A 288,358-nucleotide genomic window follows, 5' to 3' on the forward strand; every position below is an offset into this window, starting at 1 on the left:
GAGTGGTACCTGAACTAAGTTCTAAAAAGATTACCATGGCTGCCATGTAAAGAATGGACAATGTGAATACTGTATGGTCTCACTGATATGAACTAGCATTCATGAGTGAACTTGGATAATTTCAGTTAAGAACAGAGGTCATCAGGAGATAGAGATAGGATAGATATTGGGTAATTGGAACTGAGGGGATACAGATTGTGCAATGGGACTGATTGTAAAAATTCAGAAATGGATAGCACGATACTACCTAACTGTAATACAATAATGTTAGAACACTGAATGAAGCTGAATGTGAGAATGATAGAGGGAAGAGGGCTGAGGGGCACATGTGAAGCCAGAAGGAGAGACAGACAATAAAGACTGAGATGGTATAATCTAGGAATACCTAGAGTGTTTAATGATAGCGACTAAATGTACAAATTTAAAAATGTTTTGCATGAGGAAGAACAAAGGAATGTCAATAATGCAGGGTGTTGAAAATAGATGGTAATTAATTTTTTAAAACTTTATCTTATGTGTGAGACTAAAGCAAAAAATGTTTATTTGGTACAAAATTTATATTTTGACTAGTGCATTTCCTAATATAACTTACGTGGACAGCTTAATTGAACACCATAAATACATAGAACCTTAAGTAGGGCATGAGATTTTGTAGGTTTTGTTGATATTCTCACAAGCACTGGGGACAACCAAAGCAATAAGCTGAACCCCCAATCTTGGGGTTTGTTCATATGAAAACCCCACAAAGGATAGGCTAAGCCTACTTAAAGTTAGGCCTAAGAGTCACCCCCAAGAGAGCCTCTTTTGTTGCTCAGATGTGGCCTCTCTCTCTCGGTCTGCACAACAGGCAAACTCACTGCCCTCCCCCTCTCTACATGGGACATGACTCCCAGGAGTGTGGACCTTCCTGGCAATGTGGAACAGAAATCCTAGAATGCACTGGAATTCAGCACCAAAGAATTGAGAAAACCTTCTCGACTGAAAGGGGGAAGAGAGAAATGAGACAAAGTAGAGTGTCAATGGCTGAGAGATTCCAAACAGAGTCGAGAGGTTGTCCTGGAGGTTATTCTTACGCATTGAATGGATATTACCTTTTTAGTTGGGGTGTAACAGAGAGGCTGGAGGGAACTGCCTGAAAATGTAGAGCCGTGTTCCAGTGGCTATGTTTCTTGAAGATGGTTGTGTAGTGATGTAGCTTTCACAGTGTGACTGTGTGATGTGAAAGCCTTGTGTGTGATTTTTCTTTTGTCTGCCTTATGGACAGATGAGTAAAGCATTAAGATTGGAAGTAAATAAATAATAGGGGGGACAAATGTTGGAATAGATTTAGTAGATTGAAATGCTGGTGATAGATGGGGAGGGGTATGATATGTATGAATTTTTTTCTGTTGTCTTTTTATTTCTTTTTCTGAATTGATACAAATGTTGTAAGAAATGATCATGATGATGAATATACAACTATGTGATGAAAATAAATGAATGGATTAATTAATTAATTAAAAAAAAAAGAATGGTCAGTGTGGAAACCCAAGTGTCTGTTGACAGATGAACAGATAAATGAAATGTGGTCTATTTATATAGTGGAATTATTCAGCTGTAAAAAAGGAATGAAGTTCTGCTACATGTCACAACATGGATGAACCTCAAAAACATTGTGCTGAGTGAAATAAGTCAGAGACAAAAAGGAAAAAAATTGTATGATTCCACTTCCATCAATTATTTAGAAGAAGCAAATTCATAGAGAAAGAAAGTAGATTACAGGTTACTAGGGGCTGGGGACAAGAAAGAGTGTGGGGTTAATACTTAATGGGTACAGAGTATCTGTTAGGGATCATGGAAAAATTTTGGTAATGGATGGATGGTAGTGATGGTAGCGCAACACTGTAAGTGTAATTAATGGCACTGAATTGTACACTTAAAAATGGTTAAAATGTCAAATTGTATGTTGTTATATGTTACCATAATATAAAAGAAAAAAAAAAGAATGCACTTTAGGGTTACCTGCCAAGGATAGAACCCAGGAGATGGTGAGAAGACAGTTATCATGCAGGCCAAGATGGTGGGGCTGAGATCATCTTGGGGACACTAGAGCCAGAGAGTAGTGGACAAACTTGAAACATCCTGGGAAGTGAGTGAACAGCGATTGTGTATGGAGATGTGGGGAATGAGGAAAACAGGAGAATCAAGGGGGAATTCCTAAGTTTTGCCTTTGAGCAACTGGGAGGTTTGGGTGACAGGTGATGGGCCGTCCACGGAAATGGGGCAGACCTGCGGAGAAACAGAGTTGGAGATGAAAATCAAGAGGAGAGGTGACAAAGGAGCTGAGGGGTCAGAGAATATGAGATTTGGAGTCATGGGTCCTGATGATTCACCTGGGAAGAGAGTATAGTTAGAGATGATCAGAGGGCCTAAGACCAAGACCTGATGAACTTAAAGGGAGGGAAGACCCAGAAAATGAGGCCAAAGCAGACTGAGCAAGGGAGCAGGAGGGGAACACAGAAAAGAGCTTCTCCATGAAATTCAGATGAGGATGGAAAGTGTCCACTGGCTTTGACAACATGGAGGTCGTCAGTGACCTTGACAGGGACAGTTTCAGTGGAGAGGGGGCATGACTTCCCCATTTCATGAGCATGGAGCTGAATCCGTTTTATTTGGGTAATAAAGAAATGGGTGAATCCAGGAAGTCAGAGGCATTGGAGACACTTGTGCTACATTGTAAAATAACATCAGAAAATAAAAAGTCTCTGTAACATTTTTACTCATCAACAATGCTGGGCTGTGGGCTACGAAAGAGGTTCCTCATGTCTGGAGGACAGCCTCAGGAAAACGGGAGAAGCTGATAAAGAAGCTGCTAACTGAGACTCTGGGTGTGAAGAAGTTCCCCATCTGCCATCTGGGAGAAGAAGAGAACCACCATTTGGAGAATGTGAGCCCCCAAAACAGGAAGGAAGGGTGCCCTTTTTATATATGCCTGCTGACATCTTCTGAACTGCTGATGTCTTCACACCTTTGAGCCTTAACTGTTTACTAGATACAAATTTACCCTAAGGCCAGAGCTATGTGTCATACTCAGTCAAATTGGCCCAAGTAATTGACTGGGAAATTCAAGAAGGGGATGTTCCAGATGGAACATGGGGAGAAACTAAGAGCAGCAACTCTTGCCTGAGGTTTTGGGGCTTCAGAGATGCAAATACTGAGCCTGGAAACTGACTTATATTTTCACAGTTCTGTCTCCCTGAGAAAATGGCTTTTAAACCTAAATTCTGTTTCCTCTGGGGAACCATCAAGCCGGGCCAGGAGGCTGCGACATTCTCACAGCTTTTCTCCTCTAAAGATGCCAACATGGACCAGTAGCTGGCATGAGAGTTTTCTCTTACAAAATGCTCACAATTAACTAAACCCCGAAAATATACTGAAAACATGAAAACGATTTGATCCATGCCCTCCAAGAGCTGTGGCTGGACCACAGGACATGGCAGTCATTCAAAGGGCGCCAACACATCTAAAGACTGATGGAGCCTCTATTTTTCTCCTTGTTAAAATAAACGGGCCTTTGTGATGAAAATAATTTCATGGTTTGATTTTCTCTGAGGAGTTCTAACCCTCACTGAGGCTCATGTGCCTCATTGATCCTCCCTCTGCTATGGGGCTGGCTGTCCTTGGTGACCTTTACTGTGGGCAGGCCAGAAGGCCTGGCTGGGGATGGCTGCCTCCCTCCACAGCCCCCAGGACTTGGAAACTGACTCAACTAGATCCCCCAGACCCCAGGCTTCTCATTGGCTCTCTTGGTCTACTGGTAAAACCCCAGATCTCCTACCCAAGATAGCACAATTGCCTGACAGCCCCAGCTGTGCTCTGAATTCACCACCATGTTGGCACTGAGGCCGAGCTTCACATGGGCTGCTCCTAGGCTATGGCTGAACACAGCGGAGATACAGGCCTGTTCCTGTGAGATGTGGGTATCCTCCAACAGGTGCTTTTCACTCAAAGAGTCCCTCAGACAGCAGTGTAAGACCTACAATCCTTCCATTGATTGCAACCATGACAGGAATACTTGTATGTCAAGATGTCTGTAGGTTTGTTCATTGTTTATAATAAAAATATATTTTTTAATTAGTTGTGGTTCTTAATGTCATTCCATTGAAAAATCTCTTGGTGATTTTAAAGAGAATCCCTGTAGAATGAGTTAGGTAGCTTTCCCTACTCTTCAATTTTTTTGAAGAGTTTGAGCAGGATTCGTACTAATTCTTTCTTGAATGTTTGGTAGAATTCACATGTGAAGTGAAGTGGTCCTGGACTTTTCTTTTTCCTTTTTTTTTTTTTGAGCATCTTGATGACTGATTCAATTTCTTTACTTGTGATTGATTTGTTGAGGTCGTTTATTTCTTCTCAAGTCAATATTGGTTGTCCATGCCTTTATAGGAAGTTGTTCATTTCATCTACATTTTCTAGTTTATTAGCATAAAATTGTTCATAGTATCCTCTCATTACCTCTTTTATTTCTATGGGGTCAGTGGTTATGTCTCTTTTTCCATTTCTGATTTTTTTATTTGCATCCTCTCCTTTTTCTTTTTGTCAACCTTGCTAAGGGTCTGTCAATTTTGTTGATTTTCTCAAAGAACCAATTTCTGGTTTTGTTGATTTTCTCGACTGTTTTCATGTTCTTAGTTTCATTTATTTCTGCTCTAATCTTCATTATGTCTTTCGTTTTGCTTGCTTTGGGGTTAGTTTGCTGTCCTTTCTCTAGTTCTTACAAGTGAACAGTTAATTCCTGATTTTTGCTCTTTCTTCTTTTTTTGATATAGGCATTTAGGGCAATAAATTTCCCTCTTAGCACTGCATTTGCTGCATCCTATAAACTTTGATATGTTGTATTTTTATTTTCTTTGCCTTGAGATATTTACTATTTCTCTTGTAATTTCTTCCTTGACCCACTGGTTGTTTAAGAGTGTGCTATTGAGCCTTCATATATTTGTGAATTTTCTGGCTCTCTGCCTGTTATTGATTTCCAACTTCATTCCTTTATGATCTGAGAAAGTGTTTTGTATGATTTCAATCTTTTTAAATTTATTGAGACTAGCTTTGTGACCCAGCATATGGCCTGTCCTTGAGAATGATCCATGAGCACTTGAGAAAAAGATGTATCCTGCTGTTGTGGGGTGTAGTGTTCTATAAATGTCTGTTAAGTCTAGCTCATTTATTGCATTATTCAAATTCCCTGTTTCTTTATTGATCCTCTGTCTAGATGTTCTGTCCATTGATGAGAGCAGAGAGCAGGGAATTGAAGTCTCCAACTATTATGGTAGATGTGTTTATTTCTCTTTTCAGTGTTTTTAGTGTTTCCCTCATGTAGTTTGGGACACTATGACTTGTATTTATGATTTTTATGTCTTCTTGTTGAATTGTTCCTTTTATTAATACATAGTGTCCTTCTTCATCTCTTTTAATTATTTTACATTTGAAGTCTAATTTGTTGGCTATTAGTATAGTTATTCCTACTCTTTTCTGATTGTTGCTTGCATGAAATATTTTTTCCCAACTTCTCACTTTCAACCTGTGTTTGTCCTTGGGTCTAAAATGTATCTCCTTTAGACAGCATATAGATGGGTCCTGTTTTTTAATCCATTCTGCCAATCTATGTCTTTTGATTGGGGAGTTTAATCCATTAACATTTAGTGTTGTAACTGTAAGGGCAGTACTTTCTTCTACTATTTTGCCTTTTGGATTTTTATATGTCATATCTAATTTTTTTCTCTTTTTACCTTTACTGATAGTCTTCATTTCTACAGTCTTCTCCACACCTCTCTTTCCTGTCTTTTCCTATCTGTCTCTAGTGCTCCCTTTAGTATTTCTTGCAGAACCTATCTCTTGGTTATAAATTTGTGATTTTTTTGCCTGCAAATGTTTTAATTTTCCCCTCATTTTTGAAGAACAATTTGCTGGATATAGAATTCTTGGTTGGAAGGTTTTCTCTTTTAAAATCTTAAATATATCATACCTCTGTCTTCTTGCCGCCATGGTTTCTGCTGAGAAATCTATAGATAGTCTTATTGGGCTTCCCCTATATGCAATGGATTGCTTTTCTCTTGCTGCTTTCAAAATTCTCTTTTTCTCTTTCACATCTGAAATTATGATTAGAAAGTGTCTTGGAGTATGTTTATTTGGATCTATTCTGTTTGGGGAATGCTGCACTTCTAGGATCTGTAATTTTCTGTCATTCATAAGAGATGGGAAATTTTCAGTCATAATTCTCCATTAGTCTTCCTCCTCCTTTTCCCTTCTCTTCTCTTTCTGGAACACCCACAACACGTATATTTGTGTGCTTCATGTTGTCATTCAATTCCCTGAGTCCCTACTCATATTTTTCTGTTCTTTTCCCTATATTTTCTTTTGCTTGTCAGATTCCAGATACACCATCTTCCAGTTCACTAATCCTTTCTTCTGCCTCTTCAAATCTAATATTGTAGTTTTCCATTTTTTAAAAAAATCTCTTCTCATGTGCCTTTCATTCCCGTAAGTTCTGTGATTTGTTTTTTCAGACTTTTGATTTCTTCTTTTTGTTTGCCCATTGCTTTCTTTATATCCCCCCTCAACTTGTTGATTTGATTTTTGATGAGATTTTCCATGTCTGTCTGAACATCCTGAATTAGTTGTTTCAACTCCTGCATCTCATTTGAGTCGTTGGTTTGTTCCATTGACTGGACCATATCTTCAATTTTCCTAGTCTGACTCATTATTTTTTGCTGGCATCTAGGCATTTGATTTCCTTAATTAGTTTATTCTGGAGATTGTTTTCATTCTTTTACCTCGGATTTTCTTGCTGGATGGCTTTGTTCTCTATCTATTCTTTGATATTCAGTTCTGCTTATTCTAGACCTCTTGCATAGGTTTTGTTTACCTGATCAGAATTTTTCAGTTCTTGTTTTCTTATTTCTTGCCCTGCCTGTGTGGAGCATTTTTTTTTTCCCTTCAGAGTGTCTACCTAGAGATCATAGACCCCAGTCAGATTTTCCCAGATCTGACTGGCCTCCTCTCAGGAGGAAAGACTCACCTGCATCAGTTTTCCCTGAGGGTGAGACCCAGCAGATTGACAGACTTTCCTATGAAGCTTCTAGACTCTGTGCTTTTCCTATTCTGCCCAGTATGTGGCGCTTGTCTGCCTGCAGCTTCCCACCTGCATAAAGTGGTGTGGTGCCTTTAACTTCAGCAGACTCTCCCAGCTGGGGGTGTGGTCTAGCCAGAGGAGAGTTGTAGGCTGGCTTTAATTGCTCCAGTTTTCCAGACCCTGAGGTTGAATTCCTTGAGGAAGGGATTCCACCTGAGCTGGGCTCAGTTCTCTGGAGAAGGTACAGCCTCCAGGGAATCAATTCCTTTCACCTGACCAGCCTCTTTGTCTGGACAAAGCTTAATTTGTCAGACAAGCTTAATTTCACCTGTGCCTGTGAAATTTAGACCCTGAGAAGCCTTGCAATTCTATCTAATGAGCAGCTGAATAGCAGAAACAAAGCAAAAAAAAAAAAAAAATCCTTTTGGGGGCAGGACCCCCATTCCTTAGTTTTGTTAATCAAGAGCTTAAGTTAGTCTATTGCTCTGTGTATCTCCAGGTTCTATGTGCCTCTATCCCTTTTTTTTTAATTTAGGGTCCAGCCCTTTTCAAGTATTTTGTGCTGTCTGATAAAAAAAAACCTCTGATTTTGTTTGTTTGTTTATTTCCCATCAGCCCTGCCCCCTATGTTCCGGGGCAAAAACTCCAAGTACTTTAGCTCTTATTCACGGTTTTTCTGAGCTGGGGGCCTATTTTCAGTAGTCAGAATTTGTTCATTAATTCCGCAAGTGGAGTTTGGTTGACCTCAGCCCCTGTTGTTAGTAAAGTCTCTTTCCTTTCCGGACCAGGAACCAGGCTGCCATGCCCATGGGGGAGGGGCGTCGGCTTCCGTAGCTTAGGGGACTTATAGTTTTGGGTGGGTTTGCAGCTGGTCCAGCTTGTCCAGACTGATGTACGCTGTGTGTCTGGTCACTGAGGTGGCCTCAACAGTTGTTCTGTATTGTTCCTGGCTATTTACTAGCTGCTCTGGAGGACGAACTAAATTCCACACCTCACTAAGCTGCCATCTTGGAAACTTCAGGAAATACAACTAATTTTTATCAAATCTATGGAAGGCAGAAGTCCATGGAATTACATCTAAAATGTTGAAAGAGCAAAGTGTCAACCAAGAATTCTATATTTTGTGAACGTAAAGGAAATAAAAATACATTTTCAGACACACACATATAAACTGAAAGAACTCTCTGCCAGCAGAACTATACTATAAGAAGCACTAAAGAAAATTCTTTAAGTTGTTAGGAAAGTATTTCAGATTGAAGGCCAGACTGCAGCAAGAATGAAGAATACTAGAAATGGTAAATATTTGAGTAAATATAAAAGACTACTTTTTTTTTTAAGACTATTTCTTTAAAGACTATTGGCTGTTTAAAATAAAGATAATAAATAATGTATATGGGATTTATAATATATGTAGAAATGAATATTTGACAATAATAACACAAAGAACAGGGAAGGATACTGTTGTCAGAACAGTCCAATTTTTACACTGTTTTTGAAATGCTATGATATTAGTTCTAGATATATTGTGATCAGTTAAGGTTACGTGTTGTAATGGGTATAATATATTTTGCCCGTTCAATCCTTGCAACAAGTGGGTAAACTAGCTCTCTTGGACTCTGGGTCCCAGCATTTTGGTTAAAAAAAAAAAAACTCTGTTACTTTTCATCCTGGCCTCAGGGGATGTTTCCAAGCCAGGAATTGCTGCACCTAACTGCTGCATCACATCCTGCTTCCTAGGCTCTCCTCCTTTCCAGTCCTAAAATAAATCCACAGAGCTTCTTCTGGCAGGTCCCTCATTCCCCATTCACTGCTATCTCCATGTGGCCTTTTGCTTAAAGCTTCCTCCCCTGCCCTTAGGGTCAGTCCAAGTCTTGGCCATCAGGACTTTAAAACACACACAAACTGTATTTGAAATGGGCTATTGTGCTCCAGTGATGTCCCACGAATAATCCTCAACCATCAATTATTCCATAGCAGCTAGGGCAAGAGGTGCCAAACCCGAAGCTTAACTGCAGGGCTGAGCGGGAAATATCGAACAGTTGGTGCTTTTGCTCCACAGGCAGAGAAATTCCCAGGCTGGCCTTTAGGGCTGCTCAGCAGTTTTCAATTTACAAAATGTCCCCAGGCTATTTTCAGCAGTATTCCTCCCAGGCCTTCCACCCCATCCACCCGCCAACTGGCATCACTGGGCTCATTTTCCAGTTAAGGAAATCAAGGTCGCAGCTGTGTTTAACAGCTGGCTCAAGGTCACAGTGCCCATTTAGGCTCTGGATCAGAATTAAAATCTGTCCTTCACTACCCAACTTCACCTCAAAGGCTGCAACCACTACTCAACTTTTGGAATCACTTCACGATTCCTGGACCAATTCTGAAGGTCAGTCTTTTAGTCCATCTGACCTGCTTTCTAGGACCCACAAGGGGAGAGGACTGCAGGGGAGACTTTGCCTAGGGCTTGAGGAGCAAGACCACTGATCATCTTGACAGAATGTTTGTATAAATGAGAGGAGCTGCCACTCTGGGGAGCTGTGGTCCTATAGGTATATGCTTGGCCAGCAGGGCAGGTGTGGATTTCAGCTCCATTAGCTGCCTTGACCAAACACCTTTGTGCCGTGTACATCCTACACAACCATACCTGGTGGACTTGCTGAGAAGGCAGTTTAGGAATTTCAAACTCTTTCCCCAATCCCAGAAAAATAAATGTTCAGGCACCATCATGGCTGGTAACGGAACATGCCACTATACAAGCCCACTGGTTTTCAGGACAATGCTGAGCTGCTCCTGCTGTGTTTTGTGCTATGTTCTGGAGACTCAAAAGTTCACCAAGGCACTTCCTAATGCAGCCAGTGCTGTCTTAAGAAGTAAACGTAAGGCACTAGATGGGATAATTATCCATATTTCATCAAATCTAAGACACTGTCATTTTAAAGATGCACCTTTGTTGTATCACTTCAAAAAGGAAAAGAAATGCTGTCAATAAACTATGGCACAGTCTTTTATCACTTAAATTTTTAATAGTGTACTTATTGAAGTATATCTTGCAGATTTAGACAATTTTATCATATATCACGCTGGCATATAGGTAAAAAGGAAAATATTGGGTAAGGCATTGCTAAAACTTGTTCACTTCAGAATGCAACTCTTCTGAGTCACTTTTTGGGGATTCATGATGTCCGTTAATTCTAATGCTATCATCCATTGGGGGCGTGGGGTGATGGAAATGACGCCTTTTCCATCATTTCCACCACTATTCAATCTGGATTTTAGTCCAAGTTGCTGACATCCACTGTGCATGCTTTGCTGTGACAGCAATATCACAACTGTTGGCTATACGAATGCACTTTGACTTCAGAGATGCTCAACTGTGGAGAACTATCCAGTTTAGGATTGGTGGAATCAGGTTATCGAGCACTGGGGCAGGCAGGTTGGCTCTGCAGGCTCAGTGGCAACAAAATGCGTTCCCATCGGTTGAGCAGCCTTAAATCTCACTGTGCATGGTAACTATTGCCACAGAATGCTGCAAAACTCTTCAAATCTCTTCAAAAAAGATGTCTGTTTAGATAGGAAAGTTTCTTCAAGGGGTAGTCTCCTCCGGCCTCCCCACCGCCTCCCACCCCTTAGTCCCCCAGGAAGCGAATGGGCACTTGCTCCTCTCCATGGGTCATACAGGGTTAGGCATGACCCATGCAGGGTCATGCAACCATACCCTGAGGGTAGCCCTGGGACCTGCCCTGCTGGAGCAGACACGTTCATGGTCCACTGCCCCTCTGAGATCCTGGGGGTCTCATCTCCTCCAGGCAAGTTCAGGTGTGGTGGCTCAAGGACACCCAACAACCTCTTCCCACCTATAGGCTCTCAGCCCCTTCCTGGAATGAACCTGCCCTCCTGGTCTCCCTCTAAGCCAGCACCTTCTACCCTAATGATGAGTTGGCTTTGCAATTCTCCTTAACTCTTCCCCTCTGACATCTGCCTGGTCCACACGGCCTGCCCACTGTGAATGTTCTCAATCTACCCCTCCTCTCACACTCCCGACCCTGCCCCTACCCCTAGCACCTTCATTCACTGAGGTCTGCCCGGGGGCTGGGCCTGGGCGAGCGCCTCACCATCTCCCACTGGGCGCTGGCCGAAGCCTCCTATTGCACCTCCATGCCCCCTCCATTGGGCACACTACTGCCAGCAAGTTCTTCCTGTAACTGAGGCTCTGCCCCTGCCCTTTTGCAGTCTAAAGCCCTTCACTGGTTGCTCAAGGCACTGGACGAGAGGGAAAGATGTTTTGGGCAGACAGACAAGCCCACAGGACGGCCAGGAGACAGCTAGTGTTCCGAGCGCTGGGCGCCTGTGGAGGATACACGGTGGTTCAGGGCCGGGCAGAGATCAGGTTGGAGAGGTGGGCAGGGCCACCCTGTCCGTGGGGGTCTTGTGAACCATTCTGTGGAGATGGACTTTAGAGGGACAGTCCAGGGGAGTCCTTTTCTGCAATGAATTACTATAGTTCTTCTTAAACTGTAATGTGCTTAGGAATCACGCAGGGATCTCATTCAAATGCAGATTCCAATTCAGCAGGGCTGGGGCAGGGCCCAGGAATGAGCATTTCTAGTGTGCTCCCAGGTGAGGCTGATGCCTGACCCCCATCCTGGAATGACACTGAGTAGTGGGGGGCTAGGGTGAGCTGTCTCTCTCTCCTATATTAGGCTATCCATGTGGGCAGGCTTTATTTATTCAGATATTTATTGAGCAGCTTCTATGTGCCAGATGGTGTTCCAGGTCTGGGGATACAACAGAGACTAAAGCTGCTGTAAATAAAATAAAACTGCAAAAAATCCCTGCTCTTATGAGGCTGACATTCTGGAGGGGGAGACAAATGATAAGACAAGAGAAATAAGTAAAATATAAGGTTATTTGCTGTGGGGTCATTTTGTGATCAGGAAATTAGGATTTACGGGATGATTTTGATTCCTGAATCATATTTCTTTTTGCTTTCTGGGATACTGGAGTAGACAGAGGGGAATACCTGAAATCCCTAAAACTATAATTCAGCTGCCCTGATATCCGAAATGATTGTAAAAGTCCTTATCTTGTGCCTTTATGACTGTAAGAGCTGTTACTCCCTTTATCTGGTCATTTTCTTGTAGGGCAAAGACCTAAAGACTAAAGAAGAATTTGGAGTCGGCCATTAACCACCGTCAGCCCCTGACATTTGTACATCGTATCGTCTAGATGCTGCCATTGAAAGGTAGCTTGTCTCCCTTCCTTCGGGTTTACACCTTTACTACTGAAATGACAGCTCTTGCCTCCCCATCTTTCTGATTACGTACTCCTATTGAAGTGGTAATGATAACACTGTCTCCTTCTCTGCTTTGAATTTGCTATTCAAAATGACCTCCTCTCCCCTTGCCAAAATCCTTAAAAAGCCTTGAACCCCCTAAACTCGGAGGGGGGGCGGGGGGCGGATTTTGGGCCGCGAGACCATGCTGTCCCACCACGCCCGCGGTAATAGACTTTCTGTCTCTGAAACCCCAGGTGTCTCAGGAACTGGTTATTGAGCGGGTCCAGCAGAAGAACCCGCGGCCTTTGTCCGGGAACAATGCTCTGCGCAGGATGGTGAGGGAAGACCTCCCTGATGAGGACCCGGTTAGCCGGGAGCAGAGGGAAGTGAGGGTGAACCGTGTGTGGGGAGAGCTTCTAGGCAGGGGTCCCCGCGAGTGAGACGGCCCCGAGGCAGGCGTGCGGGAGGTGGGTCTGCGGAGCCGCAATTTGTGGAGCGAGCCGGGCAAGTTCCGGGGAGCGTGGAGAGAGGGGGAGGCTGGGGATTGGGTCTTATTCCTTTCCAGATAGCACCCAGCAAAGCCCAGCTGAGCACAGGTTTGCTGGAGCTTGTGCGGTGGGAGCTCGGCCCCTGGTGATGTGGCACTTTTCATCCTCACCTGGAGTCTCTCCTTGAGCCACGCTCAGGCCTAGGAGGAAGACACAGGCACACATGTACTCCGAGAGCGACACACACATGCACTCACACACACATACACACACACACACACTCAGGGAAGCAGCAGCAGGCTCACATTGCCCCTGAGTCTTGCACTGGGTCTTGCACTGCTCCCTCCAGCCTCCAGGAAACCTCAGACAAAAATGAGAGGAAGCCGGAGTGGGGGGGGGGGGGGGCGGAGAAGAACCCCACCGGCCGACTACTGCCTCTCCCTGATCCCCTAGGTCAGCTGGAGTTGAAACTACTCCTGGCAGGTACAGTTTGTCAGCACCCGAGGCAGGTCCCAGCCCAGAAATCAGCTGGGCCTGATGCCGCCGCAGTGCCCCGGGTTGTGCCCTCAGCTCTGCCCTCAGCAACACCTGCCCCGGCTGGGAATACTGCCCCTCCCCAACCCCTCCAAACAGGATGAGTCCCTGGTCTCCCAGGCTTATGAAATGCCCAGGAGCCTTTGCTGGAACGGAATAGAGGCCAGGGGAGGGGGCAGAAGGGAAGGGAAAGGCACCTACTATGTGCCAGAGCCCAACACACTCATTCTCTTACCCATCTGGGTGGTAAGAGATCCCTATGGGATGGGTGTCATCGCCCAGTTTTAACTGTGAGAAGGTAGAGCCTCTGGAGCTGGGAGCCTGAGGGTGGGAGACAAGACTTTTTGATTTTGTCTTGTTTTCGGTGTTATAGATTTTTTTAAAAAGTGAACATTTTAAGGAAACATAGACCCAGAAAACACTCACTTCCTTAAGCGTCCAGCTTAATTAATTCTCAGGAACAGTGCAAACAGCACCCGAATCTAAAATCAGAACCTGACAGTGCCTGTCTCTACAGACTTCCAGCTGGTGACCTCAGGCAGGTTCCCTGACATCCCCAAGCCTCAGTTTCCTCATCTGTAAAGAGGGGCTCCTGCTTGTCAACCTTCTCACAGTGGGGCCGGTGAGGATTAAAGGGGATAAAGCACATAAGAACAAGGGTAACTGCTAACTCAACCACTCTCACCATATGCCTTGTGTTCTTCTAGGCCCTTTAACATACATTACCTCATCGAACCCTCCCAACCGTGCAGAGGATGGACTCGTACCCCTTGTTGCACAGACGAGAAAGCAGAGGCGCAGGGACATTGAGTAATCTGCCAGGATCTCATGGTCAGTAACAGCTGAGCTAGGACTTGAATCAAGCTCCCCAGGTCCCCACTGGGCCCTCGTCAGGCCGTCCCTGGCACAGAGTCATGCTCAGCAGACGGGGGCCGCTGGGAACGGCTCCTGCTGCTCATGATGCTCATAGCCATACAGAAGGTCCCCCAGAGGTGGGTCCTCAGAGGAGGGCAGCCCCTGTATCCAGCACCCGCTGAGCATGTGTGTGTGTGTGTGGTGGGGGAGGCTTGGGGGACCTTCCTGCTTAGCTGTGCACCTCGGGCCCAGCCTCAGGCCGGTTCCTGACCTTCGGCCAATTCTCAGGACTCCACGGCCCTCCCCACACCTGCCCCAGTCACATGGCTGTGAGGCAAAAATAAATCAGCAGGAAACTTCCACCAAGCCAGGCCCTCGGTTGTTTGTGTGTACGTGTGTGTGTGTGTGTGTGTGTGTGTGTGTGTGTGTGTGTGTGTGTGTGTGTGTGTGTGTGTGTGTGTGCTGGGGTGGAGGGGAGGGCGTGGAGGGGAATCTCCAGGACCAGATCACCTGAAAGCATTCAGGAAGGTGTTACATTCCCACCCTGAATGAACAGCCCCGACTCTTCCTTCAGAAGCAGGAATCTGAAGAATGTCCCAGATTTCCTGCTGGACATCTGGGGCACCTGCTTTTCTCTACCTTTCCAAATGCCACCCCCCACCCCCCCAACTACAAAACACTGCAGACCGTCTCCACAAATCAGTGTGTGAGCTGCACAACTAGAGGAGACTAGGGAGAACTGGGGACCAATAAACTCTTCGGAATAAAAATCCCCCTTTCCTAAACCGGCACGAAGCGCGCGTCTGCGGTTCCCGTGTCCGCGGGGCGTGCCCGGGGTCTGGCACGCAGGGCAGGGCGGCAGCCCGGTGCGAAGGGGGTGAAAGGGTCTGCGATTGGCACAGTTATTTTAGACCCATAGCCAGCAGTTTTCACAAATTTAGGAGGTGAGTGGCTGCCACTCAGGAGGTGTCTGTAAACCATGGTGTTAGTAGACAATTAAGATGTCTGCTGGTTCAAGCAGCTGGGCATCCACACCGCTAACTTTCCTGAACAAGTAGTCGATACTCTTGCAGCTGATCTGTCCACTGGCATTTATTATGGTTGGGCCAGGGCTGGAAGTGGAAATGTCGGTAAGATGGTGGCGAGCATAGGATGGAACCCATACTACAAGAAGACGGAAAAGTCCATGGAAACTCACATCATGCATACCTTCAAAGAGGACTTCTATGGGGAAATGCTCAGTGTGGCCATTGTTGGCCATCTCAGAGTAGAAAAGAACTTTGATTTTTTGGAATCACTTATTTCAGCAATTCAAGATGATATTGAAGAAGCTAAGAAATGACTAGAATTACCACAACACTTGAAAGTAAAAGAAGAAAATTTCTTCCAGGTTCCTAATAGCAAAATAATGAATGGCCACTGCTGAGAAAACGTCTTATTTATTCATTTATTGTTTTCCTACATTTCACTGCTCATAACTACACAGCTTCATGTTGGTAATATTTTAAAAATCAATCATTTTCCTGTAGCTGTGAATTAGTTTAAACAGTACAATGTAATTACTATATTTATGCTTCAGCTGTTAAATTAAACCCATTATGCCACAGTAATAAAAAGATTTCATTTAAAAATCAAGATTATTTTTATGTAATATGTTAATTAAAAGCTCTTTCAAAGCATTCTAAAATGGATTACTTAGAAAGGTCTTGAGTTTCTTATGATGTAAATAAACCATACATATAATGGGTAAAAAGTTTGAGATGAGGCATGATTCTTAAAATACTAGTATCCCATTTACAATCGCAACTAAAAGAATAAAATACCTAGGAATAAATTTAACCAAAGAGACAAAAAACCTATATAAAGAAAACTACAAAAAACTGCTAAAAGAAATCACAGAAGACCTAAATAGATGGAAGGGCATACCGTGTTCATGGATTGGAAGACTAAATATAGTCAAGATGTCAATCCTACCTAAATTGATTTACAGATTCAATGCAATACCAATCAAAATCCCAACAACTTATTTTTCAGAAATAGAAAAACCAATAAGCAAATTTATCTGGAAGGGCAGGGTGCCCCGAATTGCTAAAAACATCTTGAGGAAAAAAAACGAAGCTGGAGGTCTCGCGCTGCCTGACTTTAAGGCATATTATGAAGCCACAGTGGTCAAAACAGCATGGTATTGGCATAAAGATAGATATATCGACCAATGGAATCGAATAGAGTGCTCAGATATAGACCCTCTCATCTATGGACATTTGATCTTTGATAAGGCAGTCAAGCCAACTCACCTGGGACAGAGCAGTCTCTTCAATAAATGGTGCCTAGAGAACTGGATATCCATATGCAAAAGAATGAAAGAAGACCCATCTCTCACACCCTATACAAAAGTTAACTCAAAATGGATCAAAGATCTAAACATTAGGTCTAAGACCATAAAACAGTTAGAGGAAAATGTTGGGAGATATCTTATGGATCTTACAACTGGAGGCGGTTTTATGGACCTTAAACCTAAAGCAAGAACACTGAAGAAGGAAATAAATAAATGGGAGCTCCTCAAAATTAAACACTTTTGTGCATCAAAGAACTTCATCAAGAAAGTAGAAAGACAGCCTACACAATGGGAGACAATATTTGGAAACGACATATCAGATAAAGGTCTAGTATCCAGAATTTATAAAGAGATTGTTCAACTCAACAACAAAAAGACAGCCAACCCAATTACAAAATGGGAAAAAGACTTAAACAGACACCTACCAGAAGAAGAAATATGGATGGTCAAGAGGCACATGAAGAGATGCTCAATGTCCCTGGCCATTAGAGAAATGCAAATCAAAACCACAATGAGATATCATCTCACACCCACCAGAATGGCCATTATCAACAAAACAGAAAATGACAAGTGCTGGAGAGGATGTGGAGAAAGAGGCACACTTATCCACTGTTGGTGGGAATGTCAAAGGGTGCAACCACTGTGGAAGGCAGTTTGGCGGTTCCTCAAAAAGCTGAATATAGAATTGCCATACGACCCAGCAATACCATTGCTAGGTATCTACTCAAAGGACTTAAGGGCAAAGACACAAACGGACATTTGCACACCAATGTTTATAGCAGCGTTATTTACAATTGCAAAGAGATGGAAACAGCCAAAATCTCCATCAACAGAAGAGTGGCTAAACAAACTGTGGTATATACATACGATGGAATATTATGCAGCTTTAAGACAAGATAAACTTATGAACCATGTAATAACATGGATGGACCTAGAGAATATTATGCTGAGTGAATCCAGCCAAAAACTAAAGGACAAATACTGTATGGTCCCACTGATGTGAACGGACATTCGAGAATAAACTTGAAATATGTCATTGGTAACAGAGTTCAGCAGGAGTTAGAAACAGGGTAAGACAATGGGTAATTGAAGCTGAAGGGATACAGACTGTGCAACAGGACTAGATACAAAAACTCAAAAATGGACAGCACAATAATACCTAATTGTAAAGTAATCATGTTAAAATACTGAATGAAGCTGCATCTGAGCTAAAAAAAAAAAAAAAAAAAAATACTAGTATGTATGTAGGTACTTATATAGCATGTGCTGCTAAACAGAGAGGCTTGTAGAAGTAAATGCATTAAACAGAAGTTTGTTTGGTAGTCTATTATAAACTTAAGAGGAAAAATCCAGACTTCGTATTTTTGATAATTGTGCATTGATTTTTTTTTTTTTTTTTTTTTTGCCTGGGAAGGCCCTGGGAATTGAACCTGGGTCTCCAGTATGGCAGGAGAGAATTCTGCCTGCTGAGCCACCATGGCCCACCCTATTGATACTTTTTTACATTAATATAGTTTATTATAGACATGATGACTTGTGAAATTTCATATCAGTCATTTCCTTCATGAAGTGAAATCATTGTACTCTCTGTTCCATTTTTACATAAACCTGACTCAATTTTAGATGGTCTTGACTTCTTCCTTCCACTTTTTTTTTGTATTTTAAGTCAAAGAAAAATCTGTAGTTTTCAAATCTGTAGTTCTCGTTTTTGTGTTGGATAACATTGTTCTCCTCAAGTGAAGAAACACTTGTTCCTCAGCAGTTTTTTGGATGGGTTCTATTTTCCTTTAAACAGTTGTCAGTGTCGACTTTTTCATTTTGTTTTTTCCATTTAGATTAGCTTTCAACTGTATACTCACAGATTGAATCTACCTTTACCATTCCATCCTTTCATTATATGAACAGTGACGGCCATGCATATCTGCAGAGTACTTTTAGAAAAAAATTCTGTAGATTTCTTCAAAATTTAATTGAACATATAGCAGTTCATTTATACATACCAGCTTCTTAAAGAACACAAAATTCTTGGGACTCCTTTTCCCTGAAGATATTTAAGAGCCAGCTCAACTATGAAAGAGCTTGAAAGTTACTTATTTTTCATGTAATTACGTGCCTGTAAAAACCTAAACTCTGTAGTTGTATATGTTCAATGTGAGACTAAACAATGCTTGTAGCTTGAGGGAAAAGCATAAATAATAAAGTTCTAGTTAAATCATATTCATCTCACACATTTCCCTTCCTGCTAACTAGGTGATTTTTGGCTGTTTGAGTCTTTGCTTATGTAGGGAGAAATTTGAAATTGATATTTGAGAAATTAAGGTTATAGATTGCTTTGGGCCTCTGAAATACTACACTATCATTTTTCACTTTAGCACTGGATTTGCTGGAAAGGAGGGGCAGTATATAGAAAGTAAGTTTAAAGATGAAAACAACTCATTATAAATCTGTTTCCCTAATCTGCACAAATGAATTAGAATAAAGTATATAGAAAACCATCTAAAGTCACATTGGATTATTGGGAAACATGGATAAATTCAGCTGGTTGTATTTTACTTTATGGCGTATGACTTTGTGGCAAACAGCTGTATGTGACAGTTTTCATTTCTTTATAAAAATATTCAGAAAATGTAATTTAATGTTAGAAATAAAATACTTGAACAAAAGATGTCTCAGTTATTTTTTTTATGAAGCAGAGTTAAACAAACATCCAAAGTATAAAGACAGATTATTTGTGTTTATTTCGTCTGACTAGTTTGCTAATTATGTCCTCATTTATGTATATGAAAGTTCTTTGATATTTTATTGTTGCCTTGTGTTTTTTTAATAGCCAATGCTTTTGAAAATCTGAGTGTCAATATTTTCAAAAGTTTTTTAAGAAGAGTTTATATTTATGTATTTTAAGAAATTACAGTAGTACCATTTTAATCCATCTGAATGCTTCCAGGCATTGAAATAAAAAAATCTTGACTACAAAGAAAAAAAAGATGTATGCTGGCCACCAGGAGCTGGAGAACTAAGATTGCGTATGTGGCAGAGGCAGCCAGCTGCCCACCAAAGATCTGGGTTCCCCTTCCATAGTGTGGCGTTGTGGCTGGGAAGTGGCTGCCCAGCCCAGGAACAGCATTTCCCAACCTCCCTGGCAATTGGCTGAGGCAACAGAAAGTGGACAGAAGTGGGTATGCTACTTCCTGAGCTGGCCCATGAAAACCTCCTGCATGACATGCCATCTGTCTCTTCCCCTACGTGTGGGCAGGACAGTGATGTCTAGGGCAACCTCTAAAGCTATGAATAGACGCTGGCAGAGCCTCCATCAGCCTGGGGCCCTCCATCAAGCTGGAACTGAATGGAACAGAACCTCCCCTTGCTCCCTGTAACTGTCTCCAGAAGATTAAAGGACATGAGAAATAAAGTTTGCTGTGTTAAGCCGCTGAGATTTGGGTTTATTTCTGTAATAGTTACATTAATTAATATGGCTAGCTGATAATTGAAATTTTTATAAATACAGATGATTGGTAAACAATGGTGATATTAGCAGACAACTAAGGTATTGGTGAACAATTAAGGTGGTCACAGGCAGTACTGAAGTGACCAATGTTAAGATGTCCACCACATTCACTGAGAGACTGACATCTAAGATGTTTGTTGATAACATAGATTCTTTGCTGAAAATAAAGATGATAGAAGTCAATTAAAATATTACTAGAAAACCAAAATATTCCTGGGAACTAAGATGCTAACTGACAACTAAGAAATTAGCAGATAGACAGGTCATCATAGAGATATTAGGTGACACCTGGCTCAGGGGCCCTTTGCTCTCAGCCTGTTACTGCACCGTGCTGCCATCTCTGCCAGCCCACTGACAACAGGTCCACCTCTGGAGCCCACCTACCAAAGGTCCTTGTCCCTGTTTCTAGCTGAAGGGATTTGTTTCTTCCCCCGGTAAATGATGTGCCAGACCCAGTGAACGACAGCACCCTTTGAGTGGCCCCTGCCTCCTCCCCGGACCTCTAACAGATCCCTGAGTGTCTATTCCATCCCTCTCCATGCTCCCTCCTACCCTAGATAGTGTCTGAGGAAAGTGGTCCCCTCCCCCTAAGATCTGGTTCTCCTCTGCACAGTTTCTGGCTCTTAGGGCAGGCCACAAGGGTGCAGCTGAGCAGGTGTGGTAGATGAGTCCGCCTTCAGATGGAGCCAGGTGGTGAGTCATCCTTAATTAATCCCAGATGAGGTTTTCTGCTGTGCTTGGAAAGGATGATCTGGGGAAGAAGCTGGCTGCTGTAAGGCTAAGTCGCTATCTCCATGACTGCCTGCTCAATCCCAGTCCCTCCTCCTCTCCTTACAGGGGTTTTCACAGCAGCATGGGGAGCTGGGAAAGGTGACCCCCTGTGTATTAGAGTGGCTAGAGGGAAGTACCTGAAACTGTAGAGCTGTGTCCCAGTAGTCATGTTTTTTTTTTTTTTTATGTTTTACAATGATACAGTTTTTGCAAAGTGACTGTGTGATTGTGAAAACCCTGTGTCTGATCTATGGTATGGACAGATGAGAAAAAATATGGATAAAAAATACATAACAGAGGGGAAAAATGTTACAGTAAGTTGAGTAGATTGAAATACTAGTGATCAATGAAATGGAGTGGCAAGGGGTATAGGAAAAAAATATGGGAAACAAAGGTTAAAATATATTGGGGAGATGGAAATACTAGTGGTCAATGAGAGGGAGGGGTAAGGGGTACGGTATGTATGAGGGTCTTTTTTTCTTTTTATTTTTCTGGAGTGATGCAAATGTTCTAAGAAATGGTCATGGTGATGAATATGCAACTGTGTGATGATATTGTGAGTCACTGATTGCACACCAAGCATGGAATGTTTATATGTTAAGAATGTTCGTGCTTCCCCCAAGAGAGCCTCTTTTGTTGCTCAGATGTGGCCTCTCTCCAGCCAACACAACAAGCAAACTCACCACCCTCCCCCTGTCTACGTGAAACATGACTCCCAGGGGTGTGGACCTTCCTGGCAATGTGGGACAGAAATTCTGGAATCAGCTGAGACTCAGCATCAAGGGATTGAGAAGATCTTCTCGACCAAAGGGGGGAAGAGTGAAATGAGACAAAGTGTCAATGGCTGAGAGATTCCAAACAGAGTCGAGAGGTTATCCTGGAGGTTATTCTTACACATTAAGTAGATATCACCTTGTTATTCAAGATGTAGTGGAGAGGCTGGAGGGAACTGCCTGAAAATGTAGAGCTGTGTTCCAGTAGCCATGTTTCTTGAGGATGATTGAATAATGATATAGCTTTCACAATGTGATTGTGTGGTTGTGAAAACCTTGTGTCTGATGCTCCTTTTACCTACCATGTCAACAGACGAGTAGAACATATGGAATAAAAATAAATAATAGGGGGAACAAATGTTAAAATAAATTTAGTTTGAAATGCTAGTGATAAATGAAAGCGAGGGGTAAGGGGTATGGCATGTATAATTTTTTTTTTCTGTTATCGTTTTATTTCTTTTTCGATTGTCTTTTTATTTCTTTTTCTGAATTGTTCTAAGAAATGATGAATATGCAACTATGTGACGATACTGAGAATTACTGATTGTATATGTAGAACGGAATGATATGTTAATGTTTTTGTTTGTTCTTAATTTTTTTAATTAATAAATAAAAAAAGTTAAAAAAAAAAAGAATGTTCGTGTTTGTATGTTGTTTGCTTTGTCAATAAAAATACTAAAAAAAAAAAAAAGTTGACCCCCTGGCTTCTAGGGCTCTATGATGGTACCCCAAAGAGGTTCCATCTGTCTGCCAGAGGCAATGGCTTTTTGGGAGTTGTCAGTCCCAAGCTCTCAGAGTGAGCCCAGACCTTTTCCTAGGCACAGACTGATTGGTTGCCTTGGGACACCAGTGAGATGTGCCCACAGTGAGCCTACCTTCCCAGGTATAGATCAAGAAACTGTGGCCTTAAAAAAAAAAAAAAAAAAGAGAAACTGTGGCCTTGGCAGGTTCTTGGGTACTTTAGAGCCAACAGCAGAGAAATCTGGCAAGCAGGACTTTCTTTGAGAATGCAGGTGGTACAAGGGCCTTTGGTTTGCAGAAAGCCTTTTGGGAAGAAACACAGTGGAGCAGGGTTTGAATCATGGCTCTGCCATAATCTCGTGTGACCTTGGCTAAGACCCCTTATGTGGTAAAGCTCTTAAGCAGTATTTGGTACATAATTAGGGCTCAGTAAATGTTAGGTAATATCGTTGCTAATGTTATGGCACCCAGACCATGGCTCCTACACATGGGCACGCTTGGCCTAGGCGTGCTCGTCCAGAGGCCCAAAGAATAAGAACCAGAATTCAAGGCCTCGCAGTCAGAGCTTAAGGTCCAGGCTCATAGGTGATGAGTCATAGGATTTTGGGTTCCAAGCCCCCACCCGCCCCCCAGAGCCCCATTAGCCACTGCAACCACCACCCTCATGTAAGCAGGCCTGGGGGTGGTGAAGGAAGCTGGAGTGAGGTCAGCCCTTCTGGTTATCCTTGGCCCTAAGTTTGAGGTCCTGGCTGCTCCTGTGTTCCCCTCTCTGCCAACACTGTCAGCACCTACCCGCCCACCCACCCTGGGGAATTCCCCACTTGCTCATCGTTGGTGACCCCAGATTCCATCCTCCAAATCCATCTGTTTGGAGGACAGCCTTCAGTTGCCCCCGCTCTGACCCCCAAAACCCATGTTTTCTGCTTGCTTCTTTTACAAGAGGAAAAGGGAAAGCAAACTCTTCTCCTTTAGTCTATCCTTGAGCTGTACCTTCATTCCCTTGACTGTGAGGTTCAGTGGAACTCTTCTGCTAAAGAAAATTAACCTCCTGGGGGTAAATTTTGCCTGGTGGTTGTACACTGGGCTTCCCCTACAAAATAGGGGGGATGTTCTTAGTGGAATGCACACAGATACTTCATGACTTACTGTTGTGGACTCAAACAAGTCATAGACTCTCTGAACCACAATTTTGTCACCTGCAAACAGGGATGATAATGCTTTCCTGTTTGGTCACATCCAGTGCCCTGTATCTGGCAGGACTGCCTCTGAGCTCCATAGCCCACCAGTGTGGCATAAAGGCAGGCCAGAGGTACTGCACTTATTCAGACTCCATCACACACTCCATTTCTCTGGGGACTTTGGATTCTGTCTTTCCTCACCTACAGTCAGTCTCTTCTTCTCAGGCTTGGACTCTGGGCTTCTCTCCTTGTAGTGTTTTGTGGTGGGTGTGCTACCCAGATCCTCTTTACCAGTTGCTGTGTGCATCCCAGCTGCTATAGGCATTGGTTGCTGAAGGCTCAGCCAGGCCTTTCTCTGGGGACTTTCCTTGAGCTGAAGGAAGTAACCTCATTCAAAGATGTCCAGGAAGTTGTATTACTTCCACTTAAGAGATGGCTCAAAGCTAATGACTGACAGATACAGGGTTTAAAGCCCAGTCCTCTTTCTCAAGGAGAGACAACTGTGGTGCCACACATACATGCACCAGAGTTCTGGTTTAGAATTCCCAGGACAGAAAGAAGAATAAGAACAAGCTTTCTTTCCTCCCAAGACATCCCTTTTCTTCCCTCCCAAGAAAGTAGCATGGTGCTATGAAGAAAGCATGAATTGTGAACAGAAAGGCAGACCTGAGACTGAATCCTGGCTCTAGCAGTTATTAATGGTGTGACATAATAATTTACTATAATTTTCTAGGCTTCAGTTTCCTTTTATGTTGGATGTGGATCATACTTTGTACTTTGCAGCTTTGGGATTTTGCAGTAAGGTCTCAAGAGCAGTAGTGAAGCCCCTTGCATAGTGCTTGGTGCGTGGTGTGTTCCTAGAGCCTTGGCTCTCTTTTATCTTCTCTCCAAGGAAGAAAAAACTCTGTGGTGCTCGGAGGCTGGGTCAGTTGGGACAGGGATCACGCCCTCTTTGGCCCGTGGTCTGTAATGGCAAACTTTGGCCCAGAAGGAAGTGTCATCAGTCTAGCTGCAGGATATCCATATATACTAGTGGCCAACACACCATCCTTTGGGGTCCAGCTCAGGAAACAAGCCACTCTTAAATGAAAAGCAAAGCCAACTTCAGATGCCGAGCTTTTGGTTTGGGCCATGAATGGTCTGAAAGTTTCTAGTGGACTCCTCTACTTGGCTCCAAACTTCCTATAGCTTACACCACTGGGCCATCCACACTTCCAGCATTCTCAGGTCATTAATCAGTAAACCACAAGCCACGTCAGCAGAGGGCAATATGATGAAGGATGATGGTCACTCCCTATCAGTCAAGGGGCTCCCCGAGCAAATCCCTTTTCCCATAACAGCTGTTGAGAGAATGACCCAGAGCCTGCTGGGGGAAACTTATTCTGAAACTCACAGGCAATTGCCAAGACAGACTTGATCTGAAAGCTCTGGTTGGACTCACAGATAAGGTTTCCAGCTCTCCGCTTTTCATCCCCTGCTCCATTTCCACCCACGTCACAATCCCACATGTCACTGGGCAGAAAGATATGGCCACAGTGAGGTCCAGGGGGTTGGGGGCCAAAATGACTGAGATCATTTTTTCTCCTTCAGGTATCAGATTTTCTATTCAATTATTCTATCTACTATCTCTTGGTAAGCACCAATGAGGTCTTGTTTTCAAATTTTATCCTTGGAGGAAAGGTTCTTAAAAGTCAACTGGTATCAGCTAGCCATCACGTATATAGTAGCTTCGAGGTTTCACTGGCCAGTTGCTCTGGCTGGATAATATGCAGATAAAAGGTCTCCTACTCTCATCTTGTTAGTTGGTTCAAGACTACTTAGCTGACCTTAGGAAAAAACAAAAGACAATCAAGCAGAACCTCTCACCTCTCCCTCCTTGTACCAAAGGTCCTCATCCATTTGCTTATATTTAATCCACATTTGCTACCAGATGGGATGGGATTGTGTGTAATCAGGTCAACATTGGGAACATCTTAAATACCGGTTTAGTGTTGTAGTCCCTGTCTTCCCTTCTGGTCCTCACCTTCCCCAGCCTCACCTCATCATATCTTAGTCCTCGACCAAACTCATCCCAGTTAAACTGAAGACTGGTAAGAGAAAAGACTAGATAGAAACTGTGGTTTAAATGCATCAATAAATTCAGTGCCCATGAGCATCACCTAGGGAGCTTTTAAAAGTATGATGCCCAGGTCATACCCTGTCTATTAAATCAGAATTTCTCAGTATGGGGACCAAGCATACTATTGTTTCCCAGGTGGAAGTCTGAGCCAAGTTGAGAACTAATGACTTAATTGCTGTTGCTGAAGTACCTGAATCAGTGTCATCTGCCATGGTCTCACTTTATAAGATTCCATGTGTAGTGCGGTGCACAGCCAATGTCTCTGAGGATGCTGGGATGTTTTAATCTGTTCCTAATTAACTTCTAGAATTAGAATATGGTGGATATTCTAAGTTCACACATATTTCCCAAAGTCATGCAGGATAAACATTTATTACTTTTAAAAAAAATTAACGTTAACTGCTGAACTGCAGTTAACAACATCTGAGGCTTCTTTACAAAATGACATCAGATAACAAATATGGATTTCCAGCATCACAAAATGGCTAGAATCTCTCTTGCCTCCCTCCATTAAATATTAACCTCAACTAATATTAATCATTGCCTTTGGCCAGTTCTGGTAAGAGCATTTAATTGCTGACTTCCCAGAAAACCAGGATTACCTAAATATGCTAACGGCAGGGATCTATTCCTGGCCATCTTCCTAGTGGCCCAACCTCTGCAGCTTGAACAGAAAGAGGCAGCACCAGGGCATTATTAGTGCTGCTCCTCTGAGGCCAACTTGCTCTTCCTGACGCCCGGCTCTGGGGCTGCACGAATGGCAGCATCACTGTCTGAGGCCCACCTGAGTGGATCCCTGTTGGGCTGTGTTGCGGCTCTAGGACTGGGGACCAGCAGTCCACAGCCTGGTTCTGCTTCACTATGCAGCACAGTTTACCCCTGAGGGAGTGGTTATGAAGTGCTGCCCATCACTTATGCTAGCAAATGGTGCTTCACCCAAGAGCCTGGGAATCAGCACTAGAGCAGGCCCAGCAGGCGCATCTACTGGAGCTGTGAGAGGAAGAGGCCTCCAGGACAGAGCTGAGGAAAGATGGAGACTCATACAGAGGGACGAGCACTGCTTGCCTTTTGGTTCAGAACAGTCTTTGAAGACCCAGAGTGAGTCCATATACACATATCAGGTATTTGAAGAAGACCAAATGGCTTCTTTATCTAGTGAAGACATGGAGACTGCCAACTACGATTCTGAGGCTTGGTTACTGGGTCAACAGTGACTGCCCACACTGCTCCCGAGCCACACGTGGCTCCCCAGTTTAGCCTCAGATTCCTGGGTAGAGCCTAAGGCAGTATCATTTCTGGAATCTAGAAGCTCCTTGGCTGCTAGAGAGGCACTCTGCTTGTCCGCACTTGCTTTTTTTCCTCTTTTCTTCTTCCTGCTCCCACTCAGAAGCATCTCTAGTGGCTTTACCTCCTCTGCTGGGAGAGGAGGGCCTGAGGGACAGGCTGTAAGACCCCTTCCCCATCACCCATATTCATCCTTTTCCACACCCATCCTCACCTTGGCACCAGGCCACACCACAGAGGTACACAGTTAAGTCCAGTCCTAGTGTGAAGGCAAGTGTTCAAATCATTTGTCTTTTCCCTTCCCCTAGGGAGGCAGACTTCTTCCCCTTAATCCCAGCCTGGACCGAGGTTCCTCAGGGGCCCTCATGGCAGCTGCAGTTGTCAGCAATCACTCTTGCACGAGGAAGTTGATGAGGGCAGTTCTCGGGGAGAGGAAGGCCTTCTTAATGCTTCGCCCCTGCAAGAGCCTGACCCCCAGTTCGCTTTGTAGAACAAGTTCGTGGACTTTGTCCTGGTCCTGGGCAACTTTCTGGGGTACAGAGATTTTTCCACAGGCTTTGTTGTTGATCTGAGGAAAAAAGTTGACAAACAATGAGGAAAGTCCTGAGAGTGGCAGGCAGCCTGATACCCAGTTCTCACTGCCTGCAAAGGGCACTACTGTACTTGTTTGGGGGAAGGAAATATAGGGGAAGAGAGGAGGAAAAGTCAACACCCAACTTCCCAAGAGGATAACATTCAATCAGATGGATATGATTGTGCCTGAAAACTGCCTAGAGAGAGACAGAGACAGATGCTGAGACTGCACTGAGTGCCTGCACCTACAGAGTGGACCAGTTAAAGTTTTCTGAGCTCTGCCCCGAAACATGGCCGTGGTGGAAGGCATGTCAAATCCTCAGCATGAAATGGCTTGGGCCATTTCCAGGGGAAAGGGATTACTGTGTCATGGGAACAAGTTTAAGTTAATATCTGGGCTAACAGGGACTGTCACTAAGGATTTTACCTGGGTCAGAAGTTTACCAATTTCTGGGGAAATGCAGTCAATTCTCCTTTCTGGTGATAACTTAGGAACTGGACGCCCATGTTATCACATTAACAATTTCTTTTGTTTAGAAAGGTTTTGCTTAGAACAGTAGTACAGTTCCAGATGTCAGTGGGTACTCACTGAATATTAGCTCAATGAGGACAAACCGTCACATCATGTATGAACTGACGTATCTCTGCTGAGGATGGTAGCCACATGGTCCAGATAGTTTCCGAACATCTGTGCTTCCAGTCCTCCATCCACTGCTCTCATGCATACACTCACATTTCCTTCACTAATGCCACGGTTTTTCACTTGGAAAATGTAATCACTGTATTACAAAAAGCTACTCAGAATAATTTCTCAAATTTCAACCAAGGTGCATTATCAAGCGGGTCCTAATTCCCCACTTTTGTGCAGGTTTGCATAGAACTCGGCATCATTTTTTTATCATTTATATTAGCAACCAAGATCACTAGAAGAGAGACAAGAATAAACACTGTGCTCTGAAATACTGCTGTTTAATATTAAGAAGCTGCACAACCAGGGTATGTTGCTTAAAAGATGCAGTCCCTATGCTTTTGCATTTCTAAGTCTTTAGAAGTTGCCTTCTTTCAAGGCCAAGTGCTTGGTTTGAGAATTTGGAACAGATCTTCCACTCTGTCATACAAAAGGCGTTTCCCTTGTGGAATCCTGGAGGCTCCAAATCTCGAATTTTCAGACTGCAAACTTGTTAATAAATTGTGGCACCAGCCCTTGTTTCTCTGTGTTTATTTTTCCTTTCCTATCGAACAGCTGTTCAGATTAACACCTCCTTGGGACCATCATCCCTGATGGGGGCTACAGAGAGGGGAATATGTGTTCTGAGTACCACGGACTCATGTTTGACTCTCAGGCCTCGACTGACAAGCTGCCGGACCTTGGGCCTTGGGTTTTCTGTTCTTTAAGGAAAGAATCCTCTGGAATATTAAGTGAAGTGTCAAGTGACCAACTCACTAAGCTTCACTCTCTCTGCCTTTGTCAAGAGTCCCAACTAGGATGGAAGTGGCATCCTCCCTGATGTATGGCCTCAGAGAATCACTGACACCCTCCTAAATCCAGAGCTTCTTATGCTTCCTAGAGGAGGCACACTCTCTAGGGTGTCTAGAGACCCTAGAGACATTGACTAGTGAGAGCTCATCCATGATTCATTCTCTTTCACAGCCGGGGCTTTGGGGCCGGGGCAGGTCATTGTGGGATGGGGCCCAGTGTACCAAGTGGTCTTTCCCATGCTGTCCCAGACCCCATCTCATGGTTTATGGCTACCTAGGATTTCCCTGACTTTCCTCAGGGTGTCTCATAGCGCTCCCTTCTCCTCGGGTGAGGCACTGATCCGTGGGCAGCAGAAGTCTGGTTGGGACTCAACACTGGGGTTGGCCTTCAGGGTCCCAAAGCAGAAAAGGTGCTTCCACACCACCTTAAACAGGGGCCGCTCTATTTTAGAAAAGTGTTTTGGTCCCTATTCCATAGTCTAGCCAGGCTGGTGGTCCTCCATCTCGTCCACCTCCAAATCATCACTTGGCCTAGTAGCTCAGCCTCGCTGACTTGGACGTTTTCAACAGCTGGCTGACGGGCACCCGGCACTCTGGGCCCTGCCCCCAGTCATCACCCTTCACTGACAAGAGGTTGGTCCTGTAGTGACTAGTAACAGTAAACCTCCCATTTGTTCAGCTTTCACTCTGTGCTGAGTGCCTGCTCATTCATGTGGATGTGTTTCTCCTCACCACAACCCTGTTAGGCAGACACATGGGCAGTCCATCCACTTTGCACAGATGGAGAAGCTGAGTCACACGGGCTTGAGTCACTTGCCCTAGGTCCCATATCAGTAAAAGCGGAGATGGGATGACCTGACGTCCTTTTTCCCCCTACTCCTGTCTCCGAGGCAGGGACCCTGCCAGCCTCCAGATTTCTCTCCAGCACTGCCCTGCCTGTGGCCTCTGTTCCAGCCACTATAAGGCTCAGCTGGCTCAGTGTGGCCATGGGCTTTCCCCTGCCTTTGCACTTGATCCTAGCATCCTTTCTGGCACTGGGAAAATGCAGTTCCTCTCTTGAAGCCAAGGTCCCATTTCCTTTCCTCACAATGCCGTTTCCAATCCCCCCAGTTGCCAGAAGTAGCAATGCTGACACTAGCAGCAGTTATCACTTACTGAAAAAATTCTGGACTAGCTGTGTAACCTTCAAGAAGTTATTGAGTCCCTTTGTGCCACTGTTTCCTTGTCTGTAAAATGGGGAAACAACAGGAGCTGCCTTCCAGAGCTGCTGAGCAGAAGTAATGAGTCGGTATCTGTAAAGTTCTTAAAGCAGGGCCTGACCCAAAGTCGGTGCTCGCTACAGGTTAGCGGGCTTTGTCAGCAGTGTTCCAGGTGAAGGTGAAGCACTTCGTGTCTCATGGAATCCTCTTTATAGCCAGGTAAGGCAGGCACTGCATCTGCCTCCACTTTATAACTGAGGAAACCGAGGCATTTTACAAAACTGGGACAAACCCAGAATGGCCCAACTCCCAAGCTCTTACATCTTAACTTAAGGCTCCCTACTCTCCCTTGGGTGTGACACCCTCATAAGCCCCTGCTCTTCCCTTCTAGGCACTAGGTTCCAAGAAGTGGGGGATGGGGACTCTTGTTTCTGTATCCCTAGCACCTAGCACACACCCCAGCACATCACGGGCATAGACAACTTGTCAGCTGAACTGAATTACACTGGATTACACCAGCCTGTGCTTGCAGTTCTATTTCTGGCCACGGCAACAACTGGGCTCATACAAAGTTAGAACACAGACCTTCACAGAAGCTCTGCCTCGTACCACATCCTGGACCAGAGTTTCTCAAACTCGGCATACTTGGAGGGAGCCCTACATATGCTTTTAATTTTGGTTTTTCATTTCAATGACATAAAATAAATTATTTAACCAATTATCAAAATTAAATTTCTTTCCTGTAGCGAAATTTAGAGTGGAAAGATATTTTGTTAGAAGGAGACTTCAGTTTCTCAGGTTGGCATTTCTCAGCTGCGCTCTGAGGACAAGTTCTTGGGGGTACGTGAGATATTTTTGCCTTAAAATCATTACTCAAGTTAAAGAAACTCCACTCTGAGCACGAGGATGTTTTTGGACTTGAGAATTTGGGGAAGCCTGCCAGGGCAGCCCCACCCCTCCTCCTCCTGGCTCTGGGACATTCCCGTGTTCAACCCCCACTCTGTGGGACAAGGTGGGGGCAGCAGAGATCTAATCACCAAGGCGAGGTGGCAGGCTGAGAGGCGGAGTGGAAACAGTGGCTGGGAAGGAGCCTGGTCTCCTGGGTGAAACACTGTGTTTCCAAATACTGTCGTTTTTACTGGGCCCAGGGTTTGCGCAGCTGCAGAGGGGCAGGGGCCCGGCGGGCTAAGCCTCTGGGTAACCACACTCCCTTGGGCTGCCACGAATGGTCACCCTGCCTGCTCTCAGGGTCTGCAAATGAGCCTAGATGGCTCTGAGGGCACGGGAATGGCAGCTGCTTTCCTTGATCTCTTTTTAAATCAGAGGCAGGAGATCTGCCAGAGTGTTGGAAAAACGTCCCATTTCATGGGAGGGGTGCTGGTTCAGCCTTTTCTGCCAGGGCTGGGCCCGAGGCTTCCCCTCAAACCTGCATCACGGGGATTGCCTGCCACCTGGTGTCTCTCTGACCCAGTCCCTCTTACGTGGTCATTGTTCCCAGCTCTCCACCACCCTGATGAAGTCTTTGCCAGTCGGCCACATCGCTCTCTGACCAACCTGTTTTCCCTGACCACTCCAAGGGAACCTCCTGCACCCCTTCCTGACACCATGCCAAGCTTATGTGGCCTCTGACCCAGGCCCTGCTGTTCTCTTCGCCCACAGTGTGCTGCCCTCAGCCGTCTGCCAACTCTTTAGCTCCCACCTCCTGAGGAAGACTTCTGGGGTATTCCTTTCCTCCTCCTTCTTTCAGCTGTAAAAGGTTTGGCTCTCAAATGACACGTAGCCTTATATTTCTGGCGTGTCTGGTCTCTTGACATATGCTGAGAGCATATTGACTTAGAACCTCCAGGCTGTCCTATCCGTCGCCCCCCATGAGAGCTTTTAGGGAAGAGGGCTCAGACCTTCTGTCAAAGGGGATATCTAAAAGGAGAGAAGCTGGTGAAGGGGGCTCATCTTAGAGATATTACGTGTCAGCTGTGTGACCTTAGACACATTACATAACCTCCCACACCGCCATTACTTTGTCTGTACAGTGGGGGTAATAGTAACCTCAGGGTTGTCAGGAGGAGTTATGTGAGTGAGTAGTTGGGGCGCCCCGAGCAAGGCCTGCACACTGCGAACCCACGACGAGCCTGTCCCTCCTTCTCCTCTCAGCAGGAGACTTTGGCAAGAGCCAGGACATGTGGGTTTAGGCCTGGATCTGCTGCAAAATGCTAAAGTCTCCTTGACCAGTACAATCTTTAATCTAGTTGATTTATTTACACCCACTTTACAAATAAGCATCAAGATATCACTGACCTATTAGATGGTTTTTATTTTATTTTTTAAAATCAGTCTGCTTTTTGATAAAGAAACATTAAAAGACTATAAAATAAAAGGGTCCCACCACATAAATTGTGACTTACCAGGACAGGCAAGCAAGCAAGTATTCCCAAGTTTAATGTGACATGCACAGTGCCATGGAGAGATCACGGGCTTTGACACTAGTCAGATCTGAATGCAAGCCCTAGGCTGTCCTTCCTAGCTTGGACCCTTCAATGAAAAACCCTGCTGTGAATTCTGACCACACTTAGAATAAAACCCAAGCTCCCCAGTATGTCAGTAAGGCTCTGTGATCAGCTCTGACCCACTCCAGCCTCATCGGTGTTGTCCCATCCCTTCACTAGCTCAGCTCCAGCTGCACTGGCCTTGCTGCAGTGTCGGAAACACGCTGGGCTCTTTCTCCACAGGGGATCTTTGCTTGGATGCTCCTTACCATTCTGTCGTCTCTCAGTGTTGGCTTAAATGTCTCCACTTCAGAGATGCTGTTCCAACTCTCTCTAAAGTGGCTCAGCCTCAGTTATGCTCTCCTGGGCCCCTCGGGTGGTTTTCCCATGGCACTTCTCATAATTTGCAATCATTTCATTTTCCTATTGTCTTTCCATTTTTCCCCACCTCTCCCCACTAGGCTTTAAGTGCCATGGGGGTAGGGACCCCGTCTGTCCTGTTTGATTTTGAATCCCTAGAGCCTAGCACTATGCCTGGCAGAGTAGATACCCAGCAATTGCTATTGAAGAAACAATAAGTCTAGGAAAGGTAACTAGCTTATTGTTCCTCAGCTGAAACAATAAGAATGGTAAGGTCCACCTCACAGAGTACAGAGAGTTCAGTTCAATTTTGGATGTACATTAGCTGGCCCCTTGTGTGATTTAGGAGACATGCTAAAAAGGTTCACCCCTGGCACTCTTGCCCTCCTCAGCTACATCAGTATATTTAGAGTTGTTCCCTATAAAACAAATCAGAAACAAAACTTACATTAAAGTATAAGGGACTTATTTGCTCTGCAAAAAGTTTATACGATAAACTATTCTTGTGTATTTAAAATGGCCCAATTATCACAAAAAGAAATTTTATGTAAGCTTTCCGAAATACATTTTATAGAGTGAGGTGTTTCTGCATTGCTGACCGCCTCATCATCACCTTCCAAAAAAATGCTGTATGAAACTTAGAGATATTGAAACATAGCCCTCGGCTGTAAAGGAAGAAAATTAGAACAATACTGTAAACAAGGAAAGGTTTGTTTCTTCACACTTGCAAATCCCTTGAGGGCCAAGAGGGTTTTATTCTCACAAACTTTTGGTATGTGGTGACGCACAAAACCGAAGACACCAGCAGCAGGTAGACAGGCCTCTGTGCCTCCTCCCTGTTCCCTGAAGCTTCTGTGACTGTCGCCTGTGGCTAGGCGGGGAGAAAGGCCTGCCCAGAAACCCTCAGAGCCAAGCCAGCAATCCCACTTGTAAGTATAGGCCTAGAAGAATTGAAATCAGGGATATGGACAGATATCTGTACATTACTGTCCATTGCAGCATTATTTACAATAACCAAAATGTGGAAGCAACCCATAGGTCCATCAGCAGATGAACGTGTGAACAAAATGCAGTGTCAACATAAAACGGAATATTATTCAGCCCCCAAAAGGAATGAAGCGCTACCACATGGATGAATCTTAAAGACATCATATTCAGTGAAATAAGTAGGACACAAAGGGACAGTTATTGTTATCAGTCCACTTATGTGAAATAGACCGAATATGTGAATCCACAGAAGCAGAAAGTAGAGTCTAGGCTGGAGGACGGCAAAGAACATGGAGCTAATGCATGAGTGTAGGGTTTCGGCCTGGGCTGACGGTTATGTTCCGGTAATGGATGGTGGTGAGGGGGGTACAACGTTGTGAGTATAATTCGTCCCACTGAATAATATGCTTCAGTGAATTGTTTAGATGAGAGAGTTTTTTGTTGTATATGTTGAAAAAAATAAAACAAAATAGGGTTACCACAGCTAGGAGATTTAAAATGGAGTCAGGAGGACATTCTGGAGGTTACTCTTAGGCAGGTCTCAGGCAGATAACACAAATTACCAAAGTATGCAAAGTCTCAAACAACAATGTTTCTCAAAACCCTAAGGATCATTAAAAAAAACCTACGAGATAAAGAACTCAGTTAACTATCTAGCCTGAAGGACAGAGTACCTCAAAAATCCACCAAACACAAACTACTTGTCTAATCTTCTTTTTCTTTAAAAGCCCTCATCTGGAAATACCAAGATGGGGTATGATTTGGGTTGCTACCTAAATCTATGCTCCCCGAGTTGCAATTCCAAGACCCCAAATAAATGTCTTTGTTGCCTTGCAGATTGGTTTGTTATTTCTCAGTTGACATATATATGTTCCCACAATTTAAAAGAGAGAGCAATTAAAGAGACAATGGTAATTAAATGGCCCAAAAGGGACATTATTGGGACATATGAAAAAATTGTCATATAGACTGCAAGCTTTATATCAATATTACATTTCTTGAACTTAATAACTATAGGTGATTACATAAGTGAATATCCTTGATCTTATGTACATGGAAGTATTAAGAGTTCAAGGAAAAGGATGTATACAACCGATTCTCAAAGGTTTAGAAGACAGATAGATGATAGATAGATAGATAAAACCCCAAAAAATTTAAAAATAAAAAACACTTAATGGACCCTGTTGAACAGGAGACTTCCTCCTTCTTCCCATCACTTAGTATTTACTTTAGAAAACCTGCCTTAAATTCTCTCTTTTGTCTTTTGAAGTACAATCAAGGGAGACACAGCCCCTATCTCCCAGTTCCCTGGGAAGAGTTTAGCATAACTTTCAGAGGGCTCGGGGTTCCAAACTGTAAACCCACCTCCAAAATATCTCGAGAATATGTATGTAATGGCCTGTATCTGCATAGCCACATAAAGGGTGGCTCTGTTTCTGCAATCTCAGAGTGCCTGTGAAGCACCACATTCTGGTTTAATGCTTATATAATAAGAAAATTGTTTTCCTTTCTCTTCTATCTTTGTGGAGAGATTTTCTGGGTTGGGAAAAGATTTTGTTTTTAATTATATTTCCCCAATAATAGATAGATAGATGGAATGATTTGGCAAATGTAGTAAAATGTTAAAAATTCGTAGATCTGAGTATCTGGGTGGTTGGGTATGATGGAGTTCTCTATGAGTTTTGCATTATTTTTTTAACTGTCCTGTAAGTTTGAGATTATTTCAAAAATAAAATACATATATATATATAAAAAGAAAGAGCCAGTGTTTATAGGATGCATATAAGACAGTGACCTGCCCTGGCAGATTTGCCACTGGCTCTAGGGCCGAAGGAAAACACTTACCAGAACCGCCATCTCCACGACATCCGGCTGCTGAAGGAACTGAGGATCCACAGCTGGCCATGCCTGATGCAGCACACTGGCATCCCAGGCATAGTGGGCACAGAGCTTCCTCGGCACCAGCGCCAAGCCTGCAATGTCAAGCACAGAAGGGTCACTGTTCTATCTATACTCCTGCAAGGAGGCTTCTGAAAGCAGCAGGATAAAAAACCTTCATCCCAACACAGCCTGGCTTGGGGCTGTCTGAGATGGCTTCAGAAGGCTACATCAGAGATTTTCACAGCTTACTGAGTGTTCTACACTTATCCCAGGTTTGCAGGTACAGTTGATTTTTACTAACTTCAGCGGTTATGTTCTACGAAATTGCCATGAACATTGACTTAGAGAAGACTGAACCAGTGCTCCTAGGGGAATACATGGTTAGGTGTCTGTGAGCCTCTGGGTGCCACATTTTCATCCATCAATCAATACATGACCTTGTTTTATGTGTGTTCTTGCTTAAAGATCTCTTATTTAAAATATATTGTTGATCCATTAACTTAGACTCACAGAAAATAGCACTATAACTCATGCCCAGACAAAGCTTATTTTTTCTGCAATTTTTTTATTACATGTAATTTTTTCCATAAGGCACCCCACAGCCTTCTTGCCCTTAGGAACACTAGACAGCACTTCCACATTAAGTTTGGGGGTCACTTCAACAGCAAAATCACCAACAAAAGACACAAAAATGTGAATAGCATGGAACTAAATATACCATGAAAAAGACACGTTTACAGTATGAGCTGAAACAAGAAGACAGAGCATCACAGCTGGAAATGTGTGTATCAGGCAACTCACATTTTTTGCCACTCTGTGTTTCACCAAAGACTGTGAAAGCACCATGAGTATTGATTTTGGGGTTACAAATAAATTTCAGTGAGTAGGTGAATTTGCAATAAATACAGAGTCCACAAATAATGAAGATCGATTGTAGCTCTTTTTTTTTTTCTTTGCAAGTGGCATCCACAGCTCTGAAAAGATAGACCTGCTGCTCTGAAGTGTGCATTTGGAACAGCAAGGTGTGTGGCTCTGTTTGGTTATCTCTCTGCAGAACGGATACCAAAGTAACAAGATGTATTTCTTTCCTTTCTTGCCCAGTCTATGGCTTGGGAAGATCCCCCCACCCAGGGGTTCTATGCAGCCAAAATGCAGTGAAGAACAGGCGACTCTTTCTCCACCTTCTCAATGGGACTTCAACCATGGTCCCACTAAGCTTCCTCTTGGGAAGGCCTCCACCTCATTGGAAAGAGCTTTCTTTGGCTTAGGGTGGGGCAAACATGAGGAACTGTGAAGAATGAAGCTCTCTGGAGTGCTGTTTCTCAGAGTGCTTAGCACCACAGTCCCCGAAGCAGAAGTGGCAATGCCCATGGCACACCCCGGTAAGCACTCATGAAAGTGTGCAAGCACAACTACCGTGGTCAGTGCTTTGGGCTTTCTAGTAGGGAAAGCTTTGATATGAAATTCTCTGTAAATCTCATGAACATAAGAGATGCCCCTAAATGTGTAGGAAATGCACACATCAGGGAAATGGAAGAGAGAAGAGAAGTGCAACAAATGGAGGCCTCTGCGTACTAGGTTCATATAAAACAAGAATGGGGAAAGGAGAACGAAATTTGTCTGTGTAACCTGTTACACACCTTCAAGTCAGAGAACCAGTCAGGGGAGAACAAGAAAACATTATGTTTTCGCTTAGTAACTTCATTAAGAAACTATCTAAAAGCTGAGAGTGCACTTCACCTCCTACCCAATCTATAGTGTACAGATGTAAATGCTGGATTGGCCAGCACACATTTTGTACCCACTTTCACATCCCTGCCTGCCGTGATCGCTAGGAGGCTCACTCTGCTGACCCCACAGCAGGCAGCTGGGGATAGGAGTGCACAAGCCACCCTGTGCAGGCTCCAGTGTCCTCCCTGACGATCACTGTTATCTATGGTTTAAGGGAAGGAAAATGGTCAACCAGGAGCTTTAGACAAAATCATACTTCCTTCTGCTTTTGCCAGAAGCAAAGACAATCTTTGGCCCCAAATGGGGCTGTGCAAATCATGCTTATGGTCCAAAACCAAACCAAACAAACTGGGAAAATGATTTGTCCCGATCTTTCCATGCATCAAAGCCTGCACCTCTGGGACTCCTGGTGCAGCCATGTGACATTCTCTATCCTCCCTAAGCTGCCCACACCAAGGATTCTGGGCACCAGGGTGGCTACACTCCCACTGCCTCTTCCTTTTCCCAGAGGCAAGCCCGGGGCAGGGAAAGGCAAGTGAATGAGCTGGCATGCTGTGCAGAGGCTGTGCACCCTTGCGATGTGGATGGTTTTTCCCTTGGGGGAAGGAGGACTGGCCCTTCCATACACTCCTCGTTATAAGTTCTTCATCTCAGGATGATGTATTTGAGAGACGGGCCCACAGCTCAGGAACAGCAAGGTGTGAGGCTGAGTCTGGGATAGAGAGAATGAATTCCACCAGTGTCAGCCTCAAGAATACTGGGCTGTGAAAGGCAACTTTTTGTTTTATTTCCTTGAAGACAATGTAATGTACTCTCCTTGCAGAAATTTTGGGAAAGGACAAAATATAAAGAAAATCATGGTCACCTACATAGCATTTTTTAACTTTTTATTTTGAAAGACAGTGATTTTTCTATGTTCTGAGGTCAGCTTAAGGTTTTTCTTCTGGCTTTTTTTTAAAATCCATTTAACTTTCAACTCTATAATTTATTTTGCATATAAGGGGGAAAAGATATTATTTAAAAAAAAAAGACATGGCTGACTTCTAAACCCATTATGTTGAATAAGCCATTCTTTCCCTATTGGCTTGTGATTTTCCTTCAAATATGTTATAGCAGTGATTATTTCAGGACTCTTCAGTTCAGAGCTACTCAAAGTGCCCATCTGTGATGAGATAACGAAATTGGGTCAGAATATAAGTCAACACACTGCTTCCTTCATTGAGAAAGTCTTGCCAACAACAACAAAAAATGGTCAGCTGAATGCAACAGTGTGCTTAGGAACACAGCAGATTTATATTCTAGCACAAGCTCCTTATCTTGCCAGGGACTCTAACAGTTCACAGGCCAGCTGCATGGTCTGCAGACCACCTGACTAGCACAGGTCCATTCTATTCTGTTGACCTCTGTCTTGATTCTTATGCTAGTATCATAGATTGATTTGTCATAGCTTTATAATTTGTTTTATTATCTGGCATTCTAGTTATAACTTTGTGCTGTTAAATAATCCGAGAGAAGTAACGGCCCAGTGAGGCCTGACAAGTGAGCGAGGAAAAGATGAATTCCTAGTGTTCAGTGTGCTCCTGTACTTGCTAAGGAAACTACACCATTTTTAACAGATGCGCCTTTTGGGAGAAGCAGAAAGGAGCTATCTGCTTTCCTTAGAAGGGATCCTATTAAAACTCCATATCTAAATGCAAGACGGAGGTCATAGAGGGAGATGATCATTTCTTTATTTTAGCTAGCTGCCTCACTGGCTGTCTGGTGACCCAGCTGCAGTGGGAAGAATTCCAAAACCTCCATATGTTAGTTGTACAGGATGCCTGGGAGATGAAAGGACCTTGGACACAAATATTCTGGGCAGAAGCTGTTATAAATTCCACTTAAAAAAAAATGAGGAAGTCCAGCCTTCCTGGAGCAATCAGGATGCTTATTTATAGTGGTCTGGAACCCTGCCAGCATTTCCATATAGGTGGGAGCGGGGCCATCCTGTTCAGCAGTGAGAAACATTAACTTAGGACGCAGGTAGTATGTTGCCTCTCTGCTCTTTTTAAGGAAGTAAAAATACTTCACATTTGTAAGGCAAATATAATGTTTTCTTTACAGGACGCAACTAAGGTGACAGGTCAGATCCAGAGCTGGCTTTTGGGAAGAAGCACGAGGACAAAGTCTGAACTCAGGATGGGAGGCGGCAAGGCCCTGGCATGTAAGGCCACCATGCAGGGCTGGCTGTTCCCCATGGCCCACCCCTTCTCTTCCCCTCTTCTGGGAGGGCCGTTATCCCTGACTTTCCCGAAAAATATCCAAAACAAGCCTCCTCTCCCTCACTGAGAGCTGGTGGGAGCTGGGGTGGTTACGGCTTCTGTGGAGGGCAGTCCCCTTCTGGTGATGATCTTCAGACCCACTTCCACCCCCCGTTTTCCTATCTCTTGCCCACGCACATGACAAAGAGAGGCTGTGAGAACTTGGTAGCATTTGATCCCCATTGTATCTCATCTAGCCTTGGCAATTCCAAGGAAATGAACAGGATGTTTTACTACTTCATTTTAGTCATTACTCAAAGAAATGGCTTCGCTGACATTATCTTGAAATAACATTTACATTGTTCACACATTCATGTATAAAATACAAAATAGGGTATATCCATAGAATGGAATTTTACTCAGGCGTAAAAAGGAAAGACATCCCGATACAAGCAACAACATGGATGAACCGTGAAGACATCAAGATTGTCTTGATGAAATAAGCCAGACACAAAAAGACAAATATTGTATGATCTCACTGATGAGAAATAATTGGAATATGTAAATTCACAGAGTCAGAAACTAGAATACAGGTTTCCAGGGCTTGGATGGGAATAGAGAATGGGGAGCGAATGCTTTAATGGTAAGAGTCTCTTTTTGGAGTGATGGGAAGTTTTGGTAATGGATGGTGGTGTTGGTAGCGTAATGTGAATGTAATTAATACTACTAAGTTATATGTCTGAGTGTGGTTAAAAGGAGATAATTTATGTTGTTTTAAATTAAAAAAATTAATTTAAGAAAAACCCATAGGACTATACTAAACAAACAGTGAACCCAATATAAATCATGAACTATAGTTAATAATATGATTATCATAATGTTGTTTCATCAATTCATACAAAGGTACCGCACTAATGCAAAGTGTTAACAATAGGAAAAACTGTGTGTGTGAGGGTGGAATATATGGGAACTCCGTATTTTCTGGGTGATTTTTGTGTAAACTTACATCAGCTAATAAAAAACAAAAAGAATTTTTAAAAAAGGAAAAGAAATACCATAAGAGCATCTACAGACATCTTTTTCTCCCTTGTAATTATGATATACCACTATTACATACTTGTATGTTTATAATATTTTGAACTTAATGAATATAGCATATACATACAGCAAAACACTAAAGCAACAATATTTCACAGACACTTTTCATAAAAAGCTATGAAGAAAGCCTTCCCAAATTATTTTATGAAGAAAACTGGATTTGGAGAGGTCAAATCCAGTTACATCATGATTAAGAGTTACTTCAGAGTGTCTAACTAAGGGAGGTAAAGAATCAAAGTAGTAGGAGTACAGAATGTGTAACAGGACTGATCGTAAAGATTCAGAAATGAATAGCACAAGAGCACCTGATGGTAGTACAATATGAGGATACTGAATGAAGCTGAGTGTGAGTGTGGTTGAGGGAGAAGGGCTGGGGGCACGTATGACACCAGAAGGAAAGACAGAGGATGAAGACTGGGAATGTATAACTTTGGAATGCATAGAGTGGACAATGATGGTGATTAAATTACAAATATAAGAACGTTTTTGCGTGAGCAAGAACAAATGAATGTCAATACTGCAAGGTATTATAAATGGAATGGTATGCAGGAAAAAGTACAGTCAACACAAGCCAGGGTGTATAGTCAATAGTAATACTGTAATATAATTATTACATTGAATGTAACAAAGGCAATATGCCAAAGCTAAATGTCAGTAAGTGGGGGATGTGGGGGAGGGATATGGGATTCTTTGTGGAAGGAAAGGAAATGGCTTCGTATAGATTATGGTGGCAAAGGCATGGCTATTTATTTAGGTTGGATTGTGTGATGTGTGAATAAAACTGCTCAAAAATGAACAGAGAGATACATTTCCTGGAGAAAATGTGGAGAAAGAGTGTACCTGTCACTACTGGTAGGGAAGCAAAGTGATACAGCGCCCTCTGGAGGATAGTGTGGTGGTTCCATAGGAGGCTAGGGGTGGGGTTACTATATGATCTTGCAACCCCATTGCTAGGTTTATACTCGGAAGAACTGAGAGTGAGGGCAGGGATGGACATTTGCATACTGGTGTTTATAGTGGCAGTGATTAGCAACGGATGGCCTAAGGGTGTATCAGCTGAACAATGGAAGGGGGAACTGTGGTGTATACACACAACAGACTACTGAGCAACAGCAAGAAGAAATGAAGTTGTGAGGCATGCAACTAGGTGAGCGAAACTTGAGGACAGTATGTTGAATGAAATGTCAGAAACAAAAAGACAAACATTATCATGTTTCACTCATATGGACTAGCTATAATATACAAACTTGGAGAAATGAAGTTGAGAGCATGGGTTATCAGGCTGGGTGGGGCCTATTGTAAAGGTTCCGACATAGTAAGCTATTATTAAGGTTAGTCACATCTATTCCAGAGCTGCAACTGTTATCTCTGAATTCTGAGATGCTGAACTATTTATGTATAACCTGGCTGTTCCCTGGACCTTTGGGTATTTGTTTGTGTGACACCTGAGACATAGAGTTAGAGCTCTGAAGCTATGAAAGTCAGCGTTATTCCATACAGCAACTGTTTAAAAAGTTGAAAATTTTTTATTAGACTTCGACTAGAGAGATATGAAAGAAGCTGATCGATAGGACTAAAGCAAATCAGAATACAGGGTAAAGGATTATATGGTTTATATTTCAAAATTTCAACTTCTATTTGAGACCAAAGAAAGAGATGTTTATTTTTGGTAGCACATCACCTAATTTAACTTGTATGGTCAGTTTATTCGAACACCATAATTACATAGAAACTTGAACAAGGAGTGCACAGGTTAGTGTGATGCCCCAATACAGTCCAGAGTAACATAGTCAGAGAATAAAAAAATACTTGCAAAGTCCCCTTGGGGCACTTGGGAGAAAGGAGGAAATATTCAACTTGCACATTTGGGGAATATTCTCACAAGCAGTGGGGACAATCAATTCAATAGGCTGAGACTTTGATCTTGGGGCTCACCTCCATGAAACTTATTCCTGCAAAGGAGAAGATAAGCCTACTGATAATTATGCCTGAGTCACCCCCAGAGAACCTCTTTTGTTGCTCAGATGTGGCCTCTCTCTCTCTAAGCCAACTTGGCATGTGAATTCACTGCCCTAGTCCTTATGTGGGACGTGAGTTCCAGGGGTGTAAATCTCCCAGGCAACATAGGACTCCCGGGGATGAGCCGGGACCCAGCATCATGGGATTGAGAAAGTCTTCTTGACCAAAAGGGGGAAGAGAGAAATGAGAAAAAAAAAAGTGTCAGTGGATGAGAGATTTCAAACAGAATCAAAAGGTTATACTGGAGGTTATTCTGATGCATTATATAGATATCCCTTTTAAGTTTATGGTATACTGGAGTGGCTAGAGGGAAGTACCTGAAACAGTTGAACTGCATTTCAGTAGCCTTGATTCTTGAAGATGACTATATAACTATATAGGGACAGTGTAACTGAAAACCTTGTGGCTGATGCTCCCTTTATCCAGGGCATGGACAGATGAGTAAAATAAATAAATAAATAAAGACAAAAAAAATAAATAAATAATAATTGGGGGGTTGGGGAGGGGGACAAGGGGTTAAAAATGCATAGATTGCAATATTAGTGGTCAATGAGAGTGAGGGGTAAGGGCTATGGGATGTATATATTTTTCTTTTCTCTTTTTATTTCTTTTTCTGAAGTGATGAAAATGTTCTAAAAATGATTACGGTGATGAATACACAACTATGTGATGATATTGTGAGCCACTGATTGTATACTTTGGATGGATTGTATGGTATATAAAAATATCTCAATAAAAACATTTTTCAAAAAATCATAATCACTGCAAATCTCAAAAAGAAAAAAAGAATCAAATACTGATGGAACATGGAGATCACATTAGTTAGAAGTTTGATGCAAAAATCAGGAAAGAAAGGTCACTGTAGAACTATAAAACTGGCCAGAAATAACCAGAAATGTTCCATTTAAATGGTTTAGAAGAAGTTCTCATCCCCATGTTTTACATGATTTATATTTTGGACAAGAGATTAGTCTCAAAGCAGCAGAAAAAAACAGCAGGAGGCAGGAAATCATCCAATGCTATCGATGGAATAAATTATGGAACATTCACACAGTGGGACACCACATTCTGTTAAAAGAGAATGGGGTAGTCTCTAAGTGCTGGTATAGAACTACCCTAAAGTATACCAAGAGAGAAAAAAATTGCATAAAACACCAACATTTGTATAAAAAAAGATAAACACTTTCACATACATACATCAAGTTCTTCTGGAAGATTAAATGCAAAACCGGTGGCAGTGGTTTGCAGGGAAAGTGACCTAGATGGGGGAGCTGGGGCAGGGCAGGGGAGCAGCGTAAGCACAGAGGCGGAACTGCACTTAGGTTACCTAGTTCATGATGGCTGGATGTTTTACAATCTGCATACAGAAAAGTTTTTCAATTTAAAAAATTAATTTTGCTTTTTAAAAAAACCACAAAAGTTGCTTTTTATTATTGATTCTAACTTATTATTTTTTTTTTTGTACGCTGTATGGCGGGGTCACATTTCATTATTTTTCCATGTGAGCATCCCATTTTGCAGCACCATTTGTTGAATTTTTGTTTGTTTGTTTGGGAAGCACATGGACTGGGAATTGAACCCAGGTCTCCTGAATGGCAGGCGAGAATTCTACCACTGAACTACCCTTGCACCCCCTTTGCTTTGCTTTAAGAAGCCCAGAGAGGCACACTGGAGGTTGGAGTTACTGTCTGCAGTTGGCTCTCAGCACTTTCTTCCAAAGCTGGGCCTGTGTGGAAGCGATGTTACTCTCTGGGCACTTAGGGCCCACCCCTGGCTCCTGTCTGAGGGCCCCTGTGGACTTGACGCTGTTCTAAAAGACTGCAGGAAGCATGGGTGCCCCAAACACTCATGGGACAAATGTCTGGATTTGGTCAAGTAGTTTTTTTTCTTTTTGGAGTGTATGTGTGTCCATTAAAACCTTTTTCAACTAGAAATCCTTTTTTCTCTTTCTTCCTCTTATATGGTCTACTATGTCCCAGAGCAAGAATCTCAACACTCAGGACTTGGGTTTAGAAAGACCATTAAAAAACAAACAAGCACAACTTTTAGTTTTGAATTATAGAACCACAGGAAGTTGTAAAGAAATAATACAGGGAGGTCCTGCGTACCATTCGCCTGGCCTCTCCAAAGGTAACATCTTACATGGACACCAGTACAATAACAAAACCAGGAAATTGACATTATCATCCAGAGTTTATTCGGATTTCACCAGCTTTATAAGCACTAATTTGTGTGCATATGTAGCTTCATGTTACTATCAGAGTCAAGATACAGAAATGTTCTATCACCCCAAAGCTCTCTTGCACAGTATCTTTATGGACCCCTGCCCCTCAGTCCCTAATCTGTGGCAACCACTAATCTGCTCTCCATGTCTAAAATTTTATTTCAAGAAAGTCATATAAATGGAATCATACAGTATATAAACTTTTGAGATTGGCTTTTTCCACTCAGCATAAGTCCCTTGAGATTCACCCAAGTTTTTGTGTTAGAAAGGTCTTTTTGATGATGAAATTGCATTTCAAAAAGAGTACCATGTAGCTGCCTATTTGGTGATTTTCTGCTTTTTTACTCATCATCAACAAAAGAAATCTTGTGCCCTTGTCTGGAGAGAATGTCAGTGACTCCAAATACATAACATTTCCCTAAGCGAGCAATTAATATTCTCATCTGGAGAGGACGATACTCTATTATGGTAAATAAATAAAACATAACTTTGTAAATTCAGATGTGCTGTCTTTACCTTCTCAGATCAGAGGCTTCAGGAAGGAAAAAGATTTCCTCATCCTGCTAAAGCCTTCAAACTGCCAAGAAAGGTCTTCACTTATCCAGTAAGTGACTGATAAGAGTACTGCAAGGCTCCAAGTGCTGTCCTCTCTGAAATGTTTCTTTTCATTTATTGAAGGCAATAATGGCCATTTTGCCAACAGGATTTCAAATCTTTCCTAGAAGGCAGATTTTAATTCTGTTGCTCTCTGGGGAGAATCTCTGCCATGAAAATCTGCTTCCCTGGGGGACTCTGGGCAATAATTTCTGAATTATCATGGAGACAGAAGACTCCCGTCCCTGTCTTCCAGCTGCTGAGTCTTGGAGGGCCATGTAGGAGTTTCTGAAAACCACTTATATCAGTCCCTCCTGTGAGAATGGAAATGAAGGAAGCAGACAGATAATGTGGCGCAAAGAAAGAAGACAAAAAGGATGAGCCATTCTAGGATGAGAATGAGTGGGTTAATTACAAATTACCATCAGTATTGCTTTATAGCATAAGAAGACTAAGAAAGAATTAACAATGCACTATTTGAAAGACTTAATATGATCACCACTGCTAAATGAAAGAGCCATCGCATCCTGCCTAAGGAGGTAATAAAAACTACATAACAATATAATATGGCTGCAGCTCGGCAGGGCCTAAAACACCGCTCTCCCCAAAGGGCGCTGCATCCGATCAGCAAAGAATGGGTGAAAGTCCTGTCCTTTACAGTCTGTTCTAAAGCACAACAAAAGATAGAAGCAACCCAGTTCACTTCGTGAAGTCAGCAAAACGCTGATTTCCAAATCTGACAATGCATACTGAGAAAGAACTAGTCTCATTTAATTATTGTGAAATTCTAAGTAAAATGCTAGCAAATGGAACATTTTATGTTCAAATGGAATTTATCAGTATATCAAAAGTCTACCACACAGAGCGGGCCACACTGGCTCACCAGAAAGAGTTCTGGCCAGCCATGCCAGAGACCCAGGTTCAATTCCCGGTGCCTGCCCATGTGAAAAAACAAAAGTCTACCACAGAATGATCAAGAAGAATTTCTTAGTATTAACTGGGCGAACAGCTTAATATTAACCAATTAACTGGGCATAAATCATATAAAAAGAGCAAAGGGGAAAAATTAAAAGCAGATGATACATCACCTCAAGCAATGGCCATTAAGGAAAATATAACTCCCATTCCTAATGAGTTCTGATAAATAAGGATAGAACTCTGCTGCCTTAACACGACAGGAAACATCTATTCTAAACCAACAGCCCACATCAAACCCAACAGGAAAGTGCTAGTTTCATTTAAATCTGGACTGAGACAAGGTAACCTGTTGCCACTGTCCTTTACCACCGTGTAGGGTTTTCTAAGCAGCACAACAAAGAAAACAGACACCAGGGTATAACTTTGCATAACACCAGGACATAGAAAGGAGAAATGTAATCATTATTTGCTGTTCACAGAGTCCTAGAAAATCCAAGAGAACTCATTAAAATAGAGTAAGAGAGGTGGATAGAAAACTGGAGAAGAGAATAAATACAAATATTTATTATATGCCAGCCATTACTAATCAGAAAATGTAACAGAAAAAGTCTCTTGTGTAAGAAAATTAAGTTTAGCTTTCACACAAGATGGCCAAGGAAACAGCTGCAGGACCGCTCAAACCGGTCTTGCATGCAGGGAAGGAGAGTGCGTCAGACATAAGCCTACAATTGGTGCCAAATACGGAGAAACAAAATTTAAATAAGTAATGGTCATTGAAATGTAAAGCTTAATCAAAAGTGGGAACCTTTCGTGGGAAATTTGAATTAGCTAGACTATCTGGATAGGCTATAACCTCTGGGGTATTCAATCAGCAGAGAAACAGGGGAGGGGCAGCCACCATTTTTCAGCTAGGTACCTGTTCTCCCAAGATCATGAATAAATTCTTTTCTTCTCCACAATTGGGTGAGCATTTATTCTCTTTCAGGTATGGTGTTCTTTCTAACACCAGTCACAAGAACAAGAAAAAAAATTAAGAAATGAAATGAAATAAAATAAATAAAATACTTGAGGATACTCTTACTAAGAAATTCATAGGACCTGCATGAAGAAAATAGAAACCTTGACTGAGAGCATAATGGAGGACTTGAATAAATGGAGGAGACAGGCAATGCTCTTGGATGAAAGCCTAGATATGATAAAGACATGAAACTTTCTCAAATTAATTCTAGGTTTAAACAAATTTCTATCAAAATCTCTAAGAGATTTTGGGAGAACTTAATCAAATTATACCACTGAGAAGAATAAACAGGTGAGAAAATAATTATGAAAAAGAAATGGAGGGAGGCTAGCCCTAACAGCTATTAAAACTGTTGTTAAAAACTCAGTAATGAAATTAGTGAAATAGAACCAACAGTTAAAAAACAGGCCCTAGAGTAGAAACTGGGGTAACTTTTCAGGAAAATAACTTGGCAATATATATCAAGAATCTTAAATATATTTGTATTTTCTCCACTTCATGGAAATAACTTCAAGTGGAAACAAAAGATTTATGGACAGAAATATCTATGAAAGGATTGTTTATGAAAGTTTAATTATGGACAATTAATGCAGCTGTTAAACATGTTTATAGCTCATTACTAAGCCAGAATTAGGGCTGACTTTTTGCTAGCCCTGGATTACCAACCTAAACCTGTGTGAAGCAACAATGGTCAAACTGCCGCTCAGCCAACAAGGATTGAAAACAGGGACTCAAACAGATATTTGCACACCAGTGTTTATCACAGCATTATTTCAACAGCCAAAATGTGGAAACAACCCAAGTGTCCATCAACAGATGAATGGGTAAATAAAATACATACAATGGAATATCATCCAGCTGTAAAGGAATGAGATCATGACCTTGAAGACATTATGTTGACTGCAATAGGCCAGACACAAAAGGACTAATATTGTATGATGTCACTTATTTGAAATAAGCAGACTATGCAAAATCACAGTGACTGAAAGAAGATTATGGGTACCGGGGTGGGGTGGGGGTGCAGAATGGGGAGTTAATGTTTAATGAGTACAGAGTCTCTGTTTGGAGTAATGGAAACTTTTGGTCATGGAAGGTGGTGATGGTAGCATACCCTTGTGAATGTGGTTAACACCACTGAATTGTATACTTTAAAATGATTAGCATGGGAAATGTTATGCTGTACATATGTAAATAATTTTTTTTTTAAAATAAAACTACTACCTCAACAAAAAACTGTGGCTGCACACGCTGACCTGAGTGTGTAAGTCTGCCCGTGCAGGAGAACACCTGATGCCAGGGCCCTGGGCTCGGGCAACTCTAAGACTTCTTTCTGTATCTGCTTTGGGCGCAGAAGGTGTGCATGTCCCCTGACATCCATCCTTCCAGCCACAGAGGTACAAACAATCCCTCAGGATTTCAGAGGTTGGGTTTCCCCAGCAGGCAGGGTGAGTTTATCACAAAAGGATTAAAAAATTCACACACAACACCTGAAATCATGTCAGGTGTTCTAGGCTGTTGAAGAATATCTGCAAAAGACCCAGGGAATTTCTGGAACTTGATTGGGTATGTGCCTCAAAAGACTTAATGTATTTCGTTTCTCTTCAGACTAAGCAATAACACTTAGATATGTATTTTAAGGAAGTGATTTTCAATGTGAACAAAATATTAGCAAGGCAGTTTTTTTTTTTAATGTTATTGTAAACAGTTGAAATGTCCAACAATAGCAGTATGGTTAAATCCAAACAATGAAATATTATAGTCATTAAAAATGGTGTCATTGAAGAATATTTAATGACCAAGAAATATCTTCATGGGATATTTAAAGTGAGTAAATCAGGTTATAAGATGTCCTCTAGAATAATAATAAAACAACTAGATGAGCAATAAAAAGAAACTATTGGGACAAACACAACATGGAAGAATCTCAAAAACATTAAGCTCAGTGAAATCAGCCAGATGGAAAAGACTACACATTGCATGTTTCCATTTAAATAAAATTTCTGGAAAAGGCAAAACTATGGAGACAGAAAGCAGATCAGTAGTGCCAGGGGCTGGGAGCAGGGACAGGACTGAATGCAAACGTCCTGGGGGAACCTTTTGGGGTAACGGAAATGTTTTTAAACTGGATTATGTTGATGGCTGCACAATTGTGTAACTTTACTTAAATTATTTACTTAAAATTCACTTAAAACAGGTGAATTTTCAGTATATTAAGTTTTACCTTAATAAAGAGACATGACAACTAAAAGAAAACAAAACAAAAAACAACTAGATAGGTAAGTAATTATAACCATCAATCTGTACCAGGATGTTGACATTTACCTGTTTATCTCTAGAGGTTAAGGGTAAGGGGATTTTTATTTTTATTTTGTCTTCTGTGTTCATACATGAGAAAGAAAGAAAGAAACAAACAAACAAAAAAGCAGCTCCTGACATCCAGGGGCTGGTCTGACAATTATAGCTAGGTCTTGTTTGTTAGAAACTCGTGCTTGGTACTCACAGTCAGGCCATGTAATTCTTCCATCAGATAAATGCTCTCCTAGAACATCAATATCAAACAAGGTCCATACAGGGACCACAACACGAAAGAAGCCCACTTCATAATTTTGTTCAAGCCCAGACAAAATCAAGGTCACCATGCCACCCATAAAATACCAAATATCTCCCTCTCTTGGCAAATATCAGTGACTGTTACTTTTTTTTTTTTTTTTTTACCAATTAGAGTTTTATCTTGGCTCCAGTGTACTTAACTTACAGATAAGATTCATTGAGGTACCCAATCAGAACCGTTCCTACTTTCTGACAGCATTCACTCTAGATCACACCCCCACTTCCTTAGACTCTCCCCAAAACAACCCAACCAAAGCCCAAATCCCGTAATGTCCTTTCTAAACACCCTCTTATTGAGAAACCCCATGGTTCCACTGCAACAAATACCAAATACAACTTGTCAACTACAGGTGTGTTCCTGGTGGTGTCTGGCTGGAGGGAACTGATAGAATTGGAGGTTCACCAAGATTCAGCAGAGACCCTCACTGCTTTAGAGTGGGACCCCTGATTCAGTAACAGTGTGCACAGCTGAGACCCCTTGTCTCTACCTGCCCTTGACCAGGATCCGAGTTCACTCAGCTCACACCCCTTGGTGTTCTATTTTATTTATTTTTCTAAGAACAAGGTCCTTTTGGGATTTTTGGTTTCTGATCACATTTGTATTGTTCTTGGTGAAACTGTTTTCTTGCATCTAACACCTGTTTTTGTCTGTCTGTCTACATGTCTAGTGTCTTGCCTATAAGAGGAAAAGTCTATCAGGAGAGGACGGGGATAGAACCCATCATTCTGTCCTCAGGTAGCCCTGGAAGCAGAAGTTCCAGGAGGTTTCTTATCAGCCTTGAGTCCCTTTGGTAAATTTTATCCTGAGTCACTATTTTAAAACCTTTTAAGGACTTCTTCCTCAGTCTTGTTTTTGTGTTCCTAAGAACTGCTTTAATTTTGGGTTTCTCTGCACAGAATGAGGAGGTTTTGCCTGGCCTCTGATTGGTGATGACTGGCCTTTGACCAGGCTCCGGAGACATGAATTTCATATAAGCACCAACCCATGGAGTGGCAGTTCTCATGGAGTCTTTTCAGTCTAAAACTGTCCCTCTCCCAGGAAGGACAGCTACATTATTTATGTCTTCTCACTATCATGTTAACTCCTGTGTATAACTTTCTAACCAGTATAATTTCACCGAAGATAATTTGGAGTAATAGTGATGTTCAGGGAACTTTTGAGATGCACAAATTGTTAATTTGAAAATTACCTAGAGTAAACAGGGAACAAAATTCTGACTGTCAAATGGTCTGCTTTAACGGGTATGAGGATGCTTCTAAACCCAATTTGGATTCCAAAATTGCCTCCCTAAAAGATTCTTTAGCTAAAGCAATGCAAAAACATAAGATAATTTAAAATGTTTCCCTTAAATTTTATGGAAATAGGTTTTTAGATACACCAAAAACCTATTCCTGTTCTCTCCATCTTTCCTTAGCTCCTTTGCCTTCACTCTCTGAATCCTGATCAACTCTCACAGAGTCCTTATATTTCCCTCTTCCTCCTTCTCCTTCTAAATCAGTCACACTGTATTAGCATTTAAAACCGCAGTCCCTCTGGAGGTGAGATCCTGCCACTGACTAATATGTACACTTAAGCCTTGGCCATGTTCAAATCTCTGTGCCACTATTAAGGGCTTGCTAAATCCCTGAATGTAAAGAGAGAAACTCATTAAAGAACTCAGATTTGTTTTGGGGTCATATAAACTTGGCCTCTTTAATCTCTGCTAACGAACCCAACTTTTCGTGGGGGTCAGGAAATAAAAATTTGGTTAGAAAAGGCAAATTGGAAAGATCCAGAAAATGACTTAAAAGATAATGAAATACATTTTTACTCAACTAGGCTACTGTAAAGCACACCAAATAGGGCAGGCTCTTTGGGAACTATAAAAAAGGTCTTGCCTGCTAAAATAAACTAGACTTTGGTTCAATCTTGCAAGCAGCAAAGGAATGAATCCATAGGAGACTTCAGAGAAAGACCTATTAACACATTTAGACAGTATAAGGGATTATCATCTGATGCTAATATTTCCAATGCCGTTTCCACTTTTCTTTGATTGATGTTTAAGGCCAATAATTGTAGACATGATATATAAATGAAAATTTGGCTGGTAAATCACCCCATTGCATGAACTTCAGCATTTGGTTGAACATTCTGAAGAGTTTTTAAATACCACAAAGGATTCAAGGTAAGCTCATGGCTTTAAAATGAAAAGTAATTAAATAGGTCCTCCTTTTCCTCAGGGAATAAGAAATACTTCACTTTTGACAGAGACACCTGCTGATGGTATAAAAAAAAGGGAGGAGGCATTGGAAAAAGAATTGTTCCATCTTAGCTTAAAAGAAAAAAGAACTAAAGCCTTCTCTTCCTTCTAAGGAATTATGAAGAAATTGTGAGGGAGAATGTAGAGCCCAATTTCCAGTGATTCCCTTAAATCAACAAGGAAAACTATCTTTAATACTTGAAGGACATAAGTGATAGTTAAAGGCATTACTCTGTCAACCATAAATCCTGCTGCATTTTCTACCCATGGCCCTTGAAGTCATAAAACTACTCAAGTGACTCCCAGGGATGAATCTGGCCCTGGCACCATGGGATCAACAATTCCATCCTGACCAAAATGGGGGAAAAGAAGTGTAACTAATAAAGTATCAGTGGCAGAGAGAGTTCAAATAGAGTTGAGAGGCTACCCTGGAGGTTGCTCTTATGCAAGCTTCAGGTAGACCTTGCTACCTATCATAACTTGCCAACCCCCAACCAAAACCATTCCAGCCAATCCTAAAGAACACGTAGGGCATTATATAAAATTCCACAAGGGTTCAATGTATTAGAATAACTTTCCAGAAACCTACAACCTCCAGATGAGTCCCTGGTCCAGATAAGTTCTATAACCTAAAGGACCCAGACTCTCTGGAATACCAGATAGTTCCATCTCCCTTCCCCATATTAATGACAGATCCTTCCAATATGAAAAAATTAGAATGGCCATAAACCCAAAACCCCTAAAGAGAAGAATGGAAAGATCAAAGATGATGGTGGAGTTATACAGCGAAGATAGGATTTAGCAAATGAATATGAATGCTGAATCATTAAATTGATATCTCTTTTAGTCTCCAATATCTTAGAGCAACTAGAAGTAAAAACCTAAAATTGTGGAATTATAATCCATGTCAAACTCTGAAATCTGTTCTACAACTAATTGTGGCACTGTGTGTTGAAATCTATTGCTTTTTTGTATATATGTTATTTTTCACAAAAACAGTTGATTGTGATGATAAAAAAATATTTAAGCCTTTTAGCCTCTTATATTCTGGAACAGCTAGGAGGAAAAATCTGAGAGGATCGTACGGTAGCCCATGGCAAACTCGGGGATCTGTCCTGTAACTACTTGTTGACGAGTGCTTTGAAAACTATTGCTTTTTTTATTTCTTTGCTTTGTATATATGTTATACTATAGAATGAAAAAGTTAAAAACAAAACAAGAAACAAAAAAAACTACCTGTGTGGTAGGAATTTTGAACAACCCTCAAATTCTTCTCACTACCTAACCTTACACTGCAGTTCTTGGGCTCCTCGTTATTCAACATGCATTTCTTCTCTGTGATACCTCATCAGTAAACTGAATTAGGAGAGATCTTTTATGTAAATGAAATTGCTAGATCAAATGCTCTGCAGACAGGCTATTTCTATTGATGGCCTTTTGGAATTAGCCATGGGATCTGTAAAATAATTGGAAGAGGCTGTTGTATGAAAGAAGTCTGGAGTTCTTTCGAAGCTGGTTCAGCAAAGTCCTCTCTGCCTTAGGCTTTCATCTGAAAGCTTGGCTTTACCAGGGGGAGAGCGCTTCCTTATCTGCCCGTGCATCAGTATCACCTGGCAGCTGGTTAAAAACATAAATTCTTCACCTGCTCCCCAGAATCAAGATATCTAAAGCACTGGGGTGGAAACACCTGCATTGGACCCACGAGCGCCTTAGGCACTAAGCTCTGCTTCAATCTGTAGGTTCTGGAATAACAGCTTTGGTCTGCATTACAGTCTTAATGAGTAAATTTTGGATCTGCAATATAATTTCAGGTGCCCTTTCTCCATCAGTAGAGTAGGACTAAACTTGAGTTTTCCATCTTAAAAACATAATATAGGGTCACGCCAAGGGATTGAGGAAGTCTGGGTTATGAAAAAGAATGTTCTGTAGCAATATCAATATTTACATTGGTCTGAGCATATTGTTCTGAAGGTGATGTGTCCTTCCCTTCAGCGGGGGTGACCAGACCAAAGGACTGCCACCATTTGGAGAACAGGACAGAGAGGGCCCTGAGTACAGAGCTCTGGACTAAAGATACCAGACCCTAGGACTGAGGACATCTAGAACCACATCATGTTCAAAAAAAGGCTTGATCACATTCTGGTTCCTAGTAACAGGTGAGACAAGGACTCCCCACATACCTGCCCAGAGCTCTGAGGTTATGTGAGGGGCCATCGGTGCAGCCATCACCATCAGGGCACACAGAGCATCCTCAAACTTGGGGCTGTGGAGAATAACTTGCTCAGAAGCTTGCTGAGAAATAAAAAAAAAATCAGGTAAGAATGCTGAGGTGTAAAAAGTAAGCATGGGTAAGAAAGACCATTAAAGTATCTGAAGTCCAGAAACACAAGGAGGCAGGAAGCAACCTTTACTAACCAATTTTGCTCTGGACAAAAAATGTTTCCCTAAAGTATTAAAAATAGCTACAGCAGCAGCAACCACAGATCTATTGCTATTAATTGAGTACCAACTACGCCCTCAGTCTGATGTTAATTTGTTTCCTTCCCCCACTGCCTTGGCAGGGGTGTTCTTACTCTACTTGACAGATGAAGAACCGAGGGATCAGAGAGGGAGGGTCAATTTGTCCCTGCAAGTGGTCGCCACACAAAGGAGCTAGGATTGGAATCCAAGTCAGTCTTAATTCAGAATTAAACTCTTAACTGGGTTTCCTGTATGCTGATAACCCAGTAAGAAATGCTCAGAGACCTTACTCAAAAGTTTTGTAACATGGAACCCTGGATCTGCAGGGATCTGCAGCCGGTTTTCTCTTAAGCAGCTCTGCCAGTTTCTGTAAGCAAAGGGCTTCTTCCCAAGGTGTGACTAATGAGTTCACCCAATGATACCCATTCAATTTACAGAATACCTACCTTATGCCAAACTTTAGGGATAAATAGTCCCAAAGCACAGTCTCGACCCTCAAGGAGCTTACAGCCCATTGGGAGGAGACAGACAAATGAATCAAGAAAGTCATGGAATTCCACAGGGTGGAAGGGGAGTGTGCACAGCACGGCTGGGAATAAGGTGGAGTGTGCACAGATTGGCCAGGAATGGAGATGGGCCAAAGGAAGAGTGTGGTTAAAAGGATATTGTATAGCCAGAAGATCTCACAGCACCCCAAGAAAGCCAAGATAAAAACTTGCCTAACACAGTCATGGCACTCAGTATATGCTAATAACATGCTGCAACAGAAACAATTTGGATTAAGTTTATATGTTTGTTAAAATTAAAAGTAAGAGCACCAGTGGTGTAAGAAGGCCAACCGCCTTTGTGGGACATAACATCAAGGAGTGAAAGTCTCCCCGGCAACATGGGACATGACTCCCAGGGATGAGCCTGGCCCTGGCACCGTTGGATTGACAATGCCTTCCTGAACAAAAGGGGAAAAGAAATGTGACAAATAAGGGATCAGTGAAACGAGAGAGTTCAAAAGAGTTGAGAGGCTACTCTGGAGGCTACTCTTATGCAAACTTCAGCTAGATATTTCTACTATCATAACTTGCCAAACTTCAACCAAAACCATTCCTGCCAACCCTAAAGAACACCGAGGGTTTTCATTTGAGATTCTCCAAAGGTTGCATGCACTGTGATTACTTTCCAGAAATCTATAATCTCCAGATATGTTCCTAGGCCAGATAAGTCCTGAAACCCAGAAGGGCCAGCCTCTTCAGAATATCAACTAGTTCCAATCCCCATCCCATATTATCAATAGCCCTTTCCAAAACGAAAAAGTTAGAACAGGCAGAGCCCAAATACCACTAAACAGTGAGAGAAAGATCAAAGAAGAAGGTGGAGTTATAACAGAGAAGTCAGTATTTAACAAATGAGTATAGCTGAATCATTACATTGATTTTAGTCTGCAGTGTCTTGGAGCAGCACGAAGGAAAAACGAAAATTGTGCAATTATAACCCACACCAAGCTCTGAAATCTGTTCTACCACTAATTGTTGTGCTGTGCTTTGAAATTTATTGCTTTTTTGTATATAGGTTATTTTTTGCAATTAAAAAAAAGAATGTAAAAAATATTATACATGATTTTTTTTTTAATAAGTGTATAAGTTGCCTCAGAGATTTGAATATAACTTCATGAAAAAGTACAGAAAGCCTCTACCAGAAGGGCTGTAAACAGAACTAGCAGCCTGATTGGGGCCAGGAAAAAGAAATTAGATTTTTTTTCTATAACATTTGGGTTTTTTCCCTGATTAAAATAAAATACACATTCAGCACAGAAAATTTAGGAAATACAAAAACACAACTGTACCACCCAGAAAAAAAAAAGTATTTTATCCCAGTCTCCAAAAGAAAAATGCAAAAATATGTGTACATACTCACACACATACCATAAAATAAATTCAAGATTGAGATCTTTATCACATGTACACTTTTGTATCAGGTTTTTTCACTTACCACTCTATCAGGAATATTTTACGATATTAAGTATATCTGGAAGACAGGATGCTAATGGTAGCATACTTCTTTCTTATTGATAAAACGTAAATCATTTCACAAGCCCTCCGCTGGAGGCGACTTCTCCCAATCAAGTCTCTAGGATTACAAATAATCTGCAGTGGGCATCCCTAGGCCAAAGGCTATAAGCAATCACAGGGTTACTGACCTCAGGGTCAGAGTGCTTCCTGGAGAGGTTATGTGAACCATGCCCCATCACTGGGTGTGCAAGAACCTACCTCACTGTCTTTGTGATAGTTGTGTTAAAAAGTCTCTGGAGGGTACAAGGGTAGCTCAGTGGTAGAATTCTTGCCTGCCATGTGGGAGATGTAGGCTCAATTCCAGTGCATGCACTTCCCCAAAGACAAATAAGCAAAACAAATGAATAAAAAACAAACAGACAAATTCAACAAATAGTGCTGCAATAAAGGGATACTTGCATGGAAAAATGATGAAATGTGACCCCACCATACAGCATACCAAAAAAAAAGGTCTCTGCAACTTTGACCAACTGGCCATTTTTATTTCGTCTTCTGTGAATTATTATACTTCTGCATCCCTGGCCCATTTTTTCATTAGGTATTTTCATATTACTACATAAGAGCTCTTTATATATTAAGGATATTAACCTCTTGCATATTTGCTATAAATGTTTTTTCCCCAGCTTTTAATCAATCTTTTAATATGGTATTTTTGTTGTCATTGTTTTGTTTTTTGGTATGTTTTAATACACTGAAAATGTTAAGTTTTGTGCACTCAAATCTGTATGTCTTTTTCTTTGTAAATTTCTTCTACTGTTAATAGAAGTTTGTTGTCGTTTAAAACGAAGTCATTCATTTTAAACAGCATTTGTTAATAGTTTTAATGTGTGCTTTGTGTTTGTTGTCCAAACAACTAGCCCCTTGCCCGAGGTACCATTTGTTAAAATTCCTTCCTTTGGTAAAGGGAAATGGAAGTCACATATAACAAGATGACACTGTCCTGAAAAGGCTGATTTTCATTTTCAGTGAGAACAAATCTGAACCATCCAGTTCAAATATATATCAAATGTCAATGATGCCAGGGAGGTATCACAACTCGCCGAGGAATCAGGTGGTGGGGACATGAAGAAAAGACCATGGCTGGAGGAGAGGGCCCTGAGTCTGCTCCTGGTTTTGTTGCTAATAACTGGACATAACTTCCTTGGGCCCAGTACAAAATTAAGGGGTGGGGCTTTGGATCAGACAATAATTAAGAACCATCTACAGTAAAACTAGGCTGCAACTATGAAGAAAATGCTTCTTTAAGATGGCAGAGCCACACTGAGGAGATGGCGCTGTGTGGTGCTGCTCTCTGCCCTCGACCCAGGACCCAGCAGCCCACCTCACCATCTGACTGCCAGAGAATGAGGACAGACAGGCCACCTACCGAGAGGGTGCTGCTGAATCCCATCAACTGAGAAATCGCCGCATTCAGTGAGAAGTCCTCTGTGAAATGGGTGGTCACCTGTTGGTAAAAATAGAATGCTTCACTTTCTTCAAGATTCCTTTAAACTTTCTATAAACAATTGGATTACTAAAAAGAAAACTGAAAATAAAGTGAATGAAATAAAAGACATTTATAAATGCATTTGCTATCTCAAATAATCACTGTAATGGCTCATCGGCACAAAGATTTTTAATTCAAAGTCAATGTTGTTTCCACTATTCAAGGCTGTCCCTCTACCCCCATATCTGGGCAGTGCTGGTTCCTGTAGACAGAGATGGGGTGAAGATGCCTTTCCCTCAATTGTGTGCCTTTAGGTTATGATGTTGGCTGTTAATAAGTGGGATAAGGTTAGTTTTACATTTTGAAATGTGAGGTCAAAATAAGAACACGAAAAAAAAGAATATGAACACAATTTGTGAGATTTTTCCTGTTTATGTACGTTTCAATTTTGACCATGGGCAGAAAACAGAAAAATAGCACATCTTTAAGATGTCAAGAGTTTCCAACTTGTTGAAATAACACAATTCTATTATCTGACAGAAGAGAAGAATTTGACAAATCCAGGGAGAAAATATGTGGTATGAAAACAATTGTTCAGGCACCACTCAGATCACCAAGTTCAAGCCCATGGGCTCATTTTCTCTATGGCACAGCACAGAGAACTGACACATAGCTAAGAAGTGTCAACAAATGAGAACCATGCTGACTCAAGGCCACTCCAGATTATACAAACAAGAGAGGAAGACACCTGCTCCTTCAATGCTGTCGATTATCGGAGTCCAGATAAGTGAACTTAGTTGAATTTATAGTTTGAATCAATACATCTTAAAACAAACAAACAAAACAACCTAAGGAGAATTTGGGTATCAGGTACCCTTTAACAAACAACCTCAGATTTCCTAAATGCCTTCTTTCAAAGACATGATTATTATACGTTCTTAAAAAGGTGAATGTCACTAGTATAACAGACTTGTAGATTTAAAAAAATCAGATGAATTATTTATCAAAAAGAATCTTTTAAAATTATTTAGACAATAACATACTATTCTCTTTAAGGAGCTAATCTGAACAAACTGTTTGCTTTGGGCCACCTCAAAGCAGGGAGGGCCACACAGACTACAAAGCAAGAGTACCCATAGAAAGCTCAGTTACAGACTCGGAGGGTTTCTGACCTGAGAGATGACTGAGTTCTTGTATTCCCAAAGCTTCTTGGCCTCGGCTTTCTCCTTACTACTCAGCAGCTGAGGACTGGGAACCTTTCCAGAAGTCCTGACCTCAATAAATCGGGTTGCCAAGGACCACAGACGTTGCTGCCATCTTAGCACTCCAGGGAGAGCATCAGCTAAGTTTAGTGTCAGTGAATGAGAAAGAGAAAGAAAAGGCACATGAGAATGTCGGTTTGGTTAACCGAGAAAAGCATGGGGAATTGGTAAGATGTTTCACCATGCCCCACCTAAAGGCAGAACAGGTTGAAGGTCTTCCCCAGCTTCCAGGATCTAGAAAGACAGACCAGGATCGATGCCATCACATTCTTTGAACCCCAGCTATTAAGAGCACTGGACTGCAGAACTACTCAAAGTGCTGTCCACCAACTGTTACTAGCTCATGGTGAGCTGTGAAGTTTTGGTAGGATGTATGTCAGCACACTGCCTTCTTCATTAAGAAAGCTTGCTGTGACAAAAAATGCCAGCAGGACTGATAGTATACTTGGAGACACAGTTGACAGTGTGGCGCTGGTCTCTTATCTCACGTGGATGGGTAAAAACTGTGGACCACACTTGGAGCTGCACTGCTGGACAACGCGGATGAGGTACTTTAACACAATCCCTGTCCTTGTGAGATATGGGTGCATTACATATTTCAAACATGCTCATCTAATCTAGGTGGTAATTTGATTTTATGAGGAAGTTCAAAAGCTGCATCCTGGGTGTCCTCTGGTCCCATGACCAACCAAATTAGGACCAATCCAGGTCCTCTTACTCTCTGGCCACCAGACTAGGTATTCTCGACCCGGGATACATAACAGGATTCCCTGGGAGGCTTGTTAGAAACAGACTCCTGGAACCTGCTCCCCAGGTCAAGGGTGGGAGTCAGAATCTGCACTTGTACATTAACCATCCCTTACCCCTCCCAGTGATTTTAATGTGGATTGTGCTAAACTGGCGTCTATGAACCACGGCTCCAGACCACACGTCTCACTAGAAATGGTATGTCGAGATAAAAGTGAATTCCTCAAATAATGTACATACTTCCCACAAATCTCAAGATCCCAGGCATCTGATTTTCTTCCCATGACAACTGGGGCAGATTATATGAAGGAAAAATGAGTGATTGTTTCTCGGTTTATTCCAGAATATACAAATTCCAAGATTATTTTACCTTCCATCATTTTAGATCTAAACAACTTTGGAGAGACAACTCTCTCTCAAGAGGGCTCTGGAGGCTGCTGTGGGATGACTAAAGGGTCCCAGGTAACATTAGGTCTCATCGGAGTTTTCTAGACTGGTGAGGGAGGATGACACGTTCTAGAAAAAAAACTTTCTAGGTAGATCAAAAGGGGACTAGCCTCTTTGGATCACAAGGCCTAGGAATAGCATGGAAGCCACATTCCAAGGAAACAGCACCAAAATTGTGGTCCTCGTACAACGTGCAACAGAATCGCCACAGAACTTGTGAAAAGTTGGATTCCTCGGACTGCTTCCTGGAGAGTCTGTCAGTAGGTCCAGGATGAGGACTGGGAATCTGCATTCGCAACAAGCTCCCAGGTGATTCTGAGGCTTGCTAACGCACGAGAACACTGGTCTGAGGACAATACAGGATGTTGTACGAATTACTACTTGCTTCATGGTATGATTCCTAGAATTCTCTACAACCGGTCTTTGACAAAGACATTTCCTCCCCCCCATTCCTCTGGGCCCCCAGTAGATTATAAAGGAAGGAGGCAGGAAGCAGGAAGGTGACTTACTCTTCACATCCCACAAGATATCCTTCTCAGGAGGGGCAGCAAAAAGGATGTAGAGCCGAACTGTGTCGATCCCATATTGCTCTACAACTTTCTCAGGGTCAACCCCATTGTGTTTGGACTTACTCATCTTTTCCCATGTCACTTCTAACTTCTCTTTTGTTTTTGCATGTATGGGAACAGGTCCTAGAAACAAAAGTAATATATATGGGTATGTTATGCATGATCCTGAATTTGGCTCCATATAAGCACATTACAAAAGAAAATACTGGTGAGCAATTAAAAATGTCCATTTGAAGAATCTCAGTAATTCACTTAATGTACATCTTTTTCTTCCCATTCTGTTCTTTGCAAGTGCCCCCACCCCAAATGGAGGGGATCTAAAAAAATGGTCTTCCTTAAATGGGGTGACCTTGCCAAGCCAGAGTGGATAGATGAGTGGAGGGTACCTGACAAGGCCAAGTTCCCTTCTTAGTAATTTTAAGTAAGCAACAGAAAAATGACTTTGCTGAAATTGGACACCAGAACCATAAGTTCCTGAGGAATTGTGGCAAGACTTGGCATTGTGGCCACCCAAGGTTACTTTGTAAACTGAAATCAGGGGAGAACAGAATTCAAATCTGGCAGCGGAAGGAGAGCAGAGTGAAGAGCAGAGTGGAGCAGAATGAGGGACTAGAGATTTGAGAAAGGGAGGAGAACGGAATGGCCTGGGAACCTCCTACTCATTGTATTTCCTGCAACTGGGCTTGGAATAGTAGAGGCTTGGGTGCCCTACTATCATTGTGGTAAACCTGACTTTGGGTTAATTTCTGTTCCTTCTAGCCAAATAACTCCTGAGTCTAACAGCAACTGACACACCCCTGCCCCCCAAGAGATTGATGTACGTACCCAAAAGCCAATTCCATAATTCATGAGAAGTACAATAATTAAGTGGATGGATCCTGCCTGTGCTGATCAAAGAATTCCCACCCAGTGGGCAAGTCTATGAGGGAAGTAAGAACATATTCGGAAGACTGCCTGGCCTCATGGCATCAGAGCAAACGGACGAGGAAAGGAAGTTCAGGAAGATGTTTTCTCCAGGTTATGGTGAAACTCACAGAACCACTGTCTCCCCTACTCCCCACGCCCTACCCTAGGCCGCAGCTAGCCTTTGTAGCACTTTTATGCCTCTGGAAAAAGGCATCTTTCTGGGTAGAGAAGTTGAGAAATTAGAACAAGTTTCCCTCTCTCGGCAGATGTGGCCCTGAGGTGTATAGTTTGGCAAGTGGCTGGATTTTAGGCCCTGCTCACACTCTTGGTTGGGTTCCTTTGTGCCGTGTACAAACCGCACAGCGATACATAGCAGCCCTGCTCATAACACAGAGTACCTCACTAACGACTACAATTCACATGGCCCTCAATTGAGCTCCTCTCCCCTCTGCCCTGTGCTGAAGAAGCCAAATTCTATTTCTCCTGCATTTTTTGTCCCACGGACCACTCTAATCATTTCAAACCCTGATGTATTATTGATTTAAGTAGGTTATTCCATAGACCATTACCACCTAAAGCCTCTCTCTAGTGTTTGGTTTGGGAGGCTGCCTACTATCTAAGGAGTTGTTGGATTTACCTAATTCCATCCATTATGCATGGGTTTTTTAAAGATTTAATGGCAGGAGTGCTGGGGGCTTGTCAAAGCTGCCTCTATCTACCTCTCCCTCTCCTATTTACAGATATGTCATTTATTTCATTTGTGTGCTGTGCACACATTATATACCCTTTACATGCCACCTAAAGATCTGGCAAGAAGAATAATCTGTAAGGTAGGGTGAAAGCACAGAGCCAAGAGAGAAAGGCATGGGGGGAGCTGGTAGAAGAGGGAAGCTCAGGGAAATCAGGGAGAGGTATTCTGCTAGGGAAGTAATAAAGGGGCTGCTGGGGGTGGGGTCAGTGCAGGAGTAAGCAGTGTGGCCTTCAGACATGGGGGTCGGTGGGGGTGGGGTGGGAATGATGGGGCTGGGAGGACACTGAGAGCACTCCAGTCTTAGGACGGTGTCTCTTGGGTCTGAGGCTTTGCCCCTGAGATGGGTGGACAGGAAGTGATACCCTGAGGTGATGTTACCTACAAATGAAAACACTGCCAGAAGCTGAACTGACACTTGGGTCTATTGGGATTGGGGCTTAGGAGCAGACAGCTATTCCCAGTAGGAAACTTCAGAAGGCACAGCCCAGAGCAAACTGAAATTTAGAGATTACAAGGTCAACCTGCCCCTCTCTGGGATTCTCTACCTAGTCACGGCCTTGTGGCATAAGCCTGGTTGTTTGACTGCTCTTGGGGCTGGCCTTGGTTCTCTGTGAGTATCTGTGTACCTGATTGGGACTAATGGGACATTCCAAAGTAATCCTCTTACCTGTGAGATCTACTTCCTCTCTCTGCAGATACTGTCCAGACGGTAGGCGGAATGTCTGTCCCTTGATAAGGCCTTGGGCCAGCAGCTTATGAAAAGGCTCTCTGAGGAAAGATAACAAATAAACTAGTGGGACAGGGATTAGAAGAATCCAGAACACAGCAACACAAACCTCACCTGCTGATGGGCAGAAATAAATGTGCTTTATGAAAATAGGTAGGCTGATCAGTGCCATTGGTAGACCCAGCTTATAAACAAATAGCTCCCCCAATGCCCCGTCCTGCTCCTGAGCTCTGTCCCACGCACCCACACCCCATGAAGCCAGGACCTCATTCCCCCTCACCCTGCCCCCTCTGCGTACCATCCCTCAAGCTGCCCCCCATGCCCTGTGATGTGTTCCACCCCCACATCCTGTACCCCACCTATCCAGCAGGCATTTCCTGGTTGCCTGTGGACAGTGGCAGCTAACACACCCAAGTCCCACAGCTGAAGGTCATTCCAAATGGAGTCCTGGGGGCCACCAGTCACATCAGGCCCACAAACACAATCTTCTGAGGTGCACACTGCCCACCCCCAGGCCCAGGACTGGTGGCTTTCAACACACACTGGGACCAGTGGACCTGGCTGGAATTGCACTAGGTCTCCATCCAGCTCACCCAGCTGCTGCAGTCAGGGAGACATGGGCCTGAGGGGAAGAAGAGCCAAAGAGCACCATCTACTGGGAAGGAACAGAAAGTGCAGTCTGGCAAACTGCCTCTCTGTCTAGCTTCAAAGAGATCCTCAAGTAGAGGTGCATTCCCAGCATGAGGTTCAGGCCTTAGTTTAGCAAGGAATTACTGACCAACCAAGTACAAAAGGAGACCTTCCATGGAAACCCAAGGAAATACAAAACCTTAGAGGGAAATCAATTTTCAAAATAACCTTATCAAGATAATCAAATGTCTCAAAGCCATCAGAAAATCACAGAGCATATGAAGATGCAGGCAGATATGGCCCAGGCAAACGGCCAAAGTAAAACACCAGAGGAGACACAGACTTTGGAACAACTAATTAAAGATGTTCATAAAATTCCTAAATAAATTCAATGGGTTGGCTAATGACATAAAGGATATCAGGAAGACACTAGAAGAGCCTAAAGAATTTGGAAGAATAAGTAGAAAAATATCAGATATCAGAGAAATGAAAGATACTTCAGACCAAATTACAAATATACTAGTGACACAAAACAGCAGATTTGAAGAGGCAGAAAAAAAGAATAAGCAAACTAGAGGACAAGACAAACAAATTTGAATGCACTAAAGAACAAAGAGCAAAAAAAAAAAAAAAGATGTAAAATTTCAATTGTATCTCAGGGAAATAATGGACAAAACAAAGCATACAAATATAAGAATCACTGGTGTCTCAGACTGAGAAGAGAAAAGGGCTAAGAAGATTAGTTGAGGAGAAAATGGGGGAAAACTTCCCAATCTTTATAAAAGGCATAAATATGCAAATTAAAGAAACCCAATGAATACAAATGGAATAAATTCAAATAGACCCACTCTAAGACACATATTAATCAGTCTGTTAAAATTTGAAGAGAAGCAGAAAGTCCTGGAAACAGTAAGAGAAAAGTGACACAACATACATGGGAAACCTCATAAGTGTTTGGACTACTCAAAAGGCATTATGGAGGCGAGAAGGCTGTGGTATGATATATTAAAGATCCTGAAGAAGAAAGACTTCCAGGCAAGAATTCTTTATCTAGCCAAGTTGTTCTTCAAATGTGAAGGACAGATTAAAACTTTTACAGACAAAAAAAGGCTGAGAAAATTTGTCAACAAGAGACTGGCCCTATAAGAAATACTAAAGGGAGTTTTGTCTGCTGAAAAAGAAAGGACAGGAGAGGGAGGTCTGAAGGAGGGCATAGAATTGAAGCATACCAGTAAAGGGAGAAAATAAGATAGAGATATGACAAATAAAAACCAAAGGATAAGATGGTAGATTCAAGAAATGTCTTTACAGTAATAACTTTGAAAGTTAACGGACTAAACTCACCAATTAAAAGATACAGATTGGTAGAATGGATTAAGAAATATGATCCATCTATATCCTGCTACAAGAGACTTATCTTAGACCTAAGGATACAAATAGATTGATGTGAAAGGATGGAAAAAATACTCCATGCAAGCAATAACCAAAAGAAAACAGGAGTAGCTATACTGATATAAGACAAAATAACTTTAAATGTAGAGACATCATAAGAGACAAGGAAGGACACTACATATTAATAAAAGGGACAATTCACCAAGAAGAAATAACAATCATATATGTTTATGCTCCCAATCAAGGAGCTCCAAAGTACACGAGGCAAACATTGGCAAAACTGAAGGGATCAATAGGCGTTTCAACAATAATAGTGGGAGATTTCAATATACCATTCTCCTCAATAGACAGAACAAGACAGAAGATAACACAGGAAATAGAGAAGTTAAACAATCTGATAAGTAAATTAGACCTAACCAAGATATATAAATCATTAAATCCTCAAAACACCAGGATACACAGTTTTCTCTAGTGTTCATGGAATGTTCTCCTAAATAGATCATATACAGGGGAACAAAACAGGTCTTTAGACATTTAAAAAGACTGAAATTATTCAAAGCACTCCTCTGATGTCAACAGAAAGAAGCTGAAATCAATAACCACCAAAGAAACAATTTTCACAAATAAATGGAGATTAAATAATACACTCCTAAACAATCAGTGGGTCAAAGAAGAAACTGCTAGAGAAATCGGTAAATATCTGGAGATGAATAAAAATGAAAATACAACATTTCAGAACTTATGCAGCAAATACAGTGCTAGGAGGGAAATTTATTGCTGTAAATGCCTATATTAAAAAAAGAAGAAAGGGCAAAAATCAAGGCCTTAACCGCTCACCTGAGGGAACTATAGAAAGAAGAGCAACTAACCCCAGAGCAAATAAAAGAAAGAAAAAAAAAAGATTAAAGCAAAAATAAATGAATTGGAGAACAAAAACACAATAGAAAGATTCAATAAAACCAAAAGTTGTTTTTTTTTAGAAAATAAATAAAATTGATGGACCCCCCCCCCAGCTAGGCTCACAGAAGAAAAAAAGAAAGAAGATACAACAAATTGGAAATGAGAGGGGGGTCAGTAACAGGGACCATGAAGGAAAAAAAGTCATTAAGAGGATACTATGAACAACTAACCACCAACAAACTAGACAACTTAGATAAAATGGACAAATTCCTAGAAACACATGAATAACCTACATTGACTCGAGAAGAAAAAGAAGATCTCAACAAACCAATCACAAGTAAAGAGATTCAATCAGTCATCAAAAATCTTCCTACAATGAAAAGCCCAGGGACAGATGGCTTCACAGGGGAATTTTATCAAACATTCCAAAAAGAAGTAACACAAATCCTGCTCAAACTTTTCCAAAAAATTGAGGAAAAAATACACTACCAAACTTATTTTATGACGCTAACATCACTCTAATACAAAAACCAAGTAAAGATGCTACAAGAAAGGAAAACTATAGGCCAATCTCCCTAATGAAATAGATACAAAAATTCTCAACAAAATACCAGAAAATCAAATTCAACACACATTAAAAGAATTATACACCATGACCAACTGGGGTTTATACCAGGAATGCAAGGGTGGTACAACACAAGAAAATCAATCAATGTAATAGAGCACATTAACAAATTGAAAGGGAAAAATCACACGATTATCTAGATTGATGTTGAAAAAGCATTAGACAAAATTCAACATCCTTTTTTGACAAAAACACTTCAAAAGGTAGCAATTGAAGGAAACTTCCTCAATATGACAAAGGGGGCATAAACCCATAGCCAGCATTGTGCTCAATGGCAAGAGACTTGAAAGGCTTTTCCTAAAATCAGGAACGAGAGAACAAGGTTAATTGTTACCACTATTATTCAACATTGTACTAGAAGTTCTAGCTAGAGTAATAAGGCAGGAAAAAGAAATAAAAGGCATCCAAGTCAGGAAGGAAGAAGTAAAACTTTCATTATTTGCAGATGACATGATACTATACTTGGAAAATCCTAAGAAATCTATAACAAAACTTCTTAAACTAATAACAAATTCAGCAAAGTGGTGGGATATAAGATTAACATACAAAAATTAGTAATGTTTCTATATATAAGCAATGACCTAACTGAAGAGACAATTAAGGAGAATTTCCATTCAAAATAGCAACTAAAAGAATCAAGTATCTTGGAATAAACTTAACCAGGGATGTAAAGGGCTTATACATAGAAAACTATAAAACATTGCTAAAAGAAATCAAAGAATATCTAAATAGGTGGAAAGGCATTCTCTGCTCATGGATAGGAAAGCTAAATGTAGTCAAGATGTCAGTTCTATCCAAATTGATCTACAGATTCAATGTAATATCAATTAAAATTCCAACAATCTACTTTTTAAATTAATTTTTTAAATTAAAACAACAACAAACAAACACAAACATTCTTAACATATGATCATTCCATTCTACATATATAATCAGTAATTCACAATATCATCACATAGTTGCATATTCATCATCATGATCATTTCTTAGAACATTTGCATCAATTCAGAAAAAGAAATAAAAAGACAACAGAAAAAAATTCATACACACCATACCCCTTACCTCTCCCTTTTACTGATCACTAGCATTTCAAATCTAAATTTATTTCAACATGCCAACAACCTACTTTTAAGACGTGGAAAAGCTAGTTATCAAGTTTATTTGGAAGGGAAAGAGACCTCGAATCGCTAAAAATATCCTAAAAATGAAGAAAGTAGGAGGACTAACATGTCATAATTTCAGAGCTTATTTATTACAAAGCCACAGTGGTCAAAACAACATGGTACTAGCACAAAGATAGATGTACTGACTAAGGGAAACTAATCAAGAGTGTGGAGATAGATCACCAAAATCTATGGTCAACTGATCTTTGACAAGGCCCCCAAATCCACTGACCTAGACAGAATAGTCTTTTCAATAAATGAGCAAGGGAGAACTGGATATCAATAGCCAAAAGAATGAAAGAGGACCCTTACCTGATACTCTAACAAAAACTGACTCAAACTGTATCAAAGACCTAAATATAAGAGCCAGTACCATAGAACTCCTAGAAGAAAATAAAGGCAAACATCTTCAAGACTATGTAATAGGTGGTAGCTTCCTAAACTTAACACCCAAAGCACAAGCAACGAAAGAAAAATAGATGAATGAGGACTCCTCAAAATCAAATGCTTCTGTGCTTCTAACGATTTTGTCAAAAAGATGAAGAGGCAGTCAACTCAAAGGGAAAAAATATATGGAAATCACATATCAGATAAAGGTTTGATATTCTGTATAAATAAAGAAATCATAGAACTTAACAACAAAAGAACAAACAACCCAATCATGAAATGGGCTAAAAATATGAACAGACATTTTTCTGAAGAACAAATACAAATGGCTAAAAAGCATATGAAGAGATGTTCATTTTCATAAGCTATAAGGAAAATGCAGATCAAGACTAACGTGAGATCACTTTACACCTATAAGAATGGCTGCTATGAAATGGACAACTACCAAGTTGGAGAAGATGCGGACATATATTGGAACACTCAGGCTGGTGGGAAGATATAATGGTGCAGCCACTATGGAAGACAGTTTGGTGTTTCCTTAGAAAACTAAATATCGAGCTGCTCTACGACCTGGCAATACTACTGTTCAGTATATACCCAGAAGACCTGAAAGCAGTGACACAAAAGATATCTGCACACCAATGTTCATAGCAGCATTATTCACAATTGCGAAAGGATGAAACAATCCAAGTGCCCACCAACAGATGGGTGGATAAATTAAAGGTAGTGTGTATATATATACTATGGCTATAACATAGCAGTAAGACGAAATAACATCCTGAAGCATATGACAACATGGATGAAACTTAAGGACACAATGCTGAGTGAAATAAACCAGACAAAAAAAGATAAATATTGTATGATTTTACTATTATGATGTTGGTAATGTTAAACTCAGAGGCTTATACAACAGAATATAGAGGACCTAGAGATTTGCAGAAGCTAGAGATAGGTGAACGGTTAGCTAATGAGGTTGAACTTAAATGTAAGGGAATGGATAGAAGTGAAGGTGGTTCATTAGTGGATGTATAAGTAATATTGCCATATTGAAGGTGAGCATGATTGAAAGGGGTTGTACAGAGCCATGTATTCCACCGATTAACACTACAACTTAAATAAGTTCTTGCACGAACTACTTCAAAGGTATGAATCTTCTACAAAGGATCAATAATAGAGTAGTATGGGGGAAACTACTATTGCATGCTATGGTCTATATTTAACAGTAAGACATCAACAGTACCACAGACTACCAAGGGTAAATAATTAGGGGGAAAGGACAAGTGTTAAGCGGAGGTTCGGACTTTCTATTTGATGAAGGTGTGTTTATCAGTAATTTTTCTCTTTGAGCAATGAAAATTGTCTAAAATTGAGAGTGTTGATGATTGTACAAACAAGTAAGGATATTGTGAGACATGGATTGTTAACTTTGGACATTATACAAAATGCCCAATGGATGCAGGTGGCTGAAGGATACACTGACTGCGAAGTAGAATGGCAAACTGTGGTGTATGCATATGATGAGATATTGTATGCCTAAAGAAAGGAACCAAGTTGTGAGGCATACAACAAGGTGAATGAACCCTGGGGACATTATGCTGTGCAAAATAAGCCAGAAACAAAAGAGCAAATCTTGTATGATATCTTTTAGAAAATAACTGTAAGAAAATTGGGGCCTAGACTGTAAGCTGTTACAGCAGTCACACTTAGTCTGGAGCTATAAATGTTATTTCTAGATTTTGAGATGATGTGCTATGTTTGTATAACCTGGCTATCTCCCTGGAACTATAGCCACCTGTGTGACACCTAAAACTCAGAGTTGGAACTCTGCAGCTCTGAAAGTGAGCACTGCTACATACAATTGTTAAAGAAACTGAAAAAGAGATAGGCTTCAATTAGAGATAGGGTCAAAGCTGATCTGTTCGCAACTAAGGTAAATCAGAATACAGGGGTAAGGGTGACATTGTCTGCATTTTAGAATTTCACCTACTGTATGAGACCAAATGAAGAGAGGTTTATTTTGCCCCAAACCTACAATTTCTGTAGCACATAATCTAACTCAACCTGTCTAGATCGCCTATTTAAACAACCTAAACACAGAGCCCAGAATGGGAATGAGGGCTGATAATTTCATGTAGCTTAAGGTAATACCTGGATACCTCCCAAAGTATGTTGGGTAGATAATTAAAAAGTATAGGCAATGTCCCTTGAGGGACAGGACAAAAAATATGGAACTATTAATCTTTACCACTGGGGAAACCCTTGATACTGTCTCAAATATTAGGGACTCCCAAGTCAATAGGCCAAGCCCTTGAACTTAAGGCTTGTTCTTGTGAAGCTTATTTCTGTAGCAGAGAAGCTAAGTCTACCTATAGTCATGCCTAAAAGTTACTTCCAGAAAACCTCTTTGGTTGCTTAGATGTGGCCTCTCTCTCTCTAAGCCCAACACTGCAAGGAAAATCATAACTCTCCCTCTACATGGCACCTGGTAACCAGGGGTGAAAGTCTCCCAGGCAACACGGGACGTGGCTCCCAGGGATGAGCCTGGCCCTGGCACCATGGGATTGACAATGCCTTCCTGACCAAAAGGGGGAAAAGAATTGTAACAAAATCAGGTTATCAGTGGCTAAGAGAGTTCAAATAGAGCAGGGAAGCTATTCTCAGGTTACTCTTATGCAAACTTCAGCTAAATATTGCTAATTACCACGGTTTGCTAAACTCCAACCAACATCATTCCTGTTAACTCTAAAGTACACCTAGGGCTCTGTCTGAGATTCTATGAAAGTTTCATGTGCTGATATTCCTTCCCAGAAACCTACAACCTCCAGACAGGTTTCTAGGTCAGATAAGTCCTGAAACCCAGAGGGGCTAGCCTTTCCACGAATATCAACTAGTTCCATCCCCCTATCCCTTGCTTTTGACACTTCTTTCCAACATGAGAAAATTAGGGTGGGCATAGCCCAAATACCCCTAAAGATTGGGAGAAAGCTCAAAGGAGAAGGAGGAGTTATAATAGAGAAGATAGGATTTAACAAATGAGTATGACTGCTGAATCATTACATTAATATTTCTTTTAGTCTCCAGTGTCTTGGAGCAGCTGGAAGGAAAAACCTGAAATTGTGGAACTGTAACCTATAGCAAATTCAGAAATCTGTTCTATAACTATTTGTTACAATGTACTTTGAAATTTATTTTTTGTATATATGCTATATTTTACAATTTAAAGTTTTGTTTTGCTTTGCTTTTTTAAAAAAGCTAATCTATTTCTCATATACTGCATTCTGGCAGCATTAACAAACTGAAACATAGGGGTAATAAAAGCCTTTCTCAAGGCATTTCCTAGACTGCTTTTCTTTTTATCCACAGTGATCAAAATGCTATCCTGTGTTTTTGAAATTGAGTGCATGTCTCCTCCATTAGGGCCCGCCTAGGACATGTGATCTGAAAGTTAAATGATCGGATTCTAAAGAAAGTTCACATCACAGCTGAAACATTTAGGCAGGTCTATAATGGCAGCCAAGCATGTGCATACTTGTGAGTACATACACAAACATGCATACACATAGCACACATGTACAGATGCAGGAAAAATAAAAAATAAAAAAAAAACCTGACTCAAAGAGTTGTTGGGAAGATTAAATGGCATGAGTGCACAAAAATACTTGTAAACTATGAAGAACCATACAAATGTCAGCCATATGCTGAGCCCTGCACAAAGAGGAGCTAAAGAGGACACAGAGGGGTTCATGGGAGGGTTCTAGGCAAGATTACTTTTTTCCTTAACCTGACATATGGTGTCTCTTTATATTCTTTTTAATTTTTAAAAAGCATACAATTTATACATGGATATACTTTTAAAATTCAAATTCAACCCTCCCCTCCCCCTAAACTTAAGCTTATTTCCCTCTGAAGAGACAGTTATTAGGTTTGGTGTACATCCCTGGAAAAGCCTGGAGACTTTTTCCTATGCCTTATGTACATGAAGTTGTGTATATTCAGGTACATGGTTTTATAGATTTTTTGGATTTACATAAGTGCGATCATACTGTATGTATTGTGGTACGTATTTGTGGTCTTTCACTTAACAATATGAGTGGATTTTTCCATAAAGGTCCATCATTTTTAAAACAGCGACAGCTGGGCTGGGGCTTAGACACCCAATGGCCCAGGTCTACATTTTCCAGGTGCCTCGCAAGTCAGCTAATGAAACTGCCTCAGGAAGTTTAGAGAACTCCGCCCAGACCAAACATGTTCTCTCTACCATCTAGCCCCTGACTACCTTCCTTAAGAGGCTTCTTCTCTGCCACTTCAATGTACTTACTCCTCGCAGAGGCTGCATGGATGCTCAGCTGGTCCTCAGGGCTGTGTCCCCTCTGGCGGAAATGCCCATTCCAGCTTAGGCTGCCAGGGGAACCCGGATTCATCCTTTACCACCGAGCTCCCACATTCCCTTCTCGGGAAGGCTACCCCTGTCCTTTCCCCACAGTTCCTCACACCTGCAGGTCTTCGGTGCCCTGCTGCATGAAGATTCCCCACCAGGCTGTGCTATGCATTACCACTAAGGACCAGCCCAATCCCTGCCTTATACCCACCCCTATATCCCCAACATAACACTATGCCCATGGATAACAGGGTCTTTAAAAAATGTTCATAAAAAAAAATGGATGAATAAATGAACAGAGGTATGTCTGGTGAGATGGAAGGAAGAACTAGATGGGGTGTTTGCTCTGTTGTGCTGCTCCTAAAGCCATCTTTGCCTTCCAATCTGTGGCAGTTTATATAAAGAGGATAGAACAATGCAACACCAGTTGTAAAAGAAAAGGAAAAAATTGTATGGCTAATTTTTCGTTGAGCAAGTGAAGGAAGACACTGAATACAAATAAATTTAAAAGCACAAAGCAAATGAACCTAGTATTGTACAGGGAACGAATGCCTGCCCCTAAAGCCCAGGAGCACCCATGGCTGAACAGGGCTAATCGGTCCACACAGCTCTTGCACAAGTTCATCTTTTATATTGAAATTTTCCTCAAATAATTTTACATGCTGCTTCCTGACACAACAGAAATGAACCGTAGCCTCTTCCTAATATGTTCCGTGCAGGCAGGAAGAATTTGCTCTACTGTATTAGGCTCTAGTGTCCCTGTATCAGCTTTTGAGGTTTTCCCTCCTCTCTTGCCATGTGTAGGGTGGCTTTGTGCACTCTTAAGAGAAATGAGAAAGAGATGCCTGTGATACAGAAAGAAGAAGCGAATAAACTGGATTCCAGAGATAAAGTAGGAATGAGTAGGATGACCCAAATCAGCAGCTTTCAGTCCCAGGAAGGGGCTGGGGAAGAAATAATCCTTTTCTCAGGTCTTGCAGTTCATGAAATGGTTTAACATCGCCACCTTCTGGGACTGGACAGAATTGCAACCTGCCAGAATCATCTTCCCAGCTGTTATGCCAAAAGACAAACTTCTTCAACCTCAGCTTTCAAAACCATTTTTTTTTTTGTTAAGGTAAACCTTAAAATGAAGAACAGGTCATACTGAAAAAGTATAAATCTTAAGGATGTGACAAATTTTTACAACATGAATACATTTGTGTAACTAGCACCCAGATTAACAGAATGTGACCCCGTCCACCACAGACCTTCCCCCAGGCACTACTCAAGTGCTATCACTGTCCAGACTTCTAACACCATGGATTAGTTTTGCCTGTTTCCAAACCACTTCTAATCATTTCAGGATGAGGGACCTCAGGAGCTTTCCCCAGAACTGGCAGGTATTCCATCACGATATGAGGCATTCAAAATAAAGCCTGCTGGTTAAAGTGATTAAGTCCAAATTTCTGAAAGTTACAGCAGTTGGAGGTCACTTGTCCCCTCTGTCTTCTCCGGGGACTATAATACTGCAGGGGCCTTCTCAGAGCAATCATCTAGAGCACAGATGGCAGACCTCGACACAACTGCCCAATGCCCTTGTGGTATTTGTACAGACAACACTGACAGTAGCAGCATTTCTTGCTTAACTCAGACTGAGCCTCAGAATTCTTCTCAGTGCCACATTATCAGAAAACACCCAGAGTTATTATGTGAAAAATATTTATTTATTTAACAAATTTTATTGAGTATCTATTATGTGCCCAGCACTGAGCTGAGCCTTGGAGATAAAATGGAGGCAAAATAATCCCTGTCTTCATGGAGCCAAGTTATTGCTACCACTGAACCAAAAGCCCTGCCTGACCTCTCTCAGAGCTGAGGGAGGAAAAAAGTCTAGACATATTTGAAGATCAACTCTCTCCAAATCAAGTCCAAATTGTTTCAGCCTGGCAATCCTTCCTTCTCACTTTTTCTGTTCTTTCCAAATGCTTTCCGTTCATGAGTCCAGCTCCTCACTCACACTCTTCTCTCAATTGTAATCACAACTGCCCATCTGTCAAAATCCTCCTGGTTCTTTCTTCTAGCCTTGGTTCACATGAAACCTTCACCGGGAAGGCCCTGCTGGTCAAAATTAGTTGTTCCTTCCTTGAAACACTGAAAATGGCAGAGATTATATTTCATTGTGCTTGCAAGTGAGTTGCTTCCCTGTCTGTCTTCTTCCTATGATGGATAGGAGAAGGAAAATCCTTGAAGATCTCCCATCCTAGTGCCTAGTTCATAACAGATGCTCAATAAATGCTAATGGTTTGAACTAAGTTGAATTCATTTCAGTGAATGAATAAATGAACCTACCTCAGCAGAGTTGGGGGGCAAACATGGAGGACAAAATGGAAGCAGAGATGAAGAAATAAAGAGGTGAATGAAGGCGCAGGCGTTGAATGCTAAAGCTTACGGTTGGGGCCATGACCTTTTTTGGAGGGCGGGGCACATTGAAAGACTTCAAACTCCACTCACTTCCAGAAGTAGAAAGGGCAGCAGGAGCTGGGGAATGAGAGAGAGAAAGTGCCCTGAGAGTGTTCACAAGGCATTTCACTCCAGGGTCAGGGAATCCTGCTCATTCCCCAGTGATTCTCTCTCCATTCCTCCAGGGCTCTAGGGAATGCTCCATACAGTTTTGGGAATCTGGTTCTCATTTTCTTGGCTAAAGCTGACCACAGCAAGCCTCATGTGTAGTTTAGCTCTGAATGAGAAATTGCGCTTGTTTATTCTTCAAACATATGTCTGAACAATTGGGCACCGAGCATCGTGCAACTCATGAGCAAGCTTACAGGAGAAAGGGCAGTCCACATTACCACAGAGAAGAGGCACTGGGTGCAACGTGGAGGCATGAGGTACAAAGGGGTGAGGGGCATGGAGCCCCAGGGAACCTCCTGAACTTGGAACCTGGCGTTGCTGGGATCCCACCACACTGCCAACCTCATTCCTCACAGACTCATGACAGGTAAACATTTTTTCCTATTTGTTCATTCATTCATCATGACATGTGGTGCTTGGAAAAGCAACAGCAAACAAATTTTTTTTTTTAATCAAAAAAATTTTTTTCAACATAACAACATACGAACATGAACATTCTTACCATATGATCATCCCATTCTTGGTATAGAATCAATAACTCACAATATCATCACACAGTTGTATATTCATCGCCATGATCATTTCTTAGGACATTTGCATCAATTCAGAAAAAGAAATAAAAAGAAAAAAACTCACACATACCATACCCCTTACTCTTCCCTCTCATTGACTGCAGTATTTCTATCTACCCAATATATTTTAGCCTTTGTTTTCCCTATTTTATTCTGTACCCCTTACCACTCCCTTTCATTTATCACTAGCATTTCAATCTACTAAATTTATTTTAACATTTGTTCCCCTATTATTTATTTATTTTCAATCCATATGCTTTACTCATCTGTCCATACTACAGATAAAAGGAGCCTCAGACACAAGGTTTTCACAATCACATAGTCACATAACAGCAAACAAACTTGCATAAGCAACTAAGTTATTCATTAATTACATTGATTGTGCATGGCAAGGGGGTATAATTAGTATGCAAAGCTAAACAACAAACAAACCCCTTCTGACCCGGGGAGCAGCAAAGGTGGGTGTGTTATGCAGGGCATTTGCCTTGAGATAGGTCCTGGTTGGTTTCATTTTCATGACTACAAATTCGTGTCCTTTTCCCTCTTTTCTTATTCCTTCAATACTGCCCCTAGTAGGGGAATACTTTCGCTTTAATGAGAGCACGGCTGTATGTACCCAGGACAATAAGTGATGGAATCTTCAGGTTTCCTCCTTAGTTTGGACTCCACTAATTCTAAAATTACACAGAGGAGGCCTGCTGGGTCTTAGAGGCCACCCTTGTCCCATTGAAAAATAAAAGGAGAAAGAAACAAAGGGAAGCAGGGAGGGAGGGAGGCAAAGCAAAAAAGAGAAAGAAAGGAACAAAGAAAGAGAGAAACTGAGAGGGTGGAAGGGGTGAGGTTTGCTAATCATTAGGATAAACAAGGAATTTCAGAACATGGAGTGATAGGCTATTTTAAGTGTCCTTATAAAAATCATTAGGGAGTTCTCACATACAAGGCATGTACTAATCATAATGGCTAAAGAATCTCAAGACTCAAAACTGACTAGTCATTGAAGATTCCATTTACTTAATTATGAAGCCCTAGATGGTTTACATAGCCTGCTGCCCATTCTCCTGACCTAGTCAGACTATTACTCTGTAGATAAGAAGAGAAAACAGGAGGCCATGGATCTCTGAAAATGGTCTTTAACTCAAGAGTTTTTATCAATCAAATTACGTTTCCCTCCTCTTTTCCTTGCCCTCTGCCTAGAAACATCATGTTCACATGATGAGCCAATGTCTAAGAAGTAAGCCACAGCTCCTTCTTAAAACAGCATCACTTCCGTTCATACTGCACCAGCCAGTAGCACAGAAGGAGGTTTTATTAATACAATGAGACTCAAATAAAGGTTTTTTCCCTTTTCCTTTTCATTTCCCAATAGCCCCGTTTCAGGTGTGGTCAGAGGAAAGCGCTGCATGGACCAGGGCCTGCGAGCTCTCAAAGGTCAACAGGTGGCTGTAAACCCAGCAGCAGCAGCTTTGGACAGCTTGTTGACTGCAAGCTGCAGGGAGAATTTCAGGTCGGAGTTTACTGTCTCTGTGAGTTGTATTAAACAGCAATAACAAAAACGGACAGGATTCCCATGTTTACAGCCGTCTCTCACAAGGCGAGAGACAAGGTTTCTTTATCTTAGCTGGGTACAGATGAGCTGCAATACCTTCTCCCACTGCCACGTGCCCCTCCTGGCTCCCTTTCATCCTAGTACTAGGGCCAGGAAGGAGGGAAGCCGAAAGCTGAAGCCCCCCCCCCATCGGCAAACCAAACTGGGAGGCTTGACATGTTTTCCCTTCTACATACACATTGTAAGTGACTTTGCTTTTTCTATTATAAAGCTACACAATCACTGGAAAACATCTGAAAAAATCAGAAGTCCATAAAAAATTACCAATAAGCTCACTACATAGAGATAACTAGTGTTACCATTCTGGTATGAGTTTTTCTGGTCACTTCTCACTTGTGTAGGTAGTGTACAGACATGCCTATTTACATAAAGACGAGATAACCAAATGAAACCTACCATTTTATATCCAAATTTATATCCAAATTTCTAGCTACTTGAATTCTAGCTACTTCTAGCATTTACATGAGCACTTTTGATTACAGCATTTTTAGATTATTCTTTTAGATTTCTAGAAGTGCAATGTTTACATTCAAAAGTGAACATTTTCAAGGCTCTTTCTATATATTATCAAAATGCTTTATAGAAAAGTTGCTCCAAACTCTCTCCTTCCTGAAGTAAATCACAGTGCTCCTCCCACCCTACCTTCTTGCATATTTGCTATGTGGAAAATGGGGTCTCACTGTCGTTTTAATTTGTATTCCTTTGAGAGCCTGTGGGGGAAATATTTACTGTAAAATGTATAAAATGTAGTATGCTTATTGGTCCTTCAGATATTTTCTTTTGTAAACTTCCTGCTGAGATTAATTCTAGACTAGTCATTAGTCTGGTGTTTCAGACCACACAGTGAAGGCACCTGCTGTCATACCCAAGGTGGCAGATCCAGCCTGGAGCCCAGCCTCTTAAAAAGTGGTAGACACTACCTGAAAGCAGAAACCACACACCTAAATGTGCAAGTGATCAAAGAAACATCCAGGACTCTTTTAGAAAACAGGAAAGGTTATTAGATGTACACAAACTTTTGCTGGTTATGTTTGAGGAAATTTAACCAGAATCTTAGAGTTAAGAGGGTATTCAGAGATGACGTGCTGGTTTGAAGCTATTATGCACCCCATAAAGGCCATGTTTGGGCAGGCCAAGGTGGCTCAGCAGCAGAGTTCTCGCCTGCCGTGCTGGAGACCTGGGTTCAATTCCTGGTGCCTACCCATGTTAAAAAAAAAAAAAAAAAAGGCCATGTTCTTTTCATCCCTTCATGTGGGTACAGACCCATTATGGATGTGACCTTTCAGTTAGATTGTTTCCATGGAGATGTGACCCACCCAATTCAAGGTGGGTGTTAATTCTTTTAATGGAGTTCAAAAGACAGAAAACACAGAGAGAGATATACAAATAACAGAGAGATGAAACCAAGTGAAGTCCATAAAGAGCGAAAAATGTCCCAAAGATACTTTGAGAAGACTCACAGGACACAGATTGCTCAGAGAGGTGTCCCTGGAGAAATCAGAAGAACACACAGACCCTAAAAGCAACAGAACTAGGGAGCAAAGGACCAGCAGGCACCTTCCCATGTGACAGCAGTGTCCCAGATGCCAGCAGCCTTTCTTATAGAAGGAATCATTGTATTGATGCCTTAATTTGGACATTTCCATGGCCTTAGAATTTTAAATTTGTAACTTAATAAGTTCCCATTATAAAAGCCAACCCATTTCTGCTATATTGCATTCTGGCAGCTTTAGCAAATCAAAAGAGATTATCAAATCTCTAACACAGGAAGCCACTGAGGCCCCAAATGGCTAGGTCTCTTGCCCAAAGCCATTCCACTAGTTGGCGGCACAACAGAGCATAGAACATAGTCTTGACTCCACGTTCAGAGTGACTGCTTGAGACGGTGGCCAAGGAACTGAGGAATGTAAAACTTGAGCACAAACCCTGTGACTCTTCCATACCTCCTCAAATGACAATGCTAATCAAAAGGAATACAGAGACAGACTCATAAAATTCTTATCTACACACATTTCAAAAACATACCTACTAAATAGAGAAACATATATAGCTTGACAGGTCTCAATCTTTCCTCTCAGGCCATCTTGAAGAAATTGTTTGGAGATTTCTAAGTTACTTGTCAGAGAAAGTGGGTGATTTTCACTTCATTTGTGGCTGATCGCTTTACCAAAGTATATCTGATAAAGAGGTAGTGCTCATAGATAGTGTTTAGAGGCTGCTATTGCCCTGATGAGATCTGACAGGAGTGATCCTGTCAGTACTGCTGAGAAAGAGAGATGACTTCCTTCACTTTCTTCAAAAAGGTCCGCCTTTCAAAGAACATAAAATATTGTGTATGTGTGTGTATAGGGGCATGGACAGAATTTTATCATCTGGAAAAGAATTAAAAAAAACAAAAATAGGAATTTTTTTTACATAGGAATTTCTCAGCTTACACCATAGGGCTGCTGCCCTTAAAGCTGGCAGTAAAGCAAATTTGTACCAAGAAGCATTGCAAATTAGAAATGTGTGTGGGCAGAAACAATATCATACACCAAACTATATTTTAAAATTATACATGAATGTTACACACCCTTTTTTTTGTCTTGAATATCGTTTTAAGCCATTGTAAAGAAGTAAAAAAGTAACCAGACCCAGTTTTATAGTTTGGGATAGTTGTTCATTGAATAATCAAATACTTGGCCATTGATTGATTAGTTGACTATTTCTACAAATATTTAGAAGCTGGCAAATAACGTGCCCCATTGTTAAGGAGCTAGAAATCATTTATTTAAGGTCTTGGTTTCCAGGCTGAGATGAGAAGAAAATATTTTTCATTTAATATTTTAATTTAATCTTGCATTTAATCTTTAAACTTAATCTCTATCTAATTCTTGCTATCCTAAGGTGGACATTTCCTTTAAAGAACACAAATTTTTATCTGTTTATACCAAAGGGTTAAACTCTAATTATTTAAACAAATTCACTGAGAAATGTACAATGTGAAAGTAACACAATACAATTCTCATCCTCAAATGCAATTTTTATCTACCGAGGTAAAGACATTTCTGGAGATAAGAAATGCAAGGCAGGACTGGTAATTTCTATAATCCAAAGTGCAAATGTTTTAACTAATCTATTTAACTGAGGATTAATTCTCTAAATGTGTTTAGTGTTTTTCTGATGCAAATCAGTTTATTTTTACACATGAAGGTCTCAGGGACTAATAAGAAGAAACTTATTTAAAGCATTTAACTATATACTGAATTAACTTTCTGTACAGTAGACTTCTTTTTATTAATTTTTAATTTTTTTATTGTGAAATATAACATATATACAAAAAAAGAAATCAATTTCCAAGTACATTTTAACAAGTAGTTATAGACAGATTTTAAAGTTTTGTATGGGTTACAGTTACACAATTTTTCATTTTTTCTTCTAGTTGCTCCAGGACATTGGAGATCTACAGAAATATCAGTAAAATGATTCAGCAGTCATACTCATTTATTAAATCCTATCTTCTCTGCTATACTCTTCCTTCTCTTTATTTTATTTTTTTAACTTTTTTTATTGTATAGTATATAACATATATACAAAGCAAAGAAATAAAAAAGCAATAGTTTTCAAAGCACTCTTCAACAAGTAGTTACAGGACAGATCCCAGAGTTTGCCATGGGCTACCATATGATCCTCTCAGATTTTTCCTTCTAGCTGCTCCAGAATATAGGAGGCTAGAGGGCTTAATTATTTTTTTATCATCACAACAGAATTCCTTTCCTTCTTTTTTTGTGAAAAACAATATATATACAAAAAGAACCTATAAATTTCAAAGCACAGCACCACAATTAGTTGTAGAACATATTTCAGAGTTTGACATGGGTTACAATTTCAATTTTAGGTTTTTACTTCTACCTGCTCTAAAATACTGGAGACTAAAAGAGATATCAATTTAATGATTCAGCATTCATATTCATTTGTTAAATTCTATCTTCTCTGTATAACTCCACCATCACCTTCGAACTTTCCATTCCTTTCTTTAGGGGTGTTTGGGCTATGGCAATTCTAAATTTTTCATATTGGAAGGGTCTGTCACTAATATGGGGTAGGGAGATGGAACTATCTGATGTTCTGGAGAGGCTGGGCTAGGTTTCAGGACTTATCTGGACCAGGGACCCATTTGGAGGTTGTAGGTTTCTAGAAAGTTACTCTAGTGCCTGGAATCCTTGAGGAATCTTATATACTGCCCTAGGTGTTCTTTAGGATTGGCTGGAATGGTCCTGGTTGGCAGTAGACTTCTTTCAATCCATGCGTGAATATGTAGAAGTAGGGAGCAAGACTGAGTATGGGACATAGAGGAGGAGGTCGCAGTGTGGTCATCTCAATGGAAAAAGGAAAAAGTGTGACAGAATTCCACATCTATTGATAATAAAAACTCCAACAAAACTGGGAAGAACAGGGAACCACTTTAACCTGATAAAGAAGACATCTACAAAAAGCCCACAGGGTATATACTGCTGAAAAGAGAAATGTCAGACGTATTTTCTTTTAAGATCAGTAACAAGACCAAGATAATAACCATTACCATAGATATTCAACGTTGTGCTAGGGAGTCTAGCTAATGCAGCATGGCAAAAAAGAAATAAAATACATAAGAATTAAAAAGGAAGAAACAAAACTGTCATTATTTACAGATGATATGATTACTTATATAGAAAAATCAAAAGAATCTACTGTTAGTTCTCAGGATTAATAAGAGAAACTAGCAAATTTTCTAGATAAATCAATATACTAAAATCAATGGCATTTCTAAAATAGCAGCAACAGCAAAAAATGTAAATAAAACAGAGAAACCATTTATAACAGTACCATAAGTATAAAGCAATAAAAATGTGTAAGCCCACTGTTGAGAGAATTTTATTGAAGGATAGTAAAGAAAACCTAAGTCATTAGAGAGATATGTGGTGTTTATAATAGGAAAACTCAATATTGCAAACAGTTCATGCCTTTGCTGAAATTGACGTATAGAGTCAATGCAATTCCAGTTAAATTCCAATAGACATTTTGGTGGAATTTGACAAGTTGATTCTGAATTTTATATGGAAGAATAAAGTTTCAATGATTGGCCAAAATTCTCCTGAAGTAAAAGAACCAAGAAGGAGAACTTCCCTACTCAATAACAAGACTTACAAAGATAAAATAACAAAAGCAGTACTGAATTTGCATTGCAAAAAACAAATAGACTAATGGACAGAATAAAAATCCTATAAAGAGGCCCTTGCATATATGAAAAAATAATTTTACGATAGAGAAGGCACTACAGATCAGTGGGGAAAAGGACAGTCTGTTCTATAATAAACTGGGACACCAAAAGCAATAACTACAAAGGAAAGATGATTAACTTTCACTACACTAAATTAAGAATTGCTGTTTGGTGAAAAATAATACAAACATAAGGAAAAACCGGAAAAAAAATTTGTAATATATATATCTGGAAAAGGATTAGTATCCAGAATATTTAAAGAATTCGTACACATTAATAAAAGACACACAACCCAGAAGAAATAAGGGCAAAGGACACAAACAGGGATTTAATGGAAGAGAAAACAAAGAGGTCCACAAACATATAAAAAACATGTGAAACTTCATTAAGTAATTAGTGTCTTCAAATTTAAGCTTAACTCAGAAAGTGACCCATTCTATACCCAGTGGGTTGATAAACTGCAAAAAGCTAGATAATGAATCCAGCTGAATACAGCAATGGGAACTTCGTATCTGTTGGTGCGAATGTAAGTTTATATAATCACTTTGGGAGACAATTTGGTGTTACCTAGTAAAGTTAAACATGTACATACCCACTCATTTAGCAATTTCACTCTTAGGTATACACCCTAGGGATTTGCTGAAACATGTACATCAGGAAACATGTACAAGAATGCTCACAGCAGTTCTGTTCAAAATTGTACTAAACAGTTCAATGACCATCAATGATGTTATAGATAAATTGAATTCAGTATTACAAATTCCATTCCATATAACAGAATACCATACAGCAATGAAAAGGGAATCTAATATAATTTCACACATCAATGCTGATAAATCTTTTAAAGAGTTGAGTGAGGAAAGCAAGACAGAACACATGAAATATGATTTCACTTATGTGAACTTCAAAGATGGGAAATGATACATATGTTTTAAGGACATATACAGAGGTGATAAATTCATTAAGAAAAGCAAATAAATAATACAAAGCTCACAGTAGGTGTGGGCCTGAGGGAGGGGTGATGGATGCAGAAAAAGGGATGTTTGATTCAAGAGAGGAAGAAAAGGGCTGTATGATTTGAGAGAGGTACTCTGGGTATTCTTAGGTACTGGTAATGGTCTATTTATAAACTGAGAAGTGGGTACAAGGATGTTCATTTTATTCTTTAAATTTTATACATACATATATATGTTTATGCATTTATTTCTATTTCATGGGAAAAAAGCACACATGAATTTTAATGCACATAATGGGGATCAAATTATAGGCCAACAAGAAAAGAATTTATTTTTATTTTTTACATGGGCAGGCACTGGGAATTGAACCCGGGTCCTCTGGCATGGCAGGCTGAGCACTCTGCCTGCTGAGCCACCGTGGCCCACCCAGAAAAGAATTCAGCAATAGATTTACAAAGTGATTTCCTAGCTTTCAGTCCTTAATATACTTTTTTTTTGCATGGGCAGGCACCGGGAATTGAACCCAGGTCTCCAGCACAGCAGGCGAGAACTCTGCCACTGAGCCACCATTGCCTACCCTGAGTCCTTAATATACTTTTATTAGAGTGAAACTATCAAGGCAGGGTTCAGCCATGCTTAGAAATAGAGATTACACAGAGAGGTACAGAAGATCAACATGACCTCAAATGAGAAGCTATAAAAAGCTATATAACATTGTGAACCGTTTCTGTCTCACAAGTAAAAGTCTCAATTACTTAACTCAGCTAAGCAAACAGAGAAAAGCCGGAAGCTAGATTCTATGTAAAGATGCAACACAATATGCTGGAGTTGATTAATCAATAAAATATACTTCATGGGTTAAGGCTGCCAATGACCTCTAAAGCCTAGGATTCTTCTGCTACATATATTTACCTTGCTTCCAAAGAACTGGCATCTGCTACTGTTCATGGAATTGAAACTTTTTGCAAAGTTGTATAAATGCTTACCTGTGTTTGATCATCTTTTGATCGTGGCAAAAATGGCTCAAGAATCTTGCATAGAACAAGTGCATGACAGCGTGTTCTTTCCCTCCAATGTACAAATCCACAGGCATCCAGTAATCTGCCAAGGCTGTGTTAAAAGGGCTAGATGAAAGAGAAATGGTCATTTTTAAAAATTTGCTTTGTCACAATTGTGTCAATCAGAGAGACAGTTATTATTTGCATATGCCCTGAAATAAATTATGTCAGGGACAGGCAGTGATTTTCTTTTTAAAATATAACAAGAAGCCAGATCAGTGTTATTTTATGAAATTTACAAGAACCATTAGTGGCATTACAGATGTATTTTAACAAATGCAATTTGCATGAAAATAAGAGGAAAACTATAATAGCCAAAAAAAAAAAAAAAACCCAACAAAATTGTATCTTGGCACAATACATATCTGAATATCTAGATTGATTTTAATTATGATTAGCCTTTCGGAGATTTTTTTGTGTGTGTGTTCTTACCCACAGAGGGCAATGTGGCATTTATGGTGGAGAATTAACATGCAGAAGCTAAACGTTCATTTTAAAACATAAATTCAACCTTATTTTTAAAAGCAGCCTTAAAATACAGATAGCAGGCACCTGTATGAGGCTTACTGAATGCAATGAAGTAAATTTAGGGTAAATTGTCATAAAATACCCTAAAACTCTCTCTCACCTAATAGACACTATTTAGCCACCAGAGATCCTAAAAGAAAGGCTTCTTTGCACTCTGCAGTTCGAATGGATGTCAGGGAGAAGAGGAAACTCTCCTTCTCTCTGCTTTCTGGCTGGGATCACATGGGCCTGTGACTGTGTAGTATGTGCGTGTGTGTGTGTGCAAGTGCATGTTTTGGGGGACAGCACTAGTGGAGACAGACCTCTCCATTCTCAAAGTATGGAGAGGTCATTTGCTCAGGTAAATCTTTGCCTTTGGAGGACTTGTACTTTACAGTTTCAAATATTTGTGAATTCTCTCCCCTACACTAACTTAATGCCTTTTTATTTTTCCCAGCATTGACTTGGTTGGCTCCAGCTGTAATGCTGGAAGCAAGGGCCTGTCACTTAAGCAGTACACAAGCCTGGCCAATACATTTCCATCTCAAGGCTGCATGGTTTTCTCTTCTCTTCTCACTGTGGCAGGATTCTGGTGAAGTAAACAAACAAAACCCACCCCTAAACTTTTTTTTTAAGTTCATGAAAAATGGTTTCCCCAAAAATCCAACTGCTAATGCAGGTGACAGAAAAGAAGGGATAGTCAAGGACGGTACTTAGCCAGTCAAATTTGGGATACATTAAGGAGTAAAAACATCTGTGATTTACCCAGGAAACTGTCCTGGTGAGAACTCAAAGGCAGTGCTGAAACTAACCATCTGAAAGGATGGTGTTCTACGAGGGAAATGATGTGCTATGTGGTATTCACACATGGGGACTGCAGAGCTCAGGATGTCTCTCTTAACCAGCCCAGGGTCTCATCATTGTAATTTTTTTTTAAATTATGAAATATAACGTATATACGAAAAAGCAATAAATTTCCAAGAACATTTAAACAAGTAGTTATAGAACAAATTTTAAAGTTTGGTATGGGTTACAGTTCCATGATTTTTTGTTTTTTCTTCTAGTTGCTCCAAGACACCAGAGACCAACAGAAATATCAATATAATGATTCGGCAGTCATACTCATTTGTTAAATCCTATCTTCTCTGTTATACTCCTCCTCTTTAAATAACATATATACATACAAGTAATAAATTTCAAAGTACATTGCAACAACTAGTTGTAGAAGAGACTTCAGAGAGCTGGCATGAGCCACAATTTCACAATTTTAGGTTTTTATTTCTAACTGCTCTAAGGTACTGGAGGCTAAAAGAAGTATCAGCATAAACGATTCAGCACTCATACTCATTTGTCAAACCTGACCTTCTCAGTTTAACTCCACCATCACCTTTGATCTTTCTCCCACTCTTTAAGGGTATCTGGGCTATTCTCATTCTAATCCCATCATCATAATGTAGAGTCTCTACCATTTTGTAGGAAGGCTTTCCTCTAAACACTGAGAAGGTAAAGAGCCCGGACCACCCTCACTTACTAAGCGAGCTGGTATGAAATGGGGCACATCGACAGTTCCCTCTAGGAGGAAGGAAGCCCCAGAAGGGGAGCCCCAGTGCAGGTTAGACTGGTCACCTTGGGGACTCTGGCCACAGTACCACAGGGCATCCCTTCTGCCTTTGTGGGGTACTGTTTACTCAAGTCTCACTCATTTCTGGATGGCCTGAACTCAAATTACAAATCGCAATACTGCAGGGTGGGATTTTCACAGGGGGAAGGTGGGAGCACCCATTTCATAGCAAATATTATTTTACAACCAATAAAGACTAAAAGAGCATTTTTATATGTGGACTACAGGGCTTCAGGGTAATATTTCTACTGTGGACAAGGGCATTCTGGCAAAGCCCTGTTAAACACAGCGTTTTGTATTCTTCTACGTTCCGGAATGGTTTCTTTTCACTCTTATTCTCTTTACCTACTACCCACTGCTCTCTTTTCCTTCTTTCTTTTTTTTGGTCAAAGAAATGCATGTACATAGCTGAAAAATCAGGCTTATAATGAAAAAATGGTGGTCTCCAGCCCCATTCCTTCCCATCTCCCAGTGGTTAGAAACAATCACTTTTAATGATTTTCCCTTTTCTTCTGTTAATTATTTAAAAATACATTTATACTCTATTGATTTATCAATTTTTAGAAACTATCCACTGACTGTACGTGATAAGAGATAAGGTTTCTTAGCTCTCTCACACTCCCTGTCTCCTACCCACCCTATATAGTTGCATCACAATTTTCAGTTAAATAAATAATTAACATTATGTCTTTAAACCATGTAAATGGGTTCACTACAAGGCCTAGGGGAGTATTATGATTGCATTTCCTTCCTTTTTATTGCTTTTATTTTTCTTGGATTTTGAATTTCCTTGGCTGTGAATAATCTAACTGAATAATCTAATGAGTGTTTCAAGGAGCACAGGTGACCAACAAGCTCCAGCGGCTGCATCTTTGGACCCACTGCAGCGTTCGTGCTTGGCCGTGCTCTCCCAGGCTGCTCTGACTCTGCCTGAGAGTGAGAACTGGAGTGGGATGGTGGTGGAGGGGATGCACAGAACCTTTTCTGCTGGATTTGGGACTCTAATGACAAGCCTTGCTCAGGGACTCCTCACTGGGCTGGTGGAGACTTTCTCAGAGCCACACTGGGGACTGAGGTTCTTCCTACCCCATCTCTCTTCCTTCCTTCCCTCCTTGCATAGATGCTGAACAGGCATTATAGCCCAAGGGCTCTTCCAGCCTACTCTTGCTCCCTCTTCCCTTTATCCTTCATGGGCATTTCCTCTAATAAAGCTCTTGCACATCACATTTCATTGTGGTGTCCACTTTTTTTGGAGGATCCAAACTGACACATGCCTAAAGAATTCAGCAGAGGGCTTTACCTGTGAGCATTGTGAGGGTCGGTGTATCTGAAGTAGTACCAAGCAGAATCAACAAAAGTATCCATGGTGTCTGTCTCTCTCTTGGCTGCTCCCTTGCACCTAAGAAATAAATGAAATTCATCACTTGTTTTCTTTTTAAATTTTAATGTAGCTTTCCACTAGCTTTTAAGAAGGCTATGGAAATGAGTATGAATTTAAAATGTCATAAGAACATTGTCACATCATGAAAAGACAACTCAGAGAAAGGTCTTTTTGTACTGTATGGTGTGTTAAAGAAATTTACAAAATAGGTATTTTAATGGGATTAAGATTCTTTTGCATATTAACCTTTATATCAGGCATGTCAAGTTTGCCTTCGGTCAATGCCTTCTTTATGATGCTCATGAGGCAAATCAATTTCTGAAGAGAAGCTGAAAACCAAATGCAGTAAGATGTGCTGAAAAATGAACTTGGTTTTTTCCTACATCTGCTCTAGGGGGAAGGGTGCTGAAAGCCAGGAGGGTGACTTCAGGAAGATAAATTTTACCTAAGAGGCTCTAACGGCAGTGGTGTGTTAGAGACAGCTAATTCCAGCTGGTGAGAATCAACTATTAGCATCTGTTCCCAACCCAACAAAAAAGGGAGGTCAAGTTGATAGAAATCAGCCCCGATGGAATATTTATGTTACAGAAATTGGCAAACGCTATACATCAGGACCTCCCTTCTTCCTCTGTCCAGAGAAAGGGTTGTTCAACATTTACTAACACAAGCCTAAAGAGAGCTTGCCTTCAAGAAGGTAGAGAACACCCTACTGTCCAAGAAAGAGAATGAAGTGAGATCCTTGGTGTATCAAGGGCTGAAAGAATAAACAATCCACATCCTAGGGACAGAGATGCCTGAGGAGCAACAAAGTTCCACAAGGGTCCAACCACTGAACCGATTCTGAAGCATGTTCTTGGTGGGTGCCTGTGGGACTGAAGACCCATGGCTGAGAGCTGCAATGCCTAGGAATTCTGAAGCATGTTCTTGGTGGGTGCCTGTGGGACTGAAGACCCATGGCTGAGAGCTGCAATGCCTAGGAAGCCAAGAGAGTTTGCCCTCAGCCCTGAGGCGTAGGAGAGCCAGCTATTAACAGGGACTCCTTTTGGAAGTAAGGCACCTCAGCAGGAATGGGGATGGAAGGGGGACCAACTTCCCCTCCAAATACTTCACTTTTGGCAATATAAGTCTTTGGGATTCTTGGAGAATTTGGGGGGTGGGTGGGAGGGGATGAAGAGGCCCAAGAGACACTGATAAAACTTTCTGCTAATTTAGCATACAAGGCCTTGAGTCTGTTTTGTGTGTGTGTGTGTGTGTGTGTGTGTGCATGATCTGGGAATCGAACCCGGATCTCCCACATGAAAGGTAAGCATTCTACCACTGAACCACCTGTGCACCCTTGAGTCTGTTTTTAATTTTAAAATTAAAGAAGGGTTGCATCTGTGATGCAGTTCCTTTTGGCTTTAAAAATACTACTGAAGGACACAGTTGCTCTCTCACCCCACCTGCCAATTTAATGGCAGGATTCCCAGGAGGCCCTCTCTGATGAGCTCCTACCCCCAGAGGCCCTGTGCATTTTAGTTAAGGGGTCTCAGGCTGGGAGCAGTGGTGGTCTCTGGGAGTAGGAGCTTATCAGAGCACCCCAAAAGAATCCTGCTTCTTACCACCCAGGGCTGCTTTAGGATGACTGATCTCAACAGTATATCTCTAAAGTAAAGCCAGGTCTTTTATTTGGATAGCAGTCAGCCAGAACACAGACACTATTTTTGGAAATAATTAGAAGATAAAGGTCATTGCCCCTCCCTCCCTCCTACTAGTACAAGTTTGAAAGAAAACAGAGGGCTCAATTTTAAAGAAGGAGTAACATCTGGCTAAAACTTGCCATGCTGATTTTCTTTCTAATGAGCATGTTGGATTTGAAGACAACCAACATATTTCATTGCTAACACTAAAAACTGGATATGGAGGCAGGAGGGATAGATAATAGTGATAATATTATCATCATTATTAGCTCCAATAATAGTAACACTGGGTGGCAGGCACTGAGCCTAATGTTTCACAGGAATTACCTCATTTAATTTCCAGTAATGCATGACCCCCATCTTGCAGATGAGTAGGTTCAAAGAAGTAAAAGAATCTGCCCAAGGTCTTGGAACTCAAAAAGAAGGAATCCACATCTGCTGGACTCAGGTGCCTGCTGTTCTTGGCCACACAGGCTCAGTGGCTCTCAGCCCTGTACACTCATTAGAACCCCCCAGGGAGAACTGACCAAACACCAAGGCCTGGGCCCTGCCCCTCAGGAATTCTGCACCTAGGGCAAGGAGACTCACCCCACTGACCAGGCCCTGGTGCTGCAATGGCTGTGCTGAAGGCCCACAACATCCCAACAGGGGAGTCCTCTGTCACTGCTTATCAACAAAAAGAGAGCGCCATTCTCCTCCTGGTCTACCCTCAAATGGCCCAAGTCTTTCTACGTTCTTGTCTACAAGTCTGGTCTCAAACCTCAGACCTGCCTGGGTGAAGACCTCACAGGACTGTTGTGAAGTAACTGGCAGGAGGACAGGAAGGCTTCCATTTACTGAATGCCTGCTAGGTGCCAGGCACTGCGGGATTACACGTATAAATTCTAATGTTTTTAACAGCTCTTCCAGGGGGATATTTTCATTCCCAAGAGGAACCAAAGCTCAGAGAGGATACGTGACTTTTCCTAGGCCACACAGCTAACAAGAGGCAGAGCTGGGACTTGAATTCATTATTGTCTGACTCCCCAGGCTGAGCCTTTCAATTGCACTATACGTTTACCTACTTTCCAATCTTGTAACTTAGCTCTGTCCTGGCAGAGAACTAAATTATTCAAAAAAATCCTCATGATGATCTATAAGGCAGAGAAAAATGGTTTCTCCATAGAAGGGGGAAGGAAAACACTAGAGCTTGGTATCTGTTATTTATTTGTTTAATCAGCTGGCATGGCATCATAAAAATCATACTTGAAAACATGATAGTGAAACATAATCTGACTTCCAAAATGAGGAGAAAGGAAATATGGTGTTTTGCTGTATTAAAAAATTAAACCCTTGAGCACACTTGCTTTCTTAGCTACTACTCTGCTCCTTGTGATAAAATCTCCACTGTTAGCAGTTGCTATACTGAAAAATTACAAGGCAGAGAACAAAAAACATTTTGTCTCATATTCAAGAACCTCTTTGGAATATAAATAGAAGAAAGCGGTCTTTTACAAAGCTACAGTGAAAATTTGTAGCTTTTACATCAGCTGGATCGCATGTTTCTGGGAAAAATGCTAACTGACCCTGCTGTTTACACCAGCTTGGAGGAGAGGGCATCCAGCACTGGATCTCTTTGCACTGGTATTCCTTCCATTCTGATGGAAGTCAAGGCAGGGGGAGCAGAGTTAGTACCAGAAGGAGGAAACTGAAACCCCCGCAGGGTGCTGGGGCCTGAGGCATGGTCACTGAGCGGGGCATGGTTCCTCACCTAGGGCAGGAGCAGTTTACCCACTCTGAAGCTGTGGCCAGTGGGGAGCCTCCCTTGCCAGTGAAAGATGTGATGCTGGGCAAGGTCACGGGCAAGTCATCCAGAGGCACAGGCACAGGGCCGCAGGCTGGGCAGTGGATAACCGGGATCGGCGTGCCCCAGTACCGCTGCCGTGAGATCAGCCAGTCTCTCAGTTTATCGCTGGTCACATCTCCACCCACTCTCTTCCTCCGGGCTTCTTGAGTCAGGGCTTGAAAAGCATCCTGCCGGGACATGCCTGTGAACTGAGAGGGAGAGGAGAGAGACCTTGAGCCTGCCTTCTTAACAGCACGTTCTGACCCCCGCACCCCTCCACCCCGTACTGCTGTTTTCATGTGTGATTCTCCGCAGGGGTTCATCTGTTCAGGGTGGCGTTATGACTTTCGTGGGCTCACGGCACTTTTGCCTTCGTGGGATACTCCATCCATAAATTAATAAAAAATTATATTTTACAACAGTGTTGGTATAAATAGGAATATAATTTTCAATCCCAGGAGTTCATTTTTGCTTCTGGTTTCAAAAAAAAAATTTGGGGTCCTCTAAAAGTAGTATGGGCCCTAGGGAGACTGGGCCTGCTGTGTCTGATGGGTGGGTGGGTCCTAGTTCTGGGGTCCTTCTTAACACCTGAGCCCTGTGATTTCCCAGGGACATAATCAAATAGCAGCATTTAGCTGCCAGTGAAGGACTGCATGACATGTATTTTTAATGATTATTCCCTTGTTGGGGGAAAAATATCCAGAAAAGAAAAGTTCAAGTTTAATCTAAAGCAGGACTTCAGGGAAACACGGAAAAAAAAAATGAATTAGGACCTCAGCTTGAAGGACCAGAACCTCTCTTTTTGTATTTGAATGCTCCTGTTTTATAGGCACCAGGGTAGAACTCTAATAGTACAAAAGAGAAATTTTCTTTTTTTCTGATACTTTGTCAGAGTAGCAAACTAATTATAAGAATTGATTCGGCATGGTTCAGTGCAGGTGTGCTGTGCACAGGCCTGCGCCAAGCATTGGGGGCACAAAGATAAATGAGATCTGGCCCCTGCTCTCAAAGAGCCTATAGTCAGGAGGCATAAAGAAAATAAAGCAGTTTTTACTACGAATAGTCCAATGTGATGCATCTTCACAAGTACAGATCTCTCTACCAAGGGTACCACTTACAGTCTGGGAGGATGTTTTATTCTATTATTGCCTAATTTCTATTATCACATCATTAGGATGTAAGTGATAACAAGTTCTCTTGAAAGTCTCACTTCTCCATGGATCACTGATTGTCTTTACATTCCAGAAATTCACGAATGGAAGTAGCCTTTTGTCATCCATTCACCTTCTCTACACTGAAGAATTCCTTTATTCTGTCTTCAGTCTAGAGACAGAAGAGAATTCAATAGACTGTATGACGCTACTTGAAATAAGCCAGACAGCACAGTTAATGTTCAAAGTTCTATACCAAGGAGGGAGCACTTATCTGGACACTTCCTAAGCCTTATTTTGATCATGGATGTCCACTTTGTTTTAGCCTTGAGCAGGGTTATCTGAGGCTCTTCCACAGGCACCTCGGCTTGGCCCTGCTCCATCACGGAGCCTTCCTATACAAGGTCTAAAAACAGAACTCGGGATCGACAGCCTAGAACATGACTCATGACGGGGGGTACAATTTACGAAGTAAAGGCACAAACATGAAGTTACAAAACACTGTGACTTCTTATAAAGGAAAAAGTCCTGGCCATTCCCTTATTCGGATTCTAAACTTCAATAACAACCTGTAACCAGGTGGTCCCAAACCCGAAAAACCTGGATCTCAGGTCTCACTCAATCAGAATCAACCAGAGTGGCTCCCAGTAGCTCCTCTCCACTCTGCTCTTCATTAGAATCACCTGGGGAGCCGTGAAGACTTTCTAGCCAAGCTTTCTAACCTCCCCCAATACCCATTAAATTAGAGTATCTGGGGTGGCACCCAGGTATCAGTATTTTTGAAAACTTTCCAGATGCTTCCAGTATGCAGCCAAGTTTAAAAAAGAGTACTCTAAACCAGTACTCCTCACACTTTACTGTGTGTACAAAACACCCGAGGATCTTACTAGACTGGGTGGGGTCTGAGATTCTACATTTCCAACAAGTGTTAGGTGATGCCAATGCTGCTGGGCCAGGGACCAAACTGAGCAGCAAGGATCCAGGCCAGTGGTTCTCAAAATGAGGCCTTTGGACAGTGGCAGCAGCATCCCCTGGAGCCTTGTAGGCATTGCCAATTCTTGGGACTCACCTAGGACCTTCTGAATCAGAATCTCTAGGGTTGGGGGTCAGGCAATCTGCGTTTTAACAAGGCCACCAGGTGATTCTGATACACTCTCAAATTGGAGAATCACTGCTGTGAGCTATTTCAGCTCCCAATCCTCTTTTATCACACTTTCTGGACTAGTTTATATAGGGCTTGGGCTCCACTCCCGCCAAACTTACTGCCGTCAAGTGCTGCTGTCCCATACTAATGAGAGATAACCTTAACAAATAAAATAAATGTGACACACAACTTCTCTGTTTATTTCTGTAAATGAGTTGTACTTTAGGTGGAAATAAGCCAATAATCTTGGGAAAAAAGAAATCTCCTCTAAGAACAGCTAATTTCAGTCACCTTTCCTAAGGAACCAAGGTTCCCCAGAAGAGGTCATTTTTCTTTAGCAGAAGATTCCCCAAATAAAATTTAGTTACTTCAATACCACACTATTGGGTTTGGGTTTGACTTTGAGTTGATAAACATCTAGATCTTCAAGAAGAATGTTATTTTGTTGTATAGATGAAGAAACAAGGTTGTGAGACAGGTATGGGGATGTGTGAAGCAAGGCTATAATTTACATTTGAAGGACAGTGTCTCATCAAACTCATGTCAAGTTCACAATTTCAGAAGTCCTTAGGCCCATTTCATGGGAAACCAACCTCAGCAGAGTTGATCAGTCTTTCCGTGCCATCTGGCAAAGTTTCAATAACTTCAGAGTAGGATAGGCCCAGAGTTTGGGCTAAGATGGTATCCTCTGAGCTGGTGCTGGGAATTCCTATTCAGTGGGGAAGAAACATAGAACTTCTCCTTCACAAAATGCTCAAAATCACAAAATAATCGACAGTACTAGGACTAAGCTTTAGCTTCTTTAAGGAGACTATCTTTTTTTTTTTAATCATAGAAGTTATAAAACCACATTACATTCATTGTGAAAATGGAGAATCCTACAACCCTAACATAATTAGTTTACCACATTGGTGTTATTTCCTTTATGTCTTTTTCCTTTTGCTTAGCTTAATTTTTTTAATAGTTGTAATTCTAAAATATACAAAGAAATAGTAAATCATAAGAGTTTGGGGAACTCTTTTTTTTTAATTCTCACAGTGACAGATGACAGTGCTTTCTCTTGAGAAGCAAGGTTGACTCCTTCAGCATTTAGCACTCTAGAAAAATCCAGGCAGGAAGTCGAAAGCTGGCAACCATGCTTCCTCTTACTATGTGTTCTAGTTTGCTAGCTGCCAGAATGCAGTATACCAGAAACAGAATGGCTTTTTAAAAAGGGTAATTTAATAAGTTGCTAGTTTATAATTCTAAGGCTGAGAAAATGTCTCAATTAAAATAATCTATAGAAATGTCCACTCAAAGGCATCCAGGGAAAGATACCTTGCTTCAAGAAGGCTGAAGTTCAGGGTTTTTCTCTCAAGTGAGAAGGCACATGGCAAACATGGTGTCATCTGCTAACTTTCTCTCCTGGTTTCCTGTTTCATGAAGCTCCCCGGGAGGTATTTTCCTTCTTCATCTCCAAAGGTTGCTGGCTGGTGGACTCTGCTTCATGGTACTACAGCATTCTCTGCGCTCTCTGAATCTCTCTCATTCTCCAAAATGTTTCCTCTTTTATAGGACTCCAGAAACTAATCAAGACCCACCCGAATGGGTGGAGACATGTCATCACGTAATCCAGTATAACAACTGCTCTTGATTAAGTCACATCTCCAGGGAGATGATCTAATTGCAGTTTCAAACACACAATGCTGAATAGGGATTAGAAGAAGCGGCTACCTTTACAAAATGGGATTAGGATTAAAGCATGCCTTTTCTAGTGTACATACATCATTTCAAACCAGCACACTATGCTTTGTTCCTGAAGGCAATAATACATTCTGAATATTTCTTCTTCAACATTTATTCTTCAACCCACGTATGTCCTTGAGAAGACAGAATTGAGAAAAAGTAAATCACTTATTTAGAGCTGCTAATGTGGCTTCAGCTATTTATAAAAATTTTTTTTCTTCAGTTTTTCAGTTGCTGTTCTCTAGGGCAGGGTTTGTCAACCTTGGCACTCCTGACATTTTGGACTAGTAATTCTTCCTTGTGGGGGCCCTGTGCATCATAAGATGTTGAGCAACATCCTACACTCCTATCAGTAGCACTTCCTTAATTGTGACAAACAAAAATATCTCCAGAAATTGACTGGTGTCTTCTGGTGACTAAATCACCCCTGATTGAGAACCACTGCTAAAGGGTCATCATCTGTCATGACTGTGGTTATTCTTGTGGATAAAACACATCATGTGGTAACTGAAGGATATAAAACTAAGGGTAATGCACAGAATGCTTATGTCTGACCTCTGTGAAACACTGCCCTAAACCTAAAGTTCTGTGGTATGATGGAAAGTTCTGTGGTGCAATGGAAATCTCTGTGTTGTTTTAGCTGAGACAACTGACAAGAAACATCTAATGAAGCAAACAAATATTCAGAGTAGACTTGAAGGATACTGAAGGGTAAGACAAAGGCATGCACTAAATATTACCATAAAGGATTTATGGTCAAGAACAGAAGAGAGTCATTTAATAGATTCCAAAAGTGTTAAGTTTAGAGTAACTAGGAGTAATGTTTGAAAGGAAACATCATGGCAAAATTTATTTGGCCACATAAAGAAGGTTCTGGATAGAATACCACCAGACCTAGCAATCTCACCTCTTGGTATATACCCAAAAGAACTGAAAGCAGGGAACTGGACAGATATTTGCACACCAGTGTTCAAACCAGTATTATGCACAATAGCCAAAAGGTAGAAGCAACCCAAGTGTCCATCAATGAATGAATGGATAAAGAAAATGTGGTATACACACACACACTGAAATATTATATATTATATCATATAAATTAAAAGGAATGAGGTTCTGATAAATGCTACAACTTGGATGAACTTTGAAGGCATTATATTGCATGAAATAAGGCAGACACAAAAGGACAAATATCATATGATTTCATATATGAAATAATTAGAATACCCAAATTCACAGAGACCAGGGGTGGTGTGGGGAATGGGGAACTAATGTTTAATGGGTACAGAGTTTCTTTTTGGGGTGATAAAAAAGTTTTGATCATGGATGGTGGCGATGGTAATTAACAAGACTGAACTGTATATTTGAAAATGATTAAAATGGGAAATGTTATGTTGTATACATATATATTACTACAATAAAAATTAAAAAGAAAAAAAAACAAAGGAAAAAGAAAGGATGCTCTGGGCCATGGTGTTGGGCATGTGAAGCTGAGTAGAATGTGCAGGTGATGGGGAAAAACTGTTCTATCTCTGCTTATTTCTGCTTTTGTTCTTCTTGGATGGCAAAAAACAGTAATTCAGAAAATGTTAATTATATAAGTGCTGGAAATTCAGACAACAGGAAAAACTATCCCCCGTGCACATGTAAAAAACCAGATTTTTTATTCCTTCAGAACTGTCAATGCTGTATCAATGATTTGACTCAAAAACTTCTTTTATTGTTTATCATGACTTGTGTTAGTCAGGGTTCTCTAGAGAAACAGAACCAACATGAGAGATCTGTAAATATGAGATTTATAAAGGTCTCTCATGCAATCATGGGAATGGAAGAGTCCAAAATCTATAGGGCAGGCTGTGAAGCTGTTGGCTCTGATGAAGGGTCTGGACAAATTCTACAGGAGAGTCTCTCTTCTTCCTTAAAAGCCTTTAATTGATTGGATTATCTCAGTGTGGGAGACATGCCTTAGTTGATCATAGATGTAATGAACCACAGATGCAATCAACTAATGGTGTACTACACCAGCCTTTCGGTTCATCAATCAGCCACAAAATGTCCTTGTAGCACTGGTCAGGCCAGTGCTTGCCTGATCAGACAATTGGGCTTCATCACTTGGCCAAGTTGACACCAGAACTCAACCTTCACAAGGCTGATTGTTTTATTAAATTTTACTCTTCACAAAATGTATAAAAGTAACGGGAAGAATTATTTCCTTTAAGCCACACTGTGCTGGTTTGAAAGGATGTATGTACCCTTGAAAAGCCATGTTTTAATCAAAATCCCATTTTGTACAGGCAGAATAATCCCTATTCAATACTGTATGTAATTAGATCATCTACCTGGCGGTGTAACCTAATCAAGAGTGGTCGTTAAACTGGATTAGCTGCAGGTGTGTCTATACCCATTTGGGTGGGTCTTGCTTAGTTTCTGAAGTCCTATGAAAGAGGAAACATTTTGGAGAAAGCAAGAGATTCAGAGAGAGCAGAGCATAATGACATAGCTATGAGAAGCAGAGTCCACCAACCAGAAACCTTTTTGAAGATGAAGAAGGAAAACGCCTCCCAGGGAGCTTCAAAAAAGGAAGCCAGGAGAGAAAGCTAGCAGATGATGCCATGTTCACCACATGCCTTTCCAGATGAGAGAAACCCTGACCCTGTTTGCCATGTGCCTTCTCACTTGAGAGAGAGATTCTGAACTTCAGTGGCCTTCTTGAACCCAGGTATCTTTTCATGGATGCCTTTGATTGGACATTTCTATAGATTTGCTTTAATTGGGACATTATCTCAGCCTTAGAACTGTAAACTAGCAACTTATTAAATTCCCCCCTTTAAAGCCATTCCATTTCTGGTATATTGCATTCCAGCAGCTAGCAAACCAGAACACACACCTTTTCTAGGTTTAAGTGGTCAGAAGAGAATGACTTAAACAGCTTAGTATCTGTTTTCCATTTAGATGTTTCTCCAACGACCTGAGCACTATGAGGAAAAAACATAATTTTGATAAGAAATGTTTCTTATTTCTGTTATGAAATAGTGTGGCTATAACTTTTTCTGCAGGGTTATGGCATTTTGGAGATTTTTGGAGATTAGCTGAAATCGATAGCATGTATGTTATTAAACAGAAACACATCAGTACATACTAAAGGCAGGACACCTGGAACAGGGCTGTCTCTAAGCTGCCCATCCTTTTGTTCATCCTCAGAATTCCTGGTATGTGACAATAGATTAGAATACTCATGAATGAGTAAGACTGTTAAGGACATCCAATTTACAGTTTTAAATATGACTTCTATTTTACTACTGTTTCATGCTCCTTTTCTTGAATAGCTCAAGCTTCCCTCCTCCACAAAACCTTCACCAAAAACCCAGTCCTCACTGATCACCTGTGCTTTAGTTCACAATCTCAGCAGTTGCTGCTAGTTCTATGAATTCTGACATTGGATTTTATTTTCTTTTAATTTTACACAATTTTATTGTGAAAGATAATATATATACAAAAAATGCTGATAAAATGACTTGACTTTTCATCTGAGTTGCACTGCCCCCCACAGTGTATAAGCCTCATCAACTAGCTCTACAGACAAAGGCCCATGGGCCAGACATTTCTTAATATTCTCAACAGCAACGAGCAAGGTGCAAATATTCTTAGCATGTTTTCAGATTGCAATTCTTAAACAAGGGATGATTAAATGAAGGGGCATTCATTTTTTTATAAAGAGGCAAAACAGACCATAGAACCAATGGTTGGCTTTTCCAGTTGATGGCAATAGGCTAGTATTTTTTTTTTTTGGCACGGGCAGGCTCTAATAGGTTAGTATTTTGATCTTAAGACACTAAAGTATATTATCCTGATGACACTTGATGAAATGCTTACCAATTTTTGAATCCAGGGGGCCCTCGAAGTCTGCTTTGGCAGTGATGACTACGGGAGCCTCCTGCTGGGTGAGCATGTTCACGGCCACCACGGGTGTGCGGCAATCTGGAAACGAAGGCAGAGAAGTGCAGACACGGGTCAGATGCAACACCACTGCCTGAAGCTCAAGGGAGACGAGCGAGGGAAAAAGAAGCATTTCAGAGTCTGTGTTTTGTGCTAATTGTTAAAGAATTTGTTCTTTGAAGGGTATTAACAGATAATTTACACCAAGGAAAATCAAAAGATTAAGCGAGTACATGGCTTGATGTTCGTGGTGCTCAGAACAAAAGAGAAAACAGCATATTTGCTTTCCAGATGGAGGGGTAAAGACCTCCTTTTCCTTAGCAAAAATGCCTCAAATACATAAAGAAGGAGAAACAAAATCTATCTATGGAGTAACTAGTAGACATCTGAAATTCCAAATCACAACACTTGAAGATAAGTAGATAGGGGAATAGAAAATGATTGAACCAAGAAGAGGAAAGATACTTCCAAACACAGAAAATCAAACATATTCTCCCAAAGTACCCTTTCTTAGGAGATACTAGAGGATGTGTTTGAGCAAAAAGAAGGGATAAATCCAGAAAGAGGCAGACATGGGATCCAAGAAACAGGGGTTCTGACAAAGGAAAGAGGGGTAAGGACATTAGCAGAACAAAGAGGGAAGATCTAGGCTGACAGCCACGCAGCAAAGGTGCGGAGAATGACCGGGCCAGGAAGGAGATGGACAGGAGACTCTGGGAGGAATCTTCAGGAAAACAAAGGAAATGATGATATTGTCTTTTAGGCTGGAATATGTCCAAAACTGTACTGAAAGGAGTTCTAAAGAGCTATTGGAGGGTGTGGGAAGACTTAGCCAAACATTCAAATAACACAAAGCAAATGAAAAAAAAAAGAGGAAATTTTAGGAAAAATAAAGTTATATAAAAGAAGAAAATGTAATTATAGTATAATTGGCTCAGCTATTAATGATATTTATGTAGTCATTATAAAATACTTAATTTAGATTTATCTCCAAATCTTATCATCTTTAATGAAGCTTGTCACAGCTACTGCAGCAGAGGAAGAAACTGTACATACACACATTCTCACTGAATACACGCAGAGCTGGAAGCATAAAGACCCAAATATGTTCCCAAGGGAAGAAGTGACAGGGGGTGGTAAACAAACAATAATGAATTCACTTGAGTTTACTTAACTCATAAGCGCTTACCAACAGTTCCAATTTATTGATTCTTTCTGTTCACAATACTTGCCATTTTTAAGACTTCATGTATTTATCTAAATCATGTTTTACTATCCCAGAGTTAAAATAAGCCTAGAAATTAAGATTTAAATTTCAAAGAAGTAAAGATAGGCTCTGCAGGCATCTACGCAAACTCCCCTCTTCTTTCACCTTGGGTTTCAGGAAGCACAGGGTAAGGGAAGAGGGTGCAGGACAGAGTGAGATTCTACTCTAATGGGTCTTCAAGGCTGAGGTTCAGCACCGTGAGTACAGATATACTGGCTGGGAAACACCTGCTGTCTGAGCCACTGAGTGCTGATTCACTTCTCAAAGTGGAAAGCCATATTTCTATTTGCATATTTTCACATTCTGCAAATCAGAACAGCAATTATGATAGCTATGAATTGCCTAATAGTAATTATGATGTAATGCTATTAGGAAGATGAGAGGATGGGACATAGGGGGGATAAAGAAGAGCGTGAAAATTCCCAACTACCATAATAGGAAGTCACTCAGTAATGTCTGGAACTGGCCAATTGAGATACAGCAGGTAGCATGTGGAGGTCCGTACCCGACAAACAGTTTGCAGCACAGATTGCCAGTGACGTCAATATCTACTTCCCCTTCTGTTTCAGCAATAGAACGTTTACTTGGCCATGTGAATACACAGCTAATGGCAGCCCTGCTGAGCCTCTCTTGCAGCTCAGTATGGTCATGGGTATTTGCAAAAGCAACTTCTAGGTTATGCCCTAGAAGGGAAGATGTGTACTTTATCCCCCTTCAATTCTATAGAGCACCTTGGGCCTTGCAGATAAAGAGCAAAATCCTAGGAAAGGCAGAACATGAAGACACAAGGAGCCTTGAATCTGACCATCATACCAAGTAGAACTGTCATACCCAGTCAAGAGTTATGTAGACATGAAATAACCTTCTGTCTTTTCAAGCCATTGTTTATCTAGGGCACTATCATGGCCACCAAACTTATATCCTAAGTAACATATGCCAAAAAGAACTAAAAGTGGTTGGGTCAGGAGGCTACTGTTACTGTTCTTAAAAATCTTTTAGTACTCTTTGATTTTGCATACAATGTACATATATCACTTGGATTCAAACAATACAAATTAATTTTTCAAAAGAGAGAGTAAACTTAATCTTGAAGTATTATCAGTTTATACTTGACAAATTGGCCAAAAAAAAAAAAAAGGTAACATCAATGTTTGTGAAGTCCCAGTGATATGTATATAGCATTAGATGTGACACTGTAAAGTCCTTTAGGAAACAACCAAGCATGTGGCAAGAACTAGGAAAATGTTCACAGTCTGACCAAAAAAATCCCACTCTTGGGAATGCCTCCTAAGGAAGTAATTCTATAGACATAAAGAGCTATGTGGATACAAATGTTTACAGAAGTTATCTCTATGATTCCAAACATGGATAAGGTCAAATACTCAACATGATAGAGGAGATATTATGATATATCAATTTAATAGGATATTATGTATGCATTAAAAAAAGACAATTATGAAAAATGTGTAAAACAGAAAAACATCTTCTGATACCATATTACGTGAAGACAAGGGAAAAAAGAGACAGAAGGAACCTGAATTTAAGATATTTATATTTGGAAACATGAATTATAAAGTTCTATGACCACATACAAAGCAATAAAATTGGACTCTTGCCTCACACAATATAAAGAAATTAACTCAAAATGGATTAAAGACCTAAAGGTAAGAGCTAAAGCTATAAAATGATCAGAAGAAAACATAAAGGAAAACCACGACCTTGGCTTTGGCTATGGACTCTTACGTATGATACCAAAAACTACAGACAGCAAAAGAAAAAATAGGCAAATTGGACCTCATCAAAATAAAAAGCCTTGTGCATCAAAGGATATTATCATGAAAGTGAAAAGACAATCTACAGAAAATGAAAAAATTTTTACAAGTTGTATATCTGACAAGGGACTTGTATCTAGAATATATAAAGAACTATTAAAATTCAATAACAAAAGACAAACGACCCAATTAAAAATGGGCAAAAGATCTGGACATTTCTCCAAAGAAAACATATAATTGATCAACAAGACATGAAAAGATACACAATGTCATCAGCCATCAAGTAAATTAAATGCAAATCAAAATCGCAATAAGATACAACTTCATCTCTACTGGGATGGCTATAATCAAAAGACCAGACAAGTGTTGGTGAAAATGGAGAAATTGGAACCCTCATATACTGCTGGTGAGAATGTAAAATGGTGTAGCTGCTTTGGGAAAAAGTCTGGCAGCTCCTCAAGCAGTTAAAAAGAGAATTACCATATAATAAAGGAATTCTACTTCTAGGAATACACCCAAGAGAAAGGAAAACATGTCCACACAGAAACTTGTATATGAATGTTCATAGTAGCATTATTCATAATAGCTAAAAAGTGGAGGGTGCACAGGTGGTTCAGCGGTAGAATGCTTGCCTTCCATGCAGGAGACCTGGGTTCAATTCCAAGATCATGTACACCACCCCCCCACCAAAAAAAAGTGGAAACAGCCCAAATGTGCACCAACTACTGAATGAATAAACAAATGTGGTCTATCCATACACTGGAATATTATTCTGCAATAAAAAGGAATAAGTACCAATACATGGTACAACGAGGATGAATCTTGAAAACATTATTGCATGATTCCATTTATACGAAATATCCAGAATAGGCAAATCTATAGAGACTGAAAGCAGATTAGTGGTTGTCTAAGCTAAGGGTAATGGAGGATGTGAGGGAGTGACTGTTAGAAGGTTCAGGATTTCTTTTGGAGATGATGAAAATGTTCTAAAGTGAACTGTGGTGATGGTTGCACACATCTGTGAATAGACTAAAACCCAATGAATTGTACACTTGTGGTGAATTATATGGTATGTGAATTATATCCTAAAAGAGCCGCTACCAAAAATAACACGAAAAAAATGTAGAATTTTGCATTAAAGGGAGGGACTTCTCATTTTTCCACATAAAGTTCTATTATATCAGTATTTCAATTAAAAACAATTGCTCTTTGAACTTAAAAATGAGCAGATTCATAATGAACGCACAGTGGCACCCACATGCTGTATCTGATCAAAATCAATTTCTTAAAATGAACAAGACTAAAATCTGAAGTTCCTGACCAGGTCCAGTATTCTTTATATTTCTGGCAATGCAACGTAGGGATTCAAGGAAGTCATGGAGAAATCGGAAGTAACAGAAGCATTTCATATGGAGGTCAGATAACAGCTAAAACATTTTAGTACTGCAAAGAAAATATTTCAGGCAAAAAGGTGCTCTCTCTGTTCTCAGGGCACCCTCTGCAAAGATGGCAGGCCTCTCATGCCCTCTGGAAAAACAGACAATTGACTTTCCTTCAGTGTTCACCAAAGCAGTGGTCCATGCAACTAGTTCTCAGGGATACTCAGTGGAAATGGGGTTCAAGGGTCAAATAAATTGTCAGAAGCGCTCCACATGGCATTCTCTCTTGGACTGTCACAATGTACATTAGTATAGCAAAGGATCTGACGAGTCCAGAGCAAAGATATCTATTTATTTTCCTTAATTCCAGATTATTTGAGCCCAGAAGATTTTCTGCTCCATATTACATCTATTAACATGAGCTGAAAGAATGCTGTTAGACACAGTTTGGTTAAATACCAAACTATTATCCCCAGGATTACAGACTCTGTCCCTCACCCTCTGTCCCAGCCTCATGCTGACACAGGGGCAAAACAACAGTGAGCTGAAATACGTGCTTCCAAAGCTCTAGGGTTTGCTAATTTTTAGTAAGACTCCAGGAAAAGGCAGAACAGTTTCTATAACTCTGATGATTTTTCCCTGTTGATGCTTTACATGGTTCTAGTTCCTATCAAATCACAGCTTACATAACAAAGATTTAAGTCAGAGTCAGTCAGTTGAGAAAAGGAGGCAACATCAATGATTGTGGAAATAAACTTAATTTCAAGAACTCCAGAGATAGACTTTACTTTTGCTCTCTTAAAGAATCTGTGCCAGCTTTCTGCAGCTGCGAGGCCCAGAGGTCCCCCTGTTTGCCGACATCGGGCCATTTGTCCCCACTTCTTGGATCCCCTAACAGTCCTTTAATAAAATGGCTCGTATGTTAAAAAAAAAAAAAGAATCTGTGCCAAATTAAATGATGCTAAGAAAAACTAGCACATTTAGTCAACAACATCAGCGACCTCATCGACCAAGCCAGAATTTGGAATCATTCCAGGATCCTCCACCCTCATAGCCTTCCAAATAATTCTCAAGAGCTGTTTCCTCCTCTCCATTCTGACTATTGCTGCTGTGTGATCTTCACCAACTCTTCTGGTTCCCTACCTCTACTCTGCCACTTGTGCATCACCCACTTGTCACGGATATCACTGCCCTCTCCAGAGCCCCTCAAGACTCCTCTGCCCCATGCCCTCCATGGTCACCTGCTTGATAGCCTTGTCACTCGCTCTGCTACGAAAGCCAAACTTCGAAAGGTTAAGTGACCTTCCTTAAGCCATACAGATGGATCTGGGACCATAACCTTAGTCACCTTATGCCAAATCAGGAGTCAATATGTAGAAATCAATTTAGTAATTGAAGGATATCAAGTTTGAGAATTTAAACTTCTGCAATAACTTCAGTCACAGCAGTGTGCTGCCATGACCCTCAGAGGTCACTGCTTTAATACTAGTCACCCTTAAAACCTGATGTTACAAGGGAAAAACAAGCCACTTGCCAGTTGGCAATGCTAAAGGGTAAATGGAAAAACAAGTCACTTGCCAGTCATTCAACATTCATATTTTAAAATGTAGCTCTCAAGCCCAGAGGAGGAATAAATTCAGACTCTTATTGTAATTTTAATTCACCTCTTGGGAGAATTGCATCATACACAATGTGCCATATCGCATTATCTATATATGCCTCACTCTAATATGATGTCACATGTCAAAATCCAAGGACCAGATGTGCAAATTAACCTAGAAACTGTGAATAAATTGACACCTGCAAAAAATAATATTTCCACTCTGAAAATTAGAAGTGGAAAATGTAGAGCCAAGTATGATGTTCCATTTGGAATTCTTTCAGAGATTATTAACAAAAGGGGAGAAAAAAGCTAATGAATCACTAAGTACCAAAATGGAATGACTAGGCCAAGTCAGGTATGCCAATACCGACGTGGTCATGAAAACACTGTTCTTTGCATATGCTACAATAATTTCTCAATTTCTTACATATGAAAATGTTTTGAATTTATATAATGATTTTGTCTTGGGAACTTTGTCTTTTCTAACTTATAAATTCATTAATCCCCTACTAATATTACCTCATTTTAATTTGAATCCTCAAACTAACCATAAGAAAAACATCTAGGGATTAGATGCTTACATTTTTTAGTTTTTCAATTTTAGATATTATTCAACCATCATGGTCCTTAAAGAATCTCAAATTGCTCATGAGAGAAAAAACTGTGAGTTTTCCTTTTAAACTGAACAGTTGAAAAGAATCCAATTTTTCTCTTGAGTAAGTGGAAAATAAAACTGAGAGATGGCTATATTGGACTTTGTAAGCACACACTGAAATTTTAGCTCAAAAGAAGAGGTGAAACCAAGTGACATCTGTCTGGTGGAATGAATTATGCATGCATTTGTCTCTTCTTTATTATGACTCCTGGAAGACAGCATGTTCATCTATGCATCCCCAACTGAGCTTAGCACATAGCAGGCTCTTCTTAAATACTCACTGATTTGAATGTTGGCTTTAATGCTGTTAAGTAAACATTAAACATAGGTAAGTTGAGATGACATTGTTGAGCTCTCCAACCTGATATCAAGAACTGTTTCATTTTATTTACTTCAAGAATGGCAATTTTATTTTATTTTTTTAACATGGGCAGGCAGTGGGAACCAAACTAGGGTATCCGGTATGGCAGATAAGAACTCTGCCTGCTGAGCCACACCGTGGCCCGCCAAAAAATGGGATAATATATATTAGTATATACTATATATTGTTTTGCTTTTATGACTTTATTTTTTTTCATGTAACAGTACCTACTAGAACGTTTTCCAGCCAGCATATATAGCACAAACTTGCTGTATTTTTTTTGCATGGGCAGGTACCAAAAATCAAACCCGGGTCTCTGGTATGGCAAGCGAGAACTCCGCCTGCTGAGCCACCATGGCCCGCCCATACACAATTTTTTTTTTAAATCTTGGCCTGACCATCCAAAACAGTTTTCTTGGTGACATCATACTTATTACTCCAGACCCCAACAATTCAGATTGTGTATTTTGGGTTAAGCTTTAAACTCTATGAAAACAGAATACAGATGAAATTTTTGTAGAAATATTTAAATTTCTCCAAAGAACGACACCTAATCCATCATAGACTTCCTTTCACCTGCTTGGGATCCCTATCTCCTTCTTCTGGTAGGAACCCCTAGGTGTGTGTAAGAGAGCTGCGCTTCCCTCACGGCTTAGTCTTGGTGGGGCTATCAAGTGTGCCGCGTTCCCTTGGTTAGGAAAAAGGCTAGGGGCGTCAGCCCTACCAATCAGACCCTTCATCGGCAACGGAAATCTTGAAACAAGTGCTCCAAGCACTCTGCAAGCGGCACCCAAGAGACTGCCTGTTAGCTCCTACTGCTCCACCCCCAGAGCTGCTTGGTCCAAGTCCTCTCTCAGGCTGGTTCTTCAGCCTTTCTTCTGAGTCGGCCTTTCAATAGGTTCCCCTTTCCCTCCGGGCTAGCCAGAGTAGGATTCTGTTGCTTGAACTCCCCAAATCTTCACTGACCAATAACAACTTGATATGCTAATTCCAGGTCAACTCAATCCATTCACAATACAGATTCTCTTCTGATCAGATTACTGTATGAATTCTTTAAAGTTATTAAATTAAGTCATTGGAAAAGTTTCCTTTAATTCTCACTGGCTACCCTCCAGTCCCTATCAGTGTAGTTTTATTTAATGCATGAATTCTAAATTAAGTAGAAGAATTTAATCCTATCAGGAAAGAGATTTAAATCTAGATTACATTTAGAGGGAGAGAGCTGGGCTTTCAGTCAGATGCTCAAGAGGCAGACAAACAACAGGGACAAGTAACATTTTAAGAGCTCTTTTTAATCTTCATGTTTCAAAATTTTAAAAAATCATAAAAAATATAATTATTGTGAAAAGCAAATCATTAGAGATGATACATGTGAAAGTACTGTGAACTCTGTGAAGTACTGTTCAAATGTACGGTGGCAAACCTTCAAACCTTCTATGTTAGTTTTAACTTGCCAACTTACCTTTGCCAGGGTCAAAGGCCTTCTGGAAGGCTTCCTTCAGAGAGCTATGCCCGTGTAAGAGTCTGTGCCTGGGAGAGATGGTGACATGGGATGTGCCATAAATGGCCTCAGGGGTTGCTGTGTAGGCACTCAGCTTCTCTCCCACGTCTTGCCCATCAACCTGGCAGGAACAAAAGCAAAGTCACTACACTGCATCTTGCAGTTCTCCTTCTGGCAGTACTACTCCCTCTCCATTTCCCCACTCATTCCCAAATAGTAGGGATGATTTCTGACCACTGGCCTAGGGGTGTGGTGCCAGGCAGGGACCCAGAAGGGTGGGCGAAAGAACAGAACTGTAGTTTCTCTTTCGGAAACCCTCCCCAGGTGTGCTTTGCAGCCCCAAGGTGAAGGTGGTCAAAGTATATTCAGAAAGATGCCTTCCCAGTTTTCTTTGCTCCTTTGCTCACTGATAAAAAAATAATCATCAATGTTATATTGTTTTTGCTTGAGAAAGGAGCTATACTTTTTTAAAAGAATTTAAGAGTATAGCAGGAAACAAAGTCATTTATTTTTCTAACCAGAAATATAGTCATTGAGTTATCACCATTTTTAAGAAAGAAAGAAAGGATAGCCTGAGCTGGGCTCATGACTGAGTGTTCCTTGGGTTGGCTAAAATGCCTTTCAAAGAAGATGCATATATAGAGGAATCAAATGGATACCAATTACGTGCCAGACACGGAGGACGCAGAGAAGAAAGGCATTCCTCCCTGCAAGCATTCATTCAACCATGTTCACAGAGGGCTACTGATGTGGTAGACACTCGGGGCTGAGGATTAAAAGACAGTTTACAACTATGGCCTGAGTGCCAATGAGAGGCCACGAACGGGACTAGGATTGGGGTCACAGAGGCATAGAACAAAGCCCCACCCTGCAGGACTGAGAATGTTCTTTTCCCTGAAATAATGGCATGTTGCCACATAGCAGGTGAGTCCAGGAATGGAGATGAAACCATTTCCCTAATAATATGTTGGGCAGGGGAAAAAGTGGAGAGGATATTTCATGTACAGCAGCTGAATGACTCAGAGAGCCACATTTTTCTTCCAGTTGAGAAGCAATGGACTTCTACATGGGGACGAGGAATATTGTAATGCACAGGCCCCCAAAACAAGAGATGACCCCACCAAGTTTAAACAAAAGACCCATGGGACAGAATTTCAGAACTTTTTCTATCTTCTCAGAAGAGGAAAAGCTCTGTCCAAGGTTTGTTTTTCAAAGTGCATGCTCCTTTATGGGGGGCTCCCACCTCTGCAATGGAGTGAGTTCTATAACTTTTGGGAGGAGATAGCACAGGGAATTAAGAGTTCAGTGACAAGCAGCAGGTGCACAACAGATGTCTGGTACACTAAAGAGCACTTCAGTTGCTGGTAAGAAAGAATCTAGAAACACATGTTGACTTTCCCTCTCGGCTGCTGCTTCCTCCTCCTAAAAGTGTTAATGACAAGGACTGAGATGAAGGGATGGTTTAGAAGCAAAAAGATCAGGGCACAAGAGTCTTGATTATAGAAGGAGAAATCAGAAGGAGGAAAAAAGGACAACTAAGTAAGAAACTACAGAACAACCCTCTAGTCAGTTGAACAATGAGAAAAGTTTTAGGGGCACCTCCCAGTATGGGTGGGCCTTAAGCTGTAATCTTGCAGTAGGTCACTTCTTTTGAGGCCAGGGTAACTGCATAATCATTAATAGCTTTGAGTCTGTCTAGTTTTGAAATTGTGAAATAGCTTCTGATCCCTTGGCTTTTGACCTGTTTTGTGTCATGGATTCCTTCAAGAATACAATGAGAGCTGTGGACCCACTGTCCAGGAAAATGCCTACACAAATATTTTTCACATAATTTCAGAGAATTCAAGCATCCCATAAAAGACTATGGCCCCTCTACATCTGTGCTGTCCAAACACAGCAGCCAGTAATATGTGGCTATGGAGTACTGGCAATATGGCTAGGGATGTGCTGTAAGTGTAGAACATACAGCACATTTCAAAGACTTTGTACTAAAACAAGAACATAAATGAGTTCCTTAATATTTTTTTTAATTAATCACATCTTTAGATGAAAATAATTTGGATATATTAGATTAAACAAAATGTAATTAAAATGAATTTCACCTGTTTATTTACACTTCTTTATACATGGCTACTATTCCTTTATACAAGGTAGCTTGCAATATCTTTCTGCTGGACAGTGTGGTTGTAGAGTTCCAAGTCTATTCAATGAGTTCCAAAAATACAGAAGGGAGTTTTTGAGCATAATTGCTGGAGATGCTACTGCTTGATCACCTTTAACGTGAAGTCCAGGTGGCAGCCCACGCAGTCCCCGATCCAGTGGGCCTGCATGCCTTTTATTCCATACCATTCCGGAAGGTCTGTCAAGGCATCCTGCATGGCCTGTGGGAATGAAAGGAGAATAGAGAGGTAGACACTCAAAGCTTTATTTAAGAGACATTAAAGAAAATGTTTTGGGGCTTGCTAGGGTAGGAAAAGTGGGAATTGACTAAAGGAGGTTCAGGATTTAGTCCTCTTCTTATTTACTTGCTAAGTCAGAGGAGCTCAGTGAAGGTCAGAAATGATGCACTCATTATAGATCAATTAGGTGAGATGGATTTGACAGAAATCTATCATGAATGAAACAATATTTCATGGAAGAAAGAAAATTAGCAAGGAAAGATCATAATTTACATCTTCTGCATTCTTTCCTACAGTCTGGGAACTAAACAAAATTCAAGCTTATGAATTTTGAAATAGGTATTTTGAAGCCTAAGTATTTGTGGGTGTTATATAATTCAACTACATCATATATATAACATTATAAATTACATCATTCCATTAAAAAATAAAATTTAGAAGGGAACCATTGCATTAATTTGCTATTAGAAATATGCATTTATTTTCATAATTATTTGTCCACTTTTAATCTTAAATTCTTAAAAAAGGGAGGTCTCTCTATAAATTATTCCCTATGGCCTCAAACACATCAGCCTTTATCATCTGATGATGAGAGCTATTCCTTCAACAGATGGATTTAAAAGCAAATCATACATTTGCAATGTGAAAATTCCAATTTTAAATTCCTAATCATTAGGATTAATACAGGTAACATAATGAAGTTTTATTTGTCTAGTGCTTTGATATTCATAAAGTGCTTTTATATACACCTTCTTCTCAAACAGTCTGGTAAGGGTGCTTACTTTCAGATGAGTTATGTTGACAGACATTATGTGGTACATGCAGGACCGGATAAGCTGGGACTAGAACTCAGACTTACCTACAGCTTTCTTAACAATGCAGACCACTTTTCCATACCTTGTCATCTATCTGTCCATCCATCTATTCAGGAGAGTCAGGAAACTTCAACATCCAGAAATTTTTTCAGAGGCAGAATTTATGGTTAATGGACACCATCAAGGTGACTATCAATCTGTTCATTCAGTTGTTTATTCTACCAGAATGTATTAATTCATCCCCATTCCAGGCCCTCAGCTAGGGATTGCAAGCCTAGTGTACACAAAGCAGGATGTCCCATAGTCCCTGACATTTAAATCTGTCGCTGTTAGGTGGGACACTGATTAAAATTCAACGCCCAATGCTGCTAGTATCAAAGGAAATGGAACACAGGTTGTGGATATGAACTAAGGAAAAAGAAAAATAGTGAGAAGATAGGGAAGAAAAGGAAAAGAGTAGAAGATAGGGGGAGATATAAAAAAGCTAGAAGCATGGACCACAAAGAAGGAGAAGAAAGTTACAGGGGTTAGATGGGAGAGTAAAGAAAATCTCCAGAAAGGAAAAGAACAGAAGGGAAAAGAAGAATTTGAAAGCAGAACTAAGACAAATGGGTAAAGGAGAAATAGTGCAAGTGAAGGAATGGAAATTTAGGATGATAAAAATCCACTGTTTGTGGTGCCCAAGCGCTAAAGAACAACATCTGCCCACAGTAGGGTGCAATGAGAAGCTGCTGAAATGGAAACACTGGATTTACTGTCTGGCCAATAATGGTGTGAGCCTCCCACATGGCTGTCAATCTTAAGTGACAAGCAAAGGAAAGAGGGAACAGAGTTACGCTAACATTGAAATAAAAATCAGAAGAGTGTGCAACTGGAAAAAGGAGACATTGGGACGCTCTAGTGATGACTTCAAGTTGTCCCTTTAATATAATGTAACATCAAAGCTAGGTCAAAGTAGTCCCTACCAACCAACCTACTGAATGTGACACACTCAATACAATCCTCAATGCAATTCAGCTTGTGATTATAGTGTCATTTTCAACAAAATTATCCTAGGGTCCTCCCATGCTTGGACTGTTGCTCATTAAATGTGGAAATACATCACATGAGGAAATGCAGTCAACTAGAAACTGTACATATTTAAGGTCTACCTGGTCATTTGGAAAGGGAGATCAGTGAAAACCAAATGGCTGATGAAGAAGAGTCAGAAAAATTTAAGGTAAGTTGAACACAATTCAACAGGATCTGTGTTTTAAACACTTTATGTTGATGAAATATATTCTACTAGGTATGCTTGTCAAATTCTCCTAGGGTAGGATTAAGGTAATTTAGTGTTGTTGGTTAAGTTAGGGGCAGGTCAACATGTGCTAATGCCAATCATATGTTCCAGCTTCTCATGATTATCAGAAGACTTTCTGTAGGAAATATAAAACATTTTCTGATTACAAAGTTGCCCAACAGAACCATTATGTACTGTATTTGCTTGGGGCAAAATGATTTTTCAGAAGGGGGAAAAAGTCCTACTGAGTGTCTGTATTATGCTTCACTAAAATAGCTTTCTTTCAGTTTCTCAAAAATAGCAAGACTGCCTCAGAGCCTTGGTATATTCTATGTTCTTGGCCTGAAACACAGTTTCCTTAACCTCTAAATGGTGGCTATTGAGTCTTGGCCTAAATGTAGCCCTGAGAGAGGCCTATCTTGGCCACACCATCTAAAGCAGGACTCCTGCTATTCACTGCTTGTTGATTCTCCATGCTCTCACCCGTATCTATAACTGTTCATGTCTTTGCTGGTTTGGTTGCTTACTTGTTGACTGGCTGGTGTCTCCTCTGGATTGTAAACTTGAGGGCAAAACCATGCTCAACTTAGTTCGCCACTCTATACTCAGCACCGATAGTTTCTAGGACGCAATAGGTTATGTAACATATTTTTTTTATGGAAATGAAAAAAAAAAGCGAGAATAAATGAAAAATGGGCCTTTTGTTGAGATATTGTAGAAACAAACCCTTTCCCTTCCTCTTCTCCTTTGTTGACAAAGAAGAGGAAATCTTCACTTAACAATATGGAACAGCCAAGGGTCCTGTTTCAACAGACCTGTCCTGGTGGCCACACTGCTATCTGTGGACAGGCGGCCTCATCCTCCATAAAGCCAGAAGAAGCTTGGCTCTTCAGTAGACCCATGGGTGGCCTTTCAGTTTCACTGATGTCCCTTTCTTTCCCTCCCTCAGGGTTCTCAAGATGCCTCAATCCCAGGATTAAAAGTCTGCAAACTTTCCACTTTAAGAGAAAGCTAAGAAAGACAAAACAAAACAAAAAAACTGGTATCAGATTTGTTTTAAATGTGAATTCTGGTGCATTTAAAAATCACTCATGGTGATGGCCTCAAGGCTTGACTCATCAAGAAAAGTTAGATTATACTCCATAGTAGTTTGAATATATTTAGTTGGATACTAATTCTTTGGAAACCAATCACATCTGTAAAGGACACATATGAACACTCAGCTAACTAGAATATTTACTTGATTGAAAGACCCAGCTTCCTAACACTTCCACATAAACAGCAGTTCTCCACATGTTCCCTTCCTGGCTGACATAAATAGAACATGACCTTGCAGAGCTATCTATGCATGTAATGATTTAAGAACTGCTCAAGCTTGATAGAGTTTCTGTTACTGGCAGCACAGATTTGAAAAGCTGAACAACTTATTTTAGTACAATCTAGAAGTTAACGGGAGTTCTGTGACACAGTCTTTGTAATATTTTCCCAAAGACACATAAGAAATAAAACTAAATCGGTTGGTAAGAATTGCCACATACAGCCCATTTAAATATCCCTACAGGTTAAGTTCTTCCAAAGAAACCAGCTGCTTTGCAGTGAGAAAATGGTATGTTATCTCAATTATAAGTGAATCACATTCCAAAGTTTCCATGTACTTGTCAACTTCCATCACAAAATGGCCACTGAGCTTTTATATAGAAGACACTGTGTTTGGTGTAACAAAGGGAGCCAGGAAATGCAGAGGGCACAGGAACATGTTGAGCTGTACCACTGGTCTTTAATCAGCAAACCCAGGAAACTCTATAGGCCAAACAGCTCAGGTTCTTCACAGATAAATTATAAGAAAAAGAAAGAGGTACAGGGAAACCCGTAGGTTAAGATACTCACAGATATTATCAATTAAAAGAAGGGGGGTGGGTAAGAATAAACTATAGTGACTAGGAAGGCACCTGTAGATGAGAAAATTATAGAGAAATGTAAGTGATTATTCTAAAAGTCAGAAGAATGGTTATTTTCAGGGAGAGGGAGGTAGTTATGACTAGGATGGGGCATGTGGAAGGCTTCTAGGGTGTAGGCAAATTTCTACCTACAAGTTTGGTTGCTTTATAATAATTTAATAAGCTATGTATTCGTTTTATATGGTTATGGCTATTTTATAATAAAAATGTTTAAAAAAACAAAACAAACAAAACACCTTACTGCTCAATTTTATATTGTATAGATTACACTTTTAATCCCACTCTGCATCTGATCTGAATTCAGGGTATGGTGTGGAGAATTGTTGTCCTATAATTTCTGTAACTTGACTGCAAACTCTTTGATTTTTCTTTAAATCCTACATGGGACCTGGCCCAGAGCCTAGAACTGTGCCTTGTACTGGACAAATGCTCATTAAATTCCATTTAATCCCCTATACACAAAGGGGACAATTAAAGAGCAGTACTATAGTATCAGATCCCTAGGCATCTAGGAAGGGAAGGAATAACCTTTGTAGAATACCTTTGATGTGCCATTGATGTGCCATGCACTTTCATGTATGTAGCCTCATTTACTCTTCAAAATAATAGCCCAAGTCAAGTACTGTTATCTCTGCCTCCCAGATGAGGAAATGAGTCTCAGAAACTTGCCCCCAATTGCTCCCCCACAAGTATGGGATGAAACTCTGGAAGCAGCATTTGAAGCAAGGTATAGCTGACTCCTAAACCTATATTCATTCCTATATCCTACTTGGCAATTATCATTTTCCAAAGCAGTACTTATATTCAGCTTTCCTATATCTATATTTCAGATAGTTTCGACTTAACATTCTCTGACTTAGAAGACACTACTTCTATATTCTTATTTACATTTTAATTTTATTCCTGGAAGGAAGATTTTGGTTATATGGCTATAGGGCTGAGGCTGTCATCACAATCTCCCCCTCTTTTTGCCACAGTGGTTTAGCAATTTGCCCAAAGTCACTTAGCTAATGAGAGCCACATCAAAAACTCATGTCTCTTGCTTCATTACTCAGCCCTCATTTAACTACAAAACACCCTTCTGATAATAACTCTCCCCCCAATGGCACAGTGCACTTCAATTGTTTTGGCCACCCAGCACCTAAAGTTCCTTCTTTTGCAGAGGGAAAGATGGGTGAGTGGCAGGGCCCCACTACCCATTATCAAAGTTTGAAAGGGCACAGACTTTCCTTGTTCTCCTCCCCTCCCCTCTAAAGCTAAAGAATGTAATTAATCATAGGTTCAGTAGTGTTTGAGCATTGCGGGGTGACCCAGAGGCAGAGGGTCAACTGATTTAGCTGCCACACCAGAATCAAGAGACTGGAGGTGCTGGTACCAATGGCAGTGATGGCTTAACCAGGCCATCCCTGGTGTGAGATACTGGCTGTGCCCTAGTTCTTCCCCTCCAACTGTGAGTAATCTGATCCTCTTCTGATCAATTTATTGTTGGCTTTAAGTTAACCACAACAACTTTATGTTTTTCATAACCAAGTTTCCTAACTAATATAAATGATTCATAGAAGTTTCAATATCCTGATGCATATATATTAGCTGATATGGTTCTGGCTTGATATCATTGTAGCAAAAGTATAAAATCTTGATTATATTAATCATATATTAATGTAATTATAATAATTCAAGTAATATACCAATCAACTATTAATCTGTCTTCTGATGAAATTATCCTTTCTAAGGTGCTTTTCAATTTTTTTGGAGCAGTTTGGGGTGGGGGAAATGTCTTAAATGCCAACAAACCCTTACCTAGTGCAATATAAACTCTGAAAATCATCCATGGCTTTTCCTCTCCAAAGACCAATGGGATTCCATGTAAATTCTAAGCAAACCCATGCATGTCTTTCTAAATAAAACTGCATTAGGTGATTTGAGAATTAGCTCCATCTTCCACTGCCACAGAAAGGTCCAAGCTGACTGGGCCCATTTTTGACAGCACTTTATCCCCCTAGCCCCAGCATTACTAAGCCACTAGTAAAAAAAGCTTGCTCATTGTGTTTTTTCTTCAGGATAGAATTGTTAAGGTTGTAATACTTCTTATAGAGAGGGTATGATTAAAATATTCGGATTTCAGTGAGGACAAAAGATTTAAATAGAATGAAATGTGAATGTTTTGATATGTTAATTCTGGAAAAAATGCCTGCTTAAACCTAACCAAATCTATGAATATTTTTAAAAATCAAAAGAAATAATCTGAAAAAACCCAAATGAAATCAACATCTTGAGAAGAGCCCAGCAAGCCTTTTTCAGTTCCCACTTTAAAAAAACAACAACACATTACTCACAACTGTTTTCTCTTGAACAGAGTTTAGAGTGCACTTTGACCAATGGCTCACAATAACCTCTCTGTCTTCCCTAGGTTGGACTCTGCCAAATTCCTACCATCACAAAAACCAAGTGATGAGTATTTGTTCAATCTGAAGACCATTTTTATTTGCTTATTGGTTTGGGTTATTATTGAGATTACATCCTTCCTGCATTTTTTGACGCTGAAATAATAGTAGATGGCATTCATTTCATGTCCTAACATGTGGCAAAGAATTGGCAGTACCTCCCTCTTTCCCACCCCTGGTCAACTTCAATTTATGGAATTTTACTTGTTTACAGAGTCCAAAACCTTGGGAAATAGAAGGTTTTCAGACTTTTTAAAAGAGCTATGAAATCCCTTGTCAAATAAAATCTGGGGAATCCAATATATTTAAGATTTGGAAGATGAACTATTTAAGGAGATGCCCTGCCCTCTCCTTTAACCCCTTCTCATGCATTTCCAAGGGTCAAACACAACTTGAAAACCATTAATTTATTCATTTCCCCTCATTTAATATATGAAAAAATGGGGTTCTGAGAGGTCATGTGATTTACCTAAACTCACTCAACTATTCAGCAGCAGACTCAAGATAATAAATAACCCGGGTCTTCTGATTCTTCTGGGACCATCTCACTCAGTTTCCAGTTATCTCCATGCAAATAAAACAAAAGGCAACTTTCTCAAGATGCCAAAACTAGGAAGTAATAATATGAATAAGCCCTTCATCCAGTTTGTACATTCCATGCGTCATGCTAATCACACTTCACACTTTACCAGGAAGACAAAAAAATACAAATAATATTTGTATTTGATATTCATCTGATCTGAAGTCAAATTGTAAAGTTTCCCTTTACAATCTGGTTATTATTTAGCATGTAGAAGTACTGCGGTTTGCAAAGGGCCTTACAGTCATTTTCGCTAGGACAGGTCTGAATAGACAGCCTGCTGTTGCTCCAGTAGACAGCCTCTGTACACCATCTGAACGAAGATACTTTAGGGAGAAGGTGAAACAGAACTGTAGAGTAATGAGTCTGAAAATGAGCCGACGGTTAAGAACATGAAAAGTAAGAGATGGGCTGAAGCAAGCATCTATTCTAAAAGGTCAATCAAAAAGGCTCAGTGAGACAAACTACAATCAAGAATAAGAGAGAGAAAGATTAAAACTGAAAAGCTGGGGATAAAAAGAGGATTAAGTATAACATGGCTAACCTGATTCTCTCTTCAAAGAAGCAGAAATAATGTCAGGAATAAATCTATACTCCCCAAGAGGGCAATGCATGAGCTAGCAGTAAGAACAAAGTGCAACATGACCTCAAATAAGATTTCTAGAAGTGGTTTGAAATATATAACACATTGTAGAAGATCTGGGTAAAAAAAAGCTTAGGCAAACTGGGAGGTACGACCCTATAAAACAAATGGATTTTTTAGCTACTAAGGAGAGAGGTGAGAAATGAGCCTTGAGAACTGGACACAGATTTGAGACAGAATGGAAGAGACAAGATTTAATTAAAATGGACACTTTTTTTAAAGGTTAACACTTAGCCTACTTCTGAATCAGTGAGATATGATTAGCAATTACTTCTGGATTGTAATTTGTATATACTTTTCTACAACTTTTTCTTACTTCTAAGATTTCTTTATTCTTTTCTATGAATCATTTCAATGTAATCATTCCAAAGCCACAGTACATGAATTCTAATAAAGGAAAATCAATTCTGAAAACAATAAGATGTTTAAAAATCTAGAGGTGCTCTCTAGAATATTCTAGAGAAATACACTTTCTATTCACACCATGTTTTGACTCTTCCGTTTTGACTTTTGGCATGAAATTATGAATGAAGATTTGTACATTTAAAAAAAGCTCATTTGGCATGACATTTACCTTGCTTGAATTTAGAGAAGCCATGATAAATAGATATGAAGTCTCCCTATGACAGCCATACTTCAACCTCTTCCTCTAATTGTGTTGTGTGCTTCTAGCAGGATCCATTTGTTGTAGCATCTCAATGCAAAATATTTATTTACAAATAAAACTCTACTACCCAAGAGTTTCAATTCCAGTGAAGGTGCTTTGTTTGGCTTTGTTTTGGGTTTGCTTTATGTTTTCCGAATCAGGGCAGGGATTAAAAAAGTGTGGGGAATTCTGAGCCAAATTCTGAGCCAAACAGTTTCTCAAGTTCCTTCTAGCTTTAAAATTCAAATGTCTCCTTAAAGCTAAAGAGCTTCACTAGTGACACTCACCGGCCTTTCCTGGCACATCTAGTAACCCCTCAACAAGGCCTGCTTCCTGTAGATGGGGTCTGGGCTAACACCTTGAGAAGGAAGGCCAAAAAGGCCCAGCAGGTTGTTCAGCAGAGACTACTCAGTGGTTAAGAGGAAGGGATAATGTCTGCTTTGTGTTTATTTTTTCCTGATCAAATTTATATTTATTTACAATTTATCTCATTGTCAATATAGTGTAAGAAGTACATTATTAATTTATCTCTCATTTCCTTTTTTGCCATTCCTTCCAATAGGGAAACAAACAAACCAAAAAGGAAACTTTCCTGTTTTCAGAGCATATGCCCCTTTGCAGGCTCTGTGTTTCCTTCAGAAGTTCTATCATTCTCATATGTTTTGGAGTAGGTGTGGGCAGGAATGATCGGCTTCAACTCCCTAACACAGAGGGACATCAGAAGTGGGAAAGAACTTAGGGGTAAGGGAAAAAAAGGCTGACACAGAAAAATTAAATGAATGAGACCACGTAGTTGTGAACAGACATTGTGGGAGAACTTCTGGCTGTAGGAAAGGAAAGTCGTGCAGTGGGGGAACTAATTGCTGGTCTCTAGAGTGTGCTGATACCATCAGTTTCTGAATCCCAAAGTCAGGGCCTAGCCCTGCTGCAACCCTGGTGACCTGAACTAGGTAGCATTTCCCCTCTGGCCTGCTGAGAGACAGCTAGCTGCCTCCTCCTGGCAGCCCCGTCTGACTGATCAGGACACCTGAGGCTATGCCAGCATCTAATCTACTCTAGGCAGCCTCTCACTTGCCTGGGAAGAACAGCTGAGGACTGCCAGCCTCAAACTGCCTACTTCCCTACTGCCTCTGCCCTCCTCTTGCTCCTGCCCATCCCTGAACCATGAGGACTCCTGAGGGACTGGAGGATGCCTCTCCCTGCAACAACTCCCGCCCGAGGCTTTGTGTGCTGGAGACAGGATGGAAGGTGGAGAAGAATAGAGCTCAAATTATAATAGTTTAGGAGAGACAAGATCCTGGAGAGGCAGGGAAACTAGCAAAGAGATTAAAATACTTCGCAAGAAGATGCAGAATTTAATTAGTTTTGTAAAACAGGGAGGTAAAACCAGTCTTGAAGCCCAGGAGGCAGAGCCTATCATTTCCAAAAACAAAGACTGCTGGGACACAGGGGTGAATTCTGACTGAAAGACGGGGTGCTCAGAGCATGTCTGAGCACTGGTTTGAGAGTCCATGGGTTGAGAGACTTTATTAGCTCGACCACTCCTACCACTCAATAATAATTTTCAAAAAGGGGAGGGATAATGCCACCCTCAGCCCTGACTGACCAGAGGGACACGGTAGGGATTAATGTGATGAAAGCTTTAAAACCATAGGGCTTTTAAGAGAAAAGCCTCACAGTAGATAAACCTAAGCATTATTATCATTAAACCCCAATCCTGGCCTGTGTCTTCACAGCTTTTTATTCTGACGGTGCTGCAGAGACGCTGACAGCCTGTTAGAACATTTCTCACTTGCTCTTCTTGGTTCTCATTTTACCTCCTCTGCCCACATCTAATTTGTGCGCACACCCACCACATGATGGCCTGGCATACAAGGCACTGCGTCCTTGGATCTTTCTTGGAGGTAGAAGGCAGAGAAGGCAGGGAGGGGCCAAATCACACAAGTCCACTGACCAATCCCTTTACAAGGCTTCCCAAGTGCACAGGTATGGTTGCTGTTACCCAGACTCATTTTCTGGCACTACCTGTGAGCAGGTCTCTGGTCTGGGACTGGAAAAGGCTCTGAGAGTAGGAGAAGAGAGCCAGGCCACAGGCTCAATTTCAACCGAGCAGCTGAAGGCTTTCACAAGCAACTCAGGGACTCAGGGTTGTAACAAGGGTCCCCATTCCAGAGTGCAGGTAACTCTTGAGTACTCAGGGCATTATGCATGCTGGAGACTACACCCTGCTTCACTGCTCTGCCTTGGCTGTCTCTCTGCTCTAGCCTCCTCCACCATCTCCTGGAATAGCTCCTGTCACAATTTCCCTTCCTTTCTCTCACCTTCTCTCCCCGCCAGCCCATATTTTCACTCACTACAGGCTAAGAAAAGACCAATGTATTCTATAGAGGCATCTTTGCTTTATCTGCAAGCTTGCAGGTGAAGTCAGGAGAGGAGAGGACAAAGGGGACAGAAAAATGGGGAACTTATTTCCTCCCATCCCCACTGATCTCACAAAGGCTGTACTGTTGCCTGTCTGCTTCTCACCAGCAGAAATTCTACTTGGAAGTATGGGTTAAGCATGAGGTTTCCTGAATATTTGGAATGCAGCAGAACACTTCTTTATAGACATTCTGTATGTCCTATCTTTCATTTCCTCGTTGGAACTGGGCAGACTTGGGGTTCCTCCACTTTATCCTCCTCCTTGCCGGCCCTGACCTCTACACTCTCCTGGGTGTGACGGTGCTCACACTGACCATGACAGCTCGTGTCATGACCTCAGCTTTTCTCATCTGTATTCTTAGCACCCAGCCCAGGGTCTGGCCAGGCACTCAATGAATATTTAGGGAAAAAGGAATGAATCCAGACCAGCTCAGAAAGTAGCAAAGACTGTTGGTTAAGAGCTCAAGCACCGGGATCTGAACCCCAGTGCTGTTACTTATTACCAGTGTGAGCTGAAGTTTCCTCATCAGCAAAATGGGGATAACAGCAGTCTCTGCCGTCAAAGGTTAATCTAAGAGTTAAATAAGATGGTGTAAGTAAAGACCTAAGTGTGGATCAGGGATAATCAGGTAGGAAATGGAGCTAACATGGACTTTATTCATATTAAAGCAGCTGCACATTTCAGTTCCTGAAAATGTGGAAAATAGTCTGACCACCGGTTGGAGCAGGTGGGAGGTCTCTAAGGTAGCATGACCAGGGCATGGCTATGTCCATCTTAACCACAGTCACCAAGAGGCTGAGGGCGGATGCAGCCTCAGGGGGCTACAGGAAGCAACATTAGAAATGGCAATCACAGATTTCTGAGAAAAATTCACATAGGAGATCCTCTCTTTGTCTCTCCAATTGTCACCCTGCTGACAGGAACTGAGGTATTCCATTAGACTCTAAATACCTTTTGCTTTCAGTATGCAACTCTCAAATCTACCTCCCTCCCCTTGCTCTCACCCCAGCAGAGCTGCCCACAAGATACCTCCCACATATCTCTGCCAAAACTAATTCACATTCTTCAGCTACTCCTACTGCAAGTTTTCTTTTTCACAGAAAGAGTGGCTGAAATCACTTTTAACATTTCACAAAGCAAACAATTCTAGGAAGACTAGGTGGGGGGCAAGGGGAGAAAAATCGAATAAAATCACAGAACAACCTTAACCAAGTATTTTTACATTCAGGGTTCCCTGTAATTTTCACACCAGGCATCTGTCTTTAAAATTTGGAAATTAAGTGAATGAAAGGAGGGCTCCTCCACAAAGGCACCTCCCAAACAGACCACTAGGTATAGTGGTAGCCCTTAGAACTGCGAAACACAAAGCCCTAAAGATGAATGACAGGCGAAGCTCACTGGTCATCCTAGCACCTGTTTCCCAATCCCTTTCCCTTCATTCACTTTGACTATATAAAACCTAAAAAGCGAAGTCTGCTTTCCCATTCTTCCTAGAAGCTGGGGGTAGCCACACAACACAAATGGAGCTAACAGGACACCAGTGGAACTCTGCTGAGGGTTTCTGGGAAAGCTCTTGCCTTCCAGATAAAAGGAACAGTCATTGACACTGCCCCTTCTGCCTCTTTCTGTCCTGAATGGAGATGTGATGTCTGGAGCTGTAGCGGTCATCCTGCATCTACGAAGTGATGGACAAGAAGGAACGCTCAAGAGAAGCATGGAGATGACAATTCAGAGTCCCATCACTGTTCAGACTCAGTAACTGTGACTTATAATGTAAGAAAAGTAACTTTGCATTTGCTAAGGCACTATAACTTGAATTTTCAATTACTTATAACTAAAAGCATTACTACTGATTAAATAGCTGAGCCTTATCTATACAGCAGGACCTTTTCACTAATTCAAGAATATTTCTATCATACTTAAAGGCAGATGTCCTACCTCATTGGATCTTTGGTGTTTTGATCCATGTATCTAAGCACCTATTATTTGCATTATCTCTACTCAAATTCTCTGGTCACCTCAAACTCAAAAGAGTCAAAACTACGTTTCTTCAAGGGCTCTCTATCCCATCCACTTACTGTTCAAGCCAGGATCTTCCTTGATGCCACCATCTCCTACATACTCTAGGAGGGTATAAAGGATACATACTGTATCACCCACTTCCACAGAGTATGCTGCCTAAATGTTTTTCTAACCTACTCACTTCTCTTCACTACCTCCACCTAAGTCTAAGTCATGCATACCTTGACAACCGCAATAGTTTCCTAACTGGTCTCTCTGCATCCACATTTGCCCTTTCACAGAGAGTTTAAAAAAACAAAAATCTGACCATGTCATTCCCTTCCTTAGAATCCTTTAATAATTTCTCATAGTCCCCACGGTAAAGTCTAAATTCCTTAAGACCTAAAAGACCTGGCCTGACCTGGCCCTTAACCACCCCTTCAACCTCTCTAGCCCTATCTTGAGTCTCTCCTGTTGGCTCTCTCATGTCCAGCTACAGGGTTATTCTTTCAGCTTCTCAAAGCCATCATACACATTTCTGCTTTAGGGTCACCACACATGCTGTTCCCTCTATGGGGTAGGCTTCCCTCTCTGCAGCTTTATGGCCCATCTAATCCTTAAATTCCTGTTTGTAGACCATATAGTGAATTGTTCATTTACTGTATTTTTCTGTTCTAGATTTCCAGTTAGTTCTTTTTTTATAGTTTCTATTTCTTTCTCAAGATTTGCTATTTGTTCATTCATTACGACCACCTTTTCCTTTGAGTCCCAGAACATTTTATAATAATAGATGTCTTAAAGGTCTTACTTGCTAATTCCAACATTTGCTTCATCTCAGGGCCTGTTTCTACTGAGCTGCCATTTTTCTTGATTATGGGTCACATTTTCCTGCTTTTTTGCTAATCTAGTAATTTTTTATGTTATGTTGGACATCGTACATTTAACTTTGTAGGGAATCTGGATTATGTTTTCTTCCTATAAAGGTGGTGAGTTTTGTTCTGGCAGTATCTTCTGAACCTATTAGGCTTGATTTTACTTTTTATTACAGTAAGTTATTTTGATTTTGATGACCTAGGTTGTCATCCTTACTCCTAATGCATGGCCTTTTTGGGTTCACAACTGAATACTTTCAGCTGGGCCATAACTCCAAGGTCTCCCAGTACTGCATTCACCCCAGATATCTCTGCTCTGCTCTCTTCCTCATACCAATCACTCTTCAAGGTGTTTGGCTCTGTGCATGTCAGGCCAGCTCTCAGCCAATGACCTACAGTGAACACAGATTTCTGCTCGCCCTTACCATTCTCATATCATTTTCTCTTCTCCTGATTTTCAGGGAAAACAAAGTGCTGACCTCTGAAGAGAGCTTTTTCAATAAATCTGTACATGAGTTCAGCAAGAACCAGGCAAGTCACCATGGTAACTAACCATTTTTGCTGAACAGCTGAAAATGCACAGCCGACAACTTAAAGAATAATGTCCCTCAGTTGGGTTATTACATTTCCAACAGAGGCAAGAGGTCAAAACAAAAGAGCTAATTAGGTGGCCTTTCCAACAATGCCTAATACAGAGTCATCTGATGGATCCTTGAGGTGACCTGGCATCCTTCCCAGTAACACAGTGGCCCCAACTGTCACAAGATATGGGCAACATCCTCAGCTTTGTTCTTCTCATTCCTCTCCCAATATTACTATATGTTTAAAACGAGTAAGGCACCATGTTAACAAGTTCGAATGGGTACTTTTCCAACTCCATATGTCATTCTCTGCTGCACTCTGAATAAATTATAATGAGAAAACAACCTTATTTAAGACAGGTCTTCTGAATGAGAATATTGGAAGTCATATTTCTACTTGGCATTGGGAAGTCATATTTCTACTTGGTGAGTTGGTACACTGCTCTTAAAACAGAAGTTCTAATTCAGCACATTTTGTAGTGATCAAAGGTTATTTATAACTTTGTGCTGTCTTTGTATTTAAGAACTGCCATATTGAATCTGACCCAAAGTCCATTTCAGTTCAGTACTCTATGTATTACAAAGCTACCCACAGGCTACTATGGCAGGATACAATTATCCTTCTTATGGGAACTTCTGTCAGGGAAGAATGAGCATGGCATCCCTGAGCAGCCTTTTGGAAATCTTTACCTTTTCCAACCTGCTTATACCAGTCTTATGCTAATGAGATACAGAGAGCATCAAATTGCCATTTGAAGTGTTCCTAATTTACTCTAACCACTAATGTCTGGAGTTTCAAGGGGGTGATCCCTCAATTCCAGTATCCCAAAACTTGATAAGCTTAAAGAATGCCTTGTATAGAGTTGCTCTAGCATAAACAACTCTGGTTGTTTCGCCCAGGCAATTCATGATTTAATAAGTAAGCCCTTCTTTCGACCACTGGTTTTGCACTGAATCTCTGAACATGTAAAGAGTGAGAAGGCACCTTAAAGACCACTTTGTTAAATCCCCTTATTTTATGAGGTCCAGGGACCTATACCAGTCTACACTGTTAATCAGGGATATAAGAGCTAAAATCCAGAGCTTTGGTTCCCAGCTTAGTTCATTTTCACTCTGGCCTTCCCTCATGCAGGCCAGCCATCTCTTCACTCTTTTTAAATGGTTTTCTTCAGATGCTCTGAAATTTCATTCTATCTTTCCTGAGGTCTTACCAGAACTACACAAAGATCCCCCTGCCGTTTTTTTTTTTTTTTAGCTTTACTGCTAATATAAATATGGATAAAGCTGAATGTTTTTTTGACTTTCAACTGAGAGACTCAAATCTATCACCTGCTGAGTGACCCAAGGCTCATCTGCTTCCTATCTGCATAGTCACAGCTCTGAGAGCCCTTCTTAGAGTTCACACCAACCAAGGGGCTCCCTGTACCCGGAAGATTTTAGTGTTGCCCATCATCACGAATGGCACTTTGGGAGCCCCCAGGCTGACACTCACCTTTGCATACGCAGTTGTTTTAATAAACCACTGTCTGAGGTACTTCTGTTCCACCTTTGCTCCAGAACGCCATGAACAACCACATTCATCCACCTGCTCATTGGCAAGCACAGTTTGATCCACTGGGTCCCAGTTAACCAAGGCCTGTGTAATTCATGAAACAAAATGATATGATCTGGTAAGTTCCCTTAATAGGTTCACTTTGAGGTTCCTTACCACGTGAGAGGATCTACAAATGCAATAGCTGTGCTCTGAGACTTGAGGGCATCTCTTTGGAGGATTACTCAGCAAAGAACTCACCAGCAGGCTCTCAAAAGAGCACATGAAATGCTTCTGTACTTTCATTTTATTAGAATGGACTTGGGAAGGAAACCTGTAAACATGTGTCTAACAAGTTTGCTATCTTCTTGTATGAAAGCATGATCTCACAGGATTGAAATTTTAGTAAACAGAAAAAGAAGAAAAAATGATACCTATTACTTACCAGAATTGGGTTATTTTATAGGAACCAAATGTATTTTAATATAAAGAGCTAACATTTACTAGTGGTTATTATGTGTAACTGCTGGGCTAAGGTTGGCTTGTTTAATCCTCACAACAACCTTTTGAGGTAAGTATATTATTATCCCTACACTGCATGGAGGAAATTTGAGGGAAAGAGATTAAAACACTTGCCTAAGGTCATACAACCAGCAAATCGCAGAGATAGGGTATGAACTCGAGTCTCTAGAAACTGGAATATTTTGTAATTTTTTAAAACTTCTGTTTAAATTAAAGTATAGCATTGCACTAGTTCGAAATTCTTGTATACCCCAGAAAAGCCATGTCCATTTAATCCTGACTCAATATGTTTAGGGTAGAACTTTTTTTTTTCCACATGGGCAGGCACCAGGAATCAAACCCAGGTCCTCGGGCTTGGCAGGCAAGCATTCTTACCTGCTGAGCCACCGTGGCCCACCCAGGGTAGAACTTTTTATTAGACTGTTTCCATAGAGACTGATCCATTCAATTTATGGGTATGGCCTTTCGATTAGATTACTTTCATGGAGATGTGACATGCCCAATTGTGGGTGTGACATTTTGAATAGATGGAGATGTGACTCCTCCCATTCAAGGTAGGTCTTGAATAGTTTACTAGAGCCATTTAAAAGGGGAAACATTTTGGAAAAAGCTTCAGAGCCAACACAGAGAGAAACATTTGGAGATGCAGAAGGCAAATGCCCCCAGGAAAGCAGTTTGAAACCAGAACCCAGAGGACCAACAGATGCCAGCCACATGCCTTCTCAGCTGAAAGAAGTGTTCCACACCCATCAGCCTTTCAGAGTCAAGGTATCTTTTCCTGGATGCCTTATTTTGGACATTTTTATGGCCTTAGAACTATAAACTTGTAACTTAATAAACTCTCTTTATAAATGCCAACCCATTTTTTGTATACGGCATTTTCGGCAGCATTAAAAAACCAATACAAGCATATATGGAGTAACATGGATATCTCAGTTGCATAACTTGGTAACTTTTTTTTTTTAACTTGGTAAGTTTTTACATATAACTACTGAGCTCAAAACAGAGAACGAGTCTAGCATCCCAGGAGACTCTGTTGTGCCCTTTCCTAGTCAACGTCTCCCCAAACAGTAACAAGTATTCTGTGCTCTTATCTGCATAGATTAATTAGGCTGATAGAGCCTGTAGTCTTGACCATTATGAAACTCTCCTTTGAGTTGTAATTAGTTTCTATTTTCATTTAAAACAAATACCTCTGACATCTACATTCACTGCTTATGACATTTAGGTACCACTTGATATAAAGAAGGCAATGAATTCAGAGGGTGAACTGTGGTATTCTGTTGGTCTCCCATGTCTTGGGACCAATTTCTGTTCATTTCCCATGTCTTGGAGCAGCTGGAGGAGGGGACAGGAAATCAAGGAACTAAAATATTCTGAATAGCTGATACTTATTTGCTTTTTTAAATTTCTTTAAGTGATATTTAATTGGAAAATTTACTTGACACTTTTTTGCAACATTTTAATTTCAATTGTAGTTTTTTACTTTTTTTTAAATTGTGAAATATAACATATACACACAAAAGCAACAAATTCCCAAGTACACTCTAACAAGCAGCCACAGAACAGACTCCATAATCTGGCACAGGCCACGGTTCCTTGATTCCCTGTCCCCTCCTCCAGCTGCTCTAAGACCAACAGAAATATCAATACCATGATTCAGCAGCCACACCCACCCCAAATGCCATCTTCCTCCCCTTCCTCAAAAAACACACAATGTTTTTTAAAATTTTAATAAGCAATTATAATAAGATATTATGCTGAATATTGTCCACTTGCCCCTCTAAATCTCTTCATCCCTATCCTGTGCCCCAGGAAGCTGACTTCTATGGACTGCATTACCTTGGACCATTGCCTGGCTGGGTTTGAACCCAGGCTTCCTTCCCTCAGGGCCATAGGCTGGCAGGAGTCTAATGCCTTTACTGAACCCACAGCTCCTGCCCAGCAGCCTTCTCCTGCCTCAGCTACAATTCACCCAGATTGCAGTTAACTGACATTGCCCTTTCAGTTTAGGTGTGATAAAGTCTTCCTTCTGTTATCAGCACCAGGTGTTTTCTCATTTCTTCTGGGTTTCCCTAAACTCTACAATATAGTTTCTTAATTACATTTTCTTCAATGACTCCTTTTTTGGTGTTTCATCTATTTCCTGCTGTGACCTTGACTGATCCAGAGAAATATCTAAAAATTAAATAAAAAGTAGGGTAGGAGAGAGACTAATCTATCTGAGGGTCATAATTTTACAACTAAAAAGCCGTGTATTCACTAAAAATTTAAGCCTGTGAAGCCTAGAATTGGGAGGAAGACAAGAATGATATATTTCCTCTAAAATAGGCTCCCCAAGGCTTTAAATCTCTAAATATTTAGGGTGACAAAAAAAAAGCAAAAAATATCTTAGACCTAAAACTTTAAGTTTATAAACCAAAGGTCATTTACTTATTATCACTGTTTTAGGGGTAAGTGGGGGTGAGGGAGGTAGGGGTACCTTTCAAAATTAAAAGTCAAAAGGAATGACCAAACATTAAATAACTTAGACAATTCACACAAGAGGCAACTTTCTTCTTCCCTGCCTAAAAAAAAAGTAAAAACAACTGTATAAACTAGAAAAGGGAGGGGGAAAAAAAAAGCCTCTACCTCTGCCCCCTGCAAACCTCAGAAGACATGGAAGAAGCAAACACTTGGTATGGCAGATTGCAAAAAACAAACAGGAGTTTATTTTCTTATCAGCATTTCCCACATGGCCTGGCATCTCTCAGGCGCTAGATTACAGAATGCAATGAGGAAGATCTGCTCCTAAGAGGTTTACACATTATAATAAAATCCAGGTGTTGAATGAGAGCAAAAGCAAAACACAGAAGCTATTTTTTCCTCACTGAAAGACCTGGGGGAAGAGGGAAAACACCAAAAGAAACAGAACCTCAAATCAAAGATGCATCAGCAATGAGAACCTAGTTTCTTCCCAACAGCACAATCCACCACAAGCACAGAGTTGCGAACTAGGGTTAAGACTTTCCATAGAAGTTAAAATAGGGGTGGCTAAAATACAGGTCCTTGGGGTCTGGGGAGTGAGTGCAGCATGTACAGTCTGCAAGTCCTGGAATTCTTCCCCAAATCCCTTGTCTAGAGTCTCCTCTTTTATTCCACTATCTCTCATATAGTGTTCCTTAAAAACAGGGTCTTCCCTTATCCAGCATTCCCAGATTTTCACACTTTGAACATTTGCTTTGATGGACGCTCTGACTTTCAAGCAAGGGCAGTCTGTGCAAAGAATATGATTTCTGGACAACTCACAGACTATGTTCATTTCCCTGATTCACACTTATGTCCTTTTTCACCTAACCGAAGTCAACTCCATGATCCTTGTGGTTAACTAGACTTATTTATAACATAATATTTTATTTTGAAGTCAACATTAAATCAATATTGGACTCATCAGAACACCTACAAACACAATAAACAGAGTAGATTTTATTCATTGTGTTGCTCACAATAGTTATCTGGCAACCTCATAGATTAAGCCATTCCATATAAAAGAATTTCCACAGTTGATCAGGGTTAAACACCAGGTTTAACACTTTTTGTTCAAGGGATTTATGGAAAGCTTTCTAAAATAACCACCATAGCACAATTACAAACATGAAGATGCCATGGGCCTAAGAAGTCAAATCTGTACAGTGATGGCGGATCCATCTCTTTGCCTCCTATCCCCACCCATCTTTGGAGGCATGGGCAACTATGGGCCACATTGGAATTATATGGGTGATATTGTCTTGACTTTGCTTTTTTTTTTTTTTCTGCAAAAAGCTTTTGGTTCACGGCTTGTTAGAGGGTGGCAGGATGGCTGGTTAAAAAGATCCTCCTGGATGGAGGAAGGGGCTCAGGCAGAAGCCTGGATGCCAAGGAATGCAGAGGGGCCCCTAAAGGCCTCTGGGCTCTGGAGGCCCCTAGTCGTGCTTGAGGGTTAGCCTTTCAAAGAGATACTTGCCCAGCTCAGCCTGCGGGCTGGCCGGCCTGCAGAGGTTGGTCAGGTGGTCACCCATCTTCTTGACGAGTTTCACCTCCTCATCTAGGAAATGGTTCTCCAGGAAGTCATAGAGATGAGGGTCTGTGTTGGCAGAACACAGGGCATGCAGTTCCAAAAGGGCTTGGTTCAGGCTCTTCTCGAGGACTAGGGCGGCTTCCATGGCATCCAGGGTCGTACCCTACTCATCTTGGGATGGCTTCTGCACATCCTGGAAGAGCGAGTATCCGCCATGTGGTTTTGCATTTTCAAGAGACGCTTGGCCCCCTTGTACTTTTTCTTCGCCAGTTTGCCAAAGAAGTGGTCCACGCCCTTCAGGGCCACATCGCTGCGGGTGAAATAGAAGCCCAGAGAGAGGTAGGTGTGGGAGGCCTGCAGATACAGGCCAACCAGATGGTTCACAGAAGCCTCCACATTGGCGGTATAATCCTGGCAGATCTGGGAGCTTATGGTTGGTCGACAATGAGAAGCTAACCACAAAAACACTGGTAGCCTGTTCCAGAGGCAGGGGCTGGCCCAGAAGTTGGTCCCAGAGGTTGCAACCGGAAAGGCGGATGGAGGCTGGTCGAGGCCTGAGAGGTGGGGGGAGAGTCCCCGGACCTGTTCCATTCAAATCCTGTTGAAGCAAGAGACAGATCCATGGGACCAGCGGCCGTGCTGTCATCTTCACTTTGCTTTTATCAGCTCTCCTCCTTCTGTGACACAGTAGCTTTAGGGACTGCTGCTCCTGCTAGTGTATCTGGGTTACCTGTTCTAAACCCCCACTATTTCTCATCTCACCATTACTGCTTCCTCCTTTTCCTTTGGATCCTCCTGCCTCCTTACCTCCCTGGGCTTTACCCCTTCAGACAGGGTGCCAGTCCTTTCTAGATCACATCCTCCATTAGAAAGCCTTTGTATTCTGGCCAATGTATTATTCCTCAGGCACTTGGTTACTCTCCAACATTTTCCTCGCTTCATCATCAAGGTCTGTCTTTTTTTTTTTTTTTAATTACCAAAGACCTTTTCTCAGCAAATGTAAGGATCCTGACGGCTGGTGGGATGGTTTGAATCTGTGGTGGACCCTAGAAAATCCATGTCCTTTAATCCTCATTCAATATTGCTGGCTGGAAGCATTTTGATTGTTCCAAAGGAGATGTGACCCACCCAATTGTGGGTGGTAACTTTTGATCAGATAGCTTCCATGGAGTTGTGACTCCATCCATTAATTTTTTAAGAGGAAACATTTTGGAGAGAGTCCCTTTTTTTCTTTTTAGAGCCATCAGAAAGCCACAGCAGAGCCGAGCAGAGCCATGAGGCTGAAAGAACCACAAAGTCCACCAGCCAGCAACCTCTGGAGATGAAGAACACCCCCATAAGAGCTTCATGAAACAAGAAGCCAGGAGAGAAAGCTAGCAGACTCTCACCATGTTTGCCACATTCCTTCCCAGTTGAGAGAGAAATGCTGAACCCATTGGCCTTTCTTGAGTGAAGGTAACCTCTTCCTGGTGCCTTAATTTGGACATTTCTATAGACTTGCTTTAATTGGGACATTTTCTTGGCCTTAGAACTGTAAACTAGCAACTTATTAAATTCCCCTTTTTAAAAGCCATTCTGTTTCTGGTATATTGTATTCCAGCAGCTAGCAAACTAGAACAGCTGGTAATGCATAAGTTTACAGGTACTAATTTTCTCAAGATCAATTATCTTTTTTTTTTGAGAAAACATGCTTAGTTAGGGAACACCACACAGATCTTATTAAAGAATCTAACTCTCAAAATCAATCTTGCTCCATTCTATCCAGAATGGGCTTGAAATTGGAATAAGTCCAGAAATGGTTTTCAAGGGTAACACCTTCCAAGGCCAGAAGGTGGAAGAGTGGGAGAGACTGCCAGTTCCTGTGTAAGGTTTCTTTCAGTATACCCCTGAAGAGGAGGCCATGCTGCAAAACGTAGTTCAGGTGTGTGAATTAACACTATCACCAACTGCCACTGAAATTGTAGAGACAGCCTAAGAATCTCATAATTTAGGCAACTCTCCACAGTTCCCCAGAATGTCCAATACATCATCATTCTTCACCCTAATAAGTTTTAAAACCATAGAGATGAAATTAATGTTCTGACAAGTAGAGGTCTTTATATAGAAATTTATGCCCGAAAACATTTTTGTTTTATAAGAGCAAGCATAGATTTCATTTGTAATGAAACTTGAACATTTTGTTGGACAGTGCTTCTTAAAACAATACACTTAAATGCTCTTTAAATGTTCACTTGAAAATGCTATTTGTAAAGGTTATGGCAGAACTGAATTTAAGGGTTAAGGCTATCTTTTATTAAAAACATAATTTTTACATTAGAGAAAAAGTTCTAATATCTGAATTTCATTGGCTAAATATGTTTTACAAAGTATGTTACAAGCAGTCTTTCTATATCAATGCCATGGTTCTCAATTTCAAAAGTTTATATTGGAAAAAAACATAGAAATGGAACGCTAACAGCACATATTTTGTATTTTAAAGTCAATTTGAAAATAGCTATCTAATAAAAGGAGAACTACCTTGAAAAAATACTTCAGATTAGGGCTAACTCTAATCATTTTATAACGTATCAAATGTACAGCTCTGCATTCTATTTATAATTTTTTCTTAAAATCATATTTTACTGGTGGTCTAAAAAATAAAATTAATACAACACACTACACTGAACTCAACCAGTAGCAACAGAAATGCTATCTTTTAAAATTAAAAGTCACAAAATAATCTATAATCTGTTATTCCCTAACACCTGTCCATAGACAGGCTGCCTCAGAATTAGCAAGAAAACCTTAGATTTTATTTGTTCACTTTCCATTTTTCCATTAGAGTTACTCCCAGGAACTCCACAGGCTCATTCAGATAGGCATTTATTGAGCACCTATTCTGTGCCAGAACTGTTCCAGGTTTTGCATAAACATCCACTTGTTTAATCCTCATTACTAGGAGACAGGAAGAATGGGGCTTATGGCAGGCCAAATAATGACCTACCCTCAAAGGCATCCACTCCTAATCCCTGCAATTTGTGAATATGTAGCCTTATAAGGCAAAAGGAACTTTGTGGATATGATTAAATTAAAAGATTGGGGCAATTATTCTGGATTATTTGGTAAATCATTATAGGAGAAAGAGGGAGACAAGAAAGAGTCGGAGAAGGAGGTGTGATGAAGCAGAAGTCAGAGAGCTTTGAAATGCTAGGCTGCTGGTTTTGAAGACGTAAGGGGGACAGAAGCTAAGGGATGCAGGCAGCCTCTAGAATGTGGAAAAAGCCTCCAGAAGGCTGGCTGTGTGGGAAATTTCACTAATTTAAGATAGTGTTCATTTTCACTTCTACTCTGCAAACAAAGTTTCTCTGTTTCTTATTTAACAATGGGGCATTCTAAGAAGATGGAGATTCTCAAACCTTTACAAAATTTTAAAAGTGCAGCTCAGCTGAACTCACCTCCTTTTGATAGGCCAGCCCAGCTTCATAGAGTTTAATAAAGAGGTACTGAGTCCATTTATAGTAATCAGGCAAACACGTAGTTATTTCCTGCCAAAAAGAGAGAAAAGTATGTATAGATTATTCTAAACATTTGCATCAACGTATGCATCAGCCTCTCAATTCTGAGAGGCAATCAAACTGCAAATATATTTACCAAACTATTATTATTTTTACCAATTTATTGTGGGAAGAGAGATGTTATTTAAATGTTACCCCCACCTTTTCCATGATATGTTCAATAAGGACTCTCAACTTCAAGTATTCTACACACCCCCTTTCTCTGTGTGCATGGAATTATCAGGTGATTTACACTGTTTAAGAAAAATCAGGTATTACCATTTTTGCCAGCACATACATATTTTGAAGTCCATGAAGCTAAATCATGAATGCATCTCATTTTAAAAACAAACACAACATTCAAGAGGAATATTTGTGTACTTCAGCAGGATCCTCATTTGAATCAACCTTGTGTTTCTACATATAACTTGGGTCTGATGACTCCTTTAAAGTCATTATTTCGCCATATATTCCATTGTATGAATCAAGAAGACTCATTAAAAACATTATCAAAAGTTAAACTTAGTCAGTGAGAAACCACCTGCTTTATATTTCCAAGCTTAAATCAAATGTTCCCTAAATTTACTTAATATCCTGAAAATACATTCGCTGTTTAATCTTTACAATCAACTGTTGGTTAACCAGGTTTGCAACTGATAAAGCCAAACAACCATAAAGACCCCTACATTGTCACTTTGTTTCCTTTCTAGTGCTCTTCTTTAACTTCAAAAATAGCTTTCACAGAAATGTTTGAAAGGCAGGGGATAATCCAAATGGTTTCCTTTGTAATGAACTTTTTTTTTGGATGCATGGTCCTAGAATCAAACCTGGGTCCCTCCTATGGAAGGCGAAAGTAATGAACTTTTAATAGAAGCCTAACTTCTATCAAAAGTTCAAACAACTCTGTTTTCCTTAAGATGAATAAATGAAGAGATAGCTTAAAGTCCAGAACGGGGAGGCCATGTGTGGTAGGAATTGAGGGAGGGAGGAAAGTATCAGGTAAACTTCTGGAGTCTCCAAGGGCCTGCTTTTCCTATATAAGATTTCTGGTCCTTTACGCACAGTTTAGTAAAAATACCAGAGTAATAACTATTAAAAAGTAATTCTTTAAGTATCAATAACTTAACTCTGACCATCAGCTTTACCTTGTCCCTGCGAAAAAAGGAGGGCAGTCAAAACAGTCTTGCCCAAAAGGACTTAATAGACATTTCTCCAAAAGAAGATAAACAAATGACCAATAAGCATGTGAAAAGATGTTCAATATCATTAACCATGAGGGAACACAAATCAAAATCATGATGCTAAAACCTCACACCTATTAAAATGGCTTCTTTTTTTTTTTTTTAAAGGAAAATAACAAGTGCTGGTGAGGATGTAGAGAAATAGGAACCTTATTACATTGTGGGTGGGGATGTAAAACAATGCAACTTCTCAGAAAACAGTTTAGCAGTTCTTTAAAAAGTTAAACATAGAACTACCATATGACCCAGCAATTCCACTTCTATGCATTTACCCAAAATCATTGAAAGCAAGGGCAGATATCTGTACACCCACGTCCACTGAAGCTTTATTAACAATAGCCAAAAGGTAGAAGCAACCCAAATGTCCATCAGCAGATGAATGTATAAACAAAATGTGGTCCATCCATGCAATAGAATATTATTCAGCCCCCCAAAAGTATGAAATTTTGATACATGCTACTCCATGGATGAACCTTGAACACATTATACTGATTGAAACAAGTAAGACACAATGAAACAGAAAATATATGATTCCACTTATTTAAAATAGCTAGAATATACAAATTCATAAGAGACAGAAAGTAGACTACATGTTGGGAATAGGGAGTTAATGCATAACGGGTGCAGGGTTTCTGTTTGGGGAGATGGGAAGGTTCTGGTAATGGATGGTGGTGAGGGTAGCACAACATTGTAAATGTGATTAATTTCACTGAATTTTACACTTGGGAGTGGTTCAGATGGGAAAGTTTATAATGTATATATTCCCACAATTTTTTTTAAAAAAGAATGACCAAAGAGAAAATAACAACTAAATGCAATAACTGATCCTAGTCAGGATCTAAAAATAGATGAGAAAATGCCCAGAAGGACATTATTGGGACATATGAATAAAACGGAATATAGGCTGTTAAATTTACTGAACTGGATTAACTGTACTCAAATGAATGGTACATATACCATCCATATGTACCATTACATATGGTTATATAATGTATATATAAATTGGTTATATAAATGAATATACTTGTTCGTAGGAAAAGTAGATGGAAGTATTAAGTGTTGAAGGAGATGATGTATAACAACCTTCTCTCAAATGTTAAGAAAATAGATAAACAGGATAGCTAATAGATGATCAATGAGTAGAATGATACAGCAAATGTGACAAAATGTAACAGTTGGTGGATCCGGGTATCTGGGTGGGGAACATATTGGAGTTCTCTATATAGGTTTTATATTGTTTTTGTGACTGTCCTGTAAGTTTGAAATTATTTCAAAATAAAACATTTATTAAAAAGAATACAAAAAACAAAAATAACAACAACAAAAGAATACAGCATGAAGACCATTTCTCCAAGATCATTACTCCAATTACTAATAATTTTATATTAAAGCATGTTTATAACACTGGCACATGATGTGCCATCATGCTGAAATGCTTGACCCATCTATCCACAGGAGGCTGGAGTACCCCAGAGATAGGGATTGTTCTCATGTCCATTTTATTCCTATCTGCTGCACACAGGGCTCAGCAACAAACCCTCCATAATGTCCACTTAGTGAAGAAATGCCAGAGCAGACACCTGCAAGGCTCACCAGTAGTCCAGTTTCAGAAATGCGTTTCCTGAAAAAGTCATGGAACCCTGCAGGAACCTCTCGAGATTTGCTATTAAAAAAAAAAATCGGCTATTTCTAGTCTTTAATGCCACATCTCAGTCAAAATCGTTAAAGACATCTTTCTGAAATTAAACTGCTTAAAAGCTTTTACTTTGGTCAACTAAAAATCAGCTAAAAATCGAGATCCCATTTTAGTCAGCTAAAAATCGAGATCCCATTTTCACTGGGTACCTCTCCTAGTCAAAAGGTCCTTCTGGGAATTTTAGCATCCACAAAGATGTTAACAGCCCTTCTTCTCTGTCTCTAAAGCAGGGGTTATCAACCAGGACAATTTTGAACACACCCCATTCCCCACTTCCACCCCTGCAGCTTACCTCACGTAATGCCTAGAGACATTTTTGGTTGTCATAACTGGGAGAGGGGATGCTGTTGGTATCTTGTAGGTAGAGGCCAAAGATGCAGCGAAACAGCTCACAGTACACAGGCCAGGCCCCACAACAAAGAATTATCCAGCCCTGAATATCAATACTGCCAATGTTGAAATGCCCTGCTCTAAGGGTTTAGATCTCATTAGTTTGAGTCTGTAACCAGAGGCAGATTAAACGATAGTCAGCCATATAGGTAGGCAGCTCCATCTCTGTGACCGCAGGAGCACCACACAGAGCCAACACAGGCCCTTTACTAATATTGAGACCAACCAGAAGAGAGACGTGTAGTCTCAAGTTGCCAGCAGATGAAATTTTGAAAACCTATTATGTGTGCAGGACGCTGCTCAATGGGAATGAGTGATTGATTTTACCATTTAAATTTTAAATCATTTAATATGCCTCCAAGAAGTTGTCTGACTTGGAAAATCTCACATCTTAAATTCATGTAATAATGTCCTATTTTGAAGTTAGGCATGCAGTTTTTCTTGATACAACATGTCTGTCCCCTCCCATGAACATGAAATAGCTGTTGTCAAAATAAATGTTTAAGGATCATCAGTTGGAATCCAGCCCACAGCACCCAAATGTTCAGACCCAGCCCTGCCTGTAATCCCGGTGTGGGGGGATGGGACTATGTGCATAGAGCTTCCTTTTGTCTCCATCAGCACACAGGATAGCACCAGTGACTTCTGGTGACTACCTGGTGAGACCACCAGCAACATCACACGAAATCTGTTCACTGTGTTCCAAAATTCCTTTTCATTCCTGTGTTTTCCAAATACTCCACCACCTATGTTAGTGCACTCTTGTTTGTAATACAAAAAGTCAGGGAATTCAAAGTTATAACCTCAAAAGCAATCACAATTTGGCCACCCTCCATATAGATCTATATAAAGGTGCCAACTTTTATATTCCCCTGAGCTCTAGAAAGCGCAATCCTAGCTGCCAAGAGACAAAATTTGTGCATCTGGGATCTCAACTAGAATCATTCGTCCACACTGCAATTTTACATTCTACAATACCTGTTTTTTAGCGCTTAAAATAATTTGTACATTCACAGCTCAACACAAGGTAAACTCTCTCAGAACACAAGTGAGGATCAAAACATCATCCTTTGAGCCCTGCCACTCACACCTCAATGACTGCACAAATTAACATATAAGGCAGCCTTGTTGGCAGCTCCTGCAGCACAGTGATTCAAAAATGACAAAGTCCAAGAAGGCTGAGCCACAGAGGCCTCCCTTATTGTTCCTGATGTAAAACAATATTTGGTTTGGGGAAGAAGAATCCTTCCATCAGTCACCTACTGGGAACTCCATTGCAGTCTCCTCAGAAAAACCCGCGTGCTCCAGGAAAAGAGGCTGAGAGAGCACGACCTAAGGGAAAGACAAGTCCCTGTGACACCAGAGGGGAGCCCTATGGCTGTCGCTGCGGCACCACTAGCTTTGTTTCCCTCTCTATAAGACAAGGTTCTAGAATTCCAGAAGGCAAGTTACCATATTATCGAAATAAAGGAAGAACACCCAAATAAGAACAAAGGCTATTCAGAGCTTGTCATAGCAAGGGAGTCAACCACCATCACTTGTGTTTGACAGACTCAAAGGCTAACAGAGGAGAAGAAAAGATTTAAAGCGGAAAAAAAGATGAGACCTCAGATGTATTACTGGACAAAGGTGGTAGATTTTTTTGCCCGATACACTCAAATGACCAATTCCTGAGACACTGAGGATTCAAAGAGAGAAAATTTTATTACTAGTAGGAGATCAGATGGCCTATCAGCCCAAAATGTCCCCCTCGAACTGCAGTAATTCTGCTAGTTTTATTAGAGAAAAAGATGGGCAGGTTTTAGGATAATGAGCACAGTGGCCGCAGATGACGTAAAGGTGATCTGATTACGGAGCATGCGCAGATTGATTATATGCTCAGTCACAGAACATGTAAGAAAATGGTGGCCTTAATATGATGATGGGAGTGATTCTTAGCATTATAATGAGGTAAAGGTGACTTGTAGGTTAAAATCTAAGCAACTCTGCATGTCAGGCAGGCCCATTTTGGTTAGTTCTAGTCTCGGAAACAAGATAACTTCGGACTTGGGGTGGGTGAATTCTGGACTGACCTAAGTTCCTTCATTAATAAACACTAAGGGCTGTCTTTAGTGATTACAAGACTATAAAGTTGAAAAACTGGATAAATGCATACAACTGAAGGTTAGACACAAGGTTTTTACAATCCCAAGGGTACAAGATAAAGGCTATACAATCATTTCAGTTCAGAGATTTCAGGTTATTTCCCTGTCTATTTTAATACATTTAGAAAATAAAAGGAAATATCTATATACTGATTTAATAATCATAATCATTTTTTAATTCTTAACTTCACAGTCACAGATGTGCTTTGCCTGGAGGCTACCGGCACAAGAAAGCTGGAGGTGTGTGGACTAGAAGCAGGGCATCCTCTGTGATTGCTTAGGGGAGCATATTTGACTTTCTCTGGTTAAAATATGGAGAAGCTAATTTAGGACACTGTCAGCTATTGATCAAGTCCCAATTGTTTGGGGTCTGTTGTTATAGGGATTGTGCTGTGATTTCCAGGGATGTTTTCTGCAGCAACGGCCAGCTTCCTGGACTTGCCTTAGCAGGGAGTGGGCTAGACTTTCCTGGCCTGGTCACTGCTGACAATGGTCAGGTTCCTGATCATTGTCCCTTTGTATATTCAGTCTCTCACTCTCTAGAAAATGAAGTAATAAACCCATCTTTGGGGTTTATTGTTGTGAGGTTAAAATACAATTAAGTATGTAAAGCAACCCGTGGTACAAAGAAGGGATGAGCAAGCTTGCTACTTTCCTTGCCTTTGTTCAAAGAGCTAATATTGGAAGGGTGAGCCTGGCTTCGTTATCACACACTCAGAGAGGTGGATAATGCCCCTATCAGGTGACTGGGGCAAGGCAAAAGGGAGAAGAAAGGACCAGATGAAAATAGCTTACTATTTCTTACCAAATATTGGTTTTCTGACTAAATAGAGATGGTGTATATGAGTTGAAGACCCAAACATGGGACCCAGATGGAGAAATCCATACAAGACTGGTCCCCGTCACCTCTGGGGGCAACCAACACTGGAGGGCCTGCTAGGTGACCACCCATCCTTCACTCCCTTCTGCTCTGGCAGGGTTTGGGTGGGTCTTTGTTTCCTGATCCAGTTGCATCTTTCTGGTCCCAGATCACAGAACAGCTCAAATCCATCAAAGCCACTGTGCATTTAATTTTCATTGCAACCTTGCAATATTTAGGTTATCTATTAAGAATTTAAAAACAAATAAAAACCTGAGACAGCATGTTTGTCAAGGCAGTCATTCATTAGTCCTTTACATTGGTAAATATAAACAGTAAGAAAGATGAGCTGTAGCAGGCAGGCCTTCCCCTCTTTCTAGTTCAGCTGTGCTGTCTGTGGAAAATCCCCAAACCCCCTCTCCTGACCTTCAGGAATGGGTAAAACTGCAGGCAAGCGAGATAAGACACATTCCTGGGATAGAAACCCCCTCCCCTAGCCTTCAGGAACTGGTGAAGCTGCAAGTAGGCAAGATAAGACATTCTGAGGTGGGGACCCCTCCCTTAATGGTTCAGCTTTGGGCCATTCTCAACTTAAATCAGCCAGTTGTTTGCCTTGTCTTTAACATGTCAAAGAGTCTATAAAAGCTAAGGTTGCCTTTTGTTGGGGGCTCAGACTTTCAGAGGCTACTCACTGAGCCCTATGGCCATAGCAAATCAAACCTGCTTCCCAAAACTACGGATCCTTAGTCTCAGCCTGTTGTAACTTTGCTGAACGTTCCTGGAGGCCTGCAGCCTCATTCCTGGTTTTCGAGCTACATTTCTTTTCCCCCCTTTGATGCTTACCCCGACTTTTGGAGGGGTTATAGCATCACTTATATTTCATTTTTTTTTATTTGCTGCAGGTGTTGGTATGTTCCAATCTGAGCTGGGCATGGGAAACAATGTAGCCATGCAGGGTTTAGGCCCCTGTGAAGTTGGGGGGGTAAAGGTCTGTGTCTTCCCTCTGTTAGCCTTAAGTTTTTTCCTGATGGCCTCTTTGTGACTGTGCCTGTCTTAGGTTATTCCTCCCCTGAGGAATCTTACCTGTCTTTGGCTAACCAGCCATCTTCCGGGGCAAGCAGGGTGATATGAGGTGTGCAAGTGAGGGAGCAGTAATAACCCCTGAGAGGGTCTGATCTGTCTCTTTGACAGCCTATGCCCCCTGGCCTCTATGCCCAGTACCTGCTTTGGGTTTTTTTTTTCACCTGCTGGTGGGGCATTAGCTTTAGTTACATGCTTTTGGGAGCCCATGTTTTTTTCTTTCTTCAGTGAAGGCTTAGCTCATAACTTTTGGGCAAGAGATAAAGTTAGCACCAGCTCCCAGGAGGCTTTCTCAGTTTTTGCCATCCTAGAGTAACGAAAACAGCATTATTGAACCTGGTGAGGTGGGATTATAGTGTACTGGGGCATATTTTCAGCCAAGTACAAAATTATTTACTAGCAAGAAAGATGATAAAGATTGTTTATATGCAAAAGCTATACAATGCAAAAACAAGTTCCAGGAAGTAAATATTTCTAAGGCTAGGATGTTAATTTCCCTTAAGCAAGTCTCTTCCATACCTCATTGTGCTTTATCTGCATATCGCAGCTTCTATTGTAGTTCCAGATCCTGAAATCCAGACTTGTGTCTGCAAGCTTTGGGTTAAACATCAAGCTTTTAACTCCTACAAACAATGATTTACTTTCTACCCTAAAAACCTTTTTATAATATTAGTGTAGACACACACACTGAGCAGCAGCTAGGAAGGGGGAAGTCATCCAGGTAAGGGGGATTCCATCAAATTAGAGTAAAGTTGGTTTTCAGGAAGAACTCCAGGAGACCTATTTCCAGGAGGACTGAAACTGCTAAACTAAAGACAAATACAAAGAACAAGAAAAGACAGTTAGTCCACAGACCCGGCAGGCCAGGATGTCTATGTGTTGATTTTCTAATTTTTGGCCCTGCATAGATCAGTCAGCTTCTGGGGTGACTGAGGCAGGGCTCGGGGGTCTCCTCAGGCTTCGGCCGTGCGTTGACTAGCTGCTTCCGGTGAGCTAGAGCAGGGCAATGACGGTCACTCTGGCCTCAGTTGTGGGCTGGTCAACTCATCTCAGCTGTGATGGAGAAGGGTGCAGTGGCTCCCAGAGAATGGTGCTTCTCAGGTGTTCAGGGATCAGGGGTGCACCCCTAGGGGTGGTCTGCAGTGGCCCTTTTGACCTGAGAGTGGTGAATTTATAGGATGGTCTTTATGGCTTTGACAGCTGTTGGGATTACTAAAACAACATGGTAAGGACCTTTCTATTAAGACTGGAGAGAGCTTTTTTTTTCCTTCAGTTTTTTACCCATACCATGTTTCCTGGTTTGACCTCAGGTAAGGGAGGGTAAATGTTAAAGAGTTTGGATACTGTTTTTAATACCTCTCCTTCTAGTTCATTTAGAAATTTTCTTAACTTTGACCATAATTTCCCCTCTACAAACCTTTGAAAACTTACTGTATTTGTTCAGGCATTGTCGCGCATTTTTCATTCTGCAACGGCCATTCATTTCATGTTAGGACAAAACTATTCTCTTTTTCCTCTCAGCAAAAAAATATCCTTTATATCCTTCAAACTCAAGTCACCACCTCAAGCAAACATTTCATCATACACAGTTATTATCAAAATTAAATTTGTTAGAATAATGTTCAAAACCCAAAACACTCCAGTTAATACACAACCAAAATTCTAACATACAAAACTTTTTGTTGTTTGTTTGTTTTAGTTTTTCCTTTCCCTGTATTCCAGTCTCCCATGTTTTCCAGCTTTGCCATTTTATGAAGTATACCAGAGTTGACTGTTTTGTAGCCACAGTGTCAACAGGCATTGCTTATTACACTTCTGTGCAACCAATGCCAGAAAGATAGAACTTTTTCCAGTTTTCTGATTAAACTTTTAAAAAGCAGTCTATATGATGGGGTTGGTGCCAATTTTTATAAATTTCACACAATCTGCATAGTCCAACACCACACTTTCAGCCCCCGCATCGCAATTTTGACCATCCAGATAATCAATATATATTTTTTCTTTTCCTGACAAACCTCTTTTATTTAAAATATTTCTATTATCTGCTTTATTTTAGACATTATCATCCCACTTATCAGGGTTCTAATCACAGCGGCAGTGGCTAATACCATATGTACTTTCTCTTTGTTTATTTTACCTTTTCTTTCTTATATTTATATTGGACTATATGGACTGTGGCCCTCTCAGCTATTGATTTATAATTAAAACAATTTCTTCAAAAACAAAATTTTGATCCTGCAGTATTTACAGTTTTTCCTGTAATTCTACCAATTTCTTTTCATAGGCTTTTCCTGTTTTATTTTATTTTCCTAATTTTTTACAGGGTCCTGTGCATTTTGCTCATTCCTCTGCAAGTGAGGAATAAGGTAAATTATCCCATCCTGGGATTTCTTGGTTTTTTTATTTTGAGCTTAGAGGATCTTTTTCCCTAAGAAAATGACATTATTTCCTAATCTATGTTAAAAGCCCATGGCTTACTGTTAATTCACTTTAAGTAAACTTTGAAGAGGGCCTACTGACGTAAGATTTCCCAAATGTCTTAAAGCACCAGAAAGTATAACCCAGGGAGACAAAATATTTAAATTTAAAACAATTCTGCATACAAAAAGACAAGAAAACAGCAACTTTCAGTTTATCAAGTATCGTCCTAATCTAATAAAGCACCACAATATTTAGAAGAACATACTCCACAGTTTCTGCATAAATTTTTAAAGCTCATCTCATTGACCTCTACTACTATGAAGCCATGCTGAAATGCGAATCCTGCTCCCAGTGCCAATTTTGTGCATAAAAGGCAACGTGATATTTGGAGCCATTTAATTTATAGGTTTGGATTCACGGACAACACTGACTTCAGTTTCATAAAAACAGATTTGGTCAGGAAAGTAAGTAAAGAAAATAATTAAAAGATAGCAACTAAAAGTCTTCAAAAATAGAGCATAGTTACATCACCAGGTAAGATGGCATTACCACCTAAAGAAAAATGCTGGAGAATTTCAGAAGCAGCATTATAACTCTCAGTAAAAATCCACAGCAATTTTGGGGACAGCATTCAGAGTCTTCTTAGTTAAGATACATAGCAAAGCATGAGATTTTGATGAGGTACTGTCCCTTTCTCATAAGATTTTTTTTCTTTCTTTCCTCTTGTTATTATATCTTCACATAGTAGTGGCCAAATTCCAATCAGCTTGTTTGACTAGGCCCAGTTTGGTCCTCTGGGAACTGGCTAGGGACTAAGAGGAGCTTCCTGGGACTTAGATATTTTTATTAAAGTACACCTCCTTCTGAGAGGATAGCCAGTCCTCCCAGCTAGAGTGCACATTTTAACTGTTTTGTTTGTTTTACCAAGGTTACACAATGGCAACATTAATTGTACAGAACAGATTCTTTTCATGAAGTCAATTTTAAAACCCTTACATAGATGTTTTCCTTTTACTCTGAAATGTGTAAGATTTACTTTATAAGACAGAATAATGATAAGCTGTAATATAAGAAAATTTCTTTTTTTTATTCTTCCTAACAGTGGTCCACTTAAATTCATGCCGTTTCCTAAGTCAGTCAGGGGTCAGCTTGATTCCCCAGTCATTAGTGAAAGCCTTTTTTAAAATTAGAAATCATGCATTTCAACTGTCTTACTGACTTCACCTCTCACATCTGTGGCACCAATGATTAGTGGGAGGGCTTGCAGATAAGCAGCAAAGGGTTTTGAATAAACTATCACTTCCTTCAGTCTGGCTGCTCCCCCGTGGGGACATTGGGCACCTAAACCCCCAGCCAGCCCCCCCTTTCAGGGTTGCTCACCCTGAGCCATATGAGGACTGCCACAATCTTGCAGAATCTGAACTCATGCATGGCCTGGTGCGCAGCTGTGGTAGTTAGATTCAGTTGTCAACTTGGCCAGGTGAGAGTACCTAGTTTTGTTGCTGTGGACAATGGTACGTGAACCTCATCTGCTGCTGATTTACATCTGCAGTCGGTTAGGAGGCGTGCCTGCTGCAATGAAGGACATTTGACTTAACTGGCTGGTGCTTAAATGAGAGACTGCAATGTAGCACAGTCTAGCAGCTCGGCATTCCTCATCTCAGCACTCGCAGCTCAGCCCAGGCCTTTGGTGATGCAGAAAGAAGTCACCCTGGGGAAAATTATTGGAACCCAGGGGCTTGGAGAGAAGACCAGCAAAGACCATCCTGTGCCTTCCACGTAAGAAAGAACCTCAGTGGAAAGTTAGCTGCCTTTCCTCTGAAGAACTAATAAAATAAATCCCCTTTTATTAAAAGCCAATCCGTCTCTGGTGTGTTGCATTCCGGCAGCTAGCAAACCAGAACAGCAGCCCAGGACTTCCTTTCATTCACACAATTCCACACACACACACACATTTCAGCACTCCCCCCCGCACCGCCCTTTCCAGAACCGAACCTGAAGACTTCTGTTTCCCCTGGTCCTCCAACTGGAGACTGGTACTCGGGTAGTCTGGGAGGTGATCAGGCTCCCATTCCACTCAGGCCCCCCTAGCCTTTTATGAGTGGGCTGAAACTGATGCACATGGGTGCTTACCAGACAGACGGGCGGTGCTCCCAGAAACCTGGTTCCAGAAACTGTCCCGGATCCATTGCCACTCTGGCGGTGACAGGCGCCCCATCCAGGGAGTTCAGGAATCCAAGAGACAGGGAAATGCCCCGCTGCCAGCACTGGATTCCGTCGGGTCTCCAGTCAGGGCACCGCCACCGCCGTGGGCGAGGGAAGTGATAGTACACCTGCCTCATGTCCCGGATGAGCCCCCAGAAATGTAGCACAAAAACCAGGAATGAGGCTGCAGGCCTCCAGGAACGTTCAGCAAAGTTACAACAGGCTGAGACTAAGGATCCGTAGTTTTGGGAAGCAGGTTTGATTTGCTATGGCCATAGGGCTCAGTGAGTAGCCTCTGAAAGTCTGAGCCCCCAACAAAAGGCAACCTTAGCTTTTATAGACTCTTTGACATGTTAAAGACAAGGCAAACAACTGGCTGATTTAAGTTGAGAATGGCCCAAAGCTGAACCATTAAGGGAGGGGTCCCCACCTCAGAATGTCTTATCTTGCCTACTTGCAGCTTCACCAGTTCCTGAAGGCTAGGGGAGGGGGTTTCTATCCCAGGAATGTGTCTTATCTCGCTTGCCTGCAGTTTTACCCATTCCTGAAGGTCAGGAGAGGGGGTTTGGGGATTTTCCACAGACAGCACAGCTGAACTAGAAAGAGGGGAAGGCCTGCCTGCTACAGAGCAACTACTATGCCTTACAGTTTTTAGTGACAAGGCACTCTAGGTTCCTATAACAGTCTCACTCTGAGCCTCCTCCCTTCAAAACAAGGAATTTGGAAATAGAGAGGTATGGACATATCTTTTATTAACAGGCATTTTTGTCATTTTCAGTTTTTTGTCAAAAGGAAATTTATGGTGATGAATTTGCCTTTTATTCCTTCCCAGGCTCTCTAATCTTAAAGGGGAGGGATTCTGAAAGCACAGCACAACTCACAAAGGAGGCACTGGGCTCAGGACTCACGTTGGGCTGTTAAGTTTGAGGCATTTTCTTTTTATCCCCAACACATCCAGTCTACCTTGGAGCTTCCTAACTGGTGATGGTTCAAGGCTCTAGTCCACAGGTCTATATACCTGCTGCGTTGGAAGAGAAGGATCACAAGGAAACGTGTCCAATCATAGGACATGTATAGCCGCTTACACACAAGTCCTCTAAACTGAGAACTGTTTCTCAAATTTGGTTGTTCTTTGAAATCAAGCGTGGAAGGTTACTGATGCCTGGGTCCCACCTCTAGAAATTGAATATGCAACCAGGGTTGAGAATCATTGCAAAGAAGCCACATCTCCTCCCCATCACAGCATATGAGACAGGCCTACTCCTGCCCCATGCCCTCACAGAACTTAATAAACTAATGAATACGCGTCTACAGGATTCTCTCGGTCCTTGTATGCAATCTTCATTAGCTTGGTTTTTCACAAAATAAACAACAACAAAAAAAAATTGTAAGAAATAACCACCTTAAGTCCACTTTCATGGCAAGAGATACAAAAAATTGATTTTGCAAACTGTCTGTGCTAAATGATCAGTTGCTTAAAAATGCTAGACTTTCTGACAGCTCAGTTTTCTTCTTGTAGAGAAAATAGTTTTTTGAAGGGGGAACTGCACAATAACCAAAAGAGTAGCCCAGCCTTTCCTGAGGCTACAAAGGAAGAGGAAGTAGGGAAGATGAAGAGTTTCTCACTTAGATGGTCTGATCCACAGGCAGGAGGGGGACATAGAGAATGAAGGCCAGGGAAAGTACGGCCCTGGCACTGAGTTTGAATTTGTCCTTTTTGCATCTAATAAATTCTTGGGTAGTTTACAAATAATAGGACCCATCTGAATACAGCTCTATGCCACCACATTACTCTTCCCTACAGCCTCTGATCTCATTTCCCACACTGGCTCCACAAAGCAGGCATTGTGAATGCTGCTTTACAGATGAGGAAGCTGCCCCTCAGGGAGTGAATGGCTCACCCACAGCTGCCCAGCTTCTGGGGGGCAGGAAGGAAACAGAAGTCGGGTCTCCTGACTCAAGGGGACATCAGGCAATGAATCAGTACCTTGGGAAGGGCAGCCCAGTCAGCCTGGCTGACTCAAATTCCAAGGAGGCCAGGGGGATCAAGGAAAATGAATGGGCTGGAATTCCCCTAGGGAAAGGAACACCATGGTGAACATTTGCATAGGAAGAACACCAGTAGTAGTAGTAATAGTAATAATGATAGCTAATATTTATAGGGGCTTACCAAGTACTGGGCCAAGTGTTACCAGTTGGGAGTCTCTCATTTAGTTCTCTTTAAATTCCCAGGCAGCAGGTGCTATAGTTACCAACTGTGGGTTTTACTTTCCTGTTAAAAATTACAATTTACCCTAGCCCTCTGCTCCTCTCTTATTCTGCTCTACTTCCCATAGCATTCATGATCTTCTAACATACTATACTATTTACTTATTTATTATTACGTATATTATCTGTCTTTGTCCCTCCTCTAGCTCAGTAAACTGTAAGGTCTCTCTATGAAGGAAAGGATTTTTGTCTTTTCCCCCCATTGATGTATTCCAAGTGCCTAGAACCGTAACTGTACAGTGAATTCTTAATAAATGCTTGTTGGATGAATGAAGCACCACTTTCCAAATGTGAGAACTAAGATTCAGAGTAACTTGTTTAAGGTCACATGGCTGTTAAGGGGCAAAATTAGGACCCAAATTTGGATCTGTACCATGTGATAAAATTATATATAGAAAACCCTGGGGACCCCTCAGCCCAATCTCCATGCCTTACTTCCTCTTGAACTCTCTCTTGAGGGTCCTCTTGATAACTTTTGAAAATTGAAGTCCCCACCAAGATGGCTGGCCCAGATAGCCAAGCAAGCCCCTTGTTCATTATATCTCACTTGATACAAAAAAGCTGACCTGCTCTAATCCCACCCTTATAGGACAAACTCCTGTCCAATCAGTAACTTCCTTTTTACGTATATAAAAATTACTTGCCATCCCTAGAAGCTCGAGGCTACTTTCATTCTTGCAAATGATCCAGCTTCTCTGTTGCAGTAAAACTTTTGGAGTTCCAAATAAAGTCAGCAAATGTGACTCTGATTTGTCTTTCGACACATGGCAATGATTACTTCCTCTCAATGTCACCCCAACTTTTGTTTTGTAAGACTTTCATATTGGCTTTGCTCAAAGCAAGAAAAACCAAATGAATTAGGTATTCACTACAAATATTAAATACATATAAATTTGTTTTATAAGTGATGCTTACATACCTGTCTTTCCATTTGAAAATTTGTACAATCAGCATTAAAGCTAGAACAAATGAAACAGTTTAAATATCCCATCTTTGACTTACATAAATACTACTTACAATTTTTAAAGACATGGGAACATGATATTTGATATAAAGTTGTATATATTTTATGGCTTCAATTATATTTTTTAAAAAAAGAAAAAAGGAAAGAATATCAGGCAAAAATGTCAATATAGAAATAGTGGGTTGTTTCAGAGTGACTCTGACAATAGGTAGTTTTTTATTATTAAAATTTTTTCTGGTATTTTATTAATAATAATTATGTTATTATTAATAAAATGTTTATAACATTTTGTACAGTGATTACATGTCACTTTGAGAATAAGAAAGCAAATGGTCTATAGTTTTATAGTTCTTGCCAAGTCTGGAAGTAAAAGGGAAAAAGAAAACCAAACAATTGAGTCTATAGCTGTAGGAACCAGGCCCTGGTGAGACATCTTCAAATATACCTGGAAGGTTTTCTGAAGCTACCTCAAGACCCATGCAGTGAAGTTTAAAGGAATCAGGAGATAGTGCCCAACAGACAAATAAATGCCCCAGCATTACCACTGAGAGGTATAGTCACTAATAAGATCTCTGAGCAACCTTAGTATGTATCTACATAACCAGTTCTGACAAGAAGGACCTGATCTAAATGCAGAACCACAGGGGGATTCTATGGTGGGGGGAGAGGCTACTATTCATGATTCTTGGCTAAGAGACCCAGGCTGGCCTACTCACCTTCCTGGTTGTTCTTATTGAGAGGGAAAAGGGCCTAGGGAGTATCTTCACCTGTGGATAATGGACAAGAGTGGTGGGTCCCAGAGTCAGGCGGCCAGGGCTCAGATCCTACCTAGGAGGCTTGACCAATCTATACCTCATTTTCCTTGTTAGTAATGGTTGGTTGTTGTAGCAGCCCTAAGATGTCCCCAAACCAACACTTTCTCTGGTATTCATACTGTTATATAATTCTCCCGCCCTCTCCGAGTGTGAACTGAACCTAGAGACTTGCTTTTAATAAACAGAATACAAAAAAGTGATGGGATGTCACTTCCGAGATTAGGTTACAAAGGGATTGTGGTTTCTATCTAGGGCATTCTCTTTCTTTCTCTCTTCCTCACTTTCTCTCTCTCTTGCTCTGAAAAAAGCCAGCTGCTATGTTGTGAGCTGCCCAATGAAGAGGTCCAGGTGGCAAGAAACGTAGGAAGGCCTGCAGCCAACAGCCAGCAAGGAATAAGCCTTCAGCCCAGCAGTCAAAGCCCACATGAGTGTGCTTGGAAACAGACCCTACACCAACTGAGCCTTCAGATGAGACCTCAGCCCTGGTCTTGATTGCAGCCCTATGAGAGATAATAAATGCTTATTGTCTTAACCTACCAAGCTTGAGGCAATTTGTTAAACAGTAATAGATAGCTAATACATTAGTAAAAGGGTCAATATTAGACCAATGGATATATGTGAGGATTAAATGAGACAATTCAGGAAAGTACTTGGCAAATGTCTAGGATATGGCTGAGATGAGGAAGGTGATCCCAGGAATACCAGGGGCATTCAAGAGTCACCAGACTCTCTTCCCCACCATGTGGGGGCAGAATCAGTCACTATTTGGGCCATAAGGAAATGACAGGGACAACTAGACGTCCTTGCTCCTGCCCTACTGAACTTAGTCTTAAATACTAAGTACCCCTGTCTTAGCTTCCTGGCTGCCAAAACAAATACCATACATGGGTTGCTTTAACAACAGGAATTGTTTAGCTCACAGTCTCCAGGGCTAGAAGACTTGCTTCCTCCCAGGGCTGGTATCTTCTGGCTCGCTGGCAATCTTGGAGTACCCTGGCTTTTCTGTCACACTGCAATGCACATTGTGGCATCTTCTCTTTTTTCTTTAGGCTTCTGTTCACCTCTACCTTCTGGATGCTCCCAGTGGCTTCTCCTTCCAAGTACAATTTCCAGTGTTTATAAGGACTTCAGCCATACTGGCCTAAGGCCCATCAGCATTCAGCTTGTGCATACCCTAACTAACAACATCTTTGAAGGTCCTATTTACAAATGGGTTCACACCCACAGAACTGGGGGCTGGGACCTGAACATGCCTTTTGTGGGGGACATGAAGGATCTAACACACAGACCATTTGGCCCTGTATATAGTAAGAATTTGGGTTACAAAATGAGGTCTGCCCAGCTCTGAGAAAGTGCTGACCTGTGCAGCTGAGTCACATCTACCCTCCAAAAATGAAGGCATAACACTGACCTACTGCCACAGCTCTACATATGTGCACAAAGGGCCCCGTGCCCTAGACCAGTGTACACCAGAGTTATGCTCCCCAGACTAGTGCACCCACACAGCTACAGGTTGCTGGGTGCCCATGTTCACAAGCATTGGCGTAGCATCCTCAACCTGCGAATCACCACGTTGTTGTGCCCCACTCCATACCCTGCTCCCTGTTGCGCATCCATCTTGCAAACACAAGTCCTTAGACTACTGAAAGAAATCAACTCCCAAAGTAAATCAATCAAGATATTTACATACGACAAAAATGATAGAAGATCACTAAGCATATCGCATTAGCCCTGCCTAATAACCAAAACACCAAAGGAGACACAGACGTTGGAACAACTAATCAAAGATGTTCATATAACTCTACTTAATAAAATAAGTGGACTAGTAAACAACATAAATGAGATCAAAAAGACAGCAGAAAGGCATAAAGAGGAATTTGAAAAAATAAATAGAAAAATAACGGATATCACAGAGATTAAAGACTCTGTTGACCAAATAAAAAACATACTTCTGTATCAGATTTGAAGATACAGAAGAAAGAATAAGTGATATAGAGGACAGGATAACTGATTTTGAAGACTCAAAACAGCAAATGGCAAAAAAGATGGAAAAATTTGAATTGGATCTCAGGGAAATGATAGACAATTGGATCTTAGGGAAACAAAGTGCACAAACGGAAGAATCATCAGTGCCCCAGAAGGAGAAGAGAGGAGTAAAGGGCTAGGAAGAGTAGTTGAGGATATAATGGGGGGAAACTTCCCAACCCTTATAAAGGATATAAATATACAAGTCAAAGAAGCCCAACAAACTCCAAACAGAATAAATCCAAATAGGCCTTCCCCAAGACATACATTAATTAATTGACAAAAAGTCTAATCAAATGCTGAAGTAGAAAATTCTGAAAGCAGCAAGAGAAAAACAATCTACTACATACACAAGAAACCACATAAGACTGACTTCAAACTACTCAACTAGCACTATGGAGATGAGAAGGCAGTGGTATGATATATTTAAGATCCTGACAGAGAAAGACTTTCAGCCAAGAATTCTGTACCCAGCCAAATTGTCCTTCAAAACTGAGGGAGAGATTAAAGTTTTCACAGACAAACAAGTCCTGAAAAAATCTGTCAACAAGAGACTGGCACTTCAAGAAATACTAAAAGGAATTCTGCCAGCTGGAAAAAAAAAAAAGACAGGAGAGAGAGATCTGGAGGAGGGCACAGAATTGAAGGGTACGACTAAGGGTAATTTAAAGAATACAAAGAGAAAGAGGGAAAAGAATACATAGATCTGACAAATAAAATAAAAAAGATAAGATGGTAGATTCAAGAAACACCTGTTCAGTAATAACTTTGAACATTAATGGACTAAACTTACCAATTAAAGATACAGATTGGCAGAATGGATTAAGAAACATAATCCAGCTACATGCTGCTTACAAGAGACTCATCTTAGACAAAAAGATACAAATAGATTGAAATGAAAGGATGGAAAAAGATTTTCCACACAATTTGTAACCAAAAGAAAGCAGGAGTAGCTATACTAATATCAGACAAAATATATTTTAAATGTAAAGACACCATAAAAGACAAAGAAGGACACTGTATACTAATTAAAGGGTCAATTCACCAAGAAGATATAACAATCACAAATGTTTATGTTACCAATTAAAGAGCTCTAAAGTACATGAGACAGACATTGGCAAAATCGAAGGGTGCGATAGATGTTTCAGCAATAATAGTAGGAGACTTCAATACATGACACTCCTCTATAGAGAGAACAACCAGACATAAATTCAACAAGGAAATAGAGAAGTTAAGTAACTTGATAAATGAATTACCTAACAGACATATATAGGTCATTGCACCCCAAAACACAAGGTTATACATTTTTCTCTAGTGCTCATGGAACATTTTCCAAGATAGAGCATATGCTGGGGCACAAAACAGGTCTTCATAAATTTAAAAACATTGAAATTATTCAAAGTACTTTCTCTGATCACAATGGGATGGAGCTGGATCTCAATAACTACGAAAGAATGAGAACATTCACCAATATACAGAGATTAAATAACACACTCTTAAATAACCAGTGGGTCAAAGGAGAAATTGCTAGAGAAATCAGTAGCTATATGGAGATGAACGAAAATAAGAATACAACTTATCAGAATTTATTGGATGCGGCAAAGGCTGTGCTGAGAGGGAAATTTATTGCCCTAAATGCCTATATTAAAAAGAACAGGAAAGAGCAAAACTCAAGGACTTAACAGCATACCTGCAGGAACTTGAGAAAGAACAGCAAACTTATCCCAAAGCAAACAGAACAAGAGAAATAAAGATTAAAGCAGAGATAAATGAATGGGAGAACAAAAGAACAATAGAAAGAATCAATAAAACCAAAAGTTGGTTCTTTGAGAAAATCAATAAAATTGATGGGCCATTAGCAAGACTGTCAAAGAAAAAAGGGAGAGGATGTAAATAAACAAAATCAGAAATGAGAACAGCTGTATCACTACAGATCCTTTTGAAATAAAAGAAATCATAAGAGGACACTATGAACAACTATATGCCAACAAACTAGACAACTTAGATGAAATGGACGAATTCCTGGAAACACAGGAAACAAGCTACATTAACTCAGGAAGAAATAGAAGATTTCAACAAACCAATCACAAGTAAAGAGATTCAGTCAGTCATCAAAAATCTTCCTACAAAGAAAAGTCCAGGGCCAGATAGCTTCACAGGGGAATTTTATCAAACATTCCAAAATAATTAACACCAATCCTGCTCAAACTTTTCAAAAAAATTGAGGAAAAAGGAACTCTACTTAATTCATTTTATGAAGCTAATATCATTTTAATACCAAAACCGGGTAAAGATGCTATAAGAAAGGAAAATAACAGGTCAATCTCCCTAATGAACATAGATGCAAAAATTCTTAATAAAATATTAGCAAATAGAATCCAATAACACTTTAAAAGGATTATATACCACAACCAAGTGGGATTTATACCAGCAATGGAAGGATGGTTCAACGCAAGAAAATCGATTAATGTAATACAGCACATTAACAAATTGAAAGGGAAAAATCACATGATCATCTCCATTGATGCTGAAAAAGCATTCAACAAAATTCAACATCCTTTTCTGATAAAAACATTCCAAAAGATAAGAATCAAAGGTAACTACCTCAACATAATAAAGGGGATATATGAAAGACCGATAGCCAGCATCGTACTCAATGGAGAAAGACTGAAAGCTTTCCCCCTAAGATCAGGAACAACACCAGAATGCCCACTGTCACCACTATTACTTAACACTGTGCTAGAAGTTCTATCTAGAGCAATCAGGCAGGACAAAGAAATAAAAGATATCCAAATTGGAAAGGAAGAAGTAAAATTTTCATTATTTGCAGATGACATGATACTATACTTGGAAGATCCTAAGAAATATACAGTGAAGTTACTTGAGCTAATAAGCAAATTCAGCAAGATGGCAGGATATAAAATTAATGTGCAAAAATCAGTAACATTTCTACACACAAGCAATGACCTAGCTGAGGAGTCAGTTCAGGAGAAAATTCCATTCAAAATAGCAAGTAAAAGAATCAGGTACTTAGGAATGAACTTAATCAGGGAGGCAAAGGACTTGTACACAGAAAACCATGTAACATTGCTAAAAGAAATCAAAGGAGATCTAAATAGGTGGAAAGACATTTCCTGTTCATAGACAGGAAGGCTAAACATAGTTAAAATGTCAATTCTCCCCCAATTGATCTACAGATTCAACACAGCACCAATCAAAATTCCAACAACCTACTTTGAAGACTTGGAAAAGCTAATTACCAAATTCATCTGGAAGGGAAAGAGAACCCAAATAGCTAAAAAGCATTCTAAAAAGAAGAATGAAGTAGGAGGATTAATATTCCCTGATTCAAAAACTTATTATAAAGCCACAGTGGTCAAAACAGTATGGTACTGGCACAAAGACAGAAGCACTTACCAATGCAATCTAATTGAGAGTGCAGAAATAGACTGGAAAGATCATAGGTGATGGTGGAGTTATACAGAGAAGATAGGATTTAACAAATGCATATGAAGTCTGAATCATTAAATTGATATCTCCAGTATCTTAGAGCATTTAGAAGTAAAAACCTAAAATTATGGAATTGTAGCCCATGTCAAACTCTAAAATATGTTCTATAACTAATTGTGGTGCTGTGCTTTGAAATTTATTGCTTTTTTGCATATGTTATTTTCCATAAAAAAAAGAAGAAAAAAATTCAATTGTAACGATAAAAAATATTTAAGCCTTCCAGTCTCCTATATTCTGGATCAGCTAGAAGGAAAAATCTGAGAGGATTATATGGTAGTCCATGACAAACTCTGAGATCTATCCTGTAACTACTTGTTGAAGAATGCTTTGAAAACTATTGCTTTTTTATTTCTTTGCTTTGTATATATGTTATACTACACAATAAAAAAGTTTTCCAAAATATGAGGTCTGGCTTCTGTCCTGGCTCCTGGGGCAGCAGAGGTGGGGATGTAACCTTTAAATCTTTGGAATTTTTCCTGATAGGAGTGTCTTTTGTTATTCATGGTGGGCATTATTTCTTTGCTTCGTCATAAACTTTACGCTATACAATAAAAAAGTTTTCTAAAAAATGAGGTCTGGCTTTTGTCCTAGGACAGCAGGGATGGTGATGTAACCTTTAAATCTTTGGAATTTTTCCTGATAGGAGTGTATTTTGTTATTCATGGTGGGCACCAGACCATATCTGATAAATTATGCTAAGCAGATGACAAAGTGGGGCTAGCTACACTAGTAGTGTTGGAGGTGTCGCAGGAGGATACACCAGAAAGATCAACTACGTGATTAGGAGGTTGAGGCTTTGAGCCAGGACATATCAGCCTAAACTCCCCACCTCAGGGGAGGGAAGGGGAGCTGGAGATTGAGTTCAAACACACGGTCATTGATTTAACCAATGGTGACTACAGAATGGGATTCCCACAAAAATTCTGGACACTCAGACCTTGGAGAGCTTTCATGATTGATAATACTCATTGATGCTCTAGGAGGGTCAAGTATTCTAACTGTATGTGGAAAGAACATGGAAATTTGCATTTGAGACCCTTTCAGACCTCAGCCCATGTGTCTCTTCCTTTGCCTTCTCCTGATTTGCATCCTTTTTTATGCTATAATAAAATTATAATTGTACGTATAACACTTTCCTGAGTTCTGCAAGTCATTCTAGCAAATCATCAAACCTTAGGGGGTGGTGGTAATTCCTAAATTTGCAGCCAGTAGGTCAGAAATGAGGGAGGCATTAGGAATTCTTGAGCTTGCAGCTGGTGTCTGCAGAGCAATTTGTGGAGGATTGCCCTCAACCTGTGGAGTCGGATCTAACTACTGGTAGGTAGAATTAGAATTGTATCGTCAGTGTTCAAAGCTTTTGAAATAAATTACTTTACCCTCTCATTTAAGTCTTCAAATTTTGTTCACTTTCCAAAACAGGCTTTTGGTTGTTGAAGGCAAGTGGATGGCAAAGGATGGAAGGAGCAGAGTCAATAGGCCAAAGGTCTACTATGAACCTGCTGGAGAGTCTGGACACATAACTCATCAATCTGAACCTCATTTTCCTCGTTATGGAAACTGGGATCAGTAACTGTTTGAAACTAAAGGGAACTGAAGAGAGTTAGCCTGCCCTCTCCAACACTGCCCAACCCAATAGGATTGCACAGCAGGTGCTCAATAAATCTCATTAAAGTGACAAATCAAGTCCCACTATGTCTAAAAAGCAAATAAAAGCCTTAGGATAAAGTCTTTTTAATGTATTTATATATAGAAACCTTCCAAAAAAGTGCCTTTGTTCTTGGAACCACAGTGTGATTTATCCAAACTAAGTAGTGTCAAATATGGGTTCAGATGACAAATGTTATCCCAATTTACACTGCACAAAGGGCTCTAAAAAACCTGAGAACAGAACGTCCTAACCTCCAAACCTCCAAAGGCAAGTAAAGAAGAGCCATAGGCATCTCCATTAGCAACTTCCACAACTGCAAAAACAAACGACAGGTTTCAGGAGACACATTTGACTCAGTTTCTCTATGCCCTGGTGTAATGCTCATTTAGCATTCTACGTTTCCCCCACTTAGTCCACCAATTAGAAAACATTCACTAAGGGCCTACTATACAGTCCTTGTCCTAAGAGACTCCCCAGTTGGCTAGTGTGACAGAGAAAAGGTGGTGCTGAGAAGAGAAAGAAGGGATTTCCCACCTGTCATGGTCAGGTTCATGCGTCAACTTGGCCAGGTGGTGGTGCCCAGTTGTCTGGTCGGGCAAGCACTAGACTGTCTGTTGCTATGAGGACATTTCATGGACTTAAATCATGATCACATTGGCTGCATCCACAGCTGACTGCATTTGTAATCAGCTAAGGGGAGTGTCTTCTGCAATGGGCAATTAAGCCTTAATTTACCAGAAGGCTTTTAAGGAGGATTCAGAAGAGACAGTCACTCTTCCTGCTTCAGCCAGCCAGCCTGTCCTGAGAGTCTGTTGAGGACCTTCATTGGAACTACCAGCTTGTGTCCTGCCCTACAGACCCTGGACTCTACATCCCCATGGTCATATGAGACACTTTTATAAATTTTATATTTATGGATCTCCTGCTGATTCTGTTTCTCTAGAGAACTCTAGCTAATACACCACCCAATTAAAGCCTCTGTTGGCTTATTCATTCATTCATTCATTAAATCATTCCAAAGACATTTACTAAGTATCAATTACTTGTCGGCACCAGGCTAGGTAGCACAGAGACAACCTCTCTCTCCATTACCAAAATTAAGGCCATTCTACAATGGGCCTTTCTCTCCTCTTTCAAGCAAAATTTCTCTGAATTTTCATTCTCACCCCACATCCCATTCCTTCTCATTTATCTCCAAGAGAATAGAGAGGCAATTTCATCCTCAACATCACCCCCAAACACATTCCAAGTTTCTGGACCCTCTCCAAGTCCTGCTTTGTTCCATCTCACTTGCATCTTCCTGGGCAACTCCCTGTCATCTACAGGTTCAGCCACGGATCCCTGTCTTGGCCCAGATAAATGAACCTCTTCCCTGCAGACCACTTCCCTTCCTAAACTGTTATCCCCCATGACTCCCACTGCCCAAGCTTCCTCAGCCTCACATGCTGCTTCTCTCTGCCTCCTCTCCATACCCCTTCCTTCAACTATCTGTTAAATCCCATGTTTACCAAGGTTCTGCCTCTGGTCTCCTTTACCTTCCCTGTTCTCATCCCCTTAGCAGAACTGATCAAACAGGTGTTAATATGAGGGCAATTAATAAATCTTGAACTTAAAATTTGTCTAAGAACTCATTTTCAGGCAATTATGTTCCTTCATCTCAGGACTAACTTCAGGCTGAAAATGAGCATATAATGAAAATTGCAAATGACAAATGCTAGATACTGTGCTTTTACAGAGCATGCATTTTTTTCCCTTAAAGGTCTTGTTTTTCAAATCTAGGGCTACAGCTAAATTCTCAAGTAATTTTAAAAGTACATGTTCTCATGCTCCTGAAGCCAATTTAGAGAATGAGTATTAATGGAAAGGAAATCACGATCTCTGCAGTTTTAAAAGCAACTCAAACTGCCTTTCTGAACTGAAAACAGCTTGATCATAAGCTCCTATTTTTGCTTTTTCTTGACCAATACTTTTTGAGCATTGTCATTTTTATGGTAACTTAAAAGCTGTTTTTCCTACTACAAACAATACAAGATTCTGTGAGCTAGTCGTAATCAAACAGGAAGCAATAAATTGTTTAAGCTTTTGGCAATTAGCTTTGCCAGCTGACAAGAATTTCATCAAGGCAGTCTAACCGTACAGATATGTCATTTATAAATATTTTCCCCATTTGGGTACAGAAAACTATCCATTAAACTACAGATGAGATTAATGGGTTTGAGCTGCAATTTCCAATTGGTCTAGCTGGGCAGATGCCAGTATTTTAGCTGCCCAAACCAAACCTACTCTCAATGTTTATTCTATTTTTCTAGAAGGAAAAGAATATTAATCAACATACTTGAGAATTTCAGGATCACCAGGATGGAATAATCTGAAAGATTGTTGTGCAGTGCCAATTCTCTAAGCTCCCTGAACAGTAGAAGGGCTATTTGCTAGAATGGGCTTGGAACCAGAGGAAGAGGAAATGCCAGTTCATCAATTCCATGGATACAAACAGCGACAGCAAGGCCCAAAGTGAGCTGTTCTGCTGTGGGGAGACTCCATAAGCAATGAGCAGTAGAAAACTGCCACAGCTTGAGAGATTTCATGTGACACAGATAAAAAACAAAACCATAAGCTTAATATATATATATATATATATACACATAGATAATTATTTTGAAGATATTTTAGTCCATTGGTTTTTAAGGGAAGGGCTGGGAGCAGGGAGACACAGAACAGATTCTCACAGGAGATGGGGGATTTTAATGACTGCACATGCTGCCATCTGCTTCTGGAAAGATAGAATAGATGTACTTTTCCCTATTCTTCTGCTAAGTACAACTAAACACACACACACACACACAAAACTATATATAAAATAAATAACAGAAGACTGAAAAATGAAGGGAAGAATGCAGACCAGCTACGAACCTTGGGATCCAAAGAATGACAGTGGTGAGTTCTCTGGGGCTTCCTTTTGCCTCATTTATCCCAGAATTGGAGCTGACAAAGCTGGCTACCCAGAAACACCAATGGAATAGAAGAGAGAACCCAGAAATAGTCTCATACAAATAAAACTAAATGATTTTTTTTTGTCTCAACTTTTTATTTTGAGCTACTTTCAAACATACAGGTCAGTTATAAAAATGATACAAACCCCATTCAGAGATTTCCAACCTACCCCTAGCCACCTCCCCAAAGACCCAGATCAATTTTAACATTTTGCCACATCGTACTTTCTCTGTCTCTCTCTCAATCCATTTCTTGAATTCTTGACTGTGGGTACATCACACTCCTTAAATACTTAGTACTGCCATGTACATTTCCTAAGAAAAAGGATACTCACTTCTATAACCACCAGTTATCAAGTTCAAGAAATGTGACCTTTATATAAAGCATAGAGTCAATATTCCAGTTTTTTCCATACGTCCCAATAATGTTCCTTTGAGCCTTTATTCCTTTTCTAGATCTCATCCAGGATTGTGCATTTAATTATCATCTCTTTAGCTGCTCTTTCTTTTCTTTTTTTTTTTTTAATTATGTGATCACATATATAACATAAAATTTGCCTCTTAATCTCTCTTAAGCATACCATTCAGTGGAATAAATCACATTCACCACCTTTCATTAGCAAAATTTTCCATCTCCCCAAACAGAAACCGTATGTCCATTGTACATTAATACCCCATTCCCCCTGGCCCTGGGCCCTGGTAACCTGTACTCTAATCAGTCTGTATGAACTTGCATATTCTCTGGTATTTTCTTTAAGGTTACCACGGGGTTTAAATTTAACATCTTAAATGTATAACAATCCATTTGCTTTGATACCAACTTAACTTTAACAGTGTACACAAGCTATGTTCCTATGCCTCCCTTCCTCAGGCTTTATGTAATTCTTGTCACAAATTATATATCCATACATTATGAGTCCAAAATCACTTATTTTTTCATTGTTTTTTAAGCATTTGCCTCTTGGATTCTTAAGGGAGTAAAAAGTGGAACTACAAACCAAAAATGTAATTAAAAATATTATAAAATTTATATTTACCCACGGCATGACCCTTACTGGATATCTTTATTTCTTCATGTGGCCTTGATCTATTGTTTGTCATTCTTTTCTGTCAACCTGCAGAACTCTCTTTGGCATCTCTTGTAGGCCAGTATAGTAGTGACAAACTCCCCCAGATTTTGTTTATGTGGAAATGTCTTAAATGTCCCTCATCTCTGAAAGGCAGTTTTGCCAGATATAGACTTCTTGGTTGGCAATTTTTAGCTTTCAGCACTTTAAATATGTCATCCCATTGCCTGCTTGCCTTCATGATTTCCAATAAGAAATCAGAGCTTAATCTTACTGAAGCTCCCTTGCACGTGACTTAATTGTTTCTTTTGCAGCTCAGAATTCTATTTTTGGTGCTTGGCAATTTGATTATAATATGCTATGGCATGGGTCTATTTGGGTTTCTCCCATTTGGAGTTTGTTGAGTGTCTCATATGTATATATTTATTTCCTTTGTTAAATTTGGGAAGTTTTTTATTCATTATTTCTTTTCTTATTCTCTCTTTTTTCTCCCCTGGGACTCCCACAGTTCATATATTGGCACACATGATGATGTCCCAGAGGTACCTCAGGCTCTGTTCACTTGTCTTCATCCTCTCTTCTTTCTATTCCTCAGACTGAATAATTTCAATGGTCTTACGTTCAATTCTCTGATTCTTTCTTCTGTCAGCTCTAATCTGCTATTGAATCCCTCTAGGGGACTCAAAATTTTTGTTATTATGGTCTTCAGATCTGTTTGGTTCCTTTTCAGAATTTCCATCTTGATATTAATATTATCTTTGCATTCACTTATTGTTTTCCTAATCTTCATTAGTTCTTTGTCCATGTTTTCCTTTAGCTCTTTGAACATATTTCAGAACATTTAAAAGAAGTATTTGTTTCATATGACCAGGTCTGGTCCTTCTCATTGATTGTTTCTAATGATTTGATCTTCTCCTTGCTTGGGCCATTGCTTCCTGTTTCTTTGTATGTTTTGAAAACTTTTATTGACAATTAGACATTTTGATATTTTAATGTGTTATTGCTGGAATTTAGACTCTGAAGTATCTATTCCTTGAACTTATATCTAGCTAGTATTATAACAGAGCATTCCTTGAACACCAGGAACTAACAACAACAACAACAAAACAGAAGTGAAAAAAAGAAACACCTTTCCCAATCTTTGAAGACTGACCTGTGCAAGTGGTCTTATCCAACTGAGTTTAGTGAATAACTCCAGGTCGAAGTTTACAGGTCTTTCCGATTCTTTCTGTGCATGTGTCTTGCCTTGGGCATGTGAGTATGGCCCTAAGAATTTCCCCATTTACACAGATAAGAATGTATCCCTTTCCTTAGGAAATAGGGAAGTTCCTATAGGAAGTAAAAAGTATAGTTACAAATCAAAAGTACAATCCCTTGCCCCAGGCAGCATAGCTTGACAGCTCTCCCACAACATTCTGTTGCAGAGCTCTGAGAACTGCATTCCACTTGCAGTGAAAGTTCTGAGATGGCAAGTCTTTCAGGACACCACCAGCCAGACTGGGCCAGACATACATGTTCCCAGTATATACACGAGGATGGCCTGTTCCCTCTGGAACTGGGACCAGAGGTCCACACTGGGAGCATGGGCTGGCTCCCCACCAGTGAGGAGATGGCGGAGGAGCCGGCCAGGGTGCCAGTTTTCATGTAGCCTTTTTCTTCATTCCACACTCTTTGTTAATGCAGTCATTTAACTATTTTCTTAAACTTTGAGGGAGATGTTTCTGCCAGCTCTTGCTGGCTGGTCAAAGCTTTTGTGGAGGGAGCCTGAATTGTCTTACTCCACCCTCCTGATGGGGCAGGGCCTCCTTTTAACCTCAGGCCTGCTTTTTTCTCCTTCTGCTGCTTGTCTCTTGGTCATTCCACTGGGTACAGGTAGATCAACCAAAATTGGATGGAGTTCAAACTTAAGCTATTTTGCTATTTGCCAGCAACTTTCCTAGTCTCTAGCTCCCATCTGCACTCCGGTGGGCTCTGTGCCTCTGTGCCAGGCTCCAGCTTTCTGCCTCTCAGTTCCTCAGCCTCTGCAACCAGGGCTGCCCGACGTGGTACAGAAGGCTCTCCCAGGTCAGCTACACTTCTGAATCGCTGTCTCAGTTGCCCTCCTGTCCCTTCTCTAACTTTTTCTGGAGCAGGGCTAATCTCGAGCTACTCTATTTGGCTATCTTCCCCAAAGTCCGAGTTAAATGATTTTTGACAAAAAATGTAAAAATTCAATGGAGGAAGGACACAGTCCAACAAATGATTAAAATATTAGAGAAATTAGATATACACAGGCAAAACAACGAACCTCAAGCTACAAACCTCAGGCAATAATTAACCCAAAATGGATAATGCACTTAAATATAAAATGTAAAACTATAAAACTTTAGAAGATAACAGAGGAGAAAATCTTCAGGATCTAGAGCTTGGGGAAGAGTTCTCAGATATGACACCAAAGGTATGGTTTTTTGTTTTTTTCATAATAGAAGAAAATCAATTTTGGACTTCATCAAAATTAAAAACTTTTGCTCAACGAAAATCCCTGTTGAGAGAATGAAAAGACAAACCACAGCCTCCAGGAAAATATATATAAACTACATATCTGACATAGGATTAAAATATTTAGAATATATAAAGAACTCTCACAACTCAAACATAAAAATAAACAATGAAAATATGTTCACCATCACTAGCCATTAGGGAAATGGAAATTAATATAATGATGAGATGCCAGTATACCATATTAAAATAGCTAACATAAAAATTAGTGAAGATACCAAATGCTGATGAGGATGTGGGAAAACTGGATCTTTTATACAATGCTGATGGGAATGGAAAATCATACTGTCACTCAGTAAAACTGATTGGTCATTTCTTAAAAAACTAAACATACACTTACCAAATAACCCAGCAATTACATTCCTAGGCATTTAATAAGAAATGATAACTTACATCTTTACAAAAACCTGTACACAATTATTTACTGAAGCTTTTTTGGTAATAGTCCTTGTTATGGTCAGATTCATGTGTCAACTTGGCCAGGTGGTGGTGCCTGGTCATGTGGTTGGGCAAGGGCTGGCCTGTTTGTTGCTGTGAGGACATTTCATGGACCTAAATCATGATCATGTTGGCTACATCCACAGCTGATTGTGTCTGTATTCAGCTAAGGGGAGTGTCTTCTGTAATGAGTGATACTTAATCTAATCACTGGAAGGCTTTTAAGGAGGATTCAGAAGAGACAGTCACTCTTCCTGCTTCAGCCGGCGAGCCTCTCTTGTGGAGTTCGTCCACCTCCCTCATCGGAGTCACCGGTTTCACAGCCTGCTCTATGGATTTTGGACACTTTTGTTCCCACGGTTGTCCAGCCAGCCTCTCCTGAGAGTTTTTTGAGGAACTTCATCAGAATTACCAGCTTGCGGCCTACCCTACAGACTTTGAACCCTTACATTCCCATAATTGCCCACTCAGCTTCTCCTGAGAGTTCGTTGAGGACCTTCATCGGAGTTACCAGCTTAAGACCTGCCCTAAGACCTTGGACTCTACAATCCCATGGTTACATGAGACACTTTTGTACATTTTATATCTACAGATATCTCCTGCTGATTCTGTTTCTCTAGAGAACCCTAGCTGGAAACAATACAGTCCCAAACTGGAAACAATAAAAATGTCCCTTAGTGGGTAAATGGTAAAAGTTACAGTTTATCTGTTGGAATACTACTCAGCAACCTACATCACGGAATATTACTCAGAGATGAAAAGGAGCAAACTTAATACACACAACTTGGATTGATCTCCAGGGAATTATGCTGAGTGGAAACAAAAATCTTGAGAGGTTATATACTGTATGGTTCCATTTATACAGCATTCTAAAAAATGACAAAATAATAAAGATGGGAAACAGATTACTGGTTGCCAGGGGTTAGGGATAGTGCCAGGGGTTAGGGTTAGATTTCTAGGGGTTAGGGGTAGATAGATGATGGAGGGCATGGGCATGACTATAAAGGGGAAGCATGAAGAAGATCTTAGTGATGATGGAATTGTTCAGTATCTTGATTGTGATGGTGGTTTTATAAATCTATACATGTGCTAAAATGACACTGAATTAGAAACATATATAGCATCAATGTCAAATTCTTGGCTTTGATATTGAACTATATCACCTTAAGATGTAACCTTGAAGGGAACTGAGTGAAGGGTACACATAACCTCCATGACTATCTTTCCAACTTCCTGTGAATCTTCAATTATTTCAAAATAAAACTTTCATATAAAAGGACACATTCTGCCCTCCCCTAAATGCACATCTACTATCATGAGAATCACGGCCTCAGTAGGTCACCCTTACTGTTGGTAGTGTACTGTGTGCTTCCAGTGTACTGGGGCAGAAGAAGAGTTGAAAGCCAATAACTCGGTCCTTTTATCTCATTTTACAGAAAAGAAAATTGAGTCTCAGAGAAGTAATATGACTTGCTTGAGGTTATGACACAGCTAAGATAGTGCCAGAACTGGGCATGAACTCAGGTCTTCTGGAGGTGACTACTGGAAAGGTAAATAAAAAGAACAGAAGGAAAGAATTACTACAGATGACCTACCATTTTGCATATTTTTGTTATAAGGATAATTCATTTAAGGGATACCTGATAACCAATCACTTTGAAGGATGAGTCATTCTAGGACTAGGGCTCTTCATGGCATCTACTAGCTCTAAATTATCTTTTTAAATAACCTTTCAAAGTCACTGTTAAATATTTTATCTTTTGTTCGAGGATTTATACCAGAAACAGATTTCAGGTAAGCTAGAAAATTATACAACTTCTCTTCTGTTAAGTCCATGGAAAATGAAAGAGAAACCAGCAAATTGGCCAAGGACCATGCCAACTAAATAAGTTTGCAAGGAAAAAAGAAATAAAAGGTGTAATGATTGAGGGAAAAAAAAAGATATATTATTCTCACATAATATGATTCGGGATTTAGAAAATTTTCAAGATTTTACAAAAATATTATAATCAATAAATTTTAAGCAAGATTGTCACAAATGAAATCAATATAAAATATATTATACTGCTATATACTAGAAATGAATGGATAAAAATTAAAATTTTAAAAAGATACCATTTACAATTGTATTACAAAGGATCAAATATTAATAAAAGATGTACAAGACCGGTAAGGGGAAAATTACGAAATAAAATTTTAAATTCCTGAATAAATGAGGAGATATATTATGTTCATTGACTGAATCATTTAATATTACAAATATGACAACTATCCCCAAACTGACCTAAACATTCAAAGCAATATCAATTAAAATTCCAAGTCTTCTCTTTTTTTAGGATTTACTCTTGGAAAAAAACCAAACTCCTCTTCCTGGGTATTAGTCATTAAGACAGAATAGCAGTGGTGCAAATAAACCAATGATATAGAATATGAATCCTTGATTTGTGACAAAGGTGGCAATAAAGAGCACTAGGAAAAGGGTGATCTTTTCAATAAAATGATGATAGGACAATTGAGCATGCACATGGAAAACATGAAATTGAATCCCTAGCTCATATAATTCACAAATAAAAATCATTTCTAGGTGAACTGTAGACCCAAATGAGAAAAGCAAAACATTGAAGTTTTAAAAGACAGGAGAATTTCTTTATGACTGTAGGACAGAGAAACATTTTATAAACAGGACACAAGGAATGCTACCCATAAAGGAAATGATTAATAAATTAGATTACATTGAAACAAACATATTCTTCATCAAAAACTACTTTTAAAAAATTTAAATGCAAGGTATGGACTGGGAAAAGATATGTGCAAGATTTACATTTATACCAGTCAAAGGAATTCTATCTGTAACATATAAGAACTCTTGCAAATGAGTAATAAAGGTCAGACAACCCAGTGTGGGGTAAAAAAAACACTTCCCCAAGAGGATATCCAGATAGCCAATAAGCATATGAAAAGGTGCTCAACTTCATTAGTATTCAAGGAAATGGATACTGAAATCATAAGTGAGATACCCACCAGATTAGCTAAACTGAAAAAGTCTGATAATACCAACTGTTGTAAGAATATAGAGTAAAAAAAATGCTAGTAATCTCTTGGGTAGGAATGTAAATAGGTATAAGCACTTTGGAAACCAGTAACATCTACAAAGGCTGAACATACAACTTCCCTATGATTCAGCAATTCTACCTCTAGATACATACTGACAGAAATGGGTTCTTATGGTCACAAGTACCCTCAGATAAGAATATTCACAGCAGCACTATTATAATAGCAAAAAACTGGAAATAACTCAAATATCTAGAAATGGATAAATAAGTACAATGAACAAGTAAGTCATGTTATTTGTACAAGGGGATACTACATAGCATTGGAAATGGATGAATTACAGCTGCACATGATAACATGCATGGATATTAAAAACATAATGTTGAAGGCTCACACTGGGCAAATTTGGACATCTTGAGCATCAAAAAGAAAATATTCTATAACTGTTTATAACACATTGAATAAGTAAAAATCAATGTATCTATAGTGATACAAGAGAAATAAATGCCAGCTAATAAATGTACAAGGAATGATAGAAGTAAATAATCACCCATATTGCAATCTCCAACATAATAACAATTGGGTAAAGGTCTAAAACCCTAGGAGAAAGGTTACTGGGGAATGAAATAGTCATACAGTGTCCAAATATTACTAACAAAGTATGATTAACAAATTGTAAAAGGGAAAGTGTACTTTTACAAGAGAGAGAGAGAAATCTTTAAGTGATCAAATTTAGTATCACTCATAGCGAGACAACTTAACATTATGTACCTCGAGATGTAGATATACTGTTTAATTCTCATTGCCTATAATCAAATTATGGGGCAAAAAGTATAATCAAATAATTCTGGGAAGATGGCAGAGATGGGTAGGATGGTTTCAACCCTGTTCTGTGGAGCAAGAAGAGAGGGGACAGAGAAAATACCAGGACTGCTGTCCTGGTGGATGAGTGATTGAAGAGTACCTTCAGCATTTCATGGGAAGGTCCTGGAAGAGAGAGGAAGGGAGATCAGGCCAGGGAGAGGAGGATGAATCTGTTTGGCTGCAACTCTGCTGAGGGTGGGTGGCAGCCTAGGGGGAAGTGCAGATCTGAGGGAGTAGACCATCTCTCCAATCCAACTTGCTCCCTCAGCTAGCTGGGGAGACCTCCCCATTCGGCTCCACATCCGACAGCACCAGTGGGGAACACAGAGGTGTGCCTGGCCCACCACTGCCAAAAGCTATGCCCACCAGGTACTGGGATCAGTCACAATGCCAGGTGACACAAATAGTCACCCCATCGGGAGCTGTGGGTGGTGGATCTGCTGGGCACTGGGTGTTGCAATCAGCTGCCCTGCTAGGCCTTGTGATAAGCTGCCCCGCCAGTCATTGTGATCATCCAGGAGCCAGGTGTTGTGATCAGCTGCCCAGTCCTGCACTTTGGAGCTGGCTGTTCTGCAGCTGTGTGCAGGAATGGCCTTCCTAATGTCCATGCCAATTGTCCAGTCAGCTGCCGCAGTCAGAGAGAGGTGGGCCTGAGGGTAGGAGGTGGCTCAAGGGCATCATCTGCTGGGAAGAAGCAATAAATGCAGTCTGGCAAACTTATCTGCATAGTTTTTTATTTATTCATTATTTTATTTTATTATTATTTTTAAAATTTCTCTTCTCTGGGCATCAGTCTGAGTTTATTCCCAACATATCTTGGTGGTGTCTCCTTCTGGCTTCAGGGCCTACTATCGCTGAGGTGGTTTTTTTTGAATGCATGGGCCAGGAGTTAAGCCTAAATCTCTTGCAAGGCGGGCAGGTGTTCTGCCACTGAAATACTTGCATATCCCTACCTAGCTTTTAATAGACCCTCAAGTAGAACTACACCTCCTACATGAGATCAGGGCCTTGGTTTGGCAGGGATATACTGATAAACCAATTGCAAAAGGGGGCTTTCAATGCAAACCTCAGCAAATACAAAACTATAGATGAGTGAAGGAAACCAACTTGCAAAATAACATTATTAAGATGATCAAATGCCCAAAACACAACAGAAAATCACAAAGCACATGAAGATCCAGGCAGAAATAGACCACCTAATGACCATATCAAAACCCCGGAGGGAACACAAAATATGGAACAACTTTTACTCAAGGATATTTATAAAGAAATAAAGGATATCAAGAAGGCACTAGAAGAACATAAAGAAGAATGTGAAGGATTAAATAGAAAACAGCAGATCTCACAGAGATGAAAGACATAGTAGAATAAATTAAAAATACACTAGAGACACATGATAACAGATTTGAAGAAGTGGAAGGAAGATTAGGCAATCTAGAAGACAGAACAAGTGAACTAGAGTACACAGAAGAACAAATGGCAAGAAAGATGGAAAAAATGGAACCGGATCTCAGGGAAATGATGGGCTACAAAAAGCATGCAAATATAAGAATCACTGGTATCCCAAAAGGAGAAGAGTAAAGGGCTGGGAAGGTTAGTTGAAGATATAATCTGAGAAAACTTCTCAACCCTTATAAAAGACATAAATATGCAAATCAAAAAGACCCAACGAACCCCAAATACAACAAATCCAAATAGTCTTAATCCCAGACACATACTAATTGGTCTGTCAAATGTTGAAGAGAAGCAGAAAATTCTAAAAGCAGCATGAGAAAATCAATCTACTCCATAAAAGGGAAACCACATATAAGACTGAGTTCAGACTACTCAACAGGCACCATGGAGGTAAGAAGGCAGTGGTATGATATACTTAAGATCCTGAATGAGAAGGGCTTCCAATCAAGAATTCTGTATCCAGAGAAGCTGTCCTTCAAAATTGAGGGAACTTTTAATCTTCAAAGACAAACAAAAACCGAGAGAACTAGTTAACAAAAGACTTGCCCCCTACAAAAATACTAAAGGGAGTTTTGTCAGCTGAAAAACAAAAAGACAGGAGTGAGGTCTGGAGGATATCACAGAATTTAAGGGTAAAAAAAAAAAAAAAGGATAAAAGGAGAGACAGGGAAAAGAATATACAGATCTGACAAATAAAAAACTAAAAGATAAGATGGTAGATTCAAGGACTGCTTTTACAGTAATAATTTTGAATGGTAGTAGACTAAACTCACCAATTAAAACATAGATAGACAGAATGGATTAAAATGTATAATCCATCTATATGCTTTTTACAAAAGATGCATCTTAGACCCAAGGACACAAATTGCTTGAAAGTGAAAGGATGGAAACAGATGTTCTATGCAAGCTGAAAACAAAAGAAAGCAGGTGTGGCCACACCAATATCAGATAAAATAGACTTTAAATGTAAAGATGTCATAAGACACAAAGAAAGACACTACATATTAATAAAAGGGTCAATTCACCAAGAAAAAATAACAATCATAAATGTTTATGCTGCCAATCAAGAAAGAAGCTCCAGAGTGCATAAGGCAAACATTGACAAAATGGATGGGCGCTACAGACATTTCAACAATAATAGTGGGACACTTCAATACATCACTCTCCACTATAGACAGAACAACCAGACAGAGAATCAACAAGGAAATAGAGAATGTAAGCAACATGATAAGTGAATTAGACCTAAAAGACATATATAGATAGTTATACCCCAAAACACTAGGATATATATTCTTCTCTAGTGCTCATGGAATGTTCTTCAGGATAGATCATATGCTGATACTGAAAGAGCATTTGACAAAATTCAGAATCCTTTTTCTGTAAAAACAGTTCAAAGGTAGGAATTGAAGGAAACTTCCTTAATATGATAAAGGGCATACATGAAAAACCCATAGCCAGCATCATACGGAACAGTGAGAGATTGAATACAATCTCCCCAAGATCAGAAATGAGACAAGGATGCCCATTGTCATCACAATTATTCAATATTGTCCTAACAGTTTTAACTAGAGTGATCAGGCAGGAGAAAGAAATAAAAGGTATCCAAACAGGAAAGGAAGAAATAAAACTTTCATTATTTAAGATGACATGATCCTATACTTGGAAAACCCAGAGAAATCAATGACAAAGCTACTCGAGCTAATAAACAAATTCAGCAAAGTGGTGGTATACAAATTAATGTACAAAAATTGGTAATGTTTCTATACACAGAAACATTAATTGAGACTGTTTAATTGAGTCTCCTTAATTGAGAAAACAATTAAGGAAAAAATTCCATCCAAAATAGCAAACAAAAGAATCAAGTATCTAGGAATAAGCTTCATCAGGGATGTCAAGAACTTGTATACAGAAAACTACAAGACACTGCTAAAAGAAATCAAAGAAAACATAAATAGATGGAAAGACATTCCATGCTCATGGGTAGGAAATTTAAATATTGTTAAGATGTCAATTCTACCCAGATTTTTTTCTACAGATTTAATGCGATACAATAAAAATTCCAACAACCTATTTTGAAGGTTTGGAAAAGCTAGTTATCAAGTTTATTTGGAAGGGAAAGAGACCTTAAATAGCTAAAGATATCCTAAAAAAAGAAGAGCAAAGTGGGAGGAGTAACATGTTCTGACTTTAAAGCTTATTATAAAGGGACAGTGGTCAAAACAGTATGGTACTGGCACAAAGACAGAAATACTGACCAATGGAATTGATTCAAGAGTACAGAGATAGGCCACCAAATCTATCGTCAATTGATCTTCAAATAAAGCCCTCAAATCTACTGAACTGGGACAGAATAGTCTTTCCAATAAATGAGCATGGGAGAACTGGATATAAAGAGCCAAAAGAATGAAAGAGGACCTCCACTTTATACCTAATGCAAAAATTAATTCAGAATGAATTAAAGACTTAAATAAAAGAGCCAGTACCACAAAACTCCTAGAGGAAAATATAGGGAATCATACTCAAGATGTAGTAATAGTTGGTAGCTTCTTAAACTTTCACCCAAAGCACAAGCAATAAAAGAAAAAAATGATCAATGGGAACTCCTTAAAATCAAGCTTCTGTGCCTCAAAGGACTTTGTAGAAAAGGTAAAGAGACAGCGAACTCAATCGGAAAAAATATTTGGAAACTATACATCGGATAAAGGCTTGATATCTTGTGTACATAAAGAAATTATAAAACTCAACAACAAAAGAACAAACAACCCAATTATAAAATGGGCAGAGGAGATGAACAGACATTTTTCTGAAGCTCAAATACAGATGGCTAAAAAGCACATGAAGAGATGTTCAACTTCATTAGCTATAAAGGAAATGTAAATCAAGACTACAATGATATATCACCTCACAGCTATAAGAATGGCTGCTATTAAACAGAAAACTACAAATGTTGAAGAGGAAGTGGAGAAATTGGAATGTTTAGTCACTGCTGGTGGGAATGTATAATGGTCCAGTCATTGTGGAAGACAGTTTGGTAGTTTCTCAGAAAACTAAATATTGAGTTACTCTATAAACCGGCAATACTACTACTCAGTATATACCAAGAGCTGAAAGCATTGACATGAACAGACATTTGCACACCAGTGTCACAATTATCAAAAGATGGAAACAATCCAAGTGCCCATCAACAGATGAGTGGATAAGCAAAATGAGGTATTTATATAATAATGGAATATTATGCAGCAGTAAGACAAAATGAGGAAAAGACCATGACAACATGAATGAACCTTGAGAACATAATGCTGAGTGATATAAGTCAGACAAAAAAGCACAGATACTATATTATGCTGCTATTGTGACTCAGTAATCTCAAAGGTTTACACTGTACAATATAGGGGACTTAGAGGTAAACAGAAGCTGGAGAAGAGTACCCAGTAAGGTTGAACTTAAATGTAAAGGAATGGATAGACATGATGGTAGCTAATTAGTGGGTTTATAAAAAACATTACCATATTGAAGGTGAATATGATTGAAAAGGGATGTATAGTTCCATGTATTCCACCAATTAACTCTATAATTATATATAAATTTTCACATGAACTCCTTCAAAGGTGTGATCTTGTACAAAGAGTCAATAATAGAGGAGTATGGGGGAAAACTAACATTGTATGCTATGGCCAATAGTTAAGAGGAAGACAGCAACAGTACCACAGCAATACCAGGAGCAAATAATTTAAGGGGAGGCACAAGAGAATAGGGGAGATTTTGATTTGATTTGGTGAAGCTCTGCTTATTGGTTCTTTGTCTCTTTGGACCAATGAAAATTGTTTAAAATTGAGAGTGCTGCTGATTGTACAATCAAGTGAGGACACTGTAAGACATGGTTTGTTTATTTTGGGCATTATCCAAGATAACGGATGGAGGGGGCTGAAGGGTACGATGACTGAGAAGTGGAAAGTTGAACAGAGATGTATATATATGGTGGAATACTATATGACTAAAAAAGGAATGACATCATGAGGCATGCAACAAACTGAATGAGCCTTGGCGACAATGTGTTATACAAAATAAAACAGAAACTAAAGTAAAAATATGCCAGGGTCTCCATCAGAAAATACTTATAAGAACTTGGAGCCTAGATTGTAAGATCTTATAGCAGTCATATTTAGATCAAGTTGTAAGCGTGTTCCCAGATTCTGAGACACAGAGCTATATGTGTATAAGCTGATATTTCTTTGGAAGTTTGAGTACCTCTATGACACCTAAGATTCAGAGCTAGAGTTCTGCAGCTCAGAAAGTCAGCATTGCTACCTATAATAACAGCTAAAGTAACCAAAAAGAGAGATTCAGCTTCAATTCAAGATAAAAGCGAAGCTGATCTGGTTGGGATTCAGGTAAAGCAGAATATAGGGCAAAAAATTGTAGTGTATGTACTCTAGAGCTTCACCTACTTTATGAGACCAAAGGCAGACAGGTTTATTGTATCTAGAACCTAAATTTTCTGTAACAAACAATTTAAGTCAACCTATCTGGATAGCTCATTTAAACAACCTAAATACACAGAGACAGAACAGAAATGAGGCATTATAATTCTGAAGAGCTTAATGTAATACCCAGAGACATCCCAGATTATGGTGGGCTAATAATTAGAAAGTACTGGTAGAGTCTCTAGAGGGACTGGAGGGGAAAAAAAAAAAGTATTGGTAGAGTCCCTTGAGGGACTGGAGAAAAAATATGAAACTATTAAACTTACCCATCTGTGAAAACCCTTATGCTCTCTCAAACATTAGGGACTCCCAAGAAAATACAAATCTCCCTTGATTTTGAGACTTGTCCTTATGAAACTTATTTCTATAGTGTAGAAGCTAAGACTATCTATAGTTATGCCTAAGAGTTGCTTCCAGGAAACTTCTTTAGTTGCCCAGATGTGGACTCTCTCTCTTCAAACAAGGAAAATCTTTACTTTCACCCCTACAGGGGACATGATATTCAGGAGAGAAAGTCTGCCTAACAACATGGGACATAATCCCTTCCAGACCAAAAGAGGGAAAAGAAAGATAACAAAAAAATATATCGGCGGCTAAGAGAGTTTAAATGGAGTTGAGAGGTATTCTTATGTAAGCTTCAGTGAGATATTGCTAATTAGCACAGTTTGCCAAACCACAACCAACATCATGCCAAATAACCCTAAAGAACACCTAGAGCTCTAATTGAGACTATAAAAGTTTCATGTACTAAGTTTATGTTCCTGAAACTCATTACTTCCAGAGGATTCCTAGGCTAGATAAGCCCTGAAACCCAGAGGGGCCAGCCTCTCCAAGAATATCAACTAATTCAATCCCCCTATTCTATACTATTGACACCCATTTTCAACATGAAAAAAGTTAGAAAGGGTATAGTACCAAGATCCTTAAAGAGTAGGAGAAAGATCAAAGGAGAAGGGTGAGTTATAGCAGCAAAGACAGGATTTAACAAATGAGTATGACTGCTGAATCAGTATACTGATATTACTTTTAGCCTCCAGTGTTTTGGAGTAACTAGAAGGAAAAACCTGAAACTATGGGATGGTAACCCATACCAAACTATGAAATCTGTACTATAGGGCGAGCCACGGTGGCTCAGCGTCAAGAACGCTTGCCTGCCATGCCAGAGGACCCGCGTTCGATTCCCGGTGCCTGCCCATGTGAAAAAAAAAAAAAAAAAAAAATCTGTACTATAGCTGCTTGTTGGAGTGTAGTTTGAAAATTATTGCTTCTTATTTTTTCTATATATGTTATATTCCACAATAAAAAAAGTTAAAAAAAGTATAATCTCATTCTTATCACCCTCTATCTGTAATCTGCCATTTACAATTGAATAGAGAATAGTGTAACAATTTAAAGATACTATATCAGATTGTATTTTTCCAAAGATGGCTGTGCCAATATATATTCCACCCCACTCGTTTTTGTTATAATATGCTATTGACACTCCTCCCTCCTGGAGAGGTAGGGTTGATGCTTCTTACCTGACATGTGACCAGGCCTAGAACTATGGCAGAAATTGCACTGAATAACTTCCAAGGCTAGGCCATAATAGATGATTCACTTTCTGCCTTGCTCTTGGGACACACACCTTACAAGCCTTCACTTAAGATATTTGGCTCCCCTGAAATCACCAGGCTGGAGAGGCCATATAGAAATAGAGACGAGCCTATGTCCCAACTGTTCCAGCCCCCAGCTATGAGACATGTGAGGAAGCAAGTCCTTGAGATAATTCTAGCACCAGCCTTCCAACCACCCCAGCTGCAGGTGAATGGCACAGAGACTAGTTATCCCTGCCAAATACTACTCAGATTGCAGAAACATGAACAAATCAATGTAAATGTTGTTTCAAGTCACTAAGTTTTGGTGTGGTTTGTTAGGCAGCCATAATGACTGGGAGACGTACCTGAGGAATAAAACAGACAAATCCAAACTGTAAAACATTCTACAGAACCAGTACCCTAAGCTCTTAAAAAAAACAGCCAAAACAAACAAAATAAAGGGTAAGGAGGTGTAGAAAATGGAATGGCTCCCAAAGATGCGCACACCTTAATCCCAGAAACCCATGAATATGTTATATTATATGGCAAAAAAGACTTTGCAGAGGTTATGAAGGTTATAAATCTTTAAAAAGGGATTATCATGGATTATCCAGATAAACCCAATTAATCACGAGTTCTTAAAAACGGAGATTTTTTTTTTTCTTTTTTTGCTGGAGTCAGGAAAACACAGCAGGGAAAATAAAAGAGATTTGAAGCCTAAAGAGGATTTGACTCATCATTGCTGGAGGGGGCCAAGTAAAATACATAAGAAGGAATATGGGAAGCTTCTAGGTGCAAAGTTTGCCCAAGGTTGAAAGCTAGCTAGGAAACTGGGACCTCAGTCCTACAACCACAGAGAACTGAAATGGATTCTTCCCCAGAGCATCCACAAGACACGCAGCTCTACCAACACTTTGATTTTGAACTTGTAAGACCCTAACCAGAGGATCCTGTCAAGCCCTCCTGAAGTTCTACCTACAGAAACTATGGTAATTTATAATGGCAGCAAGATAAAGTTTGTCTAGGTTAAAAACAACCATAAGAGATATTCTTGGGACAATTGGGGAAATTCATATATGGATTGAATATTAACTGATTTTATGGGTATACTGTTAATTTTCTTAAATGTCAAAATGGTATATGGTTATGTAAAATAACATCTGAATTCTTTAGACATGAATGCTAAAAAATTTAGGGGTGATGTGCTACTATGTCTGCAAGTTACTCTCACCCAATTTGGGGAGAGGGAGATAAATATTATATATATAAATAAAGAGAACAATAAAGCAAATATGAGGAAATGTCAATAACTGTTGAGTCTAGCTGGAAATACACGAACGTTCACTGAACAATTCTTTCAACTTTTCTGAATGTTTGAAATTTTTTATAATAAAAAGTTGGAGAAAAAATGTTGAGTTGAAGCTAGATATAAAATAATACATTCTATTTATGTAACATTAAAAAACATATGTGGGTGGTAAACTACATTGAAAAGCGAGGCAGTAATTGCCATAAATGTCAGAATATGTTTACCTCTAGTGAGGAGAGATGGAACTGTGATTGGAAAAGGGCACACAGAGAATGCAGGTGATATTCTATTTCTTAATCTAGGTGGTTGTTACACCAGTCCTCACTTATAATGATGTATTATGCTATGCATATGCTTTATGCTCTAGTCTATATGTGTCTAATACTTCTGTAATTTTCACAAAGTTATAAAATTCTTGAATTTGCAAAATCATTGCCCATTTAAAAAATTTGTTTTTATTAATCTTCTATGCTCTATCTTATATGTTAGAAAGAATTGAAAGCAGGTCTGTATTTCGATTCCTACCTAAAATTTGGGAGCACTATCATTCCTAAAATTCTTTTCTCCTAATCAAGAAAGAAAATCACAGATCTTCCAAATTACTTTCAAAGCCCCCTGTATGAAGGAAAGATGGACAATAAAGACTGAGATGGTATAATCTAGGAATGCCTAGAGTATATAATGATAGTGACTAAATGTGCAAATTTAAAAATGTTTCTACATGAGGAAGAAAAAAAGAACGTCAATAATGCAGGGTGTTGAAAATAGATGGTAATTAATATTTTAAAACTTTAACGTATGTGTGAGACAGGCAAAAATTGTTTATTTGGCACAAAATTTATACTCTGACTAGTGCATTTCCTAATATAACTTACATGGACAGCTTAATTGAACACCATAGTACTTGAGTAGGGCATGAGATTTTGTAGGTTTGTCCAGAGTGATGCCCAGATAAATCTCAAAGCGATTTGAATAGTGAATAGGGAAGTATTTGCAGAGTACCCTAGGGGGGATGGTGAGAAAGGGGGAAAATTCAACTTCTCCAAGTGGGGAATTCTTAATATTCTTACAGGCAGTGGGGACAGCCAAAGCAATAGGCCAAGCATCCAATCTTGGGGTTTGTTCATATGAAACTTAATCGCGCAAAGGATAGGCTAAGCCTACTTAAAATTAGGCCTAAGAGTTGCCCCCAAGAGAACCTCTTCTGTTGCTCAGATGTGGCCTTTCTCTCTCAGCCAACACAGCAAGCAAACTCATTGCCCTCCTCTCCTCTCTATGTGGGACATGACTCCCAGGGCTGTGACCCTTCCTGGCAACGTGGGACAGAAATCCTAAAATGAGGTGGAACTCAGCATCAAGGGATTGAGAAAATCTCGACCAAAAGGGGGAAGAGCGAAACGAGTCAAAATAAAGTGTCAGTGGCTGAGAGATTCCAAACAGAGTTGAGAGGTTATCCTGGAGGTTATTCTTCTGCGTTAAATAGATATCACCAGTTTAGTTAAGGTGTAATGGAGAGGCTGGAGGGAACTGCCTGAAAATGTGGAGCTGTGCTCTGGTGGCCATGTTTCTTGAAGATAATTGTATGATGATATGGCTGTCGCAGCGCAACCGTGTGGTTGTGAGAGACTTGTGTCTGATGCTCCTTTTGTCTACCTTATTGATGGAAAAGTAAAACATACGGATTAAAAATAAATAAATAACAGGGGGAACAAATGTTAAAATAAATTTAGTAGATTGAAATGCTGGTGATCGGTGAAAGGGAGGGATAAGGGGTATGGTATGTATGAATTTTTTTGTTTTCTTTTTATTGCTTTTTCTGAATTGATGCAGATGTTCTAAGAAATGATATGATGAATGTACAACTATGTGATGATAGTATGAGTTATTGATTATATAACAAGAACAGAATGATCATATGATAAGAATATGTGTGTTTGTATGTGGTTATTTATCATAAATAAAAAAAATTGGTAATAGAAAAAAAAGCCCATTGTATTCTTACAACCCTAGGAACCCATATTATCAAAGATTATGGCCCAAACTGGACTGACTGATGGACAAGACTCATCTGGAGGCGTGATTCACCTATGGAGAGAGAGGTTGTTTTATACTCTTAACCTCTATGGTATTTAAAGTGTGATCTAATCTCTCTCAATCACGACAAGAAGTATTTCTCTGGAGAAAAGCTAAGGCACCCCATGGGTTAGTTACAAGACCCATCACCAAAACCCAGATGAGAGTCGCTGATCCTGTCTCCTGAAAGCATTTAATAAGCATTAAATTGGAAAATTATATTCCCATTAACTGGAGTCTGCATCCTTGATAGGGATGACCTGTCCTGGGTCCATGGCCACCTGCTGGGGCTGGGGATAAACATACTTCCTCTTTGAATAGTCATATTTACTGATCAGCCCCAGAAGACCTCCTTCTTCAGTTAGGGACAACAATTCAAGAAAAGTCCAGTCTTCACGAGGCAACGAAAACCTTATCTCACATGTTTCAGGCTGCCAAGTATTGAGCTGGCATAGCTCTATCCAAGGTCACTTGCCTGTGTGCTATATAGTACATAAATGATGAGCTATGGTTCCTGACCTCAAGGTGACTATGATTCTGTACACTAACCCTGATCACCAGCACCAACTTTCCTATAAATACATAAGTACTAAAAAATAAGCTGCCAAATCACTTTAGCTAAAACAAAGATATCAACTTTCCCCTCCCAAATTTCAACCTAATCAAAAGAAAAAGCTCCAGAAAAAGGTTAACTATCTGACTCCAAGGGAAAACAAGAAATCCAGAGCCAGAGATCTGCCAGATAAACTCTGCTTCACCTATGTAAGTACTTGAAAGAGGACTCAGAGTCAAACACATCAAGTGCCTGTTAACGTTGTCAAGGCAACCACTGCCTGCAAGCCTCACAACGGGAATCTTCCCAATCATGTATTCAGGCACCAGGATGATTACTCAGGCACTCATTTGCCCCCAAGTTTCCTTGTTTTAAACCATTCTTTAAGTTCTTTTAAATAAAGAATTTTTAAAATACATCTTTCTGTTATTCTGGAGCCCTCATTATTTCTTGTACTTTAATCTTCTCTATCAAACTTCTAGTCCTCGATGTAAATATACTGCAAGGTATTTAAAGACTTGAAGCAGTAATAATTTTCATTTCATAATCATACAAATCATGCAGTCTGAAAATAAGCACACACAGGTATAGTCCAAAAAGCCTGTGTGTTTTGGATGGAAAGAAGGTGCTGCATTTCCAAATTATGATAACAACATGGGGGCGGGAAAGAAAAGGCCAAAACAAAGACCTGCAAAAGTGCAAAAAAACAAACCTACGCTATAAAAAAAAAAAATACTTAGAAGATAACCAGGGAAATATGCAAACTGACTAGCATTCTATGATATTGGTGGGGGGTGTAGATGAAATAAGATTGGCCATGTAATAACAATGGATGAAGCTGGGTGATGGGGTTTGGGAGTTCCCTATACTAGTCTCTTTTTTAGTGCAAGGTTGAAGCTCTCCATTAAAAAAAAAAGGCAGGGGAGAAAGAAGTCAGGAAGAAAGAAAGGCTAAAGAAAGCAGATGAGTGGAAGAACGGGATGAGAGAAAACAAGGGAATGGGGAAAGGAGGATAAAAGGAAAGGTGGAGAAAAATCAAGAGAAAGAGAAGCAAAGGGATCTGTGGGGATGCCACAATCACTTTAGCAGCTACGTTATTCTATAGCGTTGATGGGCAAAACTTGGAAGAGCCCAAAGTCATGGAGCCTGCCCTGGTAAAAATCTAGATGGAGCACAGCTGTGATGGAAAATGCTGCCAACTGCCAACGCTTCCATTTATACACAACTTTGTCCACTGCTCTGCAGATAACCATACTCTGCATCCTTTCCAGCCTGCAGGGAAGAATATGGACACACATGCTGAGTTTGTCTCAGAGGACGATTCTCTAAGAGGTCAGCAATAACTGTGCTCTTCTGGCCCCGACAAGGGCAGGGTATTCAACTTTACTGCTAGGCGTCAACATGTACACAGGGCTGAACATAGAAAAACAAGAAGGAAATCAGATACAGGAATTTAAAATCCAATGGAAACGAGTGCAAATTAAAAATCCATAAATTCTCTACAATTAAGAAATTCCAAGAAGGGAGTCAATGCAAACTTCATTTATGCCCAGTCCTAGAATACATTTCCTTTCTGTTTTGTTTTGTTTTATTTATTCATTGGAATATGGGTATTGGGGACTGCTCAGCAAGCACTACCACTGGCAGTTTCCACAGGTATTACTTTGAACCCTAGGTGGCTTTGATCCTTTTTCTCTCTTATATTTGTCTGATTTTGAAGGGATCTCCTAGGGACTGCTCCTCCCATCCTCCCAATTATCCAGATGACTCCTAATTTAAAAACAAGGTCCCTCCCCCAAAACTAAAACAAAAAAGCAAGGCCCCAGAAGTTCATTTCTATCAAGATTCATAGACCAAGTTTGGTACAGAACCAGCCCAGGCTCTAGAACAGTGGGAAGATGGTAGAGAGCAAAATCAGAGACACACCTGCCTCACTGTCACAAGAAACCCACAAGGCCACCCATAGGACCGATCCATGATCACCAAAGCCATAATCTGAATCCATGAAAGTAGAATGCGGTCCACACCGTCTCTTTAGAAAGGCTGACAAGTATTCCATCAAGTGAGTATTCCATAAAGAAACCCTTCTCTTGCTCGCCTGCTTATTGTGCAGTTTGGAATTTTTATTTCTTCTTTGCTCCCTCAATAGATGCTCAGGTATTCAAATTCAGCTTTCAGCTTCTTACGTTCCTTCTTCTCAAGGTGATACAAGCTTTTTAAAGAATAGATCTAAAAAAGTGAAACACAGTGCTGTGCTAGAAGACAGCATTTGATTACCATTCTGGCTATCCAGAAATGCATACATTCCAGAAACGCATTTTTTTTTAAATCTAGAGAATTAAGCCCCTTATGCAAGAAAGATGAGAATGCAGCTCAAGAGCTAGACTATTAGATTCTAAGAGGGCCTCCCAGCCAAGGACAGGAAGAAAGAATAATGCTATGATCCAGCTTTTAAAATTGGCTTTCTCCATCTGGGGAAGGGAAATAACATTTCTGAGACAACTTCTTTTTTAAATAGTCTGGTAATTGCCAGCTAGCCATATGCTGAATTATCTGGTTTATATGAGATCTTAGAAATGTTACTTGCAAAGGGCACAGATTTGCCTAGAAAATAAAACAAACTATTCCTCTATTTCCTCACTTTGCTGCTTTGCATTTACCAAACAGATTGCAAAGGTTTAATCAAAAGGCACTTGTGGGCTCCTGGGCAATATGGCATTATGAAAACATGCATCTAAACGTGTTTCCATTATCCCATTGAAATGACTGACAGAATATAAAGAAGGGAGGCCAAAAGGACGCACCAATATTGGAAACAACAGATGGTGCCATCATCATGCCAGAAATGTCGAGGAATTTTGGCAGATGGGATCAAATTGAAGAAAAGTACCATAAGCCAAACCGTACCCCTCCCTGATAAAAATAGGCTGACTTCCTGAAAAGCAGGGCCCTGACACCTTTACTCAAAAGAGCAAGGTCCAGAGGGGACAGTGGGATATGGGCACATGGAAAACCCATGAACTGGACAGCCTCTGGCATGGTGGGGCAAAAGCATTGAAAGCAGTTATGGTCTGGGAGTTATCTGTCATGCCATAAAACACATCTGGGCAAAGATCAGAACAAAGAGAAGGAAGCACCAGAGGTGGTGATTCCCAAACACAGACAGAAACAAACGATACAGAAATAAATGATATAGAAAGAAATGATGCAGAGACTACACCAGCCACAACTTACACTCCACTCCCCTCAGGGGCTATTGGATGTATAAATTAATATAGATATCATATAGATATATTAGTCCACCTCACAGAGGAAACAATCCACGAGGTGATTATTAGAAGATCCTGAAACAAACAGGATACATATACAACATTCCAAACTTATGAAAAAGATTTATTACAGGAAACAAAATAAATATTCAAAATCACCTCCCTGTGTTCTCAAGAAAATTTATGAACATATATGGTTTGTAAAGAAAATAAGAAAAAAAAAGCATCTAGCTGAGAAGCATGAGAAAGTAAATGGGAACCAAATGAGATAAGGAAAAAATATATAAAAATACAACAGAAAAATTAATATTTTAATTTATATCTTAACCATACAAAGCACATCAATTATAAGGAAAAGTGAATCACTAATGTGGAAAGCAAACATGAGGAGTTCTTCTAGAAGGCCAAGACAAACACGAGACCAAAACTGTGAGAAAAATGATGATAATAATGGAGGACAGAGGACAGAGAACAGAATACATACTGATAGTGTTCTTGAGAAAAAGATCCTGTGAAACTGTCATTTTGAAAGGCCCATAACTGAGGATCAAAAGTGGTCATAAACCAGCCAGATGGACATGGACAGACAGAGAGTTACAAGGATAGCTAGAGAGGGGTAGATTGATGGAAGGATATAGCATACATGGCAAAATGTTAGAAGTTGGTGGATCTGGGTATCTAGGTGCTGGGTTACGTTGGAATTCTCTGTATGGGTATTGCATTGTTCTTGTAACTGTCCTCTAAATTTAAAATTATTTCAAAGTCAAAATTTTTTTTTAAAGTGATCAAAATGGTATCTAAGCTAGTTTTTAATACTTAGAATTTAAGAACTTTGCTATCCAAATATGTAAATCTTTTCCTTGTTGCCTTAACTTTAAATCGGTTTATGAAACTTACTGCACAAACACAGGTTTTACAAGGATTATACGGATACTTCATTTAAATATGCTTATGGTTAAGCTAACTAAGATAACCATTATTGGTGATTCTAAGTATACTGTTTGTTTTCTTAAATAAAAAAATATGTAGAAAACAAAAATGTGTTCACAAGTGCCAGGCAAAATTAAGTTACAAGGATTGAAACTGAGGTATATTCTTATGAAAATTTCATGTTTTAAACGGCAGGGACAGAGGAAGAAAGAGCCCAACAACAATCAAAATGAGAGTAAAAAGCCTACTATGTGTACAAAGACAGATAATTCTGGCTGGCCTTAAATTCTCCATCAAAAGACAATGGATCAGGTATTGGTGGTTACATAAATCTATACATGCGATTAAACTGCATAGAACTACACACACCCACACAAGACCGCATGCAAAAACTGGTGAAATCTGATTAACATCTGAAGTCTAGTCAATAGCACTGTACTGATATCAGATACCTGGTTTCGATATTGTAAGATGTTATCATTGAGGGACAGTGGGTGAAGGGTCTAAAGGACCTCCCTTTACTATCTTGGCAATTTCCTGTGAGTGCACAATTTTTTTTTAAAGAAAATAGATCAAGGTCTACTACAGAGATCTGAGAGAAAAAGATAATGAATGAGGAATCTCATACCCCCATAAGCTGCTGTTCATAGGTTAGAGAAACAGAAAGTTATTCTCAATTATAAAAATAATGCATGATACTCCAGAATCTAAAGAAAGAGTTAAGACAAAATCCCTAGAATTTTCACAAATCAAAATTTAAAAATGGGCAGTCAAACTCTAAAAGGTCGGCTTTGAAACTTTGAATAATTAACAAGCATCAGATTGAAATAATTGTTACAAATATGATTACAAAAATGAAAACAAAGATGAAACATAATGATTGTGAAATGATACATGATTGAGAAAATCACAATATGACAATAAGTTAGGCCTAAAATTTCATAATAAACCTAAAAGAACCCCTGGAAAATAGGTTTAGACAATGGAAAGTATAACTGCCTGCTAATTCACTTATCTTCATAGAGAACAAGAAAGAGATATATTTTATTTTTATGTTGATACTGCATATGTATAAAAGAGAGAAAGAGGAAAAAACCTCAAAGGTATCTTCTAGAAGAACTAAAAATAGAACTGGTATTTTTTAAATCTCCAGAGGGGAAAAAAAAACCCAAAATCTAAAATGTAAGATGCCATTTTTAAAAAAATGCATAAAACTACATCTAAGAAAGTCTGGTTAGAAATTAAATACCAGTTTTAAAAATAAATACAAATAGCTTAAACTTCCTATTAAAACAAAGATTAGAGATTAACCAAATGAAGGCTTGTCCTCACACCTTTGCCCCTCTTCTAAACTTTTTAATTAACTGCATCTAAGGTGATGCGCCAAAAAAAAGTCAACAAAGATTTAAAAGAAAGTGCAAAACACATCTGGAAAATGGAAACATAAGAAAGTAGAGATGGCATTTCTAACATCAGACAACGAGAAGAAAGCTCTGTTATGAGGTATTAAAACAAATTATAAAGCAAATAGAATTAAAAATAGTTTAGTAATGACCTAATAAATGGATCAAATGAACAGAAACAAAACAGTTTTTATAACAATAATCAATGAGATATTAAAGACCTGTTTAAAAAATAAAGAAGATAAACAATTGGTTATTTCGAAAAAGTAGTAATACCTTGTCTTATAGCATATACTAAAATAATTCCAGGTGAATTAAATGCAAAAATTAAGCCACAATTGATTGAGAAGAAAATAAAAATGTATTTTCATCTTGTCTCTGAGGTCTTTCCAAGTACACATCTGTGTGCTAATAATAATCCCACTATAAACAAAATATAAAGCAAATGACAAACCAAGGAAAAATATTTGTAGCAAAATAAAAAATCATTAAGAAAAGGACAAACATCTCTTATCTATATAGGCAAAAAATGTGATCAGATCATTCACACCAAATTCAAACTCTCAATAAACACATGAAAAAAAAATTCACCATAACTAATAATTAAGAGAAATATGAACACAGTGCAATAACTTACCCAGGGAAAGACATGGTGAAACAAGGAATGTTGGACAAAACTGGTAGGAACATAAATTCGCATGGCTTTTACGGTGGATAATTGGGCAACAGGTATCACAAGGCTTAATCTTGTTCCTGGCTTTTTTGAGAATTTAGATTAAGGAAATAATGAAATATGTGCACTAAGAGTTCTGCCCCAAGAGTGAGAAGTGAGTACAGAAGTCATAAATTGGCCACTGGATTGGAAGCCCAGCTATGCCACTTGGGTGACAAGCAATAAAATGACATTAGTTTTTTTAAGATGTCATTTTGTGATTATGCTTGTGACTTTCTAGAGATCCAAAGGGACAATCACACACCACCTAGCATGGTGCCTGACCCCTGGCAAATACTCAAGAACTACCAGATGTTGGAAGCAGCAGTGGTGATATTGATCTACAGCACTGTGCTATATGTTCAAAATCTCTTATCTGAAAATGCTGGCAGCTAAATGTGCTTCAGAATTAAGAACTTTTTGGATATTGTATTAGGTTGAATTAGGTGCCTCAGAAAAAAACATGCTTCTAATCTCAATCCCATTCCTGTGGGCGTGAACCTACTGCAAATAGGACCTTTTGAAGATGTTATTTTTAGTTAAGGTGTGGCCAACTGAACCAGGATCGTCCTAATCCTATTACTGGCAGCCTTATAAAAGAGAAGGCCATTACATATGGATAACCTGGTATTTCTCTGGAACTTTGGGTACCTGTGTGACACCTAACACTCAGAGTTGAAGTTCTGCAGCTCTGAAAGTCAGCACTGCTACATATAACAACAGTTAAACCAAAAAAGAAATCAGGCTTCAAGGAGAGATAAGAATGAGACTGATCTGGTTAGGACTAAGATAACTTAGAATATAGGGTAAAAAATGATATTGTTTGTATTTTAGAATTTCACCTGCTGTTTGAGATCAAAAGAAGAGAAGTTTATTTTGTCCAAAACCTAAATTTTCTGTAGCACATGATCTAACTCAACCTGTCTGGATAGCTCATTTAAACAACCCACCTGGAGCCCAGAATGGGATTCTGTACAGCATAAGGTAATACCGGCTACATCTCAGGGTATGTTGGGTAGATAATTAAAAAGTATTGGCAAAGTCTCTTGAAGGACTAGAGAAAAAATATGGAACTATTAAACTTTCCCACCAGGGAAACCCTGGATACTCTGTCAAACACTAGGGACTCCCAAGTCAAGAGGCCAAGGCCTTGATCTTGAGGCTTGCTCTTATGAAGCTTATTTCTGTAGTGGAGAAACTAAGCCTACCTACAGTATAGTACAGTTACTTCCAGAAAACCTCTCTCTCTCTCTAAACCCAACTCCCTACTATGTGGTATGTGCAACCAAGGGTGAAAGCCTCCCTGGCAAAGGGGGATATGACGCCCAGGGATGAGCCTAGCTCTGGCACCGTGGGCTTGACAACGTCTTCCTGACCAAAAGGAGGAAAAGAAACGTGACAAAATAAGGTATCAGTGGCTAAGAGAGTTCAAACAGAGCAGAGAGGCTATTCTGGAGGCTACTCTCAGGCAAGCTTTAGCTAGGTGTTGTTAATTAACATGGTTTGCCAAACCCCAACCAAAGTCATTCCTGTTAACCCTAAAGAACACCTAGGGCTGTATCTAAGATTCTACAAAAGTTTCACGTCCTAAGATTACTTTCCAGACACCTACAACATCCAGATGGGCTCCAACATAAGTCCGGAAAACCAGAGGGGCCAGTTCTTCCAAGAATATCAACTAGTTCCATCCTTCAATCCCACGCTTTTGACACCTCTTTCCAACATGAAAAAGTTAGAATGGGCATAGCCCAAATAACCCTAAAGATTGGGAGAAGGATCAAAAGAGAAAGAGGAGTTATAAGAAAAGGCAAGATTTAACAAATGAATATGACTGCTCAATCATTATATTGATTTTTTTTTTTATTCTCCAGTGTCTCAGAGTAACTAAAAGAAAAAACCTGAAATTGTGGAACTATATCCCATACCAAAATTTGAAATCTAGTCTATAACTACTTGTTACACTGTACTTTGAAATTTATTGCTTTTTGTATATATATTTCACATTAAAAAATGTTAAAGGAAAAAAAAGAGAGAGAAAGCCATGAGGAAGAAGAGGAGACTGGAAGTCAGTGGAACCCAGAAGAGAAAAGAAAGAACATCACCATGTGATGGAAAGACCAAGGAACTCCAAGCATTGCTGGCCAGCTAGAATACTACCAGCCTGGGAAGAAGCAACCCTTCTAGCATCTGAAACAGTAAACCAATAAATTTCCATTGGTTAAGCCAATCCATTGCATGGTATTTGTCATGGCAGCCAGGAAACTAAGACAGATATGAAAAAGGTAATCACAGTTAATTCATCCCACTTTGGTCTGGGATAGCCCCTAGAAATCAATCATATTACTATTTCTATAGTAAAACGTATGAATATTCATTCAAAGTAAGATAAATATCAGATTAAGTCAGATTTTGCAGTCAAATGAGTTTCAGAGTTTTCTGGACTTCAGATTTGCAAAGCAGGGCTTGAGAATCTGTATTTATAATAAAGAAGCATTAGAATCTACAAAATGTATAACAACAAGGGGATAGTTTAAATAAATTATGATGTATTCATAAGACAGAAAACTATACACAGCTATAAAAAGTTACTTTTTCAAACAATATTTAATGAAATGGGAAAATGTGCATGAATACCAGGTCAAAAAAAACAAGAAAATATATATGCCTTATGAATTCAATTTAAAAAATTAAATCACAGAGATGTTTAAAATTCCAGAATAAAAGCCATACTTACTTAATGTTCTTTATGCTAGTCTGGTTTTCTAATCTTCTACGGTAATCAAGAAAATAGGCAATTATTTTTTAAAAAAATCATTTATGGCTGATGTTCCTGTGCAGGACTAAGCTAGTTATCATCCTAGAGGGTTAATGAGTTCATCGCTGTCCCCTGAAGGGCTCTGGGCTCTAGTCATTTTTCTCTGCCGTACACAGTGTTTCATTATAGATCAGCTATTCTCAAGACAACTTGACCCAAACACCAGAACTTTCTTACACCTCTGCCAAATGAAACTCTGATGACCTTGCAAGTGAATGATAAAATGGCATTGTTAGTACATTTAAAACTTGATTCAGCACTTATCCTTACCTTAAGAAGATATTAAAAAAAAAAAAAAGAAAGAAAGAAAAGAAATTAAGGCTTGCTCAAATGTGTTTAACTTTCTTTTTCACTGAACTCATCAAATTTCAATCATTTAAGAAATTGTTGGAGGAGGAGGAGGAGTAGAGGTCATTTGGGTTTATTCCAGATGCTTCTCATGAATAAAGGATGTGGAATTGACAAAAACCTCCCCCAACCCCCATCACTGTGTGGATGTTAACAGAGACCATGACACTGGAAGGGGCCCTTCATAGAGGGGAACACGCAGGAGTCCATCTAACCTAACAGGTCACTTATCAATATCTAAGGGGTAGGCCTTTGGCCAGAGCTTTGAAGGGCTCAGTTCACATTTAGTATGAGTGTTCTTAACACCCACTCAGTGAACTCCGATGTCTGAAATTCTTCACCGTTTTAGTACACAGTGTGAAAGTATTTTACACCAAAGGTTATATATGACTGAGTCATTACAGTCTTCTATAAACCTACTTCCCAACTCTGAATAAAAGGCAAATTAGTCAATCAACTTAATACTGAATCCCCTGACAAAAGGAGCAGACGGTTGATACTTAATCATTTTTACAGATTCCAAGAGCCTTTTTAAACAGCATTGCTGAGAAAAGAAAAAAATTTCTGTGCAAAGCTTCTGTCACACACATATATCATAGCAATAAGAATGTTAACTCTCTGAGCCTAATCCCACAAGAAAAAATGACTTGTTTGCAGGCAAATTATCCACTTGGGATACTTTTTTATTTGTAGAACATTAATTCTTCCCTCCTACTTCCTGCCTCCCCTCCTTCCCTCTTCCTGACCCAGTGAGGAGAAGCACGAGGTAAATGTGCAGAGGCCCCATGCAACCAGAATCTTCTTAATATAATGGCCCTTCGGGAAGAAGGGTTAACTTACCCTATCCCAGCTGAAACAAAGGCCCAGTCGATCAAGCTGTTTTCTCATGTGTTTAATATTACTGTCAAACAAAGGGCAGAAAATTTGACTTTTAGAGAGGGAAAAAACAAACTACATGAGGACATTGTGATGGGAAGCTGGTAAAATTTAGATTATTTAAAGGGGGGTTGTATTGGTTTGCCCTGGTAATTAAATAAATCACTGAGAATCAGTGAAAATACTAACATATTAGACGAAAACATATTAGAAGACACCTACTATTTGGACACCTACAGAATCCACTAGAAACCACACACACACTAGTCTTTGGCCTCGAAGACTGCCCTTTTCCCTAACCATTCAGCCAAACTCTTTGCTATGTATACTCCTGCTTACCAATGTTTGTATTATGGGAAATTTTAATCCAAGCATTTATGATATTAAAAGTGACAGAAAATAAAAACTTAAAAGTGCAAATTGTGGGGATCCAAAAGAAACTGTACAGTGCTTTTTAAATCAAAACCTAAAACTGTCTAACGATTGGAAAAGCGGGACAGAGGTGAGTTAACTTATAATACAGAATAAGGAAACAAATCATTCTTTCTCTTATTTTTAAAGAAAAAGGACTAAGTCATTTCTACTGCATCATCTTTCAGTTCAAGCAGACTAAATATATTATAAACCATGAAAAAGTTCTCAAGGTAATCTCTGATTTTGAAATGCTACATCCTATGCTGCTTTGCAGACAAGTATTTAAAGTGTTTAATCCTAATCATATTAGGTAGGAACTATGACTATGACTATCCTTCTTTTATAGATAAAGTGGTTAAGAAATTTGTTCAAGGTAACCAGCTGTCAAGAAGGGAAGGCAGTATGTGTACCTAGGTAGCCTGTCTCAGTAGCCATTTTCCCAATGGCAATGCTCTAGTGCAGAGGCCAACAAACTTTTTCTGAATAGGGCCAGATGGTAAATGTTTTCAGCTTTGTGGGGCCATATGGTCTGTCACAACTATTCAATCCTGCTACTGTAACAGAAAAGTATACTATAAAGGAATGGTTGTGTCTGCATGCCAATGAACTTTATTTATAAAAGCAGGTAGTAGGCTGGATTTGACCCATGGGCCATAGTTTGTCAACCTCTAGTTCAGTTCACTTAAAACTATTTTATGCTACATTTGATAGATGTTATTTAAATCATCATTTCCTCTTCTTTTTCATCATTCACATTAATCTCAAATAAACCATAATTGGAAAAGTAGAAAGAAGGGGCTAGAAAGAAGTGAATGGTACAGTAGATATTTTTACAATGTAGCTTGGGCAATACAAAGCAAAGGAGGGGAAAGACTGGGGACAGATCCTGAAATTACCCTTCTATATCTCTAAGGGCTGGGGTAAAGAAGGAACCTTAGTCCTTATAAAAGGGGCTGATGTAGCGGGCCCACAGCATTATTCTGGGTTCTGATCTAAGGCACTCAAGGACTTTATCAGTTGAGAGACGGATGGGCAGGGCTGGCCTATGTGTACACAGAAACCTGCAGCATGGGTGGGGCTAGGGGGTGGGGGTTGGGGAGTGTTCCCACTTGGAGAAAGCTGCATCCAGAATAAAGTTACCATACATTTCCAAAGTAAGTATCTAAGTTCCTCTTGAATGGTATTTCAAGAGGTTCCTTCTGAATGGTAAAGGCAAATGATGAACAGACCCTTAAGAGGAAATTATAATGTAGAATTTTTATATAGGTCAAATTATGGTCAAAGAGAAGAGAAGCATCATAGAAATTTAATAAACATATCCTTCCAGATGCAAATACTCAAAGAAAGGGAAATAACTTTGTAAATTACAAAGCATCAAAATGAGCACATGAATGAATACCTAAAACCTCTTTGTTATTTCTTAGATAAGGATACAACATTCGAAAAGACAAACACCAACATAGAGAATCCTATTTATCATTTACTGCAATGTTTTGTTTGCTTTGCTTTCTATTTTCATCCATGGTTTAAAATAACTTTTTTAAGGTTTCTGTATACAAGTGTTTGAATATGACTGTAAATACATACCTTTGTGTCCAACTTTCTGGATGTAGATGTCTCTCAATTGCAGCATTTTCAGCAGGCAATCCAAATGCATCCCATCCCATGGGGTTGATAACCTAGCACCAAGAAGAGAAATATCAGCCAAGACAAATCCTTAAGACCCGAATCCGTCTTCTCTTCTGGACAATAAACAGTATTTCCTCCTACTAACATATATGATTCCTTTCTGGATCATTCCAAACTAAGCTTATGCAAGTCAGCTAGCTACCTATCAATACAAGCACATTAGAGAATTTAGAAGGGTACATACCAAGATGTCAAGAGCAGTTATCTCTGAGTAGGTGTTTTTGTGAGTACTTTTTACTTTCTTATATATATTTTCTGTAATGAACCAGAATTGTTTTTTAAATAATAACAAAAATTTACTTCCAATTTCAAATATATGTGTGTGTCTCATTTAGGTAGTCAGAATGCTCATCCTATGTCAATATTTTCCAGTTAAGGAGCTCTGCTAGCCATTTTGGCAGCCACTAGTCACATTCAGCTATTTAAATTTAAACTTAGATGAATTAAAATTTAGTAAAATTTTAAAAATTCAGTTCTGCAGACACACTAGCCACCTTTCAAATGTAAAATCGCCACACATGTCTGGTGGCTAGTGAAGGCAACAGCACAGATATGGACCATTTCTACCACTGCAGAAAGTTCCATTGAGCAAAGCTGTACTGGACATGCATGACTGATGATCTCACCGGCGGCTCTCGTGAACCCCAGCTCTACACTGACCTAAACAAGTTGTGTTCTGACTCCTAAGTGGCCTAGGCCCACTTTTCTTAATCAGTAAATTACCTGAATCCAGCACAATTCCCACCTTTTTGTATGTCTTAGAAGCCTGCTCAAGCTCACCCAGAAATCACAACAGTTCTGTTCATCTCTCTTCTTTCATCTCTTTCTCTCCCCTAACTGAAGTAACATACTCTCTTGAAAGGCCCACTCCCAGTCTCTTCCTGAAGTCCATATCTTTTTCCCCTACCAGTTAGGAAGGGAACATTGCCACTCCTACTCAAAGAGCCAGATATATGGAAACTAACTTAGAAATACATATAAGACCACACACACAAAAAAGGTTGCAAAGTTATTCTATAGAATAACTTTGAGACTTGATGTGATGTTTTGACCAAGATCTATATAATATTTATATTAATTTTTAAAATATCCCATATTTTAAAATTAATTGCAAACTGTTAGCTATGCTTTTGGTATATGAATGCTCCACATGTAGGTTCCTCATCTCCCCTCATTTTCCTCATCTGTAAAATGGGTAAAATAACTGTAACTACCTCATTGGAGTGTTGTAAAGATTAAATGAGTCAATATAAGAAAAGTGTTTAGAACAGTGTCTGTCATACACAAAAGTGTGGTACATAGTGTTAGCCTATAGTATATTATTATTCCTAAAGATTATAGTTTTCCATTCATACCTTATAAGATAGTTCCATTCTCAGAAGAGCAAGGGATGAATTTCTAGAAGTGGAATCACTGGATAAAAGGGTATGAAAACTTCTAAGACTGTTGATATATAAAACTAAATGGCATCCAAATCATGCTTCCACCTGTGTGTTACATCCGAGTGCCTAGAGAGTTTTCTTCCATCCTTATGTCTAGTCCATAGACTCTGATGAATATACACAAGTGCACAAGTGTCATCAGCAACCACTGGCCATTTCTGTCTCAAGGTCCCATAATCACCTACAATTCAAAGTGTCCCAAATTGGACTCATGTTCTAATCCCAGCCCCCAGATCTGTCCTCACCCTAGTCCCTGTCTTAGCAGGTAACATTAATAGAAAAGTCATGCTTCTCCCAGCGGCTAAAGCCACTTGCCAAAGTCATACTTTCATTATGCACATTATTATATTTTAATTGGGTTTTGATAGTCTGACAGATTGTTCCTTTCCCCTCCAGGAAGGAATATTTCCATCTAAAGAATTAAGGCCATCCATCTAAAATCAGAGCCACTCTATCTTCTTTGGCCATTGAGTAGGAAGTGCTAATAAGCTGGCTCTCCAGGAGACTGTGTGGTTTGGGGGAAAGTATCCTAAACTAAACGTGCCATTTACTAGCAGTAGGACATTAGGGACATAATTACTCTCATCTCAACTTTAAATTGTGACTGAGAGTAGCTCCCTCGAACTGTTGAGAATGATAGACCATGATGTCGGTGTGCTGAGCACAGTGTGGCAGATGTGCTGTTGGGGCTGCTGCTGCCCTCTGCTTTCCTACCTTCAGCACCACAGCACCTCACATCACACTTCACACATCACACGTCACAGGTTCCCTTGCCAAAATTCTAGCCCTTATCTCTTGGCCACATTCAATATGTTCACTACCTGACAACAGGTAGAGCTAACTTTATCTTATACATATCCTCATCCATATACATTCCCAAGGGTGGGTTACTTATGTCAAGTCTCTGTAGAAGGCTGGTGTCAGGCACTGGAAGTTCTTACTGAACCAAACACCACGGAGGATCAAAAGGGTCAGCCAGGTACTTGGAAAGGGCCCCTGCGGTTCTTCTTTCCTACGGAATTAATGGCTCACATGAGGTACTTCATGGAAGGCAGCCCAGCTGTACTTACCCCAGGTGAATGGAGCAGGGGCAGTCCATGAGCAGAAGGCAACCATCTGCATGCTGGGCAGGAAGGGGCCTGCCTGACTATCCTGGGCAAGAACACTGCCCAGAAGGATTTCACCATACTGGGGAGAGTGTAAGGGAGGGTGTGGCTTTGGCCTACTCAGATCTGCCTTCTTGGAGGGATATAGGCTTGGACAACAAGCAGTGCTGTGGATCTCTTAAGTCTGCTGTTCCTCTAGGCGAGGTTGCTTTGCCATGTCCCTGTGCTGTATTCCCCAGTCTTGGGAATCTGGGAAGTCTGGAAAGTTTTGGAAGCCTTGGATTTCAAGCCTGAGATGACTCCCAAGCTACCTACTTCATTCCTGCATCCATACCACTACCTGAGGGCAAACTGAATGGGCCTCTCTCCTTTTCTCTTTATTGTGTTTTTTAAATTACAAAAGGAACACAAGTTGATTTTAACAATGAAATGACATAATGCAATGATATATAAAGGCAAAACTGATGCTGTTCCCTTGGCCATTCTCAACTCCTGATGTGACCAGTAACACTAGTTTTTTTCACATCTTTCTCCTCACTCAAATTCATATACACAAACATACATGCACATAAAGGAGCTTTGCTTGCTTGTTTTTATGGAAAAGGAACCTCTCATATACATTATTTTATATGTGCTTTTTTTTATTTAACATTATATCATGGCTGTCTCTACAAACTACAAGTAGGAGAGTGAGTGCATATGTCTTTTTAAAATTTTAATATCTTTATATACATATTCCCTCAGTTTATCTTTTCTACATACGTTTAGGAACTTGACTAGATATTCCCAACCCAGTTGATCTTTCTGACCTGAGGTCTCTTTCCCTCTTGCTAAATGAGGCAGACCCAAAGTGTTTCACCCTGCCCTCCTCCTGGGAAACTGCTACTCCTCCAACTTCACATAGTCCTGGTAGGGATTACTAATCTCAGAACCCATCCACCTGGTTACAGAGGGAGGCATGTGCCCAAGGCTGGACCAACCTGAGTCCTTCTGCAGGCTTGGCTGGAGCTGAGTGGGGTGTAGGCTCTCTTTCCTCCTTGATCAAGAGTCATAAAGATATGAGACCAAGACTTCAGGTGGCCCTGCCTTCCACCTTGTGGAGATGTCTGAGACATGGCTGGCAAGCTAAGAAAAAGGGACACAAGGCTTGGGGGAAATATACACAGCGAAATGTCAGGGGTTACGGTTGAGAGGGCCTGGGAATGGCTGTCAAGAGAGACTCTAGTGTTATCTATGTCATGTGTGTATTTATATAAGGGGAAACATGCTGGAGTTTTATTGTATGTACAACTAAAACAAAAGTTTTTTAAGAAGAAGGAAATAAAGAGCAGGCAAAGGGACAGTTCCTCCTCTAACACAGGAGAAAGTAGAGTTAAAAAGAGTCTGGAGGTAGAAGGGAAGGAAGCTATGGCAACTGGCAGTCTGCCTTCCCAGTAGAGAGAGAATAGTGCAATTCTTACTATGCAAGTGCCAACCAGCTCCCTAGAAATGATCACCTTTTCTCCCTTTCATCATAAAACAAAACTGTACATTTGAAATCAATTCAGTTTCTAATTGAGAGCAACTATGGTTACTGCTTCTCACAAAAACTGCTATTTTCAGAGCGTGTCATGGTTTCTTTGGAGTAGATTCAAAATTCTTAATTTCCAAGAAAAGATAAATACACATTTAATTTTGTTTACCACATTTACTAACCCACCATTATTATAGATTGGGGATACAAACCAAGAGAATACCGAGTACAAAATCCAAATGACTGTGCCTAGGTCCAAAGCAGAAGACCTCCTGTGGGAATGTGGAGGATGTGACAGGCAGAGAAATCAGCCTATTTCCAATCGAGGCACTGAACCAGCAATTGATTCTCCCCTTCAAATTTCATCTGTGAGAATAAGCCTTAGAAATCCACTATCTACTTTTAGATGCTACAAAGATTTGAAAATTTGAAAAGTAAATGCCATGCTATGCATTCCCTGGGCACTTAAACACTTGTTGACTGATTGGCAAACTGGAAACTGACGAAATATATATTACCATTCCACTTGCTAAGTACTTCTTGCTTCCTGATATTTGTGGGCAATCATATTATGATTATGCAGCTTCCAGACCCACAGCCGAAATTTCCTGCCTCCTCTACAGAGAACAGCAAAATGGCCCAAACAGAAAACTATTTGGGCTGTGGCCGGTGGCTTTTTGCCTGAGACAAATTAGTCTAACTGCAGCTTTGTGAGGGGGACTTGGCACCTTGATGCTTTAATCACTTCACTTTTGGACCAGAAGGTGCTGGGGAGACCTGCTGAGGTGGGAGGTGGGTAATTCTATTTTGCAACCATCTGTGCACACAACATATGAAAACACAATAAAATTACCACATGGTGCTAAGTTTTAAATATGTTATCACTCTATGAGTTTAAGAGGAAATCAATTGGCAGTGCAGCTTTTCCTAATTACTAAAACAGAATAATTTAGCTCTGGCTTCAGATGGCACCTGCTTAAGCATTCAAACCTTAATTATTGCTACTATTAATTGTGTTACGCTTGAAGATTCCATTAGGGTTTTAAAAGGGTTTTCTCAATGATTATGTCTCATGAAACTTGCAACAAATCTGTGAAGTAGGTTAGGGCAGGTCAATTGTCTAAAGCCCCTGATCAACCGATTCATCGGCCCCAAACTTCCTGCCTATTCACTTACAAATTCCACCACATCTAATCTATGTATGTGCCCATGGCCAGAGCAGCTGTTTGTGACTTTTAGCTTTCTTCTTACTCTAACGGGATCTTTTTTGAACCTAGAGGACCACATCCTCCTGGCTCTGTGAAGCGCTATATCCCATTCATCAATATTTTTGAGTGCCAAACTTACACCACTTGTATCGGAATTAACTGAAATGCTCACTTAAAGGGCAGATACCTGAGGTCCCCAGGGAATCCTGATGTATTCCAATGTTTAAGAATCACAGCCATACACAGAAAGGCTTACAGGGCATAAGTGGTTGGATGCCAAACTTGATGGTGACAACTTTTATGGTCTGAGCAACATTTTTCAAACTATGTAGGCTCAAATTTAGTGGTCTACTAGTTCTCTCTAGTGGTTTTTAAAATTTTAATTATACATTAATAATAATCCTTACAAAAGAAACTCAAGATAAGAATATTATAGGTCATCTGGATCTCCTTATGTGGTAGTCCTTGGAATCCATAAACATTTTGATTCTCCTCTCTATTTTACGACCCAGATGGAGCATTCTTCTTTACCCTCTCTGAGGTTATCTGTGGCCATGTCAGTGGAAGTATCACAGATTCAGGTGCCAGTGTAGATTCACAAATTCATGATAGAAATTTTTTAGCAAACTAGGAATAAAGAAGACATTTCTCAACCTGATAAAGTGTGCAAAGATGCAGTGAAGCAGGAAACGATTGTAGACTGAATTGGAAGGAAGAAATAAAGATGCAGGAGCAAAACCTGGAGAGAGGACTTTCATGCCAAGAGAACAGAGTGTTTCACGAAGGAGAAAGGTGAGTGCAGGGGTTAAGTGGTAGAATGCTTGCCTTCCATGCAGGAGATCCAGGTTCAATTCCTGGACCAGACACCCCCCAACCCACCCCATTCCCCCAAAAGGAGAAAGGGGTCCACTGCTGCTGAGGGCTGAGAAAGATAAGGACCATGTAGGTCACTGGTGGCCTTGAAGACAGCAGACTCAGAGCGGGGATCACTCCACCTTCTACTTTCCATAATGCTGTCTTAGAATTACTCGACATATATCCTTTCATGAATACAGTGAACAAAGTAAACCAATGACTAAATTAATAAATTCTAGAAAAAAGCAAAGCTTACTGAATTTTCCTTAGGCCTACTTCCTGATTTTCAGCCTAAGACTCTAACATCTCTATTTAATATGTTAGAAAGCCCAGTACTAAGAATCAAGCCAATGTTCAATGATATTTGCTGACTGAATTGATCAATACATGTGTCAGACGCTTTTGACAGGCCAATATTAGATATAACTTCTCTCCTTACAGTGAGGATCATTTAATTCTAACTGACTCCAATCTCCTCTATCTCTGGGACTAGTCCTGACCTGGGAAGGAAAGCTTTAAAAACAGCAGTTCACCAGGCAGCTCCAGTCCTTCACATTTCCCAGAGCAGCCACTGGAGGCCAGCGAAGCCATAGGCGTCGCAACCCAGCCACCATCACCACCCCCCAGCCTCAGGTAGAGAAGTCAAATATATAAAGAAACCTAAAGGACATTCTCCACAACAGCAAGTCACATAACCGTGGACATAAAAGCTTGTCTTACTGACAGAAGGAATGTCCCTGGGAAAGGACATCATAGACAGATGAAAGAAGGCAGAAGCTATTCTTCACCATCATCATCACAGTCATCACCATGCTTGGGAAAGGCACAGCCACATGGCCCTCAGATTAACAAACAATAATCCAGATGGACTGCAGCTGCTGTAGAATGATTCAAAGCTATATCTTTGATCCAGTTCAACTGCCCTCCCCTTGACTATGTGAATGAAGTAAACGTTGCAAGTTAGATGAAGATGATGCTGTTAAACTAAAAGGCAAACAGAGCAGTGAAGTCCTGGTGAATAAAAACATGTTTCAAAATGCGGCTTGAAGAGAAATGGGATAGCAAGTCCACAGGTGGCCCACTGGATTCCCCAAGGACCTGACCCTCAAGGGGTCGGAAGGGGGTCCTGCATGGAGGATACTAATGGTGTCATCAATGGCATAGACTGCTGCTGCTTTGCGGCCCACGAGGAATCCCAGGCCCCACCAGGGCTACAGGGGCCCCTTGGCCAGTACTGCAAACAACGTTCATCAGACTCAATTCTTCCTAGATGGAAGAAAACAGGATTGTGCACTGTCAGCTTCAGAAGAGACCTTAGTCATCCAAAATAGAGACTTCAGGGTTCCTTCCAAGGAGGAAAGCCATGCCATGGAAGTAGCAGACCATATCATACAGATCCCAGCCCTGGATTACCCTCAGCTTTGGGGCTCAGTAGTAGACAACACTGTTCATATAGATAGGGATTGTCTTTTCCAGAACCATGCTGGGGATGAGCCCTGGAGAGAATTCATCCCAGGTCAGCGGAGTATGGCTAGAATATGCCCTTCTCCAGGAAGAGAAGCTGGGATTTATTAAATAGGCTGTGACAACAGAGGTTTTAAGTGTCCACTTTAAGGAGATGAGGCCTGCTCATGCTGTGACTGTAGTTGATACAAGAAACAGGCAGGAGGATGCCCGTGGCTCCCACAGAAACTTGACTGGAGAAATGGTGGATGAGAACAAAGCAGTGGCAGAAGTCCTTGCGGCTTTAGAAGCTGCTACTGCAGGAGAAGATGTTGACAAGGCATATTAGGGGAGGGGGTTTGTGCAGGCAAGTAACCTACTGCCTGGACATCGCTGAGCAGGTAGGGATGAGTTTGCTCCTTAGACCCATGGCTGATATTCCACCAGCATCCACCCAGGCAGCCTGACCAGTGTTTACATCCAGTGTCTCTTCTGACTGTTGGTACCTGAATTATACTGCTTCTTAAATATTTGGCACATCACTCCATTGACAGGCTATCATTCAGGACACTAGAACAGAAAATCAGAGTGGGCCATTGCACCCATGTCGACAGCAAATCTAGAAATTAAACAACTTACTTGCCAACCCTCCAAACTCCCAAGAATATCTGGTAAAGATGTTCATGAGAATGCTCTGAGATCCAGACCCTTAATCCCAATGGCACAGAATCACAAAGCATTGTTTGACTTTAAATTCCTAATTTTGTTTTGGGAGCCAAATGCTGGCTCCTTCCTGGAAAAGGTAACTACCCCAATGAAAGTGCCTAATGTGCACCCAGAGCATGGCTGAATTTCAGGGACAACTACTCAGTGAACTAATAACGAATTATTCATTTGATGTGAGTTACGCTCAGCAGCTTTCAGGTTGGAGCAGAAGTCACCAGTAAACAAGTGGTCAGTCATTAGCTGTGATATTAAGACATCTTAGCCTTAATGCTTTTTTTTTTTTAACATTTTTGCTTTTTAGTCTCCTTTGGTATTGAGGAGGCTAGCCAAAATAATTCTTAAAACTGCTTGTGTTATATTTGGGTTTTAAGTCCATGAGGTTTGGAACAGCAAAGTGATCTATGGAGTATTTTATGCCATTACAGGTCTGGTTCTGATTAAAATATACTTAAAAATACAGACACAAAACAGAGTTCAACAGGCTTCCAAATTGTTGACAGTTAAACTGAGGTGTCTATTTCTCTTTTGCCACATGAGTTAAACATGGCAGAATAAGTTTTTGCCAAATTTTGTGGTTGTATTTGGGACACTCTGGCTTAAATATGAACTATGACAATTAGAAAGAAATTAATTTCAAGGGACTCTGGAGGACACCTCATAGAAAGAAATTAATTTCAGAGGAATCTGGAGGATACCTCAAAAAAAGATGGCTTATCTTTTAAATACAGTGACTGAAATCGGAAAAAAGAGAACCTAGGTGCCTGCTAATCATAGACACTAAGATGCCGTAAAGTCAAGTAACAAATAGTGGCTTCAAATACAAGGTGAAAATCAAGTCATAGGAACTGCAGGCAAGGATCTGCAGTCAAACTGTTTCTCAGAGGGCAACTCTATGTGGCAAACAGGGATTTACTTTCTAAATGGTGGTGAATGACTTTCCTGAGCAGCTCAGAGTAAATGAGATCAGCATAAATAATAATTACAGCTACCACTTATTAAGGGATTATTATATGACAGATTCAAACACTATTTCGTTTAAGCTTCACAACAACCTGCAAGGAGGAACTGTCGTTATCCCTACTTCAAAGATGAGGAAAGCGCAATCATAGGTGTTAAATGACTTTCACGGGGTCACTCAGGTAGAAAGTGGTAGCATGGGGTTCCAACTCAGGTTGTCCAATTCCTAGATACAGCCTGACCCCGGCTTTCAGCTAGTAGCAGCAGGGATCCATCTCATCTGTTGGATCTAGCTGCCTACAAGGGCCTCAGTACTTCTAGGTATGGGGTTCTGCCTTGAGCTTTCTCTGTAACACGCCATCCCAAACAAGGGAATTAGAATCCACTCCCCACATACACACAAACACACCCCTAACCATCTACCTGCTAACAAGCTTCCTTGCACCCTATCACAAATGCACAGTTTTGTTGTTAAAGCTTAATCTTCAGTGATTTGCCTGCACTCAATAATTGTCCAAAATAAGGTGGCGTAAGTAAAAAGTAAGACAAATCTAGCTAAAGAATCACAGTTAAAATAAAGAATTGTACTTCAGGCAAAGAGCTACTTCATTCTGTGCCCTTTTCTAATAAATATAGCAGAAATGATGAAAAGCAATGTCTGGGAACAATAACATCTGACATAAACCAGAGAGACAAACATCTTTGGTCATCTTAAAGTGGAACACAAATCTCTGAATTTATTATTCAGTTACTGACTCTTCAAATACCAAAGAATGTTAGAACTCCCCCTTCTTTTTAGGAATACTTCTTGTTGCCAGTGTAAGCTCAGCATAAATTTTCATACCAATTATGACAACTAATGCACTTGCCTTTCTAAAGGAAAATCTTTACAAAGAAACTGAGAGGCAGCAGGTATCATCTGTACAGGCCTTGACAGGTTACTAATAGCAATAGCCAGTGGGATGCCAGTAAATGTTTCTCTGGCTCTCTGATGGAAAACAAAAGAGCCTTGATTTAATGTATTTGCTGATTTCCATACTGTAAATACTTCTACCTTTGTTGATTTCAAGCTCCTAAGGTAACTAAGGAACACAGAGTTGGGCAGAGAAGAGCACAGTCTGCTCTCAGGAGCCCCTGCTGCCAACCACTAAGACTTACTGGCTACATACCATGTACTGGGTATGTTACTAAGTACCTTATGCCATCCTCTTTGAATCCTTGTAACAGGTTAATGAGGAAGTTCTATTTTATCCCCATTTCACAGATGACAGACACTAAGGTCTTAGACAGGTTAAATAAGTCAAAGTTCACAAAGCTAATAAGTGTTAAGAACTGGCATACAAATCCTGGCAGTCTGGTTCAATGGTCTGCACTCTCAACTCCTCTTCTAACCTTCCTCTCTCCATGCATGGTTAGAGTAGGTACTGTGATCACTTCCACCCATCTTAAAGATGATGTTTTGCTAAGGAGTAAAGAGCAGGTTCTGGGGTAACTGCAGTAGGGGATGGGAGACTAACTCATACCAGCCAAAGAAGGCTTTTTTTCTTCCTCTTTACTGGTAGATTTCACCTCATCCTTCAAGACTCATGTCAACTCCCCTGAAGTTAAGTTATTTCCCCCAATTTTTTTCTTACAAAAATTTATTTTTTTCACCATAAAAGAATACATGCTTGTTATGAAATATGAAAAATATAGAAGGAAAAAAACCTCTTGTCATCCCACCCATGGAATGTGATCCACATGTATATTATTTTATTCATTCCCCTATATTATGACTATCTCTTCCTATATGTTTCATCCCCCCCCAGACTGTGAGATATCATCTGTTACCTACTGGGCAGATATCATGTGTTACCCACATTTGTAGGTACCTTTCCTCCCACTCCACTTCCACCCCAGTTCCATTCCTAGCACAATGTCCAGCACATGGTAACCCCACAAACATTTCGGATGCTTTATTATAATGTTTTCTTATTCATGAAAGGAAACACTGAGATTTTCGTGTTTATCTTCAAAGCTGTCCTAATCTTAACTAAAGTTGGTTTTCTTCCTTTGTCTTTTGAACACACTCTTTTGAGCTGAGTGAGGTGGAGTAGGGCCTTTCCGGCAGGCATCTTTCCTTACCTGCATGCCTCTCATCTTCTGGAAGCGTGCAATGGTGTCGCTGATGGTATAGACACGTACATGGCCCATGTGCAGCTTGCCCGAAGGATAAGGGAACATGGAAAGCACATAAAACTTGGGCTTTGATTTCTAGGGAAGAATGACAAGCCAATGAGTATTTATTAAGCATTTACTGGGAACCCTGTATGCATATAATATTTTGGCACTTTACTCAAGGTAATAATTTAACATTTTAAAAGGTTGCTTTAAAAAAACTATTCCCATAATATATCTTGGCAAAAAAACATCAAACACCAAATTCAAAGCCCTGGTTAAAGCTAAAGAATGTCCAAAATAATGCTACACACTTCAAAGTGCTAACTACCCATATATATCTTTAATCTCTCTCGCGCGTGCTCTCGCTCTCTCTCTATGTAAATATATATATATATATATATAAGCAAAATAAGGTGGTTTCTATCTAGATCTTAAAGAACTATATATTTTTCCATATAAGCTTCAACACATATATATTTATATAATTCAAGCAAACAATAGTTGACTCACATAGATATGACATCTCTAAAAAGGGAGCCCCTTCCTAAATTTCAAATAGCTGCATTCAGTTTTGGATGTAGTAGTAAGAGCAGGATGCTAAGTTTGGATCCTGAGCCTCCCTGCTATTTTATGAGCTTATGTTTCAACAGAAAAAGTAGGTAACAAGAAAATCTAAGCCAATGAAAGAAGAAGGTTATTTTTTTCCAGGGGTGATATATAGACAGCCTGAGACCAGGGTTATATCACTCTCCAGTTTCATCACGAGAAAACACAAGCAAAAACTTCACATGTATCCAAACGGAATGAACAAAAGCCAGGAAGTCCTTACTGGATCACTGACTTTCAGTATCTTAGTCTTCCAGCAGTAAAATGGGGAAAGTTGTTATGAGTTTGTGTACTTGAGATGAAAAGTCTCCAGAGGTGAGGTAGATTTAATTGATTCCTTATTGGGGTACCTATTGTTCAAACGTAAGGACTGTGTCTTAATTATCTCCTCCTCCCCCAACGGTAAGAGTTTAATAACTGTTGAATAACTGTTTGCTGGCTTTTATGCTTCCAGAGTTTTATTACTGGCCCCTATGGGGGTAACTGAAGGGCATTTTTCCCAGCAAATTTCACAAACCCTGTCCAGGTTATAGGAGTGTTTCCCCTACCCAGCCTTAAATGCTCACCTGGTGCAGGGGTGAGGGCAGGTGGGAAATGAGGTTGGAGGATGGGGCTGGGGGGGGGTCCCCTGAAGAGAGGAAGAGCCATAGATAATTGCTTCTGTTTGATCACTGGGGATTGGGACCATGCGTTATTTATCACTATTTTATTTATTACTGCCTTCTCCTGTTTTTCTCTTTCTGTCCTTACTCCCTTCCCAGAGCTTTGCTAGAGTTCTTTAAGGTTTTGCTTTCTCTCAAAGTAATAAAAACAAATTCAAAGCAGAATATTAATGACCATTTTTATTCATGTGGGGGGAAGGGCATTATATTTTGGCTGAGTATTTGTATGGCTGATAATACACAGAGCCAAATGTAATCAGGGGAGCAAAAGAAACCAGAAATCAAAATTTCTCCAAATCTCATTTGAGTCATTGATTTCAACTTCCTTCAGCAAAGAAGTTAAATGAACCATTAACAGAGTCACCAACAAGTAGCAAAATAAACTAGAGTGAAACTTTTCTCTGTACTGTCCCCCTCTAGAAATTACCAGAGTGGTAAATAAAGCTGCTTAAAGGCAGAAAAAGGAGACAGAATAAATCAGGAATCTGGATAATATGCAAACTAGAAAATCACCTTGAAATGCTGAAGTGACAACTGAGATTATTTACATAAATGTGATGGATAGCAGTGTATTGATCACGTATTTTTATTGGAAATCGCAGATTCAAAACTCTTAGGCGAACCCCACAAGTGTGGGAGAGGACCTGAAGTCTGCTGTTGTAACAAGAGATTAGGCTCAAGGGAAGGGGGGTACTGACTTAATAATTATCTTCAAATAAGTGAGTGACAGATAATCTACTCAGTTTGTAAATAAATCCCTCAAAGGAGGTATAAGACTTCATTCTGTTACCTGGTATAGAATCTGAAGTTAAGAAAATGGTCCACTCTATTCAGACCTTATTCCTTCTTGATATGGATCAAGCTTAGTGCCTTTTCTTTGGGAATTTGTAAGGATATGGTTAAATAGCTGTTATCGAGTTCTTTGGGAGCTGAAAAACCAGTAAGAATCCTTGAAATAGGCGACTTCTAGTTTTTTATTTTAAAATTTTCATATGAAAAGCATTTTTCTTTAAAATCACCTTGTCTTCATTATATTGATATTTTAATATTTTTTACATTATGTTTAACAGTCACTCTTGCCTCCATACACTTTTCCACAAATAGCTTCTTCACAAGCATCTCCTTTTTGTTCAACAGGGATTAAATAGCAAAATCAAATGATACTAGCTAAGCCAAACTCCAAAATTGAGTTTATAAAAAACATATAGAAAAGTATTGCTGGGAATAAGTTTTCAATATTTCAATAAAGTTTTCAATGAATGTTTCTGTTCATTGAAGAAAAGTTATTCAGCTTATTGCCTGCCCTTGCTTCTTTTGCTTTTCTGTATGAATTAAATCATTTCCCTGTGACAATGGAATGAGTTCTATATCCGGGGGAGGAGGAGGGCTGGAAAGAGAGAAAGAATCATGGGATTTTATGTTAAAATTGAGCAGGAATACGGTTGAAAAGGAAATTTTCCTAATTACATAAAAATGTAAGGATTTAGGCCTTTAAAAGAAATTAAGATTTTTGCGATAGGGAAGAGATGGCTTTTTAAAGTGGATCCTATTATTTTTGTCAGTTTCTGACTTCAGGAGGCAAATGACTACTGCCTTTCTATAGCTAAAGCTCCGAAGCTGTGTCCAAGCCTGGGAAGGCAGAGTAGCTCAATAGGAGACCAGAACCCTAATTCTGCCTAGCTTCTCCACTAGCAGTCAGACCTTAGAAAAATTCCTTTCCCTTTCGGGTTCAGTTTAAAATCTGCAAAACAAAGTGAGGCAAAAGAAGGTTCCAGGTGAAAGAACCAACTGAGAAATCAAATGCGCCTGAATTTGAATCTCAGCAAATTCCTAGGTCACTTTCAGAACCTTGGTTTTCTCACCTGAAAAAAATGAAGCTAATAATATTATTCCTCAGGGGGGTTTAAAAGATTAAATGAGGTAATAAATGGTAAGATGGTGTTTGACACATAGTAAAATGCTCATCAAATGGAAGTTTTCTTAATGATGTGATTATGGTAATCATGGCAAGACATTTAACTCATAAAAATTCACTAGGTGGATTCCAAATGTCTCTAATATCTCAGTGAGGTTGATTTTAAATGCTTCAAAATCTACTGGCTTCCCATCATATTCTCAGTTCCCAATAAAAACACGCCACATGCTTTCATCCTCAGGTAGTCTTTATTTATGTAATACTTTGGTTTCTAAAATGTCATCAGCCACATTTTCTATTTGATTTTCAGAACAAGTCTGTGAGATACACACTGCAGAGACTTACTTTATGATGAGGAGTCTGAGGACCAAGGAGGTTAAATGATGTGGCTGAGACCACACTGATTTCTTGTATTACAACCAAGTCTCTGGACTCCTCACTGAGACTCTCTCTACTTGACCTTTCCCCAATTCAAACCCTGTTAGAGTGCTACCAGGGGATTGTACACAATGGCCCTTAAGCTACTTCCCTAATTATCAAAACACAGTTTATTTTGGTCCATTTTAATTAAAATATATATATATGGTAAAGAAGAATGGCATGTCACAAAATCAATAAGCTTCAACATCAAGATGTTTGGAAGTCACTAAATTATGATCTAAACCAAAGACAAGAAAAAGAAAAAAATAAACAACTAATTTTACTTACTCATCCAGAATTAAACTCCTCTCTAGAGTTTGTTTCCAAAATACATTTAGTTAAATTAGGCTCATCATGTTGACATGAAGGCTTTTTATTTCCTAATGAGATGAAAGTCAAAGATTTCATCTTACTACTATAAATTATATTAAAATATTTTCCTTAAAAAAAAACTTATATTTTATTTGCTATACACTACATCTCTTTCAATACCAGATTTTCTTTCTAATCAAGACCAAAATTCACTCAGTTGAACACAAATAGCCATCCCACATTTTTCATAATGTTCATACTGGCCAATCTCATAGAAAGAATAAGTCTGATGACAATGAGACTTAAAAGACAAAGATAATTCCAGTGAAATAAGGTCTTCTGCAGTTATACAACTGCTTGCCTTTGGCCTAATCTTCTTAATTTGACATAGAGAGACCATTCTAAAGACTGTATTATTTGACTGGTAGCTACTACAAAAGGAAAATCAGACCTTAAAAGTGAAATCCTATCTTACATTATTTCACTCTGATCTGATTCAAACATTGCATGGACCAAATCACATCTATCATTTATCATTTTAACCAATACCAAGAGGGAAGGGTTACCATTTCCAAGACTGACCCCCAGCAGCTGGCCTCCTGAAGAGCACTCCATAGAAACTGGCTCCAACCAAGTACTTAACACACCCAATCAAGGTAGAGGGCTGAGCTGGTACATCAAGACCAGAGGCCAACGGTCCTCTAACTCAAAAAGCTGCAACTGCAAGGTAGAATTCCAGCTGTTGAGGAAACCAGGGAAAGGTGTGGGGCTCCCCAAATATGATGCTAAGATGGTAGAACAGGGTTGGAGGCCAAAGTTATGTCTAGGGGAAGGGAGGTACTTCTCAGAACATATAGCTAAAAAGTTACTCAGCTGAGGGGCCCAGGTCTCTCTCTGGAGCCACACATCTGACCCTGCCAGATCCCTGTGCATTGCCACACAACACAATGGCCACAAAGGATCCAACGCCTGCTACTACTCCTTGATGAGTTTCCCCAAGAATTCCTAGTCTAGTTGCTGTCTGTCATTCACCTAGCAGACAAAATGCTATCACATACAATTCACCTCATTGGAAATACTTCTCAGCACTATCCTTGTGTTCTTGTTTACCCTCATAAGCATCTTGGGAAATAGAAGGGCACTGTTATTATCACTCCATTTTAGATAAGAAACCTGAAGCACAGGAAGATTCAAGAATTTGGCTCAAAATCACACACTTAACTGCTTGAACTCACATGGTTTGATGGCAGAATCCAAGACCTCAACCCTCTTCCCTACCCACTTAAGACTCTCTCAGAATACTCACATCAGCTTCTGAAATTTTGGAGAGCTGTTCTTTTATTCGTTGATGCCACCATTTCTCCACATCCTTTCTTGTTTGCAATGTATACTCTTTTGTCCACTCCCCTGTGACACTGTAAATACCTCTGGTACAACCTGGGATAATTCTCCTTTCCCATTTGATGATATCTGGCCCAATATTCAGCTGCTTTTTCAGAAGAGAGGCATAAAAACCCAGTCTCGGCCAAACAGAAACCATTCTTCAGAAGGTGAGGAGGCCCTGAGAGGGCAAAAAACACACACATGAGCCACCTAGAAACCCTCTCCCAAGGAATTCAGCACAGTCCCAGTGCTCCCTGCCTGTTCACATGCTGTCCTCTTACCTTTTTGATGATTTCCTTCTCTGAGAAGAATACTTTAGAAGTTCCATTGAGGAAAATACAAACTTTCTAATGGAAAGGTGGTCAATGACCCTGAAATACCCAAGATACAAAAATCTTACAGGGACAAATGGAGCCACCACCTGGGCCAGATCCTTCCACAGCCTCCCAGATTGCAATGGAAGCGCCTCCCCCATCTCCCCTTTAGAGTAGCCAACATCTGTTCAGCAGGCTTCATTCCCTACCTTTCCAGGTCTCAGAAGAGCCCCAAGCCTACCCTGGCTTGGCCTTAGACTCAAAACTCAAAAGCTATCTGGGGTGGGCAACAGTGGCTCAGTGGCAGAGTTCTTGCCTGCTGTGCTGGGGACCCAGTTCAATTCCTGGAGCCTGCCCATGCAAGAAAAAAAAAAGATATCTAAACACAGGCCTCCAAAGAGAACCTGAGACCCTGAGCTATTATTAGCATTCTTCATATACGTTCTAAGTTAAATAACCTTTGTAGGCTGAGCCAGCAAATATACATTATTCAGAAGACTATTTACTCATTAAGTCCTTCATTCATTTATCAAATAGTTACTACATGACTCTAGATCCATACACTGTTCTAGGTGCTTGGGAAATAGCAGTGAAAAGCAGCAAAGTCCCTTCTCTCTTCGTGCTCACATATTAGTAGGGAAAAACAGACAACAAACAAGGAAATAAATATATAATATAACGAAGAAAATTGGAAGGGGGACCATAGTGGGAGTCAGGGTCTCTCTGTTGCCTGTTCTTATAAATTGAACCAAATTTCAAGCACATTTTTAGAACACAACTCATAGGTTGGGCCCACCAGTATATCCAGTTGCAACTCAAAACTCAATTTTAATGTTTCATTGATTTCCTCCATAAGTGAGTTCCAGAAATGGCTTCATTGAAGAAGTTTCATGTTCTATTGCTTTTTTAAGGGTTGAGGGGAAATTTTATCAAATATTTAAGGTTTATGACTAAATAGCACTTTCTGCCTTCTTGCATTGCAGCATTCGAGAAGTGCTACAATAAAAAAATGGATGAGAATGAACCTTTCAAAACCAAGAGGAAACAAAGGAAGAACCTAACCTCCTAAACTAGTGCTATTTCTTTCCATATCTACTAGGATTTGACTTATTTCATGAAAGTACTGAATCACGAATGTTACCAGGAAGGTTTCTCAAAGGCTTATAGAAGTGGGTTTCATACGCACATAAAATGGCATCACAGTGTTGGCATTTTACAAGTCAGTCTGCCAAAGTCCCTGACATACCAGTTCTCACTGTATTTAACACCCCTTGCTTCTTTGGAAGTGGAGTCAGAGACAGACTAAAAACAGTGTCCCCATCAGCGTGGCAAGACTATTTTAAAGTTTATAGATGTGAATGTAGCTATTAGGGAGAACTATATGAAACTTGTTGAATACCAGCAATTCTGTCCCTTTGAACAATTATAAGACACACACACAAAATATAAATACATATATACACTTATATAAATACATAAATACACTTTATACAATAAAGGCAATTGCATTTATCCTTAGGGACTGAGTTTCATTATAATTCAAACTATTCACAGTAGTCACAGATTTCATGGTCTTTTTGCTAGGTCAGTATTTCCATACCTTGCAAGCAAAAGAATGCCAGCTTAATAGAGGGCATATAAGCGGACAGATGCCTGCCATTTCTCTTCTAGACAGCATAAGGAACCCATAAGGAGAGAATTCTGAGCTTTCACCTCAGAAAAAAAAAGGGAAACCACAAAGTGATATAAATAATAAAATACAAATTGACCTGAATGAACTACAGTCTCACAAGTTTTTTGGTTTCAATGCTTGTTAGCCATTGTAACTAATGAAATACACAAAGAGCACAGACAAGTTCTCTCCCTGGAGACACCAATATGAAGGAAGGTACTAAAGTACCTTTGGAAGTTTACTAAAATTCCAATCCTATCTCTATAACTTATTTACACTACATAACAAATTACACATAACACTCCCACAGTACAGAACAAGAACTAACTAGCTTTCTAAAAACATTTACCTAATACCTATCTTACTAATAACCTCTCTAAAACCAATGGAATAAACTAGAGAATCCTGAAACAGATCTGGGTATTTAAAAGAACTTAAAGTTGGTACAGAAAGAAGCACAAAAGAATAAGCTAAGCCTACTTAAAATTAGGCCCAAGAGTCATCCCCAGAGAACCTCTTTTGTTGTTCAGATGTGGTCTCTCTCTCTCAGCCAGCATGTCAAGTAAACTCACTGCCTTCCCTTTCTGTACATGGGACATGACTCCCAGGGGTGTAAACCTCCCTGGCAACGTGGGACAGAAATCCTAGAAGGAACTGGGACTCAGCATCAAGGAATTGAGAAAACCTTCTTGACTGAAAGGGGGAAGGGAGAAATAAGACAAAATAAACTGTTAGTGGCTGAGAGATTTCAGAGTTGACAGATTATCCTGGAGGTTATTCTTACACATTATAGAGATATCCCCATTTTAGTTTATGGTTTATTAGAGTGGCTAGAGGGAAGTGCCTGAAACTGTAGAGATGTGTTCCAGTAGTCATGTTTCTTGAAGATGATTGTATAATGACATAGCTTTTGCAATGTGACTGTGTGATTGTGAAAATCTTGTGTCTAATGCTCCTTTTATCTACAGTATGGACCGATGAGTGAAAAAATATGGATACAAAAATAGACAAGTAATAGGGGTATCAAAGGTTAAAATAAACTGAGTAGATTGAAATACTAGTGGTTAATGAAAGGGAGAGGTAAGGGGTATGGCATGTATGAGTTTTTTCTTTTTTTTTTTCTTTTGCTGGAGAGAGGCAAATGTTCAAAAATATGATCATGGTGATGAATACACAACTATATGATGATATTGTGAGCCATTGATAGTAACCATGTCAAGAATGTTCGTATGTCAAGAACGACTGTATGTCAAGAATATTGGTATGTTGGTTCACTGTTTACAACAAAACTATTTAAAAAAAGAAAGAAGTACAAACAAACTAGAAAGTGACAGATTATTCAAATGAATGGGGGGGATTCAAATTAGAGCCACATCTCTAGTCATAAGGTAAATCCCAGGGAGATAAAAGATTTTTTTTTAAATGCCATAAAACAAGACAAAAATACAGGTGAGTATTTAACAAATCTTTAGAAGGCACGGGATATTCCATTCTGAGCCTAAAACCAACGGAAGGATTCACAAAGGAAAATACTAACAAATCTGACTATGCAAAAATGTAAAATTTCTCAACATCAAAAACATCATGAGCAAATGAAAAAAGAGATCAGGCTTCAGTTAGAGATAAGAACAAAGCTAATCTGGTTGGGACTAAGGTAAATCAGACTACAGGAGTAAGGATGACATTGTCTGTATTTCAGAACTTCATCTGCTGTATGAGACCAAAGGAAGAGAGGTTATTTTGTTCCAAACCTACATTTTCTGTAGCACATAATCTAACTCAACCTGCCTGGATAGCTCATTTAAACAACCCAAACACATGGAGCCCAGAATGGGAATAAGGGCTTATAATTCTGTATAGCTCAAGAATACCTGGATGTATCAGACTATGTTGGGCAGTTAATTAAAAACTTTGGCAAAGTCCCTTGACGGATGGGAGTAAAATACAGAACGATTAATCTTTACCACAGCGGAAACCCCCAACACTGTCTCAAATATTAAGGACTCTCAAGTCGATAGGCCAAGGCCATGATCTTGAAGCTTGCTCTTGTGAAACTTATTTCTATAGCAGAGAAGCTAAGCCTACCTACGGTTCTGCCTAAGAGCTACTTCCAGAAAACCTGTTTTATTGTTCAGATGTGGTCTCTCTCTCTCTAAGCCAAACTGCAAGGAAAATCACTACCCTCCTCCCCACTAAGGACATGACAACCAGGGGTGAAAGTCTCCCTGGCCACATGGGATATGACTCCCAGGAACAAGACTGGCTCTGGCACCATGGGATTGACACCACCTTTCTGACCAAAAGGGGGAAAAGAATGGTAACAAAATAAGGTATTAGTGCCTAAGAGAATTCAAATATAGTAGAGAGGTTATTCTGGAGGCTACTCTTAGGCAAGCATCTGCTAGACATTGCTAATTGCCATTTGGTTGGGGTGTGCCAAACCCCAACCAAACCATTCCTCTTAACCCTAAAGAACACCTAGGGCTCTATCTGAGATTCTACAACAATTTCACGTACTAAGATTACTTTCCAGAAACCTACAAAATCCAGATGGGTTCCTAGGCAAGATAAGTCCTGAAACCCAGAGGGGCCAGCCTCTCCAAGAATATCACCTAAGTTCCATCCTCCTATCCCATGCTTTTCATACCTCTTTCCAACATGAAAAAGTTAGAATGGGCATAGTCCAAATACCCCTGAAGATTGGGAGAAGGATCAAAGGAAGAAGAAGAGTTATAACAGAGAAGACAGGATTTAACAAATGAGTATGACTGCTGAATCATTATATTGATATTTCTTTTAGTCTCCAGTATCTTGGAGCAGCTGGAAGGAAAAATCTGAAATTGTGGAACTGTAACTCATACAAAATTCAGAAATCTGTTGTATAACTACTTGCTACAATGTACTTTGAAATTTATTGCTTTTTTGTATATTATTTCATTGTTTAAAAATGTTTTTAAAAAATGAACAAAATTAAAAAGCAAACGAGCTGAGAGAAAATGTTTGCCAAAACTACAATGACTAGGGTTATCTCACTCTATAAAGAGGTCACGTATGAAAAGAGACACTAAAATTTTAATTCAAAAAATGGACAAAAGGGTGGTGCGATGGTGGCTCAGTGGCAGAATTCTAGCCTGCCATGCCAGAGACCCGGGTTCAATTCCTGGTGCCTGCACATGCCAGAAAAAAAGGACAAAAGAAAACATGAAAGAGGAAATAGCAATGGCTAATATATTAAAAAGATCAACTTTACAACTATTCAAGGAAATGTAAATTAAAACAATGAAATCGTTTGCTTATCATATTGGCAAAAACTTCTTTAATGAAAATAAATATGCATTTTTGTACACTGTGATGGGAATGTAAATTGATTCCACCACTCTGGGAAACAATCTGATAATGTGTGTCAAGACCCAGTAAATCATATTCACACCCTTTATGTCAAGGCTCCCTGAAATCACCCCCAGATTCAATGATGCATTAGGAGGGCTCACAGTATTTGGCATATAGATCTGCTCATGGCTGTGATTTATTATAGTGAAACGATACAAAGAAAAATCAACAAAAGGAAAAAGTACATGGAATGAAGTCCAGAGAAAATCAGGTGCACGCTTTCAAGGGCATTCGCCCAGTGGAGTCACACGGGACGCACTTAGTTCCCCTAGCAACAATGTACAACAACACGTGTGAAATGCTGTCTACCAGTGAAGTCCATAGAAAACCAGTGCCTGGGGTTTTTACTGGGCGCTCATCACACAGACACCCTCTGTCTAGCACATACCAAAATTCCAAACTCTCAGAAGGAAAGCAGGTGTTCAACACAAACCGCATTGCTTGTACAAAAGGGTGCAGTGAGATATTCTTTATCAGTCAATAAGAAGGGATCCTAAATCCAAGTTCTAGTGTACAAGCCAAGGGCTAAACCTACAGGTAGGCCTTTCACAAGTACTCCCAGTTAGATTTTCAAGGCCTTGCTTTGCTGTTGTCTGTTTGTTTTGAGGAGGTTGTTAATAATTTATTTAATAGGTGATACATGTACATGACACAATTTTTTTTTTTTTAATTTATGGCTATTTCTCTCACAGCCACTCATTCTCCTCCCTGGAGATATTAGATATTACCTGGTTCTTCTGTGCCCTTCCAGAAACATTCTAGGCATTTACAAACATAGCCATATGTGCATGTATGCATATCCAGCCAACTTTTCTGACTTACCTTATTTCCAAGCAGTGAATAAAATATGCTGCTCATCCCTCATTCTTAAATAGAAAAGGATAGTGGTGGATCCCCAGATAGTTAGGAAAGTCTGAAACTTGAGAGAGACTAATCAGAACAAATAAAAACTATGACCCTGAAGGGAACAGAAACAGAGATTAAACACTCCAGTTCTCATCCACAAAGAGATTCAGAAAAATACCAGGGCCCTAAGACAGAGTAGCTAATAACAACGAAGTTTTGAGAAATTAAAAGAGTTAATCCAGGAGGGCCAACATCCAAGCAATTTGACTTTTTGAAGGACACAGCAAGGCTCTCCCCACTTTTTGTCCCTGCTCTTCCCTTTGCCTGAGACTCCCCCAGGGGCATTTCCTATTGCTCCCTCTCGCTACATTTAGACCCACTCAAACTTCTGTCGGGGAGTTCTTCCCTAACCATCCATCTACAATAGCACCTTCTAGCTCCTTAATCAGTTTCATTTTTCTCTAGAATATACTTTTTTTTTTGAATATACATTTTTTTACTGAAAATTATTTCATATACTCAATTGCTTACTTGTTTACTGTTTATCTTCCCAACTAAAATTATTTAATAGTTGAGAGCAGAGGTCTTGTTCATGAAAGTGAAACAAGACAGGATTGTCCTGTAATGCTAGAACCACTGAGATTTGTAACTTAGTGGTTGTTAGCATGTCCTTTTCTCCCCAGCCAGGTTTAGCCACTCAAGTATAGGCATGAAGCAAGCAGAGATGGGTTTAACCAGATGTGGTGACTGAATTATGTACCACAACAAATACAGGTTCTTAATCTTAATCCTTATTCCTGTGGTGTGAATCCAGGTGTGGCCTAAGTGATTAAGGGTGGCTCTTACTCTGGCTTACTGTTGGCCTTATAAAGAGAATCCAGAAGTTATAGAAGCAAGAAAGGAAAGGACATCACCATGAGGCAGAAATACAAGCCAAGGAACCCCAAGGATTGCCAAAAGCACCAGAATACTAATCAGTCTTCGAAGAGACGGTTGATGTCTTGATTTTAGACTTCTTCTAGTCTCAGTATGGTGAGCCAATAGATTCCTGTGATTTAAGCCATTGTGTGGTATTTGTCAGAGCAGAATACCAAACTAAGACACCAAGGCTGGGATTTTGTTAGGTGAGTACCAGAAGCAGAGAAGGGCAAAGGAACTGGAGGTTCATGCAAGAGAGTAAATATAATAATGAACCAATAGAATCTAAGCCAGATATAGAGGGAGTGAAAATGAAGAGGTGGTGATGGGCAATGAAAATAGTCAGTCAATGAAATGGAAATACTGATAGGGATAATGAATAGCTGGAAGGAGTCCTAGAGTTAACTGGAGTTCCATACTGCTGAAGTACTGGGCATAATCTCATTTCTGAGAAAGTGAAGATGTGATAAGAGAAGACAATGCAAAGAGAGATAAAAGACAATTAAAAACTCAGAATAAGAGGACTTCTGCTTCCAAACTATAATAGACCAACTTTCCTGCTGAGAGCAACTAGTAAAGTGAGATTTAAAAAAGAACAAAGGTTAAAAGGCATCAGAAAGCTACCAAAGCAGTCAGAAATCTCAGGGACAAAAACCCTAAAAAGAAAAGAAACAATAAATGAAGAAAGCTATGCAGGTATTTGCTGCCTCAAAGCTGCATCTGGCTCAAAGTCTAGAAGTCAAGCAGAAGGAAAAGCAGAGACTAGCTTTTAGCAGTCTCATAGAGCTATGGAGACAAAAATAATAGAGTTCAATGTTACAGGAACAACCAAGACTCAACTCTCAAGAATCATGTTCCTGAGGGAAAAAAGAAGCCTAACAATCTTGGCTACTTTTCCCTTTGAGTCATTCTCTGATTCATAAACAGTACAGACTATGAAACAGAAAAACCAAGCAGAAAGTGGCAGCTAAGGGGCTGGGAAGCTAAGTAGAGCCATCCACAGTCTCATGATATAAGGGAGATAAAAATTCTAATTTCACTTACAAGAGTGCAACCACTCTGAATTAACTCAAACCCTAATTGGATTAAGGTGATCTGATTCTACTAGCCTGCCAGAAGCTAAAGAATATTCTTTGAAGGAAGAATGCATTATCCAGAGCTTCTACAATTTTTCATATATTATGTCCAGCATTCAATTAAAAAGTCAGCAGGTACTCCAAGAGACAGGACTAAATGAAAAAATCAGACATGAGAAAGAGACTCAAAGTTGATCCTGATATTAGAGTTAAAAGACAGACTTTAAAATAACTAATATGCTCAAGAAAACAGATTACAAGATGGGGAATATACCTAGAGAACTGAAACCAATTTTAAAATTTGAGAGAATCAAATGGAAATTCCAGAAATAAAAAATACAATAACAAATTAAAATGTAACAGATGGAGGACAATTGGAAATCTGAATACTGACTATTTGATAAAATTAAACAATTATTGTTAATTTTTTTAGGTTTGATAATAGTATCATGGTCATATTTTAAAAAAGAATTCTTACCTTATAGAGATCCATATTAAAATATTTTTGGATTAAATGTTACATGATATCTCAATTTACCTCAAGATGATTGGGGATGGAAGAAGCGGGTGGGTATAACAAAAAAAAAAAAAAATAGCCATGAGTTGATAATCGCTGAAGCTGACGAAAGGTACACAGGGTATATACTTGTACATACTTAAGAATTTCAAATAAAAATGTTTTAAAAAAAGAAAGCAATAGATGCATTTAACAGATTAGACACAACTAAAGAGAATTTGAGTGCTCTGGAAAACGAATTAGAAAAAAATTTCAGATTGAAGCACAGAGAGTAAAAAAGGACAGAAAATACAGAAAAGAATGTAAGAGTTGAACGGTTTTAAGATATCAGGTATTTGAGAGAAAGGAAAGTAGACGAAAGAATTGTAAAAGATCTGTAAATGTGCTGCGCACAGGCTTTGGCGAGTGGAGTTTTTAAGGGCAGGGGTTAGGTGATGACATGAAAGGGGTGGCACATTAAACAAGAGTCACATGGATATAACATACACGTCACTGGAGTTCCAAGAGGGTTGGAGGAAAAGATTAGGGTAAAAGTAGAGATAATGGCTAAGAATTTCCAAAATTAGTGTAAAATTTCAAGCTGGAGATTCAAGAAGCAATATTAACTGCAAGCAAGATAAATACACAAAAACAAGCACTCTTAGAGATACATCATGGCAAAACTGCTTACAATCAAAACCAAAGAGAAAATCTTAAAAGCAGTCAGAGAAAAAAAAAGGCATGTTATTTTCAAATACTCCTGGAAAAAGTAAATCAGTAGAAAGTAGGAAAAATAATTATAGTATACTATATGGCTCTATACTGAACAATGAAATAGTTATAATAATGTAAATGTCATTCAGTGATTTAACTAAAAAGTGATCAATCTACACCAGCGAATTTGGAGAAGGGTACTTAACAGGTAATAAATAACATCCAAAATTAAGAATGCAAGAAATAGTAATAAAGATATTACTTAGAGATAAATGGGTAACAACTAAGTGAAAGTTATAAGTGGCTTCTTCTGTGAATTAACTAAGAGTTAGAATTGCTGAATAAAGGACTACTGGTTTTCATTACTATTTGCCTTTCAGTATTATTCACATTTTTAGTTGCATATATTTATTACTTTGACCTAAAAAAAAGACAAAAATAAAGCACCCTATATATAGTATCAATAAAATAAATTAAAATAGTCTTATTGTATGGCTCAAATATTTAAATAGGCTTATATCTATATACAAATATATTATTTCTACTTATTCTTATCCTTGTTGAGGCCTAAACGAAAACATGTGATGCTGGCTCCAAAATAATTAATGTGATAATAAAACCCACTCTATGCTTATTTACCTAATAAAATAGTTACTAATTCAACCTATGCTGCCGGGGACTGGGGAGAATATCCATAAGATTCTATAAGGCTGTATAATATGTTGCAACTTTAATTTCATCTTTTTTCAAAATCACTATTTACAGAGTGGCCATTCACTACAATTCTTCTATCTAAAAGGAACCAGCATAAATTTTCTGTACAGAAAATTGAAGGAAAAAAAAGTCAGACTTGGCTAATCCTGTACCTGGACCATATCAGCAGAGATGAAACCAGCAGCAATGGTGGTGGCACCTACAAAGATATATTTTGGCTATAAAATCTAGTAGAAAATTTTAATCATTTTGCTATTGAAAATACCTGGCTTTGAGTCACTCAGCTGGCTTATGATTACCCACAATTTCTCATAAATTCTTGGATAGTTAGGAAAATCTAAAGTGGAATTTTTATATTTACCAAATTTAACAATTAAGTAAATTGGCATCATGTTATATTTTGTAAACATTAACTCAAACTGATTAATTTCAATTTTCCTATTTCACAACAATTTTTAAAGAGGCCCGTGATTTGTTCAAAATGTGTAATAGCCTATTTTGGTTTGTAAAAGCTGTCAAAATGTAATACATCAGAAACGGAATTGCTTTTAAAAAAGGGAATTTATTAAGTTGCAAGTTTACAGTTCTAAGGACATGAATCCAGGGAAAGACACCTTGCTTCAAGAAAGGCCAGTCAGTCCAGAAGACCTCTGTGAGCTGGGAAGGAACATGGGCTGTCTGCTAGCTTTCTCTCCAGGCTTCAATGGCTTCCCCGGGGGCATTTTCTTCCATCTCGGAAGGTGGGCCCTATTGGCTCCAAAGCTTTTTCAAAAATGGTTCCCTCTTAAAGGGCTCCAGTAAGCAACCCCCCACCTTGAATGGGTGAAGATGCATCTCCATGGAAACCACCTAATCAAAAGTTACCACCCACAACTGGGTGGGTCACATCTCCATGAAATGGAGTTCATTCTACTGACTTAAAAAAGATCCCACCCAGCAATACTGAATGCGGATGAAAGAACATGGCTTCTCTGGGGTGCACAACAGATTCGAAACAACACATAGCCCTTAGCAGATAACATGGCTCTGCCAGTCTTCTCTGCAAAAGAATAAACAAACATTAACCTGGCACACTGTCTCTGAAAGGTTCATCTCTAAGATATGCTTTACTTTGTGCATCTTTAAGTAAAGGTTAGGTTGTTCTCTGGGGATGGTGCTCTGGATCCCTGGAAGACCTCTCAAACTCTTCCCAGCCCACTTTAATCTACTTCCTTGCATACTGTCTTCGTTGTGATACTCTCTCAGACAACTGAACCACGCTTATGCTAAAAAAGCAAGGAATTGATTTTCTAGGCAAAATAAGACTGGAGGGAAGATATACAACTTAACTATACAGCCAAACTGTCTGGCTCCTTTCCCCCCAATCTAGTTAGGACAGAAAGTCAGTAGAATAAACTGAATTAAATGCTAATTCCAACACTAAAGAAGTCGAAAGCTTTTGAAGCCAACACACTCTATGTTTTGATCTTGCACTACTGAAAATGACCCTGCTGCTACTAAATCAGCTACTAATGGAATATTAAGAGTGTTAATAAATATAGAAGAATGTAGACAGAGGTCATTAAACTGTGACTTATGAGGCACATCAAAAGTCTAGTTTACCACTGTTCCCTGAGTAATAAAGAATGAATCCCACGTATATGAAACCATTAACAGTGGCTATATTTGAGGAATAGATGGAGGACATTTCCACTTCAGGTATATATTTTTCTTTCCTTAACAGTTCAAAAAATAAAAGCAATGAATCCATATTAACTTTCATTAACTAAAAAATACTTTTTTTTGTATGGCAGGCTTCAGGAATTGAACCCGGGTCTCTGGCATGGCAGGCGAGAACTCTGTCACCAAGCCACCATTCCACCGCCCAAAAATACATTTTTAAAGAATAAATCACAGACATGTAGAACTGAAGGAGGCCTTAAAAATCAGTCAAAAGTGTATATTTTGACTCTAAATTGTGTATAAACGGAGACCATAAAGGATCAACTGCAAATCCAACATGTATTAACTAACAGATAGCCTGGTGTGAGTGGGAGACCCAGTGGAAACCAGGTAAATGAACTTTCTGGGGCTCAGTCTTGTTTCCTTCCTCTACTTCCCAGGACCTGTTCTAGGTCTTGCCAAGTACCCCTCAAAACCAAAGCCCTGATGGATACTGCCTCTTTCTGGCATCAAGGAGCATTCACTCTTTTAGAGGACTGTACATCAAAAGCATACAGTGGATTTGAAAGGTGTCCTGTTCTGCATTTATGATTAACTTGGCCCTCTTCCTTAGCTCTGGCTCTTCCAGGTCCTTCCATAGATACTTGGAATTTTGTTTCTTCTTCCACCTCCTTCCAAAGCATCACTCCCCTCCACTCCATGCTTCATTAGAGTCAGCCCTGACCCAACCTCAATTGCGGCTTACATTTGAGATTTTTGACAATCATAAGTGTAGCAGCAAGTGATCTGAGAACTGGATGCCCAAAAACTATCACACACTGACAGAAAATTAGAATTGTAGGAAGCTAGCAAAAAAAACACAGAACACATTGGAGAAGCCACTTGAGGGCACTTGTGTAGGCACAAAAGAATTGTGTGGAATCATTTATCTGGGAGAATTCATCTTAAAGAAACCACGTCTTATAACAAAAAACATATTTTTGCTTTTGCAACTATTAATTCCCTGTGTGACCTCAGACAAATTATTTCCTATCTGGAACTTCAGTTTCCTTCTCTGTAAGAGTAAAGGCAGACCCTGATGATCTCTGAGGACCTTCGAAACCTAACATGCTATGGCAATGAACTTTGGGCCACGAGATACCCTGGATGAACTTTAAGGAGTCTAAATCCCCATCCAAGGGGATAAAGATCAAAAGATGAACTGGAGGAGAGGGCAGCGGTACCTCCGTACAAAACTATGCGCACATGTGCGTTCTTCCAAGAAGGAGGTCCAGAGCTATATCAACCGGGTCTGTGGCTCGAAGAGCCTGAAGACCTTGATTTAGGAGTCTCTACCAGCTCGGAAACTGCACGGCTCCAAGACCACCTATCCCACCCCACGCCTTCCATTTCTGCTCCTACCAAGTCGGAACCTCCCAATCAGGACAAGAGGAGATTGGGCCTCGTCTCTTGTCCCGCTTAGCCTCGGCCAGGGGGTTACCTGCTCACAGGCTCTGACCTGCGGCTACTTCACTCCTCCGATGCCGCTTTAAGCGAGCACGGTCCGGCCAGTCACCATGGGTGCCGCCATTTTGACAGAACAACAACTTTATTGATAGCGGCCGCCGCAAACACGGACAGGAAGGGCGGAGCCGGACGAGACTGGCGCGCGAAGCCGGTCGAGACAGGTTCGCGGCCCTGTCCCTGACTCCCGGCAGTAGGCGGGACCCTGGCGTCAGCGCCGCGACCCGGGGTTCCGCCTCCCGGCCCCGAACCCCGCCCTTCGGCCCTGCAGGCTGCTCTGTGTCGCCTGTCGATTTAACTCTAGATCTTGAGGCACTAATTATTCAAATTGCAGCAGACTTTTAAGAGCCATTAGTTTAGTGGCCCCTGGATGAACCAGGCAGCAGGTGGTGGAAAGAACCCTGGGAGAGTCCAGAGGACAGAATTCAAATTCCAGCTGCTACTGTCTACTTACTAGGCTTGGACGATCTTTTTCTTTCTCGTTGAGTAGAGGCCTCCCTGATGATTAAGGCTTCTTAATGATGATCCTCTTGCCCTGGGAGGGGAATCGCTTGGCCAAGACTAGATTAGGAGTAAAGTGTACTAAGTGGGCTAGGAGTCAAGAAAACATGATGCCTGACCAATCACTTTCTTAGAGGAGTTTATGTTCCCAATGCCTCATACGCTGTAAGGGTTTCTTCTCCTACCTCCAGCTCCTTTCCTAGGTCCCACGAAGCTCTAATGAAAAGAACCTGAAAGCACCAGTGGTGTTAAAGTATTATTTTCAAAGAAGGTCAAAACTGTCCAAGGGAGAATTCAAAGAACACGTATATCTGAGCAATTAGAAATGCTGAAAGGAATTGACTAATTGTGCAAACTGATATCTTATAGGGCAATAAAAAGTAATGTTTAGGAACTACGTTTTTGTACTGGGCTGAACTCAATTATACCTCCACCAGACAAAATGTATGGCCATTGCTATCCGTATTCTGCACCCTAGCTTATAGTCTTACAGAGCTGTGAAGTAGCTAGTCAACAGAAAGACAAAGATACGCATCCTTATGGAAAGAGATCATTCCGGGACCAGCATTCCACCGAAGGGACATGCAGTAAATGCTTTAACAAATTTTTCTAACAGTGCAAAATCCAAAAACTGTATTATTCAAACTGTGGTCTCCAAACAGCAGCCGCATCACCTTGGAACTTTTAGAGATACAGAATCTTGGGCCCCACTCTAGACTTGCTGGATCAGACTTGGCATGGCAACAAAATCCTCAGGTGATTATTAGGCACACTGAAGTTTGAGAATCACTGTCCTAGAAGGTCAGAGCTAGAAAGGATCGTGGAGAACATTTCAGTCCCGCCTACTCATTTCACAGATGAATAAACTGAGGACCAAAGAAGCCGACTGTCTTGCTCAAGATTATACAGCAAAATAGTAAAATGTTTGGTATTCAAAACTGGGTTCCAGACTTCCAGAACAGTGCCCTTCCCAAACTGAATAGTGAAAGATCACAGTGGAGCTTAGACAGCATCTAATCAAATCCCCTTCTGTTAAAGATGAAGACACTGAGGCCCAGAGAGAAGGCCTAGCTTGCCTAACATCACACAGCTAGAGGATGGCAGATCCATGATTCCAACCCGGATCTCTTGGCCTCTCCACCCTGAAACCTGATGCTTAAACTGATACCATGAAAGCATGAACTCTCCCAGTAACCTGCCACACTTAAAGTAATTTAACTTTCAGGTATATTGTGCTGCCTCAGTTTATAGCTAGAGTGTCCCTTTCTCTAATTTACCCCAAATACTAAGACGTAAATAGCCTCTACCCTCACTTTGGTTTAAAAATCTCTCTTTCCTCTTATGAGTTAAAGTTAACATCAACATTTCTAGGAGATTATTTCAAATAGATTTTTTTTCTAAAAGTCACTTGCTTTACTGGAAAGTTGCTATTTTTACATCAAAGAAGACAGTAGCATGAAAGTAAATCCTTTTCACTCTTAAAGAGCTTGCTGCAAAGATCCATTAATAAATGAAAGGGACAAGCTGCTGGGCCATTTTATATATATATATATATATATATGTTTTTTTTAATGAAAGGAAATAAAAGAAATACATTTGTTGATATATGCAAGGAAAAAAAATCTGGAAAAATATGTCCCAAACTGTTTCCTGTGATGATCTCTCGGGTTAGTGGAATTATATGGGTCTTTCTCTTTATAATATATTTCTGTGTTCCTTTTACTTTTTATATTAGCTTATGTAGTAAGCTAAATCTCCTCACTTTAGGCATCCGGATCCTAAGCCCTTGAACCTGTAAATGTTACCTTATATGGTGAAAGAGACTTTACAGGTGTGATTAAATTATAAATTTTGAGGAGGGGAATTCCCTGAAATATCTTGGTGGACCCTAAATGCAATCACAAGTGTCCTTATAAAAGCAGACAAAGGCAGATTTAAGACAGAAGAGAAGATCATGTGATCACTGGAGTGAGATGCTACACTGCTGACTATGAAGATGGAGGAAGGGGCCATGAACCAAGGAATGCAAGGAATTCAGCTCTAGAAATTTGAAAAGGCAAGGAAACAGATTCTCCCTTAGAGCCTTTGGAGGGAGCAAGGCCCTGCCAACACTTTGATTTCTTCCCAATGAGACTGATGTTCTATTCATCTATTTGGCAACATGGTTGGAACATAATACGTATTCAGTATATGCTTCTTAAAATGCAATCATTGCAAGTGGGGAAGCATGTATAAAGCAAATAGGACTAACTCAGTTTTTCTGACATCATGACTTTGTCATCATAAGTTACACGATCCAGAGAGAGAAAGAGAGAGAGACTGGCTGTCCGACAGCCAAGTGCACCATTTTTTATATATGCAATCTCAGTCAAGTTACTTCCTGAGTCTCAGTTGTTCTATCTATAAAAGGTGGATTTTTGTGCCCACCACATTGAGTTGCTGGGAGGATTAGGTCTTATATAAAAGACTCGGTGCAGTTTCAGGTACAGTACATACTCAGTAAATGGTAGCTTTTGTTTTTGTTACTTTCATTGAATTTAGAGAATCCATCTACACACACTACTAAGTGGTTGGGAAGTGCCAAAATTGTAAGAGAAAGAAACAGATCTTCCTATTATTTACCCCATTCAGTGGAGGAGAAAGTGGTATGGATTGTCCATCTATGAGATCCACAGACCGTAAACTCCTTGAGGATAGGAATCCGAATCTTGGATGCACCCTGAGAGACACCATGGTGATTGAATAAGTTCAAAAGGGAGACTCAAGGCTCTGTCACTCAATGGATGGGTGAACTTGGGCAAATCTTCTCACTTTGCTCTTCTCCCCTATAAATGGAGTAGTAATGAAGCTGCTCACCGTGCAGGGATGTGTCAGCAGTAAGTGCGATAACCCAGGTAAAATGTGTCACATAGTGCCTGATGGTGGGGGTTTCAGTAAATGTTGGTTTTCTCCATCCCCGCAGCAGCCAACTCACTTTCTTGATTGCAGTATAGTCAGTCATACCTTGTTTTATTGTGCTTCACAGATATTGTGTTTCTTACATATTAAAGTTTATGGCAACTCTGTGTCGAGCAAGTCTGTTGGCTCCATTTTAGAACAGAGGGCTCAGATTATGGTTAACATTTTTTCGCAATAAATGTTATAAATAAAATATTTTTAAATTGAGGTATATATAAGGTATATATATATATATATATATATTTGGACAGAATGCCATTGCACATTTATTAGACAACTGTAAAGTATAAACATAACTTCTACATGCACAGGGAAACAAAAAAAAATTCCTGTGACTTGCTTTATTGCTATATTCGCTTCATTGCAGTGGTCTGGAACCAAACCTTGCAATATCTCTGAGGTATGCCTGTACCTTCTCAAGAAACATCTGCCAATTTAGCTGTGTCTTGAATTAATGGGGCCTCAGGAATCATGCAGGAACCCACCTTCAGGGGAGGGTCTCCCATTCCTCTTTTATGACACTACTATGAATGGAACATGGGTACAAGACAGGAAAAAAAACAGTGTCCGAAAATAGACATCCATTTTTGTGCTAGTATGTACATCAGTATTTCCCTCCTGGATTTATCATTGTATCAGCCTCCGCACCTAGAAATTCTAGCAACTAATATTTGTTGAGCATTTACTATGTATCAGACACTGTGCAAAATACCTAATGAATGTGAACCCATTTAAGCTTCATAACAAAACCTCTCAGCTAGGCATTGTGATCATTATTTTGCAGATGAGAAGCCTGGGATACAGAAAGATGAAGAAAATCACTCAAAGTCTACTAAATGGTAGAACTGAGATTTGAACCCAGGTGATCTGGTTTTATAGCCATAGACCCTAAACAACTGTAGTCAGCTGCCTGCCCTAATACTTGTTGCACATATTTGCTTGATAACTGAGTTAAATGTCTGTTGAGGGCAGCCCAGAATAAGAATGAGGGCTTTAATACTGTATAGCTTAATGTAATGCCTGGATACATTCTAGAATATATTAGGCAGATAATCAAAAAGTATTGGCAAAGTCCCTTGAAGGATGGGAGAAAAAATATGGAACTATTAAAATTTTACCACCAGGGAAACCTTTGATACTGTGTCAAACATTAGGGACACCCAAATCAATAGGCCAAGCCCTTGCACTTGAGGCTTGCTCTTATGAAACTTATTTATGTAAGTGGGGAAGCTAGCCTACCTATAGCTAAGCCTAAGAGTTACTTCTGGAGGACCTCTTTTTTTGCTCAGATGTGGCCTCACTCTCTCTAAGCCCAACTCTGCAAGTAAAACCATTGCCCTTCTCCCTACATGGGACATGATGTCCGGGGATGAAAGTCTCCCTGACGGTGTGGGAAGTGACTCCCAGGGATGAGTCTGCCTCTGGCACCATGCATCAACAATGCCATCTTGACCAAAGGAGGAAGAACTGTAACAAATAACGTATCAGTGATTGAAAGAGTTCAAATAGAATTGAGAGGCTACTCTGGAAGTCACTCTTACTCAAGCTTCAGTTAGACATTGCTACCTATCACAATCTGCTAAACCCCAATCAAAACCATTCCTGCCAATCCTAAAGAACATTTAGGGCATTAGATGAGTCTACAAAGGTTCCATGCACTACAGTAACTTTCTAGAAACTTACAACCTCCAGATGGGTCCCTGGACCACGTAAGTCCTGATATGCACAGTGGCCAGCCTCTGCAGAACATCAAGTAGTTCCACCCCACTATTCCATATTATCAATAGCCTCTTCCAACATGATAAAGTTAGAATGGGCATAGCCCAAATACCCCTAAAGAGTGGGAGAAAAATCAAAGGTGATGGTGGGTTTATACAGAGAAGGTAGGGTTTAACAAATGAGTATGATTGCTGAATCATTATATTGATATTTCTTTTAGTCCCCAGTGTCTTAGAGCAGCTAGAAGTAAAAACCTAAAATTGTGGAATTCTAACCCATACCAAACTCTGAAATCTGTTCCACAACTAATCACTGTTATGTGCTTTCCAATGTATTGCTTTTTTGTATATATTTTATTTTTTACAAAAAAGAAAAAAAGTCAATTGTGATGATAAAAAACTAATAGTAAATTTTTTAAAAAACTAATTATAAAATAATTCTAATTAAATACCTTTTTTTACTGAAAATAAATTTATCACCCCTTTGATCTGCGGTTTTGACCCAACCGCTAAACTATCGGGGACCCTCTACTCCTCAGCTTCTAACTGCTTGCTAGACGACACTGCCGCACGAAGAAAAGGGGCTCGAGCCGGGGGTCTGGGTCCAAGGGGCGCGCGCAGGAGACCTCGCTGCGGGTCTAAAGGACTGGAGGCTGAGTCAATTAAGGCATGAAGCGAGGTAGCTTTATTGTTGGTAGACGCTTATGCCAGGGCCGCCAGAAGCTAAAGACCGCAAGGCTCGGTGAGCCCTGGATTATATACAGTTTGAGGAGAGGCGGAGTTAGGGCGTGGCCTCCAGGGGAGGGTAGCCAATCACACAGGGAGGACGGATGAGTGACTGTGACCATAGAGATGCTGTTCCTGAGTGTACCCGTAGCAGAGGATGTTGGGTAGGTGGAGGACTAAGGAGAAGACCAATAGGGTTAGAGAGACAAGACTGCATCATCACTAGTCGCCGGTGAGGCTTGTAATTCAGAGGTCTAGAAGAACCGGATGTGCCAAAATGGCGAGGGGGGGAGAGAAAGAGACTAAGCCACCAGGCCAAGAATAAAATTATGCCACATTGATCAAATAAAAAATTTTCAGTTTCAAATAAAATTTTGCTTTCCCTGAAAAAAAATGTCTGTTGAGGAAAGCGCAACAAACCTGCCAACCATTTGTCACCCCATTTAGCCAACCTGTCCCCTCCACAAAGGTGAAGACGAAAGGGGCACTCTGTTCCTTGCTTGGAAGGTCATCTCCTCTGGTTTTTCTCAAATTGAGCCTCAGCTTCTTTAGAGCATTGCTTCATCTGTGTGATGACCAGATAGTCCTTGTTTCAAGTATTTAATCTTGTGAACCCCAAGAAAGTTTTAAATTATTCTATTTTAAGCATTGACAATAAATCATTCTCCCACTATCTGTGGCCTTTGTTTCTTAAGAAATAGGCTCAGAAATTGGATGAACCATTTTTTCATCTTGATTCTTTTTTCACTTGCAGGTTAACCCTGGCATTGATGGCCCAAAGACTAATCTTTACAGAGGCAGTAACCAAGAAAGTATGAGTGGATTCCCCTCTGAAAGCTGCCATAAAAGAATCTTGGCCTCACATGGCCTGGGATAAAATCAGGGTTGTCTTAGAAGCCTGATACTAAAAATCACCTACTTTTGGCATCCTTTCCAATGTCACAAAGTTTGATGAACATGACCTCTTTACTTGACTTTCAAAACTTTTCCTTTCTTCAAATGCTTTATAGTTCTTGAAAGTATATGAAAAACCCTAACTGGAATAACTCTTACCACAATTATATTTGGACACTGAGACAGACCTTGGGGTTAAGCTTTTAATCTGTTCATTACAGGGGAGAAAAAAATCCTTTCCATTGCTGCAAATCTGCTTATATCTTGTGATTGCTTCTAGAAAAAGATAATCCTATTTGAGAAATACAGAATTCATAAAACAGTACTCAGTTGCATTTGACCTGAAGATACTCAGAATTTGTTATTGTTAATCTAGGAATGAACTGTAGGTGACATACATTTATTTGCAAATATATAAAATGTATCTTCCATGTCTTTGGTAATATCTGTAATTTAAATTAATCAATGTCAGTGAGATCCTATAGCTCCTCTATCTCTGCCATGAATTTGGCATCTAAACATGCCACGTTTTGGCATCTCTTTATATTCTTGTGAAGTTAATTAGCCCTTGAATTTGTGTGCATGTGTCTTGTCTTCCCAAGTAGACTATAAATTAATTAGGTCAATGATCATGCCCCTCCAATCTTTGAGCACAGTCCAGTTTTATATACAGAAAACAGCAGATTGCATTACTCCTGAAGATCTAAGTTGGCATTTTCCAGCCCAAATATACAGCAGGTGGCTAGAGAGAGTATAGACTCCAATTTTCTACTCTGCCCAACTTGCTAGATGTGGAGTTGGTGTATGTGTACCAGGAACATTGAGGGAGCTTGGGAATGGTGGCTAATAGTAACCAGAACACTGATGTAACAGCCCCATAATGCCTGGTGATGGATGGAAGGGCCTTCTTCCCACCGGGGGTGAAGATGAGAAGAATGGAAAGGGAGAATGGGATTAAAGCTCCTGTTTGCCAAACAACAGCAACAACAAAATCATCTGATTATCTAAGTTATTAGATCATCTAAATTATTCAGAGGAGTTACGCTGAGTTCAAATGCTTGGTCAACGAAGGAGGAGGAAGAGAAAAATGGAAAGGAAGGGAAGGAGCAGGAATAGCAGGAGGAGGAATACAAGAAAGAAAAAGAGGAGGAGAAGGAGAAGAAATAAGAGACTGGAAGGAGAAGGAGAAGGAAGTGGGGAACAACATGGAGGAGGAAGAGGGAGCAGCTTTGGCAGGCATAAGACATTGCCTCCCTGGCCCTCAGCCCAGATAGGGGCATGGCATTCTAGAGTCCAGGAAAGACTGCACACAACAATGCAGTTTATCAGTTATCCGAACTGTGCTGTAGCCATCTAAATCTGGACCTCCCTAACCCCAGAAAGAGAAGGAGGAAGCTAACAGCCCCCCATTATAGAACACTCATTACAGATCAAATACTGTGCTACACTAGGTGGTGGTAGGCAAGTTGCTTCACTTCTCCAATCCTGAGGCTCCTCGTCTGTAAAAGGGAATAAGAGTGGTACCTACCTCGTAGGTTTGTTGTGAGAATTGAATTAGAAAACATGTTAGTTACTGACTCAATGTAAGCTCGCAATTACGCAGCTCTTAGTACTGTACGTGGGGCTGCCCTTTCCAGGGTTAGGTGCAGACAAGGAAACCTGTCCAGTATGTAGATTCAGTGAAGGCCTAAGATAATTAGTGTTAATAAATTGCAAAGGATTATGTATTCAATGCCTTTCAGCCACCACATCATCTACAAGGCAAGGAACAGGGAAGGTCATTGTCTGGGTTAATTAAAGCAGAGCTTCTCAAACATGTGCATGCATATGAATCACCAGGGATCAGAAAGGGTAGGGTGTGTCCTGAGATTCTGCATTTCTAACAGGCTCCAAGGTACTGCCAGTGCTACCAGTCCATAGAACACACTTGAGCAGCAAAGAACTGAATGATACCTCCAGTGTGACAGAGTCGATTGCATTAAAGCAATGCAGAAGTAAAGCTCAGGTACATGGTCAGCTACCTTTTACTCCCCGATACTGATTCAGTCTGCCAACAACAAGCTGAGGTGGGACTAGAACCTGGATCTTCTTCCATATCATGCTCCTCCCCATTGCAGAGCCCCAGAGTGAAGAAAACTTAGGCTATATTTGAACCTATTTCCAAAGTCATGTTGACAGCATACAAACAGAAAGGATCCCAAATAAGATCATGAGAGTATGACAGTTTCTCCACACTGTCATTTTATTTTTAGCTTTGTGGGGGGAAAAAAATCAATGCAAAGACCTCATATGTTTCAGAAAAGATCTGCTTCAACCCTCAGAGTGTTTACTGGAAGGCAGTGAATGCTCCATCAACATCTGCATGTTAGTTTTCGTGGTAGTCAGGGCTGATCCATCTCCTGTTCCAATCACTCCTAGTCCATTATGGAACTCGGTCCTTAGTTCCACTAGATGGGGAGCTCTTGGACATACCAAGGGGAAGAAGTAGGCAGGTTTTCATTCAGTGATGACGTTGCCACACAGGAAAGTCAACAACTTGCTCAGGGGCATACAACTAGAAAGTAGCAGAGCCTAGATTTGAACGCAGGCAGCAGACTGATTCAGAAGCCCAGATCCTACGCCTTGCTTCCTTTTGATAAATGCATATTATTGAGATTTCCTATGTTCCAGGCACTCAAGATATAAAATCAAACAAAGATTTGTTCTTTGAACTCAAGTTTACTCACAATCATGTTGGTTTTCCCAGTCCCAAACACAGTGCCAGATTCCTTTAGCAACTTAATAAATGGTAATCGAGTGACGCAATAAGTCAATGAAGTAGCTAGCCTCCAAGACAGTCCCCAGTGATTCCCACTTCTGGGTATTCATCCTTTGAATAGTCCCCTCCTATACTGAACAGGGATGTCCTGTGAGACTAATAAAATATGGTGGAAGTGATGGTATGTGATTTCTGAGGCTGGGTCCTAATAAACATTCAGGCTTCAGCCTCCTTTTCTAGGATCACTTGCTCTGGGACAGACAGCTGCCACGTCACAAGGACACTTAAGCAGCCCTATGGAGAGGTTCCCATGGGGAGAAACTAAAATTTTCTGCTAACAGTTATTTGAGAGAGTCAATTTGGAAGGAGATTCTTGAGCTGCAATCAAGTCTTCAGTTGACTGCAACTCTGGTTGACAGCTTGACTTCAATACCATGAGAGACCCTGAACGAGAATAACCTAGCAAAGTACTCCTAAATTCTCGACCCACTGAAACTGTGTGAGATAATAAATGATTATTGTTTTAGGTAACCACATTTTGGGATAATTTGATACACAGTGATAGAAAACTGATACCATCAGTGATTGAATGAATGTTTGACCTACTCTCTCCCTCCCTTGTCCTGTGTTTACTATCATACAATTGCCATGAGAATATTTGGTTGTTCTTATGCCTGACTCCCCTGGAGAATCTGAGGACAAAGATGGTCTTTTATCTCTGTGTTCCTGGTGCCTGATGCCAAATCTGGGATAAGGCAGGCACTGAATAAATAGTTGTTGAGTGGATGAGTTCAGAGATAGAAGTAAAATCCTAAACCCGTCTTTATCCAGAGTTTTCTAACAATCATACAAAGTATTCCTATCTGGAGAATGAAAAGGGATTGACTTTTATTTAGAAGCATGAAATCAGTAGCTTTTTCTCTCTTCTAACTTCCAATCATCGATGTTTTCTAAAGGTATCTCAATCAAAGTGGAAGCATTTAGTAAGGGGATTAATGCCCTCCCACTATCCACCTGCATTGAGGAATGGTGCCTCCCTCCAAGTCACAAAAGTATAAAATGACCTTTCACAGATCATCTCAGTGGGATAGCTCTTCCACTGTTTTTCAAATAAATCATCATGTAGAAATCAGTTATATTCAAAAATGTGCTTCTCTCCACCTATTTGGGAAATGTACACACATCCATTAGAAATTATGAGAACTATTGATCAATATGGAAAATATATAATGTTCAGTGAGAAAACAAGGGTATAAAATTGTACATACATCAAGAAGACTGAGTAGGACACTTCTACACGGCCTCTTAACCCCATGTGCCTTAGTCCATCCACTGCTGGGGTGATCAGTTCTGAGTGGACTCTAGCTGCTTCTAACAGATGCAACCTGACATCATGTGCCTCCCACCCTGGGGCTTCTCTGTCAACACCATTTTCTGGGACCTAAAGGAAACCCACTTAGCACCCATGCCAGAGCAGCCCATAAATGTGGGGAACTTAACACTCCAAAGGGAAACCTCTGACAGATGGGGCTGGGAGCCAATGGGGAGTTCATCTCTCCCTCTACCCCGGCCACCCACGATAGGTCTTCATAAGGCTCCTCAGATGGCTTGTGGATTGAACATCCAGTTGCTCTTAGCTGGGGCTATTTCCATAATACATCTTTGTCTTCTTTTTCTCATCCCACATCCTTGCCCTCTGGTATCACTCAATAAAATACTTGCACAGAAGTCTTTGTCTTAGTCTCTCCTTTCCAGAGAAACTAAGTTAAGATAAATGCTATAATACTCAAATAAATTTTATTTATAGGGACAGAAACTGTAAGAACAAGCACCGACAAGATGGCAGTGGTTGTGTTAAGGTGGGCTGGGGGGGAGGGTGCAGTTCCTCCTCTATTTTAAATTTTTTCTTAAATGAAACCTTGTTTACCCTTATAAGCAAGCAACTTACATTAAAAAAATAATAATTTCCATTTGGAAGTCCTTGTCAGAAATGGTACTAAACTAGGTGGAAGCACTGACAGAATATCATTTTGAGACCTCTGTTCAGATGCTAATTGTCTTCCTTAAGTGTGTGTGTGTGAGGGGGAAGTGGGGCAAGGAAGAGCCACTGGAAAGGCATATTGCTCTGTAGGGGAATACAAGGAGGGGAGTTCATTGGCCAGAGCGTTGCTAAGGAGACTCCACTCTCTTTATCCTGTCAGTTTCTGAGTCTGGCGTGGTGTGTTTTTCATCATTTTGACCAGCTCTAATTTTGGCATTTTCTTTCACTGGAAAAGTCTCTATTAATATTAAGACATTTAAACATTCCAGTAATTTTGAGACTCATCTTTGGAAAAAGCTCTTCAGTGCCTGTGAGATCCCCCCTTCCCACCTAGTTAATGATGGATCAAGGCTGGGATCTCCAGGGGAATGAGGTAGGAAAGGTTGGTTCTTATGGGTAGGAACCAACAAGGCAACACTTTCTGGGTAGGAAAAAACCCAACAGCATTGAAGCCTAGAGGAGAGTAGGGTCAACAGAAGGTAAGTCGGGAGTAGGGTGGGATAGGGCGGAGCAGAAATGCCTCTTCAGGCTGCTCTGGAGTCTAGAGCCTCCATCTCAAGGTTGATTTCTGGTGGGTTGGGCTGGTTTTAAAAGCAAGAAGAGGAGACTTCCTGGAAGATGGCGGCTTAGTAAGACGCGCGGATCTTAGTTTCTTCTCCAGGACAGCTACTAGGGGAGTAGAAACGATACAGAAAGCGCCCAAAGCCACAACAGAGATAAAAAAGACAGCGTACCCCATCCTGGAACGGCTGGCTGGCTGAGAGAGGCAGCTCGGGTGAGATCGCCGAGGTGCGTGGGCCTCACCGGGCGGGGCGGCAAGCGGCCGGAGTAACTCCCTTCCCCCTTCCCTGGCCGGCTGGGAGAATTGGAGAGGCGGACCCCTGAAACCAAGGCGGCTGGCGCCCACACCACACACGGCCCCCCGGACCAACTGAGAGAATTGGATCGGAAATCCCCAGGCCGCGGAGAACAGTGACGGGTGGGGGAGGCCCCTTCCAAACCCGTGACTCCCGGGGAACGTGCACTCTCCTGGGCGGGCCGCTGCCGCTGGCGCCCTCCCGCCCCGCTTGTCACCCAGGGCCGACTAGGAAATTTGGACGGGCTCTTTCCCGGGCTGCGGCGACCAGCAACCCTCCCTGCGTTCAGAGCCCGGGCCGGCTCAAGCCGCTTCGGCTAGCGAACCCCCCGGACGGCGAGAGTTTTCCAAAGTTTAAGGTCCCACAGCACCTTTTACTGGTGGGACCTGCAGACAAACGTGTGCCACGAGTGCCACCTACTGGGTAGGATAAGAAAAACAGAACCCAGAGATTTCACAGAAAAATCTTCCAAACATTTGGATCCAATACCCAGGGAAATCTGTCTAAATGCGCAGACGCCAACAGAAGATAACGGATCACGCTCAAATAATTGAAAATATGGCCCAGTCAAAGGAACAAACCAATAGTTCAAATGAGATACAGGAACTGAGACAACTAATGCTAAATATACGAACAGAAATGGAAAACCTCTTCAAAAATGAAATCGATAAATTGAGGGAGGACATGAAGAAGACATGGGCTGAACATAAAGAAGAAATAGAAAAACTGAAAAAACAAATCACAGAACTTATGGAAGTGAAGGACAAAGTAGAAAAGATAGAAAAAACAATGGATACCTACAATGATAGATTCAAAGAGACAGAAGATAGAATTAGTGATTTGGAGGATGGAACATCTGAATTCCAAAAACAAACAGAAACTATCGGGAAAAGAATGGAAAAATTTGAACAGGGTATCAGGGAACTCAAGGACAATATGAACCGCACAAATATACGTGTTGTGGGTGTCCCAGAAGGAGAAGAGAAGGGAAAAGGAGGAGAAAAACTAATGGAAGAAATTTTCACTGAATATTTCCCAACTCTTATGAAAGACCTAAAATTACAGATCCAAGAAGTGCAGCGCACCCCAAAGAGATTAGACCCAAATAGGCATTCTCCAAGACACTTACTAGTTAGAATGTCAGAGGTCAAAGAGAAAGAGAGGATCTTGAAAGCAGCGAGAGAGAAGCAATCCATCACATACAAGGGAAACCCAATAAGACTATGTGTAGATTTCTCAGCAGAAACCATGGAAGCTAGAAGACAGTGGGATGATATATTTAAGTTACTAAAAGAGAAAAACTGCCAACCAAGACTCCTATATCCAGTAAAATTGTCCTTCAAAAATGAGGAAGAAATTAAAACATTTATAGACAAAAAGTCACTGAGAGAATTTGTGACCAAGAGACCAGCTCTGCAAGAAATACTAAAGGGAGCACTAGAGTCAGAACCGAAAAGACAGAAGAGAGAGATATGGAGAAGAGTGTAGAAAGAAGGAAAGTCAGATATGATATATATAATACAAAAGGCAAAATGGCAGAGGAAAATATTATCCAAACAGTAATAACACTAAATGTTAATGGACTGAATTCCCCAATCAAAAGACATAGATTGGCAGAATGGATTAAAAAACAGGATCCTTCTATATGCTGTCTACAGGAAACACATCTTAGACCCAAAGATAAACATAGGTTGAAAGTGAAAGGTTGGGAAAAGATATTTCATGCAAATAACAACCAGAAAAGAGCAGGAGTGGCTATACTAATATCCAACAAGTTAGACTTCAAATGTAAAACAGTTAAAAGAGACAAAGAAGGACACTATACACTAATAAAAGGAACAATTAAACAAGAAGACATAACAATCATAAATATTTATGCACCGAACCAGAATGCCCCAAAATACGTGAGGAATACACTGCAAACACTGAAAAGGGAAATAGACACAAATACCATAATAGTTGGAGACTTCAATTCCCCACTCTCATCAATGGACAGAACATCTAGACAGAGGATCAATGGAGAAATAGAGAATCTGAATATTACTATAAAGGAGCTAGACTTAACAGACATTTATAGGACATTACATCCCACAACAGCAGGATACACTTTTTCTCAAGTACTCATGGATCATTCTCAAAGATAGACCATATGCTGAGTCACAAAGCAAGTCTTAACAAATTTAAAAAGATTGAAATCATACACAACACTTTCTCGGATCATGAAGGAATGAAGTTGGAAATCAATAATAGGCGGAATGCCAGAAAATTCACAAATACCTGGAGGCTCAACAACACACTCTTAAACAACGAGTGGGTCAAAGAAGAAATTGCAAGAGAAATTAGTAAATACCTCGAGGCAAATGAAAATGAAAACACAACATATCAAAACTTATGGGATGCAGCAAAGGCAGTGCTAAGAGGGAAATTTATTGCCCTAAATGCCTATATCAGAAAAGAAGAAAAGGCAAAAATGCAGGAATTAACTGTTCAATTGGAAGAACTGGAGAAAGAACAGCAAACTAATCCCAAAGCAAGCAAAAGGAAAGAAATAACAAAGATCAGAGCAGAAATAAATGAAATTGAAAATATGAAAACAGTAGAGAAAATCAATAAGACCAGAAGTTGGTTCTATGAGAAAATCAATAAGATTGATGGGCCCCTATCAAGATTGACAAAAAGAAGAAGAGAGAGGATGCAAATAAATAAGATCAGAAATGGAAGAGGAGACATAACTACTGACCTCACAGAAATAAAGGAGGTAATAACAGGATACTATGAACAACTTTACGCTAATAAATACAACAATTTAGATGAAATGGACAGGTTCCTGGAAAGACATGAACAACCAACTTTGACTCAAGAAGACATAGATGACCTCAACAAACCAATCACAAGTAAAGAAATTGAATTAGTCATTCAAAAGCTTCCTAAAAAGAAAAGTCCAGGACCAGATGGCTTCACATGTGAATTCTACCAAACGTTCCAGAAAGAATTAGTACCAATTCTCCTCAAACTCTTCAAAAAAATCGAAGTGGAGGGAAAACTGCCTAATTCATTCTATGAAGCCAACATTACCCTCATACCAAAACCAGGCAAAGATATTACAAAAAAAGAAAACTACAGACCAATCTCTCTAATGAATATAGATGCAAAAATCCTCAATAAAATTCTAGCAAATCGTATCCAACAACACATTAAAAGAATTATACATCATGACCAAGTAGGATTCATCCCAGGTATGCAAGGATGGTTCAACATAAGAAAATCAATTAATGTAATACACCATATCAACAAATCAAAGCAGAAAAATCACATGATCATCTCAATTGATGCAGAGAAGGCATTCGACAAGATTCAACATCCTTTCCTGTTGAAAACACTTCGAAAGATAGGAATACAAGGGAACTTCCTTAAAATAATAGAGGGAATATATGAAAAACCCACAGCTAATATCATCCTCAATGGGGAAAAATTGAAAACTTTCCCCCTAAGATCAGGAACAAGACAAGGATGTCCACTATCACCACTATTATTCAACATTGTGTTGGAGGTTCTAGCCAGAGCAATTAGACAAGAAAAAGAAATACAAGGCATCAAAATTGGAAAGGAAGAAGTAAAACTATCACTGTTTGCAGACGATATGATACTATACGTCGAAAACCCGGAAAAATCCACAACAAAACTACTAGAGCTAATAATGAGTACAGCAAAGTAGCAGGTTACAAGATCAACATTCAAAAATCTGTAGCATTTCTATACACTAGCAATGAACAAGCGGAGGGGGAAATCAAGAAACGAATCCCATTTACAATTGCAACTAAAAGAATAAAATACCTAGGAATAAATTTAACTAAAGAGATAAAAAACCTATATAAAGAAAACTACAAAAAACTGCTAAAAGAAATCACAGAAGACCTAAATAGATGGAAGGGCATACCGTGTTCATGGATTGGAAGACTAAATATAGTTAAGATGTCAATCCTACCTAAATTGATTTACAGATTCAATGCAATACCAATCAAAATCCCAACAACTTATTTTTCAGAAATAGAAAAACCAATAAGCAAATTTATCTGGAAGGGCAGGGTGCCCCGAATTGCTAAAAACATCTTGAGGAAAAAAAGCGAAGCTGGAGGTCTCGCGCTGCCTGACTTTAAGGCATATTATGAAGCCACAGTGGTCAAAACAGCATGGTATTGGCATAAAGATAGATATATCGACCAATGGAATCGAATAGAGTGCTCAGATATAGACCCTCTCATCTATGGACATTTGATCTTTGATAAGGCAGTCAAGCCAACTCACCTGGGACAGAGCAGTCTCTTCAATAAATGGTGCCTAGAGAACTGGATATCCATATGCAAAAGAATGAAAGAAGACCCATCTCTCACACCCTATACAAAAGTTAACTCAAAATGGATCAAAGATCTAAACATTAGGTCTAAGACCATAAAACAGTTAGAGAAAAATGTTGGGAGATATCTTATGGATCTTACAACTGGAGGCGGTTTTATGGACCTTAAACCTAAAGCAAGAGCACTGAAGAAGGAAATAAATAAATGGGAACTCCTCAAAATTAAACACTTTTGTGCATCAAAGAACTTCATCAAGAAAGTAGAAAGACAGCCTTCACAATGGGAGACAATATTTGGAAATGATATATCAGATAAAGGTCTAGTATCCAGAATATATAAAGAGATTGTTCAACTCAACAAGAAAAAGACAGCCAACCCAATTACAAAATGGGAAAAAGACTTGAACAGACACCTACCAGAAGAGGAAATACGGATGGCCAAGAGGCACATGAAGAGATGCTCAATGTCCCTGGCCATTAGAGAAATGCAAATCAAAACCACAATGAGATATCATCTCACACCCACCAGAATGGCCATTATCAACAAAACAGAAAATGACAAGTGCTGGAGAGGATGCGGAGAAAGAGGCACACTTATTCACTGTTGGTGGGAATGTCAAATGGTGCAACCACTGTGGAAGGCAGTTTGGCGGCTCCTCAGAAAGCTGAATATAGAATTGCCATACGACCCAGCAATACCATTGCTGGGAATATACTCAAAGAACTTAAGGGCAGAGACACAAACGGACATTTGCACACCAATGTTTATAGCAGCATTATTTACAATTGCAAAGAGATGGAAACAGCCGAAATCTCCATCAACAGAAGAGTGGCTAAACAAACTGTGGTATATACATACGATGGAATACTATGCAGCTTTAAGACAGGATAAACTTATGAAGCATGTAATAACATGGATGGACCTAGAGAACATTATGCTGAGTGAGTCTAGCCAAAAACTAAAGGACAAATACTGTATGGTCCCACTGATGTGAACAGACATTCGAGAATAAATTTGGAATATGTCCTTGATAACAGAGTCCAGCAGGAGGTAGAAACAGGGTAAGATAATGGCCAACTGGAGTTGAAGGGATACAGACGGTGTAACAGGACTAGATACAAAAACTCAAAAATTGACAGCACAATAATACCTAATTGTAAAGTAATCATGTTAAAACACTGAATGAAGCTGCATCTGAGCTATAGGTTTTTGTTTTGTTTTGTTTTGTTTTGATTTTACTATTATTACTTTTATTTTTTTCTCTATATTAACATTCTATATCTTTTTCGGTTATGTTGCTAGTTCTTCTAAACCAATGCAAATGTACTAAGAAATGATGATCATGCATCTATGTGATGATGTTAAGAATTAATGATTGCATATGTAGAATGGTTTGATCTCTAAATGTTGGGTTAATTTCTTTTTTTCCGTTAATTAAAAAAAAAAAAAGAAGGGATAATTGGAGCTGAAGGGATACAGACTGTACAACGGGACTGGATATAAAAACTCAGAAATGGACAGCACAATACTACCCAATTGTAATGCAATTATGTTAAAACAATGAAGCTGCATGTGAGGTATAGGTTTTTTGTTTTTTTTTTCTTTCTATTATTGTTTTAATTCTTATTCTGTTGTCTTTTTATTTCTTTTTCTAAATCGATGCAAATGTACTAAGAAATGATGAATATGCAACTATGTGATGTTATTAAGAATTACTGATTGTACATGTAGATTGGAATGATTTCTAATTGTTTTGTTAATTCTTTTTTTAATTAATAAAAAAAATGAAAAAAAAAAAAGCAAGAAGACACCTGAGGTTGTCAAGTCTAGTCAAAGTAGGGAGGCAAAAGGGAAAGAAAATAGATCGGGGAGGCAGAGATCTGGAAATTTCTAGTCCCAAACCCCTTTGTGGCCTGAATTTTTTCTTACCATCATTTCCAGAGTCATCCAGATGCAGTCTTTTGCTTTTCATGTGTTGATTTAGGAATGTCCCCAGAGAATCCTTGGCCCTTTAGGAAGCCAGATGACAAGGCCTGGAGTTGCTCTCTGGGGACTCTCTGGACTTCCTTTCCCACTTCCAGGGGTCAATCAGATTGCAAAGAAGGTGAAATATCATCCTCAGAACAGAGTCACCCTGGGCCCAGTTTATGCCTGCAGCTCTCCCCATGCCATGATCCTGGGGTTACCTTGTATGTATCTTGGCCTTTAAGTTTTTCAAAAGAACTTTCACAGACATTATCTCATAGCAGCCCTGGAGTCAGCTGGAGCAGCAATCGACACTATAACTACCATTTTATAGACAAAGAAGCCAAGGCTACGAGAAGTCAAGGGATTAGAAACACAGTAATTGGGGGATAAAGCTAGAACCTGGGCCAAGCCCTCTGACCCCACATTTAGTGTAGTATACTGGAAACATTATACCACATTCCCGCAGTTCTCAACCATTTTGGTCTCAAAATACCTTACCACTCTTAAAAATTTTTAAAGATCCTAAAGAGCTTTTGTTTATGCGGTTTATATCTCTCAATATTTACCATATTAGAATTAAAGCTGAGATTAAAATATTTATAAATTCATGGGGAAACAACAACAACAATCCCATTATGTATTAGTATAAATCACAATTTTTACATTAAAAACAAATCTATTTTCCAAAACCAAGACAATTTAGTGAGAATGGTGGCATGGTTGCATAGTTTTGCAAAGTTCTTTCAAGTCTGGCTCAATAGGAGACAGCTGGATTCTTCTATCTACTTCTGCATTCAATCTGTTGTAAAAATCACATGTCCTGGAGCCTCTGAAAATTTCATCCGAAACTCTTGAAGGAATGAGAGTAAACAACGGTATATTACATCATCATCATCATCATTCTTATTCTGAAAATAGGTTTGTGGAAACCAAGGAAAGCCTCAGGGTCCCTGAATCTCCGCTATAGCTGGTCTATATCTCAAAGCATATAAACCTTGTAACCTTGGGCAAGTTGCCTAACTTCAGTTTCCTTGTTTGTGTCATGGAGATAGTTGTACTTATTGGATAGAATGTTTGTGAACAAATGGCATAATTCATGTACAGCGCCTGGCTTGGTTCCTGGCTTCTAGTTTGTGTAAGAAAGGGAAGTGGTAATGACATTGAAGAAGATGATGTTGCTGATTGATACTGCTGATGATAATGCTGGGAAAGTTGAACAGCTGGCATATGATGCCCTACTCTTAGGCAGTGTGGATTGCATTTGCTTTTTCCATCTCTAATTGGTTCTAGTGTCCTTTGGTCCAGCTTTATCACGAGGCAGATTTCAGAGAAAGAGGCAAGGATGACAGGCCAACCAGATCAAAGGCAAACTAAGACTTGGACAAAACTCTTGGGACTGAATGTAATAGAGTCCGACTTCATTTTTGATGTTGGACTACCGATAGCTTTTAAACCTCACCTTTCCTTCTTTCTTCTGCCTCACATCTGGGCAAGCTGATAAGAAAGCCCCAGGGCTCTCGCTTTGGCCCCAGTGGGAAGTTCAAACCATGAAAACCCCTGTCCTGGCTCAATAATGCTTACCCCAGTCCAACCCCAGAACCACCATCCCCAAGCCAGTCTCCTTTCCTAGCCCTCTCAAGACGGTTTTGAACCTGCTTGGGGACAGTCTGTTCTCTCTAGAAAGCCCCATTATATGAGTAAAAAATCTTTTCATACCCATTTGGTGTGTTTGTGGCATCATCAGTCTTGAAATCTGAAACAAATTTTAGGTGGAGGTGTGTCCTGACTTTAGGGGGATCACAATAGTCTAACAACTCAAATATGCAAACCCCATAACCACTGACTCGAGGTAGTTACTGTGTTCATCCAACTGACAAAAGCAGTTCGTTATTTTCTCCTCCTCATTTCCACTCATATATGTCAAAAGGAGAACTTTAGCCAGGCGGTGGTCTCAGTTTTCAGCAAAGGCCATGTCAATGCTCATTTACTTAATGAAAAAAGATTGATAAGGCTCATCTACCCACACCTGGGAAGGAGAGCCAACTCCTGGTCTAAATGCATGCATATCAGCAAAACATCAGCCTGTCCCTCCATGAAAAAAACGCCATTTTCTGATGGAGCAATCAATGACCCTGTGCTATTTTGAAGCTTCTATGTACCCCAGAAAAGCCATGTTTTAATCCTGATCCTATCTTGTGGGGGGCTGCCGTTTCTTTTAATCCTTATTCAGTATCCTATGGCAGAAACTTTTCATCAGCGTATTTCCATAGAGATGTGGAATGCCCAATTGTGGGTGTGACTTTTTGATTAGATGGAGATGTGACTCCACCCATTCCAGGTGGGTCTTGATTTGTTTACAGGAGTGCTTTAAAAGAGGAAACGTTTTGGCAAGAGCTCAGAGCCGACAGAAAGAGCAGATGTACACGCTTGGAGAACAGTTGCTTCAGAGAGCAGAGACATGGAAGTTTGGAGATACTTGAAGCCCAGCAGATGTTGCCATGTGCCTTCCTATGAGATGTTAAGCAAGCCAGAACCTGGGAAGAGCCAAGGGAAGCCAAGAGAGGAAAGCCAGCCCCGGAGAAGCAAAGTGAGAAACCCCCACAGAAACAGAGGCTAAAAGCAATGGAGCCCAGGAACAAGGGACCAGCAGATGCCAGCCACATGCCTTCCCAGCTGACAGAGGTGTTCCAGACCCATTGGCTTTTCTTGAATTAAGGTATCTTTCCCTGGATGACTTAATTTGGATGTTTTCATAGGCTTAGAACTGTAAACTTGTAACTTATTAAATTCTCTCTATAAGAGCCATCCCTGTTTCTGGTATATTACATTCTGGCAGCTTTAACAAACTAATACAGACATTATGCCAAATGGGTTAAATTCAGATGGATTTGCAATTCAGTTGATTTGCAATCAACTGCTCTTCTTCCTAGGGTGCCAGGACAAAACTGCAGTCACATCCTCCACACACAAAAAAAGCCTGCATCTGACCCTTAACCAGGTCCTCAATAGGCAAAGTTTGAGCTTTTTAGCAGGCATGCAAGGTCCTTCACTATTTGGAATTAGTCCACCTTTGCATCCTCATCTCCTTTCATATACCTAATAAAATTATATAGAGAATTTTATATTCGGGGGCCCTTCAGAGACAAAACAAATAAACAAACAACAAAACAGGAAAAACAGTCCCTACTTCCTCTTTGAACTCCCTCTTGAATTTCCTCTTGATAGTTTTTGAAATTTGAAATCCCCACCAAGGCAGCCAACCCAGACGGTTGTAATAATCAGGTAAACATGTAATAATCAAGCCTCTAGTTATTACATTTGATTCAATACAAAATTAAGACCACCTGCCCTAAACCCATCCCATAAGACAAACTAAGACAGACAAACCCTTGTCTTTTTTTATGCCTGTAAAAATCGTTTGCCATCCCTAGAGCCTGAGGCCTGTTTCCATTTTTGCAAGTGATGTGGCTTCCTTGGGCAGCAAAACTTTGGTGCTCTGAATAAAATGCTGTAATCTGCAAACTCAACTCCAATTCATCTTTTGACATGCCCATCAACCCAAGCACCGTCCATTCATCCATCTAGTATTCATTCATCATCTATTAACTACCCATCATCCCTCTCCCCATTTATCACACAGCCATCACTCACCCATCAACCTTCACCCATCCATCCATCTACTATTCATAAATTCTTCCTTCATCCATCCATCAATTCATCCACATTTTACCCATGATCTACCTATCATCTATCTATTCATATACACTATCCAACCATCATCCCATCTGATGTCCATACTTAGTGCTGGTCCCTGTGCCAGATGACTGAGTCCCTGCCTTCAAGGAGCCTTTGGTCTAATTATCAGAGGAGGGTAGACAAGGAAACAACCCCCTACTCTGATGGCTCCATGTGCATTGACTTGCAGCCACTTACTGTTCTCTACTGTACACCTTGTGCTTACAAATCTTTGTGTGCTTTGCTCCTTCGTAAACTCCTACTCATCCTTTAAATCCCAGCTTGTGACATCTGCTCTGTCAAACCTTCCTTCCAAACACGTTTTTCCCCCATATTTTCAGCACTTTTCTTTTTTGGCGGCGGGGGGGGGGGGGGGGGGGGGGTTGGGGAATATTTTTGTTTGATCTCAGGCACTTTAAGTTGAATTATTCACAATCCTTGGTTAATTATACATTATCATTATTGATCCATGCATGATTCTAGTTTATTATTTTATTTATTTGTTTATTAGTAATATAATGAACTCCTGTATACCCACGACCCAACCCCAAAATTATGTTACCAATAACTCCTACCAATCTCATCCCTTGTCACTCCCTGAGATGGAACCATTATCCCAGATGTTGAATTTGTCATTCCTTTTTTTAAAAATAGCCTTTTTAACTATATGTGCACATATAACACTTTATGCGACCCTCTATTTTGACACTTGCAGTATTCCAAAGCCTATGCCTTTCTTCACTCACTAGACTGTAGTCTCCTTAAAGGCAGGAGCAGGGATTAGTTCTCAATTTTGAGTTCCACTGTCCCATCCAAATACACACTTAGTCGGAAGTCATCTCTTGTGGAAGGATGAGAAAGAAAAGATGGAGGGAGAATGGAGAGAAAGACCACTCAGGGTCCAAAGTGACTGTAGTCTACTACCCCCCCACCCCATCTCCTCACCAGCTCCTCCTCTGGATGTCCCTTCTATAGCCAAGAGCACTACCCTTCTGTGCTCTCACACTGACCAACAGTTGACAGAGACCAACCGTTAGAGTATGCAGACCAGTGAAGCCTACAGACAGTTATCATCATAACATCATAGAGCAGACGATACTTACTGAGCACCTACTATGTGCCAGGCACTGTTCTCTCACTTTGCAAGGATGCTATTTCATCCTCAACAAAAGTCACTCGATTTCTCAGTTGCTATTATTTTTACACGTGAGGAAACTAAAGCACAGAAAGGTTAAATAATCTGTCCAAGGTCACAAAATTAGTAATGGATGGAACCAGGATTTAAACTTGGGCAAGGGATGGAACCAGGATTTAAACTTGGGCAAGGTCTGCTCCAGACCCTGCAGCTTAACCGCTACTCAGTGATGCCTGTCAAGTGGGAGAGAATAATTTGGAAGGGGCTGCCCCAAGATGAGAACACCTAAAGGGAAATGATGGGAAAGACATCCAGGAAAGCAGCCTCTGATCCACACTCATGCCTGTGATCACATAAGAACACTCAAGTTCAGTGGTGCACTGGTAAATGCTGAACAATCAGCTCTCTAGTGTGAGGGTGGTGGGGTGTTGCTCTGTGTGTTAGCATTCTCCGATTTCCATGGTGTAAATTTACTCCCACCGAACCATTCAAGGAACCAATGGTTTAACACTGAGTTGAAAAATTCCTGGATATTTAACAATGGTCTCCTGTGAACCAATAGGAGCAGCTCCCACACACTGCTGGAGTCAACCCAGCAGCACTGGTTTGGCCTCTTAGGCACCCAGCACTGGGCTAAATGCTGACTGAAGCCATTGCCACGGGAACCCCACGAGGTAGGCTATTATTACCCCCATTGCACAGGTGGAGACACAGATTCAGAACAGAAAAGAATTTTCCCAGGCTCACAAAGCTAGAAGGGAAGAGAATGGGGACTCAGATTTAAGTCTCTAGACCTACACTGTCCAATACAGTAGCCATGAGCCAAGAGGTTATTGAACAATTGAGATGTCCTGTAACTGTAAAATAAATATCAGCTTTTGACAACATAGTATGGGAAAAAAGAATGTAAACATCTCATTTCTATATATTTGTATTGATTTAATGTTAAAATGATATCTTCGATATGTTGAGTTAATCTCCTGTTTCATTTTACTTTTTCTAATGTAGCTACTAGAAAATGTAGCTATACATTAGCTCACATTATATTTCTGTGGGACAGTGCTCCCTCTAGACTCCTGGCCCAGTGCTCTCTCCACATACCACCAGGCATTCTCCATATTCAGTGATACACAAATCCCTGAAGTTTCCTGGATGCACGCATGCGCACACAAACACACACACACACATGCACACTCTACCTCTCTCTCTTTCTCTTGCACTTGCTACACAGGACCACCCACACTCTCTGTCCTGTCCCTCTACACACTCACTACTCACCCCACAGAGCCCCCCAGGGAAACAGAACTCTGGGCACAATGGTGCCAGATCCCCAGATCTGCCCACCGAGCCCCTCCTGAGGACCTTACATCCCTCCACGGACCTTGAAGAAAACTGCTGCTCTGCAGCATCTGTGGGGGGTGCCTCCCACACCCAGATCAGCACTGCTTTGGATGGTGGGCACAGGCCAGTTGACACCTTTGCCATCAGCGTTAATCTCTTTGAGGGGTTCTTTTCAGTCTGCCATGGTGCTAAAATTTCACCGCCTGTGAATTCGGGCTGAAAGTCTGACACTTGGTAACAAACAACAGTTTTTTCCAAGCTGTCTTCTTCTGGCCTTAATCTTCCCTGACAGTGGTCCCCTAATTGAAGGGCACTTCATCAGAGGTCCCACTGCTGCCTGCTTCTTACTGAATTTGCACCCCTTTGTGCTTGCTTGTGGGTATTGTGTGGGTGTGTGGAAGGGAGGGGATTGCAAAACCAGCATGTTTTCTTTCGGGTTCCTCTCTACTCCACTGGCAAGCACACCAGCTGTTGAACAGGGAACCATGCTCCCGTGGCGACCCTGGTTTACTAACTTTTAGAAGTCAGACTCTTTCCAAGTTCACAGTCATTTGGCATCTCAAAAGGGTTTTGTTTTTCTTTCCTTAGGCATGAAAAAAAAAACCCAACAGATCTTCTGACCCAGGTGACATTAATGTGACAGTCACACGGGGTAATTATCCAAATGCAGACTTCGGAGTCTATAAACAGACACGGCTGCAGCCCCTGCGGAGGCCCAGCAGGCTCCTGCTTCCAGAGGTCTCAGCCGCCCCCAGCATCAGTCACAACACCCAGCCGGGGTTTATAAAGACTCATCACGAAACACAGGTCGGCTCTGGAGAGGTAGTCTTCTTGCTCATCATTGCTTAATTAGATGGAATATTGCCTGCTGGATTCAAATTAGAGGAGCTTCCGTAGACGCGTCTGACTAAGAAGGCTTTAGTCTGATGGTAGGGGGGAGCAATGACGGGAAGATTCTAGAATCTGTGCTCTGATAGGGTGAGGCTTGGGTTAGAAGGAAGGTAAGTCTCATGTCTCACTCTGTTTGCTGTGTGACCTGGACACATGGCTGTCTCTCTGGGCCTCAGTTTCTTCCTCAGTAAAATAAGAAGGGAAGCCTGACTCCCTCAGGGCCTGCAACCTCAGGGCTGCAAGTAGCTGGAAGCCTCAATTCAAACCACGTTTTCGTGTGTTACTTCACATAACACAGCACAAAAGGGGGTGTGCCTCAGGCAAGGTGCAGTCGGCAGCTTGACATCACCAGAGGCCCTGGTTCCTTCTCTGCTGGCTGTCTGTTCAGTGATGCCTTGTGGTCACAAGGTGGCTGTGGTCATTCCAGCTATCACACCCATATTTGATACGATTCCCCACAGATTTGATCCTGTTCCTAGGTGGAGATGGCCCATCTCTTTTCTCCAGTACTCTTTTTGGGAGGAGATAACTCTTCCCAGAGGCTCCTTCCAGTGACTGTGGCACCATCTCCCCTCAGGGCTCATTGGGGGAACTTGGTCACATGCCCATTCCTGGGCCAATCACTGGCAAGGGAAATGGGATTGCCCTAATTAGCTTAGAAACAGTCTGGATTTAACTCTGGAAGATGACTACCTGCAAAAGATAGGAGATTCTTGTAACAGGGGAGAAGGCAGGTGATCAATAGTAACTGCTACAGGTATCATTGATGTTTAAATGAAAAGCAGAACAGATCTGGTTCTGTTCTCCCCCCACCCCCATTTCTCTCTTCCTTTTTATCCCATGTTAGAGATCCTAGGGATAATTGCAGGGGATGTAACTGAATCAAAGCATCTTATGATATGCTTAAAAAGGATTTTGGGGGGTTTTGCAACTGAAAAGTTGAGAGAGAGATTTGGCCTAGTGTGATCCAGGGATTTAAATGGCGTTGTCAAAGAGGGCTGAGTCTTTCTCTCCACCTCTTGCACTGGCAGCTTCTGAGCCAGCTTATTTCTCAGACCAGCTCTTTCTCCCTCTTAACCTATGATATGGGCCTTTGGCAACTTGAGGTTTACTTGGCCTCAAGGCCAGGGTTCTGGAAGGAGGGAGTTCCGGTTATCTCTTGCTGCATAGTACATCATTCTAAAGTGTAGCAGCATAAAACAACCACCATTTATTATGCTTATGGATTATATGGATCAAAAATTTAGATGGCATAACAGGGATGGCTCTGGAGTAGGTTGACTCCAATCACTGGGGGCTGGAGCCATCCAAGTGCTTTTTTATTCCATTGCTGGCACTGAGGTGGGGCGAGATGAATGACAGAGGGCTTGTTCCTATCCTTCCTTTCCCTCTTCCTCACCCTTTCCTCTCCCTTCTCCCTGTGCGGCCTCTCCAGCATGGTGACTCACGTGGTGACTCCACGTGCAAGTGTTCCAGCAAATGAGGCAGAAGCTGCAGGACCTTTTAGGCCAGAGCTTCAGACAACAAATGGTATCACTTCCACCATATTCTAGGTTGAACGCAGTTATAATCCTGCCCAGATTCAAAAGAACTGACATGGACTACAGTTCCAAGGGAAGAGTGTCAAAGGATCAGTGACCATGTCTTGTTTTTTAATTTATTGTGCTTATCAATAAATTTATTAAACATTATTAATACATTTATTAAGCATACTAACATACAAACACATTCTTACCATATGATCATTCCATTCTATATATATAATCAGTAATTCACAATATCATCACATAGTGTATATTCATCATCATTATTTCTTAAAACATTTGCATCAATTCAGAAAAAGAAATAAAGACAACAGAAAAAAATTCATGCATACCATACCCCTTACCCCTCCCTTTCATTGATCACTAGCATTTCAATCTACTAAATTTATTTTAACATTTGTTCCCCTATTATTTTTTTATTTTTAATCCATATGTTTTACTCATCTGTCAAAGTAAATAAAAGGAGCATCAGACAAAAGGTTTTCACAATCACACAGTCACATTGCAAAAGCTATATCATTATACAATCATCTTCAAGAAACATGGCTACTGGAACACAACTCTACAATTTCAGGCAGTTCCCTCGAGCCTCTCTGTTATGTCTTAACTAAATAAGTGATATCTATTTAATGCATAAGAATAACCTCATAAGAAGGTTTTCTCAGTCCCTTGATGCTGAGTCCCAGCTCATTCTAGGATTTCTGTCCCACGTTGCCAGGAAGGTCCACACCCCTGGGAGTCATGTCCCACGTAGACAGGGGGAGGGCAATGAGTTTGTTTGTCGTGTTGGCTGAGAGAGAGAGGTCACATCTGAGCAACAAAAGAGGTTCTCTTGGGGGTGATTTTAGGCCTAATTAAGTAGGTTTAGCCTATCTTTTGTGGGGTTAAGTTTCATATGAACAAACCCCAAGATTGGGGGCTCAGCCTATTGCATTGGTTGTCCCCACTGCTTGTGAGAATATCAAGAATTCTCCACTTGGGGAAGTTGAATTTTCCCCCTTTCTCACCATTCCCCCAAGGGGACTTTGCAAATACTCTTTTATTCACTGTTCAAATCACTCTGGAATTCATCAGGGCATCACTCTGGACAAATCAACAAAATCTCATGCCCTACTCAAGGTTCCATGTACTTATGGTGTTCAATTAAGCTGTCCACATAAGTTATATTGGAAATGCACTAGTCAAAATATAAATTTCGGGGTGGGCCACGGTGGCTCAGCAGGCAAGAATGCCTGTCTGCCAGGCCAGAGGACCTGGGTTTGATTTCCAGTGCCTGCCAATGTAAATAAAACAATATATATATATATAAATTTTGTACCAAAGAAACATTTTTGCATTAGTCTCGCACAGAAGTTAAAGTTTTAAAATATGTATTGCTATCTATTTTCAGCACCCTGCAGTGTTGACATTCCTTTGTTCTTCCTCATGTACAAACATTTTTAATATGTACATTTAGCAATGACCGTGTTTTAACACCACCGCAAGAGTGCTTCTCTCTCCCAGAGTATTTACCAATCTCCAGAGAGGTCAGTGGTTGGCCCTGCTGGGGTCCCAGGCACACCTCTGGACCAGCACATCTGTTTATGGATGGGGGGCCCTAAGCCTTAGGTGTAAGTGCCAACCTGTGTCACTGATTTAACCTGCGACCCTGGAGGGACAGTGTCCAACTGAGGAGTGTATGTGAGGCCAGCAGAAACCTTTCAGTTCATGGCTATATCCATCAGCCTTAAAATAATGAAGTGTATGGATTATTTCCACCATTCCCCTTTGGTAAAATCAAGGAAGAAGTATAACTGAAAGCAAATACCATTAAAATCATGTCCAAGCAGACTCTACCACTCATGGCCAGACTTACCTTCCTGAAATGTGACTCACAGCATGACTTTCTTTTCAGGGGTGGGGGTGGGGGAGAAGGCTGGGGAGGTGAGCAAACAAGTAGACACAACAAACAGCAAATATTCTCCTGCTTAGTACAGTCCATGATCCAAACTCCTGACCATGTAATTCAAGGCCAATCAAGGTCTGGCCCCAACTTAACTTTCTGACTTTCTCTCCCAGAACTCACCAGCATGAATTCTTTCTGTGGCCCAGAAGATTCTGAGAACATACCTAGCAAAGCCTCTGTTTGATCTCTGCTACCCTTCCCTGCCTCTCTGCTCACCTATACTTGAGCCATCCTTCAAGGTGCTACTACAGCTCACCCCTGGTCACCCCAGATGATGCATTTCCTGGTCACCTCAGACTATGGGTATCTCCTCCTCCCTTGGCCAAATGTAGTGCACATTGTTCTCCATTCCTAGACTCTGCATTTGTTTTCTCCACTCCACCCCTGTTCCCACCTACTTCCTTTGCAATCTCACCCCCCAGGAAGGATTCTGCTTGAAACAGGAGGGATTTAAGGAACTCCAGGTGGGTTAGTCAGGGTTCCCTAGAGAAACAGTACCAACAGGAGAGATCTGCAAATATGAGATTTATAAAGGTGTCTCATGCAAGAATGGGAATGGAAGAGTCCAAAATCTATAGGACAGACTGTGAAGCTGGCAGCTGAATGAAGGTTCTGGATGAACTCCACAGGAGAGGCTTGCTGGTTGAAGAAGCAAAAAAGAGTCTCTCTCCTTTCTTAAAAGTCTTCAACTGATTGAATCATCTCATTGTGGGAGACACACCTTAGTTGATCGCAGATGTAATCAGCCACAGATGCAATCAATTAACTGATGACTTAATAAGCCAGCCTTCTGATTTATCAACCAGCCACGAAATATTCTTGCAGCAACAGTCAGGCCAGTGCTTGCCTGACAGACACCTGGGCATATCATTTGGCCAAGTTAACACCAGAACCCAACCATCACACAAGGATCCAGTATTAAGTTACTCTGGTTGCCAATTCAACTCTGACCTTTCTGATGCTTGGGTTCTTAACCCAGGCCCTGTAGTGATATGATAGCAACACTTCCAAGCACTTTCTAAGTGCTTCACATGTATCTCATTTAATAGTAAAAACAATACTTGCATTAATCCTATTTTACAGAGGCAGTGGAGGTGCAGAGAAGTAACCTGCCCCCATCTGCAGGGAGAAGACAGAGTCCATCTCTTGATGAGGGAGTGGCAAACCTTGGGAAGACCATACAGGGTCAGAAATATTGTTGTGACATTTAAAAAAAATTTTTTTATGAAAAATAACATATACACAAAAAAGCAATAAATTTCAAAGCACACCACAACAAATAATTATAGAACAGATTTCAGAGTTTGGTATGGGCTACAATTCCACAATTTCAGGTTTTTCCTTCTGGCCACTCCAAGACTCTGGAGACTAAAAAAAAAATCAATATAATGATTCAGTAGTCATACTCATATGTTAAATCCTTTCTTCTTGTTCATAAACCCACCTTCCCCTTGGATCGTTTAAAAAAGTATTTATTTTTTATTGATATATATTATATATTCACATACCAGGTAATCATCCAAAGTGTACACTCAATGGTTGTTGTGACCACTTTAAAAAAAAATGCAATCTGTCACACCATGCTGTCTTTAAAAAAAAAGCATTATAGTTTGTAATAATTTTAGAATACAGAAGAGCTGCAAAGATAGTATAGAGATGTCCTGCCTACCCTCAGCCAGATGCCTCCATTGCCAACGCCTTACATAACCATGGTACATCTATCACGGCACATTTCATCACTATGCCTCACAAGTCTCCTCCAATCTGTGCAGTTCATTTCTTGGAATTTCCTTGTCTTTCATGGTCATGGTATTTTTGAAGAGTTCTGGGTCAGGTACGTACTCTCACTTTGATAAACGTGAAAATATCAAATCCTTCTTCAATGATGTTTGAAATTTAAAAATAAATAAAAGTCTATGACCAAAATTAAATTAAAGTAGCTATCATATGGTTTGCTTTTCCCACCACACATGACCGTCTAGGGATGATGACTTCCTCACCCTAGGAAGTCTTTCTCTTACAGAAAGCTACTTGTTGATTAATCTGAACTTCTGTGTCTGCGCCTGTTAATAAATGGGGGTGGAGGTAGGAGGGGGGTACATGATCTCCAAGCTCTTCCTCAGCTCTAAAAGCCAATTTTATAAAATGTAACTTTGAGTCTTTAATTCTCGGTCAAATCACGACCTTAATTTTGAGATAATTGAGCAAATATTCAGTCAATTTCTTTTAAAGCCTGATAATCTAAATTTTCTCTGCATACGGCATTCCCCCCATCCTCTCTTCACCCCACAGACTTTAAGCTATGTGAGGACAGGGACTGGGTCTTAGGATTTTTTCTAGTTTGCTAGCTGCCGGAATGCAATATACCAGAAATGGAATGGCTTTTAAAACGGGGAATTCAATAAGTTGCAAGGTCACGGTCTAAAAACTGTCCCAATTAAAGCAAGTCTATAGAAATGTCCGATCTAAGGCATCCAGGGAAAGATACCTTGATTCAAGACAGCTGAGGAAGTTCAGGGTTTCTCTCTCAAGTGGAAAGGCACGTGGCAAATGCAGTCAGGGTTTGTCTCTCATTTGGAAAGGCACATGGCGAGCACGGCATCATCTGCTAGCTTCCTCTCCAGCTCCCCAGGAGGCATTTTCCTTCTTTATCTCCAAAAGTTGCTGGCTGGTGGACTCTGCTTCATGGGTCTGCCGCGTTCTGAAGCTTTCTCCAAAATACTTCTTCTTTTGTAGGATTCCCGTAAACTAATCAAGACCCGCTTAGAATGGGTAGAGACACGTCTCCGTCTAATCAAGTTTAATACCCACAGTTGATTGAGCCACATCTCCATGGAGGGAACCTAATTAAAATTTCCAACATACAGTATTGAATAGGGATAGAAGAAAGGGCTGCCTTTACAAAATAGGATTAGGATTAAAACATGACTTTTCTAGGGTACGTAAATCCCTTCAAACCAGCACAGGATTCATCATGCTTCCAGCACTTTGCCTGGTGCCTGGCTTTAGTAAGAATCAGAATATTTTTGATGGATGGCCTGCCCCATTTACCCTGTCACTCTATTTCTACTTAAAGTTCACTGACTATGTAACTTTCAAGTGCATTTTTTTTTCTCTCCCAAATACACCATCAAGTCCTCCAGGGTGAGACCTGGGGTAGTTTCCTTTATCCCATTGTACATTGGGCCCAGAACTGTGTCTGCCTCAGGGGCTGGTTATGGAATGTTGTAGAATGGCCACCTCCTTCCTTAGGCGAGACTGGCTCTGGGTATAGCCTACCCAATCTGGGTATATTCTTTCGCGAATTCTTAGTGAAAGAATTTTTCATTCATTCATTCAACAAATATTTCTTTGACACCTACTATATGTCAGGAGATATTCTAGGTGTGGGGCCCTACTCAGGCGAGGGTAAGTTGGCCATCCTTTTTACTGAAAAGATGGCATTTGAGCAGTGCTTTGAAAAGCTCCCAATATTAAGTGCATCTGAAAGATAAAATGAGCAATATGTGTCTGGGTTTGAAAATAAACAATAGAGGGTGGGCAGCAGTGACTCAGTGGCAGAGTTCTTGCCTGCCATGCCGGAGACCCGGGTTTGATTCCTGGTGCCTGCCCATGTTAAAAATAAATAAATAAATAAATAAATAAATAAATAAATAAATAAATAAATAAACAACAGAATAGTTTTGTCCTGGTAAAATATACCCTTGGTTTTGCTTTGCTTTGTTAGTTGTTCTTGGGTTATTTTGCTTTGTTTTGTTTTTGGCTCAAGTGCCCTATTCATGAGGAAGAGCCTGGGGTGCAAGGGCTGCCTGGAAATGTAATAAACGTAAATGAAGTGTTTGAGTTGATTCCTTCTACTTCACCGCAGGGTCAAATTTTTTTTTTCCCATTTGTTTCTTAGAGAAATTGTAGGTTTACAAAAAAATCATGCAAGAAACAGAGTTCCCATCTCCCACCCTATTATCACCACCTTGAATTTGTGTGGTACATTTGCTGCAATTGATGAAAGAACATTTTTATAATTGTCCCCTTAACTATGACCCATGGTTTACTGCAGGGCCCACTCTGATGAGAGCTGCTTACTCACTTCCGCCCTCTTTAATACAGCAGGATGTGATTTGGAAGCCACTTGACAGCAGGAGATTCCCAGCTTTTCTGGAAAGCTAACTTCCTTCCAAATTCTGCAGCCCTGCTCCCTTCTCAGATTATCTGCCCGACACACCCTGCAACACCCCACCTTCCCTCAGGGTCTGGGGCGTGGAGACAGACCACCCTTCTGAATTCTCGAAGCCGAGGTGGGGGGTAGGGGGACTCTTATTTTACTTCTCTCTGTGAACGAAAGAAACTCTTTCCCTTTCAAATGGAATCCAACTGTTCAAGAAAAAAAAAGTCAATTGAACATCGCTTCTTCCTTTGGTCTCTCGGCAAGACGGATTTGGGTTCTGATTCTATCAAAACGAGGAATTTGCCTTGTTCTCTAAGATCAGAGATTGTTGAGGTTTCTCTTTCTTTCCTTTTTTTAAACACTAAGGGGCAGTGACTGTCAAGAAAGCTGGGTGTGAGCCAGCCTGCCTACACCTGTGAACTCGTGCTCCCCATCCATCGGGGACTCTCCACCCCCAGTGCTGGGTTTCAGCCACCATATTGCAAAACTCTGTTGTGAGGGACCATTCACATCTTTGTCCATGATGGGGCAATGCCGTAGCTGACAGCTAAGGGGAAGCCCCATTCTTAATGAGGAACTTGAAACTCCAAAGGCCTGAGTTGTTAAGCAGGAGCTCAATTGCCATGTGACCTTGAGCAGGTCATAAAGCTCCCAGGTCTGTTACTCGGCTGTAAAATGCCAGTTGGGCCAGTTTAGTCTTCTGTTAAGGCACTGGTCCGTGCTGACTGCTTTTTCCTTAGAGTGATGCTGGCACGGCAAGAGGCCACTATGCTAAGGGGTCCCTCTTGACCAAACGCGATTGGCCCCATGGTAAAGCATATAATATGTTTCTCTCACAAGCACTGAGAAGCATGAAGCTTTTCTTTTTCTGTTTTTTTTTTTTTTCTAGCAATAACCCCGGTTGATACACTGCATTGTAAATAGGATGGAGCTGGGGAGTGAAAGAGAATTCTAGAGGAGGGGGCCAGGGATGAAAAATGCATTTATGAATGTAGTGGGAGCTGACTGTGGGTGTGGTGCACACCTGTTGCTTGCTGGGTGGCATCCTTTCCCCTTTCTCCAGAGCTGGTTTGGGGTTCTTCTTTGGGGAGATGTTCTAGAAGGACAGTCTCTCAAAGTTCCCTGCCTTCCAGGACAAAAGATCAGCCATTTTCCCAGGAGAGGTGAATCTAAATCTACTTCCCAGGAAGATGGGTCTTGAGCCCAGGGTCAAGCGCAGGTGCTGGCTAGCAGGCTCCGCTCCAGCACTGTTACCTTAAAAGCACTATTACTCTAAAGAGGCTCTCTATTCATTCCTGCCACCTAGACCCCCAGCCGCCCTATGACCACCAGGCTCAGTTTAATCTTCCATTTTGTGAGTTACCTCATGTCCTTTCACCAAATTCTTATTTTTATTAAAGCTAGTTAGAGGAGATTCTGTTGTTTGCAACAAAGGAATTCTAAGCTTTGTGGGCATTTTTTTTTCCTCCTCTCCCTCTCTTCCAACATTTTCTTAATAAACAAAGAAGGGAAGAAGGAAGAAAGGTGTGAAGGAAGGAAGGGAAAGAGAAAGAGAGGGAGGAGCAAGATAAAGAAGAAAAGGACAACATTAGTGGTTTTAAAATTTGTTTTAGCCACAAAACCATTTTTTTCATAGTTAAATCCAATAGGACTACTCAAAACAGATAAAAACAGAGTTCCTGTCTAATGAACTGGTCAGGGCCTCTGTGCATAAACCCTCTTCCTGCCTATTCCTTCCCAGCCTCCTCTAGTCTGTAACCTTTTGCTGACTACCAGGTTCTGACATGTGAAATGTAATGCAGTGTATTGAATGTATTTTTGGTCACCAAATGGGGGGAGCCCCAGGTCCTGCTCCATGGAGCCGCTGTCTCAAGTAAGCCCAGCCCTGTGCTGCTCCACCCCTGGTCTGCCTGCTCTGAACAGTGGACTTTGTGTCAGGCCCTGGCTCCTTCCTGGCCCTGCTTCTGCCTACTCTGCCTGACCATTCGTGTGGGGAGGGGCTCAGGAATGTCGGGAAGAATTCTCCAATCAATGTGTCAGTCCTGCCTGGTCTACTGATTTCAGATTGGGCATCTCTTGCCCTCGCCCTAGAGGAGTTGTGTCCATCCCCTAAAGGAAACTGATTCCCAGGAGTGAGTCCATTTCAGACCCTTGTCGCCAAGGTATTTGGGCATGAACCTAGCTGAGAAGCAGAAAGTAGGAGGCTTTTAATTCCTGCCAATTCTGTAAATGTTTGTATTTCTGTGGGAGAAATTGTACTTCTGTGGGAAGGAGTCCAAGGGTCTCGGATGTACCCACATCTGTGACCTGTGGATTGGGGAGTACTCTGAATTCAGGGTTTGCATCAGGCACTCTGCAAGCCTAGTGAATGCCCGGAAGCCCCCTACCCCGAGACCAGCTTCCTTGGAATCCAGAAATCTCAGTCGCCATTTCTTCCTTTATACACAGGAGAGAGTTAAGCTTCTTTGGGAGGAGGAGATAAGGACAGAGTGGGAGTAATAGTAGCGTTTTGGACTGCCTTCTGTGCCCCAGGCAGAGCCCTGGGAGTTTCCTATATGCTAGTTCGTTAATACAATAAACTTACAAACTGGGTCGCACTATGCTCTTCATTGTACAGATGAGGAAACTAAGATTCAGCAATCTAGCAACTAGCTAGAAGGCACACAGAGAAAGTGGTAGAGCTGAGATCTGAACCCAGGTCTCCTGTGACCTGACATGGGGAGACAGTCACTCATTTGGTTAGGTTCTGGAATGCACAATACTCTTCTTCCACTCCTGCATGTCCATACCACCAGCAGTCCCCTCATTGCATTTTCTTCACTGGGCCTTTTGCTACCTTCACCTCCCTAAAGCACTCAATGAAAGAACAAGGAATAGATGGAGAAGAATAATTTAAAGGTTAAGAATACAGGCATCAGATGGCCTGGGCAAACCCTAACTCCACAGCTCACCAGCTGTGTGACCTTGGGCAAATCACACACCCTCTCTGTTCTAGTTTGCTAGCTGCCGGAATGCAATATACCAGAAATGGAACGGCTTTTAACAAGGGGAATTTAATGAGTTGCAAGTTTACAGTTCTAAGGGCGAGAAAATGTCCCAATACAACAAGTCTATAGAAATGTCCAGTCACAGGCACCCAGGGAAAGATACCTTGATTCAAGAAGGCCGATGAAGTTCAGGGTCTCTCTCTCAAGTGAGAAGGCACATGGCGAACACAGTCAGGGCTTCTCTCTCAGCTGGAAGGGCACATGGCGAACATGGCGTCATCTGCTAGCTTTCTCTCCTGTCGGGAGGAGTTTTCCTTCTTCATCTCCAAAGGTCACTGGCTGGTGGACTCTCTGCTTTGTGGTGCTGCAGCATTCTCTGCTCTCTTTGAATCTCTCATTCTCCAAAATGTTTCCTCTTTTATAGGACTCCAATAAACCAATCAAGACCCACCCAAATGGGTGGAGACATGTCATCCCTTAATCCAGTTCAACAACCACTCTTGACTAAATCCCATCATCCGGGGAGATGATCTCATTACAATTTCAAACATACAGTACTGAATAGAGATTAGTCTACCTCTATGAACTGGGATTTATATTAACACGGCTTTTCTTAGGGGACGTGCTTCCTTTCAAACCAGCACCCTCTCTGTGCCTCATTTTGTTCACTTGGAAATAGAAGAAAATGACACCTGCTATGGTAACCAGAAGAATGTTCTCCCCAAAATCTCTCGCCCTAATCCCTAATCCCTGGAATCGGTCAATATGTTATATTATGTGGCAAAGGGGACTGTGGTAGCAGAGGGAATTAAGTTTGCTAATCAGATGAACTTAAAATAGGGAAATCATCCTGGAATAACTAGGTGGGCCTGAAGTAATCACCAGGGTCATTCCTTATGAAAGTGGGCGGCAGGGGAGTTCGCACCAGGGTTACCGCATATGAGAAAGACCTGAACGGCCATCGCTGGCTTTGAAGATGGAGGAAGGAAGAGAACATTGTGTCAAGGAATACGAACAACCTCTAGCAGATGAAAAAGGCAAGAAAACAGATTCTCCCCTAAGCCCCCCAGAAAGGAACACAACCTTGATTTTAGCCCAGTGAGACCCAATTCAGATTTCTAACCTGTATAGTCTAAGATAAAATATTTGCACTATTTGAAGCCACTAAATTTGTGGTATATTGTTCCAGAAGCCCTAGAAAACAATTACACTTAGCTCTTAGGGTTGTGGTGAGGATTACAGGAGAGACTTCTAGATATGAAGTTGGTCAGCAGGCAGAGGTGGGCGCTGTCGATGGCGTTGGTGAGCTCTGTCCCCCTTTCTCCTAATCACACGCATCCACCAGCCCACACCTAAGTGCAGAGGCCCGAACCTTCCTGCCTTAATTATTTTTCAGTGCTTCTTTACAGTCACATACCTGATGACTGTCTCCATCATGCCTAATTCAAAATTGTACATGAAGTAGCTCATGCAATGTTAGCCCTCTGATTAGCTTCTTTCAGAGCTCTGAAACGAGGATAATCAGAGTGGAAGAAAGATCTTTCCCTGAGAGGGAGGAGAGGGCAGGGGATCTCTCCATCACAATTTTCTAATAAGACTTTAAGAGCTTTTACAGAGCAGGCTCATAGCACCCTGCAGGCCTGCAGTCATCCTCCCCTCCCATCTCCTCAAACACAAGTTCTCAAACTCACCCTTTCAGCATCTGACCCGCAGCTCCGTTAGCATCTCTTCCACCTCTGGTCTGTCCTCCTCTGAGATTATACATTTTTTTTCAAGTTCTAGAAGTTTTTATTGTGTGACTAACAGAACACATAAAACCAGGTGGAGAAGTCCCCAAGAAAATGTTTCACTGGCCCTTTTGCCCTTTGTCTTCTAAGCACTTATTAGATTTCCTTTTTATGATATCAGACATTTATTTTGATCTCAAATGCAATCCAATTGTGAATAATTAAACATAATATTTTTTTAATTGCTCTTGCCCACTATGTTCCTTTAAATAGGAAAAAAGTGTTAAATGTCTCTTCATAGCCTATTTGGCCATAGCTGTCCCACCTATGGTTTTAAAAGACTCTAAATGGGTCTTCCGAAATCCTTCTTGAAATTCTGTTAAAGAAATTCTGGAGCACCAGTCCTATTGATATTGTTGATGGTCTCCAAAAGGTGAGGATGGTAACTGAGTTCAAGACAACTGAGAGGGGTCTTCAGCCAACTGAGAGCCATTGGGAAATTGTGCAGAGGCAAATCTTTTCAGCAAAATAATTAAAGCTAGGAGAATGCAGCTGACCCAACCATGGCCACTGGTCCATTTCTTGCTGCCAGTATGGCTCCCGTTCAGGCACCACTTGTGATGGGATCTTCTTTCCCTCTGATCTGAACCACACTGCAGTCAATCAGGGAAAACAGACCTCCCCAAACTGCAAAGCTACCTCCCAACTGTGGAGACCCGGTTTTAATAGCTGTCGAACTCTCTCGTGGTCTGTGGTTTACTCTCACTGGAGAATTGCGAAAACAATTCTCTTTGATAGCTTGAAGATGCCACCGCCTGTGGCACCCATAGGAAGGGCCCCACCACAGACATCCACATTTCGCCACAGTGTGGGGGAGTGAAGGAGGACCCAACGAAAAGGAAGACTCTGAAGATAGGAAATGGGTGACTGACAGAACAAAGCCAGGAGGCGGGGGAGGAGAAACAGTCTAAAGGGTTGGAAAGGACAAGGGCTACTCCACTTCCCCTCACACAGGAAGGAGCGTAAGCCATATCAGCCCAGAGTTCCATGTGACCCTGCCATGGGGCTAAGCTCCTTTAAATCCGCTTTCCCCAGACATTTATCTCCCTTTCAGCTCTCCAACCTCCTCTCTCAATTAAGACCGTGTGGAATCTGGACTTACATTCTCTCTCCCTCTCTCTCTCTCTCTCTCTCTCTCTCTTCCTCCTTTTCCTTCTCCTTCCCTTCTGCTTTCTTCCCTCCTTTTCTCTTCCCTTCCCACCTCCCTACCTTCCCCCTTTCTCAATCTTTTCTTGTTCTTTTCTCTGGCTCTTTTTTTTTAAATATGTAGGTCAGCTTGGGCAGTCTGACTTGCTTAGTTTTATATATTTATTCACTTATCCATCCAAGTCTAATGTTTAATCTTTCATGGTTACCCATTTCCTGAATTTTACAAAACAAAGGAGACACCTCCCCCACACCCCAGGGTGCTGACCTAGCAACCCTAAATCTTCCTCCTTAGAAGGGATGGGATTGCAAGCTCTTATAATTTAATATTCTTTTTTTAAAAAAAATCCCTTTTAGAGGAGAGGGGGAAAAATAGAGATGAAACGACAGAATACTGTGAAGTGACCATAGAGAGAAGTTGGACTGAGAGCTAATGATGCCGCCGCATCCTAGGGACATCCCTGTCCCGCCACAGCTGTGCTTGTCCCCACCCCTTCCTCCGTAGACGGGTAAAGCCATCCAGTCTCTGTGACCCAGCGTTTGACCACCCTTGTCTGGGTCTTGGGGGGGAAAGTGGACTGTAAAGGGCTTTTCAGATGCAGAATGCCAACAAACTGCCAACGCGAAAGTGAGCGCACATCATCGGAAAAGCCAACTACCTTATCAGAGAGGCCGCAGCTCAGGGAAAGTAAAGGACTTCCAGGCTGAACGGCATTCTTGTTAAACATTGGCCTTTGACTTTATAATCAGTTGCAAATTCTGCTCAAATCAAAAGGCCAGCTGGTCCCCTGCGGAAACCTGGATTTTAGTAGGAGAAAACAGGGATTTGCTAAATGTATAATTAAAAAAATAATAATATTTCAAAATAAGAAGGCAGGCTCGCAGGAGACTGCCCATGCCCAAAAATATATTTAAAAAATAAGAGGGCAATATATTTAGTTATTGTCTCAGTTCAAAAGTATTACGTACCCCAGAAAAGCCCTGTTTTAATCCTGATTCAATCTTTTGAGAGTAGCTGTTTCCTTCCATCTTAATCCAGTTCTGTAGATTGGAATTGTTTGATTAGATTATCTCAATGGAGAGTGACACTCCCGACTGTGGGTGTGAACTTGGATTAGATGGAGATGTGACTCCACCCATTCAAGGTGGGTTTTGATTAGTTTACTGGAACCCTTATAAAAGAGGAAACATTTTCGAGAGAGACAAATAACAGAAGCTTCGGAGTCGACAGAGAGAGCTGATGTAGATGCTTGGAGAACAGAAACATCAGAGAACAGAGACATGGATGTTTGGAGATGCTTGGAGCCCATCAGATGTCACCATGAGATCTTAAGCAAGCCAGAATCTGGAGAGAGCCAAGGGAAGCCAAGAGATGAAAGTCAACCCCAGAGAAGCAAAATGGGGAACCGCCACAGGAACAGAGGCTGAAAGCAATGGAGCCCAGGAGTAAGGGGCCAGCAGATGCCAGCCACGTGACTACCCAGCTGACAGAGGTGTTCCTGACCCATCAACCTTTCTTGAGAAGGTAACTTCTTATTGGTGCCTTAATGTAGACACTTTCGCTTCCTTAAAACTCTACACTTGTAACTTAGTAAAGTCCCCTTTTTAAAAGCCATTCCAGTTCTGCTGTATCACATTCTGGCAGCTTACTAAGTCATGGTTTACAATGAGTGCCTTTTGGTTTTAAACCACTCTAGTTATTTAGAATTTATTGGAACTATAAAACCCATCTACACCTTCCAATTTATTCAAGATGTTTTGAAATGGATTACAAGGTAGAATTCTCAATATATATTCTAGTATATAATTTGCCAGGAAAATGGCTTCGATTTCCATCACACCAAAATGATATAGGCCATTTGGAAAATACTACCTTGCTTATATCAATGCTAGAGCTGGAAATGACTTCAAGCGGTCTTATAGTCTATCTCTTTGCCTTTTGGAAGTTGTCCAACATCTGAAGCCAGCGATGGTTTAATTCTCGAGAGTCTGGTTTTCACTGTCTCTTGCTTTAGTACCTAATTACTATTCCTACCAGGGCATTCTTTCCAGAGAACCTGATTTTCTCCAGCTGCAACTTAAGCATGGGTCTATTAAAGAGAGTAATGAATAAGCAGTATGGTTTTAAGTGCATGCTTCCCCCGGGATCAAAGACCTCTCTGGGTGTGCTGCTTATTCTCTTCCTGTCTCCCCTCATCCACTCTCTGCCCTCCCTGTGGCCCAAGAGGTTGAGCCCAAGAACTGCATCACCTTCAGGATCCTGGGCAGGTCAATGGGAGGCACCTGCAGAGATCTGGGTGCCTGTGTCGCCCACATCACATCTCAGGTGGGGTGACCCCTCCACCAAGGCTTCAGCTCCCTTAGGACTCTGGGAAAATCTTTTCTCCTCTCTCTGTCTCTCTCTTTTCGTCTCTTCAGCTCCAGGGGTGGCCACGGCTCCCCACTGTGCCTGGTCTCCGGGTCCTGCCCACTTGCTCCGGGTCTAGCTCCATTATTGAAATCTCAAAAGCTAAGGGCTGATTCTGTTTCCGACCTGGACCCTGACTGATAAATTGGGTGACAGGATATCTTAAGCTTGTTATCATTTTGCAGCACAGGGAAACGCCATCTGATATTATATTAATCCTATTTCCTCCCTGAATTACCTCAAAAGACCAGGGTAAAGGGACCTCTGTGTGTCGGCAACAAATCATGAAGTGCTCACCCCGGAGAAGAACTGGGATGGGGCTGTGGACAATAACAAGTAGAACCTACTCTGCCGTCATTTAGTGCCAGAGGGAAGCTGACAGAGGAGATGGCACTGAGCTTCATCATCATTCCATCAGTAGAGAAGGTCGTTTGCCACTCGGGGTGGGGGCTGCAGAGAGAACTTCCCATCGCAGACCCCAAAGACCTGCTGTCTTGTGCACACACCCTTCTCGAGCCTCAGCCCGACTCTTCCCTCTCCTGCCCTGCGTAAGCCTCCTTCTGGGGCTCACTCCCAACATAAAATGAGACAATGGAATAGAATGCCTGACGAGCACCTGACGACCAGGGCCCGAGGAACAACATCAGGGAAACTCCGTTTTGACCCCTTCACAACCCCTTGTTACAGGAAATGCATGTCAAGCCCTTTCTGTCCCTCAGCCTCAGGTTCCCATCTGTCGTGAGGTGCCCTGCCCGTCGCACCGCATTGTCAGAGACTGTACTGTCGGAGCATGCACAGGAGCGTGGGGAAATTCACTCCCTGTATATTATCATCTTTGGAGTCGCCCCGGTCCCATTTTCTCTGACACCCTACAGCCAAGTTGTCAGGAAACCCTGTTAGCGCGACTGTCAAAACGTACCTAGAACACATCCGCTAATCCAACAGCAGCTTCCAAACTGGTTTTCTTGAATCCATTTTTGTCCCTAACCCCAGTCTGTTATCCATGTGTCAGCCAGACTGGTGTTTTTTGGTTTTTGTTTTATTTAATATAAATTAAGGAACATAAGGTCCTCTAAAGTTTGTCCTCTAAAGTTTCTTCAGCTCAAAAGCTGGCGATCTGCCCTCCCCAACCTCAGTGCCCACCTCTCCCTGGCTGCTCTGCGCCCGCTGCCCAGCTAACTGCTGCCTCCGAGACCTTTGATCCTGTTCAAGCCTTCCTGCGCCTCACAATTGGTTTCCATGTTTGGCTCTTTCATTCTATCTCCCTCCTTGCAGAGACCCCTCCCTTTGCCCCTCCTACCCCATTTCCTGCCCTCCTACTTCCCTTACTGGACTCATTTTCTCCGGAGCACTTCTCTCTCTATCATGCTGTCTGTGCACTCACCTGTTTGCTTTTTTCTAGCCCCCTGCACTAGAATGTCAATTCACTACCATATCTCACAACAGTGCCAGTCCAGCACGTAGTATACACCCAATAAAATACTTGTCAAATGAATTCATAGATTTTATTCCCATTGCTTTGACATAGGTTGCTTTGTCCAGATGCAAGTCTGCGTGTGTTTGGAGACATCATATGAAACCAACCAATGTGGCGGGCATGGGGGGTACACAGCTTAGCGAGCTCCTAACGGGAGTGGCGGATCGTGACTGAGGGCCTATAGGAAAACTCCATTTTAAAATGGGCATATAAAAATTAGGCTTGAAGATGCATAATTGTTTTAAAAGCAAGGGCTGAAACATGCTTAGTGCTAATTTTATTCCACAGACGTTATTCTAAAAATGCAATGTCTTTATAATTTCCTATGTCCTTTAACAATGCAATAGCTTTAATGCAACATTTATAAAAAAGAAATGGTGACAGTGAAGGGGGGAGAGCACAGGTCTCAAAAGGAACTTAATTTAGCCTTACCTGAAATTTTTACTTTTTGTGAGGAGAATGTGTTCATGTCTTACCTATGTAACTTAAAATTAATAACAAATAATTAAAATAGTGACAATAAAATGGCAAGCTGGTGACCATGAGGGGTGGAGAGCACAGCAGGAGGGGAGATGTCTTCTGGACGTGTCCCTGGCTCCGGCCACAGGTGTTCACATGCCAGACAGTTGTGCCAGGAGCGGAGAGGAGGAGGAAGCCACTGTCTAGCTGAATGTTTTGTGAAGGAGGAAGAATTTGGACTGAACCTTGGAGAGGAGTGTGGAGGTGCATCTGGTAGAAAGTATGTCCTAAGAAAGCTGAGAGGAGTTGGGACTGGGGCTCTGTGGGATGAGAATGCTGGTCGAGATGGATGGAGAAAGAACCTCATTGCTGAGTCAGGAGTTCTGCCTCTAGCCCTGCTTTTCCCCACTTCTTCTTTTTCTTTCTTTTTTTTTTTCTCTATGAAAGCTATATTATAATACAATTATCATCAAGAAACATGGCTACTGGAGCACAGCTCTACATTTTCAGGCAGTTCCCTCCAGCCTCTCCTTTACATCTTGAATAACAAGGTGATATCTACTTAATGCATAAGAATAACCTCCAGGATAACCTCTCGACTCTGTTTGGAATCTCTCAGCCATTGACACTTCGTCTCATTTCACTCTTTCTCCTTTTGGTTGAGAACGTTTTCTCAAGCCCTTGATGCTGAGTCTCAACTCATTCTAGGATTTCTGTCCCATGTTGCCAGGAAGGTCCACACCCCTAGGAGTAATGTCCCATGTAGACAGGGGGAGGGTGGTGAGTTTGCTTGTTGTGTTGGCTGTGCTCCCCACTTCTTCAAGGGCATGCAAGTTGATGGAGCTCTGGGTACCTGGCAGGTCCTGCGGATACAGCAGTGGGCAGAGCAAAGCTTGCCCTGGAGCTCTCCTTGCATCCATATTTGGGTTTTGAGCGGGGACTGGCACGCCAGGCAGCTGGGATCTGGGGCTGATAAAGACAGAACCTGTCACCATCTCTTCAGTCTCCACTTCCCAGGCCCAGTAAACTTTTCTGATCGCCTGAACAAAATGACCCCAAAGGACCCCTAAGAATATAAATTTTTTGTTTTAGGAGCTCCGCGTGTCACCAATGGATGCGTTTGCACGAGATCAATCGAATGATTGAAGCCTCATGATTAGGATCAGGAGCTCCACGTTTGAATCTGGGCTCTGCCATTCAGGTCTGGTGGACTTGGACATGGCCTTGGCATTCTCTAAAGCACATTTCCTCATCTGCACAATGAGATTAACACCAGAGGCTGCCTCATGCGATGTGGATTAAATGAGGTGGTGTACCCCAAACTCTTGGCCCCCTGCCTGCCAGGAGAAGGTGCCCCAGCCCCGTGGTGGCAACTATGACTAGCAGGAAAAGAAGGCCAAGAGATGTTTCCCAGACACTGACCCTCTCTGACGAGAGCCACAGCCCAATCACCAGGCTGGAGGGGATGGGCTCAAATTCCAAGAGATTTATGGTAATGAAGATGACCTACTTTTTGCAGGCAAAAGCCTGCATGTCTGCACCTTACCTTGGCCTGCTGCTTTCAGTTGTTCAGTGTTCCCACATCTCTCATTTTCTCTCATCTGCGCCATCCCCAGGGGACTGGGACTCATGTCATTACATAGGGCAGATGAAGGAGTGAGGCACAGGTGTGGCAGCCCAGCCTGTCCCTCGACTGTGAGCACTAAGGATGAGCCGGCTCACACAGGAAGGGCTCCAGGGAAGCTAAATTTTGTGGGGGTGACGAGGATGCTCGGAGCAGCAGCCAACACCAGGTCTCAGCCACTGCCACACTGCTTGCCTTGACCAGGGCTGGCCCAATTTCAGAGCTCTTCCAGGAATGTCATCTCTTCCCTTTGTCCTCTGGGGGCTGGAGCTGAGCCCTGTGACTGGAGCGCTGCCAGCTGTTTGGGGCTTCTCCCCACCCCATAAGTTTCTTCCCACTGAGGGGAAGGGGCACAGAAGCTGCTTTCTCCCTGATCCCCTCCCACTCCTTGTTACCAAGGCAATGGAATGCAGCCCCTCAAACTGTGGCTCTTCCATCTCCTGGCACCGAGTACCACCCCTGCCTCTGCCTCCACTAGGTTAGCCCCATGAGGAGAAACAGCTGTTCAGAGCAAGCCCTCCTGAAAGCCGGGCTGCTGGCGGGGGCTAGCATTACCCTTGAAGGATGGTAGCAGGTTCCTGTTCTCACTGTTGCCTTCAGGAAGCCCTCCTGGAGTTCTTTCCATGAGTTCCCTGGCCATACCATGCTGACCACTCTCAAAGCAAGGTCATGCTTTACGAAATTTGTCCATGTGTCTTCTTCAATAGATTTTGAGATTTTTAATGACAGGATCTATCTTTTGTCACCTTTGCAGCCCAGTGCCTTAGACATAGTAGGTGCTCAGAAAAGGTTTATACAGCTGGCCCTGGTGCCAGGTCTACGCAAGCTGGGACAGGGAAGACCAGGGACTTACCCAAGATCAGTGGTTCACTAGTGGGGGAGCTGGCACTGGAAAACCAGATTATGACCTGGTGGCAGCAAACGGCCTGGGTGTGGAGCCAGGCTGCCAGCACCTGAGCCCCAACTCCATTGTGTACAGCCAACGGCCCTGGGCAAGTTATTTAAGACCTCTTGCTTCAGTTTTCTCATCTGTAAAATGGAAGAGATAAAAAGGTATCTTCTCTCCAGCGGTTGAGAGGATAAAATGATATAATACCAGCAGAGCTTAGAAAATGGTCACTGGTTCATGGTAATTTTCCACCAGCCCACTGGCAGTGTTTGCCGTAATATGGGTATGCTAAAGTGAGGAGAATGTTTTAAAATGGACATTTTATGTGAAATTACTGTTTATGTGCACTGAAAAGAGATGGAGGCAGATACTCAAAAATGCCAATAAAGACTTATTTGTGGCCAGTGGGTTTAAGGACTTTGGGTTTCTTTTTCCTATTTTTCTGTAATTTCCAACTTTTCTACAGAGAATTTATATGCAATGACTTTTGAAATGAGATATTTCTAAAACTTGTTGAAAACCACATCTGGGACCTCTAATTACTACTCCCAGCTCCTCTATTCTGAATATGATTTAGGATTAGAACGAGACACTCCTGCTGCTCTCGATTGCCTGGGAATAGAAGGAAACCTACTGAGACATTTCAGCTGGAGTAGTAGAGGCTGAATTTCCATGGTATTTTGCTTGTACACCCAACTAGAAAATGAGATATCTTGTGTTTTGAAGAATCTCTTCCATGAATCATGGGGATACTCCAGGCCTATCCGGCAGAGTGATTGGTGTAATTACAGCCTCCATCTCCAGGGATAATGCCAGCAGTCAAGTGCAGTGTGCGCGAAGCAAGCCCAATTCTTCCCAGAGCTTGTGGAAATGGGCCTGCTTCCTTAAGCCATGGCAGGGAAGAGAAGAAAAGGGCGAGAAGGTCTGGGCGAGAGAAATCTGACACAGATTTCTGGTGTCAGTAGAAATGCTGTGATAACTATTGAGAGGGTTTCCCACCCCGTGGACTCACAAATCTATGAATAAATATGATATCGGCTGGGAAATCAGGAAAGGATTTCTGTAGTCCAGGAATTTCCTTAAGGAAGATTGCCCAAGTCTGACAAGTGATTAATCCAGCCAGGCTCTGAGTCAAAATGGTCTGTACCTACCACACAGCTATGATGAGTACAGATGCACAATACTTCACTTTTCTTTAAAATGTAGAAGTTCTGCAGCCTAAAGAAAGTAGATGGAGAAATAATCAACAAATCATGTCAGAGTCCAGCCACTGGGCCCCCTGCCATCTCTGTTCCCCATCCATGTTAGCACCTGTGGGCTCCCTGGGGATTTGAGGACAATGCCAAAGAAATGGAAACTGACCTGACTCTGGAATCCTGGCAAACAACACTGGCCTCACTGTGGTGTCCACTGTGGTGGTACCACGTCTCTAGTCCAATTCGGAGAAGAAGACCTCACAGAGCCTCATACAGTTTTGTCCTGTCTATAGATAATAATGTAGAAAAAGAAATCCTTCCCACGTTAGCCCTCTTCCATCACCATAACAACCCTATGCCCTAATAAAAAGAGCAGCTATCAAAATGACAAATGAGGAGGTTGGAGCCTTCTCATGGGGGTTTTTCTTAGCCCCCCCAATCTTCTTATGGGCTCTGCAAATCCTGAGACATACAACAGCATCAGTTACCCCTGCAGCCACACCCAGAGGGATTCTGCCGCCAACCCTTAAGTCCATGCTTGCCCTCCCCTAGTACAGCACCTCATCTCAAAATAGTATAAACTACAACGCTACATTAACCATCGGAAGCAAACAGGTGAAAGATGAAGGTGTAGTACTGTGTTTTGGTTTGCTAAATGCTGCCAGAATAAATATACCAGAATGGAACAGCTTTTAAGAACATAATTTATTAAGTTATTAGTTTACAGTTCTAAGGATATAACAATTTCTGAACTAAGGCATTCAGAGAAAGATACGTGGATTCAAGAAAGGCCAATATCTGTCACACGGGAAGGGACATGACTGGCATCTGCTGGTACTTGTTTCCAGTTCCATTGCTTCCAGTTTCTGATGCCAGTGGTTTCCTCTCTATGTGTCTGTGACCCTTCACTTAACTCCTCTGGGACACAACTCTTGGTTTTGGCTTGCTTAGCATCTCATGAGAAGGCATATGGTGATATCTGTTGAGCTCTGCATCTCCAAACATCTGTGTTTAGGTATCTATTCTCACTGATGGCATTCCAAGCATCTCTGTCTGCTCTGAGCTTTCTCCAAAATGTTTCCTCTTTAAAAGGACTCCAGTAGACTAATCAAGACCCACCTTGAATGGGAGAGTTGCATCTCCATATACAATCAATGTGAGCCATTGAATGTATAATATGGTTGAACTGTATGAGTATGGATATTTCTCAATCCATACACTAAGGTAGGTCAGAATATAGGGTAAAGGATGATATCATCCATATTTCAACTTCTGTGTGAGACCAAGGGGAGAGATGTTTATTTGGTACAACAATTATATTTTGGGTAGCACAATTCTTAATTTAACTTGTATGGTCAGTTTATTTGAACACCATAAATAAGTGGAATCTTCAGTAGGGTGAGAGATTTTGTTGTTTGTCCAGATTAGTGTGATACCCTGATATATCCCAGAGTAATTTGGACAGTTAATAAAGTATTTGCAAAGTCCCCTTGGGGAACTTGGGGAAAAAGGAGGAAATATTAAACATCCCCAGATGGGGATGTTCCTGATATTCTGATATTCCTGATATTCTCGCAAGCAGTGGGGACAACAAATTCCATAGGCTGAGCCCTCAATCTTGGGGTTTGTTCCTATGAAACTTATTCCTGCAAAATAGAGGCTAAGCCTATTTGCATTTATGCCTAAGAATCACCCCCATAGAACCTCTTTTGTTGCTCAGATGTGGCTTCTCTCTCTAAGCCAATTCGGCAGGTGAACTCACTGCCCTTCCCCGTAGGTGGGACATGACTCCTATGGGTGTAAATCTCCCTGGCAATGTGGGACAGAAATCCTGGGATGAGCCTGGACCTGGCATCATGGGATTGAGAAAGCCTACTCGACCAAAAGGGGGAAGAGAGGTATGAGACAAAATAAAGTTTCAGTGACTGAGAGATTTCAAACAGAGTCTAGAGGTTACCCTGTAAGAATACTCTTTTGCATTATACTGATATCCCTTTTTAGTTTGTGATGTATTGCAGTGGCTGGAGAGAAGTATCTGAAACTATTGAGTTGTGTTCCAGTAGCCTTGATTCTTGAAGATGATATTATAAAGATATAACTTTTACAATGTGACTGCATGATTGTGAAAACCTTGTATCTGAGGCTCTTTGTATCTGGGTATTAACAGAATGAGTAAAAAAATATGGATAAAAATAAATAATAGGGAGGATAAGGGGTAAAATAAATTGGGTAAATGGAAATACAAGTGGTCAATGAGAGGGAGGGGTAAGGGGTACCAGATATATGAGTTTTTTCTTTTTATTTCTTTTTCTGGAGTGATGCAAATGTTCTAAAAAATGATCATAGTGATGAATACACAACTACATGGTGATATTGTGAGCCATTGATTGTACACCATGTATGGACTGTATGTGTGCAAAGATGTGTCAATAAAAATGCTTTTTTTAAAAAAGGTCACATTCACAAATGGGTGTGTCTTATCTCCATGGAAACAATTCAATCAAAAGGCCCCACCCACAAATGGGTGTGTCACATTTCCGTGGAAACAGTACAATCAAAGTTTCCACCACATAATATTGAATCAGGATTAAAAGAAACACGGCTGCCCCCACAAGATTAGATAAGGAAAAAGAACATGGCTTTTCTGGGGTACATGCTTTAGTTTGCTAAGGCTGCCAGAATGCAACACACCAGAGATGAATTAGCTTTTAATAAAGGGGGATTTATCTAGTTAAAAACATATACTTCTTCAGAGGAAAGGCAGCTAACTTTCATCTGAAGTTCTCTCTTACACAGGAAGGCACAGGGTGATCTGTGCTGGCCTTGATCACCTTGAATGTTGAAATGAATGCTATTTTAATAGACATTCTTTTCCTTTATTTCTTTCCCTGGGGTGATAACTTTCTACATCTCCAAAGGTCTGGGCTGAGCTGCAAGTGCTGAGATGAGGTAGGCTGAGCTGCTTGGGCTATGCTGCATTGAACTCTCTCATTTAAGCATCCAGCTGATTAAATTAAACATCACTCATTGCAGGAGGTACTACTCCCAGCTGACCAGTGATAGATGATTTCACATGCCAATGGCTCATGCTCACAGCAACAGAACTAGGCACCTTGACCTGACCAAGTTGACACCTTAACCTAACTACCGCAGTACATAACAGCTTCAAACCAACACAAATGGTATCTGCCTTATTACATTCTAATTCCAAGGGGAAGAATACAAAGCCCTGAAAAAGGAGAGCATGCAGGAACTCCAAACAGAGGGTCCTTCAGCCTTTCAGCGTCAGTGCTTCCTCTTTATAACAGATATTTTATGGTGCCATTTTTGCTATCCTGAATGTAATAATCCACCCATACACATGATTTTTAAAGAGTTAATATAATGCCTTATATGCAATAAAAGAAGAAACAAAGGAAAAGAATGTCTATTAAAATAGCGTTCATTTCAACATTCAAGTGCTTGAGCAGACTATGCTAGAAAACATTGGTGATGTAGATGGTTGCAATTAGATATGAATGTGGCTGCTCTAAATGTGGACTGAGAAAGGTAAGTTGAATCAACAGCTCCTACACCATGATGATTTTTCAAAATGGTGAACACTTGGGAAACTTCCAAACAAATTGTATCATTCAGGGTCCCAGGAAGTAAAAGGTAGCGCGATCAAATAAGACACTTTACAGAGACTTCAATAAAGATACTATTTTCAAAGGGAAGGGCAGCATGTATGGGGACAAGAGGGATGGTTTCTTACCCCTGGGTTAGGTATGGAGGATAGAGTAGTGAAGTGGGGAATCCTATTCCTAGAATTTGAACCTATCCTGGAGAAGGCCCAAATAAGGAGAGAAAATCTCGTCACCTTGCAGCCAGGGTTGAGAAAGTTGGAGAATATATGACTGGTACCATTTTCTATCTTTCTGTCTTTGTCCATAATAGGTTTCTAAGAGAGTTCTTTTATTTTTAAAAATGTTTAGTGAAAAGAGAACTTTAATGATTTAAAACATGCAGGTGGGTGGGGGAGAGCTGGAACAGGCTGTGATAAATTGTTCAATCTAGCCTAGAGCCCTCTCTGACGCCCCTCCTGCCTACAGTTTCTCTGCTCAGAATCTAATTTCCGGTTCCTAGCATCCAGTGCAGAATGGTGGCCCTCCCAGTCCCAAACCTCATTCAGATCCCCCTCCAGCTGTCAGCGCTCAATCTTTCTCTCTCCCACAACTTGTCCAAGCTGAATTGCTGCAGTTTAAGGTTAATCCATGACAAAATGAGCTGAGTGTGATTGAGGTTGAGGAGGATGAAGATTTCAGCACAAGTGAGGGAGTGGAGGCAGTCCCTGGTTTCCTTCCACAGTCTGTGCACATGGGGCTCCACATTACCAAGGGCTGAGCCCCCTTCCAAGGGGCCTGAGATCAGTGATGTGTGGGTTTTTTCTTCCTCCTCTCTTTGAGCTAGTGTATGTACTACAAACTTTTACTGAAAGAGTGACAGCGATTCCTTCCAGAACCTCCTAGGTGCCACGCCCTGTGTCAGGTGCTGGGGATTCCAAGACAAATGGGGGAAATCTCCATCTTCCAGACACTCTGGTTGGAGGAGACAGACAAACTGGTGTTAACTGCAACATGGAAAACTCAGAAGAGAGGATTAGAGACGCCACCCTGGGAGCATAGAGGAAATAAATTATCCACATGCTATTTTGTAAACTAGAAAATTAGTTTCTCTCCACTTCCCACTAAAGAATATTTAAAATATCAGCTTGATGGGGCACGAAATCATAGGCCTACCTAGGCGATCCTCAGCCTCAGGCCAGCCTGTACTAGGCTTTCTCTGGAGGCAGCTCCCACATTTTGCTACTCTTGGAGGTGCTTTCTTTTGAACCAGGCATCAAATTTGACATTGACTCTGAGGGTGGGGCTTTTACAGAGCAGGCAGCTGTGAAATGGGCAGCATGGCTGTAGTCTGGCTGAGGGAAGATCAAGAGGTAAATCCACATGGACGCAGACCACGGGAAGCAGATGGCAGAAAAGAATGAAATGGGAAATGGAGCCGTGAGAGCAGGAGGAGCTCGCAACTTCATCCAGGTGAGTTATTATAGGGTCCCTGTGACACAGGAGGTGACATGCCCTGAGGGCCTACTGGAATCACTTCGGGTGGACATCTGCAAGGGGAGCATCCTGTATGCCAGGCACTAAGCCAAGTGCTTTCCCAAGTCTTCTTTACAGTTCATAGATCCCTATCTGGATCCCAAGGATGACAAGGGGCTGTGAGTACAGACTTTCCATTTTACAACTTTATAAAAACAACATATTGGTTTTCTCTTTCTAATATAGATAAAGAACTCTACAAATCAACAAAACAAAGACCAATGCCCCCTTTAAAAAACAAGGGTAACATTAAACTAAAAAGAAGAATAATGGGCTAATGAGGATAAGGAAGAATGTCCAGCTTCCTTACATCACCAGATTTGAAAACTAAAATTAGATACCATTTTGTTTGCATCTATCAATGTTTTAAAAGAAAATTCTGATTTGGTGAAGTTTTAGAAAAATAGGCAAACTTGTATAGATTAATACAACATTGGCATTTTGTCAGTGTTACCAAAAGTTTTATGCATAGTACTGATCCAGTAATTACACTTTTTGAAAATTAGAGATAAGGATTTATATGCAAGAATATTTCACATAAACAGCAAAATTTGGAAGTTACCCAAATGGCCAACAATAGGAAAACTGGTGAAATAATGGATGCACAACAAATCCACAGGCACACTTACACCACACAGAGAGAGACTATGAGCCTAATTTTGCTTTCAAAAAGAATATTTATGTATTTTCTCTCTGTCTCTCCTTATATACAGGCAGAGAACAAAAGGCTGGCAAGAAATGCACCAAAATGTAGTTTTCCTCAGGACAATATTTTAGTTTCCTAGTTCCCCAAACAAATACCATACAATGGGTTGGCTTAAGCAATGGAAATTTATTGATAAATGGGACCTCATCAAAATTAAAAATTTTGTGCATCATAGGACTTTATCACAATCTACTAAATGGGAGAAAATATTTGGAAACCACATATCCAATAAGGGTTTAATATGCAGAATATATAAAGAAGTCCTACAACTCAAGAATAAAAAGACAAACAACCCACATTAAAAATGGGCAAAAGACTTGAATAGACATTTCTTCAAAGATGATATACAAGTGGCTAAAATGTGTAACCCATCCATTGGAAAAAAGCTGGCAACAGAAACCGCCTGTGAGAGCAACCAGATGTTAGATTTAACAGAAAAAAATTTAAACAACTGTTATAAATATGTTCATAGTACTAAATGAAAACTTGATTAAAGACATAAAGAAAAGCATTATGACAATGTTGCATCAAATGGAGACTATCAATAAAGAGATTTAAAAAATAATTTTAAAAAGAACTAAATGAAAATTACAATAACTGAAATAAAAGGTTCACAAGCATGGGCTCAGCAGTAGACTCGAACTGGCAGAAGAAAGAATTAATGAACTTGAAGATAGATTCATTGAGATTATACAAGCTGAAGAACAGAGAGAAAAAACAATAAGGAGAAATGTGGGATATCATAAAGTGCACTATTATATGTGTAATGGGAGTACCAGAAGGAGAGGAGAGAGAGAGAGAGGAACCAAAAGAATATTCAAGGAAGTAATGGGAGAGTAAACAGTCATTTGATAAGCTCAATAGAGCAATCTATTTTTCTGAGAGAGGGGCTTTTTTTTTTGGATGAAGGCTAGTTGAGTAGTTTATTGTTCAGAAAAATAGATTTTCAGGAAGTTCATAAATTTTGAATTTTATCTTCTTGGGCAGGAATTTCCTGCAGACAGTAGAGAAATAATTTTAATGGAAACATTCTTAGAGCTTACTGTTGTTAAACTGTGGGACTGCAAATGGCTTCTTTCTCATGGAACATGTGACTTGCCCGTGGTCTCTCATGGTCCATCATGAGAAGCTGGGTGCATTGGAACTTGGCCCACATCTTCTGGATTCAGGCCTCTGCTCCTTCCCTACACCACAATGACTGTCTTCAATACTGCGGTGCTGAGCTACACTGTTCAGACTTTGTTACAAGGCCCCTCCAACAAAGTTCAAATAGGCAGCTCTTCTAAGACCAAGTCATGGTATTGAGGCTGCACAGGGCAGTACAGAGTCACATGGGTGGAGGGTCCTGGCCCTGGAGTGAGCAAGCCCCAAGGATACCAAATGAGCAGCTCTGCCAATTGTGGCACATATTCTGGACTCGTTGCCCTTGAATGGGAGCCACAGTCTCCAGGCTGGGATGTGCAGGGCCCCAACTGGAGAAAGTTCTGACAGCCTCCCTTAGGGCTGAAAAGGGAGAGGAGCAATCTAATGAATGCAAAGAGACCATGTCTTACACAGAGCTTTTTCTAGTAATATGGCGTGCCGGTTTGAAAGGATTTATGTACCCCAGAAAAGCCAGGCTTTAATCCTCATCCAATCTTGTGGGAGCAAATGTTTCTCTTAAATCCCATTCAGCACTGTATATTGGAAACTTGATTAGGTTATCTCCATGGAGATGTGACTTCCCCACGTATGAGTATTAACCTTTCATTAGAGGGAGATGTGACTCCACCCATTCCAGGTGGATACTGATTAGTTTACTAGAATCCTTTAAAAGAGGAAGCATTTTGGAAAAGTCTTGAGATTCCGAGAGAGCAGAGCAACGACAGGGTGACGAGAACCACAAAGCAGAGAACCCATATTGCCAGAGACCTTTGGAGATGAAGAAGGAAAATGTTCCCAGGGTAGCTTCATGAAACAAGAAGCCAAGAAGAGAAAGCAGGCGTTGCCATGTTCGCCATTGCCTTTCCAGTTGAGAGAGAAACCCTGAATATCATCTGCCTTCTTGAACCAAGGCATTTTTCCCTGGATGCTTTAGATTGGACAATTCTATTGACTTGCTTTAATTGGGACAATTTCATAGCCTTAGATCTGTAAACTTGCAACTTATTAAATTCTGCTTTTTAAAAGCCATTCCATTTCTGGTATATTGCATTCTGGCAGCTAGCAAACTAGAACCTATGGTGATTTTGCCAACACTCAAGAAGGGATGTTACCGGACAAAGGTGGTGGATTCTTTTGCCTCATGTGCTCAATGACCAATTCCTGAGACACTGGGGTTTCAAAGAGAGAAAACGTTTATTACAAGGTGCATAGCAGGAGAGCTGATGTTCTCCCCAAACTGCAGTGATTCTGATAGTTTTATTAGAGAAAAGAGTGATAGGTTTAGGATAATGAGCACAGTAGCCCCAGCTGATGAGATTAGAGGTGATTTAATTATTGGGCATGTGCATATTGATTACATGCTTAGAGAACATATGTATGAAAATGGCAGCCTTAATATGATGATGGGAGTGATCTTTAGAATTATAATGAGGTATACATGACTTGTAGGTTAAAGTCTAAGCTGCAGCTCATGCCAGCAGGCCCACTTTGGTTAGATCCAGCTTCAGTTTTCAAGATAACTTTGAATTTGGGGTGGGTTAGTTCTGGACTGACCTAAGGCCCTTTATTAGCAAACATTAGGGCCTGTCTTTGGTGATCTCAAGACCCTAAAGTTGAAAAACTGGAAAATGGTTACAAATAAAGGTTTGTCACAAGGTTTTTACAATCACAAGGGCAGAAGGTAAAGGCTATACAATTATTATCAGAGATCCAGGCAGCTGGATTACAATATAGAGATTTCAGGTATTTCCATCTATCTAATCCAATAAACCAGAAAGCAAAAAGGAATATCTATATAATGACTCAGCAATCAAAATCACCCCTTAAATCCTAATTTCTCGGTTACAGGGACCCTTTAAAAAAACGTACTCAGTCAAATCAATCCTGGAGAAACTTCAAAACACCATTTCTACAGAACCTTCCCATCTTCCTCTGCAGAGGGGACACACTCCTGCCCTGTCAGTGATACATAAGAAATAGAACAATGCAGGGCTGGATACAGAATGCACAGAGAGCAGGGCTTAGCGTGTGCTTCCCCAGTGGGTATGGCCACAGCCACAGCATTGTGGCTCAGAATCTAGGCTACTACAGAAACCTCCCAGCAGGAACCAGCTGCTGTTTCACAGACCTGCTCAGAGCTCTGATTTTACCCACTGGCTTGCAACTGGGATCCAGAAGATTTCCCAGCCTGAAAAAGGCTCAGTCCTCTTTCCATGAGAAACAAGATTTGATAACAATTCAATATTTGGCAAACAACAATTGGGAGATCATGTGAGAACACTACAGTGACTATCTTTGGAAATCAAGAAATGAAGGACATGGCTCAAGATCCCACTTGACAGGGACCTGCCAGTAAAAAATATCAAGGCCCACAGAGGCTGAGTAATTTGCCCTGCTCTGGGTTCCCTGGGGAATCTTGCCCAAGTTCCATGTTCCTTCCTCTGGGGTTACGATATCGACACACATCACAAGGGAGGAATGAGAGCGGCACATGGTGGGAGGCAGCCTTCTAAGCAAGGGCTGAACTTAAAACTGGACCACGGATACTTGAGCGGGACGGGGAAGAGGCTATCAAAGTGGCGTTACTGTGGCCAAGAGATTTAACATAGAGTTGGAAAGCCATTCCGGCTTCCTTTGCAGGTCTCAGCTAGATATCACAAATGGCTAAGGTCTGCAAAACCAAAAGCAACAGCATTTCTGAAGACATCTGGATGCCATGAAACAACCACAAAATAAAGAAATCAGTAAACTGTTTAACTTGAAGGACAGTTAAAAAAACCTCAAATATTTACCAATCATAATTCTTCATGAACAACTTATATAATCTTCTTCTTTTTTCCTTAATAATCCTTGCTTGAGGGATCCAAGAGGGGACACAGTTTGTGTTGCCCCCTGAATCTGTGCTCCCCGAATTGAAATTCTAAGATGCCCAATAAATGCTTTTGTTGGCCTTGCAGCTCAGCCTGCAATTTCTCAGTCAACGCTACTGAACATCCCACCATAGTAGAAAGACAAAGATCAGAAAATCTGGGGACGCACAGCGCCTGGGGAGTGAGGGCAGGAAGGAATAGCGCCCCAAAGTCATCTTTTGACACTGTCTCCAAGGACATAGCATTGAAGGATTGAAAAAAGTGATTCACTCCTCCTAACTTCAGAGCAGCAGTTCTCAACCTGTTACCACAAAACAATCACTGGGGGGTGGGGGTGGGAGTGGATGTTAGAAATCCTGAGGCCGGCCCTGGAGATTCTGATTTCCTTGGTCTGGGACATGCCTCAGGGCTTTAGGGTTATAAAAGCTCCATAAGAAGTTCTGAGGGGCAGCCAAGGTAGAAAACCATTGCTTTAGAGATCTCATGGCTTTTACAATTTTGGTGTTTCTGTCTCCTTCTCTCCCCTTTAAACAATTATACAAGGAGTCCGTCTGGGTCCAGGTAAGAAGTGCAGACTTGAGGAAGATTGTGCATGTATGTTTTGCCTGGGTTTCAATGGAGGTAAAGTGTACATACAGTAAAACTGACCCTTTAAAGTGCACCGTTGTATGTGTTTTAACAAATGCACACAGTTGTGTGACATCTCCGCAATTAAGACTGAGAACACTCCCTTCCTCACAGTATATTCCCAAGGGCCAGTTTTGACTGCAGCTCCAGTGGCTTCATTGGGGGTTACAGATTTTCAACGCTAAACTCTGAAATTCCCTTTCCCCATCAAGAAAATATGTCTGAAGTACCTTCTCCTATTTCTGGCCCAGGCAACTTTCCCTATCTCCTTATCATCGGAAGCAATTACTCCCACAACATCTCAGCCCTGCCTTGTTAGAGCCGCTGTTGAAAGAGTCAGGTTGCTAATGTCACTTTTCTTGCTTCTCCTGAGACCAATTTTCCAGGCCTACACAGCACCCACGGTCAATACCCCCTGAGAACTCTAACACGACTTCTGGTGGGAGAAAAAAAAATTACCTGTTCCCCAAGCAATCACAGGCATTTTTCTCGTGCAGCTGTTCCCAGCTCCTGAGAAATCATTTAATTGGTTTGGAGGCCATAAGATCCTCTCCCAATTAGCGTCCCATCACGCCAGCTGCAATCTGCACGGGGGACCATCTGGACTGGGCTTGGTAGGACCGACAGTCGTCCACCATTAGAAGCAGCAACTGCACTTTAGTAAGTGCGTGGCTTCTTCTAAGAAGTAAACTGTGCTTTAGGCTGGAGCCCATCTTTACCAATTATTTTGGAATCAGGACAGAAAGAATGGAACAAGAAATGGAACAAGTTCCGGGTCAAGATGGCGGCTTAACAACGTGCGTGTTTTAGTTCGTCCTCCAGAACAACTACTAAATAACCAGAAACAGTACAGAACAGCTCCCAGAGCCACAATAGTGACCGGACACACAGCGTACCCCAGTCTGGACCAGCTGGACCAGCTGCGAGCACCCCCCCGGAACCGTGAGTTCCCAAAGCTGCGGCAGCCAGTGCCCCTCCCCCACAGGCTGCTTTCCAGAGGGGAAAGGAAAGGACTTTACCAGCAGCAGAGACTGGGCACAATCAAACACCAATTGTGGAACTAATTAACTAATTCTGACTACTAAAAATAAGCCCCCAGTTTAGGTGAACCTGATCAAAGCGGAGGTTGCTCATTTTTGCCCCGCGCCAAGGGGGCAGGACTGACAGAAAAAGGGGGGAAAAAAAAGAAGGAAAAAGAGGTTTTTGTGGCTGTGTATCTATAAAGGCTTGACTGCCTCTGGATACAGCGGCAGGACTTTTCAGGCTGCAACTACCCCAGACATAGGCAGAAGTGAGCTCTTTTTGGGGCTTTTCTGGAGCCTGTGCCTTCCCCAGGGGAGGGGTGAAGCCCAACTCAGGTGGAATCCCTCCATCAAGGAATTCAGAAGCCAGGGCTTGGTAATTTAAAGCCATTAAAACCAGCCTACAAGCTCTCCTCTGTCTCCACCATGCCTCCAGCAGGGTGAGTCTGCCAAAGTTAAGGTACCTCACCATCTTATGCTGGTGGGACCTGCAGTCAGACAAGCACCACATACTGGGCAGGATAAGAAAAACAGAGTCCAGAGACTTCACAGGGAAGTCTTTCAACCTGCTGGGTCTGACCCTCAGGGAAAACCGATGCAGGTGACTCTTTCCTCCTGATAGGAGGCCAGTTTGGTCTGGGAAAATCTGGCTGGGGTATATAATATCTAAGTAGACCCTCCTAAATGTGTGTGGGTGAAAGGCACCACACAAGCAGGGCAAGAAACAAGAAAACAAGAACTGATAAAAACAAGGTCCAGATAAAGCTGAACGGAATGTCAAAGAACAGATAGACAACAAATTCATCCAGCAAGAAAACCCTAGATAAAAGAAGTGAAAGCAACCTCCAGAATAAACTAATTAAGGTAATTAAATACCTAGACGCCAGCAAAAAATAACAAATCACACTAGGAAAACTGAAGATATGGCCCAGTCAAAGGAACAAACCAACAATTCAAATGACATACAGGAGCTGAAACAATTAATTCAGAATGTATGAACAGACATGGAAAACCTCATCAAAAACCAAATCAGTGAATTGAGGGAGGATATAAAGAAGGCAAGGAAAGAACAAAAAGAAGAAACTGAAAGTCTGAAAAAAACAAATCACAGAACTTATGGAAATGAAAGACACAGTAGAAGAGATGAAAAAAACAATGGAAACCTACAATGGTAGATTTCAAGAGACAGAACATAGGATTTCAAAACTGGAGGATGGAACATCTGAAATCCGACAAGAAACAGAAACTATAGGAAAAACAATGGAAAAATATGAGCAGGGACTCAGGGAATTGAAAGACAATATGAAGCGCATGAATATACGTGTTGTGGGTGTCCCAGAAGGAAAAGAGAAGGGAAAAGGAGGATAAAAACTAATGGAGGAAATTATCACTGAAAATTTCCCAACTCTTATGAAAGACTTAAAATTATAGATCCAAGAAGTGCAGTGTACCCCAAAGAGAATAGATCCAAATAGACATACTCCAAGACATTTAATAATCAGAATGTCAGAGGTCAAAGAGAAAGAGAGGATCTTGAAAGCAGCAAGAGAAAAGCAATCCATCACATACAAGGGAAGCCCAATAAGACTATGCGCAGATCTCTCAACAGAAACCATGGAGGCGAGAAGACAGTGGGATAATATATATAAATTATTAAAAGAGAAAAACTCCAACCAAGAACTCTATATCCAGCAAAACTGTCCGTCAAAAATGAGGGAGAAATTAAAACATTTTCAGACAAAAAATCACTGACAGAATTTGTGACCCAGAGACCAGCTCTGCAAGAAATACTAAAGGGAACACTAGAGACAGATACGAAGACAGAAGAGAGAGGTGTGGAGAAGAGTGTAGAAAGGAAGACTATGAGTAAAGGTAAAAAGAAGGAAAATTAGATATGACATATAAAATCCAGAAGGCAAAATAGCAGAAGAAAGTCCTACCCATGCAGTAATAACACTGAATGTTAATGGATTAAACTCTCCAATCAAAAGACATAGTCTGGCAGAATGGATTAAAAAACAGGACCCATCTATATGCTGTCTCAAAGGACACGAGGCCAAGGACACAAATGGGCATTTTACACATCAATGTTTATAGCAGCATTATTTACAATTACCAAGAGATGGAAACAGCCAAAATGTCCAACAATGGACAGCTGACTAAACAATCTGTGACATTTACATAAGATGGAATATTATGCAGCTATAAGACAGAATAAAGTTATGAAGTATGTAACAACATGAATGGACCTTAAGGACATTATGCTGAGTGTGATTAGCCAGGAACAAAAGGAAAAATACTGTATGGTCTCACTGATATGAACTGACATTAGTGAATAAACTTGGAATATTTCCTTGGTGACAGAGACCATCAGGAGATAGAAATAGGGTAAGATATTGGGTAATTGGAGCTGAAGGGATACAGATTGTGCAACAGGGCTGAATATAAAAACTCAGAAATGGACATCACAATACTACCTAACTGTAATGTAATTATGTTAAAACACTGAATGAAGCTGAATGTGAGAATGATAGAGGGAGGGGGCTGGGGACATAAATGAAATCAGAAAGAAAGATAGATGGTAAAGATCGAGATGGTATAATCTAGGAATGCCTAGCATGTATAATAATAGTGAAACGTACAATGTACAAATTTTTAAAATGTTTTTGCATGAGGAAGAACAAAGGAATGTCATTATTGCAGGGTGCTGAAAATAGATGATAATTAATACTTTAAAATGTCACCTTATGTGTGAGACTAAAGCAAAAAATGTTTATTTGTTACAAAATTTATATTTTGACTAGAGCATTTCCTAATATAACTCATGTAGATAGTTTGATTGAATGTCATAAGTACTTGGAATCTCAGGTAGGACATGAGATTTTGTTAGTTTGTCCAAAGTGATGCCCCGATGAATCCCAGAGTGATTTGATCAGTGACTAGAAAAGTATTGGCAAAGCCCCCTTCGGGGAATGGTGAGAGTGGGGAGAAATTCAACTTCCCCAAGTTGAATTCCTGATATTCTCACAAGTAGTGTGGACAACCAAAGCTATAGGCTGAGCCCCCAGTCTTGGGGTTTGTTCATATGAAACTTATCCCCACAAAGGATATGTCAAGTCTACTTAAAATTTAGGCCTAAGAGTCACCCCCAAAAGAGCCTCTTTTGTTGCTCAGATGTGGCCTCTCTCTCCAGCCAACATGACGAGCAGTCTCACCACCCTCCCCTTCTCTGTGTGGGACATGACTCCCAGGGTTGTGGACCTTCCTGGCAACGTGGGACAGAGATCCTGGAATGAGCTGAGACTCAGCATCAAGGGACTGAGAAAAACCCTAGAATGAGCTGAGAATTAACAGCAAAGGATTGAGAGAAACTTCTGGACCAAAAGGGGGAGGAGTAAAATGAGACAAGGTGTCAATGGCTGAGAGATTCCAGAGTCAAGAGGTTATCCTGGAGGTTATTCTTACGCATTAAGTAGATATCACCTTGTTGTTCAAGATGTAGTGGAGAGGCTGGAGGGAATTGCCTGAAAATGTAGTGCTGTGTTCCAGTAGCCATGTTTCTTGATGATGATTGAACAATGATATAGCTTTCACAGTGAGACTCTGTGAATGTGAAAACCTTGTGTCTGATGCTCCTTTTAGCTACTATATCAACAGAAGAGTAGAACATATGGAATAAAAATAAATAATAGGGGGAACAAATGTTAAAATAAATTTAGTTTGAAATGCTAGTGGTAAATGAAAGCGAGGGGTAAGGGGTATGGTATGTATAATCTTTTTTTTCTCTGTTATCATTTTATTTCTTTTTCTGTTGTCTTTTTATTTCTTTTTCTAAATTGATGCAAATGTTCTAAGAAATGATGAATATGCAACTATGTGATGATATTAAGAATTACTGATTGTATATGTAGAATGGAATGATATCAATGTTTTGTTTGTTAATTTTTTTAATTAATAAAAAAAGTTAAAAAAAAGAAAAAAAAGAAATGGAACAAGAGTATTCAGTTCACCCTCTTTCCCTTTTCCAGGGCAGCCACCATAAGGATAGGAGAACAACTTACAGACTTTATGGAAGGAGACCTGTTCACCTCAGGGGCTGTGTCCAGTTCATCATCCCCGCTCCACAATGCTCAGGTCACTGGAACTCTAACCCCACCTCCAGGCCGGGGAGGGGCCTTGGTGGACAAACTAAGAGGCTGGAATGCAATGAATAGGGAACAGTATGTATGGGGGAGTATGTGTAATAAAACATTCTCATCTGGGGCGGACGTGCAAGAAAACGGAGAGGGCCAGGGTGGTGGGATTTAGGCTAAGTGGTGAAGTCAATGAAACCCTGGCTCTAAAATACTCCCTTTTCCCCAGAGCCCACCTGGATTCATTCCTCAACTCAAACATGATGTCTGCTGGGGTCCTGAGGATCTGCTTTCCCCTGGGCCTTAGAGTGACTCCAGTCCAGGCGAAGCTTCCCAGCTAAACCAGGTCTCGGGGCCTTCGGAAGAAGGTATGGAGCTGCGCCTGAAATGAGCAGGACCTGTCTGGGGCTCCACCCCACCGCTGATATGCTTGGTGGTCACTGGCGGGGTGAGGGGTGGGGGTGAGGAGCCACCTGTCCCCTCCTTTGCCCTGAGCTGGACCCTCCTCTGACCTTGGCAGAGTTCCCAGGCACAGCAGCCTGGTGGCCCCCACTCGGACAAACCCTGCAGGTGCCCTCATTAGACCTGGGGCTGCCTAATTACCTCCTGAGTAAAGAGATCCTTGAGTCAGAAGCAAATAATACCAGATGTACTAGTTGGGCTATTTGTCCACGCCTGCTTAAGCAGGAGGTGAAGAGGAAACCTGGCCGGGGTCCCGGGGACAAGCAGGCCCCCTTGGTCTCTCGCCTGCAGGTCTTTTCTCAGCCTCCTCTGCCCCATGTTAACCCCACCTTGGCCCCAACTCTGTGTGTTCTTCGAGGCACAGCTCAGATGACGTCTTGTCCACAAAGCTTTCTGTGAGGCCCCCTCAGGAGGCAATGTCTCCTCCCCTCATCTTCCCTTGGCCCCACCCCCTTTTAATAAACTTTTTATTTTAGGATAGCTTTAGATGTAGTTTAGAAACGTTCAGAGATAGTCCAGACAGTTCCCAAATACCCCTCACCGGGTGTACCCTGATGTCGACATCTCACATCAACACGGTACGTTTGTGGAAACCATGAAACCAACATTGGCATATTACTATTAAGTAAACCCCTCCCCCTTTGTCCAGATTTCGGTGGGTTCTGCATTAACACCTTTTTCCTGTGCCAGGATCACACATGCATTCAGCCCTCATGTCTCCTCCAGCTCCTCTGGTTTGTGATGGTTCCTCGGACTTTTTGTTTTGTTTTTGTGATGTTGGCAGTTTTGAGGAATACTGGTTAGGTAATTATAGAAAGCCCCTCAGGTTGGGTTGGCCTGATGTTTTTCTCATGGTTAGACTGAGGTTTTATGGGCTCTGGGGAGGGCTTGAGGAAGGGCAGAGAGGGGAAGTGGCCCCCTGTTCTAGTTTGCTAGCTGCTGGAATGCAACACACCAGAGACGGATTGGCTTTTTTTTAAAATTTTATTTATTAATTAAAAAAATATAGAAACAAAATAAAACAACATACATAATCAGTAGTTCACAATATCATCACTTAGTTGCATATTCATCATTTCTTAGAACATTTGCATTAATTCAGAAAAAGAAATAAAAAGACAATAGAAAAAGAAATAAAACGAACACAGGAAAGAAAAAAAAAAGATTATACCTACCATACCCCTTACCCCTTGCTTTCATTGATCACTAGCATTTAAACTAAATTTACTTTAGCATTTTTCCCCCTATTATTTATTTCTATTCCATATGTTTTACTCCTTTGTTGACAAGATAGATAAAAGGAGCATCAGACACAAGGTTTTCACAATCACACAGTCACACTGTGACAGCTGTATCATTATTCAATCATCC

General features: G+C 40.6%; 1 protein-coding gene, 2 long non-coding RNA genes and 3 pseudogenes across 7 annotated transcripts; 2 read left to right on the top strand and 4 right to left on the bottom strand.

Moving 5' to 3' along the window:
• The first annotated feature begins 12,645 nt into the window (after window positions 1-12,645).
• On the top strand, window positions 12,646-20,309 carry LOC143657312 (uncharacterized). The gene is made up of 3 exons (XR_013162799.1): window positions 12,646-12,835; window positions 14,098-14,221; window positions 19,525-20,309. It is a non-coding gene; the product is annotated as an uncharacterized LOC143657312 (long non-coding RNA).
• A 2,891-nt stretch (window positions 20,310-23,200) lies between these two features.
• Window positions 23,201-223,467, bottom strand: LARS2 (leucyl-tRNA synthetase 2, mitochondrial). Of its 5 annotated transcripts, XM_077129573.1 has the most exons (22): window positions 223,360-223,467; window positions 210,359-210,448; window positions 210,001-210,255; window positions 204,744-204,872; window positions 193,268-193,359; window positions 191,231-191,291; window positions 135,150-135,239; window positions 127,119-127,262; window positions 111,260-111,367; window positions 108,948-109,107; window positions 100,386-100,490; window positions 95,384-95,499; window positions 92,421-92,704; window positions 88,911-89,009; window positions 85,411-85,548; window positions 63,904-64,004; window positions 61,520-61,702; window positions 59,727-59,896; window positions 58,495-58,572; window positions 54,786-54,897; window positions 35,878-36,005; window positions 23,201-27,519 (listed from the first exon to the last, which is right to left on the bottom strand). In XM_077129573.1, exons 3-22 carry the CDS (start codon window positions 210,232-210,234, stop codon window positions 27,340-27,342), a joined length of 2,712 nt encoding a protein of 903 aa, XP_076985688.1. In that variant the 5' UTR covers window positions 210,235-210,255; window positions 210,359-210,448; window positions 223,360-223,467; the 3' UTR covers window positions 23,201-27,339. The 5 variants fall into 5 exon arrangements, with proteins under 5 accessions (XP_076985688.1, XP_076985686.1, XP_076985687.1 ...); XM_077129571.1 differs by lacking the exon at window positions 210,359-210,448; XM_077129572.1 differs by lacking the exon at window positions 210,359-210,448 and having other exon boundaries at window positions 223,378-223,460.
• LOC143657746 (ferritin light chain pseudogene) lies at window positions 130,368-132,306 on the bottom strand (annotated as a pseudogene).
• LOC143657747 (PDCD10 and GCKIII kinases-associated protein 1 pseudogene) lies at window positions 199,363-201,285 on the top strand (annotated as a pseudogene).
• Window positions 223,468-262,032: 38,565 nt separating the features above from the next.
• On the bottom strand, window positions 262,033-265,711 carry LOC143656807 (mitochondrial import inner membrane translocase subunit Tim17-A pseudogene; annotated as a pseudogene).
• A 1,040-nt stretch (window positions 265,712-266,751) lies between these two features.
• LOC143657945 (uncharacterized) lies at window positions 266,752-269,177 on the bottom strand. The gene is made up of 3 exons (XR_013163032.1): window positions 268,724-269,177; window positions 268,031-268,146; window positions 266,752-266,896 (listed from the first exon to the last, which is right to left on the bottom strand). It is a non-coding gene; the product is annotated as an uncharacterized LOC143657945 (long non-coding RNA).
• Between the last annotated feature and the right edge of the window lie 19,181 nt (window positions 269,178-288,358).

The sequence above is a fragment of the Tamandua tetradactyla genome, chromosome 15 (assembly GCF_023851605.1).
Source record: "Tamandua tetradactyla isolate mTamTet1 chromosome 15, mTamTet1.pri, whole genome shotgun sequence".
In the NCBI taxonomy this organism is placed as follows: domain Eukaryota; kingdom Metazoa; phylum Chordata; class Mammalia; order Pilosa; family Myrmecophagidae; genus Tamandua; species Tamandua tetradactyla.

Coding starts and splice junctions, on each gene's coding strand:
- LARS2 (XM_077129571.1), bottom strand. CDS start 210,234: ATGGTTTCTGTTTGGCCGAGACTGGGTTTTTATGCCTCTCTTCTGAAA. Junction 204,873..210,000: donor CCAAAATTTCAGAAGCTGAT/GTGAGTATTCTG, acceptor ATTCTTCCCTAG/AAATCAAAGCCCAAGTTTTA. Junction 109,108..111,259: donor ACCTGGACTTCACGTTAAAG/GTGATCAAGCAG, acceptor TGTTCCTGCCAG/GTTGATGGGCAAGACGTGGG.